The 288358-nt window shown below is 35.8% G+C and overlaps 1 protein-coding gene across 5 annotated transcripts; it reads right to left on the bottom strand.

Annotated features, from left to right (window-relative positions):
* Window positions 1-56455: 56455 nt before the first annotated feature.
* On the bottom strand, window positions 56456-253200 carry OLFM3 (olfactomedin 3). Of its 5 annotated transcripts, XM_029229256.1 has the most exons (8): window positions 110316-110461; window positions 108592-108611; window positions 105456-105462; window positions 100811-100946; window positions 94601-94756; window positions 89312-89531; window positions 59871-59977; window positions 56457-58775 (listed from the first exon to the last, which is right to left on the bottom strand). In XM_029229256.1, exons 1-8 carry the CDS (start codon window positions 110459-110461, stop codon window positions 58098-58100), a joined length of 1470 nt encoding a protein of 489 aa, XP_029085089.1. In that variant the 3' UTR covers window positions 56457-58097. The 5 variants fall into 5 exon arrangements, with proteins under 5 accessions (XP_029085090.1, XP_029085087.1, XP_029085089.1 ...); XM_029229253.1 differs by lacking the exons at window positions 105456-105462; window positions 108592-108611 and adding an exon at window positions 107803-107826 and having other exon boundaries at window positions 110298-110461; XM_029229257.1 differs by lacking the exons at window positions 105456-105462; window positions 108592-108611; window positions 110316-110461 and adding an exon at window positions 252694-253200 and having other exon boundaries at window positions 56456-58775; window positions 100811-100957.
* Between the last annotated feature and the right edge of the window lie 35158 nt (window positions 253201-288358).

The raw sequence follows: 288358 nt of genomic DNA, 5'->3' as shown, positions 1-288358 counted from the left end.
AATCTGAATAAGATCCTTGCTGGGTAGAGTAATCTTGGTTGTAGGTTTTTCCCTTTCATCACTTTAAATATATCCTGCTACTCCCTTCTGGCCTGCAGAGTTTCTGCTGAAAAATCAGCTGATAACCTTATGGGGAGTCCCTAGTATGTTATTTGTTGCTTTTCTCTTGCTGCTTTTAATATCTTTTTTTTGAATTTAATTTTTTAAAATTTGATTAATATGTGTTCTGGTGTTTTTCTCCTAGGGTTTATCCTGTATGGGACTCTGCGTTTCCTGGACTTGGGTGGCTATTTCCTTTCCCACGTTAGGGAAGTTTTCAACTATAATCTCTTCACATATTTTCTCAGACTCTTTCTCTTTCTCTTCTTCTACTGGGATCCCTATAATTCGAATGTTGGTGCATTTAATGTTGTCCCAGAGGTGTCTGAAACTGTCCTCAATTCTTTTCATTCTTTTTTCTTCATTCTGTTCCATGGCAGTTATTTCCACCATTCTGCCTTCCAGTTCACTTATCTGTTCTTCTGCCTTAGTTATTCTGCTATTGATTCCTTCCACTGTATTTTTAATTTCATTTATTATGTTGTTCATCACTGTTTGTTTGTTCTTTAGTTCTTCTACTTCCTTGTTAAACATTTCTTGAATTTTCTCGATCCATGTCTCCATTCTGTTTCCAAGATTTTGGATCATCTTTACTATCATTACTCTGAATTCTTTTTCAGGTAGGTTGCCTATTAGCTCTTCATTTATTTGGTCTTGTAGGTTCTTTACCTCGCTTCTTCGTCTGTAACATATTTTTTTGTCGCCTCATTTTTTTTGATGTTTTGGGCTGTGTTCCTGTCTTACTGGTTGTTTGGCCTGAGGCTTCCAGCACTGGAGTTTGCAGGCAGTTGGGTAGAGCTGGGTCTTGGTGCTGAGATGAGGACCTCCAGGAGACCTCACTCCAGTTAATATTCCCTGGGGTCTGAGGTTTTCTGTTAGTCCAGCAGTTTGGACTTGGTGCTCTCACCACAGGAGCTCAGGCCCAACTCCCAACCTGGGAACCAAGATCACAGAAGCCGTGCGGTGCAGCAAAAGAAAAGAAAAACAAAAGGAGTAGTACAATAACAATAAAAAATAAAATAAAATAGAAAAATAAAATATATATTAGGAAAAATCAAAATATAAGTGAAACAACAACAAGGTAAAACAGAACCATTACAGCAAAAAATAAATAAGTAAATAAAAGGGGGGGAACAGGGCTTCCCTGGTGGTGCAGTGGTTGAGAATCCGCCTGCCGATGCAGGGGACATGGGTTCATGCCCCGGTCCGGAAAGATCCCACATGCAGCGGAGCGGCTGGGCCAGTGAGCCATGGCCGCTGAGCCTGCACATCTGGAGGCTGTGCTCCGCAACGGGAGAGGCCAGAGCAGTGAGAGGCCCGCGTACTGCAAAAAAAAAAAAAAAAAAGGGGGGGGCAACAAACCAAAAGGAGCACAACAATAACAAAGAATAAAAAATAAAATAAAATTAGAAAAATACAAAATTTATTAGAAGAAATAAAAATGTAAATGAAACAATAGCAAGGTAAAACAGAACCACAACTTCAAAAAAAAAAAAAGGAAAAAGGGCCAGAAAAGGCCTTGGCTGTGGGGGCAGAGCTTAGTCAGGGGGTGGGGCCTAGACTCAGGATCTGCCTGACTGGAAAAGGCAACAGGGCTGGAGGGGGCCTCAGAGTACAGAGTGCAGAAGTAAGGCCCTGGGTGGGAGTGCAGGGGCAGGGTTTAGGCCCAGCTCGGCCAGAGGGGGTCTCAGAGGGTGAAGGATTAGGCCTGGCACCTCAGCAGGCTCCTGGAGGCCTGAGTGGGCAGGGGAAGTGTAGGCCGAGTTCCCTTCCCATCCTCTGATCCCCTGAGGGTCTCTCCCTGTTCCTGCTGATCCCCTTACTGTGGTGGGCCCCTCCCAAGCATGGCAACCTCTCCCCTCTCCCAGCCTCCCTCATGGGCACTGGTCCCATCTGGCCTCTACTTTTCCTCCTCCGCCCCCATGCCCTCAGGACCCATGTAGCTGGAGGAGGCCTCAGAGGGCAGAGGATCAGGCCCGTGACCTCAGAAGGCTCCCTGGGACCCAAGTGAGCAGGGGAAATGCTGTCCACGATCCTCCAATCTCCCGAGGGTCTCTCCCCATCCCCCGTTGCTCCCCTCACCATGGGTGGGCCCCTCCAGGAGTGGGAACCCCTTCCCTCCCCAAGCCGCCCCTCAGGGGCACCAGTCCCATCCCGCCTCCACTCCTCCTCTCCCTTTCCTCCCCCCAACATCCTACCCGGTTGCCTGGGGATGGATTCCTCCCATCCCCTTAGGTGGTCCGTGGTCCCCCCTCCCCACCAGCCCAGTGCCTGGTAGGTGCCCTAGTTGTGAGGAGATGCAAACTCTGCATCCTCCTACTCCCTGCAAAGATATCTTTATGTCAGAAAAAGACCCAGGAGAAAAAGCAACTATAGTTCCCAATAAATCTCCCCCTCATGTCTTTGGCACCCATTTATACCGCTTGTACTTATGGGGGCTCTGGACTTCTCTGTGCCTCTTCTCTGTACGTAAATCAACATGAATTTCAGAGAATAGCTTGCTAAGGTGACCCACTGTCTCAGTTTGTCCAGTACTGAGGAATTTCCTGGGATGCAGGAAACTTGGGTGCTAAACCAGAACAGTCTAGGCAAGCTGGGATAGTTGGCTACTCTAGTCAGTAAGCAGCTAAATTTTCTTTGGGCCCAACCCCCATTTCCTTCCAGCTTAGAGCAATGGTAGCTATCGTAGCTCAGTGGAATGGAGGGAGCATGGCTTTTAAAATCAAAAGGTCATCAATTACCATGTTTATGACTAGCCAATGTAGAAAACGTTTCTGATCCTCAGTTTTTACATTTGTAAAACGAGGATGATAAGTTTATGTCACAGGATTAAAGGAGCTGACACTTAGAAAAAGCTTGAAAAAGAGAGTACTAAATAAATGTCATCGTCTTTTCATTTTCACAGGTGTTTTGAACCTTGAAGCTGTAAGGCACTACTGTTTTACAAAAAACATATAAGTCCAAATTTCCGCTGTAATGCTGACTTCTCCTAACTCTTAAAATTTGGAACAAGAAATGGAGTCTTGTATTTAGGGCTTATTTTGCAGTCCTTGAATATACACTAGCAGTGGCCTTTGAGATGTTACATTAGGTGAACATTTTTTATCTCCAGTGAAGTTGTATACATAGCATCAGCTAACTTTGGTTTGGTTAGCTCAGTAGGATAAGTCCACTATTGCTTAAACTGACTTACTGCTTTCCTGATTTAACTTGAAATTTTCATCAAAGTGGTAAATCTGGTAACTCTAGGTCGAATCCCTATGAAGTGTATAGAGCAGCTCTGGATTAGATATGGCACATTTCAGCCAAGCCACACCATTTTATCTCATTTCCATCCTCCTCTTATTTCCAGGAATGGACTAGACTCACTAAGTCTGAAATATAGCACCTTTCTGGTATGGAAAACAGAAACACATCTCTGTGACTCTTTGGTATTTGGTCACATATTTATATCTCTGAGATTTGTGGGTTTTCCCCCCATACTTTTATTGATCATGGGCTTTGAGGCAACTTTTGCACATAATTGAAATCTTAAGCTAAGAAAAGAAAACAGTTTGAACTTATATTACTACAATGGAGTTTGTCATTTTTTAAACATCTCTCTCTTTTTTTTTTTCTTTTTGGTTCTACTCATATACTTTAAAAATGTCAACAGAAATCTTACTATTCTTCAAAGGCCAGAGATAGGAAAAACTTTGCATAAATCTATGCAATGTGAGGAGCCATCAGTGGGGACCCCTCATGTACTCCACTGACTCCATTGCCCTGTGTTCCACGCACTCTTAAACTCAGCTACTGTCATGCTCGTCACTGCCTCTGTGCTTTTGCATGTGCTGTCCTTCCTTCCTTCCTGGAATGCCCATACTACACTCTCTTAATTACTTGACAGATGGTTTAACAGGCATCCTAAGCTTGCAGCAGTGCTTTTGGTCCATTCCACTGTCTCAAGGTTGGAGTGTTCCAAATCAGTGCTTGTCTGGGTACTGTCACAAAAGCACATGGAGCAGAGCTAGAGCCTGAATTAGAGCCATAGCTGACCTGCGACCTACGTGTATTATGAATGCTTACTAAACACTTGTTATTGTAAACCATTTGATTCACGCCTTAAGTTTTACTTTTTGCTCTATTTTTTCATAATATTACTAGGATTCACTAAAATCTCTCTACCACTACTTATTACCACTCAGGTATTTTCAATATATTTAGACAAGATGAACTTAAGACCTCTGTGAGGCAACCTCAATTCATAAAGTATGTCTTCCAGCCAGTTTGTCACTGAGCTTTTAGGATAGCCTGAGCCACCCACAAACATGTACTTGATGACCAGTAGAAACTCATCATAGATGTTCCAGCACAACTCTTGTTATGGTAGGCCGACTCTAAGTTAATCTCCAATAATCCCCACCTCCTGGTATTCATGGCCTTCTGTAATTTCCTTCCCTTCAGTAATTTGCTTCTAACCAACACTATACCTCAGTGGTGAGGGGATGCCACTTCTGTCACTAGATTTCAAAAGATTGCCACTTTTGTCTTGGTAGCAGACTCTCTCCTTTATAGGCTTTGATGAAGCAAGCTATATGGAGAGCTTCCAGTCAGCAAAGAACTGAGGCTGTCAATCCAACAACCTGTAAGGAATGGAATCTTGCCAACAACCATGTGATCGTAGAAGCAGATACTTCCCAGTCAAGCTTTTAGATGAGATGGCAGCCCTGGCTGCCACCTTGATTGTAGGTATGTGAGAGAGGGAGATCCTGAAGAAGCAGATCTAGTGAAGCCATGCCTTCTTGACCAACAGAAGCTATGAGATAAAAATGTGTCATGTGTGTCATTTTAATGCTCTAAGTTTGTGGTAAATTTTAAAACAGAAATAGATAACTAATATACCTCTATGTGGCAGAAAAACCTGACTGGTATTATTGGCATTAAGAGGGTTTACCTAAGAATAGGTCTGAAGAATTAGAAATTTATCAAATGAAAGATGAGGGGAATGCTCCAGGGAAGAAGACATGTTTGATGACCCAGAGATGAGAGAGAGTTTGAGGAAAGGGTAGAAATTCTCTACCTTTGGTTCTGGGAGAGATAAGCTATTTAAACAGGTTGAGGTCAGATCATGAGGGCCTGGTAAAGTCCATTTTTGAAAATTAGGACTTTTATTCTGAAGGAAATGGGGACCTCATTGACAGCTTTAAACAGAAAAACAATATGATCAAACCTTGTCCTTGGAAAAAACATTTCGATTGCACTGTGAGAAATGGTTTGTATATTGGTCATAGTTCAGTTGAGGAAGCAGAGCTATGATAATTTTATGGGGTTAGAGATTTACTATAGGAAATGAGCCTTACACAAATATGGGATAACCAGGGACAGAAAGATCTGGAAAGGGAGCTTAAATCTGAGAAGCTAAGCACACCCAGCCACTGGAGGGAATCTGAAGGGTTGTTCATCGAAAGGTCTATGGAAAGTGTTGGCTTCTATGTGGCTACTTCCTCTGGGGTCCATAGGTAAGGATATGATGGTGAGCCTGGAGTTGGGAAAATGAGCTGGACGTTCTTTTACTCTGTTCTACATTTTCTTTTGTCCATAGTACTCATCACCTCTAATATACTATGTGATTTCTTTCTTTAATGATTTTTATTGTCTGTCTCCCAGTTAGAAATATAAGCTCCATGAGCTTTGGGATATTTGACTGTTTTGTTTATTCATATGTTCTCAGTAGCCTAGATCTAGCTTAAAGCAGTGCCTGGCTCGTAAGAGACACATAACAAACAGTAAATTTATATAATTTGTTATAAAAGCATATGTGGGAGTTTTGGGGTGATAGTTCTCCAAATTTATTAATTGACTCTATTTTGCTTATGTTGAGATGATTAAAAGTTATCTCAAATGTAAATACACAGTTTTAAATGTTTAGATAAAGAATTTGAGGCACTTTATTTTAATTCGCACTTTACCTGTCTTATTGCAGGGTTGAATCAACCTAATTTGTCAAAATAGAAATTTTTTTTTTTAACTTCACAAATTCAGATGATGTATGCTTCAGAGTTAATAGTCACATGGGAACATAGATAATTTCTCTTTTTCTTTAATACTTATCTTCAGTTCATATCTGATCAGTTTATTTTGGATGATTCACTTTCCAAAATAGGAAGTTCTCCCTGTGGTTCTGCATTTCCATATTATTAGGCTGTTCTAGCAATTGTAATTTTCCTAATCTCTAATCCTTTTAAAATTCTTATGCTTGTTCTGTATATTGGGACCTTAGATCAGGAAGTAGAAGATTTCAATAACTTGTTCTCTTGAGATAAAGCCACTTTGAAGTTTCTTTTTTTTTTTAATGTTTATTTTCTTATTAGTCATCCATTTTATACACATCAGTTGAAGTTTCTTGAATAACTTTCCATTGCATTTCTCATTATTGGTACTCAACAATTTCTTCTGCCTTGGAAGTCTTTATGCATGTTAATATTGCAAAGATATGCCTGGTTTTGATTCATAGATTCGAGTGTGGTGGTTCATTCTTTGCCCCCTGGGAAACCCAATGAAAAGATCATTTTAAACATGAGCCTGTTTTCACACATATACAGTGACTTCCTGGGGCTGTGTTTGTGAAAATTCTGCTGGAAATGAATGCAGGCATCATGAAGTGGGAGTGGGGTATCACATAAAGAATGTCGATTCTATTTATATTTCATGTCTTTTTTGTTTTGCTGTTCCTCCTTTACCTCTATCCTACTTCATCTAGTTCTGTACCACAACCCAGAGCACTAGGCTCGCACTGTAGGAAGAGGCTTTAAGATGAGACAGAGTTTGGGTCAAGTTATAGCTCTGCTAGCTTTGCCATTTACAAACTACATTTCTTTGAGAGTTTTTCTGTTTTGTTGACCTCAGGTTTTCTTATTTGTAATAGAAATAATTTCTATATTTCAGTGTTGTATGAGAATTTAAATTGTGTGTGTGTGTACCTATTGTGTCTGGCATACTGTAGGTAAACAAAAAAATGGTAGTTACTAGTATTAAAATAGGATTAAAAATTAAAACAGTAAAAACTTATAAGTACACTGAAACCAGCTTATTTAATAACTGTAGAAAACAAATCCACAAGGATGCCATGTAAAGGTGTGGGCCACACGATCTCAATCAAGAATCATTTGCCTAATTAACCCTGCTTTAGTCCTCTTTTTCTTTCTCTTTTTAGTTATAATTTTTGAGGAAGCGTCTCTTGTTGGTTTATGTGGTACCCTTGAGTAAGCCAAACCACAGCTTGTTTTATTTTTTTAAAGCTGTTATAAAGCAATATTAAATTCTCCCAATTGTGCTGTATTGCAAAGGGGGGGTGGAGGGAGAAAGATACAGTCCCCTTCCCAGCAGTCTCTTAGTTACTAAGCATTTAATTATCATTTACAGTGTCCCCAGAATTAATCATACATAAAAAGTTACTACTGACTTCTTATCAGATAGACAACTTTACATGCTGATAAACATTGAACTAAGAGAGAATTAGGAAGGCAGATGAACTCCAATGTCTAGTTTAATTAGTGATGTAGAACCTATAACATACGTATGATGTTGATACACATTCACTTTTTAAAAACATGCCTTCTTCTTCATCCCCTTCGTATCCAATTTTCCAAAAGTATTGCCTCTACAGTTGTGTTGGACTCTATGTAAATTCAAAATATTAAAATGTTAAATGGTATGGTATGACTCATGACTGTTATACCTATGTGCGTAGAATTTGAAGTAATACAAATCACTATAAATGAAATATTGATCAAGAATTGCTTTAATCCAAATTTGGTGGGCAGAGCAAGTTGTAAACTCTTCTGTTGCTATGAGGGTAAATCTTAAAAGTTCTCATCACAAGAAAAAATGTAACTATGTGAGTTTATGGATGTTAACTAGACTTACTGTGAAAGTCATTTTGCAATATATGCATTAATCATTGTATTGTACACCTTAAACTAATATGTTTTATGTCAATTATATCTCAATAAAACTGGGAAAAAACTCTCTTCCTATGTTATAGTTTCATCTTAGTACCACTTTTGCTGTATATATACATATCCACCCTACTTTGTCAGAATTTATCTTGAGTTACAGCTCTCTTGAATTACGCACGTTTTTCAAGAAAGTTTTCTTCCCATGATGATCAACTGTGCTGTCCTCTTTGTCTCCACATCTTCACCACCTCTCATCACATTCTTTCCACATCACATCACTGAATGAGCTCTTCCTGTGAATTCTGTACCATTAACTCTAATGGACATTTGGCATTGTTAAATGTCTTCTCCTATTTAACACTATTTCTGGGTCTAGAGTTCTTTCTACTTCTCTGGATATTTTCTGTCTTCTTTGCAAGCTCATCCTTCTCTAGCCAACGGTGAAATATTACAGTTCTTCTAGATTACATCCTAGGTCTCTCTTCTCTTTTCACACTAAATCTTGCCCTGGGCAATCTCATTCATATATATGACTTTAGTTATTATAGGTAGGCAGAAGAATTACAAATATGAATCTCTTATTCCTCAGCTGATATGACATGTTCCTATCTTCACCAGTGAATTTGTCCACTTCTTTTCAATTGCAGCCCCACCAAGTTACCATGAACTCTTACATGGCTCGTGTAGTAGGTTTTGGATTGGTCTCTCTATGCTTATTCTTGCCCTTTTTCCTATTCAAAACATGGAAGCCAGAGGAATGTTTGTGGAATGCACATCTGATTTCTTTTCACTCCTGTCCCATTAAATCACTTTATTAGCTTTCCATAGCTGTGAGAATGAAGAACAAAAGAACTAACATTTTTTACACAGCCTTGCATGGTATATCATGTAAGTAACTTCTCCAGACCATTCTGTACCACACCCTTCCATTCTAATTGGAACAGCTACACTGGCCTTTAAAAATCTTTTAAATGTTTTTAAATGCAAAATTTTCCATAGGTTGTTCCTTCCAGCATACTTCCCTTTCCCTACTCTGCCTTAGCCTAGCTAACTTCCTTTCTTCAATTTTTCCTTAGAGAAGTAGTCCCTGACCTCCTTGGCCAGGTCAATTGTTCCTATTAAAAATTCTTACAGTACCATGTACATCTTTGTTGTAGCACTGATGGCTGTTGCAAACCATCATCACCGACACTTACGCAGTTTGTGTCCTTGAGTAACAATTTCTCTCTGCTAGTTTGTAAGGCCCAGAAGAACAGGAACCTTGTTTGTTTGTTCATTCACCGAACAACTTCTGCACCTAGCACAGGGTCTAGCACAAAGTAGACAGCAAAAACTATTTTTTGAATGAGTGACAATGCATTAAATGAGCACCTTTCAGATTCTACTCTTCAGTTTCTAGAATAGTAAGTGACACCTCCAAGTCTCCATTTATGTCCAAAGCACATGAAAGAATGAAAGTGTGGGAAGAAAGTGTTAAAAGGAAAATAATGACTGGGCTAGATGTTAAGTGATACAAGTTTGGGCACTGAATCTTCAGTTTAATACTTGTGCTACTTTAAGCAAGACTCTGCCTCTGTGTCATCTTTAAATTGGAAATAATAATAATGGCAGTAGCAAAGCTAACCTTTATAAAGAATTTATTATATGTGCCAGACACCTGACTAAATGATGTAAAGGCATTATCTGAATTCATCCTCAAAATCCCTGTGAGATTCATATCAATATAAAAATAGAACAAGTGTTTAATGTTAGTATAGTACCATGTGCTCAGTACTCTTTTAAGCATTGTACATATATTATTTAATCTTACTTAACAATGCTTTTCTTTCATGCCCTCTTTTACAATAATCCATTGCTACTCAGTTTTCACTTGTGAGAATTTTGACATATTTGACATTGCATATTTAGTATTCAGTACTTTTTAATGCAGCATGGCCGGAGGAAAATACTGTCTTACATTCTTATAGTGTGATATAACTGCAGAGAATCAATAAATTATTTTTATACCCTTGAGACCTGTAAAATTATATTTTAAATATGTTAATAGGATTAAAAATCAGAGCTACTGGTGTATCATAAACAGGTTTCTCTTATATGTATTCTCGAGATATTAAATTAAAAATAATTACTTATTCATATCACAAAACTTTGTGACAAAAGGGACAAATGATCTATGGTCCTTTCCAACTATTGCAGAAAGTAATTTGAATAGAAGCATCTTCTCTTAGATTACATAAAGTACAGTTAAATTGAATATATTTTTCTATTGTGAACTAAATAGAATTCTGTATAAAACCATGTGGGAAATAAGAAGAATGGAGGAAAAATATTAAAATGTTAAATTATTTATTGCACAAAGACTGCTTTTCTACTTTTCGTTAAGTTAGAGGTGTATAGAGCTTTTTTCAAAACACAGGTTCTTTATTTGCTGCATTTGTGTTGAGCCAATCAGTTCTTTAAAAGTTAACTCCAAGTATTTCTCCACCATTGTCTGTTAAAATTTATTGTCCTAGCAAATTTTTCATACTCCCAAATAGTCAGCAGTAGTAATAACAGTGTGTAAATTTACACTGAAGTTACTTTCCAAATAAGAACAATCTGTGAACAGAGAGACATAGGTTTTAGTTCAGCTGTACACATAGTTAGGATTTTTATGTTTCATCATGTGTAAAGCAAGGAATTTGCACTAGAATTTCATTTGTTCATCATTTAAACAAATAATTAGTGAGTGCTACTAAGTGCCAGGTACTGTTCTAGATGCTGGAGAAAGACAAAATTCCTCTTGAAGCTTACATTCTCATAGAACGATGATGATGATGGTAAGTTGTAGTGATAATAGTAATAATAATGTCTATGATAGAATAACATTCTATTATCTCCTGACTTTTGTAGAAATATTTTCATCTTAATTTATAGTACTTTGCATTTACATTTATAATTTCACTTAATTTGTACCATAGTCACTTGTTTATAAGGAGAGTTTCTCTTTGTGACTTCCTCAAAAATTGGAATTATATTTTAGCCTTTTTTATAAATTGTACTAATTTAGTAGAATTCATGGACCATAATACCTACTTAATGAAAGTTTGTTAATTGGATGAATACGTGGATGAATAAATTGATTAATAGAAGAAGGAGTGAATGAGTAAAATTTTCTTGAATAATCTCTGTTTGGGTCATAATCTCTGAGTCTGGAGTCTTCCCTGGTTTCTGAAATCAAAAATACATTCCCTCACCTTATTCTCTTAAGTGGAATAGTGCATCCCAAAGATATTATCCTCCACCTAATATGTTACTGACATACTCAAAGAGGTTAAAGTATTTTGGTAAGCAATGAAGATTTTTATATACATATATGTATGTGTGTATATATATATATTATATATATAATTATAAATATATAAAATTTAGACAGTTTCCAAAAAAATTTGAAAGAGGATTTCAAAGTCTTTATCCATCAAATTTCTTAATTCCAGGTGCTTCTTGAACTTTCTCCTCATTGTAAAATAATTCATCTCTAAATGCTGTGTGTTTCCTCAAAATCTTTTACACAAACCACCATTTTTCACATGACTGTATTACTTATGACTCTACTTTCCCATATTCATTGATCATTAATCACTTTTTGGCAATATATGAATTTAAATGAATAAGATATTCTGTAACCGTAAGTACAAAGAAGGGATATTTGAAAGTATATGAGTTAGAATTGGGCTAATTTGTAAAAAAATCAACAAGTATTACCAACATTATGAATAGCCATTCTCTATCTGGTGCAACAGGAATTGAAAACCGGCAGCATGCATCAACAAGGCAAGAGGGCAAGCTCATGTTGGTGTTCCTATGGAAAGAGAAAGGACTGTAATAGGCAAACATTAAATGAGGTGCCAAAGGCCTGGTAACCTCCAAAGGACAGTGAGTCCTAAATATTTCGATGAATTCTGTTAGACAGTTTCCTCCCTCTCTAGACAGTAGAGGGATACTATTTCAATACTTCTCTCTTAATTCACACAGTGGTCAATGCTGCCTGAGGGCAAATAGGTTAGTGTCTCCATAGTTTCAAATGTAAGAGGGAAAGAAATTTAAGGAGTAATTGTCACTAATTATATTGGTCTTATAAGTATATATTTCATTGTTTTTAAAATTGGCATTACTTATTTCTCATCTGTTAAGTGTATCTGGATGAATAATTTTATAAGACATCTATTTCGCTATGAAATATTTTACTCCAGTTACCTTTTATATGTGGTGTGAATGTATTTGTTTTCTCATATATATATATATAAAACATGTTTATAGTGTATATATTTACTTCAAAGCATATATAGCAAGATATACAATAGATGATGTATTCCTAAATATTCTAAATTAATTAGATAGTTCCTCAGGCAGAGCATTTTAATTTGGAATATGTTTTATGTTAATCTGTTGATATAAAAATCTGTTAATTTTTCAGACTGTTGTGATAATCATTTTTTAGAAGCATCTTGTAACATAACATTAAATTCTTATAGAAAAATATAACTATGTACCTAAAAGTGGGTTCCTTTTAGTTAAACTTTCGCTTTTCTGTATTTACAAATCATCTTTAAAGTAAAGGAGAATAAAAATAAAATCTTTCATGTTCTAGAATTATTTAAATTTTGGCCTGAATACCTTCCCTGAAATCTAGATTTTGTTTACATCTAAAAATGAAATTAGTAAAAGAACTGAGCTTTGGTAGGCTCATTCTCCCACAGCTAAGCTCAGGTGTCACACTTGAATGGCATTATTTATGAGGCATGATGGGATATTTGTGTTTTGTTGATGCCAGCAAAATGGGGTTTTATCTGAAGGATATATAACAGATCTTAATACAAAAGATTAATGGCAAAATCTGAAGTCCTTTTATAGTGAACTTGGGCTTGATTCAAGCCATGAGGGACAATTTAAGGGATTTATCTAGCTGAAGGGTATGGCAGCAAGAGATTCTAAGCAAAGATGACACTCATTTGGCAAACTTCTGTTTTTCATACTGCTTTGGCATGTACTTTTGTAGGTGGTTAGGATATTGTAGATAATTGTCCATTATCTCTGTAATGAGAGCCGTCAACAACTATTCAGACATCTTGGGCTTCAATCATGTGAACTGCATGTCTTTCTTAAATTACTAATTTTTATTGTCAATATTAATTTATATTTATTGTCACCCATTCTGTCACTCTTTATTCCTTCTGATGTCTCCAGGTTTACATCTTGGATTATTTCAATACTTTTCTGGTAAATTCCTCTTTAATAATCTTTTCTGTGCAGGTCTACTGGTGATATTCTCTCAGTTTTTCTTGATTATTTTATTATTCTTGACAATATCTTTATTTCATCTTCAGTTTTTTTTTGAGGGGGTAAATATAATAGAATATTTTTTTCTTCTGATAAATTCTTTTTTCTTTCTTGAGAAAACATTGAGTTTTATTGAGATATAATTGACATACAGCACTGTATAAGTTTAAGGTATACAGCATAATGATTTAACTTTACATCGTGAAATGATTACCACAATAAGTTTGCCATCCATCATCTCATATAGATACAAAATTAAAGAAATGGAAAATTTTTTTCCTTGTGTTGAGACCTCTTAGGATTTACTCTCTTAATATCTTTCGTATAACATACAGCTGTGGTAATATATTAACCCTGTTGTGCATTACACCTCTCATATTTATCTTATAAATGAAAGCTGTACCTTTTGACTGTCTTCATCCAATTCCTCCACCTCCCCATCCCCTGCCTCTGGTAACCACAAATCTGATCTCTTTTTCTATCAATTTGTTTGTTTGCTTGTTTTTGAAGTATAATTGATACAACACTGTGTCAGTTCTTGGTACACAACATAGTGATTTGATATTTCCATACATTTTGAAATGCTTACCATGATAAGTCTAGTTACCAACTGTCACCATACAAAGATATTACATAATTATTGACAACACACTGTATATTTCACACCTGTGACTCATTTATTTTGTAACTCAAAGTTTGTAGCTCTTAACCTCCTTCACCTATATTTCTCCACTGTCTGCCCCCTCTGTGCTGGCAGCCACCTGTTTCTTCTCTGTATCTATGACTCTGTTTCTGTTTAGTTATGTTTGTTCATTTGTTTATTTATTTATTTTTTTTGTGGTACGCGGGCCTCTCACTGTTGGGGCCCCTCCCGTTGCGGAGCACAGGCTCCGATTGCGCAGGCTCAGCAGCCATGGCTCATGGGCCTAGCCGCTCCGCGGCATGTGGGATCTTCCCGGACCGGGGCACGAACCCATGTCCCCTGCATCGGCAGGCGGACTCTCAACCACTGCGCCACCAGGGAAGCCCTGTTTTATATTTTAGATTCCACATATAAGTGAAATGAAACAGTATTTCTTTTTCCCTGTCTGACTTATTTCACTTAATATAATACCCTCGAGGTATGTATACACACACACACACACACACACACACACACACATCTTCTTTATCCATTCATCTGTTACTGGACACTGAGGTTGCTTCCATATCCTAACTATTGTAAATAATACTGCAACGTACATAGGGGTGCATATATCTTTTCAAATTAGTGTTTTCATTTCATTTGGGTAAATACCCAGAAGTGGAATTGCTGGATCATATGGTAGTTCTACTTTTAAATTTTTAAGGACTCTCCATGGTGTTTTCCATAGTGGCTGACACCAATTTACATTCCCACTGATAGTGCATGATAGCTCCTTTTCTACACATCTTCACCAGTACTTATTATGTTATTTTTTTGAGAATAGCCATTCTGACAGGTGTGAGCTGATATCTCATGGCTTTGATTTGCATTTCCCTGATGATTAGTGATTTTTTAAAAAAAATTTTTTGATGTGGACCATTTTTTAAAGTCTTTATTGAATTTGTTATAATCTTGCTTTTTTTTTTGTTTTGGCCCTTTGACCACGAGGAATGTGGGGTCCCAGCTCCCTGATCAGGTGTCGAACCCTTACCCCCCCCTCATTGGAAGGCAAAGTGTTAACCACTGGACCACCAGGGAAGTCCCATTGTGATACTGAGCATCTTTTCATGTGTCTGTTGTCCCATCTGTGTGTCTTCTTTTGAAAAATGTCTATTCAGGTCCTCTGCTCATTTTTAAATCAGGTTGGTTTGTTTTTTTTATATTGAGTTTTATGTATATTTTGACTATTCACCCCTTATTGAATATATCATTTGCAAATATCTTCTCCCATTCAGAGGGGGCTTTTTCTTTTTTGTTGATAGTTTCCTTTGCTGTGCAAAAGCTTTTAAGTTTGATGCCCTTACAGATGTAGCAGGTTTTATTGGCTTCCCACACTGACCCAGTAAAACAAGTGTAGTTTTAAGCATGGTAAGTTTAGGCCAGTTATAAAATCTAACATTTTTGCTTCTTGTTGTATTACCCTTATAATGGCATTTCACTGCTTTGCTTGAAAATATGAGAATAAGGAGTATGGGTTCTGTTTTATTTCTATGCTTCTGGCATAGTTTTCAAACCCTCATAAAATAATCAGTGAAATTGTCTCCGTGAACAATTATGAAAAAAGCTATTCAAGCTAAATGCCTCTAAGTGAAGCTTCAAGAATGATGTTAATTTGCGGTAAGATACATTTCTGAAGAGAATTATTATAAAGGAAGAAAAAAAGGCATATGAGAATTCTAGAAACCCTAAAGATCTAGAAGAGCACACATTCAACAACTTCTTTCTCCTTTTTCTTCCTCCTTAAAAATTTTGAATGGAAAATACATAAGGAGTCTCATTTTCACTTATTGTGTTTGAGATGGGCATTCTCAGGTGAAGCCTGACTCTTAAACTGCAGGCTCTCCTTTAACCATCCCAGCACAGATGAAGCCTGCCACTTTTCCTCTAATTCCAGTACATGGAGAGAATCCAAGTTTTCAGTTCAGTACTTCAAAATTTCTATTTCCTGGTACAACATTTTAATTTTTCCAGGACTAGTAACACTATTGGTGGGGTTTAAAGAGATTTTTTTTTCCTACAAGTAGTATATTGCTAGTAGCAACCATTTTCTTCTTGAGAAATCACATTATCTTTGATCCACGAATGGTTTTAAAATCTTTAATTTTGAAACTACAGTCCTGTATAGCCAATGACCTATCTTCGTTTGGAAGGTCCACAGATGACGGGTCTAAATTTGAACTCCTTATTTTCTCCCAAACTCTGCTCTTTTCATACTGAATGAATATTTTAAAACTGGATATACTCCTCCCAGCCTCACCTACTAGTCCTCTCTGCTCTCTACCTCCAACAAAGATCTTACCTTCTCTCCATGCTGACCTACTTGCATTGCCTTCTACAGGACATACAGCTTCATACCTCACCACTCTACTCCTTTTGCCTGAAATACAAGTCTCCTTCTGGGCCCCTTTATGTCTCCTACTCATCATTTTGGATACCTAACTCTCTTAGAAAATGATAATAACTTAAGAAACCCTCAGTCCAGGAGGAGAGACAGGTAGATAAAAGAATATTTTAATACAGAGAAAGATGATAGAAATTCGGCTACAGTAATCTGTTTATATGTCTCTTTACCCTTGGAATTGTGAACTTTCTGAGGTCATGGACTGTGTCTAATTAATATTTGTATCTTTAGCGTTTAGCCTAATAATAAATATCATTGTGCCTTTATTGCTGTATAGATACTCAGGAAGTGTTTACTGGATGAATATAGTTCTCATGACCTACAAATACAAAAATTTTACTTATACAAGTATTGTTAATGTTTCTTTCCTTCTCAGATAAGCTCTAGTCAACAGCTCACTGGCAAGATTTAGATTTATATGAGATCATAAATTCTGAAACAGAATATCATGTGCTTTCCAAACTTAACATAATATATTTCACAAATTCCACCACAGACTGTGCTTTTGAAATGCAAAAGCATACTATTAAACTAAGAGAAAGATGAGTCCTTGAAAGGAATTTTTGTCTGAGAGAGTAATTTCCTCCCCACACAAAGCAACTTTCTTCCCTCAGCAGACCCTATGTAGGGTTCTATTTTGCTGTTTGTTCAAAAAATCAGAAGACTTGGTTTGTAGTTCTGGCTTCTCTATTTGCTAGCTATATAATGTATGAAATTTGCTTCTCAGGGTTATTTTTCTTATTTACAAATATGGATAATAATACCTGCCATGATTATCTCACATAGATATGGTGAGGCTCAAATGAACCAAGGTACATGAAAGTATTTTGAAATATATAAGTTGCTGTGAAGGTGTGAAGTATTATGATTAGGCAAAATGTATTAGTTTCATTATGAAGATCAGAAGGGATGAAATTAAATATCTTACTGTAAAATAGATAACATTTCTAATTTATTTGATAAAGTTTTATCAATACCTATAAATACTTATCAATACTACTATTACAATAATATTAGTTGATTTATTGAATATTTACAATGTGCTGGGACTCATGTGGATTACCTTATTTAATTCTAATCACAGATCCATATAGCAGAAATGATTATAACCATCCTCTTACAGATAAGGAAGCTGAAGATTACAGATACTAAGTGATAAAGTTATTCTATACTGTTGTCAAATTGTAGCATCCAAACTAATTTTACTGTGATTTTTAAAGTAGTCATTGTAAAGAAGAAAAGAGCTCCAAAATGCAGGAGTATGTTCCTGCTAGTCAGTGAGTTATTTACTTTTCCCATACTAAGATTACTCTGAACGTGTTTACATGTTATCTGATTTTAAAAAAGTATTCAAACTACTTAAGAATAGCACATAGCGGGCTTCCAAGGTGGCGCAGTGGTTGAGAGTCTGCCTGCCAATACAGGGGACGCAGGTTCGTGCCCTGCTCCGGGAAGATCCCACATGCCGCGGAGCGGCTAGGCCCGTGAGCCATGGCCGCTGGGCCTGCGCGTCCGGAGCCTATGCTCCGCAACAGGGGAGGCCACAACAGTGAGAGGCATGCGTACTGCAAAAAAAAAAAAGAAAAAAAGAATAGCACATAGCATTATACTAGGAGAGAAAAAAAAAACTTTTAGAAGGAATCTGTAAGAGATGTTATACTTTTCCTCTAAGCATTCATCTTCCCCTGAGGCTATTATTCTATAATCTCTCTCTCTCTCATCCCTACTTCCTGTCGTTGTTGCGTGCAATCAATTATCATATCCTATCTCTTCCTTGTACCTATTTCTTGATTCAGTTTTCATCTCTCCATCTCCTTTCCACCCCAATAGGCCAAACTGGAATGGTCTTTTGCCTATAATACAGCAAACATCTCTGAACTGGTCCCATTGAATCTATGTTTTATTCCTTTTAAATTCTCTAACAGTTAGATTAATCTTTTATGCTGGAAATTAGATCATGCTAGCTACATCTTTGCTTAAAATAGTTTGTGGATTCCAACTGTTATTCAAATAAAGTTAAAAAGGCTTGACATACACTTTGAATCTCTCTGTTATCTGGTTTACCTTATCTCATATCATACTATTCTTCTCTTATTTTATACCTTCTAGTCATACTAGCCTTATTATTTCACTTTAGCCAGTGCCCATGCTTCTTACAGTGTTGGGAACCTGTGCATGAAAAGTCTTCTGGTTGGAATGCTCTGTCACTCCCACCCTGTCATTTGGAGAACACCTGCTTGTTCTTCAGGCTGCACATTACATGTCACTTTGTAAAAGGGGCATTCCTTGATTACCCCTACATTAGGTCAGATCCCACTGTTAATTGCTCTCACAGCATACTGTGTTTTTCTTTTTTAATAGCCTGTATCACAGTCGTTTTCAGTTATTGGAGAAATTATCTGTGTAACTCAAATAAAATACAGACATTTTGGTTTGCTTATATCCTGTCCTCATAGCTGAGTGTAAAAAAATAATTGATTCCCTTCAAAAGATGAAATGGCCAAAGATCATAAATAACTATGCTCTAAAATTTCCCCCATCAACCTGTTTAATATCTGTTTGAAGGCAGGATTTCTATTTTGTTCATTGCTGTGTTGTGTAACTATAGCACAGTGCCTGGCACAGAGTGGGTGCACAATGAGATTTGGTAATTGAGTACATAAAGTTTCTCTATGAATCATCTAGAACTCTAGAATTCTACCCCCGAAGATAGAATAAAATATAATACAGGTCACCCTACTTAGATGAATGGAAACTCTTATAAATATCTTCTAGGATCAAGGGTTCTCCTAGATATGCTAGCTAAATTTTTACATTTAAAATTTTCTGTTATCCTTGATAACTAATATATTTGTTGATTTTTATCATTTAATTCTAGAGAATTATTAATAATTCTGTAATTATTAATTAATAATAAATAATATTAATTATGTAATTCTTATTTTTACAAATGAAGAAGGTAAATATGGCAGAGACTTCTAACCACCCTCCATATCCTTTCTCTCCTTACGTAAAAATAAGATTCTAGCTTGCCCACGACTAGACAACATTTCTTTGACTCTCTTGCATTGAGGGGTGGCTGTGTAGATAATTCTCCTTAGTGTCTTGTAAGAGAGGCAGTGTGTACCACTGTGACCTGGAGCTCTTCAGAGAATGGGTGTGCCTCCTGCACATGCTTTTTCTCTTCCTCTAATTGACCCTGGATATGATAAGGCAGCCTCCACCACCCTGATAGCAATATTCAAGGGGATAGGGGAACCACAAGTTGCATCCCTGATAGGAATGTTCATGTAAGCAGGAAACAAACTTCCAATATGTCTGAGCTATTGCAATTCTGGATCCAGTAATTTTTTAAACATCTTTATTGGAGTATAATTGCTTTATAATGGTGTGTTAGTTTCTGCTGTATAACAAAGTGAATCAGCTATACATAAACATATATTCCCATATCTCCTCCCTCTTGCATCTCCTTCCCAACCTCCCTATCCCACCCCTCTAGGTGGTCACAAAGCACTGAGCTGATCTCCCTGTGCTACATGGCTGCTTCCCACTAGCTATCTATTTTACATTTGGTAGTGTATATATGTCCATGCTACTTTCTCACTTCGTCCCAGCTTACCCTTACCCCTCCCTGTGTCCTCAAGTCCATTCTCTACGTCTGCGTCTGGATCCAGTAATTTTCAACAGTTTACTGGATAACTGAGGTGGACTTAGAAGCTTGAGTTACTCCCTAAGGCCACCAGGTGGCAACCAAACTCAAGGCTGCTTGGCTCAAAGACCATCCATCTCTTCCAAGGACCTCTCTTCACGGACACAATTTGGAAATGTCTCTTTAATTTGTGTACCTATTTAACCTTGGTCATCTATCCTAGTTCTTATTTTTTTCTCCATTGTACTTTTTGTGCATTAGCATGTTTCAATTATTCATTCAGTCATTCCTTCAATTAACTTTTAATGAATGCCTACACTTTTGGAGTAGACACAAAGACTAGTGAAATAAAGTTACTACTCACAAGGAACTCATTGCCTGTTGGTGGCCAGGAGGAGAGGTAGGTATTGTTAAATGAGGATACGATTTAAAAAGTGGTGCCTATAGTAGAATGTGAATACAAGGTTTAAATGCTGCAAGGAGGAAGTGCCTGTCATGTTTCTAATAATATTAGCTGATGATTAATTAGCTAGTATCCTGTTTAATTTATTTCCTGCTTTACAACTCAGTAATGTCAGAGCACTTCTAACATCTCTATTTGGACTATAGCAAGCTTAAGCTTGAAAGAGGAGGTCTCAAATGAGATTCTAGCCCTTCATCTCCTTGTAACAGCCCTTATACATTGAGCTCTACAATCTGCTAATGAGATCTAAATTGTGTCATTAGGCTGGTAGTTTGGTTTCATTATCACCAATTCTTTCAGTATGGCACCGTTAATCTTTCCAGTTAGCCAAGGAAAATCACTGCCAACCAATCAGATAACTGGACTGATGAAAATGGTTACTCAAAAATAGTTACTCAAAATACGATAATTTGTTCAAAAAAGAAACAAAAAAGACATTAGGAAGGAATAACAATTCCAAGGGGCATGCATGGACATGGACATCGTTTTAAAAATAGGTCTGAATGTTGGGTTGGTTTGTCTTTGAAAATTCACAAAATAAAATATTTTCAGATGTTGGTAAGCTATCTTACTCTTTGAACACTTTCATCTTCTCTCTGATTAAGAAGGTATTCTGTACCATAGACTGTTACCTCCCCGCACACATGTATTTCACATGCTCATAATACACTTTCATTTTATAATGTCTGCATCATCAAAGGAATATTAGTCCAGGCAAACCAAGTTTCAAACATGTTAGTTTTCTTTTATTGACATAATATTTAAAATTGAAACAAAGTTTTATTTCCTTAAAAAAAAATAGAAGCAAGAGCTTCTTATCAGTTGCCTGTGGTGCAATTCCCAGTTTCCCAGTTGTTCTTCACAGGAGAACATATCAATTTTGAATCAACAGAAATCTTTATAGGTTTCTAAATTTAACTCCAGATTAAATTTAACTCCAGATAAAAAATATGGGCATGGCCTTTCATGCATCAGGTTGCAATCATGTTGTAGAACCTTCTAAGGACAATGGCTCGTGGAAGAGCTCTTACTTATTTCATGGTTCTAACCTCCCTAAGACCAACAGTTAATCATGTAAGTGACTGAAGTACAGTTCTTAAACTATGTTAGACAACCACTTTCTCTTGCTATGAAAAGAAATACCTTGTATTGCTTCAGCATTTACATATGGCAGGAGACTATTGAATAGTGAAAAGAATTTATTACTTTAGCATTAGTTTTTCACTTTACTGGATATTTTATAAGTACAAAATAGAGTTTTAGATCTTGATTCCTTTGTACATGGAATTTGAGAGAAACACACTTTCCTACTTAATGCCCTCTGTTTCTTTTGTTTGTTTGTTTATATATGTAAGGAGAAAATGATGACAAATTCTATCACCTATCCTCTATCATCTCTTTTCCGCTTTATTTGGTTTACTTAATTCCTTAAATCTTAACGTTCCACTACTATTTCTTAAGATACTTCTTCCATAACTCTCATTTATTACATGTTCTTCTATTGAAGTTACAAGATACTACAATAATAGTAGTACACTAAATCTCATATGCCTATATAGTGTTAAAATTATTTTCTCTAGAAAGAGACATTTTAAAGTAAGTTCTTCAATACTACCTTAAACTCATCTGGAACTAACTTCTGGGGAGTCAAAAGTTATTGTTTTGGAGCAGAACAAACCAAAGGGCATGGATTACTTACCTTGTATTATTTAAATACAGTCCCTTTGGTCTTACCTATCTGTTTATGCAAAGAATCTATCTGTCCAATATGTCTGTGCAGAGAGTTAGAGAGGATTGAGAGAAAAGAGGATTTAATGGTATCAAGTGTCAATTTCAATGAGAAGTCTGAAGTCAGACCAAGAGATCTGGTGGGAGTTCCTTCCAAGAGATATATTTAATTGGGATTTGAACATGTTTTAAAAGCTGTGATGAATAATTCTCCCAGGGAAAATGCATCTAATAAATAAAATTACTAATTGAACTGTAATGCTGACCTTTAAAATAATACACATGATTAAGTGCACATCATCAGAGTGGCCTTCCTGTCTAGATGTTAAGGCTTTTAAGTGTTTTATTCATCTCTGCTTATTGACTTTGGTTAATATATTCTGTGGATTTATGCTTGATGTATTCAGGAAAGTAGAAAAGAATTAACCACTCCTTAGTTTACTGTCAAGAATGATGAAATAACAGAGATCCACAAGCCTTTCATGGACTGCTGGTCTCACAGTGTTTTAACTATTTGGGATCTCTTCAGCAGTACCTCCAGTACAGCATCTTTGAGAATGAGTCTTATTTCTATTTTCTGAAAGGGACGCATGATGTCTTATAAATTTTACCCAAGAGGAACAAAATTCAACAAAATAGGATTTGATTGGCAGGTACCAGCTAAGTACTTGGGAGATGAAATACAAGTGACTGAAGTCTAAGAAGTGAATGATTGGTAAGATGCTACAGTTGTGGAAAACCAGTGGGTGCAGGAAAGGAGAAGGAGCGTCTCATTACTTCTCTGTGGAAAATGAATTGACTGATGATGTTTGTAAGGATGTACTGTATACCAGGGATATACATTTGCCAAATAGAATTCTCCCAGCAACCTATGAAATAGCAACTATTATTTTTCAAATTTGAATTGTAGAATCCTTGGCTTGCTTGGTGAAGTTAAATAACTTCCCTAAAGTCACAATGCTGGAAATCAAATACAGGTCTGAGAAGCTCCAAATTGATGCTCAGCTCAAGACTTTTTGGAAAACAAGGCAATACATTTTAATGAGTGAAAAAGAATAGGGATTGTCACTTAATGTATCGGGTGGGCCAAAAAGTGCCTTCGGTTTTTTAAGTAAAAATAAAAGACACATTTTTCATTTTCACCAGGAACTTTATTGAACAATGTATTCACCCTTCTGTTCCACTACTTTCTGCCATTTTTCAGGCAACTTCATAATACCATCTTCCCAAAACTTTTTATCTTCTTGAGGAAGAAACTGTTTGTTCCAGGTGCCTTTTACAGTCTTCCAGGGAATTGAAATTTTTTCCATTAAGAGAATTTTGTAAAGACCGAAATAAATGGAAATCTGAAGGCACAGTGTCTGGTGAATACAGTGGATGAATCAGAGCTTCCCAGCCCAGCTGTAACAGTTTTTGCCTGGTCATCAAAGAAACATGCAGTCTTGCGTTATCCTGATGGAAGATTATGTATTTTCTGTTGACTAATTCTGTACAATTTTCGTCAAGTGCCGCTTTCAGTTGGTCTAATTGGGAGCAGTACTTGTTGGAATTAGTTGTTTGGTTTTCTAGAAGGAGCTCATACTAGAGGACTCCCTTACAATCCCACCATATACACAACATCACCTTCTTTGGATGAAGACCGACCTTTGGTGTGGTTGGTGGTGGTTCATTTCACTTGCCCCACCATCTCTTCCGTTCCACATTATTGTACAGTATCCACTTTTCATCTCCTGTCACTATTTGTTTTAGAAATGGACTGTTTTCATTACATTTCAATAGAGAATCACATGAGGAAATATGGTCAAGAAGGGTTTTTTTTGCTTAACTTATGTGGAACCCAAATATCAAAGCGATTCGCATGACCAAGCTGGTGCAAATGATTTTCAGCACTTGATTGGGATGTTTTGAGTATGTCAGCTATCTCCCGCATGGTATAACATTGATTGTTCTCAATTATTGTTTCAATTTGATCTCTATCAACTTCAACTGGTCTACTGGACCATGGAGCATTGTCCAGCGAGAAATCTCCAGCATGAAACTTTGCAAGCCACTTTTGACATGTTGTGTCAGTCATAGCACCTTCCCCATATATTGCACAAGTCTTTTTGTGCATTTCAGTTGCGTTTTTGCCTTTCTTGAAATAATAAAGCAGAATATGCTGCAAATATTGCTTTTTGTCTTCCATCTTCAGTGTTAAAATGGCTACACAAAAATTCACCAATTTTGGGGCTTCCCTGGTGGCGCAGTGGTTGAGAGTCCGCCTGCCAATGCAGGGGACGCGGGTTCGTGCCCCAGTCCGGGAAGACCCCACATGCCGCGGAGCGGCTGGGCCCGTGAGCCATGGCCGCTGAGCCTGCGCGTCCGGAGCCTGTGCTCCGCAACCGGAGAGGCCACAACAGTGAGAGGCCCGCGTACCGCAAAAAAAAAAAAAAAAAATTCACCAATTTTGATAAGTCTTTTTTAAATGCACACTGATATGACAGCTGTCACATACAATCTAACAAAATTGTGGAAAGTGTCTGTAAGATGGCTACCAGAGCCATCTTATGAAAAAAAGCGAACAAACCTTTTGGCCCACCCAATACAAAAGGGATGGAGATCAAAGTGAAGACAACAAAGAACAACTTCCACAAGGGCAGCATGAAGCAGGAAGCTTTTGCCACTTGAGATGCTTTCAGTCTCAGATTGAGGATTATTCTGTAAAGAACCAAAGACGTACATTGTACATTTCAGCTATGCACCATTTTAAAACTGCAAATAATTTGAATAGCTACTTTTATTTTCTACTTAATGTTCTAAGAAGAGATACACTTAAAGTCAATTGTCAAGTCAGATATGAATCAGCCTCTAATTGTTTTATATCTATTGCCTAGCTAACATTCTTTAAGTCATTTCCTACTCATTGCATAACTTAGCCTTGCCCCTTTTGATAAAATTAAATTAGGATTCACTACGGAGCTTATACAACTACCACCTTCAGCTATTAAGAAGCCATTCAAGTGAGAATGGGGAGATTTTGATGCTGAATCATTTCTCATTTTGTAAAGCCTATCAGAATGACCCATAAAGCAAATGGTGACCTATTTCAAGTGAGTTGTACAATAAAATTATTTGAATACAGTGACAGTTTGGTATTTCAATTCAAACTATGCCCACACAAGTCCTGAGAACTGGTCTGGGTGTGACAATAGCATTTCACATGGTACTTTCTGTTGGTTTGAATATCAGAATGATTTGCCACAACTTGTCATTTGTTTGCTCTTTTGGGGAGGAGGAAATTTCTCCCTCTAGTCCTCTTGAGTTCTTGTGACGGCCTCATAAGAAAATTGACACAATACAAATTAACTGGAGGAAAAAAATTTAATTCTTGTGCACAGAGATCTCATAGAAACAGGACCTAAGAAATGGCCAGAGCAGGCAGGTTTTATACTTTTATAGACAAAGAAACTAATTCAAGAGGAATTGACAAGACAAACTTAGGTTTGAGTGCTTAATTAGTAAGGAATTTAACCAGAATTTGGGCTTGGGTAGTAAATTAGTAGCAAAGTAACAAGGTTTGTTTATATAGGCTTATCAGTCCTGAATTCCCTGTCTCTGGTGATAAGGGTGTCCCACCTTTGGATGCAGGCATTGCACTCTTCACATGGGAGATTTGTTTCCTGCTCTCGGGGACAGAGAGGAGGGTCAAAGTGTTCCTCTTGCTTTGACCATTTCTTAAGTAGCTTTAACTCAAAATAATAAATATGCCATTGAGGCATATTTTGAGGCAGCCAGCCTTGGACCCCAACAGCTCTGTTACTTATTGTTTAAGTGTAGAACAAATAATTGTGAACAGTGCCTCAGCCATAACTTATTAAATTGAGCCATAACTCAATTTACTCATATTTGGAGACACTATTAGCATAAGAAATAGAGGAGAAAATAAAAATTTCTGTTTAGTTTCATTTAGATCAGGAAATAGCAAACCTTTTCTTGTAAAGGGCCAGTTAGTAAATACTTTCAGCTTTCCCAAGGTTGGCCTTTGTCACAACCACTGGACTATGCCATTGGGGGATGGCAGCCATAGACAAAATATATAGGAATGGTTATAGCTATGTTTCAATAAAACTTTATTTACAGAAACAGGTGGTGGAAGCATTTTGCCTCTGAACTATAATTTGTCAGTCCTTAACACAGAACAGCATGCTACGTATGGAAAAGATATGGTTAAGAATCTAAAAAAAAATGATACAAATGAATATATGAAATAGATCCACAGACATAGAAAACAAATTTAGGTTTACCAAAGGGGAAAGGGGAAAGGATAAATTAGGATTTGGGATTAATATATACACACTACTATATATAAAATAGGTAACCAACAAAGACCTACTGTATAGCACAGGAAACTCTACTCAATATTTTGTAATAACCTGTAAGGGAAAAGAATCTAGAGAAAAGATATATATGTATGTATATCTGAATCACTTTGCTGTACACCTGAAACTAACACGACAGTGTAAATCAACTATACTTCAATAAAAAAAAGACAAAGAAATTGGAATTTTAGAAACATAAGAAATTTTAGAGGTTTTCTGTCATTCCTTAATTCATTTTAAGGCCTGCAAAGAAGGAATGACTTGCCTAGAGCACATAGGTACTCAGTCATAGAAAAAGGAGAATTCTGGTCTCTTAAGTCACTGTTCATGCATCATGCATGCCTTGGTTGCCTCGGCAGCCACAGAGGAAAATGACATACCTGAGAGTGTGGAGGTACACCCTTTGGTATCCTGGTAGTGCATTTTTCTGTATGTCAGTATATGCAAAGATATACTAATTCAAAGGAGATATTTGGCAGGCCTTAGGGAGCCTCATTTTTTGTGGTCTGCATAGAGCTGCCTGCTCATTTATTCAGTTCCCTGAGCTGGGTCTCCTCTGTGATAGTCTCTTCATTTTTGCAAAAGATCACACAGCAGACATGCTCAGACTCACCCCTTTCATTCAAGTATGTAGCCACACGGCTCACTCAGGCTTTGTGGTCTGTGGTGCAGAGGCAGATGTTGGAGCGCCTTTCAAGCTGAAACTTTTCATGTTTGGTGATAGACTGGAGTTGAGCTATTTTTAACTTGCAGTGAGTTCTGGAGATTAAAGCAGACAGTTGACTTTGGAACTAGACTTATTTTAGAGTAGGAGACTAAAAGTGGGAGCAACTTTCTTGCAATCTGTTTTTGCAAAGAAAATGCCTTGAAAATACTAAAAGCAAACTCAATATTTTGGACATGTGAATATGAAAATAAATAAATCAGTATAACATGGAAGTAGAAATTCTTAAGGAAAGAGCAGTGAGCATGGCTCTGATAAACATGGTGCTGATTAACAGTTATTGAGGGCTTACTATATGGCAGATATAGTTCTAAGTGCTTTCATATGTATTAAATCATTTATATTGTGTTCTGTACAAAACCCCTCAAAGCTCTCTATTATGTGCAAAACAAGTCCAAAATTCTTAACGTGTAGATCAGTATTCCCCCACATATATTTTTAGTACTTTTATTATTCTCCTGCATATGCCATATGCCCTAGACATTTGGTTTACTTGCTATTTTTAAAAAGCTTTTTATTATCTCCTCTGGGCTAGACACTGCTTAGGTGCTGCAAATACAAAAAACAGGAACTATTTTTTACTTTTTAAGAGCTTATTGTCTAGCTGGGGAAATGTCTCTCAGCTATTTCTAGACCTTGTAAACTCAATTGGAAGGAATGGATGATGCTAAGGCCTATATTGAACTCTCACGTAGTTAACTAGTATTGACCTGAAACGAATATATTGCCAGATATTTTTTTCCAGCAAAGATGGGTTTATTTGGGATCAGCAGAGGATTGCAATTTGGGGTCTGCAACTGTGGCAAGCCAACTGTGCCAATCCCTACGGGGCAAGGGAAGGGGAATGCTTTTATGGAGAGGAAAGGGAAGTTGGGAGGGCTACAGTAAACAAAGAGTCCATGGCTTTTCATTAGCTGAGTCCTTGCCAAGAAAGAAGAGGCATCTTTCTTCTTCCTCTTGGGCTCTGCTACTATTCCAGGGCATGAGAACTGCCCCTTTCTGCTCTCCTAACTCTATGTAATTGAGATTTCTCTTTATTAATTTTTTACATTTTTCCCTTTTGATCACGATCTTTCTCTGAAAACATTGCTGATCAAGAGTCAGGTTTTCTAATTCAGCGGCCTTTTTCCTTCAATGTCAGGAAAAGCCTTTCCTGGATGGATTGCCTCACATTGGAGGGAAAGTGCATAGACTGGAAACCTATGAAGGTCACACTTGAGTAACAAAGAGGGATAGGAGGGAGAACTCTCAGGCACTTTTTATCTGAAGTCCATATGTTATCAAGATCATAAACATTGGAGGTAATCTGAAGTGTTATGTCATTATCAAAAATTTGGCAACAAACTTTTTAACAGGCCTAGTTTGGATATCTTGGGAAAGCAATATCATCAGAGGTTGTTTGCTTCAATTCTGGGAGATCTTTACTTTCAGGTCACCAGATGATGTGCCGGTCCAGTCAGGGTTTGGTACTTTCTTTAGGTGTGTCATGTGAATCCAAGAGTCTGTTCCTTGGAATTTGGCTACACAGGGTTGGTTAGCAGTACTCGATAGGGGCATTTCCAGTGAGATTGAACAGTCCTTCCAGAGCTATCTTTTCCGGTTGTCAGCATCTCCAGGTTGCAGGGTGTGATGCTTAAGGTCTTCGTCTTTTGAGGGCATACTGTGAAAAGATTCCTCTACCAAAACATGGTTATTTTTAATAGAAGCAATTAGGCCTTTGCAACATTGAAGTATTTTCCCTTTTATTAGTAGTGGGTCAAAAGAAACAAGAGCCAAGTGCATTGGGCGTCCGGTGACTATCTTCAGGGGTGAGAGTTTATTAGTTCCAAAAGGGTGGATTTGAGATTTAGAAGGATGAGTGACAATACTTTTGGCCCAGGTATTTGGACGTCCTCTACAAATTTTGCCAATTCAGTCTTAATAACGCATTAGTGTGTTTGACTAAACCACAGGATTGAGTGTGGTAGGCACAGTGAAAATGGCCAAGCACCACAAACTTGTCAAAGCACATGGCTAGTAAAATGGATTCTTTGATCACTATGAAGTTTGAGAGGAGTTCCCCAGGTAGGGATACTCTTTTCCAAAAGACTTTAGCCACAGAAGAGGCAGTAGCCTATCTGTAAGGGAAGGCTTCAGTCCAGTGTGAAAACAGACCATGACTAAAACATATTTACATCCATTACATGGAAGAAGCTGTATGAAATTCATCTGCCAGACCTTGAATGGTCCATTAAGCAGTTTAAAATGTCCAAGAGCAGTACAAACAGGCTTCCCTGGTTTGTACCTTGGACAAGTGGGACAAGTGAGATAGGTGCTTTTTGCGGCCTTATTAATGTTTTCCCACCAATATTGATTCATGAAGGCTCTCATTTTGTTGAGTAGACCAGTGGTTTAATGCATGTTCAGTGGTAAAGGGTGGGAATTTTAGAGTCTTTGGTAAAACTGGCTTGATTTGATCCAAACCAGAGCTTTCTCTTTTTATCAAACCAACAATTATTGAATTTCTAATCCTGTTTTTCTTTTTCTGAGGCCAGTTGTGGATCCTCTTTATCTAGTTTTCCTCAATTATAATTTGGGGAAATATCCCTTTGAACCATGAGATAGGTTTGACTGTTTTTCGTCCCTTTAAGAATAGCATTCCTTGCAGAAGTATCAGCAAGGTGATTTCCCTTAGCTTCCAAAGAGTCAAGTTTAGAATGCACCAATCTTAATTATAGCTAGAGTTGCAGGTAAAAGTATTGCATTTAATAATTCCTGAACATAGGGGCCATTTTAAATTTTATTTCCACTGGAAGTAAGGAAGCCATATTGTTTCCACAACATTCCAAAATCATGAGCTACTCCAAAAGTATATCTGCTATCATTATAAATATTGGCAGTTTTGTCCTTGGCTAAGGTACAAGCCCCTGTAAGTGTGAATAATCCAGCCTGCTGGGCTGAAGTAGCCATAGGTAATGCTACTGACTCAACAACACCAGAAGGAGTTGTAATAGCATACTTAGCACGATACTTACCATTGTCACCTTTTAAATAAAAAACATCAGTGAACCATGAGAAATCAATATTACCCAATGGAATTTTCTATAGATCATTGAGAGGAGTCAGGAGGTGGTGGTGCATCAGTGTTAAGCAGTCATGAAGGACTTTCATCGGTTGGAGGGAAGAAGAGTAGCCGGGTTAAGGTTATTACAGTGCAAAAGAATTATGTGAGGAGCACTTAACAAAAGGATTCCATAGGAGGTGAGGTGGATGGCTGAGAAATGTTGAGTGTGATGAGAATTCCAGAGAGCTTCTACTGCATGAGGTACAAAAATGGTTAAAGGCATTCCCACAATGATTTTCTCCATGGCCTTAACCGAAAGGGCAGTGGTCATAGTGGCTCTAAGGTGAGTTCACGTCATTGGCTAGAGTTCAGGTGCTGGCTATAATAACCTGTGGGTCGGTGGTGGTCTCCATGTTTTTGGGTGAGTACCCCAAGTCCATTCTCTTCCTTTTTATATATGTAAAGGAAAAAGAAAATCTGACAGTTGGGATGCCCAAGGCCAGTGGGTTCATCAAGCTCTTCTTTAAGACCTTGAAGGCTATGTTGTCAGGTTCTGCCCATAAAATTGGATTAGGGTTGGTATTGTTGAGTAAAACATAGAGGTTTGGCAATAAGAGAGAATTTTACAAGCCAAGTTCAGCAGAGAAAAACCTTTCAGTTGGCACTTTTGGGTTTTGGGAAACTTAGAATACCATGAAGTCTGTCTGAATCTAGGTGTAGCCCTTGTTCTGATATCAGATGCCCTAAATTTTCAACCTGGGTTTTGCCAAACTGCAATTTTTCTTTGGATACCTTATGTCCTTTTAAGGCTAAAAGCTTTAGCAAGTGGATGCTATCTTCCTGTTAGGAGGTTTGAGAGGGAGAACAAAGAAGCAAATCATCCACATATTGCAATAGAACCCCTAGGGAACTTTATGTCATCCAGATCAGCTTTCATGATTTGCAAGAAATAAGGACTCTCAGTTAACTCTGACGCATTACTGTCTAGGTAAATGGTTTTACTTCTCAAATGAAGGCAAAAAGGTATTGGCTAGCTTCCTCAACTGGAATACTAAAGAATGCAGTGCATAAATCAATTCTAGTAAAGAATTTGCTTCCAGTGAGAATGAATGTTAGTAGCATATGAGGGTTAGAAATAATGGTGTTGAGGGATAACAATGTTGTTTATTGCTCAGAGGTCCTAGACAAACCTCTACCCTTGGTCCTAAGGTTTCTCACTGGTAAAATGGGAGTGTCGCAGGGGCTCATACAAGGGATAATGAAGCCTTGCTTCTTGTCATCTTCAATTATGGACTTTATGCCTTGAAGGCCTTCTTTACTTATAAGGTATTTATTGATTAATTCTGGGAGGAGGTTTTGAGGGGTTTATTTGAATTTTAATAGGAGGTGCACTGTGAATTTTGCTAACATCAGTTGGAGATTTTGCCCATAAGAAAAGTGGTAGCTGATTCAGTAGGGCAAATGATCAGTGTTTCCAGAATCAGTGTTGCCAGAAAATTACCTGGTGGTTGCCCAAGCCTGATCATGGGCTGGTCTGCTGGTTGTAATTCTAGAGACCTTTTAGGACTTTCCCAATTAGTGGTTTTCATCCAGTGTCGGGTCTGGCCTTGACTGACAAGCGTATGAACTAGTTGGTATAAGTCAGAGAAACGAGGTTGATAAGTTTGAATGACTGTATTAAATTTGTCAACAAATCTGTGAGGATCTTTGGTTACTTTAGGATAATCTTTATCTATGGCTTGTAGTTCAATTTTAGTCCAGGGAGTATAAAAAATTGAGAGCTGAGCCTCTGGATCCTCAGAAGGCTTAATTTTAAAGGGACTGTTTTTGACAAGTTCAGAGGAAAAGGAGAAGTTTGGCGATAGACTTAGTATGGGGGATTTGAGAGAACAGTGGAGGTGTAGGCGGCATAGAAAGGAAGGAAAAAGATGGTGTCAGAAGTAGAGTCTGGCCTCGAGGAGCCCGGGAAGAGACAAAATGGTGCCAGAGGTGGAGTCTGAGACAAAGAAGCCAAAGAAGAAGAACCTGAGGCTTTAGGAGCCACTTTATCTTCCTTTGATCACTTGTTTGACTTAGTTAAAATCTTATTTTTCAGAGAGGCAATTTTAGACTCTTGATAATCTTGGGGAACCTCAAAATACCAATCGAAGTAAGCATTCCATTCAGTTCTGGAAATTTTTGAGCTATTGCAGTCCAGTTCATTTTTAAGGAAATTAAATTTGGAGACTTCAGAAGTAACCCATAATGGCCATTGATATTCTTAATTGCCTTTGGTCAGTTCAGTCCATTTAGTTAGAAATGTGCATAGGAAGGACTATGTTATTTAAACATAAAATTTTCTGGAGTAAGTAAGGGGGATATCCTCATAATACTTAGATAACTAGGGTTCCATTTCCTAGTTTTTCCTCTAGAGCAAAGAACAATTTTCAAACAGCTTACAGCACTAAAGGCTTAATTCAAGCAGCTTGTAAGCCAATCCCAGCAAGTCTTAAGGAGGCAGCTTGGTCCAGGAGGAGCCAGAACAAAGGCTTTTTTTGTGTTTTTTTTAAGCCATTCTCCAGAAGATAGCACTTCCAGAGGAATAGGCTAAAGACTGAAAAACCCAGTACTGTTTCAGAGGAGCAGCCTCTGTTCCCAAAGGAATGGGTGAAAGACTTAGCCAGCTTCAGAAGAGGCAGCCCCTGTTCCAAAGGAAATAGACTGAAGGCTAGCCAGTTTCAATGAAACAGTCTGATCTCAAAATCAAACCGAAGTGTCAAAAGAGTACTTGCATAAATATATCCTGCATGAAGCCTGGAGAGCTTCAAATGGAAAGAGGGTGCGAGCTTGGATTCAGAGAAAGTTGTGCCTTCAAACTCCAGGGTCAATAAGAAAAGCAGTGAGGGACAATGGGCTCAATTGTGGGTATTGCACCTGTTTTCTCACTAACCCCTGAGCCACTGGGAGTCTTCTTTAGTCCCTGTACAGGCCACCAAAATATTGACCTGAAACAAATAGACTGCCAGATATTTCTTCAGGAAAGGTGAATTTATTCAGGATCAGCAGAGAATTGCAATTTGGGGTCTTCAACCATGGTGAGTTTCAGGCAAGTCCCTGCACAGCAAGGGGAGGAGAATTCTTTTATAGAGGGAAAAGGAAGCTGGGAGGGCTACAGTAAACAAAGAGTCCTTTGGCTTTTCTTTGGCTGAGTTCTTGCCAGGAGAGAAGAAGAGTCTTTCGTCTTATTGTTGAGCTCTGCTGTTGTCACAAGGTGTGAGAGCTCCCTTTCTGGTCTCCCAACTCGATTTAATTGAGGTTTCTGTTTATTATTTTTTTAGAATAATAATTATAAAATAATTGTTAATCAATTACTATGTTTTTATCAGTTATGAGTTAATCATCAACTATATTTATTCCACATTTTCATTCCCCCGTTCAAATATTAGATCCCATTTATGACTTGAACATTTTAAAAAGTACTATTGAATAGAAGAATACATGTTAGAAAGATATAAACTTTTTTAAGCTTATTCACATTTAGGGAAAGGGAAAAAGAAGTACATATAGAGAAGCCATTCTAAATGTAGGAGGAAACTAAGATTGAGTATTTGCATAAAAGAAAGGAGAACTATCAGAATAAAAATGTAGTAAAAAAATAGAATATTGCGAAGTATCAAGAAGAATGAGGAATGAGAAAAGGACCTTTTTGTCTTTTCTCTGCAGATTAGTAGATTGGTAGTAATCGAAGCCAAATTTCTCGTGACTACCGAGGAAATGAGTGATCAGGGTCTAGGAAGTAGTCATTTAAACAGCTTGCACTGAATGGAATTAGCTCAATATTAGCTTTAGGAGCAATAGAGGGTTTCAGTGTCCAGACTTTCAGCGTCTCCATCAGTTTATGTTATCCACAGGAAGATTAGTAGGCTCTGTTTATATTAGATATTCTTTCTACATGAAACATTTGTATTTTAAAATGTTCTTGCCTTGATATTGTGAAGACACTATGGTCAATAGATCGAGTATATTTTGAAGAAAATAAACCCTACTGGACCCTTTCAAAAGATTTTGAAATTTTGGTTAATGATCCAAAGCCAGCTATCTTTAGGAATATGCAAGAGCTTGAAGCAGTCTATAGAAAACATAGAAGAAATAATGGTATTACTTGAAAGATAAACCTGACTTCTTTTTCAAGAGTTAATATACCAATAAATTCTTTGGACTAAATTTCAGTTATGAACATAGTTTTTTAAAAAAAGAGTATGCTTGCTCCATTCTCAAAGAGCATCATAACTCTGACACTTTTCTTTTTCTTTTCTTTTTTTTTCTTTTTTCAACTTTCCAAACACAGAGAACGTACAGGTTTCAAAACGTACCAGGTCTCTAATTGGAGTCTCTTTGTTCACCTTAAGCAGAGTATGACTTAGGAGCAGAGCTGGCAGATGGCTGAATATTCCTCTCTTCTTTATTCTCTCATTTTTGGTAGGAGTAAATTAAAATTCAGCTCATAGACAACAATGTTTTTGGTAGCTGGGTTGTCTTTGTATTTCAGAATTTGGGGAGGGGAAGTTTAATTGACATGTTTGGCTATTAGTGAAGAAAAGTTGAATTTTGAGATGTCTAAACAGCTGATTAAAAAAGCAGGGAATATCAAACTATTTGCTTAGTTTCCAAAGATTCTTTGTGACTACATCATAAAAGTTTGCTTAGGGCTTCCCTGGTGGCGCAGTGGTTGAGAGTCCGCCTGCCGATGCAGGGGATGCGGGTTTGTGCCCCGGTCCGGGAAGATCCCACATGCCGCGGAGTGGCTGGACCTGTGAGCCATGGCCGCTGAGCCTGCGCGTCTGGAGCCTGTGCTCCGCAACGGGAGAGGCCACAACAGTGAGAGGCCTGCGTACCACAAAAAAAAAAAAAAAAAAAAATAGTTTGCTTATTATTACGGCATGTAGTCTAACATGGCAGTATCTAGCCTTTAAATTTTGAGGGAGTTATAACTTTTCTTCAGAAGTTTGGAAACGTATTATCAAAGTATTATTTTGGCAGGACTAGTGAATAGCTGATGTTTTTGCTTAACTTGAAGTTATTCACTTTCTCTTTGGTAACAGCACCTTGATTTTCTTAGGGGATCACATCTTCTTCATGATTACTGCATGTTGTTCATAAGGATCTGACTCTATCTCTGGGTTTATGGATGGACAAATAGACTATTGCATCTTCTGGCGCAAATGATTGGTTCAGGGTTAGTCATGTGACTTAACCACACCCAATAAAACTTTTCTGGAACTAGTAGGAAGAGAGCATTTTTCTCTCCACTAGTAGTTAGCAGTCAGGATGATGTAAGCTTGAACCTTCTGAGGGCTTCTGAAATCTGAGAATAAAGTCTTTAAAAAACAAAGCAGATTTTATGCTAAGTGAAATAAATCATATGGAAAAAGAAAAATATCATATGATTTACACATATGTGGAATATAAAAAATCCCAATAAATAAACAAAACAGAAACAAGCAGATAGATACAGTGAACAGATTGGTGGGTTACCAGAGGGGAATGGGGGTGGGGGTGGATAAAATGGGTAAAAGGGGTCAATTGTATGATGGCAGATGGAAACTAGAGTTTTGGTGGTGAGCATGCTGTAGTATATAAAGAAGTTGAATTATAATGTTGTACACCTGAATTTTATATAATGTTATAAACCAAAGTTACCTCAATTAGAAAAAAATCTGTCACCGCACAGTGTAAATTAGAAAAAAAATTAAAGAGCTGGGCTTCCCTGGTGGTGCAGTGGTTGAGAGTCCGCCTGCCGATGCAGGGGACACGGTTTCGTGCCCCGGTCCGGGAGGATCCCACATGCCGCAGAGCGGCTGGGCCTGTGAGCCATGGCCGCTGAGCCTGCGCGTCCGGAGCCTGTGCTCTGAAACGCGAGAGACCACAGCAGTGAGAGGCCAGTGTACTGCAAAAAAAAAAAGAACTAATTTTGTGCTTGAAACAAAAGCAAAAGCAAAACAAAGCAGAGCCAAGAGATAAAGAGAGACCAAGTCCTGAAAACATCATTTGAATCCTGGAATCAGCCATATCTGATTTTACAACCATGGCTTTTTTTTTTTATCACATGAGCCAGAAAATTCTCTTTTTAGCTTAAACAATTTGAGTTAGGTTTTAGATATGTGCAACAGAGGGAGTTCAGCCTGATACCAGGAAAGACCTTTCAGAAATACAAACAGCTACCCTTTTTTATCACCATTATTTAATTAAAAAAACATTTTCACAAAAGATAGGAAGAATTTATTGTCTTTTAAGACAATTCTTTAAGATAGAAATAATTTACTTTAATAAAATGATTGCTCTTAATGTTCTCATTTCTTCGCAAGCAAGTTAAAAACATATCACAGGGCACTGAGGAGCAGTGGGTCTAATAGAATAGTAATGGAACGGAGACTCAAGAGTCAAGGATGTAAGTCTCACTTCTACCAGTTAGTATTGGTGATTCTCAAGGAGTTACTTAAGTTCTCTGCATCGGTGCCCCCTCAGGTTTTAACTGGAGTAAATGATTTCTGCATAGGTACCCCATATGCTCTTTATGAGGAGAAAGGTAGGCTAGTTTACATAAAAATGTTCAAAAGTTTCAAGTCACCATAATGCACATTTATTTCTTACCTATGATTATGACTTGAGGACTAGATAAATTTTAATTTAATCTCTAGTGACTTTGGCAAATTAAGCTGTGCCTCTTCTTTCAAAGATTAAAACATTTGTAACAGTTACTACACTATATGCTTTCAAGTTTTGGCTAACATTTTGGGCACAATTTTATTTTGATATTATAAAGTGCACTTCTACTGAGTATGTTAGAGTTAAATGCAATAAAGTGATGTTTTTTAAGAATGTTTACATTGTGTGAAAAAATGAACATATGTTTTATGGGCTAATTATGTGATGTGTAGAAAAGTTTTTTTGTTGTTCATAGCTATGTTTTGAAGGATTGGTCAGCGAGCCATATCATAAACATTGTTATAATGAGATTTTTGTGCATGAATAAATCAAGCTATTTTCTATACTCAGCAGTTTTTTTAAAGAGACAGACTTGTTTTAAATGAATTTGATGACTAGAGTAAAACAGTTGACTTTAAATAATTTCAACAGAGAAAACATCTGATATAGTGAAGTCCAGTGTTTCTTTACCAGGAGGCTATTCTCTTTGACTTTGTTACTTTCAGAGTTCTAGACACTAGACTGAGCTCCTGTGCATTCTGGGCCAAAGGAGAGAAATGTGGGTGTGTTTCTGTGGAAGAGAACCTGCTTCATAGTGGAGGACTTGCATCACATCCAGTCGCATTTGGCAGAAGTAAGAGGGAAAACAGGAAAGCAGATGAAGCAATTGCTGAGATTGCTCTTGATGTCCCCGAGCCTGCACAGTGTGTCTGTTTACATTGTCTGCTTATTGACTGCTTGCCATTCGGATGAGTGTTTCTCCTTCTCTGTTTGCCTTTGAAGTTCCCGGGACCAGAGGTAATGGACCGTTTTGCACAATATATAGGAGCGAAGTGAAAGCAGTTTCTCCTTCAGAAATCTACTGAAATATCACCTGCAGTGAGCATATGTTTGGCAACAACAAGGTCATATACTTGGCCATTTAAACAGTTTGATCAAAACCAAGGGCCCCAGTTTTTTAAGGGCTACAACTTCAATTATGACTTGGCCCAAATACTTAAGCACCTTTTTAATGCGGGCAGCTGTCAATCAGGTGGACACTATTTCATTTTAATATTTTCCTGAATTGAGCTGATTTACTAATTCTACCGGTGCTGAATGTCTTCCATAGCTGTGCTTTGCTATATGGATTTAGCTGCTTCTAGGCTCCAGTGATAAATAGTGTGGTAGATAAAGCACGTGGACTCTGGAGCCATATTATCTTGAGGTTCAAATCCCAGTTCTAACACTAATTAGCTGTATGACTTCGGGAAACTTACCTAATCACTCGGTGCCTCAGTTTCCTTACATGTAAAATGGGGGCAAAGGTTGGTTGTGAAGATCAAATAAATATAAGTGACTGGTGTATTGTAAGGAGTCCATCAGTGTAAATTATTATTAAGATTTTCATTATTGATTATGATTAAACTTTGATACATCATTCAATCCTTTTTTGCTGATCCAGAAAAATTAATTATATCATCACATAATGATTCTGGAATGTTTATTGACTACATATGTTATGTCCATATCATTGTGATAAGTGCTGTTGAAGATAGCAGTGTGTCTTATGCAGTGTGTCTTATGCAGTGTCCTCTGTCTAGTGACTGGTAGAACTAATACTTGAATTTGGCAGGGCTTTTGACTGAATCCTATGCCCTCTGACTTACATGACCATATGTGGCATAAAGGTAAATGTGATAGAAGTGGGCAGGATTGACATAGCTCAGTAGTGTGCAAGGGCAGCCTGGCTGATTCAGCTGGGCTTGCTGGAGTCATGACCACACAGCAACTCCTCAGCTATGTTTCTGCTCTCAGGGTTATCTTTGAAAAGAATTTTTAAAAATTTCCACAGTGATAGTTTCTGGGGATATTCCCAAAGGGAACATGCTGTCTACTTTATTTACATTATAGGGCAACAAAGTGTCTATCTTACTTACAGAGATGGAAAGAGAAGCTTGCTTCAGTTTTCCTGGTGATGGACACAGCTTCCTAATATGGAAGGACATTCTGATTTTGTTTATATTTGTGATAGTCTAAGTTAATTTCCTTTTCTTTCTCTTAGAAAGCAAACTATTCAAACCTTTCCTGGGGGAAAATGGTGAGGAAAAGAGTGCCTGTTGTCTTAGAGTCTGGTCTAAATCTTTCATGCAGACTAGCCTGTGAACTACAATTGCTGCTGCTTCCAGGCGGTTTTGCAGGCATAGGAGATCTAAATTTTACATATCTGAGAAGATAAATTAGGGCCTTCTCCAGATGATGCTCCCCGAACTATAAACCTCCTTTGCAGTTTCAAATTCTATCTATATACCTTGGCATTAAAATTCATTCACTAAGGTAAGTTGGACTAGAACAGGTGTAAGCAGTGATCACGGTTAATATAAAGAGGACAGAGAAAAAGAGATAAAATGGAAACAACAGAAACAGAATGAGGAAGCTGGAGAGAGTTAGGGGACAATATGAAAATAAACACATGAGAATGATTTATATGAAGAATTTGGTTGAAGAAAGAGATGAGAACTCACGATTTTAAATCAGATCTCTTTATATGAATCGCAGTGAACAAAAATGTGTTCGAATTAGATTTTAGCTAAGAAAGTAGATGCTGAGGTTTAGCATTATTTCCTGAAGTTATTATTAACACCAACAGTAAGCCTTCGTTTATTGCATCAAGGCCAAAATCAAGGTATTGTACTTGAAGCAAAGATGGGACTAAAGCATTGAAATCAAGGCTTTACCATCAGCGAAAGTTATGAGCTCAGACCAGTGGTTCTCAGGTTTAAGCCTAAACTGAATCATATGGGGGACTTCTAAAAACACAAATTACTAGGCTTCAACCCAGAATTTCTGATTCAGTAGGTCTAGAGAGAGGGCGCAAGAATTTACCTTTATGACAAGTGCCCATGTGATGCTGATTGATGGGAGGCCGTACTTTGTGAACCAGGGGCTTAGCTCATCATTGGGACCTACATGAACCTCCTTTTCCTCAGGCAGAGAATGTGACAGAAGACTGTCTACCACTATAGTATTTATGTGTGCGAAGTCTTTTAAATGTATGTATTTTCTTAAAAAATTTCTTTCATCTACATCTAAGACTATTTCATTGATTTGGCCTACTTTATTGGGAATATAATCAGATTATTCTAGTACACCAAGACTGTCAGTGGTAAATTCCAGTGTCCTCTTGGACATTTTGTATTATCAATAATGGACATAAATTTTATTATTTTGTTTTTTTGAGGAGGCAGAATATTGGCTTTCACGTCTTTTAAGATGATCTGTCTGTGGCTATCCTTTCCTCTAGCTTTCTGCTAGCTTTTGACAGGAAAATACTCTTGCATTAGGTGAATTCTGAAAATAATACTTCCACAGATCATTGATAATCCATTTTTCAACTTCTCAGAATTCCAGATCACCAAAAGGTACTACCCCTCCAAATAGTGTTATGTTTTTTACTCGTACACAAATTTATAAGCCTAAACACTTTACAAATGACTTATGGAGACTCCTGATTTAGAGATTATATAGCGTTCTAAAGGACAAAAATGTTATTAATTAAAAAGTAGTGGGAATTTGAATATATTATAATCTAATCCTCAATTCTCTATATAGATATATATATTCAAGAATAAACACTTTAGACATCTGGGGAAATCAAATTATTATTTGAAGTATTGGAGGAATATTCTACATGATTAAACACGTTTTGAGTCACACTATGTTCTAGGCACTATGCCAATTGCTGAGGAAACACATTTAAATGAAAGACTGATCCGAGTTTTTAAGAAGCTTAAAATAGATGAAGAAGACACAAATAACTAATTATGTATGATACAATGTGAAATCCTCAATGGGAGTATGTGCAAAATGTATGAGAACAGATAAATGGGTATAAAAATAGAGTATAAATGTGAAATCATTTCTAGAAAGAAATACCTCATAAGTTACCAAATAAGCATTTTAAATTATGTAGGCTATTCAAATTCATACAGACTATTAGCTTTGGTGGGGCTAAGCAGCAGAAATAAGAAACTGCCAGAAATTTCTAAGGGATTTTTGTTTTGCATATTATTGAGGCTTAAATAAGGATACTTATATTTTGAGTACCATGTCTTTCCATCTATCCTTCCCTCCTTCTGAATGGGTCTAAATGGTTCAATATATTTGAAATATATGACCATTATAACTTACCATTATTCCTTAAATACATAAAGTGCTCACAATCTCTTAATCATAGATTTTTTGAATCTGGATTTAATAGTAAAAGTTGAAGCTGGAGGGCAAAGATGTTAAATTTAGTTCTTGAGACTATATAGTGTTGTTGACTATTAGAGCTAAAACTAAATTTAAGATCTTTTGATTTATAATATGAATGGAATTTCTGCCATGTGATATTGCTTCCTTTTGAAGACTGAAATGGAGTTGTGTTTTGAACATACTCAAAGAGGAGGAGGCTTCAGATGAGGAGTTTCCTAGGCCTGGAGTAGCAGTTGTATTAGTGAATGGATCTGGGTTGGAGAGTAAATTGTTTGAAAAGTGGAATTTGAATTAAAGTTTAGCAGTGAACCATGGAATTAGCCTCCTTTTAAGGAAATAAAGACTTTAAAAATTTTAAATATATCTTTGGAATGTTAAATTATGTCCTTTTGATGAGGGTTATCCCTGTTTGTGTGGTTTCCTGAACATAGCAATGGGTCTTTCCTTCTTCATTGACTAAGATGGAAGTTACTTGCTATAGACTGAATTGTATCCCCTCAAAATTCATATGCTCAAGTCTTAACCTCCAATGTGACTGTACTTGGAAATGGGGTCTTAAAAGTTAAATGAGGTTATAAGGATAGGACCCTAATCTGATAAGACTGATGTCTTTATTAGAAGAAGACGAGGGACCAGAGATCTCTCTCCCTCTGTGTGTGCACAGAGAAAAGGCCAGGTGGGGACAAGCCAAGGAGAGAGTCATCACCAGAATCCAGCCCTCTGGCATCTTGATCTTGGACTTCTAGCCTCTATAACTGAGAGAAAGTAAATTTCTGTTATTTAAGCTGTCTAGTTTGTGATATTCTATTATGGCAGCCTGGGCTGATTAATGTATTATTTAATAGTAAGAAATAACATATCTTAATTCTATCCATTTGACTTTATTGGTCTCTTTATCAGTCTCAACATCTATATATTATGTGACTAGATGAGATTTTTTCTAAATGGATTTTTCTAAAAACATTTTTGAAAAGGACTCATAGGCTCCTTGGTTGAAAGGTTAGAAAGCAATTGTAAGAAACTGCCTTGTGAAAAAGATGGGATGATTCTCTATAATAATTAAACATGATGATGGACTTTTTGCCCTTGAAAATATCTAAATATTTATTCCCTGGATAATAAGTACTTCCTGGTGTATTTTAACTTTGTTTGCTCAATACACTTCTTAAATTCGTATACAGCACGTGCTGTGACTAATGCAAACAGAGCAGCTATCAAATCCATTTCATTAAGAGATTAGATGGAGATGCTGTAAATTCCCCATGAAATTTTGATGTACAATTCATTCCTTAATTAAAAGCAAACAGCCTTGCTTTCTGGGATTAGGCCACCTAATTATGTATAAAAAGAGAATATGTTGATGAAGAGTATTTGAGAAAAAAGGGAAGAAAATACCACCAGAGTTTGCCCTAAATGAATGCCATCCCAGAAAGTGGAATACAAGAATTAAAATCAGAAGCATTTTTGAATAATCTATTCTTCAGATTCCCCAAACTCATGAAGAATAAAAGTGGCTAATGCTCCAGTGAAAGGCAGGAGTTGAGCTGATGAGACTTTGGGAAAAATTACAGATACTGAGAGATCGTTGATCCAGACTATAGAGAACAACTTGCCCAAATTTCAGGGTTTATTCTGACCTCCACTGCTAATTCACTGCGTAACCACAGGGAAGTGAGTTAATCTTTCTGTGACTTCATTTATGCCATTGTCAAATGGAAATAATAACACCTCTTCATGGGAATATTTGGAGGTTTAATTAAATTAGTGCTTTGAGCTTCTTAGATGAATGTTGCTATAGAGATGCAAAGTGCAGTTATTGAAGTCATTTTTTCCTTTTCCTGTGTGAAACATGATGATTGAAACACATTTATTTTAATTGGAAAATTGATTGTCTAAAGAAATGTTTCCTTATGGCATGTGATACATGTAACTATAGGTCAAACCTCTTTATAATGAGTTGGATCATAATCTAATTCTTTAAAAAATTTTTAAAATTTGTACAATTTTAAAGGTTATTTTCCATTTATAGTTATTACAAAATATTGTTTATATTTCTTGTGTTGTCCAATACATCCTTGAGCCTATTTTACACCCATTGGTTTGTACCTCCCACTCTCCCATCCTATATTGCCCCTCCCTCCTTTCTCCATGGGTAACCACTAGTTTGTTCTCTATATCTGTGAATCTGCTGCTTTTTTTTACATTCACTAATTTGTTGTATTTTTTAGATTCCTCATATAAGTGATATCATACAGTATTTGTCTTTCTCTGACTTATCTCACTTAGCATAATGCCCTCCAAGTACATTCATGTTGCTACAAATGGCAAAATTTCATTCTTTTTATGGTGGAGTAGTATTCCACTGTATATATATGCCACATCTTCCTTATTTATTCATCTGTTGGTGGACACTTAAAGTTGCTTCCATATCTTGGCAATTGTAAATAATGCTGCTATGAACATTGGGGTTCATGTATGTTTTTTGAATTAGCGTTTTTGGTTTTTTTGGATATATACCCAGGAGTGGAATTGCTGAGCCATATGGTAATTCTATTTTTAGTTTTTTGAGAAACCTGCATACTGTTTTCCACAGTGGCTCCTCCATACTGTTCCCCATCAACAGTGTACAAGGGTTCTCTTTTCTCCACATCCTCCCTGACATTTGTTATTTATGTTCTCTTTGATGATAGCCATATTGACAAGTATGAGGTATCTCATTGTGGTTTTGATTTCCATTTCCCTTATGATTAGCAGTGTTGAGCATTTTTTCATGTGCCTGGTGGCCATCTGCATTTCCTCTTTGGAAAAATGTCTATTCGGTTCTTCTGACCTTTTTTTTTTTTAAGGATATTATTATTTTTTTAACATCTTTATTGGAGTATAATTGCTTTATAATGGTGTGTTAGTTTCTTCTGTATAACAAAGTGAATCAGCTATACATATATCCCCATATCTCCTCCCTCTTGCATCTCCCTCCCGCCCTCCCTATCCCACCCCTCTAGGTGGACACAAAGCACCGAGCTGATCTCCCTGTGCTATGCGGCTGCTTCCCACTAGCTATCTATTTTACATTTGGTAGTGTATATATGTCCATGCCACTCTCTCACGTCGTCCCAGCTTACCCTTCCCCCTCCCCGTGTCCTCAAGTCCATTCTCTACGTCTGTTTCTTTATTCCTGTCCTGCCCCAGGTTCTTCAGAACCTTTTTTTTTTTAGATTCCATATATATGTGTTAGCATACGGTATTTGTTTTTCTCTTTCTGACTTATTTCACTCTGTATGACAGTCTCTAGGTCCATCTGCCTCACCACAGATAACTCAGTTTTGTTTCTTTTTATGTTCTGCCCATTTTTTAATTGAGTTGTTTTTTTGATGCTGAGTTGTATGAGTTGTTTATATGTTGGATATTAACCCCTTATCGGTCCTGTCCTTTGCAAATATCTTCTCCATTCAGTAGTTTGTCTTCTCATTTTGTCAGTGATTTCCTTTGCTGTGCAAAGCTTTTAAGTTTAATTAGGTCCCATTTATTTATTTTTGCTTTTATTTTCTTTAGGAGAGAGATCCAAAAAATTATTGCTGTGATTTGTGTCAAAGAGTGTATAATCTAATTCTAAATTTAATGACAAAAAATGTAATCTGTGACAAAAGACTTAGTTATTTCAAGAATTATTCAATATGTAAAAATTCTAATACCTTGAGGTAATAGCAGTGGAATCTGGCTTATAGTTTGGTCCAGAAATGTGATGACTCCCACACTACAATTTACAGGGTTGATTCAGTTCCCCAGTTCTTTTTCTGGTAAATTGATTACTTTTTGCTTTTTGGTTTAAAAAAAAAAAAAGTGCTGTTTAAGTAAGGAAGATGCCAACCTTCTGAAAAGAGGAAGTTTCCATGTGAAAATTTGTGTATATACACCCTTGTCTGGGGTATGATCATGTGAGCAAGTGGCTCAGGGTAAGGTCACTGGCAGAGAGGAGGTCAAGGAATTGAGGGGCTTCAGTATTAGAAGATCATCTACAGTAGTAGTGTTAAAGAGAGTGACGGTAAAATGCAGAATTATGAACAATAAGAGTGAGACCTGAGGGTTTGTAGATGATTCTACAAAGAGTTGTAACACGTGGTGAAACCTGGTGACAAGAGGTTCAAAATTGAGTTGTGGCACCATTAGGATGAAGGGACAATAAGTAGCAACGAAGAGCAGAGAGTACCCAAACTGACCTTCACACACAGGTGTTTGAGGACTGCTGGGAGAGGAAATAGCCCTCTTTTGAGAGGGGAAGTCATGTCCTTCAGGGAGAACCAGGTTTCTATTAGACCAGGTTCTGTTATTGAGCAGAGGTTTTCAGCTCTGATTGTGTACTAGGATCTCCTGAGAAACTTCAAAAGCAATACTGTTGCTGAGCCCCATTTCAGACCAACTAACTCAGGATCTCTGAGGGTAGATCCCAAAGAACAGAATGAAAAATCAAACAAAAACCCAACAAACATCTCTCCAAGAAATTGAGCAAGGTTCAAAAACTAGTACCATAGCCATGTTTCAGTTTGATCAAGGTGAAGGGAACATTGAGAGTGAAGGTTAGAAAGGTAGGGGATTTTGCTATGACAGATTTTGAGTTCTAGAGGATGCTCTGAGTGGGAGTCAGAAGTCTGAAAGTGGATGTGCAATGCCATAGCAGATTGCTATGATGTGCAATGCCTACAGTTCTTGGACAATAAAGATATCAGACTTGACCACAGGCTGCGATCGTTGGACCGTGGGGATTGGGGAGGCAGAGAGTTTTTGCCAGGGGCACACAGAGTTCTCTGCCTTCCCTTTCACTCTTCTGCATTAGACACAAGGAGGATGGGGAGGGAAAAAGTTTATTCTTAGTAATCAAGACCCCCTTTTGACCCCTGCCAATGGGAGTAGTGATGAGTTAAACCACAATCCAGTTTACATTTTTTTTGTTTGCTTTATTTCTCATTTTTTTGGATAGATAATCAAAATGTCAACCTTGTTGAATATTTCTATTTTTTTTAAAACAGCATTGACTAAGATACTTTATAAAGAATTGTGAATTCTTGTTTCATGGTCATCTCTTATGCTTAGGGAAACTGTATCTCAGGTTGAACAGGTGTATCTTAGGAAACCTATATCTCACATAGATGAACACGTTAGGCAGTAAAAATCCTCCTTTTACCGAAAGAGGATTCAGTATTAGCTTGTAGTTTATAGATGGCATTCAGTAAAAGTGGAATTATATTGACACAGCCTTCCTGATGATGGCATGAAAGGCAGGAGCAGTTCTCTCTGCTAGGGATTAAAGCTCAGCATGATTCTGTACTCTAGCCATTTGAATATCTGTAAATTGCTGGTAAGATAAGACTTTACAACTCCTGTGTCTCTGAGGGTCTAGGTTATAGAAAAAAATCTACAGTGTCAACATGAACTGAAGACCCTATATGGTTTAAGAATTTGGTACATCAATAAAGTGAACATAGCATATATATGTAAAGGATAACTTTTTGGAACTTAACTTCTTTTTCCTTATTCTCTTTTTATACTATAGTACTTCTGTGGCATTTAGGGGAATCAGAACTTACACAGAACTGGAACATCAGCAAATTGTCCAGTACACCTAATTTAATCAAAATCAGTGCCTATGTCGTATATAGCACTTCAAACTTTATGCCTTCTTTACTCAACTCTGTTCCCTTAGGCCATTACATCACTCTCACAAGGCATTTATTTTATTTTTCTGGCTGAAGCAGTGGGTATAGGCAAAGCTCTACAGGATGTTTTGGGGAGACTCTAAAGGCAAGTTACTTATGACTGCAACAGATGTTGATGATTTTTAGGGAAATGCTGACTTTATATTGTGAATCTCTATCTCTCTTAGGGAAAAGTAAGGAATTTACAATTGCTTGCTAGCTATAAGAAGGGCTAAACAGCCTTGCTATAAAAGTGGAACAATAAAATTCTGACAAAGAAAAATCTAATGAATATATCTCAGTCCTTATTAGAAAGCAAATTTCTCTCTCAGTAGTTTAGCAGTCCACGAGTATGAATAAAGGAAGCGATAAGAAATCCAACCCCAAATTTCAAAATACTTGTCTTTGTTATTTGATTTTTTAAAAAAAGGCTGACCACAGAAGTGCAAACAGATACTATCACTCTTTCCTACCATTGTTGGTCTAGCATAATTATTATTAGTAGTAGTGATAATAGCTATAGAAAGTCTTGTAATAAGCATATTGTTCCACTGTTACCTCTTGACCAGTAAAAAACTGAGGTATTTGGCTTGTGTTATTGTAGACTCAAGACTTGGAATTTCTCTTAATCAGCTACTTAATCATTTGTGTTTAAACAAACAAGTATTTAATTCTATTATGACTATAAATATAAAAAATTCAAAGCAGTTCAAAAGCTAATTAGGAAATAAGCAACTAAACTATATCAAACATTAAGATGCACAGTCTGGAGTTCTGACTGAGATAATTGTTGATTTTCAACTACTGATTGATTGATTCATTCATTCAACTGTTACTTATTGGGATACTACTATATTCTTGGCACTAATTTAGGCACTGCAGATAAAAACATGATTAAGGCAACCGTGGTCCCTACCATGATGGAGCTTACTTGTTTGGCATTCTATGAAAAGTAGAGAAAATAAGCAGATTCAGTGACATGAAATTGAATCTTGCAGCTGCGTTTGATCAAGAAGCATTTAACAAAGTGGTCCATATCTGCCTCCTACTTTTATGAAATTCATGGCACATCTAGTCAAGTACTATGGACTGCAGCATTCATAAAAGCAGTCCCTAAGTCTGCCTTTAATTATCTTCAGTGTCCAAAGTAATTAGTACCTAGCGTATTTAATAGGTACACCTGGAATTTCATAGATAGACCATAAATATTTCCCCTGACTTGAGGGGATGGATTGTCTCAATTTAGAATCAGCTTGTGTATAACCTAAACTTATTGTTTTCTTACTGAGCTTTATTTTAGTTTCTCCCTTTGTCTGATTTCTTTCCTTCCTTTTTTTTATTACGCATTCTGATCCTAACTGTCCTCCCTTGTTTTGGTGGAACTGAAATATTGGAGTTTCAAGAAGCTTCTGTTAGGCATAATACGTTTCAAAATCAGCCTTAAGAAAGCCCCAGGAAGGTTATGGGCCCCAAGGAGGAATTTCATTGTAGTCCAGAGCTGTTTATTCTTTAACAAATAGTCCAGTTTCCTTTGGGGATTCATTAGAGGAGGTTCTATTTTTTTCTTTTTTTCTTTATTGTTATTTGACATTTGAAGTTAAGAGTTTTTTTGTTTTGTTTTTTTTCCGGCTGTGCCGCATGGCATGTGGGATATTAATTCCCCAACCCGGGATCGAACCTGTGCCCGCTACATTGGAAGCACAGAGTCTTAACCACTGGACCACCAGGGAAGTCCCTAGAGGAGGTTCTGTTTCTTAGAACCACTAGAAATTGTATCATTCCTCCAGAGCAAAATAAACAATGTGAGTTGCAGTGATATGTTGGTTCAAATATGGGGTTTATTTGAGGAGATTTTATAGCATCCTTAGTCAGCTTCTGACAAAGGTTGGTCTAACAAAACAGCTCACATATAGTTGGGAAAGTAAGTAATTAGACTGTAAGGTCAAGGACAAGGTTTTATGTCTGTTCGTTTTATAAATGTGACCTAGTCCTTCCCTGACAATCATTTCACCACATCACTGTATATTCCTGCAGAAACAAAAGCCACACATTTCCTTGCGAATTTGTCTGACTCCTGTTTTTCTTTACATTTTAATATTGATGCTCTGTATGGAATTATTTGGACTAAGTGAGCTTTACATTTGGCCAAGCGGCATTAGCAAAGATTCTGATAACAAGAGAGGAGTGAAAACATTCAGAATGTGGATGTAAGCTTAGAGGAAAGAAGGCTTATATTATGCATGTAGACTTTATGACTGGGCCAGAGGAAGTATATTGGGTAATAATGGAAAGCACATTTGTAAATGACAGGTGGATTTAGTCAGAGCAGCCTGAAATTGATTTAATGGGAAACAAAAAGCTATGATTTCCTAATGAACAGGGAGTGTCATAATGCTTTATTGAGGTGAAACTGATGGAAGAATGCAGGTTAGATTTTGTGAGAAGAGATTGGAGACAGAGATATCTGCCAGCAACATTTGGCATTTTGTAGGTAGAAGATGGTAAGACCTTGTATTATTTACCTGTGACATTGGTGTGAGTCATTAAGATGGAAGAAAAATCCTTTGAAAGAAAAAACAACATATTTTTTGTATTTTAGTGAGAGTTTGGGCATAGGAAATCAGGGTGGTGGAAGAGTTAAATATGTCTAGAAGATATTAGTGATATTATTGAAGAAATACAGTGGTTTCGCTGGTTAAGTCAGCAACATAGAGAACTTACCGTTTGCCAGGGAATACTATGCTAATAAATGATCCCAGGAGACTCAAGAGTCCAGGATGGGAGGCAGACAAGTAAACAGATACTCACTTGTAGTAAAAGAGCTGTGATTGAGGCAGTTACCAGGTAATATGACAAAACAAAAAGGGAGCAAATAGCACAGCTGAGGGAATAGTTAGGAAAGCTTCCTAGAAGAAGCACAATCTAAGCTCATCTTTGAAACATGGGCAAGAATTAACCAGGTAAGAAAGATACTACAGATAGTGCTATAGTGAGAACGAATAGCAGGGGGAAAATGGTGAGGAGTGAAATCGAAGTATTTATTTGTTGAGGATGATGGAGGGTTGTGTGTATTGTGTTAAGAAGATTAGACTTTATTCCCTAGGGACACTTGTGTCAGAAAGATGAGTTCATTTATGGAAATGCCACCTTTATATTGATGGAGCATTTGCATTATAGGTACCACCTATAATGAGGGATCCCTATGGAAACCTCAAGCTCTAAAGGGCAGCTTTTGAAAACTATAGAGAGCCCAGTGCTTTCATTTACAGAAACCAACAAACTTGCTCAAAGACATGCAGTTAGATCTAATTTTAGAACAAATATTCTGCCTTCTGGAAGAGTTTCTTGCACTGTAGGAAGAACTGATCTTCACTAATGTTACTTAGAAGGTGCATTTACTTAGAACCATTGACAGATTAATGAACATCAGATTTCTTGGTCATGCACCCTCTGAAAACACAGAATAAGGAAGAAGTGGTAACAGGTGAGAGGAGAATGATGACACTTTCACTTTTCCCTGACCTGGTAGCACATGCCTCTTTGATAAAACCCTATTTGTTCTTCCAAGACATATATTTCTCAGAGATGTCTTTACTTACAGGAGAAAAAAAGGCAAAATAAGGAACCAGAAACTGAGTGGGTGAAAATTTAAATGCTTTTTCCTTTTAAAAAAATGAGTTTTAAGGTGAGACTGCAAATGACCATGGTAGCTATAGAAATAAAATTTACTTTTGAAATAAAATTTATTTGAAGAGATCAGTTTAACCAAAGAGTAAATTAAGCTCCATTTTGTCTTTATGCTTCTTATATTTAAAATCTGACCTTAGTAAGAAATGGAAATTTATTTTCAATACAATAAATTTGGAAAAGTTAATTTCTTAGGATGTTCTCAGAATGGAACAATGTTTTTAATGTTTTTAGATATGGGAAGGTGGTCACCTTGTCATTCGGTCTTATACTTCTTTGGTTATTAATGTTTACTGCGAGATTATTCTGTATCAGACACTGTGCCAGGAAATATAAGGAATATAACTCATTGTCCCTATGCTTGAGGAGTCCACACTAACTTGGAAGAAACAAATAATTAAAATGTGATGTAATAATTTTGATAATATAAGATCAGTACTTTGAGAGAATGACGTTTTCTAAGCTTCAGAAATAAGGTGGTATTTTAAGTGAATTTTGAATGATAAATACAAATTTAGAGAGTAAGAGGTCAGTCTTAAATGTGAATTATGAGGAAAGGTATAAAACCCACCATTTAATCTGACTTGGAAAGTGGGGAGCTTGCTTGATCAGGAAGTATTCTATAAAGCCATAGCTGATGGAAGTGGCCCTTGGCCAAAGCAAAAAGTAAAGCTGATTATATAGGAGAGGAATCAGAGGTCAGTAAACAGAAGAGGTGTTTGCAAAGAGGGCATCTGTTTTTCTGGGCATGGAGATGAAGATTAGAGGGTTGATTGAATAGAGCAGGAAACAGTGAGAGAACCAAACAAATTGGAAGATAATGGTTGAGAACAAATATCTGGAATAGCATTGATTTAGATTTCAGATATGATTAGATTTATTTATTTATCATAGTAATCTGATAATAGAAGGGACAGGTGTGTTTAAAGAGCCAAAGGTATGGTAGAAAACAAGGTTGTGGATGGGATGGTATTTTTGTTAACTGGGGTAGGAAGGAAAAATAGATTGGGGGGCAGGTGAAGGAAAGATAAGGATTTTGGTTTGAAACATACTGAGTGTGAGGTGCCTGTGAACTATCTTTGGAGAAATATAAACATGGAAACATAAATGTACCGTTTACTCATTTGTGAAATCAGAATGATATGTTTTGCCCTCCCTATTCCATAAGGATATTGTAAAGCCTTACATGAAAGAATAGAAATGAAATAGCCTTGAAAAATGGAAAACAATGAAATGGAAAGGGTTCTTTATATTTGTTTAGTGTACATTTTCTAAGGAAAAATGGCAAAAAAAAAAGCTAATAATAAATTAATTATACTTTTTAACCACTTTTCTGGGCCAGACTTTACCTGAAGGACAAGAATGTCATTTGAGTATAAGAACTCATTACCTATACAAAGACATGTTCAAATTCTTTTTCAATGTGTACTACATCTTCCAAGAATAGTTTCTAATGGAGTTTAATAAAGACATTGCAGATATTTATTTTTATTATTTTTGGTTCATAACAGAGTGGAAGTTAATGAATGTTTGCTTAAGTACTTTGGGGAACAAAAAGAAATCAAACAAAATATCACTGATGGAAGTAGCCTCAGTTATCTACTCAGTATGATTTTATCTGTATAAACATGACTAGGGTTATTTTTTTAAATAAAAATTATTTTTATTTTCTGTAGCTGTTGATTACATGCATATCAACCACAGTAGCTTCTAAACCAAGGCAAGTGTTACAGTCTTTTCTTTTGCTGTTTATGCATTGCTGCGGTAGCTAATTTCAGAAGAGGAGTTTGCAGTTAAATTTGATGGAACACACTACATCTCCCCAATTCCAGTCAGATTCTAATGGTGCTGCTAAAAGGCCACGTTAGAACTATAAGAGAATGTTCTCCAGACTCCAATAGATGTAGGACAGGCCTCATAATAGAGACTCTTGGCTACTGAATGTGGCAAGAGTGTGCTCTAAAGCTGGATCACAAAAATATAATTGGATTTGGTCCAAATAGAAAAAAAGTCCCATTAGAGGTTTTGTTTTGTTTTGTTTTTAATAGGGAACAACTTAATCTTGCGTTCTTCTGAAGAAAAAAAATATGGGTAATACTAGGATGTCAATTTCTTTCCTCTCTGAAACAAGCTAAATTCTCGAGTATTGCAAGACAGATGGCAGACATTCAGTGCTTGTCATAAAGATGCTTAATAAATTTGGGATTAAAATTTCATTGACATAGTGGTGATCTTTTGGGTCATGGCTTTCTTTGAGAATGTGATGAAAGCTGTAAGTCCCCTACATAAAAGAATGTACAAGCACACACTAAATTTAGCATATATTTTCAGGGAGTTCAGTCATCATCAGAAGTGTATCCTTGAACTCCCAAGTTAAAAAAACAAAAAATGAACAAAACAAAACAAACTTCTGAAAAGAGAAATATTAAGAAATATTTGATCCATGGATTTCTAGGAATGGAAAGGAAGAGGTAAAATTTTTTGTGTGGATCAGATGGTGACATTTCATTCCTTAACTGAATTTACCTTGACTATCCCACCTAAAGATCTCCTATCCCACCCTGCCCCTAGTAAGCACCCAGTCACTCTTTATGAGATAGAATTATTCCCTTTATAGCAGTTAGTACAATCAAAACTTACTTTTCATTAACATTTTTGTTGCTGCTTGTTCTTGCTAGAATGTATGCCCATGAAGACCTTTAAAATGGCTAATGCTTCTTTTCATCAGCTCATTTTTTGCTCCATTTTCAAGACTTTTGTCATATAGTATTTACTTTCTGATAATGTCTGAATGATACGCAATATTTCCAAGTCTGAACTGTGGTAAGAATTATATTTTATGGCAATATTTTAATTATTTTTTTTAAAATGTGTGCAGTCTCTTCTGGGAAGACTATAGCTTTGGTAGGGATGTAACTTTGTACTGAACTGCATATGTGTGTATGGTTTACCAGCAGATTTCTTGCAGCTCTATTCCTGAGATCTCTTTCGTATTCACCATTTTGCTTCATATCTCTAACTATGAATAATGTTTTAAGATGGTTATAGTTATGAAAAGTACTGTGTACTCTTGACAAGGTACAACTTTATGTCTTTTTTCATATTATTTTCAAGTCATGTTTAATGTTAATTTATACTTGTAAAACTTATTTGGCAATCAATGAACTGAGCTTCAAAGAGGATACATCTTCTGCCAATTAGTTTGACGCTTTGGAGACAAGGCAGACTCCAAACATGATTAAAGTTGCTCTAACCCTGATGAAGAGGGATAAACTATATCACATAATATTAAGGTATGATTCAGAAAAATCAGCCTAGTAAAGTCAGTTCGGGGAGGATTTCTTTCTGACCGGTTAAATAGTAAACGCTTTTCTTTATTCAAGAGATTGCCATCAATTGAATTCATTATTTGATAGAAAAATAACTAAAAGAGTTTGGTGAAGTTGGTTTTTCTTCCATCCGCTAATGTTTTCAGTGTTTTTTCTAGTTCGAGTTCAACAATTCAAAAGAACACATTTTATTAACCTCAAGACCTTTTATGAAGAGTAACTGATTATGACAAACTATCAGCTAAGAGATTTACGCTGAGCTTACTTAATTTTAGAAACAGAAATCATTCCATGATCTTGATTTCAGTATGGATACAGCCTACTGAACTGAGTGATATTTAGTGTCTCTGAGCCTTTCTAGAAATGACTGTTTCTAGCTATGAGCAGTCAGAGATTAAGGCTTTGTATCAGCCTATAGCATCTAAATTTTAATTAATGCTCCCTGCCTATTGTGCTAGGTAGACCACTTTTAGTAGCTTTTTTCATGGTCCACTAATCATGTGATGATGGAGAGGCAAAGTATGCTTTGTCTATAAATTCACATTCTTTTATATTGTCATAGGAACTCAAATTGTACGTTCAGTAAAGGATATAATCATACCTACCTTGTCAAGTCAGCAAGATGCCATTTTTTATTCTTTTTCAAAAATATCCATATTTCTAGAAGGCTTGGCTTTTAGAAACTCTGTAGTGTCAATAATTTTTCATATTTGCTCTAACTCGAAGGGATACTTTGAATTTTGCTATCAGTTGCATTCAAATTTAGCATTTGAAGAAAGAAACAATTTGGTAATCCTGAGTGCTCAGATAGGGTTTTTAAAAAATCTTTTTAAGGAGAATAAAGCTAAGGGATTATTATATGTGTGTGTATATATATATATATATATAAAATATGTATAATTATACATATTATGGATTATAATATGTATAATTATATGTATATATAATTTACCTTAGTAGAAAAATAACTGGTTTCATTTGTTGATGAACATAAGTACAATTTTATATTTATACTTTTAAAATAATTCTGTTTGAAAAATTTGTAATTTTAATTTTGGTAGTAATTTTCAGATGTAAACGCCATTTTCTTGTTAGGACTAAGAATCAATTTTATGAAGAAAAGATGTCATCAGAGAATACTATAGATTATAACGATGAAATGACTCTATGAGTATGATGATAGGAACCAGAGATTCTGAGTTCATGGTAAATCTTATCACAACCTTATCACTATATGGAATGTGGCATATAGGCACTTGTCATTATTTTCTTTTTTAATCTCTACATATTGGTAATGCACTAACACACTGTCATTTTGTGAACTCATAGATGTAAGTGCAGGTGCAAGTAATAAATATTATGATTCAAGTGTCACAAATACAAATGTCACACAAACATAATCAGACCATGATCATATTATTATTATTATTACTTTTTTTTGCGGTACACGGGCCTCTCACTGTTGTGGCCTCTCCCGTTGTGGAGCACGGGCTCCGGACGCGCAGGCTCAGCGGCCATGGCTCACGGGCCCAGCCGCTCCGCGGCATGTGGGATCCTCCCGGACCAGGGCACGAACCCGTGTCCCCTGCATCGGCAGGCGGACTCTCAACCACTGCGCCACCAGGGAAGCCCCATATTATTATTTAAATGACATGGAAGTTTGTTAATGATATGGTTTATTCAGAAAATTCCAGTTACACAGTTCACTTAGAATTAAAACTTTCTGAGCTTGGATTTCTTTATGGATTGGATTATGTGTATGATTTTAAAATAGTCATTATTTCCCTCACAAAATTTATTTTATTTGTTGGAGATTTTAAAAAAAGCAGTGATTAGAGTAAGTTCTTATTTATTTCAGGCACAAACTGATAATAATTTATTAAGAAAAGTGCTTTTAAACTAAGTGTTTAATGCAAATTACATTTTTAAACCCATGTCAACCCCACTTCTAGTGACAATAATAAAATCTGTGCCTGCTCTAGCAGCACATACACTGTAACCTGGATGTGGTGATGAACCCTTACATAGAAAACAATAAAGTGCTTTACAAGCCGTACATCTCACAAAAAAGCTGTGATCATTGAGGTTTTGAATTTACGTGATATCATGTTACATTATTGTTTTAAAAAGTAATGAAGACCCAGATATCTGCTAGAGGCCATATACTAAAAACTCATTCATTTCTGAAATTGACTTTCTTTCTTCATACAAACTCTTGATGTACAAAGTATTGACTGATTATTTTTGTGGTGTGTGTACAATGACAAGTGAGTCCCATAAATTTTCTAACTTTCAGAAGCAGAGGAGAACATATATAAATGTTTAAAAGAGAAGACAGCATTGCAGAAGAACCCAGAATGGTCATTAAATCATGCTAATAACTTTTTGTAGGCAAAAAAAGAAATCTTTGTTAAATTTTAACAATTTTGAGATTGAGTTTTTCATACTACAGTTTTGACAGTGAGATATTTGAGAATGATGTTTTATTTGTGACATTTGAAATGAATTACTCTTAAGTATTATTTCTTTATACAATGCCTTATCTGATTTATTATATCCTTACTTTACAAAGGAAATGATGATATTGCATATGTGTGAAACTAAACATTCACAACAGTTTAAGTTATATATTATTTATTATAGAATATGCTTTTTAAATTGTAAAACCAACCCACACTAGTTTCCATAAAACTGCCTTAGTAAGTATGTGGAAAGTACCTCCAAACTCAGTGATATGTTTTATATATATTGATTATATGTTTTTGGTGTTATTAACATAAAATATTATTAAAGCTTTATTTTTTGGTTACAGTATTTCTGCACACAATGAATCAGGGTAACGGGGTTGCTGTCCCATGTTGTTTTCTAAATTGGTTATTTATACAATAAACCACACAGACAACTCCCAGGTTTTCCCACAATTTTCTTTTGCACAATCTTGCCAGTAGCTCTCCAGAATTTATAAGTCTAGATGACATTACAGAAATTTTATTTTTAAGAGTTTTCACATGTGCTTCCTGTACTTTTAGAGTCCTGACACAAGAAATTACATTATTGCCAGTTGTGTGTAAAATTTAAGTTAAAACATTAATATATTTAATTATAAAGAACATAATTTGAATGTGTAATAAATGAGTAGAGTCAACTCAAGTCAGTTGTGACTCAACTGCATCTCTGCAAGCAACTATATGGGTTGCTTTCAGTGGAGTGATCAGAATAACTCATCCTTACTGAATCAATTTTAGGATTCCATGTCAGTGGTCCAGTAAACTTGGGGTAAAATAAAGACTCTATTGTAAGGAATCTGGTTTGATTTTCTTTTTAGTTTATAATGCTTATGTAAAGGGGTAAGCTGAGAAGATACTTCCTTTTTGACCACTCTTGAAAAAGTGACCCATAATGATTACTGAGATTAAACTTCAGTGTATTTTATAAAAAATATTACTTACTTTCACAGAAGTGAAGAGATACAGTTGCACAATGGTGGTTACAATGGTAGAAATACCTATTGCCAATAAAATGTTAGCAAGAGATTTAAAAATGACTGTACAGCACCGCATCAGAGAACTGTATAACAGCAAAATGATTAATAATATTTTCTCATATAAATAAGATCCTTAAATCGTTTTTAGAAATAAATGGGGGGGAAGTGCTTTTTTTTTCCTAATTCCTACCAAAATATTTTCTGATGTGGAGCAAAAGACAGTAAAAAAATGACAGAGTTAAAAAAAAAAAGACATTTCATGCATTAAAGCCACCATTAATCTCTGACTCTAATATAAGGCAGATCATTAATCTTTTGTAAAACTATGACTTTAGCCACTTAAGCTCATTTTAGTGCTTTTCATGACAAGGACATGATAGACCTTGTAAATTTAGGAGTTAAGATGTGTTTCCAACAGGTTAGTTTATACAGGCTCAGATGTTTTTTGAAACACCAACTTTATAACAAAAAATGCTTTGGAGAAATGATGAAAGTTATTATAAAGAAAAACCAGAAGGGGTCCTATAGAGTTTATCACAGATGACACTGTTAGATCAGTGAACACAAATTACATTTGCTTATGTGTCATCCTCAGTCTTAATGATGTGGAAAAGGGTGACATTGAATAGGACCTGGTGACCATTGTTCCAGGCATAAAGAGCTCTATCTCTTGCATTGTAGTCAAGCATGGATATGTGAAAGTATTGGTTATGAAAGGGAATGTCCGTGTACTCATATGTGGAGGTTTTGGTGGAATAGGAATAATACACCTTGGCTCCAGTTAAGTGGGAGTTGGTGACATACAGTGTCCCACAGATCATGAAGGATTCCCCCGCACTTCTCTTGGGATAGCCAGTGCTCCAGCTCTTCATTACCTCCAAGGTGTCTTTGTTAAGTTGGCTGATGACAATATTGCCTGCATTCTGGTTAGTTGCATACACAGCCCACAGCCCGATTTCATCAGCCATTAGGTCGATGTCAGAGAACCCACCCCATGTGTAAGGGTAAACGTTGTGAAAACCAGCATACTCCAGGCTTCTTTGGGCAAGCACTCTCCCCATATCAAAGCTGTATTTGATGATGATGTTACTCTGATACTTGTTAAAATAGAGTGAGCCATTGTAGACAACATGGTTAGTTCCTGCCCATTTGAACGGGAGGTTGTATGTCCTTGATTCGGCCCCGCTGACAAAGTCTGCAATTGATTTGTACTCACGGACAATTTTATTGTTAGTATAACTGTCCATGTACCAAACCTGGGAAGAAGGAAAAAATGGAGTAATTAAATTCTGTACTTTTTTGAGAATTCCAAAATAAAGACAGTGAGAATCAGCACATATTAATATTGTCATTCTCAGGCTCTGGAAGATTCTCTTACCACTTACCTGTTGCAGTTTGATAGTACTGCAGGCTTTGGCAAAAATAGTGACATGGTCTGTGTGGAAAGGAAACAACTAAATGTACTGCCTTGAAGTTGATTTGCTTTTTGTCCTTTCTTTTTTTATTGTTTTAAAAATTTTTTACCATTCAGTGCATATCACTGAGTTAATCAAACATATATCAATGCAAATAACATCACTTTTTTCATTTACCTGATCAATTTGATTAGTAATAACTGCAAAAAATATCACGTTGAGAAAATTTATTTATTCCATCCCTTGCTCTGAAAAATATATGGCTTAATTTTGAGCATTCAACTTATTTTTCCTTTATGGATAACAAAGAACCTTCTAGTAATACTTGTTCATTGGATCAGCTTATAGGTACAACCACCTTTTAATGAAATAATTTTACTAAGCTACTAAACTTGCTTGGATGTAACCCTTGAAAATCCTAATGTGTACTGAGTTCTGTAATAGAACATAAATGGAGCTATGGTAAGTCTCTAGTATATTGATTTTCATAATACAGGCATTGCCAAATACCCTCTATCCTGTTTTCTTTAAAATTACCCCTAGATTCTAGGTATATTATAGCTTGTTTAGTGAATTGGGTAGCTCTTGAGCTTTTTTACTTATTTAGTTTTTTTTTCACACTAAGGAGCAAATTCTAGAAGGAATGTACAGAAAAATTTGTATACTTGTAACTAGCCCTTTTCAAGCATAAAACAGTAATAACCAATAAAAAATTAGACTCACTATACTGATGAATTATAGGATAGAACATTTTACTAAAATAAGTTTGCCATGTATCTGTAGATATGTTAATATTATCAAACTGAAAATATTTGCAAACAGTGTAACACTTTTCAAGTTGAAACTAATATCCCTGAAAAATAATGGATGGTCTAGTAGGCATAAAGCTTAAATAAAACATAATTCTAAGCAAAGGCATTTGAGGAAGCAACATACTCTGTTATTTTTTTCAGATGCTAGGGGATCTGTCATCCAAGCGCCAAATCGGGTTCCAGATGTCTTGACTGTAACTGGGCCTGTGATTTTCATCAATTTGCCACATGCTGAAATTAGAGTAACATGAACATGTTGGGTGAACATGGCAATAATTCCAACACACATACTTACACCAAGAGCAAAGAAAGGAATCCTAAAACAAAGCAAATAGAATTAATACCACATTCTGAATAAATGATCATTCATGTGGGATGCTATGCATTTAACTATAATTTGAACCATGAGTAGTTGCTTTTTCAGTGCTCTAAATCTAAAGTGTGGAATTTTAAAATGGAAAATTATTTATACAATCTGGAAAGAGATAAATGAGGAACGTCATTATCATTATACCAGTCCAGCTGCTGCTTCTAAGTAAAGAAGTCAGCAAAATTAAATTTTCCATGATGCTGTTTACCTGATCATCAGCTTCCCCTCACCTGACCCTCTCTGCTCATGCTTTGAGACTTTGGACTACTTATGCAAGCCAGAAAGAACTCTTGTTAAGTCGATTTTCAGTTTGTATTGGTAAATGAGCAGCTCCGGTGAAAGTTATATTTATAGAATATAATAAAAAAAAATGTAATCACAATCTACCTGAAAGACGTAGAGTTTTGAAAGGTAAATGCCTTGTGCAAGCCTGATAGAGCAGCCCTAAAGATACAGGGAAAACCCCCCACAAAACTCAAGCCCTCATACCCTGTAGTCCCATGCAGTGAAAGATGTAGAGTATCAATTGATGTAATACATGATAAAAAACTAGTGACTTTCTTGAAAAATTATATTTTTTATCACTCTATCTATGAATAAAATCTTAGGAAAAGCTTGGACTTCATAAATGCTAAAGTCTAAACCAAAAAGAAACCCAGGCGTTTTGTGAGATTTTTACAACAGAATAATTTAAAAGTGATTTATCGTACACATTGTGAAAGGCAATATGACTGCCTGTAAATGTTGACTTTTGGTCTAAACAAAGAAATTTTCCTATCCATTTATACTCCTCTTTTCTTTGTCTTCTTTTTTTACTTTAAAAAAATTGTTCTATATGGCCCATGTTTCTTAGATCCTCCTCTGCCTATCCTTAGAACTGATAAATTTCTACTTAGTGCCTGTCAGTTCCTGTATGTTTGGAAGGGAAAGAACAGATCCCCAAAGCAAATAAAGGACAAAACTAATTGTAACTTAGGGCTTATTTTGCCTCATTTTTCTCTATGTGTGTTCCTTATAAGAATAATTTGTAACGGGCAGAATACTAAGCCATGCAGTTAGAAAGATGATGAACGATAACATTATATTTTGTGCTATTGCTTCAGTGATAACTATACATTTAGTAATCTCCAGCTTTTCATGAAACCTAAATGGAATATATTTTTTTCTTCTTTTTTGAAGAAACTAGATGTGATAGCATCTTTATGTATTTTATATAAAGGAATTACTTTATAACTTCCTAAGACCTGTTAAACTGAGCAAATCAGAAGTCTTTGTGGCATTATCTATATTGAATGGCAAGATCTTCAGTTAAACCTATTTAGAATATATTAGCTCAACTTGGTATAAACACATGAACAATATGTGAATAAAATAGTATCAGTTTGAACTAGAAAAAAGTAAATGTATCCTGAAAGAATATAAGTTGCGTATATTCTCTGAATGCACTAAATAAGTGAAAGTAATATGATCTTTAATGATGACCTACATAAATATTTCTAAATTCACAATGGTAAGTGCATGAAAATTTAAACTATAAGTGTATGGAAATAAATAGAAAGACATTGCTCCCCCTAAAAAACACCACAAATAAAATATGTGACTTCTTCCTTATGCATGAAAAATAAATACTTTTGTTGAACAAAATACAAATAGCAAAAATAGATAAAATATGAAAAGTAACTGGCTAAGATGATGGTGCTTTTATCTCCTTTATTTTGCAAAATCTCATTAAAATGATAGTAAAGGAGTAAAACATGGGGGAAAAAACCCAAAGCAAAGAGAATGGTACAGAGCCATTAGTGGAGAATAAACTTTTTGTTTTTAATAAATTTATTTATTTATTTATTTATTTATTTTTGGCTGCATTGGGTCCTCATTGCTGTGTGCAGGCTTTCTTTAGTTGCAGTGAGCAGGGGCTATTTTTGTTGTGGCATGCAGGCTTCTCTGTGGTGGCTCCTCGTTGCGGAGCATGGGCTCTAGGCGTGCGGGCTTCAGTAGTTGTAGCACTCAGGCTCAGTAGTTGTGGCACGCAGGCTCTAGAGTGCAGGCTCAGTAGTTGCGGCACACGGGCTTAGTTGCTCTGCGACATGTGGGATCTTCCTGGACCAGGGCTCGAATCCGTGTCCCCTGCATTGGCAGGTGGATTCTTAACCACTGCACCACCAGGGAAACCCAATGCACCACAAGGGAAGCCCAGAGAAGAAATTTTTAACAAATTTCTGGAAGGCAGAAAGTGATGGAGAGTGGTAATTAAAGGGGTAGGATGAAATAAAATGCACTAGTGTCTAAGCAGAGGAGATAAGAGCTGAGGATGGAGCTGTTCTGCCTTGAAGAGAAGTAAGGGACACCTCGCCGTGACACACACGTGGTAGGAAAACTGATAAAAGGATTTACCATACATATTATGAATCTTTCCTGGAGCCTAGGGAGATAGATACGTTTTCTATAAGTGGAGCATAGGTGGATTTTATAGTTGGATTTTTTAACCTAATGGGAGGAACCTTTGTCTTTTAACATAATATACTTGAGGACTGTATATGGAAGCAGCTCCTTAGAGGGCACACAGCCTTGTCTGGAAACAGTGTGGAGGAAAGAAGCCTGTAGCAGTTGCAAGGGTTCCTGATATACTAGGCTGCTTAAAGTTGTCCTAGATAATTTTTATTAAAATCGTCTTCGAAGATGGTGGAGTAGAAGGATGTGACCTCACTCCCTCTTGCGAGAATACCAGAATCACAACTAACTGCTGAACAGTCATTGACGGGAGGACACTGGAACTCACCAGAAAAGATACCCCACATCCAAAGACAAAGGAGAAGCCACAATGAGACTGTAGGAGGGGCGCATTCACAATAAAATCAAATCCCATAACTGCTGGGTGGGTGACTCACAAACTGGAGAACACTTATACCACAGAAGTCCACCCACTAGAGTGAAGGTTGTGAGCCCCACATCAGGATTCCCAACCTGGGGGTCCTGCAATGGGAGGAGGAATTCCTAGAGAATCAGAATTAGAAGGCAGCGGGATTTGATTGCAGAACAACAGGACTGGGGAAAACAGAGACTCTACGAGGGCACACACAAAGTAATGTGCACATCGGGACCCAGGGGAAGGAGCAGTGACCCCAGGGGACACTGAACCAGACCTACCTACTAGTGTTGGAGGGTCTCCTGAAAAAGTGGGGGGGTGGCTCTGGCACACCATGAGGACAAGGACACTGGCAGCAGAAGTTCTGGGAAGTACTCCTTGGCATGAGCCCTCCCAGAGTCTGCCATTAGCCCCACCAAAGAGCCTGGGTAGGCTCCAGTGTTGGGTTGCCTCAGGCCAAACAACCAACACGGAGGGAACCCAATCCCACCCAACAGCAGTCAAGTGGATTAAAGTTTTACTGAGCTCTGCCCACCAGAGCAACAGCCAGCTCTACCCACCACTAGTCCCTCCCGTCAGGAAACTTGCACAAGCCTCTTAGATAGCCTCGTCCACCAGAGGGCAGACAGCAGAAGCAAGAAGAACTACAGTCCTGTAGTCTGTGGAACAAAAACCACATTCACAGAAAGATAGACAAGGTGAAAAGGCAGAGGGCTATGTACCAGATGAAGGAACAAGATAAAACCTAAGAAAAACAACTAAATGAAATGGAGATAGGCAACCATCCAGAAAAACAATTCAGAATAATGATAGTGAAGATGATCCAGGACCTTGGAAAAAGAATGGAGGCAAAGATCGACAAGATGCAAGAAGTGTTTAACAAAGACTTAGAAGAATTAAAGTACAAAAAAACAGAGATGAACAATACAATAACTGAAATGAAAATTACACTAGAAGGAATCAGTAGCAGAATAACTGAGACAGAAGAACGGATAAGTGACCTGGAAGACAGAATGGTGGAATTCACTGCTGCAGAACAGAATAGAAAAAAAAGAATGAAAAGAAATGAAGACAGCCTAAGAGACATCTGGGACAAAATTAAACGCAACAACATTCGCAGTATAAGGGTACCAGAAGGAGAAGAGAGAGCAAAAGGACCAGAGAAAATACTTGAAGAGATTATACTCGAAAACTTCCCTAACATGGGAAAGGAAATATCCACCCAAGTCCAGGAAACACAGAGTCCCATACAGGATAAGCCTAAGGAGAAACATGCCAAGACACATAGTAATCAAATTGGCAAAAATTAAACAAAAAAAAATTTATTGAAAGCAGCAAGGGTAAAATGACAAATAACATACAAGGAAACTCCCATAAGGTTAACAACTGATTTCTCAGCAGAAACTCTACAAGCCAGAAGGGAGTGGCATGATATACTTAAAGTGATGAAAGGGAAGAACCTACAATCAAGATTACTCTACCCAGCAAGGAACTCATTCAGATTCAATGGAGAAATCAAAAGCTTTACAGACAAGCAAAAGCTAAAAGAATTCAGCACCAAAAAATCAGCTCTACAACAAATGCTAAAGGAATTTCTCTAAGTGGGAAACACAAGAGAAGAAAAGGATCTACAAAAACAAACCCAAAACTAAGAAAATGGTCATAGGAACATACATATCGATAATTACCTTAAGCATGAATGGATTAAATGCTCCAACCAAAAGACACAGGCTTGCTGAATGGATACAAAAACAAGACCCATCTATATGCTGTCTACAAGAGACCCACTTCAGACCTAGGGACACATACAGACTGAAAGTGAGGGCATGGAAAAAAGATAATCCATGCTAATGGAAATAAAAAGAAAGCTGGAGTAGCAATACTCGTATCAGATAAAATAGACTTTAAAATAAAGAATGTTACAAGAGACAAGGAAGGACACTACATAATGATCAAGGGATCAATCCAAGAAGAAGATATAACAATTATAAATATGTATGCACCCAACATAGGAGCACCTCAGTACATAAGGCAACTGCTAACAGCTATAAAAGAGGAAATTGCCAGTAACACAATAATAGTGGGGGACTTTTAACACCTCACTTACATCAATGGACAGATCATCCAAAGAGAAAATTAATGAGGAAACAGAAGCTTTAAATGACACAATAGACCAGATAGATTTAATTGATATTTGTACGACACTCCATCCAGAAACAGCAGATTACACTTTCTTCTCAACTGCGCACAGAACATTCTCTAGGATAGATCATATCTTGGGTCACAAATCAAGCCTCAGTAAATATAAGAAAATTGAAATCCTACCAAGCATCTTTTCCGACCACAACGCTATGAGATTAGAAATGAATTACAGGGAAAAACACGTAAAAAGCACAAACACATGGAGGCTAAAAAATACATTACTAAATAACCAAGACATCACTGAAGAAATCAAAGAGGAAATCAGAAAATGCCTAGAGACAAATGACAATGAAAACACGATGATCCAAAACCTATGGGAGGCAGCAAAAGCAGTTCTAAGAGGGAAGTTTATAGCTATACAAGCCTACCTCAATAAAAAAGAAAAATCTCAAATAAACAATCTAACCTTACACCTAAATGAACTAGAGAAAGAAGAACAAACAAAACCCAAAGTTAGCAGAAGGAAGGAAATCATAAAGATCACAGCAGAAATAAATGAAATAGAAATAAAGCAGTAGCAAAGATCAATAAAACTAAAAGGTGGTTCTTTGAGAACACAAACAAAATTGATAAACCATTAGCCAAACTCATCAAGAAAAAGAGTGAGAGTACTCAGATAAGTACAATTCGGAATGAAAAAGAAGTTACAACAGACACTGCAGAAATACAAAGCATCCGAAGAGACTACTGCAAGCAACTCGTTGCCAATAAAGTGGACAACCTGGAAGAAATGGACGAATTCTTAGAAACGTATAACCTTCCAAGACTGAACCAGGAAGAAATAGAAAATATGAACAGACCAAACACAAGTAATGAAATTGAAACTGTGATTAAAAATCTTCCAACGAACAAAAGTCCAGGACCAAATGGCTTCACAGGTGAATTCTATCAAACATTTAGAGAAGAGCTAACACCCATCCTTCTCAAACTCTTCCAAAAAATTGCAGAGGAAGGAACACTCCCAAACTCATTCTGTGAGGCCACCATCACCCTGATACCAAAACTAGACAAAGATACTACAAAAAAAATTACAGACCAATATCACTTATGAATATAGATGCAAACAGAATTGAACAACACATTAAAAGGATCATACACCATGATAAAGTGGGATGTATCCCAGGGATGCAAGGAGTCTTCAGTGTACGCAAATCAATCAATGTGATACACCATATTAACAAATTGAAGAAGAAAAACCATATGATCATCTCAGTAGGTGCAGAAGAAGCTTTTTACAAAATTCAACACCTGTTTATGATAAAAGCTCTCAAGAAAGTGGGCATAGAGAGAACCTCCCTCAACATAATAAAGGGTGTATATGACAAACCCACAGCAAACATCATTCTTATTGGTGAAAAACTGAAAGCATTTCCACTAAGATCAGGAACAAGACAAGGATGTCCACTCTCACCTTATTATTCAACATAGATTTGGAAGTCCTAGCCATGGCAATCAGAGAAGAAAAAGAAATAAAAGGAATACAAATTGGAAAAGAAGAAGTAAAACTGTCAGTCTTTGCAGATCACATGATACTATGCATAGAGAATCCTAAAGATGCCACCACAAAACTGCTAGAGCTACTCAGTGAATTTGGTAAAGTTGCAGGGTACAAAATTAATGCACTGAAATCTCTTGCTTTCCTGTATACTAATGATGAAAAATCTGAAAGAGAGACTACGGAAACACTCCCATTTACCATTGCAAGAAAGAGAATAAAATACCTAGGAATAAACCTACCTATGGAGACAAAAGACCTGTATGCAGAAAACTATAAGACACTGATGAAAGAAATTAATGATGATACCAACAAATGGAGAGATATACCATGTTCTTGGATTGGAAGAATCAATATTGTGAAAATGACTATACTTCCCAAAGCAATCTACAGATTCAGTGCAATTTCTATCAAATTACCAATGACATTTTTTACAGAACTAGAAAAAAAATCTTAAAATTTGTATGGAGACACAAAAGACACCGAATAGTCAAAGCAGTGTTGAGGGGGAAAAGCGGAGCTGGAGGAATCAGACTCCCTGACTTCAGTGTACTGTACAAAGCTACAGTAATCAAGACAATATGGTACTGGCACAAAATCAGAAATATAGATCAATGGAACAAGATAGAAAGCCCAGCGATAAACCCACACACCTATGGTCAACTAATCTACGACAAAGGAGGCAAGGATATACAATGGAGAAAAGACAGTCTCTTCAATAAATGATGCTGGGAAAACTGGACAGCTACATGCAAAAGAATGAAGTTAGAACACTCCTTAACACCATACTCAAAAATAAACTCAAAATGGATTAGAGACCTAAATGTAAGACCAGACACTATAAAGCTCTTAGAGGAAAACATAGGAAAAACACTCTTTGACATAAATCACAGCAAGATCTTTTTGGATCCACCTCCTAGAGTAATGGCAATAAAAACAAAAATAAACAAATGGGACCTAATGAAACTTAAAAGTGTTTGCACAGTGAAGGAAACCATAAAGAAGACGAAAAGACACTCCTCAGAATGGGAGAAAACATTTGCCAACGAATCAACGGACAAAGGATTAATCCCAAAATATGTAAACAGCTCATGCAGCTCAATATTAAAAAAACTAACAACTCAATCCAAAAATGGGCAGAAGACCTAAATAGACATTTCTCTAAAGAGGATATACAGATGGCCAAGAAGCACATGAAAAGCTGCTCAACATCACTAATTGTTAGAGAAATGCAAATCAAAACTACAATGAGGTGTCACCTTACACCAGTTAGAATGGGCATCATCAGAAAATCTACAAACAACAAATGCTGGAGAGGGTGTGGAGAAAAGGGAACCCTCTTGCATTGTTGGTGGGAATGTAAATTGATACAGCCACTATGGAGAACAGTATGGAGGTTCCTTAAAAAACTAAAAATAGAATTATCATATGACCCAGCAGTCCCACTACTGGGCATATACCCAGAGATAACCATAATTCAAAAAGACACATGCACCCCAGTGTTCATTGCAGCACTATTTAGAATAGCCAGGTCATGGAAGCAACCTAAATGCCCATCGACAGATGAATGGATAAAGAAGTTGTGGTATATATATATAATGGAATATTACTCAGCCATAAAAAGGAACGAAACTGGGTCATTTGTAGAGACGTGGATGGATCTAGAGACTGTCATACAGAGTGAAGTAAGTCAGGAAGAGAAAAACAAATATCGTATATTAACGCATTTATTTGGAACCTAGAAAAATGGTACAGATGAACTGGTTTGCAGCGCAGAAATTGAGACACAGATGTAGAGAACAAATGTATGGACAGTAAAGGGGGAAAGTGGCGGTGGGTGGGGGTGGTGTTTTGATAATTTGGGAGATTGGGCTTGACATATATACACTGATGTGTATAAAATGGATGACTAATAAGAATAAAAAATAAATTAAAAAAAAAAAAGGGACTTCGGATCTAAGAGGGTTCAAAATAGCAGTGTAGGGAGATCCTGAACTCACCTTCTCCCATGGATACAGCAAATGTACAACTACATATGGAATAATTCCCTTGGTAAGGGACCTGAAAGCTGGATGAACAGAGCCTCCACAACCAGTGGTAAAAGGACAGCATTGAGATGGGTAGATAAGGCAGATGGGGCCTCTTGCTGAGGGAAAAACCAAGCACCACCGTGAAAAGCTTGTGAACCAAAGGTGAAGGGGACCCACTTCCTAATTTTTAAGCATCTTCTGGAGAGGTAGAAAGCAGTTGGGATACTACTTGGAGACTGAGACACTGCTGGGAGCAATTTTGCAGCCTCAGGCTGCCTTGCTAATGCCCGTGCTGGCGGTTGCCATTTTGCCATTCTTCCTCTAACCTGTTAGTGCCAGTGGATGCATCCCTCTGAAACCCCCACCCACCCCTGTGCCTTGGCTAGGCCTCATGGCTGACCAAGTAATATTCCTGCTAACCTGTGCCTTGCAGCAGCTGTGGCTGGGTCCATAGGTGTTCTAAGTCCTAGCCCCACCAACCAGTACATAGAAGCAGCTATGGCCAGGTGCCACAGCTGTTTCAACGAGCAGCCCTGTTCACTAGCATGTCAAACCCACAATGATAGTGGGGTGCATGCAGCCCAAACGGGACACAAGTGAAGTGCCTAGCTCTGGTGGCCAGGCAGGATTGTGCCTCTGAACCCCTGAGGACATGTGCTAAATAGGGTCACTCCTTCAAGACTAGGAGAAATGGCTTATTTACCTAATACATAGAAACACATACAGAGATTTGGGCACAATGAGATAGAGGAACATGTTCTAATAGAAAGAACAAGACAAAGTCTCAGGGAAGGAACTAAATGAAATGAATGTAAGCAATCTACCTGATAAAATGTTCAAATTAATAGTCATAAAAATGCTTACTGAACTTGGGAGAAGAATAGATGAACACAGTGAGAACTTCATCAAAGAGAGAGGAAGCATAAGAAAAGTACCAAACAGAAGTTACAACTGAAACAAAAAAATAACCTAGAAGGGTTCAACAGCAAACCAGTTAAGGAATAAGAATGAATCAATGAACTGGAAGACAAAACAATGAAACTCACCCAGACAGAGCAGCAAAATGAATAAACCATTTTAAAAAGTGTAGTTACCGTAAGGGACCTTTGGGACAATATCAAGTGGAAAAACATTTCCATTATAGGCATCTCAGAAGAGGAAGCAAGAGAAAGGCCAGAAAAATTATTTGAAGAAAGAGTGGCTGAAAATTTCCTAATCTGAGAAATGGAACAGGCATCCAGTTCCAGGAAGCCCAGAGAGTTCCAAATAAGATGAACCCAAAGATACACCAAAACACATAATTAAAATGGTAAAAGTTAAGCATAAGAGAGAATTCTAAAAGCAGCAAGAGAAAAACAACTTGTTGCATACAAGGGAAACCCCTTAAGTCTATGAGAAGATTTTTCAGCAGAAACTGTACAGGCCAGAAGGGAGGGGCATTACATATTCAAAATGCTAAAAGGAAAGAAACCTTTCAACCAAGAATTCTCTAACCAACAAGGTTATCATTCAGATTTAAAGGAGAGATCAAGAATTTCTTAGATAAGCAGATGTTAAAGGAGTAAAATGTGTCTTTAGAGGTATAAAATATGAGGGAGCATGAGTGTGAAAAAATAAAGATTTGGAATATGTTCAAATTTAAGTTGCTGCCACCTGAAAAAAGACAGCTATTAGCATACTATGTTTTTATGAGAATCACAAGGTAATCACAAAGAAAAAACTTAACAGTAAATACAAAAAGGAAAATGAGAAAGGAATTTAAACATAACGCTAAAGATAATTGCCAAAACAGAAGGAAAGAGAGAAAGAGAGAAAGGAACAGAGAGGAAGCACAAGAAAAGCCAGAAACAGTGTACAAAATGGCAGTAAGTACACACCTGTCATTAATTACTTTAAATGTAAATATACTAAATTTGCCAATCAAAAGACATAGAGTGGCTGAAAGGATAAAAAAGCAAGACCCATCTATATGCTGTCTACAAGAGGCTCACTTCAGAAGTAAGGACACATACAAACAAGGTGAAGGGATGGAAAAAATATTTTGTACAAATGGAAATGAAAAGAATGCCATATTAGTCATACTCATATCAGACAAAATAGACTTTAAACCAAAAACTGTAATAAAAGACAAAGAAGAGCAATACATAATGATAACGGTAAATCCAACAAGAAAATACAACATTTATAAATGTATAGCCACCCAACAGAGGAGCTCCTAGATACATAAAACAAATATTAATGGGCTTAAAGGGAAAAATTGAAAGCAATACAATAATAGTAGGGAACTTTAAACCCCATTTACAGTAATGGATACAAAAATCCATTACAGACACAAAAATCAATAAGGAAATGTTAGACTGAAATGACACATTAGACCAGATAGGTTTAATAGAAATATCCAAACATTCTATTCAAAAGCATCAGACTACACCTTCTTCTCAAGTGCATGTGGGACATTCTCCAGGATAGATCACATGTTAGGTCACAAAGCAAGTGTCAATCAATTCAAGAAGAGTGAAATCATGTAAAACATCTTCTCTAACCACAATAGTGTGAAGCTAGAAATCAATCAGAAGATAAAAAGGGGAAATAATCATGAAGTAACAACAGCATACTTCTGAATAACCAGTTTGTTATTGAGGAAATTAATGGTGAAATCAGAAAATACCTAGAGACAAATGAGAATAGAAATATGACACACCAAAATCTATGAGATGCAGCAGAAGTGGTTCTAAGGGGAAAGTTCATAGCAATCAAGCCTACCTCAAGAAACAAGAAAAATCACAAATAAGCAATATGAGTTGACACCTAAAGGAACTAGAAAAAGAACAAATGAAGCCCAAGATTAGTAGGATGAAGGAAATGATAAAGATCAAAGTAGAAATAAATGGAGTCTAAAAAAATAATAGAAAAGATCAATGAAACTAAGAGCCGGTTATTTGAAAAGACAGAACCAGCAAACCTTTAGCTAGACTAACCAGGAGAAAAAGAGAGGGCTCAAATAAATAAAATCAGAAATAAAAGAGGAGAAATTACAACTGATACCATAGAAATACAGAGGATTGTAAGAGACTACTACAAACAGTTATATGCCAACAAATTGGATAACCTGGAGGAAATGGATACATCCCTGGAAACATACAAGTTTTTCAAGACTGAGTCATGAAGAAATAGAAAATCTGAATCAAAGATTACTACTAAGGAGGTTGAAACTGTAATCAAAAAGCTCTCAACAAACAAAAGCCCAGAACCAGACAGCTTCACTTGAAAATTCTACAAAACATTCAAAGAAGATTTAATACCTATCCTTGTCAAACTCTTCCAAAAAACTGAGGAGGAGAGAAATCTTCCAAACACGTTTTACAAAGCCAACATGTCTGATACGAAAGCCAGACAGGGACAACACAAAAAAGAAGATTACAGGCCAATATCCTTGATGAACATAGATGTAAAAATCCCCAACACAATATTAGCAAACTGAATCCAATAATACATTAAGAGGATTATACACCATGATTAAGCAGGATTTATTTCAGGGATGCAAGGATGGATCAACATCCACAAATCAATTAATGTGATACATCACATTAACAAAATGAAGCATAAAAATTGTATGATCATCTTAATAGATGCAGAAAAAATCTTTTGACAAAATCCAACATCCATTTATGATAAAAATTCTCAATAAAGTGATTATAGAGGGAACATACCTCCACATAATAAAGGTCATATATGACAAACCCACAGCTAACACCATACTCTATGGTAATCTGAAAGCTTTTCCTCTCAAAACAGGAACAAGACAAGGATGCCCACTATTACCACTTCTATTCAACATAGTATTGGAAGTCCTAGCCCCAGCAATTAGGAAGAAAAAATAAAAGACAGCTAAATCAAAAAGAAAGAAGTAAAACTGTCACTGTTTTCAGATGACACACTACTGTATAGGTAAATCCTAAAGACTCCACCAAAAAAAAAGAGAAAAACTGTTAGAATGGATAAATAAATTCAGTAATGTTGCAGGATACAAAATCAATGTACAGAAATTTGTGGCATTTCCTTATGCTAATAGAGAACTATCAGAAAAAAGAAATTTAAAAAAATCCCTTTTACATTTGCATTAGAAAGAATAAAATACCTAGAAATGAATTTAACCAAAGAGGTGAACAAGCTGCACACTGAAAACTGTAAGCCACTGATGAAAGAAATTGAAGAAGACACAAATAACTGAAAGATATTCCATTATCAAGGATTGGAAGAGTTAGTATAGTTATTAAAATGTCCATACTACCCAAAGCAATCTACAGATTCAGTGCAAACCCCTATCAAAACTCCAATGGCATATTTCATAGAACTAGAACAAATAATTCTAAAATGTGTACAAAACCAAACAGATCCTCAATAGCCAAAACAATTTTGAGAAAGAAGAATAAAGATGGAGGTGTCACGCTCACTGATTTTAAACTATACTACAAAGCTGTTATAATCAAAACATTATGGTATTGTCATGAAACACACGCACACAGATCAATGGAACAGAGTTGAGAGCCCAGAAATAAATTCACACATTTATGAAAAATTAATTTACAGCATAGGAGCAAAGAACATACAGTGGAGAAAGAATAGTCTTCAATAAATTGTGTTAGGAAAACTGGCCAGCCGTATGCAAAAAAATGAAACTAGACCACTATCTTACATCATACACAAAAATGAACTCAAAATGGTTTAAAGACTTAAATGTAAGACCTGAAACGATTAAATTTCTAGGAAAAACTGTAGGTGGTAACCTCATTGCTATTGGTCTTAGCAGTGTTTTTGTGACTCTGACTCCAAAGGCAAGGGAAACAAAAGCAAAAATAAGCTAATGAGACTACATCAAACTAAAAAGCTTCTGCACAGCATGGAAGCCATCATCAAAACCAAAAGGCAGGGCTTCCCTGGTGGCACAGTGGTTGAGAGTCTGCCCGCCAGTGCAGGGGACATGGGTTCGTGCCCCAGTCCAGGAAGATCCCACATGCCGTGGAGCGGCTGGGCCTGTGAGCCATGGCCACTGAGCCTGCGCATCCAGAGCCTGTGCTCCACAACAGGAGAGGCTACAACAGTGAAGGGCCCATGTACCACAAAACAAAAAACAAAAAAACAAAAAGGCAACCTGCTGAATGGGAGAAAATATTTTCAAATCATCTATCTGATAAGGAGTTAATATCCAAAACATATAAAAAATATCCAAAACATATAAAAATTCATACAGCTCAACAACAAAAAACAAGCTGAATAAAAATGGGCAGAGGATCTGAATAGACAGCTTGCCAAAGAAAATATACAGATGGCCAATAGGCATATGAAAAGATGTTCAATATCATTAATTATTAGGGAAATGCAAATCAAAGCCACAGTGAGATATCAGCTTTTGCCTGTTAGAATGACTCTTATTGAAAAGATAAGAAATAACTGATGTTGGAGAGAATATGAAGATAAGGGAACATATTTACATTGTTGGTGGGACTAAATTGGTGCACTCACTATGGAAAATAGTATAGTGATTTCTCAAAAAAAATAAGAATAGTATTACCATATGACTCAGCTATTCTACATCTGGGTATTTATCCAAAGAGCATGAAAACACTAATTTGAAAAGATACATGCACCCCTATGTTCATTGCAGTATTATTTACAATATCCATTATATGAAAACAACCTAATTGTCCATCAGTGGATGAATGGATAAAGAAGTATGCACAGTGGAATACTACATAGCCATAAAAAAAGAAACTGTCATTTATGGCAATGTGGATGGACCTTGAAGGTATTATGCCACGTGAAAAATTCAGACAGAGAATGATGAATACCTTATGATTTCACTCATATGTGGAATCTAAAAAATGAAACAAATGAACAAACAAAATAACACAAAAGAAAACTGATAGATACAGAGATCAGATAGTGTCTCCCAGAGGGGAAGCATTTGCGGTAGGGGGAAATAAGTGAAGGGGGTCAACTGTTTGGTGATAGATGATAACGACTTGTGGTGATGATCACTTTGTAGTATATAAAGATGTTGAATTATAATGCTGTACCCCTGAAACTTGTATAACAAAAAATTGTTTAAAAAGTTAGGGATTCAGAAACATGGGTATAAAGGATGTCGCAAGTGAGATAGGACCCGGAAAACAAGAACACCACTGAAAGAATTGCTTAAGAGCAATTGATACCATATTCATCCTTGATGTGGGACCCCAGAAGGCAGTTTAAAAAATCTACAAAACTGTGTTAACTGCCTGATGAGACTTAGGCCAACTTATGAAAGCATTGGAGCTCCTGAACAAAGGTTCTTGCATTCTGACATTGGTAGTTTCCTTGCCTATTCACCATGGAATGAAGTGTCCATTTCTACCTAAATACAGAATTTCCAAGCAGATTTATTGTTCAAATCTTTTAAAAAATCAGTGGTTAACCAACGATTAGCATATGTTTTTGAAAAGCTTACAATAAGAATGACCAACATAAATGTGCAGAAAAACCAGGCCACCATAAAAAGAGAGATAATTCAGAGAGCAGAAGAAATCCTAGTGTCTTTAAAGAGATTTGTATATTGTAGACTGTATACTGTGAAAGGAAAACACAAAAGATCTACTGGAAATTTAAGATATGATTTCATTTTTAAAAATAATAGGTTGGAAGATAAAAAGAGTTATCCCCCAAATTAAAAGAAAAAGATAAAAATGAAAATAAGACAAAATATATGGATGCATATAGGATTGATCCAGAAGCTCCAACATCTGAAAAGCAGCTTTCTAGAATGAGAGGAGAAAAAGAGTAAAGAAAATTATCAAAGAAATTATTCATGGAATTTCCCCAGATACAAAACCTAAATATTTGGAATAAAAGCCTATACCATAATAAATGAAAAAATATTTACTCCTAAAAAAATTACTGTGAAATTTTAGAAGGTACTGAATGAAGTGAAGAAATTGGCCCTTTTCACAGAAAATGTGTGACCTGGACACATGCAGACAAGAACTAGACTGACATTGGCTTTTCATCAATACTGGATGCTTGAAGATAATAATCAGTGCCTTTATATTTAGGAAGAAAAATCAGGGGCAGATAGAATAAGGATATTTTCTGACTTGCAAACTTCAAAGTTTACCTACAATGCACTCTTTTTTAAGAAGTTACTTGAGGTTATATTGCAGCAAAATAAGCAAATATATAGACAGTGGAAAATCAGGAAAATATGATTTCTTGTTTCAGAGTGACAGCTGTGCAGAAGGCCTTGAGAACAGCTAGTCCAGAATGGACAGAATCTCTAGGAGGGTGGTCTCAGAAATAAGAGGAATTAATCTATAGAAATACTGTGTGAGACCTTCTAGGAAAAAACTGGTTATGGTGAAGGCAGTTATTGGAGTACATAAGAGGAGAATTCATTTGAACTTAACTCTAGTAACAGTCTCATTTGAATAGCACTGATGTGACATTTGACTTAGAGACATTGAAGTCCACCACTTAGCTTCCGAAGAACAACATAAGCATTGTGATAATAATGCAATCACTCATGTTTAACTTGAAGAATCAGGCTGTGAACTAATTACAGAATATTTAACAGACATTTCATCTGTTCTGTGATTATTGAAAAGACAAAATGTTTCCAACCATGATAACATAAAAGCATAGGTAAAGTTCACACTGTGAGAAAAGTAAAAATTGAAAGAAGAAATGATAGAAAGATGGGGGTATAACTGTCTTTGTATTTAAAAATACGGTGTTTAGAGAGTTTTCCTAGAGTTGAGGAAAAAATAATAAATATTTAAATATAAGTGAATAGTTATGAAAGCATATTATGAGGAAACAAGAAAGAAAGTGGCTTTGGTTGGGCTATCTATATCCTCACATTGCAAAGCAGAAAGTCAATAAACAACATCCAAAACTGATAAACCAAAAAAAAGTGGAAAAAAGCATATTAACCACCTGAAGCCATAAATTTAACCACCTGAAGCCCTAAAATTAAATGTGATTGCCTCTGGAAAGCAGAGCTGGAGGAGGAGACTGTTGCTTTTTATTCCAAGTCCTTTTTATTTAAGCATATAATTTTCTAGCCATGCACATACAATATTTAATTATAATTTATAAAGTTAAAATAGTTGTAAAAACTTAAAATCAGACATTAAATTTAAAAAGCAAAAATCACATTCATATACTGCCTATTGACAGATCATTTCCAGATTTTTATTTGCCATGCTTCCTTGCAGGTTTAGGAAGTAGGTGGAAATTGAAGATGTAAATAAGTCTCCAGAATTGGAAGCTGTGAATATTTTGCATTTTAATTTGGTTTCAGTACTGCAAGCACTAGTTTGAAATTGTGTTCTTTAAACTTCTAACTCTGTCTTACAATTGATAATGCAATCTCTCTAGTTCTTCTAACCTTAAAAAAATTAGAATCCACACTATGAATTTTAATATTCATCAGTTACTTCATATAGATGTTAAAAAAAGCTAATAAGTGATAACATTGGTTAGTACATTTGGAGGAGGCGTACTAAAAGATACTAATCATGTGATTCCAGTAGAAATGTTGTACATTTTATTTCAAAATAGTAAGTGATTATGACCTTGGAAAAATATGCTCCTGTTGAATAACTACTTTCTATAAGAGGAAAAATCAGTCTAAAATGTTTTGAAAAATATCCTTTAAAGATGAATGATATTTCATGGTCATTTGAAAAAAAAAATACAAAGAATCTCAGATGCCAGTTTAAATTTGTTCTGGATATAGATCAATATAATGTCCCAAATATGAAACATAAACATAATGGAATGTTCATCCCCAGAAAACTTTATACTCAGAGGAAATGACCAAGTGGCAACACAATCAGTAAGAAATTATGATGATGTCAGGTTGTTCTGTTACTAAAAGTGAACAGAGATTTTGTAGTTACAAAGTTTGATATAACATTTTAGAGGGACAAACTGTAAAATTAAACCTCAAACTGTGGTTTTTAACCTACCTTATCATCAAAATTGGCCCCTTTGCCATAGGTGGCCTCTATTGCCTGAAGGCTGAAGCATAGTTTGGACAAAGCAAGAAGACACAAAGCTCATATTTCCCTCAGTCATATGCATATTTTAGATGTTGATTTGTTTTCTGGGTTTAAATGGGTTTAAATGATCCTCTGGATTCAGTTTATGTCAACATAACTTTAGTATGAATTGAGTTGGATTGGTTAGTCAAATCTGAATAAGAACAATCTCTGGGACTGGGATTCACGCCATGAATCTCATGAATCAACATTTCCAGATACTGATAATGCATTGGTGGCTTGGGGTATCTTGGCTTCTGGGGTATTTGGCTCTAACCCAGTATTGTATCCATATGGCAAAGAGATACTGCTAAGCCTTGTAATGTTTAGGCCAGGAATTAAGACAGAAATTATACCAGAGGTTAAAGGCTTCTGACATCTCAACTAAAAATGACTTTGCTTTCTTTTTGTAGCAGTAGGTTTTTCTCTGAAATATGGTAGAGGGTAAAATAAATAGTTATGATTTAAATGTAAAATAATTTTTTTTAAAACAACCATTCACTAAGAAGTTATTATGTACCAGGACTGTGCTAGATACTGGGGATATAAGGTGAACAGGGAGACAAAATAGGTCCATAGGTTGTAGCTTCTGGTGAGTAGGGAAGACCTTTCAAAGAAAGTGATATTTAATTTGGGATCTAATTGACAAGCAGGCAGCCATGGATCTTTGAAGAAAAAGATGTTTAGTCATTGAATCAACCAGATAAAGGTAAGATTTTAAAGTAATTGGAGGCATGGTTTAAGAAATCTGCCTGGATTTGAATCCTGATTTTCTCACTCACTCTCTGGAGGACTTGAACAAATTTTAACCTGTCAGTGTCTCGTGGATAACAGCAGTAATAATATCTAAGTCAAAGGGTTATTGGGAAGATTAAATAAAAAATAAATGCTAAGTGTTTTGATCAGTATTTGGTAAAGTTAATTGTCTAATAAATGTTAGCTACTATTATTGTTCTTGTAAAGGCCCTGGATTTGGATATGCTTGGTGAGTTAAGAGAAATGGAAATAAAAATGCAGAAAGCCAGTGTGTCCAGAACAAACTTGGAAAAGTAGAAGACGAGGTTGGAGAGTTGAACAGAATAAAGGTTTGTAAAATCAGAGTATTTGGTTTTTATTCTAGGTATGATGGAAAGCTATTGCAGGATTTTAAGAAGATGGGAAAGTGACAGAATGTGAGCTACGTTTAAAAAAAAGATCACTCTAGCTACATGTAAAAAATTAATTGTAGAGGAGATAGAGTATAGGCAGAGAGACGCATTGAATGTCATCACATTGGTCAGGTGGGAGATAATGAAAGTGGTGATGAAGATGGAGAAAAGTAGATGGATTTGGGTTATGGTTTTGTTTTGGTTTCTTTTCTTCTCTTTTTTGGATAAAGTCAGTTAGGACCAGGCTTTGGATTAGGCATTAGGATGAAAATTAAAAAGAGAAATTAAGGAAAATCTCAAACTGAAAAATAATTTAGAGATATTTGGTTTGTTCAGATGGTCAGATTGTAGTGTCATTTATTTAGATGAAATGCTGAGGAATGAATGGGTTTGGAAAGAAAAATCAAGAATTGGGCTTCCCTGGTGGCGCAGTGGTTGAGAGTCTGCCTGCCGATGCAGGGGACGCGGGTTTGTGCTCCATTCTGGGAAGATCCCACATGCCACGGAGCAGCTGGGCCCGTGGGCCATGGCCGCTGAGCCTGCGCGTCCGGAGCCTGTGCTCTGCAACGGGAGAGGCCACAACAGTGAGAGGCCCACGTAACGCAAAAAAAAAAAAAAAAAAAAAAAAAATGAAAAATCAAGAATTCACTATGGGTTATTTAAAGTTGTTCATGACTATTATCCATGCCAGTAGAGATGTAGAGAAGATAGTATGCAGATGTAGGTAGGATACACTCTTCTGAGACACAGTTTTGACAGTCTTCAGCACACTGAAGATAGTGAAAGCCAGAGCCTTGGAGAGAGGATGTACACAAAGAAGAGGAAGGCATTTAGAACAGAGTTCTGGGACATCACAATATTTCTAGCACCCAGCAAAGGAGCCCAATAAGAAGCTATACATGGAATAGGAAAAATAGTGCAGTGTTAAGAAATCCTAAAGAAGAAAATGTTTTAAGAAGGATGATGTACTGACCTCTGGGGAATACAGAGGTGTCTAGAAAATCAAAGAAATGACATGGAATTTGGCAGCAAGGAGTCATTGGTGATTACAAAACTGAAATGAAGAGAATGTTGAGATCAGAAGCTGAGTTGGAGTTGGTTTTGAAAAGACTACACACCAAAGCAGCAGCTATAAAAGATTATTTTGAAGAAGTAGAGAAAAGGGGGTGAAGAAATATAAGGTTGTGGGGAAATTTTATTCTTGTGCTGATGTTACTATTGTTGCTTAATAAAGATTTGTTTGCCTTTATAAATAATCTAGTAGAGAGGGTGAAACTTATGAAAGAGAATAATAAATGAATTTCATAAGCAAATGGTAGTTTAATCTATTTATTAACTATGCCTCTTTTAACGGTTTTGTTGCTGTTTGTCTCTCTGTTCTGACTTCCACAGTTTTCCAGGAAATGTTCTTTGTGTAGTATATTTCATCCAGGTTAGAATCCTGAGGTGGGTGTTTGGTGGTCTGGTTTCTAATCTAAGCCACAATATTAAATCATTGTGTAATATTGGATAATGTACTTATTCTCCAGGGTGGAGTTTCCTCATCTCTAAGATGGAAGTTCTGAAGCTTGACATTTTGTTACTCTAAGGGAGCATGGAATGGATATGGCATCAGTAGACATTTATGCTGATGGGGAGAAGGTGGTATTATTTGTGGTGGTTGTAAAACGCACACACGTCATCAGGGTGATCATGATCATGGACATCATCAGTATCTACCCTTACTCTTGGGAAGCAAAACACAGAAAGGGCTCTTGATGTTGATTTCTTCCCAGTAGAAGTTTCTCTTAAAAATAGTTATTAGAGTCCTAAGCTAAAATTCATCTTCTCAAATGATATTAGTAAAATTAGAGTTGCAGGAATTTATAAAAACTGGCCACTTTTTTATTTATAATTTGTGATAGTATTAAGTAAACACAGGTATTCTCATTCTAACGGAGCACAGAAATTATAAACTAAAACAAACAGTGAAAGTCATTTCCATTTATTGGTTCCCCCAAACTAGCTTTTGTTCAAATACACATTATTTTTCTCACTTTACTGTCACGTTCCATGAGGACAAAGGAAGCCAGAAAGAAAGGATAATTTCCCCAAATGCGTGGAAGACAAATGTTCCTGCAAAGGTGGATGGCAAAGAAGGAAGTTGAGTCTTTCTTCATTGATTTTTTCCTGATATGCTCTTCTGTCTGCAGTGAGACACATGAAAATATTAGCATTTTATAATATATTACACGTGCACGGTTCTGTATGTTCAGAAAATATACTGAATAGGTAGTTGAGAAAAGTAACCATTTTAATACTCTGATGATTTTGAAACATTAAGTTTTTTATTATCAGTTACTATCCATATTTATCAATAAGTAGCTCAGGAAAAGGTATCATTTGGGATTCAGCAGGAAGATCAGTTGTTTGGATCAGTGAAGCATAAAAACCATCTTTTTGTTTATTTAATATATAATTGTACTTTGTAACATTGTGTACTAATAGCTCTGGATTTGAATCCTAAGGCCATGCCCATATAAATAAATTTAATGGAGTGGCAAATATGTTTCTGAAAGAATGTTACTTCTTTTTACTTAAAGGCTATTGGAGAACTCATGTAGCAAGAAGTAGATATGATTTGATCTTTAAAGTCTATCTATTAAAGCTACTTAAAGTAAGTTTTTCTCTACCATACGTTTGATAGTAAAATCTATTTATATTATTTAACCTTTTATTTGTATGTCTAATCTTACCAACTATACTGCTGAAGGAAAGGTGGGGGATAAGAATGGACATAACAGATGCCATATTGCATGGCATGGAATGAGTTTTCAGCGGGTGTCTGGTAAATGGGATCAAGAATAATATGTGTCTAAATACCTCCACCTTCCAAAGTTAACACAATTTTACTCTTAAATTGTTTCAAAAACTGCCTGAAGTTTTTCTGAAATAAAGCTTATATTATGAACATATCTTTAAGGAGAAGCCTATCTAACATCCAAACTAAATGGAGCAGGATTGCATTATGAAAACTGAATAATTTGGCTTGCCTCTAAAAACACAGGCTTTATATTGTTAAAAGGCTTATAATTTAGTTGTAATCTAGGAAAATTAAGGACATTAAAAAGAAAGATAAACAGTAAATCAATTTATGGTAAAACAGGATATACCAGTTACCTCAAAAATGTGCTAAAATCACTAGGGTCTCGGGGTTCCAGAAGAATGAATCATCATCAGGTGCATGGATACCAGAGAAATTGCATCCCATATTATAATCTGGAATTTTAGGAAGAATAGGACTTTTGGGTAAATAACTTATTTGAAGATCTACTCAATTTAATTTGAGGAGGTAGTCTTATAAATTTCTCCCATTATATTTCCAAGTTAAATTGCACTCTTATTCATCCCAGGCACACAGTTTGACTTTCCTGTTAATTCTCTCTTTCACTGAGATTTTCACTGTCTCTTGCTTTAAGTACTAAGTACAGCCAAATATCAGGTGTTTTGGGAATGAAATACTGCATTGCCATTGAAGAAAGAACAGATGGCAATAAAAACAAGGATTAAAAAAATACTGTGCTTTTGTTGTCTTTTTTTCCAAAAGATTTTTTGTTTTGTAAAAGATATAGATGTTTTATCTTTGACATACACTGATTTATTTCTTGAAAGCAACATAAAGCTTTTTATTTAAAAAATAATATTTGCTCTCAGAAACTCTGTAGACACCAATTTTTACCTTTTATGTTTCAGATGTTTTATCACAGTCTATAGAGATTCAACTGGAACAAGACACAGATGATCCCTGACTTCTCAGAGCAAGGACACCTTGTCCATAAGGTAGTGAAGATTAAAAAAAAAGAAATGGAAATTTTCTGTAAAATAGCTGAAGTGTCATGGGGGGTGCAGTGGGGGCATGTGGGAGACTGTGCCAGGGGAATTCAGCCATGTTAGGGAGCAATCAGAGAAGCCTCCACAGAAAAGCTGGTATCTGGTCTATAAAATGAAAGAGCAAGCAAGCTTAGAATTTGGATAGGTAAGGTAGGGAGGAAGAGTGTTCCATGAAAGGGGAGAGGAAGTTCAGTGTCCAGGAGGTGAAGAAGCATGCACGATTGAGGAACTGAAAGGATTAAAATGACTAACGCTTAGAATGAGTGCCTAGTGAGAATTTGAGAGAAAAGGGCTAGAGTTAGGCAGAATCCATGTCATCAAGAAAAACGAGGCAAAGCTATTTAGAATTAATTTTAAAGGAAAATCACTTGAACAAGGTATAATATAATTAGATTTGCATGTCAAAAAGATTATTCTAAATTCCTAGTGTGGTAGACAGGGAATGACTTCAGGTAAGGGCAGTGGTTAGGAGGCCATTGTGGTAATCCATCTGAGAGGTGATCAGTGGTGCTGTGGACTAGGGTGGTGAAAGTGTGAATGCAGAAAAGAGGTGGTTTTGAGAAATTGTGAGGGAGAGGGGAGACGTGATTGCATGTGAGTGAAATTCAAGGAAGAATCAAAAGTGACTCTGACTTCTTTCTTTCTACAGCAGTTGGGTTCTATTTACTGAGTTAAACTTACTGAGGTGTCCAGGGTGTTTCTCTATTATTAGGTACCCAACAAAACACATCATGTGTGGGAAAGAAATCTCAGTCTTTGAACTCAGAAGGACTTGGGTTTAAAGTTGTTGCCTCCAAATGTACCTTTGGAAAATTAATTTAAGCTGTCTGAGTATCTATTTTCCATAAATTGCTAATAATAATACCTGACCCCGAGTTCTTAGAGCAATTAGGACTAACACACCTAAAAAAGCTGGCATAGTGTCTGTCAAGCAGTAGGCTCTCAGCATTGCTGTAGTTACCTACTTATGTGCTTATTGTCCCCACTATAATGCAAGTTTTCTGATGGTAGGAGGACACTGCCTGCTACTCATCTTTGTAGCCCCAAATACCTGGTTAAGTGCCAGTGCACACTGGGGAGTCAATAAATATTTGTTGAATGTATAAATAAGACTACTACCACGTAGACAATTTGGTTTCTCTTTTAAAACTAATTTGGCATAAACATGATAAAAATAGTAACCCAAGGTGAGATTACTTGTAATCTCAAATTTTGAATGCTACTGTTACTTCTATTAAACATGAAGGCTCAAAACTGTTTCTGTTAATAGAAGGATGCATCCTGTACTTCACTAGATGGCACCAAACTATTGCCCTAAAATTGAACTAACCCGAGGAAGTGTGTGTGGGGGGGGGTGGAGGTGGAGGGCTGGAAACCTGAAAAACCTGATTATAATCTACATTAAATATCTATTGGTGATCTCAGGGGGTGTGCAAGAGCTTCAGCTGTGCTTTTCCAGTCAAATTCTCACATGCATACAATTACATTTTGCATGTCTAGGAATGTGATACGTTTTAATTAAGCACAGGGGACTTTACTCAGTCCCTCATAGAGAAAATTAAGCACTTTTAGGAACGTACATTACTATACCTCATTCAGGCCACTAGGATGCATTTCTGTTGAAGCATTTTTTCTAATTTCTATTTTCTCTAAAACTTTAATTCCCTAGTAGAAATAAGCTGAATGGTGCCCTAGTGGTCTTAATGACTTGTGATTCCTTCAGCACCTTATTAAGTTAAACTTTGCAGGCAATGACACTAGTTTGTTTTTTAGTTTCTTAAAATTCATGTGCTGTGCACTGTGACATCTTCCCTAAAAGCAAATCCACTGAAAAGGTGAGTGGAAATGTATTCATCACGGCTGCAATTTTATTTTCTTTCCCCAGTCCATTTTTACCCTCTGCTAATTGGCTGTGTGTGTTTAGAGGCTTTTGTGAAGAATAAAGATGCCATTGATGGATGAGCCTTATTGCACCTGTTACTATATTGCTGATGTCATAATTATCCAATATCCCACTCTAGATCTGAGCAGCATAGCAACTGGATTTTAGACCTTTTTGGAACATTGAACCCCTGATACATTTTTTTCTTTACATTTCCTGTGAATGGTCCTGATGTTATTTAACATCTGTTTTCTGAGTCTGTGTGCTCTGACATTTTGATATTCAGGCCCTTATTTATGAGATACTGCCAGGCATGGAATTAAAAGAGTTCACAGAGATAACTTGGTCCGGTCTGTACCAATTTTCAGGAATTGTAAAAACTAAGTAAAATGTTAATCAAGTTATAACTTAGTACCACACAAAATTGTTTGTGTTTTCTTCTGTAAATAAATGTGCCTTATCAGGTACTTCCCTTGAAATTGGAGTAATTCTTTTTTTAATGAAAAATATGAAGATTCACTTATTTATTTTTTCAGGAACCATGTGGCTTTAGATTTCACAGTGTTAGGGCTGTCTGTCTCTACCTGGACATGTTTTCTACATTGTAATTAAGCATTGTGGTCCAGTTGATAGACATCCTCTCTGCTCAAGAGAGTCTCAGTAAGTGGTTTTGATTAATTGACATAAACATGGTATGATGGAGAAAAGTACCCAGTTCTTGGGACAAAAGCATAAATGAGTTAGAGTCATTGCTTGTGGCACTGGCCTCTGTACTAAGTGAATAGGGATTTGAGGGCCACTAATAATCTAAAGCATTATGACGTGAGAACTGTTTTCAATATCTTATAAGGTCATATCAATTAACTCAAATAGCTATCATCTCATTAAATAAGAAAATTAAATGCTAGTTTCATTGCTGTTTGATATCTATATTGGTTGCTAGATTTTATATTTTTGATTAGTTAAAATAAAAATAAATGTTAACTAATTAATATAATTTATTTGACAGTCACAGTCTTTCAAATTTTGTGGTCCATGGGGGAAAATTAATAAAACAAATCTTTGACATATATTGCAGATCACAGTCCTGAGGCCTAAGGACACCATAGAGACATTATCCATGTTCAGTAAGAAGGAATAGGATGAATCTGTGTCTACTTAGATTAACCCTCTTTGTCCCAAATATCATTTCTAATATTGTAGGAGATTCTGTGTTGGGAGTTATATGTGGATTAGTAAAAACAAATTGGGAGTTCTGAAAAAGCTGAGAGGAATGTAGAATTTCCTGACTGTGGTAGACATTATTTCCAGCTAAGTAAACTCAGAGAGAATGTATGTTAGAAGTGAAGTTCATTTGTAAAGTAGAGCAAATCCCAAGAGTTTTCCATGTTAATCCTTCAAAAACATAACTGGCACACTTTAAGGTTCAAGGTGATTACTAAGTGTAGAACCTTTCTGTTGCCTGTCCTTGTTTATTAGTTGAGGCCATTTGCGCTAAGTAGGTGCCTGGACTTAGCATACAAAGCCAATGGCTTGGGTTTATTGTGAGATACTAGGAATGACAGAGTGAATAGATTCTCAAGGTCTTCAGTGGTTCATCAACAACAAATGGACCTCTTCCAAATCAAATTAAAGCCCTACACAGATTAGTCCTATGTACTGTCATTTATAGAATATCTTTACCCAGATATTTTATGGGCTAATAAATATGCATTTGAATACTCCTTTGAACCCCTAAAGTAACTTTTAGGTATTGAGAGCACTAAAACAATTCTTGGTTTGGGATTTTCTTCTTGCCAGACATCATCTGGCAAGCTATAAAATGAATCTGTGCATTGAACTAAAAGTATTTATTTATTTATTTATTTATTTGATTATTTGCAGTATGCGGGCCTCTCACTGTTGTGGCCTCTCCCGTTGTGGAGCACAGGCTCCGGATGCGCAGGCTCAGCGGCCATGGCTCATGGGCCTAGCTGTTCCGCGGCATGTGGGATCTTCCCGGACCGGGGCACAAACCCATGTCCCCTGCATCGGCAGGCGGACTCTCAACCACTGCGCCACCAGGGAAGCCCCTAAAAGTATTTCTTGATTAAAAAAGAATAAAATATGACAGCAGAATTTCTTTATGCAGTAATATTTACCTATTTTCTGTTAGCAATAAACTCCACAACTTGAATTATAAAAGCACACCATATAAGGGAGTTTTTAAGTGCTGTATTAAATAAATGACTTTTCCCTTGCTTAATCTTAATCAGTCCTATGCCATCTTGACACAAATATGTGGCTAAAAGAGATCATTGTTTTGCAAGTAAAGGGGATTGTTCTCTGCTACTTGTTGAAATACCTAATATTTACTCTGTTGAAAGTTTAGAAATTGTTACTATGACTGCTTTTAGAATTAATTTATTCAGCAAATATTTACTGAGAAACTTTTCTTAGTTTTCTAGGCAATGGGAGATACAGTATTTAGAGTGAATATCATAGACGTACTTATTCTTATGGAACAGAAGTCTAGCAAAAGAGACATCCAATAACACAAAATGATAATGAAACATGAAAAGTCCAATCATTGGTGAGATTTCAAGATTTGAGAGCACCTAGCAGGGATGCAGAGGACACATGGGGAGGGCAGTGAAAATTCAGGTGAGACATTACATTTAAACTGAGACCTGCAAAATGAATAGGAGTCTGTCACACGTGGCAGGTGAAAGTATGTTTATTGATAAAGCAAGGATAAACAGGGGAAAGAGTGTTTCAGGAGAAGGAGCAAACAGCTTCTCAATGTGGCCCCATGGTTAGAGTGTGGAGCACATGTGACTGGGAGATAGTGTATGAGGGGAGAAATGGCAGGACTTAAGATGGGAGATGTAGGGAGTGCCACAATGAAGGGCCTCCTAAGCCATGGGCTGTATCCTAGGACATAAGGGATTCATAGGAAATTTTAAATAGAGGAAAATAATTTCAGACTTGTACTTAAAAAAAATCCCTTTGGCAAAAAGGTGGACAGTGGGTAGAGAAGAGCAAGTCATGGAATCTATTGGAGTCATGATTATTAGGAGACCAGTTACAGGTGAAAAAGTATGGGCCTTGCATGATGAGAAATAAGGAGCTGAGGATTGCTGCACGTGTGTTTAGCCTTAGGAGTTTACGTTACTGCCTTCTGATAAATCCTCTTGGAAATCCTGGATCTCTTGGAAATCTCTTGGATTCTCTTGGAAATCCTGAGATGACTGCAGTGGGGCCTCCGATGTGGTGATTCCCCACTTTGTTTTGAGGCTGTGATTACTGAATGCAACATATTGTATTTTAGCTATCTTTTTTTTATCATTTGGATTGCATCTGTAAAATAAGTAGTCTTTAAAATATTTTTGTAAGTCATCCAAACTTTATTTTGTGTTTACATTTATGCTCTGAATGTTTCTTTACTAGAAATTGACTCTTTTTTTTTTGAAATTCTTTACTCTCTTCCCAGTTTATTTCCTATTCCAGAAAAGTTTTTCGTACCTTGAGAGAACACTTTCTATGGTTATTGAGTCCCCCTCACCTAACACCATCATATCACAGCATGTCAACAACTAAAATACTATTCGTAAATGGATTTACAATCCCTCTTAGTCAATTCATGAACACTTATTTATTTCACATTGTTACAAACTAGTCCCATGATGACTTCAACTGAGTGGCAATGGAAAAGTTTGTAAACTCAGACCAGGTGGAACCACACATTTTAGGAGTCAAAAATTAAAGTTCATTCCCCATGTCACATGTTTGGCCCCTTGTAGAGTAGTGAATATGTATTTGAGTAGGTACCTCCTTTTTATTTCTTGAGTGGATCAGAGCAGCAGATGGCAGCTCTGCGTAGAGAAATTGTATTCATTTCCTTATCATTACTGTTTCACATTTGGTCCCAGGGCAATGGCCTTTTCCCCAGTCTCTAACTTTCTCTACTGCCAGAAATGGCTTTCCTCTTCCGTGGCCACACAGTGATTGACCGTCACCGATAATCTGTCTGAAATAAAGCTTATTTCCATTAGTGTAGCCAATAGCAGTGCTGTATTTGCCAGACCTCTTATTTCAAGCCACCGCGGTAACAGGGTGCTCTGAAAATCAGGCAACTGTTAATCAGATAACCTTGAATAACCAGGCCTGCTTAAAGCATCAAGGAACAGGTTTTTTTTTAACTGTTCTTTTTTTTTTTAATTAATTAATTTTTATTTTTGGCTGTGTTGGGTCTTCGTTTCTGCGCGAGGGCTTTCCCCAGTTGCGGAGAGCGAGAGCCACTCTTCCTTGCGGTGTGTGGGCCTCTCACTGTCGTGGCTTCTCTTGTTGCGGAGCACAGGCTCCAGACATGCAGGCTTAGTAGTTGTGGCTCACGGGCCCAGCTGCTCCGCGGCATGTGGGATCTTCCCAGACCAGGGCTTGAACCCGTGTCCCCTGCATTGGCAGGCAGACTCTCAACCACTGTGCCACCAGGGAAGCCCAAGGAATGCTTATTTTACACTTAGAAAGCAGGTACTAGTTTCCCTAGAATTAGGAATTCATGACTATTTCCAAAATGTAAGAATGCAGTTGTCATTGAAACTACTTAAAAATGCAACCTGGACAAATGGAATTGTTCTACTCACTTAGCTTTTTCATGCAGTCACGAAGTCTGGTTTCCAAGCTAAGCACCCTTTGATGTAGTTCCTCATAGTCATAGGCTCCAATTTCCTCCTGAATTCCAGTGAGGACGGCAGACAGATTCCGGATCTCCTCCTTGAACTGGGTGATTAACTTGGCATCTGTTTTGTACTGTTCCAGCACAGGAATCAAGGGCAGGAGCTCGTCCATCTTCTCTTTCAACTCCTGTGAAAAGCAGCCAATTGTATTCATAAGAGTCATTTAAACAGATCAAACAGCAACGTTCTTTTTCACATGATACTTAAGGGAGATTAAGACAGATTCACAATTGCTTATTGATTTTTTTTTTTTTTTTTTTTTTTTTTGCTGTACGCGGGCCTCTCACTGTTGTGGCCTCTGCCGTTGCGGAGCACAGGCTCTGGACGCGCAGGCTCAGTGGCCATGGCTCACGGGCCCAGCTGCTCCGCGGCATGTGGGATCTTCCCGGACCAGGGCACAAACCCGTGTCCCCCGTATCGGCTGGCGGACTCTTAACCACTGCGCCACCAGGGAAGCCCTGCTTATTGATTTCTGATTGAAATTGTTTATTTCATGAGAATGTAAGTGGCTACATGATCATTAATAGTAATCGACTTATCTCAGCTTTTCAATACAAGAACACCTCTTTAAATGGTTACTTGCTTATGAAACAAATTGATCCTTATCATAATTACAAAACTTCCTATGGTAGCAGTTCGGGGTTTATTTTCTATCTTGCTTTCTGGTGGCATTTTATAAAGTGAACAATGCATTATTTAGTTAGGAAATAGAAGCAGGGTCCATCTTCTAGTTACGAATTATTAGAAATAGGTCAAATATCCTGTTTAGTTAAGTCTATTTACCCATTAACTAATTATTAATAATATAGGGGTACTTACAGGAAATTTTGGATCCTGGAACAGCTTTTGCCTAACAGAATTTTTCCAACTTTGGGCTTCCACCACTCTGTCCTACTCCTCCCTCTTTTTAATATCCTTCTTAGCACAGCATCATTAGGAAGGTAAGTTCAGCAAGTATAGTAAATCATGCAAAGCTTTTCAAAGCTCAAAGAAATGTATGTTGCTGTTTACTATTTTGAATTATTACCCATTGTCTGACTTCATTTGCCTAAGCAAAGATAATTTAGAGCTCTTTATGTAAGGCAGACTTGCTTACCAATGTAGTGAAATTAACTCTTTCAGGGGCTAAGGTGCTCATAATTGATGTAATAAAAGAGCACAGAGTTGTTTGAAACTGAAACGTTGATTTTTGTCTAGAGAACAAGAAGTATACTTTGCCAGCGCTGTTTCCCTCACTCCTATCTTGGGACTGAGCCAAACCTGCAGTTTCACTTTCAGTTTCTGAACATGTCACCTTTTTTCCTTTCTTTTAACTTGGTGGTGGTGGTCAGTGAAAATATTTCATGAGTTTGATTCAGTTGTGAGTTTATTGCAATTTATCTCATTCGTTGAAGAGCTGTCACTGCTATGATCATAACAGAAACCATGCTGTATACTAATTTAAGGAGCTGAAAATTGCATTTTACAATTACATTTAGAGCATGTTATCACTATCAATGCATTAAAATAGCAGGAGCTCCCATTGCCACCCTGATTTATGGGCTTGTGTATCTTGGGGGGAATTTCCACTTGTTCTGTAAGATTGGAATGCTTAGAATTTGTCTGTACGTCCATGTTGAGTGGGAGGGGACAGAGAGTCTTAATAATGAGAAAGATTGATAAATATCACAGTCAAAAGTTAGAATTGCATAGCTTTGCTCATTTTAGTGGCTTATTTTGAAATAAACTTCTTATTAGTTTGAGCATTTTGTGCTATCCCTAAAGGAAGACACAGTTGCTTCATTAGGATTTTAATGAGAAGAGTTCTGATGGTACCATTTGCTGCATATTATAGCAACTGTTACAATGAAGTGTTTTACATTCTACTATGGGAATATTGAAAAGAGAGTAATTCAGTGTCACAATTTTGGTGGCATTTTATTTCCCCTGAGCTAAAAATTATATATGTGTGTGTGTGTGTGTGTGTGTGTATATATATATATATATATATATATATATATATATATATATATGAATGTTGGGGTCTTTTCAAAAATTTATAATTCAATTATTGTCAGTCAGTTCTAACTCTGGACACTTGTCAGAGAGCAATAGAAAGTCCAACTAATGTACGTATCGAATACTTAAAAGATTAAAATAACACAGATCTGTGCTTACTTATCCTTTCTAGAATTTCATTTTCTACTATGTTGCTCTTATAGCAAAGTGTATACCTAGACTATCTTACCCAACCAAGATTTCTTTATATAAGAATGATAGTCTCAAGTATGATAACGAGAACAAGCTTTTTTATCATAAAGAATATGGAAGACACAACCTACTTAAATTTTTTGATAAGCTGAAAAGGGTGTGCCAGAGGAGGATTTTCTTCCAATTTAAAAGTATTCTTCAATGTTAAACTTACTTTTGGAATGTTCCATTTCTTCTTCTCATATATGGCACTTCAGCAGCTGGAGCAAAATCTGACTCATGATAGGACTTGGTGAATAAATATATTCAACAAGCATATATTGAGCATTTAATTATTATTATTAAATTTAATTCAGAGAGCTATAGTCTACCTGGAGAGGCAGTATAGCATTGGTATTAGGAGGCTTAACTCGGGAGCTGGACTTTGTAGTTCTGATACATATTAGATATACGATCCTGGACCAATTGTGTAATTTCTTTGTACATCAGTTTCTTCATGTGAATGATGGGAATAAACACAGTGTCTACCTTATAGGATTGTTGTGAGGATTAGATTAACTAATATATAGTATATTTAAAGTGCTTGGAACTATGTGTTGAATATGTGTAATTCTTCAAGAAAATGATGTTATTATCATTATTGCTATTTGGAGTTTGACTTATACAAGTTCTGTATCCACGTGGATTACATGAACTAGGAAAATCAAAATCATCATGTTCTATGGTGCTGCCTAAAAAATAAGTTTTCTTTTTGGTGGCTTGGCTTCTGCTAGGCAAACTTATAGAATAGGCAACTTTCTCATTTTTTTTCCTCTCAGCCTTGTATCTTTTTGTTTCTTTGTCTCCTCTCTTCTCCCCTAAGTTCCCATAGATGCACACCCGTCATCATTTGTCACCAACTCTGCCAGCCCTGGTACTTGCAAGCTGTCCCTTGGCGTCACAGAGTTCTATATTGTCCATCTGAACTTGAATGATTTTCACTCTGAGCCAGAAACCCCGAGCTTCTCTCCTCCTGTCCCCCTTCCTTTCTGGGAATGCTCCCTATGTGCCGTAAGTACCGGCTGATCATTCCTACTTTGTTGATAGCCTCAGCATCACATCAGGCTCACGGTATTGCTCTATCGTCTACACCCTAACCCTGAATATTGAAAATTGACATTGAACATCTTTTGGTTTTCTTGATCTCCTCTGTAATTTAGTATTTTCTGGGGAGGAAAGTGGGCACTAGTCCAAAACCATTTTCTTGAATATTGCCAAGCCCTGTAGCTCTTTCCCTGAACTTCTCTAAACAAAATTAAGAAAAATTAATAATTCTTCCCTTTGTGCCATTTTGATGTTTATGCCTCTTTTTACTGTCAAATTTTACCTGCCTGTTTGTTAGTTGTCTTTCAAAGAAGAGAGATTATGTAGTATATACCCAGCAGAGGGCCCAACACTGCCTTGTACACAGTATGTGCTCAATAAATGTCGGTTAAAATTAATTTATTTGCTTTTCAGCCTTATACCCTTCTGTGTTTACCATTCCCCCATAATTTCTCTATTCTTCTAGTTTACTCATTCTCTTATTTCCAATAATCTTTAAATTTATTTTTATCTTCTAGGCCTTGCTGTAATTTGTTATCATTTCTTAACCTTCTGGCTTTGCTTACTTCTCTCTTCAGTTTAATCTCATGATTCATCACTTTAGCCCCCTCTCTTGTCAATATCCTGAACTTTCTTACCCTCTTGTCCTTCTGTTGTACCTTTCTGGGAAAACTGTAAAACTGGTTCAGTGCGAGATTGTTTTTGATACCTTTCTACTCAGGCTCCTGAGCACCACTGAAGAAAATTACAAAACCATGTTAATTTCTGCCATATTAAACTGTGTCATGCAGAGACCCTGTTTCATGTCCCTGACTAGCTCCATGCCAATCATAATTTTTTATGAAAAGCACTTTTTATGTTTGACCAAGAACTTGGATTCAGGCCCACTCCCTCACCATTAGCAGTGTATCTCACTTTCTAACTGACAGGGAAAGCAGAGGTTATTATGCTCGTAAAATCACAGTATGTTTTATAAACAATGTGCTATGCCTTTGTAAGGCAGACTATTTCTTTTTAATAGAGGTTCAAATGGCATTATCACAGATTTTATTTTAATCTATGACAGTGACATACATAGTTAATAAAAATCTACATAGCATGCTTAAAAGCATTGTTTCTCCATTTTCAGTGTTTCTAGATAATTACCAATAAACAGCTTAAAGTCTAAAAAAATACTTTTTTGTGGGACTTCCCTGGTGGCGCAGTGGTTAAGAATCCGCCTGCCAATGCAGGGGACACAGGTTCGAGCCGTGGTCTCGGAAAATCCCACATGCCGCGGAGCAACTAAGCTGGTGCACCACAACTACTGAGCCCATGTGCCACAACTACTGAAGCCTGTGCTCCTAGAGCCTGTGCTCCACAAGAGAAGACCGTGCACTGCATCGAAGAGTAGCCCCCGCTCACCGCAACTAGAGAGAGCCTGCGCTCAGTAACGAAGACCCAACGCAGCCAAAAAAATAAATAAATAAATAAACAAAATAAAATAAATACTTTTTTGTATCAAATTGTGAAACAGCCCTTGTTTATGTGCTGTTAACAATGGTATTATTGCCTCTTTTAATAATTCATATTCTCTGTATTTCTCCTCATATTAGCAAGGCATAAAATCATCAGAAAATCTTTGTTAAAGTTAATTATTAATTTTCCTAGATTTACCATTGTCATACATATTGAAATGCCTTTAAATCTATCCAGAATCTCCACCTAGCTCTAGGAGGGTAAGGCTCTTTTTATAGCAAGTCTTCTATGCATTCCTACCAGCTAATGGTCAGTTTCAGTGGAGAGATTATTGATGTCCCCAGTGAATTTTGAACCTTGCATATATGGGCCGATGTACAGGTATTTCTAGCTGAGTGCCATGGTGGCTGTCCATCATACTCAGTGTCTCATTTGGACTGACAAGATTGCTGAAGTCAAACCTACTTGAAAATGCTTGGTCATTAGTGTCTTCCGGTCATCTTCAATCTGCCGAAACTTGGCCTTCAGCCCTTTCATTTGGGTTTCCATTTTTAGAACATATTGGAAATCTCTCTGAGTTCTCAAGTTTAAGACTTCAATAGACTGAGACATGTTTTGAACCTGTTAAACAAGAACATTGGCATTATTGTCTGTTTACAGGTATATACAATCACTACTGAAGTAGGAAAAATGACATTAACATTAAAAACCGGAAGTGCCAAATCCATAATTGCATTTCCACAGGACATACTTTCAGAAGGCTAATTCTTCATGATAAACATTCAAATAATTTAGCAAAAGAAAAAAAAAGAAAAAAAATAATAATTTAGCAAAAGAAAACTGTACCTGGACATTCTAGCATTAGAAATGACTAAATATTAATAAGAATTTGATATATCAGAAAAATAAATTTAAAAAATAGAATATTCATTCCAGGGCTTAGTAAGCTTATCATGGCTCAATCTATTAAATGTTAAGATAAGTTGTTTCTTTAAGTACTGACTGACTTCCTCAAGGTCTGGGATGCTTAGCAATTGTGGATGGTGGTGAAGTGTCCAGCAGATCTAGCATGCATTCATTCCAGTACAGTTACTTCAAGCTGCATCTGAAGTACTCCCAGGGGTGAGGCTGAACTGAGCAAGATGAGTGGTGGTAGCATTGGGACACCTCCTAACTCAGAGACCATACTGTTTAAGAGACTTGGAAAATGGCCACTGCATCAAGTGTTTGGTAGATAGGCAATAAACATATGTTAAGGTGATGGCACCCTCCCAAGTTCATTGAGCCCCAGGCTATTTAGAAGTGGGAAATAGGTGACCTATAAAGCATGTAGAAATGAGGAAAGAAAGACTGATTCTTATGGCAGCAGAATCTGGAAAACAAAGTGAAAGCCTCTAATAGGAGGAGAGCTATTAAATGAGTTGAGGAATAGAATATGACTAAACTAATTTAAAGGATACAGTAGAGCTCTATACTTTGGTACTCACAGTATTGTCTACAGAGCAACAACTTGGCATCACCTGTGAACCTGTCAGAAATGCAGAATCTTGGGGCCCACCGCAGAGGTACTGAGGCAGACTCTTCATTTTATCAAGATTCCCTAAGTGATTCTTATGTTTATACATTTTGAGAAACATTGCTTAACATGAAGGAATATACATGAGAAAAGTGAGAAAAGCAAATGTAAAGATCTTTATATAATTTGAATCCTTTTATTCTAAATAAAATTCACCTCTCTCCCTCCCTCTCTCTTTCTCTCACTATGTCTCACACATACACACACACACACACATACACACTTGAGCACACATATGTAAAAGAAAGGAGTATATAAGCAAAAAACATGGAGAAAGATATGGAAGGATTAGAAGAATACATATTAGGTGGTTAAAATTAGTTTTCTGGTGGGGGGTGGTGAGGTGTGGGTGAGAGGAGAAGTAACAAATATTGTAGAAAGAGGTCCCTGGTAAATATTGTATATAAATTTTATATGCATAAATGAATACATGAAAGCATGGGCTCAAAAAATGGGATTTCAGATGAGTTTTACTTCATTTCATATATTTTTATGTGTTATTCCATGTATTTTAAAATAAACAAGTATTATTTATATAACACATAAAAAAGTTATTTTCATTGTAAAACTTGTGAGTTACAAATAAGGAAGGGATTTGTTCAGAGACAATTTCTGTCATCAGGTAAGTCACAAAGCTTAGTGGACCAGCTAGCTTTAAAGAGCCCATTGTCAATATATTCCTCAGCATTGGAACATTCAGAAAAGGCAGTGAATTCTGCTGCTTTGGCTTGCCTCAGTTCCTCCACTTTTTTTTTTTTTTTTTTGTCAGAGAAGTTCACATTTTTCTGTTTCTTTTTCTGCTGTCTTGATCCATAGTCCTGTCCTTTATAAACCCTGTCTTTTCGGGACATACTACAGTCTAGCTTATATTAAATCTAATTGTGTAATGTGTGTGAATGGGAAGCAGAAAAGTGGCTGCCCTTCTGTAAACTCATTGAGGTTAGAATCTGTGTCTTATTCATACCTTTTATTCCCAAGACCTTACACAGAACTAAGCGCAGAATAATTGCTCAATAAATATTTATTGGGTAAAATTAGGCTTCCTACAGTAGTAATATGTAACAAGTATTTTAATATTTTAGCAAAAGTATCTTTCTCCTGTCACTGGTTTGGCTATAGTATTACATGACCCTCAAATATCTCTTAATTTACTATCATTCCTACATTCAGAAAGCTTCATTTAAAAAAAACTTTGATGCAGCACAGAATTACTGAGGCAACATTGAAAGCATGGTAACTGCATCTTGGATGAATGCAATGCTTTCAAAATAATTTTCAACTCCATTATGGTGAAGCATGAATAAAGAAAAGCCATTTGTGTTAAAGAAACTATCTACACATTTAAATATGACATTTGTCTATGAAAACACGCATCTCTGGCATGTCCAATATTTTCCTAGGAATTCTGTGTACTTAGGCAGAATCCATACAATTAGAAAATGATAGGCAAGTGAGATATCCTGGATAAAGTTAAAACGGCCTCTCTTATTTTGCCTCTAACTTACCCTGTCAATTTAATTTTCAACTTTATTTGTGTTACGTGAAAATGCATTGAGAGAATTTTTGCTGAGACTTGATTGTGACCTTCAAGCAGAATCATGTATAATTATAAGAGCTACATTTGGGGTGATGGCTAGAGATGGAGCTGTCTAACTGGGGAGGATGGTTCTGGGCAGCCTTTTGCTTTTCCTGCTGGCTGTACCTAGGACTGTTCAGTTTCCCACTGGTTATGGAGACCCACTGAGAATCAGTTTCCTTGGTGATACTTGAGATTGGATCCCCATGATGACACTTGTGGGAAGGAGACTCATTCCTCTTTTAGTCTGCTTATCTCTGATGTCCTGCTATTCAGCTGTCTACACATGCCCCTGGGTAGACTGTCTACATAGTGTGGCAAGCTCATTGTTACTCTTCACTGATAATTTTTTTAACTCTTTATTTACCTTGGTTCTTTGTATAAATAAAACGTCTGAGGCCTTTCTGAACTTAAACAGAAATTAACTTAGATTTTCACTCTCATTTATAATTAGTGTGGAGGCCACTTGAAAAAAAGAAGCCCTACAGTTCAGTATGCTTGGATAGCATTGGGATTAACAAAAATAAACAGGGATTTCTTTACTGTAGGTCTTCACAGAACCTTTAGTATTAAACCATGTGACGGAAATCTTCAAGAGTTAAGTATCATGTACCGTGTTTCTTAAAATTATTTTATTGGAGGATGTCATGAGCATCCTATTCCAAAAATCACAGTTTAGGAAATATTGACCTAGACAATGCGGGCCTGTACAGAGATGCTACATAGCTAACAAACAAGCATTTTTTTTAAGTGAAATATTTTAGTTTGTATACACTAAGACCTGATGTATTGTGAAACCAATTGTAATTTTTCTAATATTCAGTAGTATAAATACTTATTCAAAATATTTGACAGAGCATCACTTAAATAAGTGTGGGTACCACCAGTGGCATTTTGAATGACACTGGCATGTGTTGAGAAAATGCAAAGTTGATCTGGTATGGCTCCACAGTCTACTGGTTGAGTGACATTGATAAGCTTTTTAGCCTCAAAAAACACGTTTCCTTTTATGTAAACTTAGAAGGGCAACAACCTCTGCTATAAGGTTTGAATGGAGCAGATACAAATACAATAGATGGGAACTGTTGTTATTAATATTATTATCAATAAGAATATTCCCTTATTGTAGAATAAATCAATCCTTTGGTTAATAATGAAATGGGCTGCTTAACGGTCACGCTCCTGTTTGCCATCTGGTACCATGGATATTTGTAAAACTATAGAGAAGCCAGCAAGGGACTGGCTCAGTCTGCATAAGGAATGCTGCTTTCAGATGTTTTTTTCTTTGGGTCAGTGCAGCAAACCAGTGTTACTTACTTCATTCAGGCCACTCTAAATAGTACACACAATTTATTATTCCTCTGTTTCCATAACACTACCAAATGGCGAATTTGATTAATCTAACCTGTGGTGACCTTGATTTTGTTAATAAATTTTGTTTTTTGTCATTTAGGTATTGATGCATTTTTTTAAAACATCTTTATTGGAGTATAACTGCTTTACATTGTTGTGTTAGTTGCTGCTGTATAACAAACTGAATCAGCTATACGTGTACATATATCCCCATATCCCTCCCTCTTGCGTCTCTCTCCCACCCTCCCTATCCCACCCCTCTAGGTGGTCACAGTGCACCGAGCTGATCTCCCTGTGCTATACAGCTGCATTTTTAAAGGTGTGATTTTCTAGAATTTCGTTAAAACGGTAAACAAATTGCCTATTGGATGGTATGGTCATATAAACTTCAATGATTGCTTCAATCAATCCCCTTAGTTGTACTTTTCATACCTTATTCATCCTTTACTAATTCCTGGTTTTATCATAGCTCTGGAATACATTTCCCTCTGGACATGAAGAGAATAATATCCACTTTCTGACATTCATAGTTTATTTGAATTTTTCAGCTGATTTTTGAAGAAATGTCCAAGTCTATGTGTGGGTGTGTGTATGCAATGCTGTACTGAAAATAGTAACAGAAATAAGATTATCGAGTCTAAGAAAATGTTTCTCATCATAGTTGATGTAGAAAGAAGATATTTTTGCGTAGAAAAGAAGATGGAGTAGAAAGGTAGTAATCTGAGAGGAAATACAAGTTAATAGAAAAGCAAAATTGGATTTAAAAGATTAAATCTTTTTACCAACATAATTAATTTCCCTAGTAACCAAACAATATTAAACTATATGTTTGAACTTTTTCATAGATATAAAGAAAATCTATGAAGAGAAGAATAATCGTAGTTCATATGTCATGAACAGTTTTTAACAGTTGAGAGGCACGTTAGCTGGGGTCATTAACTTGAATGACAGTTACATTTGCTCTTGTTTAGGGGACAGATATTGAAGGAGCAGGGAAGACTGGATCTTTTTAAAAAAGAGACTTAAGAAGAGAGAGCAAATAGGTGATGATGACTCCAAGGGTAAGGGCAGAAAAAGCAGACTAATCTCTGTATGAAAATATGAAAAAAAAGTCTTCTTAAAATCTTAGGGCATCGTTATACTTCCAAGTAGTGTACACTGAGGAAAGTTATTTTAATTATATGACAGTGGAAGAGAGTTACTGTAGCTAGACTTAAAATTGCATAAACTAGGGATGTCTGTATTAACAAAATCAGTGCTTTCATTTTTCTAGCTTCTCTTAATTTTCTGTTAAAGCTTCCTATTCAGTGCTATAATTGTGTAGATGATCATGGAAAGGATATTGCACAGAGTGAATTGTTGAGCATGATATCCTCTAAAAACACATACTACCTAATTTATCTTATTATCCCTGAAGTTATTTAAAATTCAAATATGTTGTCATCCTTCCATCACTCTGGCCACTCCAGCTGTCCAACTATATTCAGAGGCCAACACAGTGGAAGTGTGAATGAGGAAAATTGAAAGAACCATTCATTGTTTTTTTTTCCTCCCTAAACTAAACATAAATAACCTTTCATGAGATGACTTTCATCTGTGAAAGAGAATAAATCAAGGGCATTGTGCATTTGATTGTTATGGATCCAGCTTAAGTAAATTATATGGAGAGAATGCTATTGAATGAAATTGAAGAACTTAATGTTCAAAGGAATGACTTAGAAAATGATGTTAAATACTTGGAATTATTTATTATCTGTCCAGATAGCTTGCATATTGTATGCCATTATTTTAACTTCCTTGCAAGATTGTTAATGAGATCGAAAAGTATGAGCTCAAAGAGCCTAGTGTGATCCTGAAAGTCGAGGCTAAATTTCTGTCATTGAAATAACATTTCATACTATTTTCTTCTTAAGGACAGATAGACTAGATATTAAGAAATATGACAGAAAGCCAGTCTTAAGGCAAGATTGGGGAAAGTAAAAGTCATATAAATAGAACAACAGAGCAGGAATCTTGAGGTACTACTTTAAAGGAAGGGGAAAGCATTTATTTGAGAAGGGGTACAAAAATTGGAAGAACCCTCCTCACCATTACCTGCCTTCCCATAATTTCTTTTTCAAAGAATAGTATATTTCCATAAAAATATTCACAGGGGACAGGGGACACCTACCTTTTCCAGCAGCTGGCGAAGCTGCCTGCTTTTGGCATCCCGGGAGCACAGGTTTTGTTCTGGAGCAACCACTGTGCAAATGCATCGTCCATCAGGATCCTGTGCTGAGCTGTATACCTGCCACCCTTCTTTGGGACTAATCTGAGTCTGAGGAAATCAATAGCACAAAACACAGAAAACACAGACAAAGAGAGAAAGAGTGTGGGTTTGTATAATTGTAAGCAAAGCATGTTATTTTTTGATATTTAAAGTTTGTGATTTTATTCTCTAAAGTTAAAAAGAAAGAGATTAAATAATTCACATAGGCAGCACAGCTTCATTCAGTTATACCTTCCTTTTCAGTGCTCAGAAGGAGAACCTTTCTTTTTCTTTTGATTCCATATTATTAACTATTTGTTGATCCTATACCACTTCCTAATGCTTTCTGTCATATTTGGACAATTTAATGCAGCTTTAGAAGTATCCACTAAATATTCAATACTTAGTCACATATCACCAATCTTTCTACACAGGCTCTGTTAGCTTGTCTTCCTCAACAGTAAGTGGTAATTAGTAGTATGTATTTTTCTGATTATTACTCATGTGTGATATTCTGAAGCAAAGTCCTTTCCCAGAGAGCTTCCCATGTATTTAAGGGTCAATTATTAATAAAGCTGGAAAGGTATCACATGAGAATATAGGGTAAAAATAATTAGACTAGCATTGTTTTGCAAAGGATATAGAGTCTCAGAAGAGTTAAAGATAGTATTTTCGCATAGGCCACCGAACTGATCTTCCCAAATTACTTTTGTGCACTTGTCACCCAAACTCCCTAGAACCCTATCTTAAAGTGACATTCCTGTTCTCCTGCAGTCTGCCTCCTCTTTATGTTTCTAGTTTTTCTGTATCTTCCTATAAGAAACTTCTTTCCAACCAAATTGGTCTTTTTGTGTCCTGAAAGCGTGCAACCTTGTTTCACATCTTTGTATGTTACTCATTTTGTTCTCCTACTTGGAATACCTCTCTCACAAACCTTCAATTTACTCAGTCCTCATGGTTTCAACCTCTTCTGAAGGATTGTCTGTGTTATTCTTTAGGCACTTAATGTGTATTTTCTAGTATTATTATCTGTCTTTCATATGTCTTTTTCAATAATTAGTCCATATCCAGCTACAGGATATATTGGCTACTTCCTATCTGCCATATCAAGTACATTCTATCAAGTACAAAAATAAGTAACTTATTTTTTGTCTAGTTATTTTTCAGAAGCACTCTGCTTTGAGCATACATTCTCCACTATGCAATCAGAAGCTGTTGTGGATGTCTTAATGCACAGCCCAGCGAGACACTCATTCATTATTCCAGGTGCTGAGAGTGTCAGTGGCTTGACTGTCAACTGAGTTCTCTTTGGGGTTTGCTGAGGCTGAAGAATGCTGCCTGCTCAAGGTCAGACCCTATTACACGGGATAGCTCACATCCATTGACTTGCTGATGCATGGGTACAAAGAACGATGCTAAGAAGTAGGAATAATTATTATTCCCATTTCACAGAAGAGAAAATTAGTTAACTTGCCTAAGAATGCACAGTTTGTATATAGTAGAGCTATGTATGAAGCCAGAGCAGTACTGTCCAATAGAATGAGAGCCATGTGTATAATTTTAAATTTTCTAGTAGGCAGGTTTAAAACAGTAAAAAGAAACAAGTGAAATTACTTTTAATAATATATTTTATTTAACCCAGTATATCCAAAATATTATCATTTCAGCATTACTCAATATAAAAATTATTCATGAAATACTTTACATTGTTTTTTTCTCCTATTTTGTACACTCTTTGAAATTGAGTGTGCATTTTACACTTACAGCACACCTCAACTTGGACCAGCCACATCCCAAGTGCCCAACAGCCACAGTGGCCTCCTTATTGGACTGTATAGCTATAGAACCTTGCTTTTAATTCCAGTGCTATGGCCATATTAATATGATGCTGAACATCCAGATAATCGTTCTTCAAGGTCAATCATATGGATATTGAAAAACCTACCTGACAGGTGTTACATAGACAGACCATCCGGTTTGCACCTGAGTTTCTTTTCCCTGTGGAAATATCAGATAAACCAGTGGGCCTCCTTCTAGCTAAGTTCTGACTAACTTCTGCAGCTGGGATCTGAAATTCTTCAGTCTTTGTCCTTCCCTCTATGGTTTCCAGGGAATCAGCAGATAAGGAGATATTTCTTATATTATCAGGAGAAGAGGGAGATGAATTTTGTCTAGAAAAGAAGGTCTTTAATGACTCAGGCTGGAGGGGCTGGAACAAGGAAGGATGAAAGAAAGGCTGAGATGGGGCTAGGAACATGGAGGTGAATGGTGCCCAGCAGAGAACTATTTTGCACAATGTCCAGTGTTACTGGGCTGGTCTGTTTGCCTTTAGACTGGAGCACTTTGCCTGGTAGGAAGCAGATTCTTAAAAGGACTTAAACCAGCCTGACCTCTCTCCACAGAGCTGCCATAGTCTGTGGCATCTTCTGTCTTGTAATTTGCGGCAGAACAGATTTAATCTCCTACTTATTCTCTCCCAGGCCCTAGCTCATCACATACCATCAGCCAACACACAGATTTTTTTCCTTTCAAGGGCTTTAGAGAAAATTACTATAGGGTGCTTATAGGCATTCCAACAACAATCATGGGGAAGCTATAAATTATAAACTCACAAAATTCAAAAAGACGTCACAGTCCTTGTCCTTAGTCTGTAATGAAAAGGAAATGGTGCCAAACCTATCTTTTAGTCTCCTTTTTCAGATAGCTCATAGAAGTGTCCTATGCTGCCTTTTATTTCTGAGGTATTGGATTCATTATCATTTCTTTCTTTTGATTCCCCTTACTCCTTCTTTCTAGCATTTATGCCTGACTATGATTGGGATAGAAAGATGTACTTAGAATTATATATTGTTAGAATCAGATAAGATCATAAAGATAATCTTTTTATACTAAAGAAGAAAAAATGCAAAGAGATCATCTACAGAATAGAGATAGGTACAGCTTAGCAGAGTAGTTTCAATGATGTAATTAAAGGTTTAAGCTGAGTGACAGTATGGAACGAATATATCTCGACATAGGCTCTACAGTTTCAACTAGGCTTTTCCTGACATTGGACACAAATCTCAAATATGTCAGAAAATTAAGGCTTCTCACTAGAATAAATTTAGCTTTTGTATAAAGGAGCAGGGACCACCCAATTATAATATTAAAATATCTTTAACAGCAGTGCAAATACTGATTATTAAACCTGCATCATTAATATTGATGTTCGCTTGCCAGGTGTTTGGCTAACTAGTAAAGAGCTTATAATGTCAGGGCAGGGTGTCAGTTGCTCTCTGGAATGAGGGAAGCAGAAAAGGTGAATAGGGTTTGATGTTCATTTAGCATTCTTCCTGAAGTGTCAGCTTAATAAAAGTAGACTCCAGTTTTGTTTGTACTTTCAATTGTCTTCTTGTAAGAATTATTGAAAAGAGCCATGGCCTTATCTACTACAGAGTTAGTCTGAATGATCTCAACTATAGCAAGTTACCTCTCTGGCAAGAAAAAGGTAACTCAAAAGAGAAAAAAGCTAGTATAAAAGATGAGTGCTTGACAGTTGTGTGGGTTTGATAGAGACTTCTGTGTCAGGTTTAGTGATAAAATAAAGGAAGCTTTATGAGCGTCTCTAGTGTTCTCTTTTATGGCACCCATATTGGCATTGAAAAGAGGATAAAAATAAAACCAGCTAAGACCTCAGGTGGAAAGAAATATTTAGATGGGTTTTGGATACCAAGGAGAAAAGATCTACTCTCATTTTAACTTAAAACAGCAGTTACTTAGGTGTCAATAAAACTCATATAATAGTAATAGCAAACATTTATGGTGCTCTAGCCATTAGTTGGCAGTTCACATACATTATTGCCTTTGAATATCACAGTAACTCTATGAACTAGGTGATGTTATTCTGCCCATTTTATAGGTGAGGAAACTGAGGCTTAGAGACAGTAAGGAACTTGCTCAAGGTCTTGTAGGAGGTAATCAGCAGAGCTGAGATTTGCACTTGCACAGTCTGATATCAGAGCTTGAAAGTTTAACCCCCATACTGCACTACCAGTTATCTGAAATTCCCTTTTATATAAGATGAAGATAATTCTGATAGCATTTTCTGAACTACCGTGAAGCTGACTACTTGGACCTGGAGGGTGCATATGGTTTATTGCTATCCAAAGCATTGCTAATCACAGTGATTACTGATGCAGTTCTCTTTGAACCTTTTGTGTTAATTAGAAGAACTAAATGAACTATTTAGCAGTTTTTAATATTACAAAACTCATGAAATATTTAGGCATGCTCTAAATAGGAGAATTAAAGTGATAATTTTAACAACTGGATTTCAAGTTTGGATTTTTTGCTTACAATTTAATTACAGAGCTATGCTTTATAAATACAAAGCTACTGTGTGAGAAATCTCTCAGAACGTCAGGGGCTTTGAACAGGAAAGAAAGATCCTGAAGACTGAGGTTAAAAATAAAAATTAAAAAAAATCTTGCATTTCAGCATGGTTTTCTTTTTATAAAACCCCTTCTCTTGTATTAGTCTCACTTCTTTTGAACCAACTACCCTTTGAAATAGACATTATCTTATTTACGAGGAAACTGAAACGCAAAGAACTGAAGCAATGTTTTCCAAGTCACCCGTTCAGTAAATGTTATATATGGGACTTATACCAATTTTCTCCAGTGTTCAGATCAGAGCTCTTTATGTTCATCCTTTGCAGGTAGATTGCAGATAGATGGCCTATGTCCATTCACCAATAGATGAAAAAACTTCGCTTTAGAGGAGATGCACCCAGCGAGGGCATTATCCAAACAATGTGGAAACAAGTAGCAGTTGAGACTCCAAAGGAATAATTAGCAGTAAAGGCTTGGCGAGACACAAGTGGAGGGACAGGCAAAGGGACAGAATTCTGATTCTTTGAAGAGGACAGAATCAACTGGTTGAACATTGTTAGGTCTTATGTTTATGCTGAATGTCTGGGAATTTCATAAAAGTACAGACTGAGGCAAAGAAGAATAAGGGGTCAAGCTACTGAAAGGGGTGTATAAGGTAGGGGAAAATAAAGCAGAAAAAATCCATTTACTAAAACATATTCAATTTAGAGTAGGAGATACCTGATGATTTAGAGGAGATACCTGGTGAAAAGTCCTTATAAATTATCTGTCTGAGGATAGGTTTGGTCTCAGAGAATGAAATGTGGTTTAGCATGCTAATGACTTTAGTTGTGAAGAGAACAAATGTGAGGACAGGAATGATAGAGATGTTGACAGACCACACTAAAAGAAGCGTGTTCTGGAGGATGTGTTAATAAAGATGTCACTGCATAGCAGTTTTCCTCCTATTTCTTATGAGACTAGTTGGAACTGAAATAAGAAATGTATATTCTTCACTCAAGGCAACCTCAAGGCTCTAAGAAAAACAACTGTAAAAACAACGACAAACAGTTAAACACAAAACCGAAGACACTCTCAAATTCAGGTTGGTTGATCACTTCTTCTCATATTCTGGAAATCATAATGACTCAGAGTTGGGAAGGACTTAGAAGTCATGTCTGGTCCTATGTCTTTCCACTCAGTGACACTTCTCGTATGTATTCTCCTTGTGTTTCCGCTTGAACTCTGCATGATAAGGATTTCCCTGCTTCATAGGCAGCCCCTTCCATCGGTGGAAAGCTAAAGGACTGGCTCTGAACTTCTCTCTTAGTAATGTTCCCCCTTTTGCTCTCCTTCTGCTTTAAGTACTTAAGAATAAATCTACTCTCTTACCCATACCACAGTTCTACTCTAAAAAGGCAATTATCACATTCTCTGTGACTTTCAAGATTTACCATTCTGTTCTTTCATCCATTTCCTTAATTTGTTTAGTTGGTCTTTCACAAAATAGACATTGCCTAAGGATTTGGGGAAGAAAAACAGTGGTATAAAACAGAGAAGTCAGATATCTTCATCCAGGACTAAAAAAAAAAAAAAAAAAATTGGTGAGTTAAGAAACTTAGAGAGTATTGAGAGTTTGTATCAGAGTATTCTACTCATTTTCCAAAACTTAAAACTGACTAAGTCATTGAAGTAGTTATTTATGAGGAGAAGCTGGCTAGACATTTGAAAATGTAGCAAAACAAATCACCGAAGCCCACAGGTCCCTTGGAGGCCTCTTCCCACCACAGCGGCAGGGCTGATTGAGAACAGCTGGTGTCTGCTAAATGTCCTCTGCTTATTTAATTATTCTTTTCCAGGTTCTTCCTGGTGTGGAATCCACAGTGTGAGTGATTTCTCAGAAGCTCAGCCTCAGGGGGAAGTTACTCTGCATCAGAGAAACATGCCAGAAGGAGCCTGAGCTTTCTCAGAGCCCAGGCTTTGTCTCTGCCGACACCCGCTCCTCCGAAGGCAGATGGGCCCAGTTATAGATTAGGAGGGGAAGGAGAGAGAGAGAGAGAGAGAGAGAGAGAGAGAGAGAGAGAGAGAGAGCTGTTTCAAGATTCTAAGAGAAGCCAGAGGGAGTTTATTCCCCTAATACGGAGCAGTGTTTAACTACTTACTGACAAAAATATCCTGGAAATTTAAAAACCTGTTTCAGCTTTTGAGACATTCAAACATACACTGCCTATTTCAGAGGTACCTGCCATAAACAGATTTAATTGCCTTTAATGATTAAAACCCTGTATTTCTTATTTTTGTTTTCTCAAGGTTATTTGAAACTACCATTTTAAAGAAAGACCATATTCATATTTGTGTAAATCTGTACTTTTTGCCATCTGCACATCCCACAAACACTCATAAAACAAATTTTAAAACCTACATTATTTATTTATTCATTCATTCATTTTCGGGGGGGTGTATACAGACTTGCAAGCACAGACTTTCAAGCTTATACCATTCGTGCTGTCTAAAGTGAGAATGTAGAGTGAGAGAGTTGAGAAGGGCTGGACACCATAGCTCTACTTACTGGGAAGGGAACTGTCAGCCCTTCCATCTAAGGAAAGTGGAGTCCAGGGACATAGGAAACCAGCTGAGATGGACAGAGAGAACCTAGTGTGGCACTAGGGACCAGGAGGGGCAAGGAGAGCAAAGGTGGGTGAGATGACGTCCCTGGTCAGGACTGCAGTCAGGTGACTTGCTTCTACCCTTGATTCTGTCATTAACCAGCGAGGGGAAATCTCTTTAGTCACTTAAACATTTGGGGTCAGTCTTCCCACTTGCAGAATGAGGAGGTTGGATTAGATCAGTCATATTTCCAGCTAAGCTCCTGAGAGTTCTAAGGTTTCTGTGGAGGCATTTTGACCACGGAAAGGGGTTGATTATATGGGGAGGGAACAGATGATAGAGGCACAGTAAATGCCTCCCCCCAATAATTTATTATTTGACCCATGACCTGTTTTATATATTGGATTTCCACCTCAAGATTCATTCAACAAATATTCTGAATGTATTACATAAGATTTAATTCTAAAAAAAAAAGGCACTGCTGCCAAAAAATAGTGTAAAAATAACTGGCCTGGATAGTTTCTAAGATCCTTTCCAGCATTAACATTTAATGATCTTAATGTAGGAACTAGATTCATTTATTTCTCACCATGGGAATCCTAAGATATGAGCAATTATCTTGAATAGTTAAGGTGGGGAAATTACTTCTGTAATATTTGGCACTTCTGTAAAACATGCACGCACACACACTCACACTCATTCACTCACACACTTTTGCAACATGATTTCTCCATTCCAGTGAATAACATAGTGTAAAATTTTCTGAACTTTATTTATTTTTTGTCACTCAAAAGGTGACTCAGTCGTGTCAGAACATTTGTAGACCATACCAATATTTTATATTTTTCAACCAACAGATTACTAATCAGAAGAAATCCATTTTCTTTAAATTACTAATTTAAAGAAAATGGATTTACTTTAAACTCATAAGAGAGCAAGAAGTTCTAAAAAAATCATGCATAATTTTGGAAAGTTGATTCTCCTCCATCAACAAGAAACAGGAAATAACCAAACCAATATCTGTAGACACAGAAAATATACATATCAGAACCAAGGTACCAAGTTTGAAACATAGCTTTTTCATGAATTGCTTAGCTAGGTTCATTTCTTGAAAGAGTTAATTCAACAACTAAGTTGTTAAAAATCACCAGGTACTTGAATATTGAGGAAATTTGGCTCAGTAAATATTAAATAATGTAAATTTCTTTGTTTTGTGATTGCTTATTAATGCCATGTCATGGTTTCTTTATAACTACAAATGTCTTTTACACCCTCCTGCCACACACATCATACAGGGAAGGAGGGGAATCTCAATAATGGAGGCACTGAGATACCATAAGTGGTTCAAGGGAGGTAAAAATATAAAAGCAGGTCAAAGTGTGCCTCACATGTGCTCTGCTGTTGCCCTGAGCACCAGGTTAATCTGGCAAATTATGTAATTAATTTGATCTGGCTCTACTCAGTTAATTACACGTTGATTGATAGAGTAATTATTATTAGTAACTGCAAACATATCTTCAAAATGGAGAGTTGCTTTTTTGTTTTTTTAAGTATCTGACTTTTTCTGATCTGTGGGAGCAGTCCAATGGTAAAAAACAGATAAACATAAAAAGGTAAAGGGCTCTGAATACTAATTGTTTCTGTACTTATTATTTGCTAGCAGGGAAATTGTTTTTCCAGGTTATTCCTTCTATTTGAATTTGTAAGCTTCTATTTGAAGAACCAATAGTTTTCATTTTTATTTGAAATATTTTAGAGTATTGCCAAATAAACCATGAGAAAAGACATTTTTTATAATGTGGGAAGGGTTAAAAAGCCACTAATCGTAGATGAATGAAGACTACAGAGTTAGACTTGTGACAGGAGAAGAGTTTATGAAAAAATTAAACAATACAGGGAGATGATTTTATCAAGTAAGTTTTCTGTTCGTGATTCTTAGCTCTCTTAAAGGATTTTTTGGTCATGCTTTAAATTGCTGAGTTTTTTTTTTTTTATTCATTTATGTTTAAAAGAGGTTGGTTTCTCTGACTGAATGCATTTCAGTCACAGGAATTGAATTCCAAAGAAGAACCTGCTATAGTAAAACTAGATTAGCTAGAATATACCCTATAGCATATTCTGTAGGAAAAATTATGGGGATTTTACAGATGTTAAAAGAAGTAAAATAATAAGAAACAAAACATATTTTAAAAGAAAGAATTCTTCAAAACTTCAGAACAATATAAATTAAAGCTTTTCATTAAGAATTTGATGAATCTAGTATTTCCTTTCACAGCTAATTTCTCAGGCAGTTCGTTTATTCTTTGATGTAACTTTAAAGTGTTCCTAAAGGAACATCCATGACTAAAGTTACCACATAAATATTGTATTGTTGAAGAAGACCTGTAAATAGAGAAGCAAAATCTCAGCCTTTGCAGTTTACAAAATAAAGCCCACTGGTTTAATGCACTTACTTCCCAAGACGGCCAAACCCACCGGAGTGACTTACTAAGGTATCTGGCGTTGATAGCCTCGTGGTGTTCAGTCCTACCAAGGATGGGAGAGTTTGGGACATCCAGTTTGATATCATTGCCATGGTGCTAAGCACAGCGCCAAGCTTCAGCAGTGGAAGACTCATTGCTGTGGAGCTAATGAGTTTTCATAGTGACTGATTAAGATCCTGGTTCTGGGCTGGCAGCGGGAGGCGTGACTGCAGCACGCCACCTCTACAGCATGAAAAGAGATCAACTTCCCAAGCTCTAATCATGCAGGGAAAGCTCACAGAACCTCTTTCCCTCACCCTCACAGGAAGTTCCCTGCTCTTCCCTTTTCCTCCTTTACCAGATACTTTGCTGGATCATCAAACAAAATATTCTTGATAGGGCTTCACTGGTAATTGTTAGAGCAGAGGTTGAAGGAAGGAGGAAATTAGAGCTTTTCCTGCTCCACTATATAGTCAGTTACCATCAACAGAGTTCACTGCCTCTGGGATTTCTGTCAGTATAATCAGCTTCTCTTTATCCTTCATAAAAAAACATAGCACCCTTAAATTGAGGTCTGTCAAAGCGCGCATTTCAAGCACCAGATTTAATATCCACAGATTTCTCTGAGCATGGAAAAAGTGCTTTTAGACAAAACATGAAAACAAAGTCTGAAGAGAATATCCAAGGTGATTAGATAATTGAGTAAGAAATTATTTTTTATATAGTAACCTAAAATTAGCACTGTTGCCTCTTAAAAAAAATTGTCAGAGATTAATAGCTACTGCCTGTGGAGGACATTGCCCTAGGCACCTTACATGTGAACAGACAGAAAAGGCAGCCTTGGAGAAAAGCTCCTGATAAAGAAATTTCATAGGTTCCCAGTTTTGCTTTCACGAATGAATGCTTAGCAGTTTCTCAGGCACACAGCAAACTCAGTTAACTCTATTTTCACCTTGTGAAGAATGACAGACCAGTACTGCAAGTTTATGTCATGAGAGAACATGTGACATTAAAAAAGCACAAGACTTGGCTTCTGTGACTCCCCAGGGAGTCTGAGGTCTAGCTCCTTGTTCTCTTGCAGTTAGTTGAGTGACTGGCCAGTGAATTAAAACTCCTTGGCTTCACTTTTTTTTTTTCCTGCGATATGTGGGGGGTGGACTCCCTGCTCTCCAAGGCCCCTTCCAGCTGTGAAATTCAATGATCTGTTTATTAGAGTTCTGACTGCAAATGTATATATTGAATTTGCGGCTTATGGGTAATTTTATTATATTCTTTTTACAAATACTGCAAAATTGTCCACATCCAAATCTCAGGTCCCAAATGGAATAAATCAGAGGCCCTTGTCTTATATAATATATGTGGTTTAAAATAAAAATACAGAGAGAAGACATGAAGGGAAATGTGGGTGAATGAAAATTAAGTGAAAAAGAATCATATGAAAAGGAAAAAAAATACTGTTTTGATTCCTTAGGAGAATTCTGGAATTGTTTGTATCTGGAAAGATATGTATTTTCCTTAAACAGTTTTGGCAGGAGAAATAAAGAGAATATCTTTAATAAAATTGAAAGACATATATATTTATAAAGGTGTGTGTGCCTTTATTCTTCAAAACAGCTTTAAACTGGGGTGAATACTGAGACTCCTCAAATCTTCCTTGCATATATGACCTTGAAATCCAGGCTACATTTTTTCTTTCAGAATACATCCAGATGATTTTAACCACAGTGCCCAGAAAACCAAATATTACGTATTTTTGTCTTTTTCAAAAATCGTGTCATATGCAAAATTTAACATAAAAGCACCATAGTTTATATATTAAACTTAGTATTAAATAACAGCATTCATAGAAAGGACTGTTAAATTTTACATTATTATTACAATATGGCAGTAACAAAAAGTAAAGTGGATATACAAATCTAGTTGTTTGAAAAATTACCAGGAACTCTACCTGACTTTAATAAAGGAGAAGAGTCTCTTTTAAGAGCTTAATTTCCAAAATTGAAAACTAATATAAATGCAATTACTGGATAATTTAAGATGCAACATGGCAGATGGTAATTCTACTTATTAATGAGCTATCAATCAACAAAATAATAGCTTCTTTAGAAGAATATAACATGAATGTCAGGGGAAACAAGTACTCTTATTTGCAGATTTAAAAGAAATGAAGAAATAAAGAAAAATACAATATAAACGGAAAGCTTCTTGCAATTTCCCAGAGATGCAAATACCTGCACTGAAGAACTGAAAGAGAACAACAGTGAAAGTTTATGATTTGATGATGTTTATGAACAATGTGAAAGCTATAATGTGTGGTTTAAAAAAAAACATTTAAATGGCACACATTGAAATAGAAAAGCTTAAATTATAATGATTGTTAGTTATGGGAAATAAAATAGCTATGATTTATAAAAGGTTAAATAGTTTGCATTGCTCTCATAATCTAGTAAATTGATTATAATTTCCATTTTATAAGTTGGGCTCTTGTTTGCAGATGGGGAAGCTGATTTTTCTATGTGGATGTAGCAACCTGTGTTCAGGGCAAGAAACCCAGTGGTTACAGAAGTCCCACAAGCATGGTGTGAATGTTGATGGAGTAAAGTAGCAAGAGACAAGGCTGGAAATACTAGCAGTTACCAACTCCCAGGGCTTCACAGTCAGCCAAAGACGTTTGGATATTATCTTGGATGCAATTCAGGAATTTTAAGCAAGGCTGTGAAGTCATTAGTTTTATGTCTGAAATTATTACATTGGCATTTTCATGATGCAGGATAGGCTGATGGGGGTTGTAGGAACAGCAAAGCATATCAGAGACAGGAACGTAACTTAGGAGCATATTCTCATAGTTTAGGCAAGAGATGACGAGGGCCTAGAACAAGAAACTGTCAGTGGAGCTCAAAAGGATGGATACCGTAAAGAATTGGGGTGAAATCGATAGTGATTGAATAGATGTGAGAAGTGTGGGAGAGGAAGTTATTGATTAATATATTTATTCATTAGATATTTTATGGTAGACTTTTTATTACCCACAGTGATTTCATGATAAACCTATATAGTAAATAATTAGTAAGCAAATAATTAATGACCAAGAAAGACTTATAGGTAATCTTTTGTAATATTGGCATGTGCTGTCATTGGAATTTTATTTTTCTTTGATCTGGAGCACGAAAGTTTAACATTGCTTTGGTACTCAGTACACTTGCTAGTCTGGGGACTATCTGTATGGTAGGTGTGTGTGTTGTTTTCTGGGGAACCTAGCTTGACTAAAAGAATAGGTGAACCAAAGTGACCTCTAGAAAGAACAAAGTAGACCCTTGCTAGCAAGGAGGAAAAATAGGAAGAGTGGCATAAAGTAGAGGAAGAGGCTTAAAGTTTATGCTAACTTCGTACTCAGTCACAGAGGATGAAGAGAATAATACAACTTTGCTGAGTGACACAAAGTCATTCTGGGTCTCTGGAGCTAATAGTCCAACTCAAAATAGAGAAAAAGGACTGATGTTCTTGCTTCTTCCTTCACTGAGAAGTCAAAGCAATTACAAGAGAACTTCCATAAGGTCCCATTACTCTACCTACCCACCTGCCTCACCTGTGCCCACATGACTCTACCTTTTCTCCTGTTCCACACATAAATTGTTTGTGTTCCTAGGTAAGGTTGATTCCCCCACTCTGCATTAGATGAGTGCCTTTCAGACTATCATGCATAGGAATTACCAGGAGAGCTTGATAAGACCCAGATTCCTTTGTCCCACCCTGAGAGTCTGACTTATTAGCTCTAGCACAGGGCCAAATAATTTGCATTTCTGACAGTCTCCTAGCTGATTCTCATTCTGCCATTCTTGGACCACCTTTGAGTAGACTGCCCTAGATCACATCCATCTCATCAACTCAATGACAGCTCTCTTAATCCTTTCCTCTCTTACTGACATCAATAAATCTTCCCACTTTAATGGGCCATTCACAGCAGGATATAAACACCCACTTATATCACTCATTTTAAATACAAACAGGTAAACAGTAGTTTCCTGATCCTATTTTCTCTCCATTTATTTCCCCTATCACTCACTGTCCCTTTGCAGCATACCTTCCTGAGAGTTGTCTATACTCACCGTCTTCAATTTCTCTTTCCCTAATCAAGGTTTTGTTCACACTTCTCTACTCCACTGATACCACTTTTATCAAGGCTACCAATGATACCATGTTGCTACATCCAGCAGTCAATTCTCAGTCCTCAACTTTCTTGACCTATGAACAGCATTCATCAGACTTTTACTTTATCCTTCCTGAAATAATTTCTTCAAGGATACCACATCCACCTAGTTTTCCTTCTACGTTCTGACTTACCCTTCTCAGCCTCTTTTGTAGATTCTTCCTCATCTATATGCTAATGACTCCCAAATTCATTTCTTCCTCGCAGACCTCTCCTGTCAATTCAGACCTGTATATCCAATTATCTACTTGACATCTCCACTTGGATGGTTAATAGACATCTTAAATTGAGCATGTAAAAAAAAAATGAGCTTCTGATATGCCTTTCCCATCTCCAGCAAACAAAACAAAAGAAACCAAAAAATTATATACATGTAACCATTCCTATAGTCTTCTTCATTTCAGTTCCATGGTTGAAAAGTTAGATTTCAACCTTAACTTTTTCTTTTTTTTTTTGCATCTCTTATCAGTTTCATCATCAGGTCTTTTCATCTCTACTTTCAAAATATACCCAGCATTCAACCATTTTACACCACTCTCACTGCCACCATGCTGCTCCAAAGTCATCATCATCTCTCATCTGGTTTATTACAAGAGCCACTGCTAATTGACCTTGTACCACTTCAGTCCTTTTTTTAACCCCCCAACAGAGTGATTCTGTTAAATTGTAAGTCAGATTATGTTATTCCTCTTCTTAAAACTCTTTAATAGATTCCCATTTCACTCCTGGTAAAAGTGAGAATATTTAGCATGAACCATAAGGTTCTGCATGATCTGGCTTCCTCTTATTTTTCTGATCTCATTTCTTATAACCCTTCCCTTCACTGGAGTCACTCTGGTTCTTCAGAGATGCAAGATAATTTTCCACCTCAGGGCTTCCAGTCTCTCAAATGTCTTCTCACTTCCTTTTTGTTTTAATTCAAAGATCACTTTCTTATAAGATCTTTGCTGACCACACTATCTCAAATTTCTACACTTTTCATCTGATCATTTCATGTTGTCTTTTGCTGGTTTACATTTTTTCTCCTTAGAACTTATCACAGGTTAGGATCCTATATATTTTAATTATTCATCTTGTTATTTCTTTTATCCACTGGAAATAAAGTTCCATGAAAGCAGGAACGTTGCCTGTTTTGTTCACTGGGGTATTCTCTATGCCTAGGAGAGTACCTAGTACATAGCAGGTTATCAGTAAGTATTAAATTAATGCATAAATTAATATATTATTGTTTTGTTCCTGAACTTCCCTCATTGTAAAATGGAGACCATTTTAAATGCAAAAATTAAAATAGAGCCTCCCCCCTTTGTTGCAAAATGAGCCAGCGTAATAATATTGCATTTTGCATGTGTGTTGTTACGTGTACATGATGAATGTATATCTGAGTAAAAAGATAGTGTAAACTTAAAAGTTAAGAATGCTTTTTCCTTCCAAATTTGATATTTAGAATGCAAGCACTTTTGGTCTAAGCCAAGAAGTACTGTCTCTCTTATTTTGACTTCTCTTGATAAGCCTCAAGTCACTGGAACCCTGAATAAATATATGAAATATATTTCTTCTCTTCCTCTTGCCTTTGGCTAATGAAGTTTGCCTCCAATAACATAGGGGAGGATGGAAGGGACTGTAGGCTATGGAAAGGATGAGTTTAAATAAAATGAATTGGAGAAGATGGAGATCTGAGTGTCCATTCACTCAACTTCCTTTCATTTGGCTCCTGGCAATCAATTAGGGACCACCTGTAGCTCCTAGAATTCAGTGCTTTGCCATTCTTGCCTTGAGGTTTCAGGGTTGTCTTAAAAGTGTTCACTAAAGAAAGAATGTATTGAGTGAAAAACATTAGCGAAGTTCTCTAAAGGAGGGATTTCTGTCTTCTCATCTTTGCCTTCATCTGAGAAGCTGACTGATGCTCTATAAGCCCCGGGGGATCCTCTGTTGGCAGCTTTTGTTGCTACTTCAAAGGAGAAATAAATGGATGTGTGCGGGAGGAATATATTCAGGGCAAACATGGTTTTTTGTTTTTTTTTTTAACTCTGACTTTCTACTCAAACTTGAAGAAGTGAAAAAATATAAATCCAGGATTAGGCTAGAGGAAAGGAGGATGCAAAGTGGTGTGACAGAGAGACCCTCAGACTGTAAGGCAAAAGACTTAAATTTTGCATCACTTAGTCATTGCCTTGCTCTGGGTCGTTCAGCTGGGAAATGAAGAGATTAAATTGATTTCCTATATAGTCCCTTCCATGATATAGTGCCATACTTAAGAGCTCAGCTTCGATCTTTGCAGTTACACAAGCCCCTCCTCGCTTTCTGCTCTGACACTACTAGACAGCTGGCTGTGTGACCTCCCAGAGCCTCGGTTTCCCTATGTGTGAATCGGGGATAACAAGAGAACCTGATTCCTTAGGAATTTATGAGGATGAAATAAACATCTACATATAAAGCCCTTATCACAAGATTTGGCAAACAAGGAGTTCTCAGTCAATATTTGTCATCATTACTCTAGTGCAAAAGAAGTTTATGTATCTTTTCCCCATATTTATAGAAGAGAGAATAGAGATAGAAATTGTTAGCAATAAGGAAGTGAAGATCATCAAATTTTGTATAAATTACCAATGTAAAGGTTTAGCTTTAAGAGTTTTAAAAGGGTAAAATATTCTTGATTCCAGTATGCTTGGTTCATAGGGATTGGCTGACAGCAGTATCCTAGAAAGGATCTAAAGCATACCCATCCCACAGGCCAGCCTTGAGGAGCCACTTGTTTAAGCCTGTCTGCCTGGCACTGTTCTTAGAGCTTTATTTGTATGAATTCATTTAATTCTCACACAAACCCTATGAGGTTGGTATTGTTACTATAACCAGCTTATAGATGAGGAACTGAGGCACTGAGAAGTTAAGTAAGCTAGCCTAGGTCACACAGCTAATTAAGGGCAAGTTCAGTATTTGAACCTCAACTGTCACATTCTAAGTATGCTTTTAAGTATTATGCACACACATATGTGCACACACACACACACAAAACACATGCAATAACAGTATTATAGCAACTATTTATTTCAAGTTTAATCTTTTTTAAATAATTGGAATTATTTGGGGGAAGCATTGCAGTTTAGTCATTGCATGCTCTCAGTAAATGAATACTTAAAGCTGAGCACAAAAATTAAAAGTAATGTGTCTTACTTATTGAGTTTATCTTTGAATGTGACAGAGCCAGGTCAGGGAGTCACTGACTCAGGTAAGTGTTCAGTCCCTGCTTCATTTTCATTGGAATCTATTTTCAGGTTTTTCTAATTCACCCAACTCACCAGGGCAGACAAGTGTTAAATTATTGCCAAAAGCTCTTCTGGAAGAAATTGTTTAGAAAGAGAAATCTCAAAGAGGTTGGAAAATTGCCTGGTGATCAGAAAGATGACTGTTTCAGTGGTAGCGTGAAAGAATAAAATTGGATCTTGAAATGTGCAGTTTTCTGAAAGGTTGTTGTAAGTTGTTTCATAAAACTTATCTCCCTCTTGGAAGTTGAAATGTATGTTTAGCAGGAACCAAAATCCTGGTAGTAGTAAATAACCCCAAACATCAAAGTATAAAAGAAGATTACATTTGTAGCTTGCTTTTTAACAAATTCACATAAACAGCAGGAGCTCTGCAGAGTTAATTTGTACGTAGCAGCATTAGCTACTTATTTGTCAGCATTGTCCCCTCATCAGTATGTGTAGTCAAAGTTGTTTTGTGATTTGAAAGAAAGCTCTAGCAGACAAACATAGTTAAATATAAGTGTCTAAAGATCTGGACTTGAAACAAGTCAGGCAAGCTTTGTCATTGAAAGAGTCGTGAGAGTTATGTAGTTTTATAAAAGGGGGTTGGAAAAACAGTTAAGGCCAGGTCATTAAAACAACCATCACATAGATGAAGCTGTACAAGCTCATTACCTCATTTGCTTGTCCTTTTTTGTTTCAACACATTTAAGAACTACTGACCTTATAAAAACAGTTTTAGGAGGACAGAAGTAACTTGACTTACAGACAGCTCCCTTTGTGAATACTCATCTGAAAGGGGCCCAATGACATATATATGAACTTGACATGGATAAGTAAAGGAAAACTGTTGACAAAGGTTATCTCTTGTTATTGAAGTTAAATAGATGATTTTTTTCTGCTTCCTAATATTTTTTGTTCTCTCATTTCCCAGCTTAATTATGTATTATTTTCTGTTAGAAAAACATAAGCATAAGTATGTCATTATTCTCTCATTGACTTTTAAAGGCATTGATCTGTTAAACATTTATTAAGTACATTCTTTGGGCCAGGAACAGTACAATACTGAAAAATGCAAGATTAATGTGGTACAGCCTCATATTTTGGGTAATTTATCAATCTGAGAATGTAACAGACTATAAACAAATATGTACATATGAACTGAATAGTTCCAATCTTATAGAGATATAGTGGAGGATTAAAAGAAAAGGAGATTGGTATCTTCTGGTGAAATGGTCAGGAAAAAGATAGTGCTTGAGCTGGTTTTAAAAGTTTAGCTCTTAATTCTCTTAATTTTTAACTCAGGGAAATGGACAGTGTAGTTTACTATGGACGCAAAAATAAAATAGAATTTAAGTCATAAGGAATTTTGTGCAATGCTTCAAAGAGGAGAGAATTATATTCTTCAGCCCTTCCTTTGTCAATATGCATCATTTGTCCTAGCACATTTTTACCTCTCTTCCAATTAATAAAATAAAATCATGATATTTACTTAAACCATAATGATATAGAGCTATTGAGTGAAAAAAGAGAACAGAAAAAATGAACATTATTGTGAAAACAGCATTTTCCTTGAGAAGGAAGAGAGGTAAATAGAAATATCAAAGCTCTTGAAGGACCTTGCACTATCAAGAAAATTGTACTTAAAATTACATGCACATGTCAACAGGGGGTAGTTTGAATTCTAATATTTACATATAATATGAGTCATAAAGCATATGGCTGAAAATTTAATTCTAGTATGCTTCTTGTCAAGTGTCTGGTAAAATGTATGCAGATAGGGTATAGCATGAGGAGTGCTGGAATATTTGCCATTATTGAAAGTAGATTGTCTTTGCAGTGCGTTTTCTCTCTCTCTCTCCTTCCCTTCCCCTCCTTCCCTCCCTCCCTACTTTTCCTTCTCCCTTCTCTCTCTACCTTCTTTCCTTTTTATCTTCCACCCTTTCTTCCACCCTCCTTTCCTTCTTCTCTCTTCTTCTCCCTCCCTTTATTCTCCTTCCTTTCTTTTTCTCTTTCACTATCACCTAAGTGTCCTACACTGAAGTAGGATACTAGTATGGTTGCAAGGGCTCCCCAGGTGATTCTGATGTGTTCCCAATTTTTAACAGCCTAGGCTGTATGGCTACAATTTAAGCACAAATAATTCTAGTATTTTACACTTCAAATTTGGAAGTTTTATGTTTTACCTTTCTACTCATTCAACACTATTTAAAACAAAACAAAATAAACAAAAGTTCCCTTTTCTAAACATTCAAGCATGCATGCTTAGGCTATGTTTTACCTCTTACTGTGGTCGTAAGGTTTTCAAGAGGTTATTGAACTTAAAACTGGAGACTGCTCATAACTACTGTTCAGTAATGGTAATGCATCATTCATGTGCACCTCATTTTTCTTCTAAGAGTGATTCAGAAACATGCCCATGATAAAAAATGTGTCCTTTCTTAAATAGTTTTCCTTTCAATAATATACTTATTAATATCAAGCTACATGTATAAGTTAGTATTTTTCTATAAAAATTGCATTTAGAATTATTTGAGGAGCAATGTGTGTTTCATGGTGAATTACTTATGCATTCAATAGGGATTTATTGGTCATCCTTTATATGCTAAACACTAAATGCTAGAGATCAAAGATTAATAAAATTCACTCATTTAGGATCTCAGAAACAAGAGAGAAAAACACATATAAAATAATTTCAATATAATGTGCTATGTAATTTGTACAAAATGTAGTAGGACATAAACAGGTTAGTAATGAATTCAGTTTGGGTGGGATAGAAAAAGCTTCAGGAGACTGTGGGTTTAGGTGGATTCAGTAGAATTTCCTAAGTAGATCAGGAAGGAAAGGCCATTCTACCCCAGGAACAGCATGTGAAAATGTACCACCAAGGTGTCAGAGATCACATGTTCTTTACGGAGCTCTAAGTAGCTTGGACAAGGGCCAGTGAAAAGCGCCTGGTGGGGTGGGGGGAGGGAGGAGATAGGATTGGAGAGGTAGCAGGGACCACCAGCTGGTGCTTGCGGCTCTCCCAGGAGATTAGATCTTACTAAAACTAGTCTTTCAAGAGTTGTAGGAAGGAGAGTGATAGCTAACTTGTTTGTTATTTGGGGGAAGATTACTCAGAAAAGGTGCAATAAATACTGGGGAGAGGGGTAAGGAGGAGATTGACAGCTGGGAGAGCAGTTAGGGGGCTGTTTGGATGCTCCGGTAAGAACTGAGATGTACAGAGGAAGGATAACACATGGGCTAGGCAATTTACATAGAATTTTGTGAATTATTAGACGTGGAGGCCGACAAGAATAAACTCTAGATTTCACGAAACACAGTATTGCAGAAAAAGTGCTGGGGAATCATCGAGAACAGTGCTAAACATTAAGGTGCATATGAATCACTGGGGGGGTCTTGTTAAAATGTACATTTTACTTCAGAAGTTGAGGGCAGGGCCTGAGATTCTGCAGTTTGAGCAAGCTCCCAGGTGGTCAGAGTGGCTGGTCTACAGACCACACTTTGAGGAGAAGGGGCCATGGAAGCCAACTAAGTGAAGGGCTGATGTGTGTGGACACACATCCTGTGTGATGAAGAAGGTACAACCAAGGAAAGAAAAAGGGTCAAGCTCTGCAAGAGAAGGGAGAGTGAGGATTCCCAAACACACATATTTCTCACTGAAAAAAGGAGTTCAGGAGTTCCCACCATCCAGAGATGGTTGTTAGCAGAAAGCAGACGTTTAAATTTAATACAGTTTAAATGGGCCCTAAAATTTCTTGAAAGTAAAGTTATAGTTAAAATTTTACCTTGGAAAAGAAAGATGAACATTAAATTATCTTACAATTGTGAGGATATATTAGCATGAATTAAGAATAGATGATGCTTTGTGTGTGTGTGTGTGAGGTTAGTTTTAAAAAATATTGTCATCTGTTTTCACAGCACAATCATAAAGAGATTTGTTTTTGCAAAACTCTCCAAGGAGCTACCTAATTTTTTCAGGGCCTTTGATATTCGAATCATTATCTTTTAAAGAGCCCATTCCATAATTTCTCTCTTCAATTGTTAAAGGATATAAATCTGCCAGGCACTGTTTAATAATCCCCTTGTATTTTATCAAGGCAGTTATCTCAACACTTCCATCACTGCATGAAACCGTGTGTCATTTGCATGATTTTGATTACCTTCCATTATATTTGCATTGAATAACATTGGATAGTTGCCATATATAAAAATCATTGGCTTAAGATGGATGCCACTGTTAGGCAGTGAGGGATATTTTAGTGGGATCTGAGGGGTTTCATTTAAAAAGTGGTCATAATTTGTAAATATTTGAGCTTTGATGGCTGTTGCTGCCTTACACAGCTTCACAATGGCAGGACTTGGGTAGCACGAACTCAGGGTTGACTACAGACTTAGCATGGGTGGTCACCCATGTACTCTGATATTGGGATGAGTGGAAACAGAAGAGGATGATGTTTTCACTTAATTCACTCATTTTAGGGAAGTAGTCTATTAACTATATGTAGAAAGGTTGATGCATTGTGTTTCTGCAGCTATGAAAATTGAAATGTGTTCGTTTGATTTGGTTATATTCTCATCCATCAGGGAGGGAATAATCAGGAAGTATCTGGAGTTCTGGGTACTGCCTGAAGTTACCAGTGTTAGAGTCTCAGTGAAGGCTCAGGGTATCCCCCAAACCCCGGGAACATACTGGATCCACAAAAGGTGCAAGCTAGAGGAAAAGCCTGAAAAGTTGCTGATTGGCAGCTGAATGAAAACAAAACTACCCATGTGATGGGGGTTGGGAGGTAGGGACACCTAGATTCTAATCCTAGCTTTTCATTTAAATTTAGCAGTCTGGCATACCTTAGTTTCCTTTTCAGCTCTAACATTCTCTGACTCTGTGTGCATAGTGTTACGAGAATGGGTTTTGAAATCATATAGACCTGGCCTGGAATCCCAGTTCTGTCACTTACTATATGATCCTGACTAAGTTCTTTTCTGAACCTTATTTTACTGATCTTTAAATTAAGGATTTTAATATCTACTGATAGAGCCCATCTGATAAAGAACATCAAGGACATATCTGTAGTCCAACAGAGTTAGACTTATTAACTTGTCACATCAAGACAGGTGGCATACCAGAGGAACCATGAAGCATCTCACCAAGCAAAGGAAGACACAGGGTTAAAAATAGGACTTGAGGGACTTCCCTGGTGGTGCAGTAGTTAAGAATCTGCCTGCCAATGCAGGGGACACAGGTTCGAGCCCTGGTCCGGGAAGATACCACATGCCGTGGAGCAACTAAGCCCATGTGCCACAACTACTGAGCCTGTGCTCTAGAGCCCCCAGGCCACAACTAGTGAGCCTGTGAGCCACGACTACTGAAGCCCACGTGCCTAGAGCCCGTGCTTCACAACAAGAGAAGCCACCACAGTGAGAAGTCCGTGCACCGCAATGAAGAGTAGCCCCCGTTCTCTGCAATTAGAGAAAGCCCGCGTGCAGCAACGAAGACCCAATGCAGCCAAAAATAAAATAAATAAATTTATATTAAAAAAAAAGAGTGGACTGTTCCATTTTTACTGATCTGATTTCAAATAGCTAAGTTTCTGATAGTCTATGATTTCAGCAATCAAAGTGTCTTGGCTCTACATCCTCCAGTAAAATAACAAAAGCAGTATTTAGAGGTTGACTTAAGCTTGTACTAGGGCTTCCCTGGTGGCGCAGTGGTTAAGAGTCCGCCTGCCGATGCAGGGGACATGGGTTTGTGCCCCGGTCCGGGAAGATCCCACATGCCGCGGAGCAGCTAGGCCCGTGAGCCATGGCCGCTGAGCCTGCGCGTCCGGAGCCTGTGCTCCGCAACGGGAGAGGCCACAACAGTGAGAGGCCCGCGTACCGCAAAAAAAAAAAAAAAAAAGCCTATACTAATAAAATTAGACAATGTATGTGAAGTGCTGGGCACAGTCCTCTAAGTAATTACTACAATTATTATTAGTAGTAGTAGTAGGATTGCTTAGCTGTCCTTTCACACATAAACCCTCCCGTAATAAAATTGGTTGTTGAGTTAAAAGTGCCCAGTCTTTAGTCACTAAAACACAACTTTGAAAATTTAATAAGTCAATAAAGGAATGGAGTCCATTTTTTTTTAACATCTTTATTGGAGTATATTGCTTTACAATGGTGTGTTAGTTTCTGCTGTATAACAAAGTGAATCAGCTATACATATACATATATCCCCATATCTCCTCCCTCTTGCATCTCCCTCCCACCCTCCCTATCCCACCCCTCTAGGTGGTCACAGACCGAGTCCATTGTTTTGACCTTAGAAGCCCAATGCTTTGAAAAGATGTCTGATTCAGCATAGTCACCTGTTGCCATTGAAAATACAGATTTCCCACTTGATCAGAAATGCTGCTCAAGGGGCTTGGGATGAAACGTGTATTTGCACTTTTCAAAAACTCCTGGTTTTGATATCCAGTCAAAATTTCAGAAACATTCATATAACCAAAGAGGATGGGGAAGCAACGTCACAGTGTACTATATACTATTCCCAAATGGTTAGGATTAAAGATTTAGAACATCAAAGAATATGGCTTAAAGGTCATCTAGTCCAGACTTCGGTCAGTATTGAAATGCACGATGCAACATCCCTGATACCTAGATTTTTCAACCTGGATACTTTCAGTGTTGGTAAAATCAATCTTATGCTACTAAATGCTTTGATATTGGACATTTCCTATCATGAGTAAGTCCTTGTTGTCTCTCATATTCCATTCACTGTTCTAGTTCTGCCTTGTGTTGTATCAACTGAGAGGTCTACTTCTTTCTGTTACATTATGGCCCTTTAAAATAACAAGCTCCCTAAACTTGCCTTTTTCCAAGAAGAATATGCCCAGACTTTTCAGTTCTTCCTCTTATGTTATGCTTGCAGGGCTTCCACCTTCCTGGTTATTCTCATCTGGACACACTCTTGTTGGTCAATATTATTATGCTCAGAACAGAATGAAATTCTCTGAAACATGCCAGGTTGGTCTGATCAGCCTAGATCAGAGAAGAGTAAAAAGACTTATTCATAACAAATGATGATACATTTTTTCTTTTGTAGGATTAATGAAATTTATTGCAATTTAAATATATTATCCTTTAAGAATTATGATTATAACTGACACAAAGAAAACATTTTCCACTCTAACAACTGATGTTTGTTAAAGTCAAGTCCAGTTGGACAGAACATGGTAATGTTCACCTATTATAATGTATATCTCAGTGATGAATCAAGTTAAAGTTTTCTCATCAGTCCACAGGATGATTTAAGATACATTGTATTTTTGAATCCCCTTTAGAAGTCACTGTGCTAGGGTTTCCCAAATAGCTGATCTAGAGAGAATTTCAGAGTCTTAAAATTTGGCTTTAGATCTCTAAGCATCTTCCTGATTGAGAAGTAGACAAATTCAGTGGGAAAACAGCTTAGAGGCCACCACTGCCTTTTCTCTTCTGTTTTATTGCTTTGAACTTTAGGTTAAAATTCAACTCTCTCCCCCTTCTCCTTACTCTCCTAGCAAACTCAAATATATTGGATTAGCTGATACACAATTTGTTAATTCAGGAATGATGTCAATATAATGTGAACTTAGATTGGTTCATACATGTTTTTTCCAAATTATTAACATTTTGCACCAAAAGTAACAGAAGCAACGTATAATAGCACAGCTGAACACAGCAAGCTGAAGTTACGTGGTTCTTTACAGGATGATACTTTACCTAATGTCATGTTTCCTGACTTGATGTGGACATTCACTTTGTCCCTCTTGCTGTGGTGTTCCCAGATTGTGTGTTTTGCTCTTTATAGCTCAGCAGCCTCAATAGGTCCTTACCTCCCTTTCCATCAAGTTGCCTTCAAATTTTCTTGAAAGTTAAAATCCTGTGTTTACTGAAGTCTTTCCTTATTTATTAGAAACTAAGATATATTTTTAACTGTGTTAGTATGCTAGTACAATTATTGTTTTGTAAGTTCTCTAATCAAATTATATAGGTTTGAGTGGTCTGATAGAACCCATTATCCTGTAACCATTGTTTTTTTTTTTTTGCGCCGTATGTGGGCCTCTCACTGCTTTGACCTCTCCTGTTGCGGAGCACAGGCTCCGGACGCGCAGGCTCAGCGGCCATGGCTCACGGGCCCAGCCACTCCGCAGCATGTAGGATCTTCCCAGACCGGGGTACGAACCCGTGTCCCCTGCATCGGCAGGTGGACTCTCAACCACTGCGCCACCAGGGAAGCCCGACCCTTCTTGTTTTTAATGCATGATTTTGGAAACATGATGTTTTCTTAAGGAATGCATATTTTGCATTTTATTTGCAGGGTGTTCAGGACTTTCCCAGCCAGAACTGGTGGAGGGACAGTATGGTTTGAAGGGTTTTGTGGGGCTGGGGTCCTCTAACCCTCACCCAACTCAGTGCCTGTGCCTCTTCTAACACAGACATTTGGGGTCATCCTCAACATCAGTGCCAATATGCCTCCCTAAATGTGAAAATCTAATGGCTGAATAGATGACACTTTTCCCTCTCAGGAATTGTAAGCCACCTCAGTACCACTACACACAGAGGCTGACCCATAAAAACAAATTCTCAGGATTCCCACATTTCTGTCCCACGTCAGTGGCCTCTATCCCATTCCACTCAGTCTTATCCAATATGGTTTTTGCTTTATCTTTACTCCTTGGCTTTAATTTCTTGTCTCAGGCCCCAAAGTTGATAATTATCTCTGTCCCCTCCATATGTGGAATTCACTTTGGCTTTCCTCAGGTGTTTGCTCCATGAACTTTCTGTGTGCTTTCTTGTTTATTCTGTCTTTTCTATTCCAGTTCTAAACACAATGGAGCCTTCTCGACCAGGCTGATTTCTCAGCAATGTCTCTGGTTGAAACAATCTTGGCCAATCCTTAAGAGGAAGTTAGAAAGACTAGTTAGATTTAGAAAGACTCTGTCATGGGAGCACAGAATGACATTTTTGATCCTGCGAGTTTACTTTCAAAGTCACCCTTACTCTCCAATAAGGCTATGCCTTTTCAGTCTTTATATCTGCAAAAGCAGTCTATTTATTAGCACAAGCCCAAAGTGGAATTCACTTTATACTGCAGACTTCTAGGTCTTTGGTTCTTCTTTTATAATGTTTTTTAATGTTATTTTCTATTCTGGTAAGTTCTCCAAGTATGTAACATTATTCTACATGTGGGAGGATATTAGTATAGAAGGTAAAGGCTCCTTAATTCTTTCAGATCAGTGGCAGGTCATTCAGGAATCTTTTGTGCCATATAACAACTTCCTACTCTAAAATCATTAGACTTTATCCCAGTGTATCTAACAGCCCCATAAAATCACAGCCTGGACAAATCCTGGAAGACGCTGGCTGTGGTGCCATCAGTCCAGGGCTGGTAATGCTCACATTGACTCAGAGTTGGCAAGTTCAAGGACTACTAGGTCAAAACATGAAACTCAAACATTTACTTTACTAGATTTGCTTTTAAAAAGAAAATGAAGGGTTTTTATTAAAGTCTCTAAGAATTTACACAATACTTTTAGTTGGTTCAATGTTTATGTATTTGGTTAGAATCTTTCTCAAAGAGAAAGCTAGTCCAATGATTTGTCATTATGTGTAACAAAGCTGCTTGCATTTCTAAATGCACGGGAAAGAGAAAACAGCCATTGTATTTCATCAACAGAAGGAATCTATCAATATGTAGAGCACTAACAACCATTCATTTGTATATTTAAAATATAGCCAGATGAAATAAATTGTCTAATTCTCAGAAAACTGTTTTACCAGCCAAGTATATTTAAGGAAACACTATTTATGTTTGGTAAATATAAATAAGATACAATTATTTCTACTTTAAAAATGTAATTGCTGTTTTGGAAGTAGAAGCTCAGTACTCTTGTCTCAGTCAATAGAATTACTGATTTTCGTTAAAATGTATTTTTGTGCTGGACTTAAATTGAATAAAACTTCTTTGACTATATATTATTTATTTTACCAAAATTAAATACTTTCAATATCATTGTTCAATTACAGTAATTTACATGTTGAATCAATAGATAATAAAATTTTAAAAATATGTAACGCCACCTCTTAGCTTACAGATTAGTGCCTTAATCTAAATGCTTGACTTCATAAAATCATAAGTACTTTGTTAAATGTTATAGTATATTAGGAGTGCAATCTGCATTTTGAAATCTGGTTAATGTTAATTTTAAAAATAGCTATAAAAGAATGTGGGAAATTAAAGAGCATTTAATAGTATTTAATGTAAATTATGCAAATAAACATTCATCTATCCATATTAATGTTTTTATATATGCATTCTACATAAAAATTTTGCAAGTTAGGTAATCATTGAAATGCAACATGTAATGATCATTTATTTAGTCAAATATTTGAAGTAATTTTTTATAAATAATAAGCAAAGCACAGTACTGGAATATGGCTTCGCTAATTTTAAGTCTTATATATGTGTGTGATTTAAAATATTTATTTGGTTTTACTATGCGCTGTGCCCGAGAGGAACCAAGGAAGAATATTACATTTTGATGATGCTAGAGGACAATGCCATTCTTTAAAATTCAAGCACTTGGCTCTTTGCTTACATGAACAGTCGTGACTTTTTGGTTTGCCCTTCGTGCAGTCATGGGACAATGGTGTGACAATGCTTTGAAAGCAGTACTTTCATTTACAAGCCCCTACTAGCAGTTGTGTTACTAATACTTCACAACAGTCTTTTGTGATTTGTTTGTATTGCTAAACCTGTTTTAATAATGAACAACTGGAGGCCCATAGAGGTTAAAAACACTGTCACACAGCAAGGAGGCAGAAAAAAAAAATTCAAACCTCTGGTTCTCCAAGTCTGGAGATTATAGTTACTGGTAATTTTATTCTTTGTGATCTTCTACAACTAAGACGTTTTTGCTATCATAACTTGAGCACTGACCTAAAAATGATACACTGCCATTTCTATATTGCAAAGGTGGCAATGTTCTTAATATCCATGAAGAGTGCTACTGAAGGAGTTTTACACCCTGGAGGCCGCACAGTGCTTATAAAGAGAATCTAGACTAGAATGTTATTCCTCAACCTGGTTGTTTTCATGTTAGGCAGTATTCTGTTTCTTGAAGAAGAATGAGGTCCATAATTATTTATCCCACCATGTTAATACAACTCAATGATAAAGAGCTTGTAGTCTAGATTTAGCCAGACCTGGGTGTGAATTCTGGTTCTGTTGCCTAAGCAGTTCTGTACTCTAAGGAAGTTATTTAACTTACGGATAACCTCAGTTACCTTATCTTTATATCAGGAATAAATACTACTACTTAGCTGATAAAGTTATTGTGAGGATTATCATGGCATAATTGACCAGCTAAAATGCTTAGTGTAGTGTCTAAAATATATTAATATTAAAAATATTAGCTGTTACCAATGTTAAGATTCCCAAGAAATAGCATGTAGTCAGTGAATAATTGTGAAATTTTATTTGGTCAATTAAAAAAACAATTGCTTTACCTTTCCCACATAATGTGGATATTATGTCTTTGTACCTGGACATTTAAAAGATCTCTGAGATATCAGTAGCTCCAGGAATGTTGCTCACTGTTTTAAAACTCCTCTATAATTCATCAACAACATTGTGCTCACCTTTGCCCCTAACAATCTTCCCTGACACAGAGTTTCAGCTATAGTGCACAACAATGACCTCATTTTCCCTCACTGGTATCACTGAGAGTAGCGAATGTGAAATTATCCCTGCTTGACTTGGCTGCAGACAGCACAGTTGCCTCATCATACAAGTGTGGGATTTCCAGTTTTTCATAAAGTATATGTAGTCCCTGCCTAGCTTTCCAACTGCTTGTTCTACTTTGTCCTCACACATCACAGTATAAGACTCCCCAATTACTAAGTTTCTGGTTCCTCTGTGTCCTTAGATACTATTTCCTTCTTCTAGAATGTTAATGGACTTCTTACCCATAAAAATTTAACTCAAAGTTTGTTTTCTGTCTGAAGGTTTTCTCAACTCTGCCGTTCAGCCAACTTAGGGGAGGTCAGAGAGATATTTTCTTGCAGTGGTTCCCAGTGGGGGTAGAGGTAGAAAGACTCAGAATTACCTAGGGAGTTTTTTTTTTTTTTTTTAAGGATTTGTATGATAGGGGCTTTCCTTCCCACAAATGTTGTTGGAATGAGCACTAGAATGTGTAATATAAAAAATTTCCCAGGTATTTCTAACAAAGCATCCACTACTTCTTCCTATAGCCTCAAAGAGAAGAACTGATTCTTGATTTGATTTTATGGCTCTCATACTACCTGGTTAGGGTATAGTCACATTATTTTATAATTGCTTATCTCTGTGTTTGTTACCCCACCAAACTTTTCAAGGGCTTTTCACCATTTTAATCCCAAGAAGGTATAGTACCTGATGGAAGTACCTGATGGAAGTTAATTGGTGCTTTTATTTTGATATGTGAATGAACATATTTTAGTACCATATTACTTATTTTATTGTCACTTAACTAGACACTCAAAGTGAATAAAGAAAGTCACATTAATTTGTGTTTAGATCGATAGAGAGAAAAAATAGTCTATGCATAAAGTGCAAACACTTCCCTTCATAAGAAAGCCCTCAGGTCATCATCCGCTTTAACTGTATACAGAACTATAAGGTTAGTTTGCTGGTGTTCTAGCTTACCAATTAGTAAATCGGATGTAAGAAAAGTGAATGGATTTGGTTGGAATCTTCTGCAGAAGGATGCACCATTTAGCAGCAAGAGTTGATAGTCAAACAGACTATCAATAACACAAATCCTAAAATAGACACCTAAAATAGCTGAAAAGTTTGGGGCGTTTTGATTTAACAATAAACATCTCCATAGATATGTTACTCAGGAGCAACAAAAAGAAAACAAATGCATATTTATAATCATTCTAAGTTGTATTAAAATGTTAAATTGATTATAATAAATTGAAAATAGAATGTACATGAATATGCATTGATACATATTAAATGTACATCAAAATGTGTACATTGAACGTAGAATTTATGTTAAAATGATAAAAAATACATTTCAGCTATGTGTTAGAACTTAAGTAGCACACAGAGAAGTGAGGTGAATGTGTGCATAACATAATGTGATAAATGTTGCCATAGAAGAATGAATTATTTCTATGGAATCAAAAGGGGAGCTACTTACTTTGAGTTGAAGAGTTATGAAACACATGAGAGATGATGAATAAGCTGGTGTTTAAACAATGGGTGGCTTTCTGGGTAGCATTTCACAGGAGTAAAATCAGAAGTACAAAGGAGAGCCTGGGGTACTTGGAGGAGTTGAGAAGTTCTGTGTTGTTGAATTATAGAGAGGTGAAGATTAGAGATGAGTTGGGAGAAGTTGAAAGAGATGGAAAAACTTGTAGGCCATCCTGAGGAGGTCTGAATCAATACTATTGACAACAGAGAGGTAGCAAAGGTTTGTAGCAAGGTAGTGGTACGATTAGATGTATTTGGGTATTTTTGTTGTTGTTGTTAAAATAAAATACAAAATAGAGACCAGATCTGAAAATTCCCTGAGCAGATAAAGCCAGTTAAACCACATAAGGAAACCTAATTTAGCTTATCCTGCAATGCAAGTGAAACTTGGGTCATTTTTTGTAAATGCCTCTGAAAATCACAAATAAAACCTAAATTGTCTTCCAAAAATGGCATAAGATAACCACTTTTACCCAGTCCCCTGTCATTTGGAGAAACTCCAGTGCTATAACCAATGTTGGTAAAGAATAAACGGCCTCTGCATCTTCACTATGTTAAGTTGTCCTATTATGACAGGCCTCTGAGCTTCATTCCACTGCTGGTTTGAAGACTCCCAGTTCATGAACTGTGCTTCTGTGCTCAATAAATTCTTACTAATCTGTTTTTTTTAATTAATCTGGTTTGATTTTTGATAGTTTCTGGATTTTGACAGTTTGTTTTAGTCAGAGAACTTTAGTGAATGAATGGAGAGTGGATTTGGTAGGATGACTGGTTAGGTGACCATGGCAAGAGTTCAGGAAAAGTTTTTTTTTTTTTTTTTTTTAAGGTTTGAAAAGGACTGAAGAGAAATGATATACTAAAAAGTTATTTAGGGGCTTCCCTGGTGGCCCAGTTGTTGAGAGTCCACCTGCCTGCTGATGCGGGGGACACGGGTTCGTGTCCCGATCCGGGAAGATCCCACATGCCACATGCCGTGGAGCGGCTGAGCCCGTGAGCCATGGCTGCTGAGCCTGCGCGTCCAGAGCCTGTGCTTCGCAACAGGAGAGGCCACAACAGTGAGAGGCCCATGTACCGCAAAAAAAAAAAGTTATTTAGGAGAAATGAAATTGAGTTATTTGTAGTGAGGTGGTTGGACCTGGAGTCTGTCATACAGAGTGAAGTCAGAAGGAGAAAAACAAATACCGTATGCTAACACATATATATGGAATCTAAGAAAAAAAAAAAAGGTCATGAAGTACCTAGGGGTAGGATGGGAATAAAGACACAGGCCTACTAGAGCATGGACTTGAGGATATGGGGAGGGGGAAGGGTAAGCTGTGACGAAGTGAGAGAGTGGCATGGACATGTATACACTACCAAACGTAGGGTGGATAGCTAGTGGGAAGCAGCCGCATGGCACAGGGAGATCAGCTAGGTGGTTTGTGACCACCTAGAGGGGTGGGATAAGGAGGGTGGGAGGGAGGGAGACACAAGAGGGAAGAGATATGGGGGCATATGTATATGTATAACTGATTCACTTTGTTATAAAGCAGAAAGTAACACACCATTGTAAAGCAATTATACTCCAATAAAGATGTTAAAAAAAAAAAGTTATTTAGGGCTGATTGGAGTGGAGAAAAGAGTTAGGTGGAACCCCTTACTGGAGAGAGGGAAATGAAGATGAGGCATAGATTTGGGCAGAGGGAAATGCATGCAGCTTGGAACGTGCCACTTATGAATAAAATACCAGTGGGACATCCAAGTGGAAATGTTTTCTAAGCAGAAATATGAATGGGAGATTTGGGAATTTGTTGGATCAGGAGATTCAGATTTGATCACTGTCACTCACAGGAATGGATGAATACTACCAAGACAGAACATACAGAATGAAAACAAAAAAGAAGATTATGGACAGAACTCTGAGATAGCATATCTTTAGAGATAAGCAAAGAAAATAGGGTGTCAATGTCAATAGAAGCAATGTTGTGAAAGGTTAAAAGAGGAATAGGAGAGAGTTTTGTCCTGTGTGCCATGGAGAGAGTCACCTGTTGGATCAACAGTGTCACATGTTGCAGGGAAATGGAGTAGAAAAATGGTTATGCCATCATACAGTATAGAAGCCACTCATTACTTTAGTTTGATTGCCTTCAGTGGATTAGTAGAGCCAGTCATCTGAAGTGTGCAGATTGAGGAGCAAGTGGGAGATCAGAATGTAAACAACAATGTCAAGTCCTTTTTGCAGAAGAAGGGACTCAAGGGGAAAGTCAGATGAAGTTAAATTATATGTGGGAATATTCTTTTGATAAATAGTTTTGAGTGATTCTGAAATTTGAAGTTTTTCAACCAAATTTCTTACCCTGTAGTTCATTCAGCTGTAATAAGTAGATGACTGCTTGAAGTAAGTGCGATACTTTTCCTTAGAGTAGACTTGTTTTTAAAAATGAAAATTATAGATTTTCACCTTTTAAAAATAGTGTCTGCAGACACTAGCTATTTATCTCTCTTCCCTGGAAAGATCTCACTTGTTCTAGTTTAATCTCACTTTCCTTAGAAGTTAGACTTTCCAAGTTAAATGATGATGAATGATAATTATTCCTAATGAAATCTCAACTGGGCATCAAGAAGCTAGGCAGCATGGACTAGGGATAAAAAATATTATATCTTATTGTTTTGTAATAAGATAAATGTTATATCTTATTTATTTTTGTAATTATGATTAACATTTTGGTAACTTTTAAAATTCAAAAGCCTGTTATATCATTTTTGCTTTTGTATCAACTCTATTGTTAATTATCTCTCACTCTATATCTTAATGGGTACATTGTGAAAAATAAATTTCAGAAAATATGGAAAACAGTGATTTTCAGAATCATTTTTTTTTCCAGAAAGGCTAATTTTAATTACCACGGAGCTATAGGTGCTACAGCTGAATGAGTGTATGGGTTACATGGTCATAGGACACTCAAAAGCTGCTAGCTGAAAACTATGCTTCAGTGAATACTGGAAAGTTTGTAGATTTTCACAAACCAAAACAAGGTTAAGTCTATCAGAATATCAGTAAAATAGAATTCTTTCAGTATGAATAAATTTAAAGTAGGACTGAATAATACAAGTGTGATAACACAAATATGAGGAGAAGAAGAGTGTCTGGTGTCCTCTTGCATTTTCTGCAAGCTCCCCTTCAGTTGCTCTTCTGCGAATGTGTATTCGTTTATGAGGGCCAGAGGTGGAAGTATTAGCCTCAAGAAAATCCCTGAAGTGACTTAACGTTGAATTTCTGCTGTTTTATACATCACAATTTATTTTCTATGGGGAAAATTGTCTTTGATATATCAAGTTCAGGCTTGTAAAATGATAGGCTAATAAAAATACAAGCTTATATATTAAAAATAACAAAAAATACAAATATTATAATCATATAAATCATTTGTGTAAGTTCTGTCCGTTACCACAACAGGATATTTTAATGATGAATATCAAATTGGAAACTTTCCTAGCTTTTTATCTATTTAAATGTTCAAAAGAATTAATTTCTGTAGGTAACTGTGTACACACACACACAGTGTACATGTGCACAGATGCAAATCAAAATAATTTCCAAGCCTGTTATACTTTAAAAAATAGATACATCTCAGACTAGCCCAGAAAGAAAGCAGGAGAAGTTCTACATAACCAGGAGAAGTTCTACATAACCACAGGGGGTCCCTTGGTTAAAAAAAAATAATGTGCTAGTACCTAATATTTTCTCTTGCAGGTTTCAAAGTCCTCTCATTCTAGCCTCAGACTAACTCAGAGTAGGACCCCACTTTAAAGAAAAAAAGTATTTTGGAAGGGTTGCAACTTTTCCATGGTTATGACAAGTATGTACAAGACCTTCATATTAAAATTAATTCTTCTGATTCCTAATGTATTTTTCTTTCCTAGTATTAAAGAATAGTTGAATGCAGGACCTTTGTAACCAGATATCCTTGGCTAAAATTCTGTTTTCACCATTTACTAGCTTAGTTAAGTTACTAGTAGATCTTTTTCAGTTTTCTTTAATGTAGAATGGAGAAAATAATGGTACTCAGAGAGTGACTGGGTTAAATGATAAAATACTTGTTCAGCATTTTAATTTTGGCAGACAAGTTAAACACCTGTAATATTAAATATTATTTTTATTATTCCTGAATAATTTACATTTATTTATTAAGATAAGTTGTCTCCAAATTCATGATCTAGCAAAGAGAAAGTATCTTGACTTTTGAAATATAATATGCCGTCTCCAATCTTTAGTTTTTCATTTCTTCCTCTTACCTACATGGATCAGTATGTGTCGGCTGTCCTGAGAGCAGGGATAATCACCATACCTTTGTAATCCTCTAATTCTATAAATTGGAAAAAAAATTGGAATTCTTTTCAATATATTTTTACTATCGATGGTTGTTCTGGAAAATGACTACTCTTCTGCCTGTTGACCATGTAGTTTTCAAAGACATTATATTTTGAACTATTACTGTTAGTAAATAGACACATGTCAGACTAGACACATGTCAGAAGGAAGCCAGGAGAAATTTCAATCAGTACTTCTTGAATTTAATGCTGTCTCCACTCCTTATATGCTATATTATGTTGGCTGTAGAGCTAACGCTATCATATCTGAAATAGAAGGTCTGATACAACTCTTGATCATTTTTGCCTGTATTGCAGGTAGCTGTTGCTATGGTTAATTTCTTTCTTGGATCTCTACTGTATAATAATTCTAATAATATAATAATAATGATTATGACAACAACAGTGACAAATATTCATTGAGCGTCAGGGACTGTATTCGGAATTTTGATATATACTAAGTAATTTAATTATTGCAGAAATTGAGGCAAGTACCATTATGATCTTTTACAAATAAGGAATTTGAGGCTCTGCAATATTAAATACTTCACCCAGGGTCACACAGTACAACTGGTAGTATTCCATCCCCAGTGTTAGAATTGTTGTTCTAACTGCATTGTGATACTGTATGAGGTAGGAAAGGGAGGAAAAGGCAGATTTTCCCAAAATCTGACTTTAAGAGAAAGGGACAGGAATCTGGTCTTACCTCCCCAGCTGCCTATACAGTTTCTAAATGTCTGGCCAGCCTATAAAATCTTCCAAGCCGATTTAAGTAATTAGTAGACATTATACTGAAAGTCATTGCAGAGCTTTAAATCCCAACTTCTTTTATTTGTGGATTAGACTTTCTGAGTCACAATGACTGTGAATCCCCTCATGACTAACAATTTCATTAAGTAGAATTATTTCTGACCTCATACTTCTTGATTAAGTCCATTTAAAGAAACTGGTTTATGAAACAAAGTAATTAAATCTCGTATTAATGAAGAAAAATGGAATGACTCTGTATACACCAGAATTTTTAAATAGGTAATCTCCCTTAGATTGAGAGGGAAAGTACTAAGATGTCAGTTCGTAAGCAATCTGAAAAAGTAATTTAAATACATATTGATTAAGGATAGTGAAGCTAATCTGTATGATATTGTAATGGTGGACACGTCATTATAATTTGTCAAAACCCATAGGATGTACAACACAAATAGTGAACCATAATGGAAACTCTGGACTTCAGTTAATAATTATCAATATTAGTTCATCAATTCTAACAAATGTACCGCATTGTATTAGCTTGGGCTGCCATAACAAAATACTGGGTGTCTTGGTGTCAGAGATTTATTTTCTCACAGCTCTGGAAGCTGTAAGTCAGAGATCAGGGTGCCATCATAGTCAGGTTCTGGTGAGAGCTCTCCTGACTTGCAGATGACTGCCTTTTCACTGGGTCCTGACATGGCAGAGAAAGTTCTGGTACCTCTTCCTCCTCTTCTGAGGGCAGTAATGCCATCATGAGAGTCCCACCCCTCATGACCTCATCTAAACCTACTTATCTCCCAAAGGCCCCATCTCCAAATACCATCACATTGAGGTTTAGGGATTCAACATGAAATTCGAGGGGCACACAATATAGTTCATTGCATGCGTTATTACAAGATGTTAATAATAAGGGAAATTGTGCAGGTGTGTGTGCTGGGAAGTTGTATTTGGTAACAGTCTACTTTCTGCTCAGTTTTTCTGTAAACCTAAAACTGTTCTATAAAATAAATTCTATTAATCTAAAAATTTGAAGTACATATTCTAGGACACAGGAAGATTTAAATGAGCAAACGTAAATCGCATACAAGAAGTGGCAATTTATAATCCCTATACTGAATTTTATAAAACAGTATTATTTCAAATATGCTGTTTTTTTTCTGTCATTAGACCATTTGTCCCCATCTTGTTAAATGTCCCCATTTAACAAGACCCCCAAAAATGTTTGCATGGAAGGGAATTGGAAAATATCATCAATGCTTATACCTAACTTCCAATAATCTTGTGAAAATGGCCTTGTCAATTTTTAAATAACTACAAGGAAAGACTTCAACAGCATCATTTAAGTGAGTGTCACAAACTAGATTTTAGTTGAATAACAAAACAATTTAACTTTGCTTGAAAAACAATTTGCTCAAAAATGAGGAAACTACTTACATAAATGACTGGTTTGCTCATGCTAAAGAGAATTTATCAGAGTTCTCTGGTAGATTCAGTGTTGCTCTCCTAATTTATTTACTGTACTTCAGATTAAAGGCTTTCAGAGGTAACACAAGGAGGTTGTAAATATTTAAAAGATGGAGACTTAGATCAGCAATTCCTAAGGTTCTCTCTGTTTAAAATGTATTTTTCCCTTACACTTAAAATGAAGATTGGGATTGTTCATAAATATTCATTTCATGAATATCTTTCCCCAACTCTCTTCCTATAGTGGAAGCCACCTACTCTGAGGAGCCTCAGAGTGCAAAGCATGTTAGAAGAAACTGGCATATGCCAGAAGGGAGTGGCACCAAGTGTTGGATGCCTTCTCAGACTCCCTCCTCCATATAGCAACTCCAAAGGCACCTGGACAGTGAACACAGAGAAATGATAGGTGCTGGACCACTACATAATGGTATACCCTCTCAAACGCTTTTACAAACTTATCGTTTTTAAAGTATTTCTATATCCTCTGGGAGGAAGAGTGGCTAAAAAATAAACGTTAGCTTCAGAAATTTAGGGTAGTCAGTTAAATAGCTCTGGCTCTGTTGTTTTGTTTGTTTTAAGATAAAAATGAGTTTAAGCCAGTCCAAAGTGAGAGAGAATTTTAATGTGAAAATTCCAAATTGCGTATTGCCATTCATCTAGTTTATTAAGCTTTTCTATATTTCAGGTTTTCATTTTTTTTCATAATAATCATTCTACCTTAATTCTGTATATCAAATTTTTTAGGCGACTGCATGGTTTGTCTAAGGGTTTCAGCATAGGCTGTAACAAATCATTGCATCACATAATTGATTTTAAATTGCCTTGTGAGAGGTAGTGTCCTATAGTGGGATGAACATGGGATGAAGTTGCCATATCTGGATCTTATATCTAGTTCTGCCACCCTCTGATGTGTGAGATTTGGGTTAAAATTTTTGTTTCTCAAGAAACTGTTTACGTGACATCTGAAACATAATCGTTGGTAAATGGATCCTTCATTGAGCCATTTTGAAGAACAAATGAGCTTACACGTGATGGTTCTTTGTGAAAAATAAAGTAGCATGCAAAGAATAGTTATTAAATATGCAGATAATCACAATATTTGACAAGTAATGGCACAAGCCATGGTTATTTTTCATTTGTTGATAATTTGAAGCAGTCTAGAGTTGAGCCAGAACCTTAAAATGTCAACCCCCATTTGTTTAAGATAAACCCACAAGAGTGGCACCAGCAGAACTCTGTATGGAAAAACTAAATCATTCTCTTTTCATCCATCTTCCACCTCAGTCCTGACAGACTTCCTGACTCTGGTTAGGGTACCTTGACCTCTGTTTTATAAGGTGGAGATCAGAATACTGAACATGTATTTTGTTCTGGTTAAAGATGTTCAGATTTTATTGATGCCATTATTACATCTTAAAAACTAGTTTTGCAAAGAGCTGTATTTCTAAAATGGCATTAATAAATAAAACAAAAAACATGATCAAATGTTACCTTTGTATATTTTAATGTTTGTGAGAAAATGTTGAATAATCATTTTGAAATATGAGAAGGATGAGAAAAAGATAAATAGGTGAAACTTATTCTGGGCTTGTAGTTTTCAGTGCTACTTTTAATATCAACCTGTTTTTAATTAAATTACCCCCAAAATTGTTGTATGTATGATAATCTTACTAAAACATGATCTTAGTTTAAGTATTTTAAGATAGCTTTGTTGGTTACATGGCAGTTCAGTACTTAGACTTTTAATGAAATACATCTTTTTTCAGATTTTATTTATACAACACATTTTTCATTAAAGCTTAGTTGTAACTTTAATATCATTGTCATGAAGTCATAGGACTGTTCAGATTTTCTCAGAGTTTGCTGGATAAGTTTTCTCTGTTTGATGGTTATGACTGGTTTAGGATGTGTATGGCAAGGTGACATCACTTTAGTTGCAGCTCAGGAATTGAGAGGATCTCATGAGCATGCTCAGGAGGCATAGTGAGATTTAAGTGTCTTCCTCAGTGGATGTCCCAGAGAAACTACAACTGAACACTAAGGCTTCCATTTCAATTCAAGAGAGTGAGCTTCTAGAAATTTACAAATCTTTGGAGAGACCCAAAATAAGATTTTATACTTTAGAAAGAGACAAAATATAATATTACCTAGAAAGAGAGGCCTAGACAATATTGTTAATTAAAGGGATAATATGGAGGATCATTTATTCAAATTATTGGTTCAATGGTCATATGCTTCATTTCTGGGTATTGGCTGGTATGCTGTGATGGTACAGCATACCTGAGCTAACCTTTGCCGAGACTGTTCCACTGTGGATCTTGTCAGTGTCAGAGGAACAGATTATACAGTTACCATGGAGAGCCCACAAAGCACATAGGCATTCATGTATGTTGGTCATTAAAAATATCATAGCAGAGAGAAATTGACTGCCAAAATCTGATAAATTTGTATCTGCACCAACTACAATTGAATAATGGTGCCATTTGTAGCACTGACGCTCTAACACTGGCTTTAGATTGGTGGTTTTAGGTAGCAGCAGGGATGGAAATAATAGAAGCAAGATTCTAGTGTCAACCTGGGCTCATGCCAGAAGCCATTACCTGTGAGCTACCAGCATCCTTAGTAGCTACGCATCTTCTGGGTCGATCTTTTGAGCGATGGCAGGAGAGTTCTAGGAAGCAAGCTCACGATGGTAGCAGAAAATCTTACTATAGAACTTTAGAAAACAAAGGTAACCAGAATCCCTGAAAACTGATTCACAATTAGCCTCCATACATATTTGTTTGTGCTTTTAGGATCAGGTGTAATTTCATTAGCAGAGAGCAGTTATGCAAACATCATTCAGATGAACCTCATTGTGAACTTTTATTAATCAACAATTATTGTTCCTCAGAGAAATCATATGAGCTGCATATATATTTATGTATATAAACTATATATAAATATAGTTTAATCATATTTGTTGGCATATTGACCAGCAATGATTATGAAAGTTCTGAGGACTGTCACCAAGGGAGAAAAATGTGAAGGGGTAATTTGGAATGAGCTGGATTATCTTTTTATCCTTGAGGTTCTAACAAAATTAAAGGAGAGCTATAAAAACTTCATCAGAGGATGTCATGGGATCCTGGTGGACTGAGGTACCATTCTTTTTTCAAGGACTAATGAGAATCCATTTTTGTCTAAAACACGAAAAACATGCCTTAAGGTTTGTTTATTAATCACTATATTTTCTTTCCAATATCAGTTTTCATGGTATTATTTATGTGTGTTGCTGACTGTACAACAGAGTTTGAATGGTGAATTTCTGAATTTGTTCATATTTCTTCCTATTTTTGATAGTATCTGTATTTTACAAAATGAAAAACTATTCCTTAAAATAATAATCTTTCAACTCAGTATTTTAGCTATTTTGCTATGTTTTATTTATTGCTGTGCTCTATATCATTTCATCTTCTCTTTCTAAACGATTTCATTTGATATATGTTAGATATTTTATATGTCTTTCCTGGATTTAATGAGCTGTTTTGCCTTTTGATGCAAAGTCTGGTTCCAAAGTCCCTTTCTGGTTCCAAAGTCCCTTTCTCCTGTCTTTCATCATGGCTGGGATATTACTAATTCACATAAGAAAAGAGGGTTTATATAGAAGCCTAGATTTAGCTATGGATTAATTGAATGCCATTTTGATAAATGCAGTTCTGAATAGCAAATAGCCAGATACCTTCTATTCCATGTTCTGAAAATCTTAATTTATAGAAAACTGATACAAGGCCCATTTGGGAAATGCATTTTCTAAAGTTCTTAAATATTTACAGTCAGCGGTAGCATGAATTTGTAAGAAGGAAAACTACTTAAATATCAGGTTTCTTCTAAATTACATTCTTACCGTAAGGAAAATAGTACATAGTAGATGGAAAAATCTCCATTTTAGGGGATGTCCTCCATCCCCTATAGTCTGGGATTATAAAAAGAGCGGTTGATACAGCAAACATTCTGACATTTTACTCACAGAAATCCCACCTGTTTTTCTGTACTCTTGCCTAAATATTTAACATTATGTCCAGCTTTCTGGTGAAAACATGAAGGGATTATTAACAATTTCTTCACTGATTACTTTAGTTGTGAGCCTCAAGAAAATTCAATCCATATAATATAGTTTCATTAGTTTTTATGTACTGTACATAGAAATTTAGTCATATGAAATATTTATTATATATACACATACTTGATTTTAAGATACCATTGAGTATAAGATGCAACATTAAGATTAATAATGTTTTTGAAGAAAACTATATTGAACAAATATCGACTGTAAAATAATCCAATTTTCTGAAATGTTATATCCAAAAATATATGTATGTTAGACTCAACAAAAGTAGCACAATTATTTCTACTCTTAGTATTGGTGTACATATATATTGCTTTTTCTTTTAAGAGTAGAGGAGCTCTACCAGTTCTGATATTGTTATGTAATCATATATTTTATGTCCATGTATATACTGGATTAGGGTAGCCCTAAAAATACTATGCGAACTTTCAGTGAAACTCCTATTCATGTCTATGTCAGTGCTGTCTCCCAATCCCACAGCCATGGCTGCCTATACGAGTATACTGATCTGGCACCATGAAAGCTTCTGGAACCTAGAAAACTGCTTTAGTTTCAGGGACAACACTGATGTGAACCTGGAAGGGCAAAAGGAGGTAAAGTATGAGAGTCCAGCTATGACTTTCACATCTGATGCATCTCTGTGCAGGAGACAGCAATCTAGGCCCTCTGGACAGTGCTAGGTGACATTGACCAATTATCGTTACCAGTAGTGAGCAGCCTTATGAAGGTCTGACCAATCTCAACAAAGAAGGGGTAGCTGTCAAGGCTGGTGAAGTCCAGGAAAATAGCTGGAGATTTTGTAAAGTCCAACCTCCCATGAAGGAGTCCAATTATCCTCTCTACAGCGACACCAGTGAGGATCATCCCTATATAGATCACACTGAAGATCAGCTGCCCTTTGGTGAAAGCCTAAATGGTACTAAGGCCTGGTCTTACCCTTTTAGATAAATAGTTCATAAATCAAGAAGGTGATATGGATACTGTGATCATAGATATGACAAAAGTCTTCAGGAAACTGTCAAATATCTGAGTATCTCTCTGAAAAAACCATCATGGGGCGGGGGTGGGAGTTGAATGCACTGACTGGCATTCCAGTTGTCTATGAATTAGACAAGAACTTGAAGTACACCATTCCCATGCATTTCCTGGGGAACCAGGTAACTTTAGGTACAGCCGTGGAAGCTGTAACTGGTCAGTGCAAAGTCTGGAAGTTAAGAGATCAGGAAGACCACTAACACTAAGAAATTTCTATCTACTGCCCCATTCCTATCATGCCTCTCCCTTTATGTGTCACATAGACATCTGTCAGAATCTCATGTTGGAGCTACAGATGAGAGAGTAGAAGCTCCCAGTCTCATTTCTCTCCTGTTTTGACTATTCTGCCTTTTATATCTGTTCCTCTCAAAGAACCTAGTCAAAATGTCTTCTGTCACAGATTTTTAGTTTAAGGCTTTTGGTAGTGGTTAATTTACCATAGATCTTGCTTGAATGAAGATAAGGAATAAATAAGACATGGGGATTAAGTGAGTCTAAGGTTATTCCTAGCAGTCAGCCCTACTTTGCAGTAACTGCCCCAGGGGCCATTAGCATACTAGAGAAATAGAAGGAAAATGTAACCTATATTTCAATTAAAAAAAAAAAAAGGTCATGTTTCCACCTTAACCTGAGAGGAGTCTGGCTGGGATCAAACCTGTTTACCTGCTGTATTTACTGTTTTTTGTTTTTAATCTATGTATATAAGTCAAAAGAATATAAATTCTTTCCGGATTTCTACTGCCAGTTAAAATAATGTACTCATACAAAATTTCAAGCCGTTCCTTACTCCACTGTGATGTAAGCTCCCTGACATCTAAGTGGTAGGAGGAGTATATCCTATTTTATATTTCAGAATCCCTTCCTCACTCATTGCTATGTGGAAGGTGAAATACCCTTAATACTTTTGATAATGTCCAGTTATGTCACCTTTTAAAGTCATGTTCTAGTTATTTGGCTTTTCCACCTGGGTCCAATACCAGTTTTAGTACAAATACCTGTCCCCCCCCACCCTTTTTTTTTTTTGGCCATAACAGTGTGCAGTGATTTAGAAGTTGTGTTCAATTACATATATTGTATGTTACTTTTATATATTTGTACATATTTATTATATCTGCATTCTTAAGAATGGGTACTTTTAGAGTTACAGATTAATGTGTGAGAGACAATTCAGGATTTAATACATTCATGACACTAATAATATTGAGAATAAGAAACAAAAGAGAAAAGGGCAAGGGAAGAGGTTCCATTTAGGCTTACTTCTTGCTGTCACTTTTTTTCCCCTGGTTTATATTGCTTCTCCCTATCTTTGGAACCACTACCATCAAGAGCCTTACCAAATAAGCAGAAGCCTAGGCTTATGTATTAACATTCATTCACAGCACCATCAATGATCTAGCGGAATCTGCACTCTCCTTGGCTTCTTCTTAAATATTTTGTTTTCTAGGTTCATCTCTGGACTTTCTGGAGCCCCAGACTTCTCCCAACATCTAATTTTTCCTGGTCTCCTTGGAATTTCCCTCTTTACTTGTTATCTGTTTTTTCATATTTCTCTGCCTGTATGTCAGTAATGTTCTTTTTTTTTTTTTTCTTGGATAATTTGAAGAAGTACCTCAGTTTCCCTTAATATGTATATAGACATCAGAGACAGAGGAAGAGGTTGAGCCCTTGTCTAAACGCTCAATTCTTTTCATATAAAAGGTATTATAAAAGCCTCAGTTGAATTTTTGAATATTCAGAGTGAGGTCTGCCGCTGAATTGGGGATGTGAACAAGAGAGTGTGTGTACAAAATGGGAAGTTATTTTCCCCTGATTGCATATAAATATGGGAAGGTTTTGTGTTTATTTTTCCCCCTGAGATTTGGAATGGGACAGGGAAGAGAAGAGAGGTAAGGGAGGAGAAAAATGAAAGTCATGAGAAAGAAATATGAAAGAAAAGCCCAAATACTTTTAAAATTAAGAATAAATAATAATCAAATTTAAATTGATTGTTTTATAGTATTGAATCACACTTTTTGGCTCAAAGATTATGTATAGAAACATAAAGTCTTGGGAAGGGGTGAGGCTGGATGGTGGATGTACTTGTGTACATCAAGTACACAAGTAAGTTGGTGTTTTACATTTGGTTCAGTCCCAAGGCCAAAAAAAAAAAAAATTAGACTGGAGAAGGAAGAAGTAGGATCAAGGGCTTGGAATGAGTTAGGACAGTATTTTCTGGATCTTACAGTAGAGGAAGATCCCAGCAGAAAATGAATTTTCAAGAGTGGACCTTTGCCCTCAATGAACATACATCCTAATGTTAACATTCTTGTATATCCTCCTACCAAATTGAAACTGGGCTATTTCCATGCAGTAAATAAAAAAGGTTGCAAGTGCTGTGGAGAAGCCATCTGAGATGACCTCAGCCATCTGACTGCAGCTGCATGACAGGCCCTGATTAAAAGCCACACAGATGAAGCCCATCAACTCACAGAGCTGTGAGAGACCATAGTAAATTGTGTCAATTTTTTTAGACACTAAATTTATTAGACACTAAAGTTTTGGGATAATTTGTTATACAGCAATAGATATTTGTAGCTCACTCCTTTAGCAGTTTACTTATGAAACCATATTTTCTCTTTGATTATTTCCAATTCATTCAGCAAACATTTATTAAATGTCATATACTATGACAGGCTCTTGGTATAATAAGGTAAATAAAATATCATATCATATTCCTCCAGTGGATTACACATGATGCAACCTCAATTATATAATTCCTTCTCTTAAGAAACATTAAGAGGGAAATTAATAAATATTTTAGTACTTGTTATTGGCACAATAAGCTATTCTTCTGCAATAAATTAATTTAGACCTCTTTTTTCAAATTATTTATAGATATTTTTTAAAAACAAACTATAATGCAGTAGGAAAATATAGTAGATTGAATCTTTGCATAACCTCCTGGTAGGAAAGGCTTTAATAATCAAGATGTGAAACTATGAACCATAAGTCAAAAGATTTAAGTATTTGACTCCATAAAATAAAAAAAACTTTTTTTATTGTGACAAAAGATACCATATATATGACAGAGAAAATGTTAAAAATCTTTAATATTTAAATAGCTCCTAGATTTTTATAATCAAAGTCAAATAATCCAGTATAAAAATAGGCAAGAGATATGGAAATGCAATTCATGGAATAAAAAATGGAAAAGAAATAAACATAGAATAATATATTTAAACTCACTAATAGAAAGCAACTCTGAAGTTAGTTTAACTTTACGACACTGGCAGTCTCTTACACAGCTTGTTTTTCGGGGTAGAGAAGGGAAGGCATGTGAATTGCTAAAGTCTTTTGTAAATTCAGTGGTGTCTATTAAAACTCTACCAGCCCCACAGTTCAGATGGTTCTGAGGAAAAAAATCAGTAAAGAAGGATATATGTACTGTGGTTACTGCTGTTTTTTTTCAAACAACATGAATGTCAATTAACAAGATAGTAATTAAGTAAATTATCATACATCAGTACTGTATAGCAGCATTTAGCCCTTCACATGAATGTGTTTTATCCAAAATTCTTGTTATATTTTTAAATGGAAAAAATCAAATTGCAGGGTAATTATGGTATTATTCATTTTCAGTGGTTAAAAAATAAAGAGAAGTAAAGAAGAAAATGTATATGTAATAAATTTGTACAAATATTTGGATATACTGATCTAGCACAGGAAACTTTAAGTACCAATATAAATATAATTCATAGCATTAATTAACTAAAGGGTAAAGATTATAGGGAGTAGAAAGATGCTTACTTTTTTCTCTGTATACATGTAATATTTAAGTGTCTTATTTTTGTATTTTTGAATACTTTCTTATATCATTTGAACCGACAGTTCCACTTCTCAGAAGCTATCCTAAGAAAATAATTGAAAATTCAGGGAAAAAGTGTAGAGAAAATACCTTCATCTGTATAACAAATAACTACTAAATTGGAAACATCCCAAAAATCTAATCAAAGGGAACTAAGTAAATCATGTTGTAGTACTAAGTATGGTATTCGTGGATATTAAAATTGTACCTTTTAAAAAACTTTTACTGATCTTATAAAATGATTATAATATTGAGTGGAAAAAGGAGGATAAACATTGCACACAAGTAATAATATTAATGCTTAGAACACATATTCTTACACAGTTATGTACATACACAAACACATACATACACGGAATGGAAAACAATCTGGAAGAAAACTGTTGTGATCAAATATTTTGCTAGGATTAGAAGTGACATTATTTTCCTTTCACTTTTTAAACTTTACTGTAATTTCTGAAAGTTTTATAATACACATCTAGTGATTTTATAATTTCTCAAAAGAAAATATCATAACCAACACGAACACACCAGAATGAACCAGGAATTTTGTGAATATTTAAAATTTTAAATGAGAGTTAGTTGATTGTCCTTCCAATCAACGTAAAACTTTGTTTCTGATATCTATATAAAGGAGTTAATTATATCGCACACTTATACACCATGCTCATTATGAAGAAAACAAAATTAAACACACAAACAAAACCTCATAAGATTTGTTTTCAGTGTGCTGAGTATAGAGAAAATCCTGAATTCTAAAACTCAGTGAAGAAAGAACCATTTGAGTCACTGCTTAAATCATTATAAAAACATACTCAAGAAAAAATTTGGGAAGATAGAATTTCTATACTAATGAAAAGAGGTAGCGGTTCAGCAAATTCAAGACAACAGAACAGATTATCATTGTTGAAATAAATTAATCTTCAAGCAGCAAATATTTCCACTTTCCAGATAAAGGCATGAGTCTTTCAGACCTTATTTAATACATATAGCATAATTTTAATTTAGCCAAATATTTGAGTAATCTGAAAATTTGATTTAATAAAAGTTTTTCTTCCAGGAGTTTATTAGTATTAGCTTAGTTTTCATAGTGATATAATAAGTGTATCTTCCCCTGGACATTCAAAACCAAGGCTGTTCAAGCAGCCTTGGACATTAAAATGAAAAGGAGGGAGGGGAGGGGAAGGGGGAGGGGCAGAGGGAAGGAGGGGAAGTGTGGAGCCCAGGAGACAGACAGAGGAAGAGAGAGAGAGGAAGAGAAAAGACAGAAAAAGAAGAAGGAAGGAAGGGAGGAAGGGAGTGAAGAAAAGGAAGGGAGGAGAAAAGATATGTGAACATACTATAAACCAAATTCTTCCAAGTAAAATTTTTCAAGTTTTTAGAGTAAAATATGACTGTTTTCTACAAAGCTTGTATTTTGGGAAAAAAAATTAGAGAAAAAGAGTGATTGTTAGATAAATGTTTAACCTTGGTTTATTCTGGTTGAACTAATGTCAGAACCCTGCAGATAAGTTTTTGGTAGGTGAATGTATTACTTCTACCCAGATCTCAGAGTTTAGAAGGATGTAGCTAGAGATCTTAAACTTGTACATAATCTGCCCCATGAATCAGTAACTTAGTGTAAAGTATGTAATGCCTTCTTCTTTGAGTTAGGGCAATTGAAATCTTTTACTGAGATTCAAAGAGGAAATTTTTAAATGGCCATTGTTTGAAAGAAATAATAACATACCTTATTAAGTATTCCATATAAGGAAGATAGATAATGTATGAATAACATGCTAGTTATTACTAGATGAATATATTAAACTAAAAGCAATAAAAATGAAATGTAAGCACCAGAAGAAAAGAACAAAAATATTGATGATCTACTGACCACTGTTACTCATAGAAAGCAGTTTTTTATTTTTGGGTCAGTTTCTTATAGAGTATTCTCATTTTAAATGGATTTTCCTTTCTTTCACTTAGGTTCACAAGTTGATTCAATGCTTTCATGGTGTGATAAATAACAAAGACCAGTATTTATATGCATTAGATCATCTACATTAATGCCAATTTCATTTTCGTAAAGCCAAGCATGGTGCTTAGCTATTAAAGAAAATACATGTTAGTAGCAAAATTTCTGATGAGTGTATGCAAAGCTATCTACATTTAATATTCATTACTAGTGTTTACAAGTCAAATCATGATATGTAGTGATATTTCACTGTGTGTTAGAATATATGAAATTGCCATTTTTAAAAAGATCTAGGGCTTCCCTGGTGGTGCAGTGGTTGAGAGTCCGCCTGCCAATGCAGGGGACACGGGTTCGTGCCCCAGCCCGGGAAGATCCCACATGCCACGGAGCGGCTGGGCCCATGAGCCATGGCCGCTGAGCCTGCACGTCTGGAGCCTGTGCTCCGCAATGGGAGAGGCCACAACAGTGGGAGGCCCGCGTACCGCAAAAAAAAAAAAAAAAAAGATATAAATGTTGAATATGGTCAGTGTTACATGGTTTCACTTAATCCTTATTGCTCACAAAATCTCAAATTTGCCTTTACATGCACCGTGGATGGTAAAGTTAGGCACATTCAGGACAGGACAATACTTTTAATTTTTTCTAATGAGGGGCTAATTTAATTATATAAAGCTCACAGTCCTCATTAGCACAAGCTTCATATATTCTATGTTCCTACTGGATAAGAATGAGGTTCTACCTTGGATGAGACTATTATTTTTTTATTTATTTTTTTTTTTTGCGGTTCACGGGCCTCTCACTGTTGTGGCCTCTCCCGTTGCGGAGCACAGGCTCTGGACGCGGAGGCTCAGGAGCCATGGCTCACGGGCCCAGCCGCTCCACGGCATGTGGGATCTTCCCGGACTGGGGCACGAACCCATGTCCCCTGAATCGGCAGGTGGACTCTCAACCACTGCGCCACCAGGGAAGCCCAAGAGACTATTATTTTTGATGATAAATGATTCTGCAATTTATTTTTCCCACCTAAACTATACAGGTTTGCCAAGCTAGAGATGTACTGGGTCTAGCCTCAGTTCTACACCAGAATGTCTGGAGAAGTCTGGGGAAATGATAAGAGTTTTTGTATTCCCCCCAACTATTCTAATAACAGGCTGGTAAATATAAGAGACCCATAGCAGATAACTGGTCAAATTTATTGTTCTTTCAAAGACTTCATCCACAGAGGCTTATAAAATAGCAACCAGTGAACAACAGACTTTAAGTTGAAAGTTGCATATTTATCTAACAATCCACCCTTTCCCTGATTATTTTTTCCAAAATACAACCTTTGTAGAACAAAAGTAGTCACTTTTTCCTCTAGAAATTTGAAAAATTTTACTTGGAAAATTTGCTTTACAGCATGTTCATATATTTTCTCCTCCCTTCCTTTCCCCTTCTCTCTCTCTTCTTTTCATTTTAATGTCCCAGACATTAAAATGTTGAAAGAAACCCAATAATTTTGCTTACTCATATTTTAAAACAGGTGACATTTATATTGCATACAAAATGCAGTAAAAATTTGACTGATGTCCAAACCATTTTTAACACTCATGAGTTGCTCTGAGCATTATCATGTCCTCAGTAAAGAAACCACAGAACTTGATAAAACCCTACAGAAGAAGGAATCTGTTTAGAGGCAAATATTTGTCCTCCCTATTCAACCTATAATTATTTAACAAATTGAAGGTAGTCGTTTTCATAATTTGCTATCATTTTCACTCAATATTTTTAGTGAAGTATAACAGAGAAATAGGACATGAGTTTTTTCAAATAGATTGAATGCTAGATTGTGTGTGTGTGTGTGTGTGTTCGTTCATTCATTCATTCATTCATCCATTCATACTACTAATGAACCTCAATTCCTGAATGCTTGATCCCTCCTGTAGTGAAAAGGATCTTTACAGATTCCTGTGAGCCAACTTTTGGTCACTGAAGAAGCAGTCAAACTGACAAGAATGAGCACGACCAACAAAGATCCCTTCATTTTTGCAACACATAGTTTTAAATTTGATTTTCAGAGTCACTTAACGGGAGATATATCACAGAGAACCAGAAATGTAAGCTAAGTGCTCTACTAATGACATGTCCGAAGGGAAATGATCATTCCCAATTACTATTTGATATTTGTAAAACAATCTCTTGCGATATTAACAGTATATACTGTGACTTATAAAATGGTAGGCATATAAATTATCTGGTTTATTAAATCGGTGCTGATGTTTAGTCCTGATAATTTAGATCCTTAGAATAATGTTTCAGGTGGATTGACTTTTATTCACTTTACTCTATGTAAACTCAAAGAGAATTGCACTTTCTCAGAATGTGCCACTTTGCTACTTTCCATTTTAAAGAAAAATAGAGTTTATAGCATAATAAATGACTATTTTAATATTTGCCTTTGTGTCATATTTGAATTCTTTTTAAAATTCATTTTAAATATGTTTCGCAGTCCAGTGAATGTAACAATAATACAAATTGTAACTGTTATTCAACAACTTAAACTATTTGTTCCATAACAGTGTAACTTCAGGCATCTTTAACAGGAGTCACATGTATTAAAAAAAGCCTTCTTAAGCTTGTCGTTAGCATATTTGGAAATGTTTTCCCCAATGGAGCTGGAAATATATATGGCGTAGAAGCACATGAGAGATTTCTTTTTTTTGGAACTCTCAGGATACAGAGAACATGATCCCAGTATTGAGCTGTTTGCCTTTCACAGAGAGAATAAATATGAATACCAATAGATGTAAACACTCTGATTACTCTCAGGTCAGTAGCGGGTAGAGTGACTAAATAAGATGAATGAGCACAGGGTTTTAACATGTTTATCTGCAAACCCTTTTCTGGGAGTCATTATGCCCTTGTACATGCTGCTAACCTTTTATTTCTAACCTCAGTTAATGGGATTTATTTCTTCATGAGTTTTACCCTAGCCCTGGACTAAGTTCCTTTATTTGCTTATTTGCTTGCAATCTGTTGTCTTGTTTCTGGTGGATTCGGCTACAACCCCAAACCTCCAGTTCAGTTGGTAGAGATAAATTATGCATTATCAGTACATGCTGACCAAATTATTCTTTATTCAGGTTGGGATTTTGACCTTAAACATGTGCTGTGCTACTTTGGTAGACCTCAAGAAGATTTTTTGTTTGTTTATATTAAAGTAGACCTAAATTTCAGGGTTTATTCATCATTTTCCAAGAGTTTTATAGTCACCCCATGTATTAATGACAACTTTTAACTTTCTTTTTCCTTCCATTGAGAGCTCCATCCCCTCCTATTGGGCCCAATTCTGGACCTCTGATCCGTATCATGGCACCTCCTGAAGGGTGTTGAACTGTTTGACAGGGTCCTTGGGGCAGTGGTTTACAAATTGTATGGTTTCGCTGTTATTAGGTTATTAAATTAATTTAATGGGTCATGAGTAGCTTTTGAAATTAAAATGGAATAGAATAGGATATCAGATTGAATTTGATAATTCTTACATTTCCAGTGTAGGTGTAAGAACTCTGAAATTTTCATTGTGTGTTTGTGTGTGTGTGTGTGTTTGTGCTTGTGGAAATGTATTACTTTGGTTTGTGTTTCAAAAGCATTAAAGCCTAGAGCAGAGTTTCTCAGGCTTGAGTCATCAAATGGACCCATTTAAAGGGTAGATGATAATGATGATGGTAATGATACTACTACTATTACTGCTAATACTGTGGATAGCACTGTTTACTTAGATTGACTTTTGTAATATAACATATGTACAAATGTATGCAGCAAATATGTATAAAGATTAGGAATAGATTTACTTTTCATTTTACTCTTATATAACTAAAAGTCATAAAAGTAAAATTTTAAAACTAAAATAAAATTTAGATTAATAATGTTAATGTTATTAATATAACTACTTTCTTGACTTTAAACTGACCAGATGAGGTTTAATAATATAAAGATATATTGGCATCTTTTAATTTTCATTTGCTATTGATTTTGTCTTTTAATTTTGAGAATGATTTATCATCCCCAAATCACTGTCCAGGTCATTGTAGTTATTTTGCACAGTTTCATCAGACATTACTGATGAACTGCTGTAGCTGGTATGTTCTAGAAAGAACAGCTGCACTTTGTACACTCACAGTTTGCACGTGGTACTTATTGCAGTTGTGCAGGTCTTTTTATTCGTGTCTAGCATGCTTATGCACTCTGTATCTATAAGGTATCTTCATTCTCTGATCACTTTTTTCTATTGGAACTCTTGAAAAAAAACATGTTTTATATCATTCCTTGACTTTGTTTGAGCCTCCCTCAGAGCAAATGCAGTAAAAGCCAAAAACCCCCAAAAAACAAAAAACAAAAAAAACAAAGGTAAATGCAAGCAATAAATCCTGGGTCAAAATTAGGATGAAAGATGGTCACAAGATGATCTAAAACATGAGTCAATTTCACTCCTTTTCAGTTTATCTTTGAAGAAAAATCACAAAAATTAAAATCTATCATTGAACTTTCCAGAGTATATTCATGGAGCTCAGGAATTCCTTAGACCCCAATGTGGAAAACTTTCCCTGGAGGATTTCTCCAACTTTTTTGACTGCAGATGGATATGTGTGGTGTGTGTGTGTGTGTGTGTGTGTGTGTGTGTGCACGCGCGCGCATCCATCTCATATGTCCCAATTGCCTGTAGAAAAATAATCTGTGATAAAAAAAATATTGAAAGAAACAAAATGGTAACAATGCATGGATTTATATGTTTAAAATTAACACCACCATCAACTGTCCTAAAATATATATCATTATAAAAATATTAAAAAATAAATACCACTACCAGCACAAGATAGCAATTATGATGGACTTGTAACAAAATGTTCTTTGTAAAATGTATTAGAATTCCAGTAATTTATATTAACATATGTACACAATGAATGTTGTAAACTGGTTAAGTATTATATGGAGAACACTAAATTACAATGCTAAGTATACTCTACTCCCTAAGTTTAGTTTGTGAATGCCAAACCTCTATTAATTCTTTTAGTACCTTGCTGGTATAGCCCTCAAGTGAGCATGAAAGTGAACACCAATGGAAAGTGTATGAAACTAAAGGGTGTATTTTTAAAAATCAGTTTGAGCCATAAGAGTCCATGTGGGTGGTGAACAGTACATTAGGAAACACTCCACTAAAAGTTTAAATATAGTATTAGAAATAGCTATAAATTTACCAAACTTTAGAGAGGTTAGAAAAAAAAGATTGTTCTACATTAAAACATAAAATTGACCTATAGCCAGTTAGTTCTGGAATGTAAAGCTAAGAAAGAAATGAATATAATTCAGGCAACCCGTCTGAGGCAAACAGGAAAATCATTATTTCTAAAGTAAATGCAACTTTTAAGATTATGATTAGCAGTTATAGTTTGTAAGATCATTAAAGAAAAAACTCATCTCCTGATTCTGTGGCAAATTTTTGAAAGTCCTTTTGAGATAAATCATATTAACAATATGTTTCAATTGAGTATGTATTTAGCTTGAAAAAACCATACATATCTGAAAGCAAAAAACAGTTGTTTTTGTTTTTATTTTTGTTTTTTGCTTCTTGTCATTCATTTACCTGTTAGTTTTTAGACAGGAAAAAATTTTCAAAGGAAATGAGTCATCCTCCCTTAATATTTATCCATATCAGAAATATACTTAGCTTATCAAAAAAAAGAGTTTTAGAGGGGTTATTCCATATTTTCCATTTTAGAAGGATGATTTTTAAATATTTAATTTTTTTGAGCAAGTATTATAGGAGATAATAACAAATAGAAGATCTTATTTCCTTCTTTGTCAAAGATTTTAATATCGAGCCACATTGCATTGCTTCCTAACTGTGATTTTTCTTGGAAAAGAGCATATTTACTTCACAAGTAGAATTTTTCCCTTAAGTTTATAGTTTAGAAGTAAATGACCCCAGTTCCTAAAGAAAAATGTTTCTTAACTGTGAAGTACATTTTCAGACTATGCCAGGATATAGGGAAAAATAACAGAAAAGTTACAATATAGTTGCTTGGCATTTTCAAATTACATCATAATTTTAAAATGACACTTTAAGGAAAGAATTTCATGAATAAGGATATTCCAGTTGGGAAAAGTTAATGGCAATTCTGTGTGTTTTGGCATTTGCACGTGCTAGACAAAAACAAATTTGCTTTTACCATTTCTTAAAGCTTCAAGGACCATAAAAAAGCAATAACACACTTAAAAGTGAATGATTTAAAAGTGTTTAAAGATGATTCAACCTCTAAATTCTAACCCAAGTTAGGAATTCTTAGGTCGGATATATATACAATTTTTTTTAAGTGGACTTAATATGACCTGAGTCAAATACACTTCAGAGTGCAGGATAAACTGGAATATTCAGTTTAGCTTTCAGCGGTTTAAAAAAGAATTTTTTTTCAGGATGTCTTGTTGGAGTCTAATTATAATAGCTACATTTTTGCTTACTGTTGGTTAAACACATTATTGAATTTAATCTTCATAAAAACCTTCTGAGGTGGATTATATAATCTCCTTTTGACAGATTAGGAAGCTAAGGAAGCTTAGTAAGGTTAAACTGCTCACCCAAGGTTATGTAACTGGTTAAGTGGCAGGTTCAGGATTTGATTTTTATTTTTTTTATTTTTTATAAATTTATTTATTTTATTTACTTACTTTTGGCCGTGTTGGGTCTTTGTTGCTGTGCACGGGCTTTCTCTAGTTGCGGTGAGTGGGGGCTACTCTTCGTTGCGGTGCGCAGTCTTATTGCGGTGGCTTCTCTTGCTGTGGAACACGGGCTCTAGGCACGCGGGCTTCAGGAGTTACAGCACATGGGCTTAGTAGTTGTGGCTCACGGGCTTATTTGCTCCGCGGCATGTGGGATCTTCCCGGACCAGATATCGAACCTGTGTCCCCTGCATTGGCAGGCGGATTCTCAACCACTGTGCCACCAGGGAAGCCCCATGATTTGATTTTTGACTGATTCTAAACACATACAATAACAGCAGCTTTACTTGTGAAGTGATTCAAAGTTTTGCAATTATAGTGAGTGATTAAATGTAATTCTAAATGGTATTCAGACTTCTGGATGTTTAAGTGATTATATTTAATACTGAGTGATTTGGGGAACTAACTTACATCAGCAAGTATACATTTCCCATAAAAGAAAAAAAGAACAGAATTGGATGATAAAAGTAGAAAATCTTCAACATATATTTAATTAATTCATTCAACAAGCATTTATATGGGTACCACAGAGTGTACAAAGGGAAAAGGCAGTTATATTTGGTATTTATTGCTGTGTAATAAAGTACCCCAAAACAGTTGCTTTTAAAAAATGAACATTTACTATCTCACAGTTTCTGTGTGTCAGGAATCTGTGTACACCTCAACCGGGTGCCTCAGCCTCAAGGTCTCTCACGAGGCCACAGTCACAGCTGGAATTGTGATCACATCTGAAGGCTCAGTGGGGGAAGATCTGCATCTGAGCTCCCTCGTGGGTATTGGCAGGATCAACCCCTCACAGGTCATCCAGCTGATGGTATCATTTCCTTACTGGCTATTGGCCTGAGACTGCCCTCAGTTCCTCGCTATGTAAGATTATACCTAGGGCAGCTCACAGCATGACAGATGAAGAAGGAGATAATAGTGAGGCAGAGAGTAAGAATAGGTGAAAAAAAGGATCAACTCAAAAATTTACTTCAGTTAAGGGGTACATAAATTTTAAACATTCTTTTAGGGGGTATATAAGCAGAAGAAGTTAGAATACCACTAAGTTAGTTAGAATATGAGGTAAGTCCCTTTGTAACGTCATATTGAAAGAGTAATCCTATCACTTTTGCAAATTCTGTTCATTAGAAGAGAGTCACTAGATGAGGCCCATACTCAAGTAGATAGGATTACATAAGGGCATGAATACCAGATTGGAATCTTTGGGGACAATGTGGAAGCCTCCTACCAAAGCAATCAATATTTGTTAATTTCTGGTTAACATTTGGCATATGAATTTAGAGTCTTATGAATTACCAAAACTTTGACCTCATGAGTTTAATCTATAAGAGTTCACAAAAGGAAATAATTCTTATCCAAGGATAATATTTAATTGTAAAAAATATATGTAAACAATTTGAATTTTCAATAAAATTGGATTGAATAAATACATTTATATATGTTCAATATGTAAATAAATAATTTAAACTTGGAAATGTATTTATATACATATTTTACTTAACACTTAATATGTACATTTTTTATGTATTAAACTGCATTTCAGTCTTTGCTTTAAAAGTTAGCTTTTTAGAGAGGACTTCTCTACCACATATTGGCCCTAGAATCTTAGGTTGTGGTATAGAAGTTGAATCATCACAAGAAATTTTAAAATCTTCATTTGAAATAGGATATTCCCTTACTCTGTTTTAATTTTTTCCTATTGCTTATAATAGCCTGACATTATATTACCCATGAATTTCCTTATGTTTTTGATGTTTCCTTCACTAGAATGTAAGTTTCAGGATGACAGGAAGTTTGTCTGCTTTGTTCATTCCTGAGTAGCTGTTATTTAGACAAGTCCATGGACACAGACTTAAGAAATGTTCACTGAAGAAATGAATGTAATGGATATACAGATTGCTAGGGAACATAGAAAGAAAATGTACCTAGCCAGCCTGCAAGTCCATGGCATGTTTGATCAGAAAAGTTTTCCCAGAGGAAACAATGCTTGAGCTAAAACATACTGGCGTTAGAGGAAAGGAAGGTAAAAGTCCTAAATTGATAGTGATAGCAGTCTGTGCATATGTTTGATCTTACCTAGAAGCTCATGATCTGGGTGATGTGGAGAAGGCATTCAGTGGGTTGCAGTTTGGCTGTGGGGATAAAGATGGTGAAGCAAGCAAATTGAATGTTAAAGCAAGAAAGTACTTGGTGTGGGGAAATCAGGGGGTGAAAGGTAGATGGTGAAGGAAGTGAAGCCAGGGAAGAGGCTTATAACATGGAAGAAAATGGAAGCATTAGTGAATTAAAAAGCTCAATGAGGTCAAAGACAAGTAAGACAGATTTGAATTTCGGAGATTATGATTGAGATATGGAACATGTTTGTGATGACAGCGTCAGAGTGGGTCATGGATTTGGGTACCTACAGTGGGTTGGGTTTGAAGGTTAATGGAATCTATGTTGAGGACATTCTAAAGTATTAACTTTATAGATTTAGTGAAAATTTCAAAATTCCTTTCAGAAGTAGATGCCTATATTTGAAGAAATCATTAAACGTGTTTCAAAAATAAGGTTTCAAAAATACAAGGGGTGTTCATGAGATTTTTGGATTCTCTATGTCCTTTACTTCTAAATATCTTATACCATATTCCTGTATATGTCTACTTCAACAATTCAATATATTACTGTTTCTCAGAGCCTATTATGTGGCATGAGAGATACAAAAATAAATATGATAAAATCTCTTCTTTTAATAAACTAGTTAAAAGTAATACTAGTTAAGGCAGTCAAACAACATTATAAGAGGTTTACATTATTTTGGACATGCAAAATAAACAGCTGTCACACCAGTTGAGAGAACCAGGGAGGACTTCAGGAAAATTATATTTGAGTGGCATCTTAAAGAATACACAGAATTTCATCAGTCATATAGGATGAGGTAGAATTTCAGGAGGAGACAAACTCTGAGAGAAAGCAGTAGAGATAAATGTGAGAGATGTTTGGGAAGGAAAAGATGGAGATGGGATGCTCTTCAATATATGGGGTATAGAGACATGGAGCTGGAAAAGTAAGAGAGGTAGAGAAGCAGGCTGCGGGAATAAGAGTTTGGACTTAAGTGTGTCTCTGATGGTTTGGAAAGAAGAGGTGAAAAATGGTGGTATTATGACTAGAAGCCAAATGGGGAGAGATTTCAAGAAGGAGGGCATGATAGGTGATTAGGAGGTCAGTAGTAGTTTGGAGAGAATAATTTCAATATTTAGTAGGCCTGTTAAATAGTACAGGTCCATGGTGAATCATGATCACAGGGATAAATTTGAGGAGTAAATAAATTCTGAGAAAGTGGAAGCATCAAGATGTGCTCTATTTCCGTAATTTTGGCAGCAAAGTAAGGAGACAGATGGTGTAGAAATTTGAAATAGTAGCATCACAAAGAGGAAATGAAGAAATTGAACATGTTTGCCATCCAGAGAGGAAGGAACTGCATAGTACAGAGGAAAAGCATGAAGATGGAAATGAAACTAAAAGGAACTAGGGAATTTAGACTAGACAGAGGTCAAGAGTGCGGGTAAAGAGAGAAATTGTTCCACTAAAGAAGGTTAGTTACAGTTATCAGTTATACAAAAAAAGAAGTAGAAATTCCAGAAATAAGTGATATGTTAAGGAAACTGCACTTGGTTCATCCTAATTGCTGTAATCAATGAAAAAAATTAATATTTATTTAGGGGTTGCTGTTTGCTAGGAACTGTACTTAATGGTTTATATGCATTAACTTATTTAATCCTTTCAACAGCTCTGTGGAATATGTACCATAAATACTCTCATTTTAAATACAGAAAACAGAATCTTTAGAGAATATAACTTGTCAAGGCTCTTACTGAGAGGTAGGTCAGTGAATCCCTGACTACCTTGCTAGGTGGGTAGGTTGAGAACTTAAGTATACAAGGGATTTCCCAGCAGCTGTGGTGATTGACTAAGACAGCGTGGCTCTAATGTATTGTATTTAGTCTGGTTTTGTGACTTTTACCAGAAGAATTTGGAAGCCTTAGTAGAGAGAAGATAGTAGAGAATTTCAGGAATTGCAAGGAAAATATTGCAAAAGGATAGAGGGGAAGATAATTCTAAGGTGAGCATCGACATATATTTGAAATGACTGACATTGGAGTCCAGTGTGGGGTGGAAAGAAGAGAAGCCTTAAAGAAAATAGCTAGTTTGGAAGCACAGGGAATAATCAAGGGTCTAGACTTCACAAGAAGGACAAAGACAGAGTTAATTGGCATGAGAGGATGAAACACTGTGTTGAGAGGGATTTCATTCCTTCAGAAATATTTAAGTGCCAAATAGATGCCACTGTGATAAGCTCTTGGATGTACAAAGGTTAATTATATATCTGTTCTGCCTGAGATAATAGGTTTAATATGGCTGAAATAGATTGGAAATGGGGGTTGCTGTAGTCATGGAGCTAAAGAACGTGAGGCCAAAAATAGGCAGGGATTGTGGTCAGTGCATGATGTTAACTGTTGAGTTGATGAGGCTGATATTATTGACTTTACAAAGGTTAAACAAAATATAGTTTTCTTACTTTTGCTATTCTATGCTTGATTATTAGTGATGCTTAAGAACTTCTTGCTTACAGCTTCTGTTAAAATCTATGAATTCTCTCATTTCTTATCAAAGAAAACAATTCTTGAAACTATTTTGCAAATTTATACTTTTGTATATTTTGATACATGCCTTTCCTAAGGGAATTTAGTACTTGAAAACCTCTTTGAAACAAAATATAATAATATTTTAAATAGGTAAAAGGTTTTTCACAATAGTAATTCTTATGTATCACAATAAATTATTTCTAGTTATTTTTAATGATTCTCTGATTACAGTAAACAAATATGATTGTGTTTTATTTATCAATGTGCTGTAGACATAGCTACACTTAACTGTATTTTTCTGTATTTAAATTCCTTCATTATTCAGAGGGCTCTGGATACACGAACAAGGTATTTCCTTTATTTCAATAAAATCAACATTTTTCAAACCTTTCCTTTTCTATAACAACTTTTATTCACTAGAGAATATGAGCAACTGTTGAGTATTTTTTTCTGTTGATTCAGTCATCATTATAGTTGTGAAGCTATAGTTCTTTATGTTGTATAGTCCACCATCACACATTTACCTGAAGAAACTATTTAGGATCATCAAAAAATAAATGGAAGAAGTTAAAAAAATATTCTTGAGTGATTGAAGACGGGAGAGGATATGGTCAGAGTAGATTGGAACAGAGCATCAAACCTAATCATGTCAAGCAGGACAAAAAAAAAATCTTGACTTTATTTTAGGAACCTGTCAGAAGTTATTTGTAACATTTAGCAGGATGAAAGAAGAAAGGGACATTCCATTCTTCATTTCTAAAGATGTGGCTGCTGGCTACAAGTCCTAGCCTATCATGTGGTCCACAATTCTCTAGAAAGAGGGGATGAGACTGAATTTTCAATTTCTAATTTTTAAGTAACTTGGAATATATTGTTCATCCTTTAATATGTGGAGGAAAGGTGAATCTGTTTTAGTACTTGAATAAATGGTTGATACATACATGAAAACTTCATTACACTAAGCAGTTTTGAACAGAATTGCTGAAAGCTATTGGCCAGCAATGCAATTCAATGGTGACAAATGACTCTTTTTCAGAGATATTTCCTTTTTGGAAAATTGAAATTTGATGGCAAACAAGTCAAGGAAAGTAACTTTCTCCCTATTCCTGAAAATAACTTACTATTAGAAATCAGCCGTCCAGGAAAAATAAAACTGCTGATATCAATTCTCCTCCCACCTGTTTAACTCTACTCTCCCCACAATCTCCCCAACCACCACTACCACCATCCAGCCAGTCTCCAATAACTCACTGTCAGTGTGTGGACACAGACAAACGTGTAGATTTTAGACATAAAAAAATGTAAAAAGTGAGGAGGCCTGAGGAGGTATTTGTTAACAATTCTTGTGCTATGATAAGGTAAAAGGAACCTTTCCAATGATTTCCAAAAAAAGTTTTTGTCGTCAGGTTATGGCAACAAGGGATTGGATGAGTGTTCATGCATCATATCATATATTTTGCATATTTGACAGTTTTTATTTTTCACTAGTAAGACTTCATTCAGCTACTGTTACTTTCTGAGCACATTCTTCCACTCATGGTGAAAGTCTCCTTCTAGATTGTAACACTCTAATGCAACCAAGGAGCAAAATCTCCCCCGGTTTTTAAACATTGAGAGTAGTCTGAAGGTAGCCAGACATTCACTGGATTGCGATTGACTGCAAATGATTCCAGCTAAACTTCCCAGAACATCAAAATCTCATTAAAGCAGCCATTAAATAAGAATATCACTTAAGATACATGCAGTGATGGACTCAGGCCAAATGTAACCAGACTGGGTGTGGGAAACTGTTAACTCCTGCAGGTGTTGTATTGCTAAAAGAGTTATTTTATTTTAGATTTATTTACTTCTTGGGGGAAGCCTACAATTTGCTCTGTAAGGGTTCCCCTGCAGACTTAAGAAAGTTGTAAATTTCTCAGTGGGGTGTGATCATCAAGCTAATAGCCTGTTTCTAGGAGTAAATAAAGCCTCTGGAAATTGACTGTACCACAAGGAAGAGGCACTGTAAAAGCTGTGATCACCTGCTTTCACAATTGTGATTGGCCATTATTGCCTGAAATCACAGCTGCAGTCAATGTTTTGAAGATAGTTACTGGCAGCAGCCAGGATCTGTGAGAACACTCAACAACTGGCTAAAAGTTACCTTTAATATTTAATGAATAATTCAGGATGAAAAATAATCTGCCCCTAACTTGGAGCAGAAGAACACAATTCTCAGCATTACAACCAGGGAATGATCTATTCTCATCATAAATATTAACTATGTATGGGCTTCTTTTCCCTTTACTATCTGGTTAAATCAATAGTAATCAGTAAGGATCAAGGGAAAACATATACTTCCACCTCTCTTCCATTTTCTAAGTAGAGTGGGAATAAGAATGGATTTAGAATGCCTTCTCCTTGAGGAGCCAGGGGAGGAATAGCTCTCTTCTCCCCCATAAATTGGAGGTGTTTCCTTGACTGGTAAATTTATTCCACAGAAAACAGGGTCTAGGCTCTCTTAGAGAAATGACTTTTATAACCACAGTTCCTCTTAATACTTTTGTGTTAAATACACTTGTAAAATATCTCTTATTTCTTACATCATTGCTAAATTATTTAATTGAAACAAACATAACGTTAATAAATGACATGGTCCCAATTTTAATTAAACGTCTAGCAATCATGAGAAAATTCAGATATCTGAATACAAGTTATAGGTTTCAATATTTCCAACTGTGCTTTGCTTAGTAAGTGTTCTTATATATTATCTCATGTGTCTTATATTACCAAGTACATCATCTTAGAGATAATCTATTTTAGTGCCTTCATTATACATGTAAGAAAACTGAGACCCAATGAGCTTAAATAGTTTTCCGTAATGAAAAAGATAATACTAAATGGAAAGCTCGGTGTAGGACATAGAATCCTTTGATTCTAGTCTAATAATCTTCCAATGATTATAAGTGATTCCTGCCATATTTTAAAAGAAAACAATAAAACCATGGAAAAACCTCACATTTTCGAGGTCCCACAAAACTAGAGCAAGAATGAATCTCTTAGCCTAAGCAACGGCAACTTGTAGGTGGAGATTACCCAGTACTCTTGACAAAAGCTAAGCTTTTGACGGAAGAAATGGAAATCTACTTCAGTCATTTGGAAATCTGACAGCTAGACTCACTCACTTGACTTACAATGATCTTCACCACCATCAGTGACCAGATTTTGAATATGACATACATATACATATGAACCATATATACACATAGATTTAGAATATGATATATATGATACATATATACACACATGCAGCCATGCATGCATAAATATGTATATGTTGTTTTTAAACAACTAGTAGAGGTCTTTTAGTGGAATATTTATTCATTATTTTTCATATTCACATTTTACATTTCTTATATTTTAAGCTCTTCATTTTGAATAAAAATGTTCACTTTTCTAACAATTATGTTTGACAAATAAAAAAGAATTAAAATTGAACTAAAAGATAAATGTGACTATCTGACATGTGAGTTTGAACTAGGTTTCCATTATAATAGCAATTGAAGCTTTTAGTATTTTTTATAAAAGCAGTTGAAGCTTTCAGTGTTTTTTTTAATTTTTATTTTGCCATGGGATACAGATAAAGTCATAAGCTGATTGAGATGTTTAGACAATCAAATACAGTGAAAGGGGAAATGTCAGAAGAATTTTAAGTTTTTTTTTTTAATCTCTGCAGATAATATAGTTAAAATACATCTGCCCACAATCACGTGTACCAATCACACATCAGTTATTAGGGTCAATTATTAGCACTATTTCTATATGTCCTAAATGCAAAATCATTTTGATGACAAATGCCATTCTCTGACCAGGTGGTATTAAATGCAGACAGTGAAATTCTGGTTTCAGAATTTGCCTTACTCCTGCTGACTGCTTGACATTACTTGATCTTACCTGTGCGGACTACAGAAAGAAATAACCTAGGTCACTCTGACTTTGATAATAGTTCCTGTGGTTTTAATGAGGAGAATTGCAGAAGTGACCCAGCCTACTCAGTAGCGCAGGCAAAGGTGGGTCTCCAGGTGGGTTCCAAATAACACATTTCTAAATATTCATTTTAAAGTTTTTCTTACATTACATATCATTTACATTACTGCAGTGTCAAAGCTTTTTTGGAACTTGTACCATTGTCTACCCTAAGGCTAACTTCTAATGAAAAGGGGCAAAAGCCCCTGTTAAATCTGGGACATTTTGTGGTTACCTGTTTTAAGCTCAGAAGCTTATTTTTGTAAGAAGAAGAAGATCCTTAGGATCTTTTGAAAGTTCCATTTTCTTAGGAAACACTTAGAAGTTGTACTAAACAATTCATAGTTTTTGTCCATGTCAAAGGAAATTTTCTATATACCTATCAACCTCCACTGACATATTGTTGTTTTATCTATATGCAGTCCTAGAATATACTAATTGTGAAAAAATGTTAGATGAAAATATAATATTTAATATTTGCAAAATCAGTCTACTTAGAATTTGCTTTCCCCACCAAATATGAAGATATGATTCAAAATCTAACACTCAAATTCACTTATTTTTACATTGTCTTCCACATGTTAAAAATGGATTTGTCTGCATAATTTAATCATTGCACATGACTGTGAGGGAAAAACTTTAATCCTCATTTTACAGATGCAGAAAAATTAGTCTTAGTTTAAGTGATTTGACCAGGACTCAGTAGGCAAAATCCAATCCTTTCTCAACTTCCTTGCTGTTCTTGATTGTGCCATGTATTAGCACTAGAAGAACATCTGTAACTAAAACAGTCAAGGCTGACATTATGAAAAGCAGTCCAGTCTACATCGGTAAATAGTGGGAGAAAGTAATGAAATGTGCTCTTGAATAGCTTTCCTCCTTTTGTTAGAAGAAGTCATACACGGGAAAACTAGCCAGCCTAGGTGGCTCTCAGTGGTGTAATACTGCACACATGAATGTGTTTTGGATATCTGTAGAAGTGTTTTTGGTTGATACAATGAGGCATGACAGAACAGCAGCCTGGAATGGAAAAAGGTTGTGGTGAGTTGAATGAATATACCCAAGATATGTTCATGTCCTAAATCCTAGAACCTGTTAATGCTGCCTTATTTGGAAAAAGGATATTTGCCGATTTAATTAAGTTAAGGATCTTAGATGAGATCATCCTGGATTATCCAGGTGGGCCTTAAATCCAATGACAAGTGTCCTAATAAGGAGACAAACAGAGAAGAAGGAGGCAGCGTGACCACAGAAGCAGAGATCTGAGTGATGCAGCAACAAGCCAAGGACTGCCTGGAGCCACTTGAAGCTGGAAGAGCCAAGAAATGGGGTTTCCTCTAGAGGTTTCAGAGGATTGTTCATGCCTTGGTTTCAGACTTTTGGCTTCCAGAACTGTGAGAGAATACATTTTTGTTATTTTGAGCCATCAAGTTTGTGGTAATTTGTTACAGCAGCGCTGGGAACTAAAATAGGAGTGTATCAGACAAATTTTGTGCCCTCTTTCTGCTCTGCCTACTGTTTTCTTCAGCCATTGCTGTGGATTTGCTGCCTCCATTCAGCTGTACAAGGTGTCTCTCACTTCCTGCCCCGGGGCTTCTTTGCTTTCACCTATGGGACACCTGTGGGAACCCACTCAGAAATTCTGATGGCTTTCAGCGGCTAGCCAACAATAGGCCGCAGGTCTTTCAGATCGAAGGACACTCCTTGATTTAAAAAAAAAAATTCTGGAGCCCTCAAGACATTCCAAATGTTTAATAGGTATTAATTTAGGCAAAAATCCTGGTTGTAATTATTTGATCCTAGAAATAGCACTATTTTTGTATAACTGGAAAATGTTTTGGCATGCTTTTAATATAAACTGAGTTTTCCAGTAATATATTCACCATGTAAATTGAAAGAAGAATGTATTTTTTTGGTTTGGAACTTTACCAAGATTTTTCACCATTTTTTAAATTGCCTGCTAGTTAATCCAGTGTGTTTTGTTGATAACAATATGTGAGTTGTCCATACTACACTCTTTTTTTTTTTTTTTTTTTTTTTTTTTTTGTGGTACGCGGGCCTCTCACTGTTGTGGCCTCTCCCGTTGCGGAGCACAGGCTCCGGACATGCAGGCTCAGCGGCCATGGCTCACGGGCCCAGCCGCTCCGCAGCATGTGGGATCTTCCCGGACCGGGGTACAAACCCGCATCCCCTGCATCGGCAGGCGGACTCTCAACCACTGCACCACCAGGAAGCCCGTATACTACACTCTTGATTAATCTTCATTTGTAACTCTCACACTTATGATGATTACATAAGTATGTTAAAGCATCTGGTTACTTAACTATGTCTTTTAATATTGAAAGGCATCATTTCATTACTGTTGTCTTATATATCTCAATTATATTAGTTATGTTTTTTAATTTTTCAATTTTTTGTTATACTTTTAGTTTTAATTTTTTAATTGAAGTATAGTTGATTTACAATGTTGTGTAGATCAACACAAGTGTACAGCAACACCTTCAGATTCTTTTCCATTATAGGTTATTACAAGATATTGAATATATAGTGCTCTGTACTATACAGTATGTCCTTGTTATTTATCTGCTTTATCTGTAGTAGTGTGTGTCTGTTGATCCCAAACTCCTAATTTATCCCTCCCCCCTCTTTCCCCTTTGGTAACCATAAGTTTGTTTTCTATGTCTGTGAGTCTATTTCTGTTTTGTAAATAAGTTCATTTGTATCATATTTTTAGATTCCACATATAAGTGATATCATATGATTTTTGTCTTTCTCTGTCTGACTTCACTTAGTATGACAATCTTTAGGTCCATCCATGTTGCTGCAAATGGAATTATTTCTTTCTTTCTAATGGCTGAGTAATATTCCATCATATATCTATATATCTATGTCATCTAAGATCCTTAACTTAATTATATCTGCAAATATCCTTTTTCCAAATAAGGCAGCATTAACAGGTTCTAGGGTTTAGGACATATATATATACACACACACCACATCTTCTTTTATCCATTCCTCTGTCAATGGACATTTAGGTTGCTTCCATTTCCTGGCTGTTGTAAAGAGTGCTGCTGTGAACATTGGGGTGCATGTATCTGTTCAAATTAGAGTTTTCATTTTTTCTGGATATACGCCCAGGACTGAGATTGCTGGATCATATGGTAACTCTATTTTTAGTTTTCTAAGGAACCTCCATACTCTTCTCCATAGTGGCTGCACCAAGTCATAAGTTTTTAAATTCAAGTATTGGTAGATTGTTATTTTGTGTGTAGGTTGATAGGTTATTTTTCTCAAAAGATTGCTTTGGGGTCATTAAAAGATTTGTAATAAAAAGGATATATATTCGTTTGGAAACTGTTAACGATCCTCTGAGCTAAGATAGATGTCTTTAAAGACAGACCTGATGTCCAGGTAAAATATAGAATCATCCAGTGAGGTCCTTTGCACCATGAGAGAAGAGCATTTTTGAGGAAGACCATATCTGATCTTGCTGCATAATGTTGTTCTTTTCTCATCCCTTGTCCCAAAGAAGCTTCAACTCTACAGTTGATTGAGTACCTATAATGTAAAAATACATTCTGAATGGACTGTAAACAGTATAAATTTCAGCATTTTGTCCTTAAAAATTTATCAACAATATAAATTAAAAAACATATATGTATGAACTAAACTTAAAATCATGGTCAACTGTGTCACTTTCTTGCCTTTCTTCTCTGGTTAGCATTTTACATGTCTTTTTATGTTTTTTTCTTGCCAGTGTTTTATTAGATTGTGAAGTTCTGAGGGTTTAGGACCATATTTAAATAATTCTCTTTGTACAAACCCTGAAATAGCACAATGCAAAATTAGTACTTTAAAATTCTTTTTGATGAGGGAGCAAAGTTGTGTCTAAATCCCTGATAGAAATCACCCCTATTTCCAAATTACATAACTGATATATTTAAAGCTTCTGATACGGAGCATTTAGTCAAAACTAAGATTCAGTGATGCTTTGGGGGAACTTAGAATTCCGGTGAGCAATTTTTTTTCAGGCACAATCCAGAAAGGATGTTCACACTATAGAGCTATTGACATTGTGGTGTCAAAATATTTGAAAGGAAAGCAATACAATGGCATAGCAACTCATAATGGTAATATTTTATGAATCTCGTTATTACTTCATGCATAGCTGCCCTGTGAGTAGAGGCATTATAAATCTAGTCAATGATTTACTCAGGAACTCAGTGGGTATTCTTTGAACAAAACAGAAGCAAATATCTGGCAGGGTGAAGGCATAAATCTCCTGCAACTTAAAATATATAAAGTTATATTTGGTAAATAGCAATAGAACATATTATATAGGCAGGGCGAAAGTATAATCTACTGCCACTTGAAATACATAGAGTTATATTTGGTAAATAGCAATTGAATATATTATAGGAGGAAAGGGTAGAAGCATATTAGAATGGGATTTTTAATTTAAATGGAGAAAAAAATAACCCAAGAAAATCAATACCAGAAGACCAGCACTCAAATCTGGAACTATGAGTTGAGACCTCCTGGCAAATTCAGGCTCTGTGGTGAAACAGATAAATGACTGGAATTATGTGGATGTGTTATTAGCCGTTGGTAGGAAGAAAAACGATTTACTTTAAGGACCCTGTTGATATGTCTACCTACTTAACTATAATACAATGGAAGGAAAAGTGAAATTAATATGCTGTGAGGTTTATTTTTACACTAGTTACCCAATTTTAACTTCACAGTAGTCCTCCAAGGTTGTCAAGTGGTACCAAATACTAATTGAGCACTTATTGTAAAAAGACAGTGAGTGATGAGATACAGACACAGTTACTGTTTTGAGTAGCTAATGTAAAAAAGAAGAAGAAGAAGAAGAAGACTGTAATTGCCCAGTTCTTAAGAGTAAATACAGGCTAAATCAGATTAAGGAGCCAACGCAAAAGCAGCAGTCTGTGAGTTGCCAAGGGAAGATTTTAATTTGAGTCTCTAGAGATTTATTTGAGTCTTCATATTACACTGAACTGTACAATTTCAGGTTGCTTCCTTGAACTCTCTTCCATATTTTGGATCTCTAACCTTACTTATCTAGATAATTTCAAAAGATGTTTTATTTAAAAGTTCACGTTGTATTGTTATTTGCATATTGAATGTATGTTATTAATATTAAAAATATCACCAGTAGTGAAGCTTTGGCAATGAGGCATGACAGGCCCTCAGCCAGAAGAGAAAGGGGGTTTACTGAACACCCCTTGGTTCTGCTTGATACTCTCTTGGCCCATATATTTACTCTAGTTATTGCTCTGGTAATGGACTGTGCACGTATAACTTGACAGCATGTTTTCTAGGATGCATCACATGACTTTTATGGTTTTCCTGCCTTGGGGCTTCTCTACTCCTTTGGAATGCCTACGGGAACCCACTCTGACATTTGGACTTATATATGTGCAAATCTGGAAATGCAAGGAGCTAAACACTGCAAATCTTAACTAATGGGAGACCTAAGCCAGGGGACAAATACTCCTGTCTCCATCCCTTGTGTAAGCAGATTGAGGCACATTCAGCATGGCTTCTCAGAGGGTCTTCAACATGTCTGAGCCCCAGGTACCACTCATTTAATCTTTACAACAACCCTAGAAAGTAAGTTTTACAGTTATCCTTGCTTCAAAGATGAGGAAGTTGAGGTTTAGAGATGTAAAGCAAAATGCCCAAAGGCAAGAGTTTCTTAATGGAGGACTTGGGGTTTGAACTCATATCTATCCGATTTCATGGTCTGCACTCTTACTTACTGAAGCAATGCAGCAGAGATGAATCTGTTGGCTAAAGGAATTTAGGGCAGAGGTTGAGAAAGCCATGGGGATGCCTACAGTGAAAAAGAAATAACTATACAGTTGAGGTACATCAAACCTTGTATTTTCAGATGTGGTATAAAATCCAGATGCTACCCTCTACCCACAATCTCTTACCTGCTACCTTCCGTGATAATTCAGATTTCCTCCATTAAATATTTATTAGATCTTCAAGATCTGCTAAAACAAGTACCTTTTAAAAAGTCATTGTAAATTAAACTTTAAAAGGGGTTAGTTGTAAGCTGTCTGAGAGCAATAGCTTTGAGAGAGTAGCGTACCAAAAACAGGAAAGGAGCTGAAACTAAAAGTGAAGGAGCTACAAAGTAAAATTTCACTTTCATTTATTCTCTTCAGGGTTTCTCCTATCACTAACTATAAAAAGTATGAAATTTCAAAGCAAAGATTCCACTGAAAGTGCTACCTTCTCCCTGCTAACACATTATAATGCCAATCTGAAGATTAATTAGTGGGAAGGCCTCCTGATTTGAAAGTCTTGAAAGCGTTTTAGGAGCAATGCAATTTTTAAAGCAGTATTCCAAGTTTAGCTTTCTAACTTTAGTTAGGATATAAAGAAATAATTATATATCTGGCTTAGTCATAATTGCACCATCTTCCCTCTCATGAAAGGCTACAGATTATATAACTGCAGCTATTGGTTTTCCACATCAGACAGTTTAATGGAAAGGTTAAGAGGAAGCTGGATCAGCAAAGTTTGAGGTTACTAATTCTGCATTAAATAATTTGGGACTTAAACTCCCTCAACAGACAAGAAGCCAAGAATTTTAAAGAACAATTTCACTTCTTGGAAAAGGAATATTACTACTGCCAATCAGCGGAAGATATTTAAAGCCTGGATTGAAATAAAAGACATGAACTTTATATAACGCTAGTTTATGAATGGGATGTTTAGCATTATTTACTTTTGCAGATTATAAAAGACCCAACTGCCACTTTACAGCTAACATTGTTTTTCATTGACAATTGACATTGACATTTGGAGTACTCAGGTGAAGGAAATGATGTCAGGACCATCATGTAGTAACTATTGGCATCAAGAGGTTACAAGTTCAATTCTTAATCCTAAAAATCTTATACACACACACACACACACACACACACACACACACATCAATACCCAATAGTTAACTGTCAAAAATACTGATTCCCCAAGACCATTAAGTAGTAATACAAAGCAATACCTCCATCACCGTTAGGATTGGAGATCATCTGAAAATTTAGCAGCTGAATAAAATGATTTAAATGCTTCAGGAGAAGAAATGAAGTGGATGAATAAATATTAAAAAAGGGGACTAGGAAAGACCAAAACATTAGTAAATCTAGACATTGCTCACAGGACGCACAGTGAATATATGTCCAAATATATTCCTTGTATATTGAGTTAAGACTAGAGGCAAAAAGCTGAAAACCAAACATATGAAACTAAATATTTACAGTGATACCCTCATAAAGAATTCCCATTATTTTTTGTTAATATTTTCCAAGGAAGCTGTACATTACCAATATTATTTCCTTTTCAGAAAAAAAGTGAGATACACATAATTAAATAAATTGCTTATTACATATTGTGGTGAACTGACATCTAATAGCTCTTAGTTATCCTTCAGGTCTGCCCCCCCTGATGCATCATCATGAAGTCATTCTTGATGCCTTTGTCTGAACTGGGTTTTCTATCACTTGCTCCCACAGCATGCTGCCATACCCAGCTTCTTAGTATTTATCCTACTATTTTTGAAATTGTCTGTTTAAATGTAAGACTCCTCCAAATACACTGGGGTGCATGATTGAGAATAATGACCATGTTCTATATATTTGATAACAACACTGCTATCTCAGTATTGCTTGTTGGATGGCAGTGTCTGGCATCCAAAAATAATTGTTAAACTGGACTGAGTCACAAGCTCAGGATTTAACCTGACCAATCATCCATCCCTGACTACCCAGTTTTTAGAATACTATTTCGATAGAATTGAGCTAGCTCATTACTTTGGAGTGATATTCCAGTCACCTGTACCACCACAGGTATCACTTCCAATAAACTGTGATGCCAGAAATCGCTCAGGGGTGAGAATAGGCTGAAGCAGGGATCAAGAGACAGGATTTAATGCTGACAGCGTTTAATAGCTGAAGGGTGAAAGCCTACGTGGGACTCCTTTCAGCCTTTAATCTACTGTAGTGGTCAAACAACAAAAAAGTTTTCAAATGGTCTAAAGCAAAAGCATGGACGTTATATACACATATACTTAAGGAGTGTAGCTACAAAAACACATTTGACCATAAGAAGAGATTCAGAGAGGGGTGGGCCCAGCCGGAAATCTTAAAAGGCCTGGGCTACGCACTTCCCCAAGTCCCACGAGGCTGCTCATCGTGACCTCTCTCCCGGGCTGCTGGTTGGAGCCTGACGATGGACGCAGGTGCCACTGAGGCCCGCGGGTATGGAAGGACGACGCCCACCAGGGGAGACGGGCTGCTGGGGTTACCACTTCTGCCACCAGGGATTCACACCCGGCCATGGTGGTTTCCTGTGCAGGAACTGAGAAACCCAGTGTTGTTTTACCTGGAGGCATGGCTGGCTGACTTGCTCTTCGGCCCAGACCGAGCCATAGTTCCAAAAATGGAGTGGATGAGCCTGGCCCCGTTGACGGTGGACACAGTTAACGCCCGGAACTTAGTCGAAATCACCGTCTTCGGATGGCCGGATGTACAACATCTGGTGAAAGTAGGCTCCTGAGCCTGGTGTCGAGGCACCAGGAGCATCGTGACTGAGGTGAAGGTCTTGTAAAACGTGCATGTGGAGGGAGCCATGGGGAAAATACCTGGTCGTACCTGGCTTCCTTCCAACCTCTCATCTTTCCACAACTTTTTGCAGTTTCCTAACGCCAATATGCTGCATGTAGACCATGGGCATCCCTTTGTGAGAGGAGTCCAAGTAGGACCTTAGAAAAGTAGGCGGAGAGGTGATGCATTCAGGCCCATCACTACCCATGCCAGCCTCAGCTTGGTTATGCCACTCTTTCCAGACCCTAGGTTCAGAGCTTCCACCATAAGAACTGATATCGTCGGCACCACTCCAACCTCTCCCGCCCTTCCCAACCCTCATGAAGCAGTAGTTTGAAACAGCGAGCATTTTTTTCTTACCCAGCTGAGAAGATGGTACAGCTTGAGGAGTTCTTGAAGGTCCATGCATCACGTCCCCAGACCCCCCCAGCATCCTGTTGCATAAGTATTATCAGGAGCATGAGAATAATCCTGCTTCTGCTACTAAAGTTAAAGGGAAGCAAATATCCTTAAATCTCTGCACTTTTTTTTTCTGTATCTTGATGGATAGTGGTTTGATTATTTTGATGCAAACATGAGTTTGTAGTGCCATTCTACTAAATAAATGAATTCCTTTTTTTCTCCAATGGCATAAAGACATTTTCTCACTCAAAACTAAGCAAATTTATAAAAGATGGACTATTCATCCATGTCTTGATGTGAGAGGTGGCTAAATGGCTGATAGGTGGTGGATTTATTTTTGTTTTTTTCTCAGTTTCTACCATTTTGAAACCGCTAACCCTTTTGCTTTTATGGTCAGAGTCAGGCCCTCATGCACAGGGGGCAGAAATGCAGGGTCAGTCAGCTTTGGGTTTCTTTTGCAACATTTGTTCTCAAACTTTAATGTGTGTAAGAATCACTTTGAGAACTTGCTAAAACACAATTTCTTAGGCCCCTTCTCCACTGATTCTGATTCAGTACATTGGGCCCATGAATTTGCATTTCTAACAAGCTCTTAGGTAATGTCACACTTCTCTTCCGAGGCTCTCACTTTTAAGCTGGTAGTTTGCCCCCTGAGTAGCAAGGAGTGTGCCTGTGCATTTTCTTGGAGTGGAGCTTCCCACCTTGCACGTGGGTAGGCATTCCAACATGCAAGCAAAGAGAGGTGATCAGCATTCATTCTGCTGGTGCTGTGATTTACCAGGGAGCCAGGGTCCTGGGCAGCTTGTGCATTGGAAGGTGTCCTTCTAGCCCACTGTCCCCACCCCACCCTGCCCCTCCCCAAACAGGTGTCCTGCATAGGTGTCCTGCATAGGCTGGGATGGTTTTCCATTACCCATTACAATGGTATGACCAATCTGTGCAAAGTAGTCCCAACCCTTGTTGCTTCCACTTTCAGGAAGCAGAATTCTTGGAGGAAAGATGACCAAGAATTCTGTGGCTTCAGACACAAAGTTGGAGTTGATTCAACTCATGCAGTTTCTTTACCCGTTAGCAGTAATGGATTCGAGCCATTTGCAAGGCTTTTAAACACACATATACACAAATCTTTGATTGCAAGTGATATTGAATGTTATTCTGCTTTACTTCACATGTTTGTTAAATGCTTTTTTACATTTTTCTTATTTTTTTTAATTAAAAAATTTTTATTGGAGTATAGTTGATTTACAAAGTTGTATTAGTTTCAGGTATATAGCAAAGTGATTCAGTTATATGTATATTATATATATAATATATGTAACTGAATATATATAATATATATATTCTTTTTCAGATTCTTTTTCTTATAGGTTATAGTTCCCTGTGCTATACAGTAGGTCCTTGTTGGTTATCTATTTTATATATAGTAGTGTGTATCTGTTAATCCCAAACTCCTAATTTATCCCTCCCACTTTCCCCTTTGGTAATGCAAATTTGTTTTCTATGTCTGTGAGACTCTTTCTGTTTTGTATATAAGTTCATTTGTAGCACTTTTTTTTTTAAGATTTCTTGTGTAAGCAATATCGTATGATATTTGTCTTTCTCTGTCTGACTTACTTCACTTAGTGTGATCATCTCTAGGTCTATCCATGTTGCTGCAAATGGCATTATTTCATTCTTTTGTATGGCTGAGTAACATTCCATTGTATGTACATACCACATCTTCTTTATCCATTCATATGTTGACAGACGTTTAGGTTGCTTCCATGTCTTGGCTATCGTAAATAGTGCTGCAGTGAACATTGGGGTGCACGTATCTTTTTGAATCATGGTTTTCTCCAGATATATGCCCAGGAGTAGAATTGCAGGATCATATGGTAGCTCTGTTTTTAATTTTTTAAGGAACCTCCATAGTGTTCTCCATAGTGGCTGTACCAATTTACATTCCCATCAACAGTGTATCCCTTTTCTCCACATCCTCTCCAGCATTTATTATTTGTAGACGTTTTGGTGATGGCCATTCTGACCGGTTAAAACTACTCATTGTTGTTTTGATTTGCATTTGTCTAATAATTAGCAATGTTGAGCATCTTTTGGTGTGCCTCTTGGCCATCTGTGTGTCTTCTTTAGAGAAATGTCTATTTAGATCTTCTGTCCATTTTTTTGATTAGGTTGTTTGTGTTTTTGATACTGAGCAGTATGAGCTGTTTGTATTTTTTGGAGATTAATCCCTTGTTGGTCACATCATCTGCAAATATTTTCTCCCATTCTGTAGATTGTCTTTAATTTTGCTTAGTTTTCTTTATTCAGTCCTATCATTACTTCTTTCAACTCTGAGGATAAGGATTTTTATTATCTGTATAAGCTTTTGTAACAAATAATGGTCCACTATAACCAATATTGTCCACCATTTTGCTTCGCAAATTTTTGCATATGAAAAATTTTTATTGTATGTAGTTAAACTATTTACTGTTTTCTGTGTGATTTTCCATCATCCCCACCTTTTACATTTAATCTTAGGAGCTCCTGCTTTGTCTTCTTTTGTAGGAATTTGATAAATATTCCTACAGGATTTTCCTTGTGGGATTTTTACAAAACCATTGAACATTTTTGACTCTCCAACATTTGTGGGAAAATGGTTATAATTAAACCTTATTCCAATTTTCCAAAAATTATCCACAACAAAGTTACTAAATGATCCTTTACTCTATCCTTTATATACATTAGCATGTTGGAGTCCTAACCCTCAGTATGTCAGAATGTGAGTGTATTTGGAAATGCAAGAAGTAGTTAAGGTAAAACGAGGTCATTTGGGTGGGCCTATATCCAGTATGACTTTTTTTTTTTAATAATAAGAGGGCATATGGATGGACACAGGTATGTGCATGTATAGAGGAAAGACAGTGTGAGGACACAGCAGGAAGTAAGCCATCAGCAAGCTAAGGAGAAAGGCCTCACAAGAAACCAAACCTACTGACCTTGGACTTCTAGCCTCCAGAACTTTGAGAAAATAAATATCTGCTGTTTAAGCCACCCACTTTCTTATTTTGTTACAGTAGCCCTGGCAAACTAATACAACATTTAATACAGTTAAAAAGAAGAGAGATTGGGAAATTTCTTTTTAGAATAGTAATTTAAATGCTTGACGGTTTGGCTAATGTTTGGATTATTCATCACTATGTACTATGTATAAGGACACTACTTTTTAATCTTGATTTTATTACTCACTTGGCCTACTAAAGTCATCAAACATTAACAATTTTAAGAATTCCAAAAATTAAGCACATAGAAACATTACATAAAGTAGGTTCACTATACATGGTACGCTGTGTGCATTCTATGTACACAATACATGTTGATAAATAATAGAATGTGTTAAAATACAAAGTTGTATAAAAGAAAGTCAATTTGATTTTTAAGTGGCAAGGAATAGAAGTAAATATCAATATTTTATGTACAATTGGGCCAGTATGCTATCAGGGTACAGAAAATACTCAAATTTTTTTGGTGTTCTTCATTTAACCAGCTGGAATTATTACTTTTAAAATAATGTCTTTTTGAAAATTTGCTTTGAATAAATTTTACACTGTAATTCTCTTAAGATCTGAACTGTCTGAAAGAAATCATCTTTAAAACAAGTAAAAGGCACTGATAAAGAAGTTTCTGTTGTCTTAAGGTAAATGATGAAGTATGCCATTAAACAATGAAACACGTTGTCTTAAAATTCATGCTTATTTTTTAAAGCTTGATTCTCTACTCTTGAAAAACTTAAAGATAATGATCATAATCATTTGATAGAACTAAAAACACAATAACCCTCCTCTCTTAGAAATAGCTCAAAACCCTTCCTAGAAAAGAAGTTGGCAAATATTCAAAACATGGAGAAATTGATGAATATTAAAATAAAGTAATAATTATCTTTGCAAGGTAGAATAGTTTCACTTCCTATAGCTGGAAACACACAAAATTGAGGATGTTCCAGCTTTGGCATCCTTTCAGAAGTCTATTTCTATATACTTGCCAATTCATTGGGAACTTTCTATCCTGAAAATAGATCATTGTAATGTCCTCAATAAGATGACCCATTGTTGTGAATTAATGCCAGATTTATCTGTGCTATTAAATTATTATGAGTATTAGCACAGCTATTAATAACACCACTTTTCAAAGAGCTTTCATTTGTATTGCCTCATTTGATCCTTTCAGCAACTCTGAGAGGTACAAAGCACTGGTTATTATCATTCTTATTGTATATGTGGGAAACTGAGACATAAAGGCTGAATTGACTTTTAGGCAGTTACACAACTGGGAACAGTGATTCACAGATCAAAAATATTTCTAATTTAAAAAAACAGTGGAAATATTTTTTAAACATTTATTCTGGGTCATTACTTTTCCAGTAATAGTTACTATGCATTGAATGTTTACTTTATATCAGATACTTTGACATACTTTATCTTTAAAAGTCCAAACAGACTTTCAAAGATAGATATTGCCATCCTCCTCTTCCAAGTGAGGATGCAGAGACCTTAAGAGGTGTGACATAATGGATTTTAAATTTAGGTCTATCTGACTTCCAAGTTCAAGCTCCTCTGTCTGAGATATTACTTCATTTAATTCTCACTCTATCCCTCTGAGGTAAGTATAGTGTCCCTTCCTTTTTATAATTCTGGAGATGATCTCGGAGAGTTAGTATCACAAGGAGAGGTTAGTTGAGGAATTGGCATTCTGGCTGGCTGAATTTTCAGTTTTCATGATTGTTGACAATACTTTTGAAATATATACATAGTTAAATTTCCTGCCTTACTAAATATAATATATTGAGAGCAATTGAAGTTTTTGTTGATGATGATTACCTTTCAATTCCTAAGAACTATTATTATTTTCATATTTTGTATTATTTTTTATAGATATTCAAGGCAACAAATTGGCTCAAATCTGTACTGACTGTCAGAGCTGACTGAATGTTGTCATAAAAATTAAATCATTAATATTGAAGAGTTTTTATGACTGAAAGATCTGAGTAATTGATTTATTATAAAGCACCTACTATGAGCTAGATATTAAGCTGTATACTGAGTATACATAGCTATATAGTGAATATATACTGAGTATACCTATATGGAGTGTATACTAACTATTCCTATAGCAAAAAAGACATGTGAACAAACTAAATATGTAAGCTAGATAGTACAATATCAGGGGCATCAAAGAGTTATAAAAAAGATCAAGTGAAAACTTTAATACATTTTAGGTTTAGTTTGACGAAAAATGCTTCACTGAGCTAAGAATGATTTAATGTTGAATAACATGTCTAAAGGAATCACAAACAGGAAAGCAGTACAATATATTTACATTCTTTGTTAAATATAAAATCATCCAGATGTTTTTTCAGCTATTTATATTTTTTTATAATTTGATAGTTCAATATTATGTGCACTGGGAGGAGAGGTTAGTATGTTTCAGAGTTAAATCAAATGTTAAGATCTCAGTGATTTTTTTTTTCTTTTTTTTTTTTTTTGCGGTACGCGGGCCTCTCACTGTTGTGGCCTCCCTTTCGGAGCACAGGCTCCGGACACACAGGCCCAGCGGCCATGGCCCGCGGGCCCAGCTGCTCCGTGGCATGTGGGATCCTCCCGGACCGGGGCACGAACCCGTGTCCCCTGCATCGGCAGGCGGACTCTCAACCACTGCACCACCAGGGAAGCCCCAAGATCTCAGTGATTTTTAATACTATGTCTAAATCACAGTATCATTTATTATAGTGACCAATATAGCAATGAAGGATTGAAATGGAATACAGCATTGTTTATGAAGATAGTCACAAACTTTGTTTTGTATAATAGGAAAGTTATTTTCAGAAAACAGTTTTTAAAAAAGGTAAATTATTATTAAACTTCTATTTTTGGATATCGTGCCAAAAATAAAAATAAAATCAATAAACATATTTTACAAATTGCAATAACTATTGCTGAATTTTTAAAAAAAAAATGCTGTTACCTTATTACTTCTTCCATGATTAAAAATATGCAAATCCTAGAATGCACTTATATTAAAAACTTGTGGAAATCTAAGAGCATGTTTCTTCTAATATTCAGGAATTATTGTATCATCCTGAGTAAGAAAAGGTCACATAATTTATAATTCTCCAATGTATCTTTCGTTTATGTTGGTAAACTCATTTTTTTGAAAGAACAATGAGGATAAATACCACATTTTATCATTTTCCCCTTTAGGGCTTCCTTCTGCACAAACATTTTTGTAGTTACTGGTCTAGTTTTGATACAGTGCTTATATATTAATTAATTTTCCAAAGAAATTCAGCATTTATTGAGCAACTGTTATAGGCAAGGTACTATAGAGATCTGTAAGAAATACAGGGCTGATCAAAACCAGAGCCTGACTTTAAGGAGTTCATAGTTTATTGAGGGATCTAGACAAATATAGATCCCTAACGGTGTATTAGTTTTCTATTGCAACTAGAACAAATTACCACCAACTTAGTGACTTACGATAATAGAATTCATTATCTTACAGTTGTATAGGTCAGAGGTCTGAAATGGATCTCATAGAGCTACAATTAAAGTCTTAACAGGGCAGTGTTCCTTCTAGAGGCTCTAGGAAAGAGACTGCTTCCTGCCTTTTCCCTCTTCAAGAAGTTGTCTGAGTTCTTCGGTTGTGGCGCCTTTCCATCTTCAAAGCCAGCAATCATATCACTCTAGCCTCTACTTCCATCATCACATCTTCTTCTCTGACTCTAACTATCCTGCCTTTTTTTTTCATTTATAAGGCTGCTTGCGGTTAAATTAAGCCCACCTGGGCAATCCAGGGTACTCTTTCCATCTCAAAACCTTAAACTTAACACATTTGCAAAGGCGCTTTTTCTGTGTGAGGTAACATACTTACAGGTTCTGGGGGTTAGGATGTGGACATCTGCCTACTACATATGACTAAACATGGTAAATAGATTATATCTTATATTTTATATCTTAGGTGTGGATATTGACACACTCAAAAATTCAGTATTTAGGTTGTCTTAATCTATTCATGGAAAAACATTTAAATATTAATAGGGAAGATTATAAGGTCACCGTTTTAACATATTCAATTAAATAGGTGAAGAATATTTCCAATCTTAGGTTTCAAAAGGAGGAAGGAAATTTGTTGATAATGTGTAGATTTAGTTAATGGACTTACATAATGAATTTTCAGTTTGCTGTTACCTGCCAACTACCTAAACTTACCTTAATTTTATTTGCAAAGTGTTATTATCAGAGATCAAACAATGCCAGATATTAGAGCTTAATTTGATCCTTATTTAGCTCCTTGTGATGAATTGTAAAACAATGAAATAGATTTTAAAGAAAATTTAATATATTATCTGATATAAATCTTTAAATAACTACGAAGATCTTTTAACTCAACATATCCCTTTACCAGACCATTTCTCTTCTCTTCTTTAAAGTAAAATGCCTTGATGTTGTCCCACTGCTTTATAAATTGATCTCATCTGCATCATTTTTCCCATTTTACAGAAAATTGAACCCAAGGAAGTTAAGTAATTTTCCAAGGTCACATAAACCAGGAAGTAGGTGGACTCCAAAGTCTCCCCAGTTTTCACTTTGACCACTCAGGGGCAGAGCTTATTAAAGGTTGGTTTTTAGAAAAAAAAAAGTAACATGCCTCGAAAGAGTTTTCTGAACTTTTGATCTCCAGTTCCTCTCTTCCTATTCTACTCTTAACCTGTTCCAGTCATGTTCTGTTCCCACTGCTCCACAGACATTGTTCTAGTTAGTCACCAGCGGTCACCACAGTGCTAAATCAGAAGTCAAATCTCAGTCCTCATCTTTTGTGATCTCTCAGCAACATTTGATGCAAATGATCATTCTCTTTTCCTTGAAATGTCAATATTTTATTCATTTGACATCCAGAACTCTGGCTTTCTTGCTTTTCCTACTCTCTCACCATCCTGTCCTCCTTAGCTCCCTTTGCTTTTACCATTCAGCTCCCTGATCTATGATGGTAGATTGTCCCAGGAATCAGTCTTTGGATTTTTACTCTTCTGTATCTTCTCTGCTCATCCCTAAGTGAGATTATCCAGTCTTAGAGATTTAGCTATTATTTACATGCTGTGAACCGCTAAAATTTTATTTCCAGCCTGGATCTATTCCTTCAGCTCCAAATTCATTTACCTAAACTCCCTACTTAATATCTGAAGTTGGATCTCCACAGGCGGCGCATGATCAGCTTATTCTAAACTGCATTTCTTATCTCTGTCCCCTCCTGTCACAGAAACAATGCAAAATTGCTCGAGTGACGCTCCCCATCTCAGTAAATGGCAACTCTATTTTTGTAGATGCTCGGCTTAACCATGAATCTCAGAGGATTCTGTCCAGGCATTTTCTGGATGCCAGGTAGTCCTATGCATCAGACAGTGCCCTTTATTTCTTAGACACATTTCTGTAGAATGACTGACTTTAACCTGATTGCCCCAATGAATGCTAATTTTAAAATTTACACAAGTATATATTCCTTCCTGTGTGACTATTCCTTTGCTTTTGAATATTTGCTCCTGAATACAATAAGGAGGTTTGGTAGAATTTATAAATATTTTAAAATTCTCCTGTGGCCATGTCCTTTTAAATCTGTGTATTTATAATCTCAATCCAATTACTTATTTTTAACTTGTATTTTTGCACTAAATTCTACAGGGGAATTTCAAAACACTTCAGCACTTCTGAATTCTGAACAACCTGGAAATAGGAATGTCTGAAATATATTCTTAGCTCATCCTATGAGTGAAGTAATTAAAGTGTGGGTAAAATCTGTTTAAAGTTTATGTAATTAGAAAAGCTTGGGGGAAAAGTCCTATTTAAATCTAACAAGTGAAATTTCTATATTTTAAAATTATTCACAAAAAGAAGAAAAATGGAGTTAATTATCAGAGAGACCTAAGAGTCTAAAATTGTCTAACTTAATTATCTGGATCTTCTCTACTTATAATGGCTTGAAAGTAAATATTTGGTGAATATATTTAATCATATGCTTTTGGATAGTAATTCTGACCCAAGTGTCAAGGATGCAGAGAAGTGAGGTAAGAGAGTAGTCAAGAAAGTGGCAAAGTCTAGGTTTGAATCTGGATGATTATTTTAAGGTAGTGAATATGCTATACTCATGCTCATAATAAATTACTGAATATTTAAAGCGTTAGGTGAGCTTAACTGAGCTAGAGCATAAAAAATTAGAAATTTATAGCTGTAGGCTTAAGCCAATTAAGCTGCATCATACTCAGCTACATTTAGCTGTTTGGTCACAGACGTTCTCTCTGGCAATTGAGATGGTACTAAAATAGGGATGTTATCTAATCTATATCTAACAAGGTAGTCTCTATCACAGAAAAAATCACATTTATACTATCTAGCCTTAAATCTCTTATCTTTGACAATAAGGTTCAGTTCCCCAAATCATTTCTCTTCAGCCTGTCACTATATTCATGTAAGCCTTTGATCAATCAATGGTACAAGATGGCTTGGTATAGCAGAAAGAGCTATGTATTAAGACAAAAGTCTCCAGCAGAAGTCTCAGTTCTGCAGTTAAATCACTTTGTGACTTTGGACTAGTCATAAACTAGGACTTACAACTCTGATTGCAAGTTGGATGTAAGTCTTAAATGAGGTAAAATAGATAAAAAAACTGAGTAGAGTAACTGACATATTGGAGGTATTAGTCTCCTCCCTGAGTTTCTTCATTTATTTAAATAGGAGGATTAGTTGCAACCATTTCTGATGTCTTAATCTGTAAGTCTGTACAATGTGTTTTAAAACTAGCTGTTTACATTTCACATATGGTAGATAATTGTCTCTCAATATGGTAGGACATAAAAAATAGAAACTGAACAAAGTTTTCTAACTTTGGTTTAAAAGAAACTTACTATTTTATTGCATTTTTAAAAGGAAGTTCTTTAATTCTAGCATTGCCTTCTGAAAAACAGATATAGCAATAACAAGAAAATTGGAAAAATAATGTAATCACTTTGCTGATTGATGAGTGAAGGCCAGAGCATTTCTTGGGATTGAAAAGCATTTGAGAGCCACACTTAGCTTGAAATCTTTTAAAAATGATTTAGCCTTATTTCAAAGGAAGGATGGCTTTCATTCTTTACATATAACCACTTTCATTTTTTTTAAAAATAGATAGAAGGACTGAAAATGACAGTCCTCTATAACCCTACGCTGTAAAAGCCTAGAGAAGAATTGTGAGAAAAGAAGTAAAAACTACCTGAAATGGTTTGATATAAAATGGCATTTTTTTCTAAACTGGGCTTTGACTTGTCTTTCAACTTTTTTTTTTTTTTAATGAAACAGAAAGGAACCAGCTTTCTATTAATCTAGAATGGGTTTTTAAAAAATCCTTCTTTGAAAAATAGTCCATTTAAACATTTCTTGGCAATATGGAGGAAGATTTATCACATCACTGGAAATTTTCTTTAAGAAGCATTGTCTAAATTCAACACCCATTTATGATGAAAACCCTCCAGAAAGTAGGCATAGAGGGAACTTACCTCAACATAATAAAGGGCATATATGACAAACCCACAGCCAACATCATTCTCAATGGTGAAAAACTGAAAGCAATTCCACTAAGATCAGGAACAAGACAAGGTTGCCCACTCTCACCATTATTATTCAACATAGTTTTGGAAGTTTTAGCCATAGCAATCAGAGAAGAAAAAGAAATAAAAGGAATCCAAATCAGAAAAGAAGTAAAGCTGTCACTGTTTGCAGATGACATGACACCATATATATAGAATCCTAAAAAGGCTACCAGAAAACTACTAGAGCTAATCAATGAATTTGGTAAAGTTGCAGGATACAAAATTAATGCACAGAAATCTCTTGCATTCCTATACACTAATGATGAAAATCTGAAAGTGAAATTAAGAAAACACTCCCATTTACCATTGCAACAAAAAGAATAAAATATCTAGGAATAAACCTACCTAAGGAGACAAAAGACCTGTATGTAGAAAACTATAAGACACTGATGAAAGAAATTAAAGATGATACAAACAGATGGAGAGATATACCATGTTCTTGGATTGGAAAAATCAACATTGTGAAAATGACTCTACAACCCAAAGCAATCTACAGATTCAGTGCAATCCCTATCAAACTACCAATGGCATTTTCCACAGAACTAGAACAAAAAATTTCACAATTTGTATGGAAACACAAAAGACCCTGAATAGCCAAAGCAATCTTGAGAAAGAAAAACAGAGCTGGAGGAATCAAGCTCCTGGAGTTCAGACTATACTACAAAGCTACAGTAATCAAGATAGTATGGTACTGGCACAAAAACAGAAATATAGATCAATAGAACAGGATAGAAAGCCCAGAGATAAACCCACACATATATGGTCACCTTATTTTGATAAAGGAGGCAAGAATATACAATGGAGAAAAGACAGCCTCTTCAATAAGTGGTGCTGGGAAAACTGGACAGCTACATGTAAAAGAATGAAATTAGAACACTCCCTACCACCATACACAAAAATAAACTCAAAATGGATTAAAGACCTAAATGTAAGGCCAGGCACTATAAAACTCTTAGAGGAAAACATAGGTAGAACACCCTATGACATAAATCACAGCAAGATCCTTTTTGACTCACCTCCTAGAGAAATGGAAATAAAAACAAAAATAAACACATGGGACCTAATGAAACTTCAAAGCTTTTGCACAGCAAAGGAAGCCATAAACAAGACGAAAAGACAACCCTCAGAATGGCAGAAAATATTTGCAAATGAAGCAACTGACAAAGGATTGATCTCCAGAATGTACAAGCAGCTCATGCAGCTCAATATCAAAAAAACAACCCTATCCAAAAATGGGCAGAAGACCTAAACAGACATTTCTCCAAAGAAGATATACAGATTGGCAACAACACATGAAAGGATGCTCAACATCATTAATCATTAGAGAAATGCAAATCAGAACTGCAATGAAATATCACCTCACACCAGTCAGAATGGCCATCATCAAAAAAATCTACGAACAACAAATGCTGGAGAGGGTGTGGAGAAAAGGGAACCCTCTTGCACTGTTGGTGGGAATGTAAATTGATACAGCCACTATGGAGAACAGTATGGAGGTGCCTTAAAAAACTAAAAATAGAACTACCATAAGACCCAGCAATCCCACTACTGGGCATATACCCTGAGAAAACCATTATTCAAAAAGAGTCATGTACCACAATGTTCATTGCAGCTCTATTTACAATAGCCAGGACATGGAGCAACCTAAGTGTCCATCAACAGATGAATGGATAAAGAAGATGTGGCACATATATACAATGGAATATTAATCAGCCATACAAAGATTTGAAATTGAGTTATTTGTAGTGAGGTGGATGGACCTAGAGTCTGTCATACAGAGTGAATTAAGTCAGAAAGAGAAAAACAAATAGTGTATGCTAACACATATATATGGAATCTAAATAAATAAATGGTTCTGAAGAACCTAGGGGCAGGACAGGAATAAAGACACAGAAGTAGAGAATGGACTTGTGGACACGGGGAGGGGGAAGGGTAGCAGGGACGAAGTGAGAGCAAGGCGTGTACATATATACACTACCAAATGTAAAATAGATATCTAGTGGGAAGCAGCCCAGTAGCATAGGGAGATCACCTCTGTGCTTTGTGACCATCTAGAGGGTTGGGGTAGGGAGGGTGGGAGGGAGAAGCAAGAGGGAGGAGATATGGGGATATATGTATATGTATAGCTGATTCACTTTGTTATAAAGCAGAAACTAACACACCATTGTAAAGCAATTATACTCCAATAAAGATGATAAAGAAAGAAAGAAGCATTGTCTGATAAAGGCAGTCCATCTTTTAAGATTTGTGGTATAAGGACCTATGGTAAGAGGATAATCAGCTTAAGCCTGCCGCTCAGTGGAAAATTTCCTTTCATGACTCTACGAGGACTATTTGGCTTCTTTAAAGCCTAAAGTCTTGTTCCCCACTGACTTTTGTTTTAAATTCAAGTTAATTCAGAGCCTGCAAACTGGGAAATATATTGAGTAACTACTATGCCTTAGTCGTTATGCTAAATTTTAAAAATTTATAATATAATGCCATTTTTGAAAAAGATATTACATATAAATATAATTTATGTATAGAGAGAGATAGAGAAAGAGAGAGAGAAAGGAAGAGAGAAAGAGATTAGAAAAAGTGAAAAAAACGCATGCCAGACTATTGGTGGTAGTGATTTTGCAGAGAATGGCATGATAAATTTTTGTGCTATGCTATGTCTTTTCAATTTTAAGAATATAAATGTCTTCAGGAATTAGAAAATTATATCATTAAAAAATTAGTAGGAGGCCATCATAAGAAGAGTGTCAGACATGAAGGAAAAGGTATAAACTTCATCAAAGCAGGCCCTGTTTCTATCTCGTTCCCTATTGTGTTTCACATTGTCTACCCCACAGAGACCACTTAATAAATATTTATTGAAGGAGTGAATGAACACATTAAAGAAAGCTGCCACAACTAATTTCGAGGTTGTCTTTAGAGACCACGTGAAATCTTTTCTCTTACGGGAACATTTACATTGTTAGACTTGAATAACATCTTTGGTCATTGCCATGGGAAATAAACATATCTAAAATACTTACAAGGGCAAGCTTTGGGAAGTATAGTCATTCAGTGGAGAAAAACAAAGCAACATAAAGCGTGTTCATTTTGTTTGCTAGAATGGTTCTTTCTGCAGGGTTATAGAGGTTTATTGTGCATGACTCAACACACATTGCATTCGGGAAGATCTACAGAATGAGCAGAATAGATCCTGAGTCCTCCTCATCTACTTGTGTCTTCCTTTTTTGGGAGGATGTTTTACTGGCAAATTTAGCCAGTAACATTTGCACAGAGTATGTTTCCTTTTACTTAAATTCATAAGCACTTTCCTACTTTCTAACAGAGAAAACTTGACAAATATCTATTGAATTTTATAATTTCACCGTCATTCTGATGTTTTCTTCTGGCACAGGGATTCTAAGGGTGTGATTAGGGGTAACTCTTTGTACAGATATATTTACAACTACAGAGGCAGCAAAAAATACCATATTCTGAAGGCCTATTTTATGCTTGTCACTACATTCATTTTCTAATTTAGTCCTTCTAAAAAAAGCCCTAATGGTGGGCATTATCGCATCCATTTTTAGATGGTAAAACCAAGGCTCAGAGATATAAAATTTACTCATAGAAAGCCCCTGTGGAAATGACTGACCTGAGATTCGATTTCTGGTAGGTGTGGATCAAAGCATGATTGCTTTTGTTATTTTGTTTTGATTAGAATCCATTGTCCTTATGTCTTCACTGTAAAGATCTTGCACACCCTGAAACATTCTCATGGAAATTAGAGTACAGTCCTGAAATGCCAGGACTTGGATTGTATTCAAACTGTCACATGCTTTCTAGCTATGATATATGGGCCTGAACTCATTAGTGATGGATTCCTAGAGGCAGCGACTGTGCAGGTAAATCTTCTTAACTAAGCAGATAGTACATCATCCTGGCACTGTAAAATGTCATACGTGCTCTCAGTGTAATAATCTTTTTGTTTCTTTGCTACATTTGGATGAGCAAAACCAGGAAGCATTAGAGTAATACCAAGTCCTACCAAAAGTATAGTCTAAATATAGAGGCATCTTGGGAAACCCACCTCTTGCATTCCACTAAACTTCCTTGAATCTTGATTGTTTAATGCCAAAAGTACTAGTTAAATTGCAGTCTTGTTCATTTGAATGCAGAAGAGTAAGTGTGCTGGGCTCTTACCTTTATTTCTGGTATCTCCATTCTGGTGGTCCCACATCTCTCTCTACCCCTCAGGCTCCAGGAGCTTGGCACTTTGCCAGCAGTCAGCTCCTGAGACAGCCTAGTGAAAGTTAATAGACCTCCAATTCAGGTAATTTACGTGAATTAAAAATAACTTAGGAAACCATTTAGGGCTCTATAAAATCAAATTTAAAATACTATATGCAGAGGTCATAATAGTACAGTTCAACTTTTCTACCACACAAAAAACATAAAGTTTACTTCAAGTTCATCTGAAATATACAAATATTATCAGACAGTTGGAGAGAATAAAATTTTTACATGTCTTTTGAAAAGTAAGTAATCCCAATAATGCTTTCTTGCTCAGTTTCTTCCAGATGTTCTAAGCTTGTATTTCAAGATTGCTTACAAATTATAAGGTACATGTAGAAAAGATTTTCAGCAGAGGATAAACTTATGAGAAACTATTTCATAGTTCCTCATAATTCTGCAAAAATTATGAGATAAAATAGAATATATAGACTGTGGAAGGAAAAAAGGTGGTATTTGTTCAGAAACCAAATAAAATTCTATGATAGATGTAAGAGAATGGGAGGGATCTTGAATTTGCTGTAAAAGAGGTATAATAATATTACTGTTGAAAAATCATTTAATCCTTTCCTGTGCCACAGATAGAGCTACAGTCAAACCAATCCAGAGAGATTGCTGGGATCTCTTTTAAAAACTAAATTTCTTAATTTCACAAATATTTATTGAACTAGGCATTATGAATTCAAGTACAAAGATCAGTAGTGTGCTCTTTTGTCCTTAAGGAATCTTGAATTTAGTTAATAGATAAGGCAAGTACTGGCACCTCACAATGCAAGGAAGAATATAGTAGTGGCCACAGGCAATCATAAAATGCTCTGTGAGCTTTCTGAAGGGAAACCACACCATGTTGAAGTCTGCAAGGCAGAATGAGAAGATATGACTGAGGTTTAAATTCTGGTGGCTTTTCCATCTTCTAGTTCTGGGCATCTTCTAGTGTCTAGGCAAACTGTTTAACCTTTTGGAGCTTTAGCTTTGTTTTCTGTAAAATGGTAGTAGTAGAATATACTTCATAAGTGTTTTACATAAGATTTTTCTCACTTATTCATTTATTCATTCATACACAAGTATGCACTGAGTGTTCACTGTTGGCCTGGTTGTACAGCTGTACAGTGTATAGTGTGGGTGGGGAGGCAAAAAGTTTGGTATGTGCTTTGATAGGAAGTATTTGTAGGTTACAGCAAGACTTTAAAGAAAAGTGTGGTCAATTCCATAAAAAGAAGCTCCAGAATCTCTTCATAGAGGAGGCTCCCATAATCCTTACTACACAGATGAGATAATGAAAATTTAGGACATTTGAATAATTGTCCAAAGTGTATATAGTTAGTAAACGGCTGAGCTAGGATCCAGTGCTTCTGAATTTTCACATAAAGCAATCAATTCTGTTTGCTTTGAAAGCGATTACCCACACAATGAGACCTAAAGGAAGCATTAATATCAATGGGAATGTGCTTTTTGCAATATCTCAGAGGACTTCAGACACATCGATATTTTGTTTTGTAATTACTTTTTATAATTAATGGTATATCTTACTAACTCAAATAATTGTCATGCAAAGCAGGCTTTTAAATAGAATATGGAAATATTTAAGAGGTTACTTTAAAGTAATATTTCAGGTTACTTTCAAGGAGTTTTTGTCTCTAAGCCAACACAAATGGAATCAGCTGTCTCTGTATTTCAATAATAAGCTCTTCATGACCCCCAGTGAACTCACATTTTTATCCCATGCTAAGGCACTGAGCTCATAAAGATTCATAAGACCAAAAAAAAAAAAGGGTTTTTTTTCCCTCTATTGTGTAAGACCTTTATATAAATCAACTCCCAGTGGGGAGAGATCTACTCTACTGTACTTTCCTCTGTCTCTTCCCTTTTCCATAGCTCTTACACAGTCTTGAGAAGTATCCCTCAGTGAGCACCTCCATCCTTCTTTCCCTCCCCCTGCCTCCATTGTCAGTGTAATAATGTTTCATGTATTAGTGCACTAGCTATCATAAATATATTACACAATATAGTCTAAGTTAGAGTTCACAGAGGAAATGAGATGAAGGTGCCCATAGCCCTATTGTACAGATGACTAGTTCTTAATGAGAAATGGGGAAAGATTGAAGCCTGCTGAGAATCCACAGGTGTTTTTTTTTTCATATGTTTCATATGATTATATGTTATCAATGTTTGTCTTTCTTATTTACTTAGTCAGTGTTTCTCTGACTTATCGACTTAGCATAATGCCCTTGAGGTCCATCCATGTTTTCACAAATGGCAAGATTTCATTCTTTTTTATAGCAGCTGAATAATATCACATTGTGTGTGTGTGTGTGTGTGTGTTTGTGTGTATTTACATCTTCTTTATCCATTCATCCACTGATGGACACTTAGGTTGTTTTAATATCTTCAGATAGAAGATAATGAAAACACTAACTGGAAAAATACCTGTACCCCCATGTTCATTGCAGCATTATTTACAATATCTTATGAGCTCTGTAGTGGAGTTACTGGATTGTATGGTAGTTCTATTTTTAATTTTTGAGGAACTTCCGTACTGTTTTCTATAGCAGTTGCACCAATTTACATTCCCACCAACAGTGCACAAGGGTTCCCTTTTCTCCACATTCTCGCCAACATTTGTTATTTTTTTGATGATAGTCATTTTAACAAATGTGAGGTGATGTCTCATTGTGGATTTGATTTGCATTTCCCTGGTGATTAGTGATGTTGAGCCATCACATTAGTGGTGTTGAGCCTCTTGTACCTGTTGGCTATCCAGATATCTTCTTTGGAAAATTGTCTATTGAAATCTGACCATTTAAGAATTTATTATTATTGTTGTTGTTATTATTTGCTATTGCGTTGTATGTGTTCTTTATGTATTTTGGATATTAGACCCTTATCAGGTATATGAATTGCAAATATTGTCTCCCATTCAGTAGGTTGCCTTTTCATTTTGTTGGTTTCCTTCACTGTACGGAAGCTTTTCAGTTTGACGTAGTCACGTTTGTTTATTTTACTTTTGTTGTCCGATTTAAAAAAATCATTGCCAAGAATCATGTCAAGGAGCTTACAGCCTGTGTTTTCTTCTAGGAGTTTTATGGTTTCAGGTCTTATGTTCAAATCTTTAATCTACTTTGAGTTTATTTTTGTGTATGGTGTGAGATAGTGGTTCAATTTCATTGCTTTGCATGTGGCTGTCCAGTTTTACAAACCCCACTTATTGAAGAGGCTGTTCTTTCCCCATTGTATTTTCTTGGCTCCTTTGTTATAAATTAATAGACAATATACATGTGAGTTTATTTCTAGGCTCTCTGTTCTATTCCATTGATCTACATCTCTGTTTTTATGCCAGTACCATACTATTTTGATTACTATAGCTTTGTAATATAGTTTGAAATCAGGAAGTATGCTATCTCCAGCTTTGTTCTTCTTTCTCAAGATTGTTATGGCTATTCAGGGTCTTTTGCAGTTTCATACAAATTTTAGTATTGTTTTCTCTATTTCTGTGAAAAATATCATTGGAATTTTGATACGGATTGCTTTGAATTTATATATCACTTTGGTTAGTGTGGACATTTTAACGATATTAATTCCTCCATTTCATGAGCATGGAATATCTTTTCATTTATTTGTGTCTTCTTCAATTTTTTAAGCTAATACCTTGTAGTTTTCAATATATAAGTCTTTCACCCCCTTGGTTAAATTTATTCCTAGGTATTTTATTCTTTCTGATATAATTGTAGATGAGATTGTTTTCTTAATTTCTATTTCTGATAGTTTGTTATTAGTGTAAAGGAACACAACACATTTTTATGTATTTATTTTGTATCCTGCAACTTTACTGAATTTGTTTATAAGTTCTAACAGTTTTTTTGAGGGAGGCTTCAGGGTTTTCTCTATATAGTATCATGTTATCTGCAAATATTGACAGTAATACTTCTTCCTTTCCAATGTGGATGCCTTTTATTTCTTTTTCTTGTCTAATTGCTCTGGATAGGACTTCCAGTACTATGTTGAATAAAAGTGGCAAGAGTGGACATACTTGTCTTGTTCTTCATCGAGGAAAAGCTTTCAGTATGTCACCATTGAGTATGGTGTTAGCATGGGTTTGCCATATATGGCCTTTATTATGTTGAGGTATGTTCCCTCTATACCCACTTTGTAGAGAGTTTTTATCATAAATTAATGTTGAATTTTGTCAAATGCTTTTTTGCATTTATCGAGATGATCATATGATTTTTATCCTTCATTTTGTTAATGTGGTATATTACACTGACTGATTCGAGGATGTCGAGCCATCCCTGCATCCCTGGAATAAATAACACTTGATCATGGTGTATGATCCTCTTAATGTATTGTTGACTTTAATTTGCTAATATCTTGTTGAGGATTTTCGCAATTATGTTTATCACTGATATTGGCCTATAATTTTCTTTCCTTGTAGTGTTCTTGTCTGAGTAGCAGGATAATACTGGCCTTATAAAATGTTTTTGGAAGAGTTCTCCCCTCTTCAGCTTTTGAAATAATTTTAGAAGCACTGATATTAGTTCTTTGGATGTTTGGTAGAATTCACCAGTGAAACCATCTGATCCTGGACTTTTGTCTGTTGGAAAGCTATTGATTACTGTTGCAGTGTTCTTACTAGTAATCAGTCTGTTCAGATTTCTTATTGCACCATGATTCAGTCTTGGTAGGCTGCATGTTTCTAGGAATTTATTCATTTCTTCTAAGTTGTCCAATTTGTTGGCATATAACTGTTCATAATAGTCTCCTTTGTATTTCTGTGGTATCAGTTGTAACAACTCCTCTTTCATATTTTATATATTTGAGTCCTCTCTTTTGTTCTTTGTGAGTCTAGTTAAAGGTTTGTCAATACTATTTATCTTTCAAAGAAGCAGCTCTTAGTTTTATTGATCCTTTCTATTGTCTTTTTAGTCTCTATTTTATTTATTTCCTCTCTAATCTTTGTTATTTCCTTTCATCTAATTTTGGGCTTCATTTATTCATTTGCTTTTCTTTTTTATGTTCCTTGAGGTAAAGTTAGTTTGTTTATTTGAGACTTCTCTTGTTCCTTAAGGTAGGCATTTATTGCTATGAAATTCCCTCCTTAGAACTGCTTTTGCTGCATCCCATAAATTTTGATATGTTACATTTCCATTTTGCTTGTCTCAAGCTTTTCTTTTTAATTTTTCTTTTGATTTCTTCTTTGACCCCTCGATTATTCTGTAATGTGTTGTTTAATCTCCCCATATTGTGAATTTTCCAGTTTTGTTCTTGTAATTAATTTCTAGTGTTATACCATTGTGGTCAGAAAAGATGCTTGATATGATTTCTGTCCTCTTAAGTTGATCAAGACTTGCTTTGTGGCCTAACATATAATCTACCTTGGAAACTTTTCTCTGTGCACTTGAAAAGAATGTGAATTCTGTTGCTTTTTGGATGGACTGTTCTGTAAATATCTGTCCATTTGACCTAACATGTCATTTAAGGCTGATGTTTTCTTATTGATTTTCTGCCTAGATGATCTATCCATTGATGTAAGTAGGGTATTAAAGTCCCCTACAATTATTATATTGCTATTTCTCCCTTTCGGTCTGTTAATATGTGCATTATATATTTAGGTACACCTATGCTAGATGCATAAATATTTACAAATGTCATATTCTCTTGTTGGATTTTCCCCTTTATCATTATGTAATGCCCTTCTTTTTCTCTTATTACAATCCTTGTTTTAAAGTCTATCTGTCTGATGTAAGTTTAGTTACTCCAGCTTTCTTTTGGTTTCCCTTTGTGTGGGATACCTTTTTCATCCCTTCACTTTCAGTCTGTGTGTGTCCTTACATCTAAAGTGTTTCATTTGTAGGCAGTATACATATGGGTCATTTTTTAATCCATTCAGCCACCTTATGTCTTTTGGTTGGAGAATATAGCCCATTTACTTTTAAAGTAATTATTAATAGGTGTGTGTTTATTGCTATTATGTTCATTGTTTTGTAGCTATTTATATAGTTCCTCTCTGTTTCTTTCTTTTTCTCTTGTTCTCTTCCTTTGTGATTTGATGACTTTCCTTAGTGGTATGTTTATATTACTTTCTTTATATCATTTGTGCATTTACTATAGGTTTTTGCTTTGTGGTTAACATGAGGCTTACTTATAAACAACTTATATCTATAACAATCTGTTTTAGGTTGATAACGACTTAAGTTTGATCCCATTCTAAAGCTCAACAATTTTACGCCTCCCTATGTTTTGTTTTTATGTTATGTTTTATATCTTTTTATCCTGTGTATCCCTTAAATAATCATTGTAATTATAGTTATTTTTACTACTTTTGTCTTTTAACCTTTATACTAGCTTTATAAGTAGTCCACTACCCCTACTATATGTTTACTTTTCCAATGAGATTTTTTCTTTCATATGTGTTCTTGTTACTAATCAGCATCCTTTCTTTTTAGTTTAAAGAAGTCCCTTTAATATTTATGTAAGGTTGGTTTAGTGGTAGTAAGCTCCTTTAGCTTTTCCTTGTCTGGAAAACTGTGTCTCTTTCCTTCAATTCTGAATGATAACTTTGCTGGGTAGAGTATTCTTGTTCGGATTTTTTTTTTTTTTTTTTTTTCTGTCAGCCCTTAGAACATATCCTGCCAATTCCTTTGGCCTGTAGGGCTTGTGTTGAAAAAACTGCTGATAGCTTTATGAGGGTTCCCCTGCATGTAGCAAGTTGTTTTTCTCCTGTTGCTTTTAATATCCTTTCCTTGTCTTTAATTTATAATGTGTCTTCGTGTGGGTGTCTTTTTTTAAACATAAATTTATTTATTTTATTTATTTAATTTTGGCTGCATTGAGTCTTCATTGCTTCACGCAGGCTTTCTCTAGTTTCAGCAAGCAGGGGCTATTCTTCGTTGTGGTGTGTGGGCTTCTCATTGCAGTGGCTTCTCTTGTTGCAGAGCATGGGCTCTAGATGCACGGGCTTCGGTACTTGTGGATCGTGGGCTCCAGTGTGCAGGCTCAGTAGTTGTGGCACATGGGCTTAGTTGCTCCGTGGCATGTGGGATCTTCCTGGACCAGGACTCGAAACTGTGTGCCCTGAATTTGCAGGTGGATTCTTAACCACTGAGCCATCAGGGAAGCCCAGAGTGGGTGTCTTTAGATTCATCTTGTTTTCAACTTTTCTGGGCTTCCTGCATCTAGATGTCTGTTTCTTTCCCTAAGTTAGGGAATTTTTCAGCCATTATCTCTTCAAATAAGATTTCTGCCCCTTTCTCTTTCCCTTCTCCTTCTGGGAGACCTGTAATACAAATGTTAGTTCATTTGATGTTGTCCCATAAGCCTTTTAGGCTATCTTCACTTTTTTTAATTCTTTTTTTTTCTTTTTGCTCCTCTCATTGGGTGAGTTCTACTGCCTTGGCTTTGAGTTGATTGATTCTTCTGCTTCACATAGTCTGCTGTTGAAACCATCTAGTGTATTTTTTAGTTCAGCTATTGTATTCTTTAGCTCTGTGATGTCTATTTGGTACTTTCTTATATTTTCCATGTCTTTGTTGATGTTCTCATTGTGTTCATCCATTCTTCTTCCCAGTTTTATGAGTATCTTTATGACCTCTACTTTGAACTCTTATCAGATAAATTATCTCAGTTTCATTTGTTTTTTTCCTGAGATTTTATCTTGTCCTTATTTGGGACATATTCCTTTGTTTCTTCATTTTGCTTGACTCTATGTTGCTTTCTTATATCCAATAGATGAGACAACCACGTCTTCTAGTCTTAAAGGAGTGGCCTTGTGTAGGCCTTGTCCATGCAGCCTATTATATTTTTAAGAGCTTCCAGTAGTTGAGAATGTGCCAAGACCTATCAGTGTCCCATTGGGAATGATTTCAGCACCTAGATTCAGGCTGAGTGGAAGCCAGACACTCTGGCAGCAGTTTTTTTAAAGCCAAATAGTAACAGTCCTCAGGGCCACAAGCATGAGCCCTGCTGGCCATCAGAACCAGGTGATCTGTGGGTGTCCCCTGATAGCCAGTTGTAGAAATTGGTGTTCCAGATGAGTGTATAAGCTCCTTTCTGGAAGGTACTGGAGAGCTGGAGCAAGACAGAGGAAGTATGCCAAAATGGGCTACATTTCTTGAGAACAGCTGTGTAGACCACTAAATGTGCATCAAACCTGAAGTAGGTGTTTTGACTTGTGCCCCTGATATAGCTTTGGGGGAGCTCATTAATATCTTATCCTAATAATAATTGGCAATCCACTGGGTTATGTGAGTTTGGCCTATTTCAGGAAAGCAGGCATAAGATACTTTCTGTAACTCTGTGAGCAGCCAGTAAACAAATTCAAAATACTTATGGCAATTTATCCTTGCCAAAAAGCAACAAGGCAGCCTATGCCCTCATTTTCTTGTTCTCACGTGGTCACTAAGGCAACCTACAATAATGGAACTGTTGTTTTTCACAGGGCATGAATGTGTTAATGTTCTTGGGAATCTAATGGTAAAATCTGCCTAGCATGGATTATTTTAATTATATGAGAAGTACAGAGAGTGTTTTTTCCATGCTGTAAAGATTTCAAAAAGAAAAAACTGATTTTTAAATTTTGCAGAAATCTTATATTCTCTATATTGACTAGGTGCAGTGGTTTTCAAACCTTCCTGTGCATTAGAACCTCCTAGAATGGTATTCAAATTAGATTGGTGGACCCACCTTGCATTCTCATTCAGTAAGGCTATTGTGAGATACAGGAGTATGCATTTTAAAATAGGATTTGGAGTTACAAAACTCAGATTTGATGTCTAGCTTTGCTACCTATTAGCCTCATGTCCCTGGGCAAAACATGCAACATCCTTGAGCTTCAATTCCTTACCTATAAAGTTGGAATAATATTCATACTTAATTTACAGTATTGTTGAACAAATCAAAGAATAATATAATAATAGCAGCTAACATTCAGTGAGTTAATAAGTGCTTACTCTGTTCCAGTCAACTTTTGAGGACTTTATATTTATCTTCTTTACCTTCATCACAGTCCTCTGAGGCTGGCACTATTATTATCCCCGTTGTATAGATGAAAAGACAAACATATGACAATTAATTCTTCTGAAGTCATATAACTAGTGTGTGGCAAGTTAGATTCCATACCCAGGTAGTCAGACTTCAGAACTGGCATTTGTGTTTAGTGTATTATATTCTTTTAGTGAAAAAATAGATGTGACTATTGTAAACTCTATTTTAATATAAATATAATAACTGTGATATATAGTTTGCAAATATGGTAACCTCATGTACCTGGATTTCTTGATTCGTCCTAATTGTTAATGTTTGAGTATATTTTTCTTGTCACTCTGATTACATGACAAATTACCATAGAACTTAATGGCTTAAAACAGTCACACTGTGTACTATCTTTCATGATTGTTACAGGTCAGGCATTGAGACAGGTTACTAGGAGGATGGATTATTTCTGCTCCATAATGTCTGGGCTCTCAGCTAGAAGACTCAAAGACTGGGAAATGGAATCATCTGAAGGCTCTTTAACTTATGTGGCATAGAGTAAAAGAAACTCCCTTTCAATTTGGCATGGAAATAATTTAGAAATAACATAATCTTATGTGCCCAGGCACATTTTTTTCCAAATATTTTTCTATATGTAACACATATCTATAAAGTTCTAATAATATTATACCTGTATTCTAATTTTTCCCATAAAACAAATAGGAATCATGTATTATAACAAACTGTTTTTATAAAACATAATCTAAAAAAATCCTTTATGCTTTCTTAGGTTTTTGAGTCTTTGTTCATTTATTTACACTATTTTTCCCCAAAGTAATTCCTACCTGTCTCCCAAAATATTTTAAATATCACTGTGTCTTTGGACACCTTCCCTGAGACTCACCGTCCCTTCTGCAAAGTTAGGAACACTTCCTCTGTATTCTCACCTTCACATAAGAACTTACAAAAATGTCCACCAAACTCACTTTGGTGGATGCTTATAAAAGTCCCCTAGTCATCCAGCTATATGGGAATATCCTATCCTTTAATTATTAATAAAATGGCTCAATTGCACTACTCAGAGAGTAGCAATTCCAGTAGCTTTTCAGACGTTCTGCAAATTATCTGGCATGTGTGGTATTGACTCCAGTTTTCCAGCACTCCTCAAATCTGAAGCTCCTTATATTTTGTCTCCATCATTGCATTCTCCTCTCTGTGCCATATTGATCAAACATGGAACATATTCCTATCTCCTTCAATTACCCTAAGCAACACTAAGACAAAGCCATGTTGATTAGAGGCAGGAATAAAGATGTACTATGCACCCTGCAAAACACAAACCAAGAATTGGAACTGAGTATTAGGTAATTAACTAAATGTTATTGTCTAAATTCCCATCAACTATATCCTCTCCTGGGGGCAATTTCTTATTTTCCATGTTCTTCCTTTAGTTTCAGCTTACTATTATCTTTGGACCTTTCTGTCTAGAACATTACTCCTCATACTTCTAGTTTCTCAAACCTGTCTCTCATGCTACTCGGATTCAGGTGACAACTCTCAAATATATGTCATCTTTCTATATAGAGAAATGTATCTTTGTCTTTGTTTTATTCCATGCTAAGTCATGCGCTAGTCTAGGAAGATGGGAGAGTTGAGAGAAATCAAGGTTTCTTTTATTTAAGGAAAGCTATGAAAGAAAGTTTTAAACAGTATTTGATGTGTAACAGCTATTCAAATGTAAAAAATGAGAGAATAGATGGATGGGTGAGTGGATGAATGGATGTTTTACTCTTTTGTATTATATGTATAATTTTAATGGCTACTTATTATTACAATCGATTATTTTGCTGTTTTTACTCAGCTTAGCCCCTGTAGTGGAAGATTTGGGCTGTTTTTACATTATGATAATAATATTAGTAATAGGTAATGTTTATTGCATGCCTACTATATGCAGACACTTTAAATGAACTTATGTAGTACTCACAACAAAACTATGATATATATGCTATTATTATCCTAATTTACACATGAGGAAAGTAAACAGCAGAGTGGTTAAGATCTTATCCCGCATTACCCAGCTAGTAAGTAGTAGATGATTTGAACTTGGTATACCTGATTCTGGAACTCCGTATTTATAATTTCATAAACTTATTTTCACACACCTGTTTCACACACCTATTTTCATTTTGCTTGTCTTTGCTCTGTTTCCTGGTGTCCTGTTTTGTGACTCAGCCTTTATTTGGCCACTAAGTGGTGACTTGACTGTTGCTAGTCTCATCCAGATCATCAACACAAACATTCCTTGTGTTATGCACATAACAGCACATGCTGCTTTTTCTAAAGAGAGAGGGAAGCTTTGGCCCACTGTGATTAACACAAGTTTTTGGAGTCGCTGCTGAGTTTTCCCATTCACTCAGTTTCTTATATTGCTCCCTAGAATGTATTAGAAGAAACTCTTATTGGGCTTACTTTCTCAGTTTCTTACAGCTGCCTCTCTCAGGGTATTTGTAACAAGTTCCCCTGAGGCTAGAGAGAATTCTAGTGCCTCTATCAAGTATTCATCCAAATCATTCTCCCATGCTGAGAATCAGTGTATTTGCCAGGATGAATCCCAGATGTTTTGTCTCTTTCTATCTAGGGTAAATTGCCTGGAGTCCTTGTTGAGAGACTGGTACCAGAGAGTTGTTTCTTTCTGTCCTTGTTGTGTTATATTGTCCTAATTTTAGTATTTCTTTTATAAATTATAATGCCAAGGTAGGCCTCATCTTGTAAAATTCCTGCCATGCTTTAAAAAAACCCAGGGCTTCCCTGGTAGCGCAGTGGTTGAGAGTCCACCTGCCGATGCAGGGGACACGGGTTCGTGCCCCGGTCCGGGAAGATCCCACATGCCGCAGAGCGGCTAGGCCCGTGAGCCATGGCCGCTGAGCCTGCACGTCCGGAGCCTGTGCTCCGCAAGGGGAGAGGCTGCAACAGTGAGAGGCCCGCATACCGCAAAAAAACCCCAAAACATCAAAAAACTCAAAAAACCCAAAAGCTTCTTTAGAAAGTAAGGCAGTTCACAACTGGCACAAACACCATCCAGTACTATGGCCAGGTAAAGAGAAAGATCGCAGTTCATATACTAAATCGCTTAAAATTTTTATTCCCAAGAAACTAATTCAATTGCTTTTTTGTTTATTTGTTTGCTTACAGACTTCTTTGGGAACTAAAATTGGATAAAGAAATTATATAGGGAAGTAAATGTAATTTATATTAGCAGAATTTTTGGAAAGTAGCTTCTTGCATTCATTTGTTCATCCAACAAATGTGTTCATTGCGCATTAATGGTCAGATATGTTGTGCCAACAGAAATGGTTATACATGGTACAGGTCCTGCTTCCCTGGTGGCATAGTGGTTGGGAGTCTGCCTGCTAGTGCAGGGGACGTGGGTTCGGGCCCTTGTCCGGGAAGATCCCACATGCCACGGAACAGCTGGGCCTGTGTGCCAAACTACTGAGCCTGTACTCTGGGGCCTGTGAGCTACAGCTGTTGAAGCCCGTGCGCCACAACTACTGAAGTCCATGCGCCTGGAGCCTGTGCTCCGCGATAAGAGAGGCCACTGCGGTGAGAGGCCCACGTACCACAGTGAGGCGTGGCCCCCGCTTGCCGCAGCTGGGGAGGACCCATGCACCGGAGACCTGGCACAGCCAAAAAAAAAAAATCCTTAAAAACAGCCCACTATATATCTAAATCACACTCTTTTTTAAGCACTTTATTTACAAACTTGAGTGTAAGTTCATTACAGCAAGGTTATAAAAAAAGGAAAATTCCAAAAACAGTGAAAAGTTAAAATCCTAGGAACATATTAAAAACTTTTAGAAAGTATATGATATTTCAGAAGTTATAATCTACCAAGGGGTAAAAATATACCTAAGTTAAAGTATAAGCAACATTTGTTAAAACTGAAGTACAGCTTTGGTTCAGATTAGAGCACTCGTATCAGCCTGAGTAATAATACTTCCAGGCTGTTAGAAAGAGCTAGGTAGAAGACAAGAGCTATACTCCCTTACCATTAAAAAGATAGCAGTAAAACTAACTCATGTATTGAATAAAACACTTTCTAATTTACCACATTCATATTCATCATCTTATTTATTTTTCACAATAGCCCTTTCAAGAAAATATTTTCATCCCAATTTTGTAGGTGTGAAAATCAAAGTTAAGAGAGATGAAATCACACCCCAGGTCACAGGGATTTTAAACTTAAGTATTTTGGATTACAGTTACAGCTGCCTAGCTATGAGTAGTGGCTTGTACTCAGAGTGTGTCTTAATAATTTAGGGTAATAGAATATTTGGAAAGCTAAAGAAAGTGGTAGTCTTCTCCCCAGGAAACAACACAGACATGCACGCATACAAAATTAGAATGTTCTTTCAGAAACACTTCTGAGACATATTCAGGGATACCCTATATATCTAAAGACTCCAGGATAAGAAAGTCAGGCCAAGGGTTAGTGGTATATTGTGGTTCTATAACATTTCAGTTTAATAAGTGGAGAGTTTATGTAAAAACAAAAACAAAATAAGACAACAACAAAAACAGTTTAAAGCCTTCCCCACCCCTGCCCCTTCTCCACATCACTGAAATTTAAGAATTGAGATTTTTTGTAATTGATGTCACATCTTGAGTTCCAGGGAGATGTTACTAAGTGTTTCCTCCTAATGTATTTATATATTCACACCAGGGCAAAGGGTTTTCTATAGTTGTTATTTCCTTCTGTGTATCTGCATGACACATCTTTCATCTTTCTGTGTTCCTGTAGCAGTAATCTACATGATCACTATATGGAACATTTACAGATCCATTGTTTTATGAACCTTCTATGATTTTTCCAATTACTACTAGACAATTGCCTGTCATAATTGGTAGCCATAGGGTGAACTGTTCTTTGATGCATGTGGTACAATATGAGGGCTCTGAAATTATTTTCCTCCCACAGTTAATGAATAAATTACTGGAGAGAGATCTTTGAATAATAGCATTGCATTAGAAGAAACCGCACTTCCATTCTTTCTTTGTTCTTAGAAAAAAGAGGAAAAAAATTAGGAATGACCTTTAGTCTTTTAGCAATTAGACCATATTTTCCTCTTTGGCTAATAACAGTGACTGATGAAAGCAACTGCTTAGAACTTGGACACTTACAGCACCTTAGGATGGAAATTATCTGTAGATGTCTGAGCTCAGAAACATGCAGGATTGGCAAACCCTCAACTTTTAGTCCCATGTCCCCTAATAGGACACTGGAGCATTGTGATGGTCTTTTGAATGTGTCAGCTCAGCTAGGCTGCAGTCCCCAGTTATTCAGTCGGACAGAAATCTAGGTATTACTGTGAAGGTATCAATATATGTGAAAGTATATGTGATTATAGCTCATAATCAATTGACTTTAAATATGGGAGGTTATCCCTAATAATCTGGGTGGGCCTAAGTCAAGCAGTTGAAAGACCTTTTTAAAAATAGAGCTGAGGCTTACCTGAGAGAAGAAATTGCACCTGTGGATAGTAGCTTCAGCCTGTGCTGTGAGTTTCAGCCTACTCTTCTTGATAGCCTTTCTGACAGATTCTGGGCTTGCCTAGCCACCCCATGATTGTGTATAGAGAATTTGTTGCAATAAATCTCTTATTTACCTCCTATTGGTTCTGCATCTCTGGTTGAACACACTGGAACACATATACAGGTATTAACTGATATAGAGCAGTAACTTCAGGCATCTATTTAAGTCTTCAGAAAATATACAAACTCACTGTAAAGAGTGACCCTGAGTTAGAGAGAAACATGATGATTCCCTTGTAGTTTTCAAAACATTAAACAGGTTTGGATCAGAGAACTGCTATTGTAGATACATTCTTTCTTATTATCCTCACTTAATTTGCAAATATATTATTTAGCAGTCTTAATTATAATATTTTCTTAAGTAAAAAGTACATAGATATATGTATCTATATCTGTATATCCTCTATTGTATATCTATGTATACATCCAATACCCCTCAAAATGTATTTGCATAGGGATAGCCACAGAAGAATCAATGATATTGTGTATTGGTATATTTAACAACACCATATCTGGTTAAATTCGTAAAACTCTAGAAATAAAATTTATTTGCATCATATTACTACCCTAAGCTTATAATTAAGATAAGAGTTTTGCCCCTTGCAGCACTGACTAATAATTTATGGTAAAATAACCCCAACACAATATTTTATTGAAAGTTATGTTCTACTATTCTTAGTAATAAAAGAGTGGCTAGATTTCTGATGTCAATGTCTTTAAAGAATCTCTAGCTACTTCTATTTTGTATTTCACTATTGCACATAAATTATATATAATATTTGCCAAATACCTAGAAAAATAAGCTCTGAGAATGAAATGATAATATCAACTTATGGATCAGAACATACACATAGAAATTTATATGTAAAAGTTCTTAATTCTGTAAGAATTGCTTATAAATTTATTGTATTAATAATCTAAAAAAAGTTACAGAAATTGAAAGGAGTGAGTGATGGAGGTTGGTCAGAAGAAATAAGGAAAGAATGAGAGACAAACTTAAGTAGTGCCTGCTCAAGCACTGTTTAAAGAAGGAGGCTGGCTCATTGAGAAAATCATTTCTAAGCAAGAGTGAATGAATCTAACTCTTCTATTTTGATTTCACATGTTCATCTGTCCATCTTCCTCCATTCCTCATTCTGAGACATGCCAACATACCATTAGTAGTACCTGGGGTATATGCTGTTGATGATCATGTATTAAAATATATGATAATTAAATATTAACTATGTTCCAGTTACTATGCAGAACACAAATATGCCTTATACAATTTAAAGCTCACCCTATCATAAGAATGACTATCTTAATAATATGATATTATATATCATGTAAAATATGGTTATCTTAATTTTATAATTAAAAATAAGAGATTCATAGAAGTAACTTGCCTAAGATCACATAACTGATAGATTACCTGGTATTATAACTTTATGTGAATCCAGTGCTCATACTGAAAAAACACAAAAACACACAATAATGCAAGTCTGGTTGTGATATAGGATCTAATAGGTATATAACAGTAGACCATAAGAGCAAAAAAGGGAACTTCAGTTTCTGACTAAGTTGGAGTCGTATGGAACAGATTTGATAAATCTTCTGATAAATTTTAAAGTTGGGCAAAATATGTGAAACAATGATTTTAACAACATTGGATGCCAGGTAACGAAGAATAATGATCTCAAAGAGACAGGGAAGAAACAGAATGAAGACTAAAATTATACCAGTTTATTGTTGTCAGAGTTTCCAGATTGTAGAGAAGGGGAAACCCAGGAGGAGTCCAGTGGACTCCTTGAGCTGAGTAGAGGAAACTGAGAATCTTGGAAGATTAGAGCTTGCTAAGTTGAGTTCTGTAGAAGAGAGGGTTGCACAGAGAGAGAAATGTATAGATTTGTAAAGTTGCCCCTCAAGTATTCGGCAGATATTGACCAGCGCTTGCATCAGTGCATGTGAGGAACTATCAGAGGCCAGAGAAGATGCTCAACATCATTAGTCATTGAGAAGTATAAATTAGAACCACAATGAGATATCACTACATACCTAGTAGAATGTCTAAAATTTTAAAGATTGACCATGTCAAATATTGGCAAGAATGTGGAAGACTTGGAACACTCATACATGGCTGGTGAAAATCTAAAATGGCAAAACCACTTTGAAGAAAAAAAAAAAACATACACATACTATATTATCTAGTCATTCTACTATTAGGTATTTATGCAAGAGAAATGAAAGTATGTGTCCAGTTCAGAGACTTGTACATGAATATCCATAACAGATTTATTTGAAATAGCCAATAACTGGAAACACAAATTTTCATCAAGAGGTGAATGGATAAATTATAGTATGTCCTTACAATGGTGTACTACTTAGAAAAAGAAGGAGTTAACTGTTGATAAACACAACAATGTGAATGAATCTAAAAATAATAATGCTGAGTGAAAAAAGCCAGACCAAAGAGTATATACGATATGATTCTATTTATATAAAATTCTTGAAAATACAAAGTAATCTAATAGCTATAGGTAATCCTAAATAGTGGGATTACCCAAAGTAATCCAAATAGCTATAGGAAGCAGGACAGTGGTTTCTCAGGGGAAGGTCTGGAAGGGATGGGAAAAAGGGATTACCAAGGGGCCTGAGGAAATTTTGCAAGGTGATAGATGTATTCTTTATCTTGATTGTGGTGATAGTTTTATCAGGGAATACACATGTCAAAACTTATACAACTTATAAAACTGTACACTTAAAATATGTATTATTGTATATTGATTTTATTCCAATAAAATGATTTTAAAAACAAAAACAAACACAACAGCAACAAACAAAATTAAAAAAAAAATACTAGCATAAAGGAAGATTGTGATTATAATGGAATGGATTGTAATGCAATGTGCTTCCTGCTGATAGTCTTGAGTCAGGGACAAGGCAAGAATCTGGAATTATTAAAAATGGAATCTTCCAAAATTTTAGTATTGTAGGAGTGACACTTCTGATACTCTTCTTCTTTCAGAAAATGCCTGCTGTGTATTCTTGGTACTGTCATCTGGTCTCAATTTAGTAACTTGGTCAGCATCATTCTCAAACCTTGCAGACCACCCAAGTATTGCAGTGAAAAGCAAAGAAGCAGTGTCAACAAGAATCCAATTTGATCTGATATTTATCAAATGCCTATCATTTGAAAAACAATGAATTAATTCCCTCTGCAACTGTGAAGATGACCATGACACAAACAATAATATTGTGTTGGACACAATTTTAACTGCTTAACATATATTAAGTTATTTGATTCTCACAACACTCTTTTGAGATAAACACTACTAATGTCTTCTCAATTTTCCAGATGAGGAAACTGAGGGGTAGAAAAGATATGGTAACTTGTTTCATGGTCTCAAAGTCAGTAAGGGCTGGGAATTGAATTTAGGCATTCCACATCCATATTCATTGTTCTTTTTTTTTTTTTTTGACTTTTATTTTGTTTATTTTTTTATACAACAGGTTCTTATTAGCTATCTATTTTATACATACTAGTGTATATATGTCAATCCCAATCATATTCATTGTTCTTAATTACCAAGTTTTTGTTTTCTGGCGCATACAAGTTAATTAATTTGGTATTGTTATTTTGAGCAGCCAACAGACTTCCTGAAAAACAAAAAAGAAAAAGAAAGAAGCAGAAAAATAAAAAGAAAAGTAGGATGAGAAGACGTGTTTCTTTCTTGAAATAAATGTGTGTTACAGAGAGGGAATTTGGTGAATGTGATGAATGTAAGGGAGGTAGGGAGATACATTTTTTTAATGAAAGTCCTGAGACAAAGGGATGTAATTTGCACAACAGAGGCAGTTTGCAAGGGTGTCAAGCAAGTCAGTAATGTTAGGACTTCATTTGGTTTCACACCTTTAAATAAACAGTCAATCAAGCCAGTAAGCTAATAAGTAAATAAATAATATAAAATTTCTTTAGAAATTACTTGATTCATTCAACTTTTATATTTTAGAGTAGCTGTCATTTGAAAGGCAAAGTTACAAAGATTATAAATGGCAATAAAGATTCAATTAATTAGGTATTTTTAGTTATGATGTAGGCCATATTTTCAAAATATTTTCAAAATCAGAACCTTTCTCGTACTTTGACTGCCATCCCTCTAGACAAATTCATATTAACACAGATTTCTATTTTTTTGACCCCTACATCTCCTGTTATACTCTATTCTCTACAAAGTATAAAGAGCAATCTTTTTAGAATAATAGTTTAGATCCAGTCACTCTGTTAAAAGCCTTTGATGGCTGCAGTTTTACTGAGGATTTGATCTAAAATCTGCATACTGTGTTTAAGCCCACTTGGGATCTTGTTCCAGTTACCTTTCTAATAGCATCTCTGATTACTCTCCTGTCCTCTTCAAGCATACTTGTCCTTTTGGTGTTCCTTGAATACACCAACAAGATTCACCACTAAGCACCTTTCTTTGTCTTGGTACATGTACTCTCTTGCTTGCTTCACATTTCTGCTCAAACGTCATTTTAACAGAGAGGCACAGCATAACCTCAGTGTATAAAAATCACAAACCATTTATGATTTTTACCATTATCTCCACCTGGATAGACTTCTCACCTTACCAACCCCTATTGCTAGTGATAATATTTCATTGTATTTCTTTTTAATTGACAACTTCTGTCTACCAGAGTGTCCTCTAAGAACAAGGGGCTTTCTCTGGTTTGTTCGTTGCTATATCCCTTAGAATAGAGCCAAACTCAGAAAAGGAACTCAATAAATATTTATTGATTGAATACATAAATGAATTCCAGATATGCCAGTTACTGCAACTCAGGAATGTTATGTAAAAGCTCTATGTTCTAGCTTCTTAATTTACCCAGCAAGAAGCTAGAAAATCTAATCTGCAGTCTATTTTAGGCTAAATGACAGTATATGCTATGGGGACACTTTAACATATAGTAAGCCTTAATAAATGGATCATATTACATTGACAGTTTGGCCAGAAACTGTTTGGAAGCATAGCTTTTTAGCACCTTAATTTTCCTATTCTAAATTGCTTCAGTCAATTTCCTCTAATAAAAATCAATAACAACCACCACAAACATGTATTTTGGAAGAGCAAATGAGACAAGTGAATAAATTTTGAATTAGCAATTGTAAATGCTCTATTGAGAATTTATAACTTATTTTTAACTTAAGTTTTTTTCTATGCAGTAGGATATTCAAGGAAAACTGAAGTATTAGTCTACATTTTTGGGGAAAATATTATTTTAAATGAAATACAATGGTTTCTTTCCTATCTCAATATTCCAGGTACATGCAGCTTAGACCTCATAATAAGCTAGAGAGTGACTTAATGCATCATTCATGATTAGTTTGAATAATCATCAGAAGGATCAGACGTTGGCAGGGGTTCCTGTAGTGAAAGGAAATGATCTACTGTTTGCAAGTGCCTCAGAATTCTGGAGGTTCTTAGCTGGCTGCTGCTGCTTTTCTTTTCTCCACAGTTAGTCATTCTCTGCAGCCATTTATCTTGAATAATCCGAAAGAAGGAAAGGTCAGCCAGATTCAAGACTTCAAAGGTGCCATTTCCTTAGCAAACATGCTCTCTTCTTGATAGATTTTGAAATATTCTGCATCCATAAAGGGTTCATTCAGAATGATAAATTATGAGATTTTCCAATCTTTAAAATAAGGGTATGTTTTGAGCTTGTGTCAGCAAAACCATTCAAACTCAACTTTCTTTGTCCCAAATAGTGAAAGGATTCTTTGCTGAAACATATCTAAGTTTTATGGGGACAATAGTTTTCCATTTTTCTATCCTTGCATAGAAGTTAAAATTAGGGGTATTAATTGGAATAATTGTTTCTTTGAAGTAAAGCTAAAATATGTAGCTATTTAAATTTCTTCAAATCACAAAAATATTTTACTCATATATGTGGAATCTAGAAAAATGGTTTAGATGGTCCTATTTGCAAAGCAGAAATAGAGACACAGACATAGAGAACAAATGTATGGATACCAAGGGGGAAAGGGAGGGGGGTGGGAGGAATTGGGACATTGGGATTGACATATATACACTATTGATACTACATATAAAATAGATAACTAATGAGAACATACTGTATGCACAGGAGCTCTACTTAATTCACTGCAGTGACCTGAATGGGAAGGAAGTCCAAAAGGGAGGGGATATCCATATATGTATGTTGATTCATTTTGCTGTACAGTAGAAACTAACACAACATTGTAAAGCAACTATACTCTAATAAAAATTAATTTAAAAAAAAACAGGTACCTAGTTAATATTTGTTAAATAAATGATAGGTGGGTCTTTAAAAAAATACCCAACATTTATCTAGTTAATAGTTATCTATCTTTTTTTAAAAAAATTAACTTTCTCCCTGGTTCCCTTGATTATAAAGCGTGGCTTAAACAGTACCTGGGCTGCACTATTTACCACCATAAACAGCTAATCTGCCTAAGAAACACCTTTCTTGAGCTTTTAGGACAGCTCAAGAAAGACTGCCTCTCTGATTCCTTCCTTGCTCCTATACTGGACTGACTTGTTTACATATAGGTACTTCTTGGCTAATTTATCGAACACTTGAGTTATTTCATTTTTCTTGTTTTAGTTACCTACTATTTAATACAGTTCTGTATTATGGCTCAATAATTTATTTTAAAGCAACACACATTTTTGTGAGTAGATGGTAAATATAATGACTATAACATTCAATGCTTATTCAAAAAACAGTTACTGAACATCTCCATGGAATGAAATAAGAACAAGAGTATAGGAGAGCTACTGAATCACAAACATATGCAGGACAAAACCCTCTTTCTCACAAAATTTTCACTTTAAAAAATAATGAAAACACTAAGTTGCATAAAATACATATAGGTTGGGATGATCTATGCATTTAACAGCATTTGTCCCATTGTTCGTTCATTCATTTATCTATTCACACTTTAGGTGAGGCTCTTTGGGCTGCCAAGTACAAGATATTCCCAGACAATATTTTTTAAGAATGCTGCAACTGAAATCCATAAGGACTCTGGGCTTCACAGGAGACTGGCTACTCTCACAATCTCTTTTTTTTTTTTGCGGTATGTGGGCCTCTCACTGTTGTGGCCTCTACCTGTTGCAGAGCACAGGCTCCGGACGCACAGGCTCAACGGCCATGGCTCACGGGCCCAGCCGCTCTGGCGCATGTGAGATCTTCCCAGACCGGGGTACGAACCCGTGTCCCCTGCATCGGCAGGCGGACTCTCAACCACTGCGCCATCAGGGAAGCCCTCACAATCTCTTTTACAGCTACATAGTTCAATATGATAGCCACTAGTAAGTGGTGGCTTTTCAGCACTTGAAACATGTCGAGTCTAAATTGAAAAGTTATGTTTAGTTGAAATGCCTAGTCTAAACTGAGAGGTGCTTTAAGGGTAAAATGCATACTGGCTTTCCAAGACATAGTATTAAAAAATGTAAAATTTCTCAATAATCTTTAAAATTAATGACATGTTAAAATGACAGCATTTTGGACACATTAGTTTAAATAAAATATATTAATAAAATTAATTTCACCTATGTTAACTTTTTAATGTGGCTGGTAGAAAATATCAAATAAGATACATGGCTCATATGATATTTCTACTGGACAACAGTAGTCTAGGGCAGGAATTGGCAAACTATGGCTTGTTGGTCAAATTTGGTGCATCACCTGTTTTTGTAAATAAATTTTTATTGGAACACAGCCACATTCATTTGCTTACATATTTGTTCATGTCTGCATTCTCGCTGCAATGGCAGAGTTGACTAGTTGCAACAGATACCATATGTCCTGCAATGCCTAAAATATTTACTATCTGTCCCTATACAAAAAAAAAATTTGCAGATCTCTGTTCTTGAAGACTGCTCTTCCATGATATCTCTGCTTCTCCCTGTGTGTCCCTTCTGCCTCTTCCTGCTATGAATTAGTCAAACCCCTTTGTAATCTCTAGTCTGAATTCTGGAAGAAAACAAAAATTTTGGTTTATCAAATTTCAATTGATTCTATTTGGTCAGAGCATTTTTGGCCAGGTTGTTTCATCCAACCTATAGATCAGATACTTATTTCAATCCAATATGTGGCTAACCCTGGGCAAAAACGCAGCCTAATATTTTTAGCCTTCACAGACATCTGTGAGCAGGCAGAGAGGATGCTGGGCCCAGTGTGTGTCCAACACATTTAGCCCTATTTTAGTCCCTGGGTAAGAAAGGTAAGTAAGAGAGTGACAAATACATATACAGATAGTAGGAAACAACCAGTTCAGCTTCTAGGTTCTAGGGAGAGTCTTTAAGAGCAGGCTTTGGGGGCAGATGAAGGATTAGTTGAGCCTTAAGAAAGTAGGGGAAATTGTTCAGCTTTCTGGCTTCTTCCTACTTTGATCTTCATGAATTATAGTGTTATTTTCTTTAAAATTAGGTTTATTCCTAGGATACATTCATATTTCAGTATAACTATTAAAATATATATTCTAGCATAAATTTAAAAATGACTTTGGATTTCCATTTTAAATTATTTTAATTATAACACTATTTCTTTTGTAATTAAGAAGATTCACTTTGTTATAAAGCAGAAACTAATACACCATTGTAAAGCAATTATACTCAATAAAGATGTTAAAAAAAAAAACTGACCAAATTGCCTACCCATTTGAATAGAATTGTAGCCCAAAAGCAAATTGCTTTTCCATCTAATATGACAGAATTAAATAAACCTGTCTACTTTCATTGTAAAAAGATTTACTTCAAATTTAGATGTAGGAATGTATAATTTCTTGGTATGGTTTTTATTTTAGAAGTAACATCAGTAAATGTGTAAAATTTGATAGTATAGATGGGTATATGTGATTATTGTGAAATCAAAATGAATTTCATTCCATTTCTAAAGACATGTAATAATTTTCCTTCCTTGTAAAGAACACTCACACTAAAATGTTTTAATTTAGGTTTAAAACTTCCCTTAATAATTTTATAGCTTTCCTAAGATGAGTTCTTACCTTGAGGGTCAATAATGACTTTTACCTAAAAGCAACAACTCTACTTTAAATATTTCAAACTAAATATGTCCTAACATAAAGGTAAACTAAATAAAAGGTAAATAACAATGTTTCTGAAGTTTAGTTAGTAGATAACAGTTGACTCCTTCTCGAAGAGCGGGCCCACCCTCTTTATTCCACCCTAAAGGAGGAAGAGTGCATAATATAGATTAGTCAAAATTTAAAACATTTTATTGGGTACCATGCTAATAAGTGTTAGTTTCAGATGATGTCGGATAGCTAAGTGTGACTGTTTTCAAGGTTGTTCCTTTATGGAAGTTGCCGTCTCCCAGTTACGTTTTGGATCAGAATGCACTGTGTTGTGGGGATGTGTGACCTTACTGCATACCAAACTCAGTTTGATTGCTGGAGATGGGGGAGAGGTAAGGAAGAATGAGCCGACCATTTAGTCTGCTTCATTATGAGGCTGTTTCATTTAGACCAAATAATATATAAAATAAATTCTCCATATAGTTCATTTTGGCATGCTAAAATTCTAAGAATCTAAGATTGAAATCTTAGTTTATAAGAAGAATGTTAAATTCTTTTGCTGCTGTGGTCCCTATATCTCCACTGGGAATTCAAAGGGAAAAAGAAGTGGTTAGATCAAGGCAGAATTCACGCATCCATAGGTTTGCTGAATATTATCATGATGCCACCTCAGCTATTCTGGAATTAGGAAATGGAGATTAACCCAGCTTATAAAAAATAATCTCTCATCCAAAACACTATTACCCTGGGTTATTTCTTGTCAAGTTATGACCCTATATCTCTTATTCCTTGTACAAGTAAGATTCTATTGAATCTTTATACCTACTTGACATCTGTTTTTTTTTTTATTTAACCTGCCTAAGTAAGCTGCTTTATGGAAATGCTAAAGTTTTTCATAAACTCATGATTACCATCTTTGATAACTTGTCTTCAGCACTACTTGACTTCCATGTACACTTTTTACTGCTATTACCCATTCCCCGTGTATTAAAATTTTTTTCACTCTTGGTTTCTAAGACAGTTCCCCCTTCTGACTTTTTTTCCTAGATGTCTAACCATTAGTGCTCTGTTCATCTTGCTGGAGGCTTCTTACCCATTGGAGTTCAAAGGCTTTGGTCATTTATATATATATATATACCAGGAGAACCTCATTTTACGCAGTGCTCTTAACTATCTTCCATGTATTGATGTCTCAGAAATCTATGTCTTCAGTCTTGAAATCTTTGTATACTTAACATCTAATTGCTTCTTGAATATACCTCAGTTTCCTCAAATACTACAGGTACCAAAGTGAACTCATGATTTCTCATTACCACCATCTCCAAAGTCTGTTCCTGTTCTTGTACTCTTTATCTCAGTTAAGGGTATCACTGTCTACCATCAAGCTATAAATCACAGTTATTAAACTTTTATATTTCTCATACCACTCACCAAATTCTGTCCATTTTACCTCATGGTTCTTTCTTTAATCTGCCATCTCTCGATTCAACACAATCCCAGTTTTACATAAAACCTTTTCAGGACTTTTCTTAGAATTTTTTGTTATCATCCTTTTTCCATTCCAGTCTAAACTTCACAGTGCTACCATGGTATCTTACTAAAACAAAAATCTTTTCTAAATCCCCTTTTAGCTCTTTGATTATAAGATGAAATTAAAACTCTCTAATGTGTCATATAAAGCTATACAATTTGGTCTCGACCTACGGAATTAGTCCATCTCATCACTTATCACTCCAATTCATAGAACTATTCTCCTACTGGTAATACTTCAGCCTTGCCTTCCATTCTTGGGAAACATCTATTTGCCTTTCAATATTCAAATATTCTTTTTTTCCCTTTGGAACCCCTGCCAGAGCTCTGTCTTCTTTAGCTAGTGAAGCCATTCAACATTAAATATAAATTAGGTTTGGAAAGTTTGAGTCTGCAGGTGGTAGCTTATTTATTTAACCTAGAACAACTAATATCAATGAAAGGCCCTGATATTTTGAATGGCCATTTGTAGTTCTTCAAATGTCTATTTTGGTCATTTAGTGAAAAGAGCATGTAATTGAAAGTGGACAGATTTATTCAAACACAATTAATATAGTTTATATGAAATAAAGGGAAAAGAGAAGGCATAGTTTGCATCCTTTTGGTCTTTGACTATCTTAAGCCATTGCCTATACATAATCTTATCATATCCTATTACAGCAAATGCTTTATACGTCTCTCTTCCCTATTGGATGGTGAGTTCCTGCAAGACAGATTATTCCTCATCCTGGGACCTCTGGCTAACAAAGGAAAATGTGGCTATGGTTCAAACTGCAGGTAAGAGAATTCGATAATCTTAAAGAAGACTCATTAGAGGAAAAACACAGGAATGCTAAAGTCTCAAGCTTTCTTTTCTTCTCACAAAACCTCTCCTGTTATGAGGCATATAGGATTCCCTCTCTCCCTCTAAACAATAGTCCATCCCACAATTGGAATTCAGTGTTCATTAATAGGCCAAATAAAGCCAATTGCACAACTATCCTTCTAAAGACATTCTTTGGGAGGGGCTGTCATGAGGGATGCACTTTTGGAGGCCAGTCTCATATCTTTATTGATTAATCATAATGGGTGGGTATTCTGTGATTAACATCCTGTATTTTTTTTAAATTCATTTTTCATCAGCAAACCCTATAACTCTGTTCATATGTTACTTTTAAATTATTGTCTTTAGCTTACCTCTCCTAAACCCACTTGTGGTGCTGTTGTTTGGATTAGGGTGGGGTGGCGGAAATGGCAAAAACTGGAATGACTCAAAGATATCAATATTTAGCAGACAAAATCAAGAAAAATGGAGGTGATAAAGGAGAAGGTGTCAAGAGTGACTTCTAGGTTTCTAGCTCACACAACTGGATGGATGGGAATACTCACTGGGGCAGAAGATATTAAGCCAAGTTCATGTTAAGGACTGGAAGTCCATGAATTTATTTTTGGATATATTAAATTTGAGGTACTTCTGACATACCTGCAAGGAGATGTCAAATAGCTGTTGTAAATGTTGGCATAGAGCTCAGAGTAGGGTCAGTAAATGTAAGTAATTAATTAGCTAGCTAGCTGGTTAATTAAAAATGGCATTATGGCATTTGAATTAATTTATTGATAAATGGTTGATATTGATAATTTATGAGACCTTACCATTATTGGTAAGAGCTCACAATCTTCAGAGAGACAGGCATATATGTGCAAAATATACAAGTAGTTACTTAGCCATACTATAAGTATTGTAATAGAGGAATAAACCAAACATCATGAGGCCATATAGAAGGAAGCAAATAATTCTGCTGAGTGGTGAGCCTGGAGTATAAAGATGAGAAAATGTAATAGAAATCATGAAATTTCAGCTGGGTCTTGATAGAACATTGAACAGCGTCCTTCTTAACTGCCTCAATAGTACATTCTCAGAGGCAGTAAGCTCATGGCATACTTGAGGACCAGCAAACAGTCCTTTTGGGAAGAATATAATCAGGAGAGATATACTTTTTCTGCATCTCTAATTGCTGCAGAGAGGAACCATTGAAAGCACTACTCATCAATTTTTCTCTTTCTGATAATGTTACATTTTGTAATTCAACCAATTCTTTCATTTCAACAAAATTAGGTTAATAAACGTCTATATTCAATTCTTTCCTTTTGGGCCTGCACTATGTCTGTGTAAATATTCTGTAGTTTTAGGCAGTATCTGATATAAAATGCCCATGTAGTGCTTCGGGAGGCTTGTTATCACAGTGCATGATTTCCAGTAGGAGAATCATGTACTCCTTATAATAAAAAAATATAGGTGTGCATTCAAAGGACAGTTCCAGAAATAATTACTGCCCAATAAGAACAAGGTAATTTTACAGCTGTTGTGTCAGACTTGGAGTTTCAACCTTGGTGTTTTGATTGTTGAAAATGAGATATGTTTAAAGAACACTTAGACTGAATGCTCATGTAATGTATTTCATCAGAGTGCCAGAGACAATGAAGATCAGAAGGCAAGTAGATTAAGAAACACCAAAGGGACAGTATGAAAGCCACATAGGAAACTCTGAATACAAGTGAAAATCTTCACCGTCACAGTAAACTACACAGAGGAATTCACAGATTAAACATTTAAAAATCCAACTGAATCTTTGTTAGAGCATAACCTAAACATCTAATTGTTAATAATTTTATTGCCAAATATGGATGAAATAATAAAATGTATGATTAGCTGTTGCACCAAAGAATGGTACAGAGATTAAATAATAGTTAATGCTTAAGTTAGATGTACTTTCTCTTTCTGCCTTTGAAATTTAAGAAAATTATAAAGACTAGATGTTACATAAATGAGATCTCTCTGGGAAGAAGCTGAATAATTAGGAAGTGAAAGGATAACATTGTGAGTTCTTAAAAGGCTAAAGACTATTAAAATTGACATATCACCAGTTCCAAGCATCATACATCAAGGAATGGTAAGGAAGTGAGAGTGGAAATTAGAAAAACTTCAGACAACACTTTCTTAAGTGTGTTTAATTCAGGAAATATACCAGGGGAGAAAAAAGATGGTAACAAAATGCTTGAATTTAACTTACAACCAGAGAAAAATGTAAATACACAGCAGAAAGGGATGCAGCAACTGTGAGATTAAGCAATGATTTATGTGGCTAAATGAATGAACCTTAGAGGTGCTATAGCATTCAGGAGACGGCATAGGTGGGTGAATGGTTTAGGTGACCTGTACTCTCTTTAGTTTTTGTGCCTGCATTAGCCAACCCAATTCCCTTAAAACATTGAAACTTTTAAACGTATGTTGGGAAAAACAGACTTTATGCTTTACTTAACATTGACAATTTGAAATACATGTTAATTGTATCTACTGCTAGCTTGGAATTTTTTATTGAATTCCATATTTTAAAATCTTTGCAAGTTTACTATGATGATATATATACCCTTTCATTTATGTAGCCCACTGTAATGGATTAAATTTTTCATAGTGGTTTTCACTACACTGTGAAGTGGTAGGCATAACTGACGTTATTGATCCCCTCAGAAAAGAATAGGCTCAGATAGGTCTAATGGTTTTTCTATCTCAGACAATTTATTAGTAAAAGTCAAGATTATTCACTAATTCAGAGTCCTTTTTACAGGACTGTATTATAGATTTTGGGGTCAGAAGAGCATAAAAATTGGATGCATTTTAAGTTTTCTTCAGGACATGTAAGCTTTTTTTTCATCAGAATTTTAGAATGTGGCCGTATTTGCTCTCTCTGAGCAGGCAATGAAGATTGGATTTGGAGAAGACATAGGAAGAATTTCCTGGCTAAACTGTGTGAGCATGAGAGTGGATTCTTGAGTAACATTATTTTTTCCTCAAATAGAACACGCATAGTCTTTTAACTGACTTGAGAATGCAATTTTGGGTAAGATAGCTGTAGAGCTTTCTATCAGTAATATGGCCCCAGGAGGTGCTCTGGACCCTCTAAGAACTGCATCTATCTGAGGCTACAGGCTAGACATAATTTATACTACTTTCCTTTTCAGCAGTACTACAGAAATAAATTTTCCTTACTGTTTTAAATATGCCAGGGGTTAGAAGTATAAAGCTGAACTAGATAGGTCTCAGTTCTCAAAACCACATATTTCTAAATTCTTAATGCATTCTTCTTTTCCTCCCCCCCATGCTTTTTTTCCCCTTTTACTTTTTAAAGGTTTGTTAAATTTAGAGACATAATGGTGGGAAAGGACTGGCACAAATGGGGTGTACTGCTCACCAGGAACTATAATAATAATAGATATACTTTAAGAACTACTTCTACATTTCAAGCACTGTGCTATACTTGTGAAACATTCACAGCAACCCTATTCAATGGGTATATAAATATCATCATTTCTTAATGTAGAGAATTAGGCTTAGTGAGGCTAACTGATTTATTCAGAGTTGGGTGTTTGAATCAAGATCAGTCTCCATTGTGTTGCAGTACAGAAATTAGACATTTTAAAAGGTTTCACAGCAAGATAGAATGACGGATCAATCTTGGATGAGGGGTAGATGGTCGCTGAGTCAAGACCTTAGAGGGTGGCATTAATCTCTATTAGTTCCTAGGAGTTCAGTCTGGTCTTCAGCTTTTTAAGGTCATAAACTCAGTTTTGTTAGTGCTTAGACTTGACTGAGCAGTTGTCTGCTGATACATGTTAACCAAATTCACAAGAGATTGACATATGTAATAAAAATGCAAATTTATAATTTCCCATGTGAAATATGGCAGGTGGATTGGATATTTGCATTGGAGTGACCAGTAATGATCAGAAGTTGCTTCAAGCAAAGGAAATCAAAATAAGATGACTTAGTCATATAATTCAAATAATACCAGTGTCGGATACCCTTAAGCCTCTCTACAGACGGTAACATACACTCATGTTTTTGTTGTAAAATGATACTTGGATTCTTGAAAAACTCTGTATCCTGAAAAACTGTGTACTAAAAATTACAGTATTATGGGGAAAATGGGGTTGGGACAAATCACCCAAAACCTATGTAATTGTGTATCCAGAACACTAACAAAAACAATAAATGGTACCTTGAGAGATTACTTGGATAACTTGGGAAGGCAGCTCACAATAGCTTCAGTTTGCACCGTGAGATACTATAAATGCCAGGAGCAACTGAGTGTAAATTGTGACTTGTGAGCTTGGGACAATGCAGATGGAAGCATAACTCAGAGTCACTATGTTTGCCACAACGGGGAGTACAGCCTGCCACAAGCCTAGACCAAGGGTGAGGTACATTTTACTGGGGAAGGTGACCTGGGTACAGGGGCTCATTATCATTCTAGTCTCATAATTCCAGCTCCACATGCCTAGAAAAAAAGCATTTGTAAAACATCACATTTCTGTTACATTAACATTATTCCTGTATTTGCCACTCACATAAGAGCTGCTTGGTGTTATAGAGGATGTGTCGTAGCAGAATGGTCTGCCTGTGTTTGTACCCTTCCCCCTGGGCAGTTCTTGGGTTGGGTATATTAAATTGCCTCAGTGATTCTCCTTTTATATTTATACCTGACTACTGGCCATTTCTTCATTTTAATTGATACATTCTTAAGCTATGTAGTATCTTAATGAGTATCCGTGTACCTCACTGTCACCCTCTTTAGATGGAAGAGAAATAGAGTTACTAGAACCCTAGAACTCTGCCAGTCCCACTGAGAAAATCCTATCACAACATCCATAGCCCATGTTAACCAGTCTTTGCTTGAACTCTTATAGGGATGGAGACCTTAAATGGTCTATCCTTTCATCTACTTATAAAAACTACATATGCTTATGACATTTCTAAACTTTTGAGTGTTTGGAGAAGACATAATATATTTAAATGAGTCTTTAGCTTAAGAATAAATTGAATAGAAAGAAATTTCTGATTCTAAATATTGAGATACTATGATGAGATTTATTTGGATAGTATATGTAGAATGGTCAGTGGCCCTCAGAGACATCTTTTTGGATATGTCAGTTTATCATAAGGAAGGCTCATCTACAAAACTGGTGAAGGAGGATGATGGGGGCAATGAAAATTTCACTGAAGTGTATTTTTACAAAATTAATGACTTGTAAACTTCTCAAGCAGTTAATAGTAATTGTTTTATGAAGAATCTTAAAAATAAGCTAATTTTTATTAGATGTAATTTTACATCTAATTTGTACATAGAGAAATTTAAGTTGACTAAACTTTGTGATTTAAGTCTTTTATAAATTATAGTAACATATTTAAGATGGATACTGTATTTTTTAATCTACTTTCCATAAGATGTTATGGAAAAACCTGGATGAACTTTTTGGCCAAACCAATATTTAATTTTGCTTTCAATAACTTGATTCCTTGACCCTCTTAAATACCATGTGTCAAGCCTTCTTTGTTGGTCAGAAAGAGCAGAGCCATAAGTAATAATTTTTAATGTTAGAAAATATTTTTACTGAAAAAAATCATTTTAAAATATTTGAGTCTATTAAAATAAAGACTCAAATATTTGAGTCTAAATAAAATAAAGTTAGAGATAGAAGAAAACACCTACAGAAGTAATTTTCCTAATGATCCTGGTCCCTGACAAATGGACTGTGTAATAAAAAGCCATTAATACTGTTATTGTGATTTATAATCTTGCAGTGTTTCACAGAAGAATAGATAAAGATTTACTGCAGACAGTGAGGGGAGACCATGCCTTAGTAAAAAGCAAATTCCCATCATGGGTTGGAAGCTAAATAACCAATATATTTTCATGACTGAAAGATATAACTTACAAAGTGATCCAGGAAACTGGGCATAAACCTTCACACAAGAGTTTGGATTTAGAGCTAATATGTTAAAAAATTCTAAAAGAAAGAAAACTATATAGCAATATACACATTGAGGAATGTGGGAAGTTCTGTGAAGACCTCCAGACTCAGCTGCTTAGCTTCCTTTCACCTCTTCTTGGCTTCTTTTCTAACACTTATAATCAGCTCACTTTTATCTGTTAATACCCCTGTCGACTTTTTCATTTATTCTCCAGATTATCAAATTACTGACTTTTTTTTAGCACCTTCTATGAAATAGGTATAGAAGTATTTTCTAAAGTTAAATAAAAAGTTTAATGTTAGTCACTTCTCATCGTTACCAGCATATTCTTATTTTTGAGGGGTCAGTGTTGGAAGGGGAAGGGGTGATGGTTAGAACTACAGGGATTGCAGAGTTTGCAGAGATTCACAATTCAATGCCATAAACACGTACAGAATTTTGACTAGATGTTATACAACTGTCCCCTCACATTTTTTTGATCTGCAGTACATAGCAAAGCACTTTTCTTCTAGTAGGGACTTTGACAAATGATTAATTATTGTAAGCGATGATTGGTAAAGTCAGCTGTGTTGTTTTCTTTCCTTTATTAAAATACAGAAATAGCAAATAAAAGAAAAAAATTGCCTATAATGATTTTTGGAGAATAAATTATACTTCATTCTCTAACTGGTTTGTTGAACATAAATGACTTGTAAATTATCATCAAAATGCAATTTCTTCTTGAATTTTTATTGATCCTCAATCCTTTTTTTCAATGAGGGTGAACTTGTCTGTCCCAGAATGAAAAGTTTCAGTAGGTCCTAGAGTTTTTACATTTTGACAAAAATAACATACAGCTCTAAAATTGCTTCAATAACAAACACAATCTTGATTCAGGAATTAGCATGAACTTTGTAATGATCAAAGAACTGAAGCTTCTCTGTGTTAAATATTCCCTCCTGCTTCTCCACTGACTTCAAACAGGAAGTCTATAGATAACATGGTTAGTAGCTCTCCTTTATCCTTCCAACTTGTTTGTCTCCACCCTTCAGAAATGGTTAACTCTTTCCCGAAGCCGGAGTTTGAGGGTGGTGCATAGAGGGGGAGCAGGATTAGCCAGTTTTTTCTTAGCAAGGTGTCTCTGTGCTCATTGGGCTGCTAGTTAAATTTGGTACCACTCTGTGGGGATGCAAGTGATTAAAGCTGAATGTCTCATTGTGTGACTTGGGATTTTTACAAGTTCCCTGGTGGGCTCTTTTTCTTGTAATTTAGTTGACATTAGTGAATGCACCCTGTGCAGAGTGGAGTTCCTTTCTCTGTCCTGGACAGCTGGCAGTACAACTTCATATCCTTCCTGTTGAAGTCTCCTCATATTTCTGGGCCACCCCATTGCGCAGAACCCAAGACTCATAATGCATGTTTTCCCCATTGCCAAACAGTATGTGGAAGATTTCCATATATCCCTTTTCCTGACAAACTCTAGGAGTACAAGCAAATTCCATTATCACTCTCCTTGGCCTGCTTCCAAAGCAGGTAGTTAGCTTTTCTCTTGTCCTCTAGATTCTTTTCAGGTAGGCCAACCCCAGTCCACAATCAGCCTCAAAAGGGTCTGATGCCAGTTTTATGTGTCTAATTGCAGAAAATTTATCTCAGCTCTGTAGGTGGTCCTTTTGAAGCCCCCTTTACCAGGATTTGTGTTAGAAGGTAGCATCATATGTATCTGGAGAGGGAGACATAACTCAGAAGAAATCTGTCCACTAGTTTTAGGTTTTATTGTTGTTTTTTCATTTCCTCTCTCAGACACCTTTTACACCCTTGAGCTTAATGAAGGATCCAAGAGGTGTAAGCAAGTTTCTTTTCATCCAGTTCGTGATTTTTTCATGTCTTTTTAATATCCTTGGTTTTGATGAGGGGACTAAGAGATGGGAAGAGATTTTAATTCATCCCTTCTGTTAATTCCTCATATGGGGTTGGAGGTATACCTTGTCATCTCTCTTACTGGTTCCTCTGTTGAAATTGAGGAAAGGAAGAGATTCATTCTGGTATTTTTTAACACTGCAAACATAGCAGTTATTAAATGTGTTGTAAATGTTGATTTACAAATGAATTGATTCAACCAAGGATGACCATGTTCTAGAGGCATGCATTCTTCTTACGGTTATATTGCCAGTGGCTAGTACAGTGCCTGGAATGTATGAATATTCAAAAATAATAGTAAAAACAAAATCTCTGCCCACATTTCATGGCTTTCACTGTGATATGGTCTGATTAGTGATTGTTTTTTCTTCTCAGTTCAGCTAACTCTGAGCAAGGCTTTATAGAAGGGTTTCCTAAGTTAGTCTTGAAGCAGATTGTGGGTGGTGGTGGTAAATATATGTGAAAGCAGGCTTGGAAGGAGCATGGTGTACATTTCAGGCCAAGAGATCAGCAAGTGCCAGAACGTGGGGAGGAACACCTTGGGGCCCTTGGATAGTGCTGGAGTGTGTGGCAGAATGAGAAAGCAGGGGGTCAGATCGGACAACACTGTGGGGGTTTTATATGCCACATTGAAGAGTTCGCATTTGTCTTTAGGATAATGGGGGGCTTTTGAAAGATTATAAGTGGAAAATACGTTTTCTTCAGTTTGTAAATGAAGGACTTAAAGAAGAAAATTCATTAATTTCAAGTATAGTGTATTTTGAAACACTCGTCATCAAAGATTTGTGTTTCTCCTGGTTACATATGTACAGCTTTGAATGGACCTTCACCATTATCAAGGAGTTATAATTTTCTGGCCTTCAATTTTAGAAAAAAAAGAAAGTCTTGCTTAAAATAAGGAAGTGCACATCTTCTTTAGCCATTCATCTCTTGATGGACACTTAGGATGCTTCCATGTCCTGGCTGTTGGAAATCGAGCTGCAATGAACATTGTGGTACATGACTCTTTTTGAATTATGGTTTTCTCAAGGTATAGGCCCAGTAGTGGGATCGCTGGGTCATATTGTAGTTCTATTTTTAGTTTTTAAGAAACCTCCATACTGTTCTCCATAGTGGCTATAACAATTTACATTCCCACCAAAAGTGCAAGAGTGTTCCCTTTTCTCCACACCCTCTCCAGCATTTATTGTATGTAGATTTTTTGATGATGGCCATTCCGACTGGTGTGAGGTGGTACCTCATTGTAGTTTGGGTTTTTTTGTTTTTTCGTTTTCTTGTGGTACACGGGCCTCTCACTGTTGTGGCCTCTCCCGATGGGGAGCACAGGCTCTGGATGCACAGGCTCAGCGGCCATGGCTCACGGGCCTAGCCGCTCTGCGGCATGTGGGATCTTCCCGGACCAGGGCACAAACCCGCGTCCCTTGCATCGGCAGGTGGACTCTCCATCACTGTGCCACCAGGGAAGCCCCCATCATTGTAGTTTTGATTTGCATTTCTCTAGTGATTAGTGATGTTGAGCATTCTTTCATGTGTTTGTTGGCAATCTGTATATCTTCTTTGGAGAAATGTCTATTTAGGTCTTCTGCCCATTTTTGGATTGGGTTGTTTGTTTCTTTGCTATTGAGCTGCATGAGCTGCTTGTATATTTTGGAGATTAATTCTTTGTCAGTTGCTTCGTTTGCAAATATTTTCTCCCATTCTGAGGGTTGTGTTTTCATCCTGTTTATGGCTTCCTTTGCCGTGCAAAAGCTTTTAAGTTTCACTAGGTCCCATTTGTTTATATTTCCATTTCTCTAGGAGGTGAGTCAAAAAGGATCTTGCTGTGATTTATGTCATAGAGTGCTCTGCCTATGTTTTCCTCTAAGAGTTTTATAGTGTCTGGCCTTATATTTAGGTCATTAATCCATTTTGAGTTTATTTTTGTGTATGGTGGTATGGAGTGTTCTAATTTCATTCTTTTACATGTAGCTGTCCAGTTTTCCCAGCACCACTATTGTAGAGGCTGTCTTTTCTTCATTGTATTTTCTTGCCTCCTTTATCAAAGATAAGGTGACCATATGTGAGTGGTTTATCTCTGGGCTTCCTATCCTGTTCCATTGATCTATATGTCTGTTTTTGTGCCGGTGCCATACTGTCTTGATTATTGTAGCTTTGCAATATAGTCTGAAGTCCGGGAGCCTGATTCCTCCAGCTCCATTTTTGTTTCTCAAGTTGCTTTAGCTATTTGGAGTCTTTTGTGTTTCCATACAAATTGTGAAATTTTTTGTTCTAGTTCTGTGAAAAATGCCATTGGTAGTTTGGTAGGGATTGCACTGAATCTGTAGATTGCTTTGGGTAGTAGAGTCATTTTCACAATGTTGATTCTTCCAATCCAAGACATGGTACATCTCTTCATCTGTTTGTATCATCTTTAATTTCTTTCATCAGTGTCTTATAATTTTCTACATACAGGTCTTTTGTCTCCTTAGATAGATTTATTCCTAGGTATTTTATTCTTTTTGTTGCAATGGTAAATGGGAGTGTTTCCTTTATTTCTCTTTCAGAATTTTCATCATTAGTGTATAGGAATGCCAGAGAGTTCTGTGCATTAATTTTGTATCCTGCAACTTTACCAAATTCATTGATTAGCTCTAGTAGTTTTCTGGTAGCATCTTTAAGATTCTCTATGTATAGTATCATGTCATCTGCAAATAGTGACAGTTTTACTACTTCTTTTCCAATTTAGATTCCTTTTATTCCTTTTTCTTCTCTGATTGCTGTGGCTAAAACTTCCAAAACTGTGTTGAATAATAATGGTGAGAGTGGGCAACCTTGTCTTGTTCCTGATCTTAGTGGAAATTGTTTCAGTGTTTCACCATTGAGAATGATGTTGGCTGTGGGTTTTTCATGTATGGCCTTTATTATGTTGAGGTAGGTTCCCTCTGTGCCTACTTTCTGGAAGGTTTTTATCATAAATCAGTGTTGAATTTTGTCGAAAGCTTTTTCTGCATCTATTGAGAATATCCTATGGTTTTTATACTTCAATTTCTTAATATGGTGTATCACATTGATTGATTTGCATATATTGAAGAATCCTTACATTCCTGGGATAAACCCCACTTGATCATGGTGTATGATCCTTTTAATGTGCTGTTGGATTCTGTTTGCTAGTATTTTGTTGAGGATTTTTGCATCTATGTTCATCAGTGTTACTGGCCTGTAGTTTTCTTTCTTTGTGTCATCTTTGTCTGGTTTGGTATCAGGGTGATGGTGGCCTCATAGAACGAGTTTTGGAGTGTTCCTCCCTCTGCTATATTTTGGAAGAGTTTGAGAAGGATAGGTGTTAGCTCTTCTGTAAATGTTTTATAGAATTCGCCTGTGAAGCCATCTGGTCCTGGGCTTTTGTTTGTTGGAGGATTTTTAATCACTGTTTCAATTTCAATGCTTGTGATTGGTCTGTTTATATTTTCTGTTTCTTCCTGGTTCAGTCTTGGAAGGTTGTGCTTTTCTAAGAATTTGTACATTTCTTCCAGGTTGTCCATTTTATTGTCATATAGTTGCTGCTAGTAATCTCTCATGATCCTCATTATTTCTGCAGTGTCAGTTGTTCCTTCTCCTTTTTCATTTCTAATTCTATTGATTTGAGTCTTCTCCCTTTTTTTCTTGATTAGTCTGGCTAATGGTTTATCAGTTTTGCTTATCTTCTCAAAGAACCAGCTTTTAGTTTTTATTGATCTTTGCTATTGTTTCCTTCATTTCTTTTTCTGATCTGTTCTTTATGATTTCTTTGCTTTTGCTCACTTTGGGTTTTCTTTGTTCTTTCTCTAATGCTTTAGGTGTAAGGTTAGGTTGTTTCTTGGAGTTGTTTCTTGTTTCTTGAGGCAGGAACATGTCTGGTGGTGTGTTCTGGGGTGCCTGTGATCTTATTATGATTTTAGGTTGCCTCTCTGCTAATGGGTGGGGTTGTGTTCCTGTCTTGCTTGTTGTTTGGCATAGGGTGTCCAGCAATGTAGCTTGCTGGTCATTGAGTGGAGCTGCGTCTTAGAGTTGAGACGCAGATTTCTGGGAGAGTTTTCGCCGTTTGATATCACATGGGGCTGGGAGGTCTCTGGTGGACCAGTGTCTTGAACTCGGCTCTCCCACCTCAGAGGCTCAGGCCTGATACCCAGCCAGAGCACCAAGACCCTGTCATCCACATGGCTCAGAAGAAAAGGGAGAGAAAGAAAGAAAAAATAAATAAATAAAATAATTAACATAGAAAAAATTTATTAAAAATAAAAAATGAAAAAGTAATTTAAAAAAGGAAAGAAAGAAAGAAGAGAGCAACCAAACCAAAAAACAAGTCCACCAATGATTACAAGCGCTAAAAACCATACTAGAAAACAAAGAAAAAAACAAAATGGACAGTCAGAACCCTAGGACAAATGGGAAAAGCAAACTATATATACAGACAAAATCACACGAAGAAGCCTACACATACACACTCAGAAAAAGAGGAAAATGAAAATATATGTATATATAAAATTAAAAAAGGAAGAGAGCAACCAAATCAGTAAACACATCTACCAATGATAATAAGCTCTAAGTACTAAACTAAGATAAACTTAAAACCAGAAACAAATTAGATGCAGAAGGAAACCCCAAGTCTACAATTGCTCCCAAAGTCCACTGCCTCAATTTTGGGATGATTCATTGTCTGTTCAGGTATTCTGCAGATACAGGGTGCATCAAGTTGATTGTGGAGGTTTAATCCTCTGCTCCTGAGGCTTTTGGGAATCTGAGCTCTTCTGCCAGTGTTCAGTAGGTGTTCTGTAGGAGCTGTTCCACATGTAGATGTAGTTTTGATGTATTTGTGGGGAGGAAGGTGATCTCCACATCTTACTCCTCCGCCCTCTTGAAGGCACCCCCTTCAGCTGTTATTGAAAAGTTTATGCCTAAAGCAGTGTTGAGGACGTACTATGAAAATAGAGTATGGGAGACAAGTAGGCATCCATCGTTCTGGTCCAGGTGAGAGAAAATTGAGATCCTGAGTAATTGCAGTCACAGAAGAATTGGAGTGGGAGGGCAGATTTTCAGTCAGAGTAAGGGTGCAGATATGACAGGGATTGGTGATCACTTGAATTTGGAATTAAATAGAGAGGGGACTTGGGATAACCCCTCCATTAGGATTTAGGATGGCATAGGCTTTTCTTCAGCTGTTTTCTGCCAACTGTGAAGAGGCAATTTATAAAGAAAGCAGTTGCAAAGACTTCAGAATGCTGGAACCCCATATTCCAGTCTTCTGTTCTCTGCTTTTGGTAAAACCATTTCCTTATTGTTAATTAGAGTATAGCCACACCTGTCAACAGAACTTTCATGACCAGATTGCATTCTTAATAGTTCACAAAGACACACATATTCTGAAGTGAAGTTTTGAAAACTTGGTTGAAGTAAAGCAAAACTTCTGCATTCAATTTAAATGCTTATTAAGTTGAATTGCATAAGTAATTCAAGGGAAGTGTATGATATTGTTTTCAATATTAAAGTTATATTTGAGGTCCAAGCAGACCAGCCTTCAGTGTGACCTGGAGCTGTCCAAGGTGGTAGTACAGTTCAAGAGCTAGAGCTGACAGAAAATCTCAATTTGGTCAAATCATTTTTTATTTATATTTTTTCACTTATTATAAAGCAAGTTGTTAGGAGTATGAAGAGTATTCTAAAGAGGAAATAAAGGACTATCTTTTATGTAGTTTAATGACAGAGGATTGATAATCTAATTTAGTTTTGCTTTAAGTATTTCAGAGCTTGTGTGTGGGTGTGTGCATGCCTGTGTGTATGTGTATTCCTAAATTTGATTTTAAGATAATTTTTTAAAAGTCAACTTTTGAGTTTATGGTTTAGTAAGTATTTTTTTTAACTGGACTTTTCTCTCTTGCAGATCTATAATAGTGTGGCATAACTAGTATTTTTTTAAGTTATTGTTCAATTTGTTTCAAGTCCCTGACATTTAATTTTACTACTCTCCTTTTCCTCTGAGAAGGTAATGGTGATATGGTAACTACTGTTCCTTGGGCAGATCAAGTGTTCCTGTCTCATTAGAGGACGGTCCTGTGGTATTTCCAAGAGGCTATTTAAAACATCAGTTTATGTTGGAAATTGTGCCTTTTTGAATACCAAGTATCTTTATGATAATGCTGTAGGCTCTGCTATTCTTCGTGCATTTCAGTGACAAAGATGGAAAATTAGTGCATTGATCTTGACCTTAAAAATGCATTCCTTTTGCTACTTAATGATATTTTCCAATGGATTATCTCTTCTGGTTGAAATGTTTATTATTGTTCATTGTCTAATTTTTGAGATTAGACTTTAAGATGTTGGTCTAGAAAACATTGTAGAGATGACTGAGTTCAACCTCTTGAAATTCAGATGAAATCATTGGGGTTCAGAGTACTCAGTGAGGCGTTATTTCTTAGACAACATTGTCGACCCAGAGCTAGAACTTCAGTGCTCTGGAGCACAATCCAATACTTTTGCCAGGTTGGGTCCTTGATATAAAAGATTTACAACTGTTGGAAATTGGAAGGTCTACATTCTGTTTTATGAACTTAATTACTTGCTAAAGTGATCTCTAGGCTTGGAGACTAAGCTGCATGGTTTACTGAGTTTACTGTGTGTACCACAAAAGTGAGTTTACAGATCTATCAGTCTCAGTTCCTTCAGCAGCCACTTATTGAGAAGCTACTGTGTGCGTCCTCTGGGGCACTTGTAAAAATAAAGAAGATTGAATTTCTGGTTTTGAACTGTTCATGAGGGAATCTGACACAAATACAAATGACTCTAAAAAGATAGGCTGTCTAAATGTTATAGCAAAAATTAAAAACGGTGCTATGGGCCCATGGAAGAAAAAGCTAATTCTGTCTGGGCAGAGTGAGACCATGAAGGATCAGTAGGTCTTGAGAGTTAAAGAGTAGAAATATTGGTCTTCTAAGGAAAATAAATATTGTGAAGCAAAGGAATAAAGACTCCAGAAGGCATAGATGATTTTGAAATAGTACATTTTTGATAGGGCTTTGGCAAAGAGTGTCCAGGGACTAGAAGAAGAAATGAGGTGACAGTGTGAAGAATTTTACATGGAATGCTACATTTTATTCTGAAGAAAATTGGGGATTATTGAAGGTTTTGATAAGAAAAGCAGACAAAAAATCAACTTGCTTTGATTTAAATGTTTTCCCAGGGTTTTTGAAATCATACAGCCTAAACTATCCACTATTACAAAAGATCACTACAGTCCCAGATTTTTTGTTCACTTGCCAAATCCTTTTCTACTCAGATCCAAGACCCAGTTTCTGTTGCATGTATTCGATGTTTTTCTTGACCCTCTGAGAGTCAGCTCTTCTCATTTCTATAACTTGTAAAGGTTCTATACCACTAACAGATAATTTAGTACCTGGGACCTGATAGTTGCTCAGAAAGTGTATGTCAAAATTAGCAGTTATTGCTCAGCTTATTTTTACCCGCTGCAGTGTCAATGTTTCATACTGCTTTTCCAATGACTAGCATTTTACTATTGTACTTGTTAATGGTTTGTGAAAGAAATTCGTGCACAAATGCATGATTTAATAAGTGGATAAAAGGGTCTTCTAGGGTTTTGAGTATTTCCATACCAATACATTGTTTAAAATCAGCCTGCTCATAACTAACTATTTTTAGGAGTTCTAAATATTTTGATATCATCTCCCAGCTCTGTAATTTCAGAATTACAGAGGTAGTGCCTCAGGGTTCAGACACTTCAGTTGCACCAGTGGTACCCTCACTTTCTTTAGTTTTGGATGTTGCAACAATGGTTCTCCTTTCATAATTTTACCTTTATGCCACTGTGGAGATGTTTTAAATTTCCTTTTATTTAGGTGATAAGGACCTGTAACATCCTGTCAATTTATTATTATGTTTCTGGTTTTTTGGGGGGTTTTTTTGGGTTTTTTTGCGGTACGTGGGCCTCTCACTGTTGTGGCCTCTCCCGTTGCAGAGCACAGGCTCCGGACGCACAGGCTCAGCGGCCATGGCTCACGGGCCTAGCCACTCCGCGGCATGTGGGATCTTCCCGGACCGGGGCACGAACCTGTGTCCCCTGCATCGGCAGGCGGACTCTCAACCACTGCGCCACCAGGGGAGCCCTTTGTTGGGTTTTTTGATGCAAGGTGCAGTATTAATCTAATCCTACATACACTACATAACCCTACCATCTCCTCATGCTTGTGCCCTGAGTTAGTTTCTCGACAATTTGCAAATGCTACATTGTCGTGCTATTTATTTATCTACTTTTTGATTCAGTCTCTGTCCACAACTAGATTGTAAGACCCATGAAACAGGGACTGTCCTAACACGCTCTTGAAGCATGTTCCCCAGAATAAGATGTAGGATAAATAGGAAATGAGAAACAAGTCTATTTGTTCTTCAGGGCCCTCATTCTCACTTTCACAAAGGAGGAAATTCAATAATAGAACATCATGTTTTTGTTGTTCTTCATGTGGTTGATGCCACTGTTGATGACATGAGAAAAGCTCTGGCTCAATCTCCCTTACCGTGGAACTTGTCTAGTGAGTTGATTGTGACCTTACCTCAACCAGTGAGAAGCCAGTATGAGGTTATCAGTATATGCTCCATGGAGGGTTGTGCTTTACAGATGAAAGTAAAGCATCCCTGCTCAACAGAAAGCAAATTATTTCAGTTATCTAAATTAACAACATATCCAGGTTTCTCTCAGGCAAATAGTTGTTATTTGGGGACAGTGGTGTGGATATTGTCAGATAACATTTAGATTAACATTTAAAGTGGCACAGCAACATACCTACATAGTCCCATGGCTAGAAAGTAATTATTGGCTAAATCACACACATGCTTTTAGTTTTTAAAATGAATTTAAGCTTATTATCTATGCACTGATGCTTTTACCTGTAAGGAGCCATAAGCAATATCCTTTGGACATTAAAGAATTAATAGTAAAACATTTTTGAAAGGTTTTGTGTTTTTGAAATACGTCATTTTTCCTGTAGGTAGAGGGATTCACAAAATATCTGAAATAATTTGTTTTGTTTCCTAAGGTAACCATTTTTCTGGTGGCTTTCTGACTTACGGCCAGTCTTTTTTGCCAGAATATCAGGGTTTCTTGAGGACAAAAATAGTCTCATTTCAGCTAGCAGAAATGTCATTTGGAACTGCAAGTGACCATTACCACAGAAAACATAAACCACTTATTAATGCTTGCAACACAACAAGTAACACAGTGATTTCATAAGAGATTGCTTTTTCCATACAGATGGAAGTTAATAAAAAGAGACAGCAGAAGGGAGAGGAAGGCAGCAGAATGTTATTGCATAGAAGGTATAGTCTTCAGGAAAAAAATATTTAGGAGAACACCAGGAGCATTGGAATATACATATACAGAGAGTTGAAAAAGGAGGGTAAAAATAATACATAAAAATGACAGAAGGAGCTAAAAAAAAAAAGGAAATGAAGGAAGGAAAGTACAGGAGGAATGAGAAGCAGGATTTAAGGATTTGCTACAAGTCACCAAAAGCATAGTCATAGTTGTAGTCTAGTGGACATTATTAAGTTCCAAAGGGACATTTTAAGTTCTTTGAAAAATTAATAAGGGGAGGACAGAAAAGAGTACAAGATTAAGAGACAGAGTCCACAAAATGCTAGGACATAGTACAGTCAATATGTAATTAGCAGTTTGTGGGTTTTTTTAACTTTTTCATTAGCCTTTTAAAATAAATGTACCTAATATATAATTAGATAATTTCAAATTACTCTGTTTTGTGGTTAAATTCCACTTAAGGAACTGTGACCTGATATTATATGTAGGAGAATCATATGTATCCAGGTGGATTGTAGTGACCATCTGATCACTGGATGGATGCCATGACTGGACAGATTATTGCTGATTTCTAGCTGCACCCACACCTTTTCCACCTTGTAAAAAAGCACAATTGGAGAAGGCTTGCATAATTAGTAACCTAACCAATTTTGTTCTATTCTGGCGTCTTTGTTTTTTTTTTGGTTAAATAACTGATACTTTATTTGGCATTTAATTAATCTTTGAGTTCTTTGATATATTCGATTTTGCTAAAGAGCTGAACCACAGTCAACTGAAATTTAGATTCGTTTGTATTTTTCTTTTCCTTGAGCACTTACTGTGATTCTGGATAAATCCATGAGTACAAAAAGTGCATAGAAGATTGGAACAAACTAAAATCACAGCATCTAGGGGACCTGAAATGAACATGTGCTTAGCAAATATTTGTTGAATTGAAATACATCTCAGAATTGGAAGGGACTTTAGGGGCCATTTGTTAATCCAATTCTATCCTACTTTATGCAAAAGATTTTTAATACCAACAAGCAGTGTTCAAGAGATCAGAGACGATCTGTAAGTGAGTAAAGATAGAACATATAAAATCGCCTCCTTCCACCCCTCTTTTGTCAACCCTTATGGCAAATCACTGGTTGTTATTTTTTAAAATAACTGTGCTCTTGATTTATTCCTAAAGACATAGCCTTTTCTGTTTTGAAGAATGTTACTTTCTCTTTTCTCTTTTGGTCCCCTAAATATAAACGCTTCCACACCACTGTTTCAAAAGATAATGTAAGCTTTATGAGGATGAGGGCAGGGGCAGGAAGAGAGTTTCTGGAAGGAATATGTATTTTCTGTTTTCCTAAGATATACTGAGAATAATGTAAAATTGGATAAGAGAAACTAGATGAGTAATGTCAGGTAACAAACTTAGCACATTTAATTAAGAAGTAGGACATATAGCACAAGCAATATTTTTTGAACACTGATTTACTGAAAAATAAGCAGCTGTTTATTCAGCACTTACTAAATGCCAGGCCTTGGACTTGGTGCTTCAAAAGATTATCTTATTTAACCTTCATTTAGTCCCATGAGGGTGGTATTATTTTCCCCACTGTATTACTGAGAAATGTATGATCTAGAGAGAAGTAACATGCTTCAAGCCAGACAAGTAATTTATTACAATTTCAATCAATAAACGTTATTTTTTGCAATTCCCTGTCATTTGGACCATGTAATAATTGTGACAGGTTAAAGGTGACATTTTATCATTTTAAAGATGATAAAAGGAAGAAGAGGAGTAAGGAAGGAAGGAAACAAGCTTTTTTTAAATATAAACGGAATTTTGATGGGAGATTTAAATCACTCCTGTTTTTTCAATTGATAGGATAATTTGAAAGTCATTTCATCTATTTTTGTAGTAGCTTCTAAAGATCTCTCTTAGGCAAGATTCAAGTAAAATTTATAGGACTAACTTAGATTATTATGTGATTTGGAAATAAGCTGCATTTATAAATATTTTGTAATTCATGCTGTTCACTTACTTCCATAGTTGGTGTAATTAGTTTCAATTGTTGAGGTTTTACTCTAGTAGTTACCAGATGAAACTTTTCCTTTTTCATACACAAATACACATGCACACATACACAGGCACGTGCTTTCATTTTCCATTTCCCATTTCTTAGTTCAACATCGTTACATTACCTTACACCTTCTTTTTACTCTATTGTAATGTCATCCAATAGCAAGGGAAATGAGAAGAATGTCACAGAGGGTTTTGTTTTTTGTTTTTGTTTTACTTTAGTCACATAAAACTAAACTTAACATTTTTCTTCTCTTTTGTTTGTTGGATAATTAGAAAGACATCATATAATTGATTAAGAGCCATATGTGAGCCACGTCTTTGTAAGCATATGCTAGAGCAGAAGTAAATTGCTAAATATAACAAACTACACATTTCTTTCCATTAATGTAGTACAAAGAAATAAGACTATTTTGGTTTCAGGATTTATGGAAGAAACAAAAGTGAACCCAGATTTCCTGTGTATTTGAGGCTGAAATAACATATCCTCTTGGACACTGGAAAATTGCTGTTTAGAACTGATAGCCCCCATATAAGTCAGTGAGACAACTTTCTTGTAGTGCTTTAAAAATATTCCAAGGTAATTTTCAGGATAGAGTTTTGACCCATTACAGTTAAAATATGTAACCCTGTTTGCTGTTAGCTTTGCCATTCTTTCCTGGTTATACCATATCAACTTCTAAGGCTCAGTGGATGAGTCTTCCCTCGAGTATGATGTGACATCTAAGATAAATCTGGCCCAGGGTGAGGGGGAAGGGAGTGATACATCTTTCTACTTTCTACTATAATCTTTGTTGAATGCCCTCCAACTAGTTTATGGCTTTGCACATTCTCCACATCTGGAGATATTTGAACTTGCTAAACCTTTTCATGAAGTCAGTGAAAAAATAACTATTTCCTGGGGAAAACTCAGACTTGTCTTTCAATGTACATGAAAGAGTCATTATTGGTTTACTGCAGGCAGCAACATGTGAGAAACTCACAATCAATCAACAGTGACATTCCCTCATGTCTACTCACTTCCCTGAAAATTTCTTTCTCCTTTTCACTTTTATTGAAATCTCAGGTTTTCCTCTGAGTACGCAGCTGCTTCTAAAGTAATCTCAAGCCCTTTGCCACACTCCTCTATCACTAAGTCTGGCAGTGGAAAAGTCCTCATTGCTCCTAATTTTCAGGACATTCTTTTTGACTACCAATAACTTATTCTCACTTTCACCTGCTCCCCATGCTTTCTACTTCACTGAGAAGATAAAAGCGATTACAAGAGCGCTTCCACATGCTTGCACTTCCTTATCTAAACTACCAACAGCATTTGTACACGTATACTTTGTCTTTCTACTTGTTTCCATAGAATTCTGTGTTCCTATTTAAAACTAACCTCTCATAGATTATTCCAATCAGCATTATAACATGGTGCTATATCTAGTTTTAGATATCAGCAAAAACAAACATGTCTGATGCCATATCCTCCTCTAGGTATACCCAATTTCTCTTCTCTTCATAGCAAAACTCCTAGGAAGTCTTGTTTATATCTGTCGTCTCAAGTTGCTCTTCTTCCATACTTTATTGAGTTCATTAGGATGAGGATTTTGCCACCATCTGTCTACTGAAACCACTTATCAATGTCATCAATGATTTCCATTTCTAAAGACTGAATAGTTTTCAATTTTCATATTACTTAGCCCATATGAAGCATATGATAATTTAGTAATTTAATAAATCTTTCTCCTTGAGACATTTTCTTCACATTGTTTTCAAGACAACATCTTCTTCTAGTTTTCTTCCTGTCTCATGAACTACTTCTCAGTCTATATTACTGGTTGTCCCTCATTTATTTAGCTCTAAATATTTGAGGCTTAGTGGTCCGGCTACTTCTCTTGGTGATCCCCTCCAGTTTCATCAGCTCAAATACTGTCTAGATATTGATGATTCCCAAAATGATATATTCAGTCCAGACCTCTCTACTGGACTCCAAATACCAACTGCCTACTCAGCAACTCTACTTGGATGTCTAATAGACATTTCAAACTTATCATGTCCAAAATCAAACTCCTGATCTCCTCTCCCAGTATTTTTTTTTTGCATCTCAGGAGACATATTTCTTTCCAGTGGCTTAAGTCAACAACCTTTCATAACCAAATTCCAGTGCATTCACACATTCTATTAGCCACCATCAACATTAACTTAGTTTTTTATACCACCTGGTCTCTCTACTTTTTCCCTTAACACTAGAAGTAAATTCTTCACACAGCAGCCAAAGTGGTCTTATTAAGACAAATGTATTTCATGCCCATCTATGCTCAAAACCCACTAAAATCTTCCCATCCCACTCAGAATCCAACAAACCACTTACAGGGATCCACGTGATCAGGCCTCATTTTCTGTTAGTCTTCTCCTTGCTCAATTTCCTTGTTCCTAGTCTCCTTGCCCTTTCCCAAAATTGCCATGTATGCTCTTGCTTTTCTAAATATGTACTTAAAATTTCCTCTGCTTGGAATTCTCTTCTCCCAGATATCTTGTAGTTCACTCCCTCACCTTCTTCATGTTTTTGCTCAAGTATCACATTTACGGTGGAACCTGTTCTATTTGTCACTACCCCACAACATGCCGCTGCCTCTCACTCTTCTTTGTTTTGTTTTTCTTCCACATAATGTACTACTTTTTGACATATATTTGCTTGTTTGTTTATTATTTTTTATTAGTCTGTAGTGTTATGAGGGCAGAGATTTTGTCTTGTTGGTCACTGCTATGTCTTTAGATTCCAGATAGATCTAGGTACATGGCAGACATTTTTCTAAAACTACATTGAAAATCTTTCACAAGTCCCTAGTGATGCACGTCATGAAATCAGTGATTGGCTCCAAACTTCTATAGCAGGCTTACCTTAGTCATTTTGTTGCCTTTGTTGCAACATGGCAACCCATTTTACATGTTTTGAACTTTGGGGCCTCAATTTTAACATTATGATGGGGTTTTATTGTATTTTTGGAATGAATAGAAGAAAAGAAGAAAGAAATTAAGTGAAAAAGGAAGGAAGGAAGAAAGGAGGGGGAAAAGGAGGGAAAAGGAAAAACAAGAAAGACAGAAGGAAGAAATTCCTCTTAGTCCAGGATGAATAAGCTTTGAATCATGAAAAAAAACTGGTCAATAGAATTCTTGTTTTTAATGAAGAGGTTTTTTATTTTTTTAATAAATCTATTTATTTATTTTTAGCTGTGTTGGGTCTTCATTACTGCACACTGGCTTTCTCTAGTTGTGGCGAGCGGGGGCTACTCTTTGTTGTGGTGCGTGTGCCTCTCCTTACGGTGGCTTCTCTTATTGTGGAGCATGGGCTCTAGGTGCACAGGCTTCAGAAATTGTGGAACTCGGGCTCAGTAGTTGTGGTTCACAGGCTCTAGAGTGCAGCCTCAGTAGTTGTGGCGCACAGGCTTTGTTGTTCCGTGGCATGTGGGATCTTCCCGGACCAGGGCTCGAACCCATGTCCCCTGCATTGGCAGGCGGATTCTTAACCACTGTGCTACCAGGGAAGTCCTTGGTCAATAGAATTTGAAATCAATGTGCAACTTGAGTAAAAATTTAAGGTGATGCTAAATCACAGACCGGTTTAACTAAGCCAAAATCATCTAGTAGCCAGATGAAAATATAATACATCATTTATTTAGGGGAAACTATCCTGACAACAGACTTGTGACCAAAGGATTCACAATAATTTTAATAATTGAGTAATAATAATTTTCATGCATGGTGGTGGTGGTGCAATCCATGATTCAAAGAGTCTTCAGTCACGACTTTCATGGGAGCCCAATCAGCATGATATGGACAAGGCAGGGACAGATAATCAAAATAAAATTGTAGAGATCTTGGGGTAAGGTATGTGTTGGGATTCTCAGTAATTTCTGTTTTGATAATTAAGATAGCTAGATGGTTAAAAACTAGCTTGGTAGATAGAGATGAGATTAGATAGATAGATATAATACAGAGACACTTAGATATATAGCTATATAGATTGTTTTAAATTTTATTACTGTGATGACTAATTTTAAGTATCAACTTGACTAGGCCATGGGGTGCACCTGTATTTCATCAAACGTTATTTTGGGTGTGCCTGTGAAGGTGTTTCTGGATGGCACTAACAATTGAATTGGTAGACTGAGTAAAGCAGATTGCTCTCCCTGATGTAGGTGGGCCTTGTCCAATCAGTTGAAGTCTTAAATAGAACAAAATGGCTGAGTAAGAGAAAATTCCTTCTGCCTAACTGCCTTTGAGCTGGGACATCAATTTTTTTTCCTGCCTTTGGACTCATACTAAAAACATTGGCTCCTTCTATGTCTTGAGTTTGTAGTCTTTTTGACTGGAACTACACTATTAGCTCCCCTGGTTCTCCAACTTCTTGACTACAGATCTTGGGAATTATCAGCTTCCATAGTCACATAAGTCAATTCCTTATAATAAATATTTTTACATATGATGTGTGCTGTATTATGTACACATACATTTTATATATATATATATATATATATATATATATGTTTATACACACACATACATCCTATTGGTTTTGTTTCTCTGGAGGACTCTAATATAACTACATTTTGTTTTTTTTATTTGTTTTGGGTTAAGGTAATTCAACTCCAGAAATATTTAAAAATCTGGTCAGGTTAAGTCTTAGACCCTTTAGGTAGTCATTTTTCTAAGAATTTAATGCTACCACTAGTTCTCTTTGTTTTTCATCTGCATCAGCTTCTCTTACTTCCCATATGATTAGCAGCAAAAGAGCTAAGTCACATAAAAACGTTCTTTAGTGCTCACATGCTCTTTTACATCTCTGTGACTTCATACAGGCTCTTGCCTTTTAATGGAATAACCATCTTTTTCCTTTCATTACCCAGCTGATTTTCCTTTAAGCATCACCTCCCTCAGGAAATTTTCTTTTATGTCCCAGTCTACTGAAGGTGTCCATTCTTTATGCCCTACTTGCATCCCATACAAGTCACTGTTATAAGACATATTACAGTACTACAATTACTGGTATACCTATATGAGTTCTCCAGTAGAAAATATTAAGATCTTTTTGAGAATAGTAACTGTGCCTTTTTAAAAGTGCTTTTATCTCCAACTCCTAGAACAGTGTCAGGTATGAGTATTTGTTGAAAAAATTAATATAATATGAATGCCAGTGAACTACTTTATCATATGTAATATTTAAGATCATTGATAATCATTCATTTCTGGACTAATTATTTTATCATATTACAAATTTTCTTAAAGCTAAAAACAAATCTTAATTATTTAAAATTAAATTAGCAAATTCAGTGTTTTTCTTGACTGCATGTAAAAAGAGTGGATCCTGCTTATAGTATGTGGAATGTTACTAAGCAATCATCATATTTGACTGTGCCTTTATTTGTGTAACATGCATTGGTTCTCTAAATAAAATTGCTTTCAAAATCAGCACTGAAGACATGCCAATGTCTTTAGTAAATCAGATTTGACTGATGAAAAAGAAGGAACTGTCATCATCATTTTACTGAATCATTGGTAGAGAGTTTGTATTTTCACTGTAGATTATAAATCCAGGACAAAGAATCTGGAATCAAATGCTTTTAAAAAGTCCTATGCTGGCAAAGACATGAAATGAAATCCACTTACTTCTTAGGTTGAGGGTAAGATTCTATAGGCAGATTTTACCTAACAACAACAACAAACATCACTTTGTGTCTTACAAATATCAACTAGGGGACACAGTAACCTATCATGTAATTCAGTTAGGGTTATGTGTAATCTAGTAAGTCTTCTTTAGTAAGCGATTTTTAATTTCTATACTACCTTTATAATTTTTAGACCTCACTGTAATTTCATATCTATGGTCTTTCTAATCTTAATATTCACCAGTACAGACTGTAGCATTATTTGGCTGACTTACGTTTTGTATTTACATATTAATTATTATCATCTAGACTAATGTATTGGTTTCCTGTTGCTGCTACAACAAATTACCATAAACTTAGTGATTTTAAACACACAAATTTAGTATCCTATGGTTCTGGAGGGCAGAAGTCTGAAATAAATCTTACAAGGTTAAAATCAAAATGTCAGCAAGGCTGTATTCCTTTATGGAAACTACAGAAAAATCCATTTTCTTGGCCTTTCAGTTTCTAGAGGTGGCTTGCATTCCTTGGCTTTTGGCCCCTTCCTGCATCTTTAAAGTGCTTCTCTCTCATCTCTGCTTTTGTCATCTTCTCTTTTTCTGACTCTAAGCATCAGTCCTTGTTCTTATAAGGACCTTTTTTTGTAAAAAGAAAAAAAAAATTGTTTTTTTTTTTGCGGTACGCGGGCCTCTCACTGTTGTGACCTCTCCCGTTGTGGAGCACAGGCTCTGGACGCGCAGTCTCAGCGGCCATGGCTCATGGGTCGCTCCGCAGCATGTGGGATCTTCCCAGACTGGGGCACGAACCCGTGTCCCCTGCATTGGCAGGCAGACTCTCAACCACTGCACCACCAGGGAAGCCCGAATTGTATGTTTTTTAAAATTTTTTTGATTTATATTGGAGTATATAGTTGTTTAACAATGTTGTGTTTCAGGTGTACAGCAAAGTGATTCAGTTTTACATATACATGTTTCTATTCTTTTACAAATTATTTTCTCATTTAGATTATTACAGAATATTGACCAGAGTTCCCTGTGCTAAAGAGTAGGTCCTTGTTGGTTACCTATTTTAAATATAGTAGTATATATATATATATATATATATATATATATATATATATATATGTCAATCCCAAACTCCCAATATATCCTTCTCCCCTACCTTTCCCCCTTGGTAACCATAAGTTTTTTTTCTAAGTCTTCGAGTCTTTTTCTGTTTTGTAAATAAGTTCATTTGTGTCATATTTTTGATTCCTCATATAAATGATTTCATATGATATTTGTCTTTCTCTGTCTGACTTACTTCACTTAGTATGATAATATCCAGGTCCAGCCATGTTGCTGCAAATGGCTTTATTTCATTCCTTTTAATGGCTGAGTAATATTCCATTGTATATATGTACCACATCTTCTTTATCCCTTCCTCTCTTGATGGACATTTAGGTTGCTTCCATGTCTTGGCTATTGTAAGCAGCACTGCAATGAACATTGGGATCTGTGTATCCTTTCGAACCATGTTTTCTCCAGATATATGCTCAAGAATGGGATTGCTGGATCATATGGTGGCTCTATTTGTAGTTTTTTAGGGAACCTCCATACTGTTCACTGTAGTGGCTGTACCAATTTACATTTCCACCAACAGTGTAGGACGGTTCCCTTTTCTCCACACCCTCTTCAGCGTTTAATGTTTGTAGACTTTTTGATGGTCACCATTCTGATTGGTGTGAGGTCTATCTCGTTGTTTTGACTTGCATTTCTCTAATACTTAGCAATGTTGAGCATCTTTTCAAGTGCCTCTTGGCCAATCTGTATGTCTTCTTTGGAGAAATGTCTACTTAGGTCTTCTGCCCATGTTTTGATTGGGTTGTTTGTTTTTTGATATTGAGCTGCATGAGCTATTTGTAAATTTTGGAGAGAATCCCTTGGTCACCTTCATTTGCAAATATTTTCTCCCATTCTATAGGTTGTTTTTTCGTTTTGTTTATGGTTTCCTTTGCCGTACAAAAAAGGGCCTTTTTGATTACATGATCCCATCAGAAAATCCAGGATAATCTTCCCATTTCAAGTTTCTTAATTTAGTCAAATCTACAAATTCCCTTTGGCTATATAAGGTAACATATTCACAAGTTCTGTGGATTAGGATATGAACATCTTTGGGAGGACATTATTCTGTCTACTACAGTCCATATACTTTTTTTCTTTCTATATTTAGCCACATAAAGAATTGTAACTCAGTATTAGAAAATATCATTGGAAGTCATAACTCAATAAAAAAACTTTCTAATAATTATTTTTGATTAAAAGTAGTCTAATTACTTGAATACTGTCTCACTCCCCAATATTAGAAACACATAGCCATAAGCTAGCTAACCATCCATCAGTTATGTTATAGAGGAGATTTTTGCCTTATGCAGAATTAAAATAGATGGCCTTTATATTTCCTGTAACTCTAAGAGTCTCTTTAACTATTGTCAGATAAAGACAGTAGATACACAATGTCGTTCACTCATTTGTTTTTCATTAAATCTTCTAAAGCTAATGGAATGATACAAAATAAATGTAAAATATGCTGTAATGCTTGGGATATGGAATGACCTTATACGTTTTGACATTTATTTTTTTGTGTCACTATGTGTGTACAACTGAATTGTTATAGTCTGCTCAATGACATAACTTTAATTTTCAGCAGTAAAATAGAAGAAGCCTAGATTGTATCATTAATTTTAACAACCTGAAAGTCTGTGAGCAGAAGGAAGGAGGATGAAAGGGTGATGAACTACATTTAGATGAGATGAATGTGCCCCATTTTAGGATGACCTACCAATACAGAAGAGCATTTTGTTCAGCATCCTTAATTTTTACATGAGGAAATGGAAACCAAAAAAGTTTAGTGAGTTGCCCAAAGCCATACAACTAGATAGTTGCAGAGGTGATATTAGGCCTCAGATTTTCTAACTCCTAATTTAGTACTCTGTTCCCTCCACTATGAACTTTCTAATTTCCTAATTATTATATAATTTGTTCAGAATTTGATATGGTTTCTCTCTTCCTTTATCTTAATTTTACATGTTAAATTAATGTTAATTAGGTTGAGTCCCTTGAGAGGTATCTTTTCCAAAAGCAATGACCATGTAGATGGACAAAATGAAGTACGTTTCTATTTTATTTCTATCTGCAGTGTTCAGATGCAAATAAAAAAGGAAAAGGAATTTAAGAATGCTTTCATGCCTTTTTCTTCCTTCTATTTCTTCTTACCAAGAGATATTAAAGATCAGTTGAACTAAATTAGAGACCCTTTTTTTTTTTTGCGGTATGTGGGCCTCTCACTGTTGTGGCCTCTCCCGCTGCGGAGCACAGGCTCCGGACGCTCAGGCTCAGCGCCCATGGCTCACGGGCCCAGCCGCTCCATGGCATGTGGGATCTTCCCGGACCGGGGCACGAACCCGTGTCCCCTGCATCAGCAGGCGGACTCTCAACCACTGTGCCACCAGGGAAGCCCCAGAGACCCTATTTTAAACAGTTAGTAATAGAAGGGCATCCAGGTTTCAGATTAATGAATGCAGTCATTGTGTAGGAGAGAGAGAGAGAGAGAGAGAGAGAGAGTGTGTGTGTGTGTGTGTGTGTGTGTGTGTGTGTGTGTGTTTGCGTGTGTGGTGTTGGCAGGGGGCAATAAACGTCACTTGAAATGGTTAAATAAGCATTGGCAGATGTGTTGTATATATCATCTTTAAAAGCTGCATCCTTGATGTGTAAATAAATGCTTACCTCCCCTCAATTTTTCTTTTTCTTTTAACTATATTTGAATGTGTTCACCTTCCTGCTGCATGTAAGCTCATTTATAATTTCATCACTTCTTAATATCCATTTTTATTTTAGGACAAATATTTAGATTTGGAGTCTTTTCTTGCTTTTCCTGACAGGGAAGTCATCATGCTTTGGCACCAATGGGGGCACTACTAGTAAATATTGACTCCTTCAACCTACTTGATTCCTTACTCTCAAGTGTCTTATGCCCTACTTTGAGTCACTGTATGTTACAATAACTATCTACCTCTTTGGCATGAGCTTCATAGCACTCTGTACATTTCCTCCTACTTATCCCTGGAATCTTTTAAGGTATATGGCAGTCAAACTAGAGTCATTTTATTCCCTGACTTGGTCTAGCACTCAGCTTATTGTAAAGAAGAATACATCTGTAGCAAAATATAAATAATAACAAGTATAGTAAAAAGTCTTTAGTGTGTATTGAGCTGGATAATATTTCAGTTTGTTTAGTACTACAATAATATGCACTAAGATGTAGTCATCATGCCCCAAAACGCATGTAGGTGTGAAAATACTCACCAGATAAACAATTCCATAAGCAGCCATAGACATAGATCGTTCCCAGAAGCAACGGCCTTTTGTAAGGCAACATTTCATCAGTGACATTTTGGTGCCAGTGAATCAACATATCCAGTACTGATCTCTATTTGCAGAAATCCTGCCTTTTGGAACTGGTCTCTCTAGTAATGCTATTTAAATCATCAGGGGATAATTCTTCTTAATCACATTCAGTTTAGTTGGAAAAATGAAAAGGATCTTCTATTCAATTTATGTCCTTCCTATGGAGTTATCTAGATAGCTGTTTATTTGTGCTGTTGAAACAATTTTATTACTGATATTTCTTTTCAGAGCATTTTAACCTACAAAGTTAATTATAAAAATTTGAATTTCTGATTATATTTAATTCAGATAAATCTAACTCTACTTCTATTTGCTTTTAATCATTTAACTTTATTCTCTTTGGGAGTGTTGTGCTCATATAGTAATGCAGTACAAATATGGAGCCAATACTACTTATCTTCGTATTGTGGTATTATAAGAATATATAGTAAGATAATAATTTCAATGGAATATTTTAGATCCTTAAAAAAAAACTCAGTTCCTAAAAGAGGTGGAAAAATATAGGTAATATACTAATTTATCCAATAAGGTAAGACATTACATAAAATATAGTCAAAACAATAAGCACACATTAATAAAATGTTTAGACTCATAAACTTATGCAAATAAAATGGACACTTATAGATACACCAAGGAATAAGAGGATATGCTAACTTTGCCAACAAGCATCATGAAACACAGCAAGTAATTCACAAGAGTATTGAATTTGTAGCATCCCAGGGAGTTACCAAAAGTCAAAAATAGCACTAAGGATGGTGAGGTAAGACAGGAAGTTAATCAAAAAATTTAAAAGACATCATCTTGCAGCATTCTTCAAGATAAATAACCTGGTATGAATTCCAAACCCTTAAAAACAAGGTTCTTAAAATTTGTCTTACTTCCCTACCCCTAATATATTATCTGATGAGAGCATGGGCCAAAAACACAGATTATATCCATAAGTTATCTAGCCTAGGATTTTAACGTTTTTTCTTCATCTATTCATTTGTTCATTCAACAAATGTTGATAAATATTATATCTGAATAGGCACTGTGCTAGTTGATAGATAGGAAATGATAAGATCATGATCAAGACACAGAGCCTGCCCTCAGGTACATTATAATTTAGTAGGGGAGACACAATATAATAAATACCCAGTTTTTGTAAAAAAGAAAGTGGTAAGTATAGTAAGAGTGATTGGAAATAGAGTGTTTTATAAATCTGGGAGGGGAAGAAATACAATTCAGTCTGTGTTCGTTGAACACCTATTCTGTGTCAGACACAGTGCCAGTGGCTGTAGATGTAAAGATAAATAAAACATTCTTTTCTTATAGGAGTTCTTAGTTTATCAGGATTATCTTCTCCTGGGGTGCAGGGCATGTCAGGAAAGGATTTATGGAAGAAATGATATTTGAGTTGCATCTTAAAATATAGGTAAATTTTTGACATATAGAGAAGAAGGATAGAGCTTTCCAGGGAGAGGCAAAAGCATGAACATAGCAGCATCTGTGATCCTTTTCTCTGAATTTATTTTTATTCTGCTGAAGGCTTGGTATGAGAATAACAGAAGGCATAACTTTGTGATTATGCTTTACAGCACCTTGTTTTTAAAGCACAAAAGATGTGTTTTTAAAAAAATCTATTGTTTTTACAATATTTTTGAGTATTTTTATTAGCACCATTTAAATTACTGGCACTATTGATAGAGTTGGTCTAATTTTGTTTTTGTGTCTTGGACCCCTCTTCCCCCAAAATGGTTTGCAACCTCTTGAGTAAGTAACAAGTGAGTTAAAATTAAACTTCACTAAGGTATGGTGTGCAGGTATTATTGAAATAGTATATTTCTTCTTAAATATTAGGTGTTTATGGGTAGGGTCTATCCTAGATATTATACAATTGCTCTCATCTATTTTTGCCCTTCGTATGAGAGAATCAATTCTTGAGTTACTAAGGTGGACTTGCATTTGGATGAGCAGCATCAGGAGAAATGCTGTTGTGTCTAATTAAGGGTCAGGTCTTTTCAAGGATTTTATAGAAGTTTCTATTGAGAAAAGCCGGGAAACTGGTATAAACAGAGGGACTGAAAAAGCAATCCAAGAGAAAAGAGCAAAGAAATTGTGTTCATAGAAATGGTCATTTCTCCGTTACTGCTATGGTCTGAATGTTTGTCTCCCCCCAGATTCATATGTTGATATCCTAATGCCCAAGGTGATGGTATAAGGAGGTGGGGCCTTTGGGAGGTGATTATGTCATGAGAGTGAAGTCCTCAGGTCTCACAAATTTATGATCTTATAAGCTGTACTCTACAAAAGAATCTGTTAATTTTTAATGAATGATCAAATAGTATTAAACAGAATATCTTAGTCTGTTTGGACTACTATAACAAAATACCCCAGACTGGGCAGCTTATAAACAGATACTTATTTCTCACAATTCTGAAGGCTGGAAGTTCAAGGTCAAGGTACCAGCATGGTCAGGTGAGCTCCTTCTTCCAGGTTGTAGACTTCTCTTTATATTCTCACATGGTGGAAAGAGTGAGCTATCTCTCTGGGGCCTCTTATATAAGAGCACTAATCTCATTCATAAGGGCTCCATTCTCATGACTCAGTCACGTCCCAAAGGCACCATATCTTAATATCATCACATTGAGATTAGGTTTCAACATATGACTTGTGGGAAGGGGAGGGGGCACACACATACTGACCATAGCATAGAGTCATTCTAGAGTTTAACAAAGAAGTTTTAAGAACATGTAGATTTTTTTGTTCTGGTTCTGCAAAAAATGCCATTGATAATTTGATAGTGATTGCCTTGAATCTGTAGATTGCCTTGGTTAGTATAGTCATTTTGGCAGTATTGGTTCTTCCAATCTAAGAACATGGTATATCTTTCCATTTGTGTCATCTTCAATTTCTTTCATCAGCATCTCATAGTTTTCAGAGTACAAGTCTTTTGCCTCCTTAGGTACGTTTATTCCTAGGTATTTTATTCTTTTTGATGTGATGGTAAATGGGATTGTTTCCTTAATTTCTCCTTCTGATCTTTCATTGTTAGTATATAGAAATGCAAGATAGTTCTGTGTATTAATTTTGTATCTTGCAACCTTACTGAATTCATTGATGAGCTCTGATAGTTTTCTGGTAGCATCTTTAGTATTTTCTGTGTATAATATCACATTTCTGTGGAAACACAGAAGACATCAAATAGCCAAAGCAGTCCTGAGAAAGACAAATGGAGCTGGAGGAAGCAGGCTCCCTGACTTCAGACTATACTATAAAGCTACAGTAATCAAAAAAGTATGGTACTGGCACAAAGATGGACTTACAGATTAATGGAACAAGATAGAAAGCCAGAAATAAACTCACGCACCTATGATCAGTTAATCTACAACAAAGGAGGCAGGATATACAATGGAGAAAAGACAGTCTCTTCAATAAGTGGTGCTGGGAAAACTGGACAGCTACATGTAAAAGAATGAAATTAGAACATTCTCTAACACCATACACAAAAATAAACTCAAAATGGATTGAGACCTAAATGTAAGACTGAATATTATAAAACTCTTCGAGGAAAACATAGGCAGAACACTCTTTGACATAAACTGCAGTGAGATCTTTATGGATCCACCTCCTAGGGTAATGAATATAAAAACAAAAATAAATGGGTCTAATTAAACGTAAGAGCTTTTGCATAGCAAAGGAAACCATAAACAGAACAAAAAGACAACATACAGAATGGGAGAAAATACTTGCAAACGAAGCAACCAACAAGGGATTAAGCTCCAAAATATTCAAACAGCTCATGCGGCTCAATATCAAAAAATAAAGAACCCAATCAAAAGAAATGGGCAGAAGATCTAAATAGACATTTCTCCAAAGAATACATACAGATGGCCAAGAAGCACATGAAAAGATGCTCAGCATTGCTAAGCATTAGAGAAATGCAAATCAAAACTACAATGAGGTATCACCTCACGCAGGTCAGAATGGCCATCATCAAAAAGTCTACAAACAATAAATGCTGGAGAGGGTGTGGAGAAAAGGGAACCCTCCTACACTGTTGACGGCAATGTAAATTGGTACAGCTACTATGGAGAACAATGTGGAGGTTCCTTAAAAGACTAAAAACAGAACTACCACATAATCCAGCAATCCCACTCCTGGGCATATATCCAGAGAAAACTGTAATTTGAAAATATACATGCACCCCAGTGTTCATTGCAGCACTATTTCCAATAGCCAAGACATGGAAACAACCTAAATATCCATCGAGAGGGGAATGGATAAGAAGATGTGGTACATAAATACAATGGAATATTACTCAGCCATTAAAAAAAGGAAATAGTGCCATTTGTAGCAACCTGATTGGACCTAGAGATTGTCATAGTGAGTGAAGTAAGTCAGACAAAGACAAATATCATATGATATCACATATGTGGAATCTAAAAAAAATGATACAAATGAACTTATTTACAAAACAGAAACACAACATTGTAAATCAACTATACTCCAATATAAAATTTAAAAAAGAGCATGTACGTTCCTCATTTTCAGGTGAGAGAACTGAGATCATAGCTTTCCCAAAGTTATATATGTGTGTGTGTGTATTTGTTATATAATGTATAATAAACATATACAAGTATTTATTATATATATATAATAAAAACACATATATACATATCAGTGGCAAATTAGGGATGAAAAATGAGGGACTTTGTCTGAATCCTGACCCTTTTGTTTCTCACTCTTGTGCTGCTTTCCCTCCCAACAGAGAATGGATCATCACAATAGTCATTTTCTAAAGAGAATTGCTGCAAAATTACAAGGAATAAAAATTTTTTTAAAAAAATAAAGGAGCGCAGTACCATTTTAACCGTTTCCAGTTGCCAAGAGAAAGAGTCAGAAAGAATATTTACATTCCAAACTAAATATTTAATTGGGTTAAGAAGGATGAAATAAAACGAGAGTAGCAAAGTCATTTGCACTTTCAAAACATAGGTGGGCTGTGTTGAGCTTTTCATTTTTTACCATATCCGGGTTTATTGGTATGTAATTACAGACCCTTGCCAGATGCCATCGATCCATATTTTCTGTTCTAATTTGAGTTGATCCTGTTGTACAGAGGATGTCTCTGGCATACAGGAGATACAGGAGAAGATAGATTTTTTTTTTTTTTTTTTTGCGGTACGCGGGCCTCTCACTGTTGTGGCCTCTCGTGTTGCGGAGCACAGGCTCCGATCGATCGCGCAGGCTCAGCGGCCATGGCTCACGGGCCTAGCCGCTCCACGGCATGTAGGATCTTCCTGGACCGGGGCACGAACCCGTGTCCCCTGCATCGGCAGGCGGACTCTCAACCACTGCGCCACCAGGGAAGCCCGAGAAGATAGATTTTTAAGATGAATTTTAAAGCAAATTCATACTGATCTCAGTTTATTTCTCTTGCTGTTTTTTCTTTTATCAATTTAATTTTAAAGTTATAAGAAAATAAACTTTAACTAGATTTATGTACTAAAGCCACCTCTAGCCAATTTAGGTCTTTGATGGTTTTGTTTTTAGCAATACCAAAACACAAAGGCAGTTATACATGGTATATTATGTTATGAAGCACATAACAATATAATTATTGAAATTCCCTTACTTCCCATTGTGTTTATATGGCTTAAAGCAACTGTCTTATTTAAGGCAAGAGTTCTAATTGGCCGAGTTGTTTTAGATAGAAAAAACAGTTTGGTGTTGAAGATTATTGCTGAATCATTGTTTCACTTTATGTCTGTAGTGTCAGCAAGTACCATGGTGATGTTCTTTAATATATTTCTAAGTAAGGAGATAGTGAATGCTTTCTCAATCTAAGCATGCTAGGGCATTTTGCAATATATTTATCACACAGGTATGACTGCTTAAAAGTATAACGGTCACTGCAATGTGTGGCTATGCCCATGTCACCTCTTTTTAACTGTTCCCCAAGTGTCTGACTCCAGTGTAAATGTTCTATTTGAAATCTGCACAGTCACATTTATACCTCCTTTCTTTATAATTCAGCATTGCGGAGCAGAGAAATTCACAGTTCTGGTTCAAGGGATTACTGTTTTGTTATAATGTTCAAATAATGGTCTGCTAAAAATCTTCTTGTAAAAGAAAAAGAGGTTCACTCTCCTACTATCAAGGTCATTACTAAACTCTGTGCCTTCTGTTTAAAAGCACAGAGATGCCATCTAGCAGCCGCCCTCAGGAATTTCCTACACAGAAATAGTCCTTTCTCTATAAAACCGAGCAATAATTGAGTTCTTACAAGCTTTTGGTTTTTCTTAATTTACTTATTGGATGAATGATGATTTGGCATATTGCCTGTAGTTCAGATACTCCATTACCAATGAAATTAATTAATTAATATCTCTTAAAAAGGGCAAAGGGATATACCTATGAGTTTGTAAATGGAACTGGAAATTTGTTAATATGATTTTAATTAAGAAAACATAATTCTCATGATTTTCTTGAGAGGAAAATTAATAATCTGTCTATATAAAAATACAAATAATTGATTTTTTTGAATTGCCTTCCTTTACTGAAAGAAAATACTAATCTTACCAATATTCTGGGATATTAAATGAGAGAAAAGAAAGTAAGTGGATGCTGAAAGTAAGTTCATCCTGTGAATATAAATGTTTGGGCACTTTTTTAAAATTTAACAATAAATTTGACTTGCAAGTGATTTATCTTGCTGTAAGATAGTGATACCTAAGCACTTTATAAAATGTCATATATGATCTGTAAGTTTCAGTCTCAGGAAGAATGATCATAAACATAAATATTATATAATCTTCCATGAAATGGAATTGGTACTGTTGTTAGAAGCCTTTTTGTTTCAGATAAATTAATATATAATAAGCATGCTCTAAAATTTAGATTTCCAATATTTGATATATGTGACAATCCTATACCCTAAAAAGTCTATTCAATTTTAATAGCTCTACTGTATTGCCAGTTTATGTGTATCCATGCATGATTTATGTGTAGTATAAATATAAAATGCAATAATATAGAAGAATAATTAAATGAATTTATTTAAAAGTATGATTTTGAAATATATCAGTCCTAACGTTATAAAAAAATTTTTTATTAGCTGTTTAGAATTTTTATATATTTAAGTTTCATCACTTATTACTTATTTGTCCACAAACTGTGGTATTTTGTGCTACTGTATTATTGGAATTTAATTTCAATTTTGCCAAACGTAATTTGCATCATGGATGTTAATTATTATCTAAACCCTTAAGTAGTTAGTAAAAAAATAAAATTTGAGAAAATTTCTATTTCATAACCTAATTGACAATCATTTTGAGAATTCAGTGGTGCCATTTGTGATTTGGGGGAGGGGAGATGATATAGTTTTGTGATCTCAATAGTTTGATAAAACATAACAAAAGTAGTTTTATTCACTTTTTTAAACAAAATTTGTCTACTAGTCCAAAGACCTTTTTACAACATTAAAATCACTTGCTATGAACATTTTAATATTCTGTATATTGTCATATGTCGTATATAACAAATACTATCTGCTGTTCTTTGCATACTGTATTGCAATATCTAGAAACTGAAAAGGACAGTTTGAAAAGTTAATGTATGCCTTTCCTTTCCTGGATTTCTCAGCTCAGTTGTACCAAACAGCCAAAATTAAGTCTGAAGAAAAGTTTTCTGTTGTTGAATACATGGAAATAAACTTATTAATACTAGAAAAAGATCACGACTAAAAATAGGTCATTTATTTGGAGAATTTATCTCAATATTTATTAGAAACTCTTCTTTGTTGATACATTTTTAATTTGGGAAAGAATGGGGTACAAGAAGTGAAGATATTTATGCATTTAAAGATATCAGAAAAATCAAATGAAACATGCAGTCGTTAGTAAAGCTCTGCATTTCCGAATTCATTTTAAAGAATGATAAAACTCACTTTAAGTCAAGTGATTTTTTTATGCAGTAACTCAGTAATAAGCTTTGCTTTTTAAAAATGTTTTACCAAGAATATTTCAGATGAGATATATAGTAGAATGTGTTCAAAGTTGTAACAAACGTAATGAGAGTGGCAATGGAATATGTTACTATAGATCCAGAGAAAAAAATGAAAAAGAAAGATTAAAAAATATGAAAGCAGAATCAACACTTTGTACCTAGATGTAAAATGCTTTAAAGCTACACCTTAGTGTATGAAATATCCCATTAAGGATATTAAGACAAAATTATTATTTTGTCTTAATATCACAACCATAGCTTTAAAAGGAAATGATCTTATTCTTATCAGGTCTCTCTAAATATGAAAAGTACACAGAAATATTTATAAGCTAGATGATATGATTCTAAATTTTCACTATATACTATATTAGGCCTAGAAATATTCAGTCAACCACAGTATTAGGCTATGCTTGGTTATATCTTAGTTCAATTATGAAAAGAAACAATTTCTCTACACTACACAGTTATTTTAAAATAACTTTACAATATTCCAAAATACAACTTTAAATGGTTTTAGAACATGACATCATTTCTCCTATTGTGTCAAATTGCTCTTGAACAGTTAAAGAAGTAAACTAATTTTTGAAATTGTATTTCCTTACTTTTTACTAGATGCATTATATCTTATTCCAGATAGTTATGATTTTCTTAGAATGCTGAAGCTCTCAAATTATCTCACTTTATCCTGAAGACTTTTCTCATACACTGCTGAAAATATTTCTCCATATTTTCTGATTTTTTATCAGAAGAGGTTAGCATTCACTTTAATTGCCAGTACTGGATAATTATCAGAGTTCAACAGATATGAGACAACTCATCCTTCCTATTGCCCTCCTTAGTTTGAAAGGATTCTCACTTCCTGTTTCTTAACACTGGTAATCAGAACTTCCTCAGTGCTCCGTAATTTCCTTAATGAAAAGAGAGAAACAAACACAAGCCCCTTTCACCAATGCCTCTCAACCATGGCAGAGAGTGGAGCTCTGCTGCTCTGCCCTGTGTGTTACAAGCAGCATCCCAAATGTTTTGGACACAAACCGCAGCACGTCTGCGTTGGGAGTATTATTGACCAGGATCAGCTGGAAAACGCTTCTCTGCTTTCAACAAAGAAACGGTTCACCATCTCCTAATACATGATTACAAATTGCATTATTTTAACTGCTAAGTCCTTTGCATTACCCGTCCGACTTCAGAAGAGAACATTAAACACTTGGATACCAAATAAGCTAAATTCTCCCAAGAGCCGCATTGCCCGCTGCCCATACACGTTATATTCGCTCCTGGTCCCTCCCCCCTCTCTCCGGGACTCTACCTTGTGGAGCTATCCCTCGGGTAGTTCACCTTGTTATCTTCCAAGCAGTGGGGATACGCCAGGCACCACAAGATAGCTGGAAGAGCTGTCTTTCATGCTGCTTTTTTTTTTTTTTTTTTTGCATAATTAAATGCATTTTTGGTCGGTCTGTTACATATTGCACATTTATTTCAAACAAGAGTTAAAATATTGCCCATACCTTGGAAGGGTCTAATCCAGCAAGCAAAGACAGCAGCAGGAGATTGAGTAGGTTGGATGCCGCCTGCATTCTGATCTGGGTTTTTGCCCCTGTTTACTCTCTTTTTATGTAGCCACTCCACTCTCACTGCAGAGACCTTTCCTTCGTCAGTTGCACTTTCTGCCTGCCAGTCAGAGCTGAGTGGAGACAGAGGCGGCGGCAGGAGCAGTAGCAGCAGCAGCGGTAGCAGCAGCGGTAGCAGCAGCGGCAGTAGCGGCAGCCGCCCTGGGGGGCGATCATTCCGCAGGCATTCTCAGGGCTGGGAGTCCGCGAGCTCTAGGAGTGGATTGAGCTGCAGTGGTCGCTGACCGAGGTGCTGAAGCTCCTCCAAGCCGCGCGCCCCAATTTACCTTCTCTCCCGCGGCTATATAGCCAGATCACCTGAAAAGTTTTGACCCAAGAAAAAGATAAAGGGAGTAACAGCTGAGAGAGGTGTGGAGACCTGGACAACGGATATGACATCACTACAGCTCCTTGGGGCTTGGGGAGATATTTTGTGGGAAATTTGTTATCCAAACAAGGATTGACTCTCCTGCTCCCGTTCAGCATTTGCTGGTATCTTGATCTTCAGAGAAGTAAAGTCAGCTAGATATAGGATTATGAAACAAATAGTGCCTGGAATCGTCTGCTGTCATTGACAGAGAACTTGATATTGTATTTAGTGCTTTAAAGAAAGTTTGCAATGCAGACTATCAATGTGTATTTTCTGTTCAAAGTACACAGTCTATAGCTATTATATATACATATATGCACTGTCATTTAAACTATGCTATTGAAATAATCTATTTGGTTAAATATTCATGTGTTTTTTATCTATCTAGGGCTTTTGGTCACCTAAAACACTACGTATAAATAAATGAAGAGGCTTTCTTTTCTTTTTTTTTTTTCTTGTAAATGGGATATTCCACTAGTGACCCCACACAGCTGAAATCTCTCCTCCTCACACACAGCCATAACCAGAAATGTAGTTTCCCTGTCAACCTGAAGTAGAATTCAGGGATGGGTGGACAGTGGGATGGGAAAAGCATTATTTCTAAGCTTCCAAATACTTGTTTTCTAGAGCTCAAGAAAAGAGGTAGCTGCCTCACAAGAGCAAAGAAAGAGTAAATGACAAACTAACTTTCTCATACACCCTTCATAACTTAACTATACTCAAGAAACGTTTTTTTTTTGTAGCTGGAAAATGTGTTTTCCATAAGATAAAAAGATGGAGAAGAGTTGTCAACCACCCTCTCATACAATTACACCACTAATGCAACTTGAGTTTTGTCTTCTGTTGATTTTTCTAGAAGTTATATTTCCTAAGGACTCGAGTATATGAACTAGAGATATGGGCATTTCTTCTACATTAAAAAGAGGATAAATTGTTTAAGATATCAGACACATACTGTGTATAAATCTCTACAGTCTTTTACTGAACACTCTTCATGTATATATAAATATGTATATTTTAAATTCAAGAAATCTCAATTAGGATTCAAATACTTTTGAAAGTTATAATCCCCAAGGATTTGCATCACATTGCATCTGTTTTTATCCTGATATTATGAATATGAGTGCATGTGTGTATGATTACTTGAGGCTTTTTTCCCATAAAAGCTCAATAACAAGAAGGAAAATTTGAAAATTTCTTTTGAAGAGATGGATCACACATAAAAAAGAGATTGCAGAATAGCAGAAAGAAGGGGGAATTATTTGAGGGTTTTTAGTTTAATGATAACCCTAGCAATTGTAACCACAGTTTGAATTTCCATTATTTCCTAGCAGAAACAGAAAACAGAACTTTTCTATTGAGGTAATAGATAAAACTACAGAGTTATGTCTGACACTCTTTGGGATAACTTTCTAGAGCATGTTTGAGGCTAACTCTGTCTTTCTCTTTTTACATTTGTTTCCCTATCTATCAAGGGTAAATCAGCATAGAGTATGTTTCAATGATCCATACATAAAAATTGTTGGCAATTTTATTCTGCACCCATTTTCAAGCCTTTCAAATCATTGCACAATTTGAAAATGAGTTTATAGAGGTACAGTAGCTGAGTGGTTATAATAGTGCATTAATACTTAATACAACATGATTGTTTGATTATTTGTTTTTACATATGCTTTTCACTCTTCTCAGAATGTCTTCTACAATCTTTTTCTATCTCCACCTCTCAGCAGGCAGGGCAGCATACTTATTTGAGCACAGGAAACTGTATTTAACAGACACACAAAATATGAAAACATAATCATATGAATTTTATTGCCTCAAGATCAACTGCTATTCTTTTAATGACATTAATATTTTTTCTGGGAATAAAAATTATTCTGATCTCAAACATGTATGGTCCAATATTAATGATTGGACCAAAACTACATAAGCACATTTTTTTCCCCTTTAACTCTCCATTTCCCTATATTTCATGGTACTGGAAGATCATTTGTAACAAGCAGTTAATAAGAAGAAAAATTCTATGAAAATGTGATACCAGATGATAATACTTAAAGATCAAGTAAGCAATGGATGGTAATTATGTTACAGATGAAAACAGATGATTTTAGCATACAGAAAACATACTTGCTGTAAGAGAAGCTTATTCATTTGTAGAGAACACTCAAGTTTAGTAATGAATCAAAAACTACTGATCATACCACTGAAAAGCAGAAGCTGTAGCTATACATAAATTCAGCCATACCCTACTACTTCTTCTATCTCTCTTTAAAAAATAAAATAAAACTGCATAGTTTTTCTTAAACATAATTCTATTGTTTCTAATTAGTCATTCGTTTTGTAGTAAAACTTTCTTATTTCCATACAATCAATCTGACAGTATTGTAGGCAACATCATATCTTATCTGTACATACCAATTCCTCCTTTTTAGAAAGTCCATGAAACTCTTTGTATCTTGTGTCCTACATTAGATATTCAAAAGAATTTTATTATAGAGAGGAAATGGTATAACTACTTTTGTTTTCAGTCACTTCAGATTGGTTACTGTAACTTAAATTGGTAACTGGAACTTAGAACAAAATGATAAAGTGTGATGCATAGCTTAGATTTAGAAATATTGCAGTATTCAATACATGCATGAGAAAAATATTTGATATTTATGTATCTAATTAAAATTAAAGATCTTCTCTATCTACAATGGGTATAAAATTCCTTTGAAATTTATAAAGCACTACAAAAATTTTTAGCCAGTACTATCTACAGAGGCATACATAAAAATAAGTTTATATGAAATTGTACATATACAACACGTAGAACAAAGAATGAAACTTTTTTAACATTTATGCCCAGTATTACAAAAGTAAGTTCTTAATAGTGTATAATGGATTATATTGTTAGCTGTTTATGTATGTTAGTCTTCTTTTGATAAAAAACTTACATGATATACTTCTTTCATATATGTTATACTGCTTCAGCATTCCAGAGATGTTCCATTATGTTAAAAAATGCTGTTACCTATTTTGATTTTTATCTATCATTTAATATTGATGAACTTAGTTATTTTAGAAAAACATTTTTAAAAAGGATTATCCAGTAGGTTATATAAACCCTTGTGAAAAATTTCCCCTTCCATTATATAAATGAAAATAGTCTTTGAAACATTTCCTAAGGTCCTTGACCTGTCAGAGTACTGCCACACTTTCATTTTTTTGCTCTCTTCTCTTTTGTTCTCTTTTGAAGTGACTTTTTCCCTTGTTTTTAAGTCATTTCTATCTAGATCCCCTACCTCCCCTAACTAGTCTGTCAAAATAGTACCTTAGTCATTCTCTATTTATTATTTATTTGTTATTATTTTTATTATTTACTGTCTCTTTTATTAGAATATATTCTTCAGGAGGAAGGGTCATTGTTTGTTCTGCTCTAATTTAATCACCTAGAGTAGTGCCTGGCACCTAGTAGTCACTTAATCAGTAATGATTTAATGAATGAGTGAATGAGTGAATTTCTAACCCTAATACCTCCGTGCATGATATTTATATACCCAAGATTTGCTAGATGTCACTAACTTAATTTCTTACAGGAACTTCACACTCAGTATATCAAACCAATATTTTCCTTCAGTCATATTAGTTTGTAGCACAATTTTCTCTCCATTGCAAAGCAAGAAGCATGGAAATCACACTTGATTTCTCTCTCATCTTTATCCCTGCATTCAGTCCATCAAAAATTCTGTTAAATTTTCTGCATAATATCTCTAAATCCTTCTTACTCCTCCATGTATGCCTAGGTCAGGACCTTATTTTATATGATGTGAATTATTAGAGTTATTTCTTTCCCTTTCCTTACCATCAGTATTTCTTTCTCTTCTAATTCCTTCCTTCCTTTGCCATTCAGCTGTGGTTGAGAGGGTTGATTTCTCTCTCTTCCAGCACCTCTGCACATTAGGAATCAAGTCTCCTTCTCCTGGTGGCTCTGTGACCTTAGTTTGTCACCTGTACCTGTGTGGAAGAGGAAAAGGATGGGGCAACCCTTTCTCTTTTAAGGCACATCATTTCTTCTCTCATCCCACTGGCCAGAATTTAGCCACTTGGCCATATCTAGCTCTGAAGAAGTCTGGATTTTTAATCTTCCTTCTGGGCAGCCATGAATAAAATAAAGACTGGGCATTCTGTTATTAGCTCTGGAGGTTGGAAGTCCAGGATTAACGTGCTGGCAGATTTGGTGTCTGGTGAGGGTCCCCTTCCTAGTTCACAGATAACCATCTTCTTATATCTGCAAAATGATCCCTGTTACAAGGACTCAACTCTGCCCCAGGCATTATGTCTCTTCTACTTTAAATCTGCAATTTATTATCCACACAGCACCTGAGATGGTTGATTTAAAGACTAATTTTGCCTTGTTGTTTCTTAGATTAAAGGCCTTCAATGTCTCCCTATCTTCTAGACAATCAAGTGAGGATTCCTTAAAGTGACTAATCCAGGACCCTGCATAATATGGTCTCTTGCCTTTTTTTACAGTCGTTTCTACCCATTGTCTCCCAATAGTTTCAATCCAGTAAAATTTTAATGCTTGTAGTTCCTTAACATTTTTCTCTCTTAAAGAGGATAGAGAAGAACATTAAACATCTTTAATGGCATTTCTTTTGCCTGAACCATTCTTATTTTTCTTCTGAGTTTCTTTAAGAATATTTTCTCATATAGAAATATTTTCCTGGGCCCCCAGTACCCTCTCTCAAGGTTTCTCTTCTCAGTTTCTTTTTTCCATAACATCTTGTGTGAACACTTTTGTCATGTATTTACTACAGTTGATTATTAGAATCTACTTTTGTGTCTTCTTCACTTGATTGTAAAGTTCCTAAGGATGTTTAGGTTATCAATTGCCGTATAACTAACTCTTCTGAAATTTAGTGGTTCAAAAAATATCATTAACTCTCATTGTGCTATGATAATTCTCACTTGAGGTTTCTTGTGCAGTGTCAGTCAGATGGAGGCTAGGGTCATCTCACAGTTAGTCTTGGCTAGATATTCAAAATTGCTCACTCACATGGTTGCAGTTGATGCTGGCTGTCAGCTGGTTGCTCAGGTGGGGTTGTTGACTAGATCACCTCCATGTCTTCACTTTATGTGGCTTACATTTCTTACAGCATGGTAGCTAAGTTCTGAGGGAGCATCCCAAGAGCTAGTATTCTTGAAGACCTAGGCCTGAACAGCAAAGATTCTTATGACCTAGACTTAGAAGCACAACAGTCACATTTGCAACATCTTTTGCTTAAGCAACTAAAGCCAACCCAGATTTAAAGGGAAGTAAACTAGGCTCCGTCTCTTAATGTAAAGTGCAATATATGCATACAGGGAGGGAAGAAATTCATAGATGCTGTATTTGAAAATATATTTTAAAAGGGATCATTTTGCATTCTCATTTAAAATTCTCATGGTACCCCTACCAATCACAAATCTATCTGAGCTAGGATTTTTAAAAAAATTTTATTGGAGTACAGTTGCTTTACAATGTTGTGTTAGCTTCTACTGTACAGCAAAGAGAATCAGCTATATGTATACATATATCCCCTCTTTCTTGGATTTCCTTCCCATTTAGGTCACCACAGAGCATTGAGTAGAGTTCCCTGTGCTATACGGTAGGTCCTCATTAGTTATCTATTTTATACATAGTATCAGTCATATATATATATATATATATATATATATATATATATATGTCAATCCCAGTCTCCCAATTCATCTCACCACCATCTTTCCCCCTTGGTATCCATATGTTTGTTTGTTTGTTCTCTACGTCTGTGTCTCTGTTTCTGCTTTGTAAGTAAGATTGTCTATATCAATTTTTTCAGATTCCACATATATGTGTTAATATATGATACTTGTTTTTCTCTTTCTGACTTACTTTACTCTGTATGACAGTCTCTAGGTCCATCCACATCTCTACAAATGACCCAGTTTCTTTCCTTTTTGTTACTGCATAATATTCCATTGTATATACGTACCACATCTTCTTTATCCATTCTTCTGTTGATGGACATTTAGGTTATTTCCCTGTCCTGGCTATTGTAAATAGTGCTGCAGTGAACATCAGGGTGCATATGTCCTTTTGAATTATGGTTTTCTCTAGGTATATGTCCAGTAGTGGGATTGCTGGGTCACATGGTAGTTCTATTTTTAGTTTTTTAAGGAACCTCCATATTGTTCTCCATAGTGGCTGTATCCATTTACATTCCCACCAACAGTGCAAGAGGGTTCCCTTTTCTCCACACTCTCTCTAACATTTATTGTTTGTAGATTTTGTTATGATGGCCATTCTGACCAGTGTGAGGTGATATATCATTGTAGTTTTGATTTGCATTTCTCTAATAATTAGTGATGTTGAGCATTTTTTTTGAAGATGGATTTTGATTTGGATATAATTTAGCAGGGGTGAAGCAAAAATTCCAGTAAGAAGGAATTGCATATTTATAAACGCTAATATTACAGAAGACTTCTGTTTCTAGTAATGCAAGACTAGAATTTAGACCAACTCTTTCACTGAGAAGGACTGGAAGAGCCAGAGAAATATAAATATGACTGCTTAAAGGCATTGGAGCATTATAATGACAATGACAAAGTATGAGACCAAGATCTGGAAGAGTGAAGAAATAGAAGAACGCCCAGCACTTAGGGCTACATTTTCATTAAGAGCATCTGCCACCTTCAGAAGAGTCTACATGGAGACTGAGAAACTTAGCAGACCTTGTAACAGCCTCACAGGGCTAGGGTAACTCAAAGTGGAATTCCAGATTCTATCACCAAGGTACCACCCTGCAGTCCCTCCTTTTTCCCCTTCCTCCTGCCCTATCCTTATTTTGGGTTGAGATATGTAAGTACTAACACACCTATAAGTAAGGGGGAACCCCAAATAAAAGTCTTCATGAAGACTTTTATGCACAGCTTCTGATCATCACTATCTTTAACACTGTATTAAGATGATATGGGATTATGTATAACAATAGATCCCTGGCAAACACAATCTTTTCTGGTTCTCATTCTAAACCTAAATATTTAGTTTTGTGTATAATTATTTTAAGAATGACTTAGCAGAATTTTGTGCCTGATTGGTTAGTGGATAATTATAGGATAATTGAAATTTTAATATTGGGCATTCAGAGAGGTGTCGGTAACAAAAAAATCATAAAGCAAATATGTTGTGCTTCTTTGGGGGAAAGTGAGAAAAATGTTTGTTGGTTTTAATCAAGTTGAATTTGAGTTAATGAAAGGACATAGAGTCAGAAAAATCTACATTATAATTCAAAATGTAACATTTGAGTGTGGAAAAAATTATGGATTACATATATGTAGAGGGAAATTCTATAGTCCATGATTTATAACATCCAAATTATACAGCCTAAAGTATCTCACCTTCTTATTATAGTTTTCTATTTATGTTCTTTAAATTCTCTTCCCTAAAGTACTTAATTCCAATTAGACAGCTTTTTTTCTTCTTAATAAATGGAACAACAGAAACATTTATTTTGATTATATGCTCTGCTAAAACAATAAAAATTGAAAATATATGAAAAATTGTTCAACTTCACTAGTAAACAGGAAAATTAAAAAATGAGATGCAATTTCATATTTCTAAATTTGGAAAAAATGTAAAAGTCTGAAAACTGTTAACTGGGATGTGGGAAAAATGTGGTACTCATATACTGCTAATGGGAATGCAATCTGGGAAAAAAATCAATGGGAAAATAATTAAGTAATAAAGTTGAAAATGTACATAGCCTGTGATACAAAACTCATATTCTGTAGACACGTTAGAGAATGTGTCACACACGTACATAAAAAGAACCTTTTGCATAATTGCTAGTAATAGGGAAATCAGAAAAAGTGTCTAAATGTTTCTCAATAGGAAAAGAAGAAATGAATTATTGCTATCCATCTTTAAAATAAATAAACTTGATTTAAATACATCAGCATAATAAGAGGATGAAGATAAAGTTGAAAATACAGCTCAAGTATGATGTAATTTATATGAATAAAACATGCAAAATAATATTATTATTGTTTGTAGATACTAATAATTATGAAAAATATGTGTTTTGGAAAATAACAAACTATATTTATGATTGTAGGTACACCTGAGAATAGAGGGAAGTAATAAAGATTTCAACACGATTAGTAATGATTGATTTCTTTTAGATATGTTATACATATATGCAAACCATAAACAATTATAATACATTAACATGGACTTCTCTGTGTATTTTTTAACATTTTCAAAATTAATGTGTGAAGAAGACAATTAAATTTGTATGTATTAAGTGAAGGTAAGTGTCAAGAATCTCAGTGCATCATCTTATTAAATAATAATTTTGTAAAATTTTGTAACCACCGATGGGAAAAGTATATAGCAATCATCTAACTTTCGTATAACTAGAATCTCCAAACATCATACATGTCAGTTTTCCATTTAGAGATAATTTTTTAAGTGTTAGAATCTCAGATCATCCAAGGTTGCTGAAGGACAGTACAGTGGTAATAACATCATAAGCCACCATATGCAAATACATACCTTAGGGAAAGGGCATTTAAAATTTTTTTTTGTGCTCTGAAGACCTGTTTTCATGCTGCAGTGTGAAAGGGGCTGCGTCTACTTTTCACCTCAGCCATGAGCTTTAAGTATTAGGAAGTGGCTCCTTTGTCTAGGACCAGTTGACTCCTTTAGGCAAAGGGCTAGTTGGAATGGTTGGAAGGGCTAGAGGTCTAGTAGACTGAAGTGGCAGAAAATATGACAGTGATGCCTTCTTTTGATACGTATTGCTAATTAGTTATTTTCCCAGTCATCACTTCTGTTTCTTTGGTGAGCTCCTTGAATTTGGCTTGTGGCATTTCACTATAATGAACTCTTGAATCTAGTTAAGAGTTCACCTTTCAATAGTACTGATTAGGAAGAAAACCCTGATTTTCAAAGGGAATATTCAAAATGTGTAGCAAATATATGGTGCACACCTGCTGAACATTTAATTACTGTTGGTTTCAGATATCCTGGGGGTTGGAGGGAAGGACAGAGGTCCAAGTGAAGGTACTGAGGCAACCCCATGTGTAGAGTGGCTGTAGGAAAATCCAGATATTTTTGGCATTATGTACAATGATTACTTTTGGCTTTGTGTACATAATATTTACATTATTAAATACTGATTACTTTACTTACCCCATTATTATGCCTTATATACTGTATACTACCAGTTGGTCAGCTATCGACCAATTGGTAGGAAAGTATAGAAAACCCAGCCATATTGCAACAAAGTATCCAAAATTTCAGTTGCCAAAGGTGCAAGTTTGTATCATTCCAGGTTTAGAAAGTAGCAGGTATAGCCTGCTGTAGTGGGGGTGAGGGGGGGGGTTGCAAAGGACCAGATACATTACATTCAAATTTGCATTTTATGTCAATATTTCAGCACCTGATGGGCCTTGCCAGTGTACTTGCTGCACATTGCCAAGATGAATATTGATTAGTCCTGTTCACTCCCATCTCCTTGCATTTCCATGAGGAAGGGCTTTGCCAGAGAACCGTGTCTGCTCGTTCTTCCTCCCCTTATTCACTTATTTCTGTGGGAGGAGGGGTAAAGTATCTGATTACTTAATTTGGGAGATGTCACTGGTCATAATCATTTAAACCCCTTCCTCTCCTTTTCTTTGAGATATGCCTGACATATAGACTTAAGCAACAAAAAGATCAATTGAGGAACAATATGCAGTCTATATATCTGCCTGTAGAGTGTGCCAATATAATTGCAGGTTTTTGCAGTAATGGAACCATTTAATAGTGTTGACTTAGTTTAATGGAGAAAATACTTTTAGCACTGACTCCAGTGAGAGGACAACCTTTCTACCCCATAGCCACATCATTGGCAGAACAGAAGGAGCAGTGAGAGCCACAAAGAGATGCACAGATATTCCATTAGATAAGGACAACTTTCCTCCATAGTAGTCAACAAGGGATAGCTGTATAAAAGGGTGTGTTAGAAGAAAGTCCAGGTCTCTGACTCTTAAAATTCAAACGGAATAAATATAAAAAGAGATTGAAAATTATTTGAAATCATCTCTAACAGCCATGACAGGAGGACATCTTACAATGCATTCTCACATGGAATTAGAACTTCAGGGGACAACAAGGTGATCTGTAGAACCTGTGGAGAAAAGAAAAGAAAACCAATATGAATCAACTGTTTTTAAGCCCTTCCTACTTGCCCGTCACTGTGTTAAACCCTTAGAAGGATTATTTCACATCATCCTTGCAAAACTTGTTCTGTTCTAGTTTCCATTTTACAGGTGAAGGATCTGAGACAGAGAAAGTTTATGGCTTAACCAAGATCACACGTTTAATAAGTGAAGGAGTTAATGTTGAAGTCAAGCAATATAACTCCATAAACTATACATTTCCACCTTCATTAGACTTTGAAAACTTATTTTATTTATTTCTTTTTGTCTGCGTTGGGTCTTTGTTGGTGTGCGCGGGCTTTCTCGAGTTGTGGTGAGCGGGGCTACTCTTCGTTGTGGTGCGTGGGCTTGTAACTTCGGTGGCTTCTCTTGTTGCGGAGCTTGGGCTCTAGGTGCGCGAGCTCAGTGGTTGTGGCTCGTGGGCTCTAGAGCGCAGGCTCAGTAGTTGTGGTGCACGGGCTTAGTTGCTCCGTGGCATGTGGGGTCTTCCAAGGACTCGAACCTGTGTCCCCTGCATTGGCAGGTGGAGTCTTAACCACTGTGCCACCAGGGAAGCCCCCATTAGACTGTCTTGGATTCATATTGCACTAGAATAACGACAGGTCTATTTTTCCATATTTCTTAAAGTTTAGTCCTCAGTGTACCAGCAACAGAATTATTCAAGACATTTTTTATGTATTTATTTATTTTTTGTGGCCTCTCCCGTTGCGAAGCACAGGCTCCGGACGCGCAGGCTCAGCGCCATGGCTCACAGGCCCAGCCACTCCGCGGCACGTGGGATCTTCCCGGACCGGGGCACGAACCCGCGTCCCCTGCATCGGCAGGCGGACTCTCAACCACTGCGCCACCAGGGAAGCCCCAAGACATTTTTTTAAATGGCAGATTCCTCAGTTCCACTCAAGTCCTTCTGACGTGGAATCTCTAGTTTTTAGCAAATTCCCCACATATTCTCATCCATACTAACAACTGAAAAACATTTAATTGAATTCTGATTAAAGATTCCAATATAGCTAATGAAGATACTATAATAATCCTAGTGCATATTATTAATATTTTGAAGAATGATTATGCTTAAGTATAATCAAACAGAATAGTACGACCATGAAATTGAATTCAGGCAACTGATGTAATCTTTGTTTTTCTAAGCCCCATGTGTGTAGTTACATAGGCACAAAGTTCTTTTGAAGTCTTTTAAATCATTTTACTATATATTATCCAAGGGGACACAGACTGAGAGCTAAAATATTTCTTACTCCTACTAAGAGATTTCTCCTTTTTCTCTTTGATCCTGCAGGGAAAGAAAAAAATGTATGTACATTTTAATCGGTTGCCTTTTTACACAAAAGCCATATGTGAAAGTCATCTATACTTTAGAAACAAAATCCCACATTACGCCAAATATTTTATAACAAATGCTGAAGTGAGGAATAGGTCAGAAGCTTTACTTGGAAAAGAGCTAATGGAACAAGAGATACTTTGAAATTCAATTCTTATTAGGCATTTCTAGTACCTCTCTCTTTTGTTTCTTTACTTGCAGCTGTTTTTGCTTGTAAAAGTTCTTATCACCCAGATCAGCCTCAGTACAGGAAAAGGGGTGAGATGTCTTGAGAGGAGAAATCATAACAACCATCAACTGGTAGGTCAAGAGAAAGAAGGATAGAAAAAAATTCCCCTACCACTGTAGGTGGCTACCAGCCACATTTTAGTGACCAGTCATATGCCAAGGAAGTAAATGGGAACAAAAATTCAGAAAACACCTCTAGTAACTCCATCTCTGTTCAGAGATCAGCATGATGGTACCTAACCAATGGCTTAAAAAATATATGGCATCCACTAACATGTGCAATCAATGAGACTTATTTACATTAAATAATATAAATAAGTTATGGGGTCAGACATTGGAACTTGGTGAATGAATGGTGTCAAGTTTGAGAATAGGCAGTTCTCGCTTTCTTGGGTAGTGTATAAAGGTAAAAATGACATGAAAGCTAAATCTGCACATAAATCCTAATAATCAATAGGAAAAAATACTATTATTCTGTAACTTCTAAATATTCCTGTCAAAACATTAAAACTTTCTTACTGCTGGCTGTAAATGTTTAGGGAAATAAAAATGTAGTAAAACTGGTATGTATTTAGCACACTGTAATTTTTTTAAATGAGAAAGGATTTTATGTTTATAAAAAATTATCAAGAGTACTTTGAACAGTGTTTGCTTCTTCTCCTGGTATAACATGATAGAGTATTTTTTCTTTGCCTTGGAGGATTGTTGTACTCCATTCTAAGTTTGAAACAACTTCCAAAATTTGGGGAGGCTTTGCACATTCAGTGTCCTGAAATATCTCTTAGAGTTGCGTTCATGTGAAGTTTTTTGACCTTACTTCCTCTCAAAGTCCTTTCCTTTTGTCACAATCATTTTCTTCCATTATGCCCATAAGTTCACCTTCACTAAGTTTCCCTGGCTGCTTTTCTAGAATCTCTTGAACTGTGATGGTGTCAGCAATCCTGCAGTCAGATTTTTCTTCTGTCACTCCATTTACTTTGGATCTCATTTTAACTTCCAGCATTATCACTTTTCATTTCTTTTTTGTTCTTTCATCTTTACTGACCAGTGCCCTCTTTTGATTAATCATTTTGTAAAATGTCTTGTGAGTTTATCACTGGGAAAAAGGAGGCCACACAGCTGTACTTTTGCTGTGAACTAAATAACAGATTCACAGTGACCAGTCATTGATAGACTTTGAAAGAAGTGATGTGATTTATTACTAATCATGATGTACATCTATTATTTACATAGTGATTTGTGGTCTGAAGAGACAGAATCAAACTGCACTTTATGTAATTAGAGCTAGTACAGCGTGGTAAATGAAATTTCAACCATGTTTTTGAGTGACTGGTGTTTTTTAAACTAAATTGTGGTAATTGACATTTGTACACATAGAACCATGCAAAGTAGGACTATCTGTACTATGCATGTTCCTTGAGAATGGAACTTCATAAATAAATAACTCATTTAGAAATGTTTAAATATATACATGTTTATATAGTGAGAGAATAAAAATGACAGTGTTAAAGGAGAATACTTTTTCCTCTTTACCCGCTTTCTCCCTCACCCTTACATCTATCAAATTGGGGTGAGAGTATTTGAGAAATAACATAAAAGGAGAGGGCTTTGTTAGCATAATAATGTGTCAAATTTCAGTCATATGATAAAGGTTTGTGTCCCCATAAACACTCCAGTTTTTAAAAAAGTTTAAGTCATTTCCTGAAATTACAACTTCCAGCAACCTTGAAAAACATATATAGCATGCATTCTCAGTGGAGGTGATATTTCCAGCAAGGGGGTAAAACTTGGCTTTGGGGGAAAGAAAATAATTTATATATTACAATATATTTTGGCCCTCCAAAGCTCAACCTTACATGACAAAATGTTATTCCTTAGTAATTTACCACACTCAATGAAAATTTAAATTAAGTTCAAATTTTCTCTTGAGAAGCAAAACTGAAAAGGTTGAGAAAGATTGATCTATAGTCAAGCTTAGACTGTGTGAGATTTGTGGGGGTGGAGCTGGAGGAAGGGTAAAGTAAATTTTAAAAAGACTAAACTAGATTAAGGAAAAACAAGTCAAGAAAGCATTCTTGATCATCTGTTCAGGTCCATTCCATATAATCTCGATGAGAGTAAAAGAAGTCTTAGTACTATTTTTTTGAACCCTAAGTGTTTATGTCATTAATTAATAGAAAATTTTGATTAATCTGATAGTGAACTGCACCTGTAAGCTTTATCAGACATTGTGGAAATTAATTAAATCAGCAAATTAAATCAAATATTTAAATTCCTATTCTATATAAAGCCTTATGTTGTGGATGTTATAAAGAAAAGTCCCAACATATAAGAACTATAGACTTACGTTGAGAAAATAGATATTAATATATGAAAAATTAAACAGTGTATGAAGACAAATACATTCCAGTGCTGTGCAAGATCAATTACTGAATAAATTGTTGATGCATAAGGGATCTGAGTTCAGAGGAATCCAGAATTTTTAAATTGATCCAGAAAAGCCTTGACCTGGACTTTAAAATATGTATAGTATAGGGATAAGAATTTTAAAATGGCACAGAAAGAATATTAAAACAAGCTGTTTTTTAAAGGATGTATTTACTTCTCTAAAAAGATCATCCTGAATATTTTTTTAAATAACTATTTTAGTGGGGTGCAGGTTATTAAATAATATTTTTGTAAATGTTCCAAGTCATGGCTCTCAGAAAAATGTAAAATAAATGTGTCAAGAATTTTATTTAACTCATTAATTAATAAAGGAAGCAGAAAAATGTTGTAACTGGTTTTATGGAAAATCCACAAAGCAGACATATTTACAGGCCATTAGAAATCCTAAAATAAGTTTTCTTAGTAGATACAAACTCTTTTTTTCTACAGTGGGGAAAGGAAATCAGTTGAACCTCCACTAGAGAGATGTTTCATTTCTATGGACAAGAATTGTTTGCATAGATATACATTTTTCTACAAATTAATTTCTGTCTCTCTAGGGTTGTAAAATAGCCTAATCAAAACAATGAAAGGCAAAGATAATCTGGACGGTTGATGAGAAATCTGTCCGAAGATTTCTTTAGGATAATCTGGAAGGCAATGGGGAAGTTGCCTTTTAAGTTTATAAAGCTTAATCTAAATACTAAGTGACTTGCAGTTTACAAACTGATTTTTAAAACTTTTAAAATTAGATGCCAAAATGTATTTTAGGATAAATACCCCCAGATAAGCCTTGCAAGAGGCAGAGCCTAACCACTCCTTGGGAGTACTTCTAGCTATTTGGTGAACTAGACATGGAATCGCAGGCACCATGACCTAAGAGTAATTAAACAACAATCAATAACTCCAAAAAGCTTATTTATAGCTTTTAAAGGATACAGTAATTCCATTAAGTTAACTTATTCTGCTCCTCTGAGAGTACATAGTTTGTACATAGCTACTGTGTATTTTTCCTTAAGCAAAACTATTTGGATAATACACCAGAAGCACAGGCAACAACTACCAAAAAAGCATCTTTCACAGAACTAGAACAAAAATTTTCACAATTCGTATGGAAACACAAAAGACCACGAATAGCCAAAGCAATCTTGAGAAAGAAAAATGGAGCTGGAGGAATCAGGCTCCCTGACTTCAGACTATACTACAAAGCTACAGTAATCAAGACAGTATGGTACTGGCCCAAAAACAGAAATATAGATCAATAGAAGAGGATAGAAAGCCCAGAGATAAACCCATGCACATATGGTCACCTTATCTTTGATAAAGGAGGCAGGAATATACAGTGGAGAAAAGACATCCTCTTCAATAAGTGGTGCTGGGAAAACTAGACAGCTACATGTAAAAGAATGAAATTAGAACACTCCCTAACACCATACACAAAAATAACTCAAATTTGATTAAAGACTTAAATATAAGGCCAGACACTATCAAACTCTTAGAAGAAAACATAGGCAGAACACTCTATGTCATAAATCACAGCAAGATCCTTTTTGACCCACCTCCTAGAGGAATGGAAATAAAAACAAAAATAAACAAATGGGACCTAATGTAACTTAAAAACTTTTGCACAGCAAAGGAAACCATAAACAAGACGAAAACACAACCTTCAGAATGGGCGAAAATATTTGCAAATGAAGCGACTGACAAAGGATTAATCTCCAAAATTTACAAGCAGCTCATATAGCTCAATATCAAAAAAACAAACAACCCAATCCAAAAATGGGCAGAAGACCTAAATAGACATTTCTCCAAAGAAGATATACAGATTGCCAACAAACACATGAAAGAATGCTCAATATCATTAATCATTAGAGAAATGCAAATCAAAACTACAATGAGATATCATTTCACACTGGTCAGAATGGCCATCATCAAAAAATCTAGAAACAATAAATGCTGGAGAGGGTGTGGAGAAAAGGGAACCCTCTTGCACTGTTGATGGGAATGTAAATTGATACAGCCAGTATGGAGAACAGTATGGAGGTTCCTTAAGAAACTACAAATAGTACTACCATATGGCCCAGCAATCCCACTACTGGGCATATACCCTGAGAAAACCATAATTCAAAAAGAGTCATGTACCAAAATGTTCACTGCAGCACTATTTACAATAGTCAGGACATGGAAGCAACCTAAGTGTCCATCAACAGGTGAATGGATAAAGAAGATTTGGCACATATATACTATGGAATATTATTCAGCCATAAAAAGAAACGAATTTGAGTTATTTGTAGTGAGGTGGGTGGACCTAGAGTCTGTCATACAAAGTGAAGTAAGTCAGAAAGAGAAAAACAAATACCATATGCTAACACACATATATAGAATCTAAGAAAAAAAAAAAAAGATCATGAAGAACCAAGGGGCAAGACGGGAATAAAGACACAGACCTACTAGAGAATGGACTTGAGGATACAGGAGGGGGAAGGGTAAGCTGGGACAAAGCGAGAGAGAGGCATGGACATGTATACACTACCAAACGTAAGGTAGATAGCTAGTGGGAAGCAGCCTCATAGCACAGGGAGATCAGCTCGGTGCTTTGTGACCACCTAGAGGGGTGGCATAGGGAGGGTGGGAGCGAGGGAGATGCAAGAGGGAAGAGATATGGGGACATATGTATATGTATAATTCACTTTGTTATAAAGCAGAAACTAACACACCATTGTAAAGCAATTATACTCCAATAAAAATATTAAAAAAAATTTTTTTAAACTGTCCTTCAAAGAATACTATTAAGAGGGTGAAAAGGCAAACCATAGAATGGGAAAAAAATCTTTGCAAATCACAGGAGATTAATATCCAGAATATATAAAGAACTCCTGCAACTTAACAAGAACAAGAACAAAAACCAACCTGACAAAATTGTCAAAGAATCTGAATATACATTTCTCTAAAGAAGATATACAAACTGTCAATAAACACATGAAAAGATGCTTAACATCACTAATCACTAGGGACATGAAAATCAACTACTATGAAATATCACTTCATATACATTAAGATGACTCATCAAAAAAACAGAAAATTACAAATGTTGCGAGGATGTGGAGAAATTGAAATCCTGGTGCACTGCTGGTGGAAATGTAAAATGATGCAGCCGCTGTGGAAAACAGTATGACAGTTCATCAAAATGTTAAACATAGAATTACCACATGATCTAGCAATGCCACTTATAGGTGTGTACCTCAAAGAATTGAAATCAGGGACTCAGACTTACACACCAACGTTTGTAGTAGCATTATTTCTGATAGCCAAAAAATGAAAACAACCCAAATGTCCATCAACAGATGAATGGATAAATAAAATGTGGTATATACGTACAATGGAATGGTATTCAGCCTTAAAAAATGAAATTGTGATAGATGCTACAACATCTATGAACTTTGAAGGCGTTATGCTAAGTGAATAAGACAGACAAAAAAGGGACAAATATCATATGAGTCCACTTACATGAGGTACCTAAAGTAGGCAAATTCATAGAGACAATTAATAATAGAGGTTAGTAAGGCAGGGGGAAGGGAGTGGGGAGTGATTGTTTAATGGGTACAGAGTTTCTGTTTGGGATGATGAAAAAGTTCTAGAAAAGGATAGTGGTGATGGTTGAACAATATTGTGATTGTACTTAATGCCATTGAATTGTACACTTAAAAATGGTTAAAATGGTAACTTTCATGTTAAGTATATTTTGCTATTTATAAAAAAACCCAGCCTGATGAACATTCTTTCATTTGAATATAATATTCCTGAGTACTGACCCACCACCAACTAGAAATGTTTTATCAAGAGAGGGTATATTGACCATTATAAAATGGAAAAAAAAGTCCATTTCTTCCCCTATCACTTAGTTATACAGGGTTACAGAAGTTTTTACACTTTTTGCTCTTGCAAAAAAATGGTTTTTTGTTTATTTTAATTGTTATTTTCTTTTAAGTTCTGCCCTTAGGTTTTGGAATCAAATCAAATGGACTTTTTATATTCAGTGCTTCAGATTTATATTTGGGGTCGTCAGACAAGGGCAACCTGATACGTTGTGTTAATAGTAAGACAAATATTTCTGTAGAGAAGTAGAAGAAATCTTTTCCTTTAATGGACTCTACTTGCCACCTTAGTGGTATTTGCAAATCGTATTTACTACTTAGAGTTTATAATCTCTTAATTGAGTTTGAGCTTGAAAAGGGAGGAGTAGAAAGTCTGGTCACCAGCAACAGTAGCTTAATGCATTGGTTTTACTGCAAATAATGAAAAGAAAGAAGGCAGTTTCTGTACTTTAATGAAATTCTGCTTTGTAATGGTAGAAAATGTTGAAATGCATTTATGTACTTTCTAATAGTCTTGGCATGTTGGTTTGAAACAATTCTCCATGTTTGATTTTTATATACTGTGACACAAAGGTTTATATCATCTTATTAAACTTAGACAGTTGTTTTAGAACAAAGGCCTTTGGCAACCAAAACATTTAACCAAAAACAAATACAGAAAGAAATAAAAACAGCAAACTGTTATTTTTTTGACAACTTAAAAAAATGTGTCCTTTAGTAGATCAAGAATAAGATAATTTGAGGTGGGAGGTGATGGTTGCTGAAAACACTGATATCAGAAGATATTAAGACACTAGGGCTATTCATACTCTACTTAAAAATGTTAATTTTAACAAATAAATTTAAACAACCAGATTAGAGCCAGTCTGTGATTAGAGGCATGCATTCTTAATAGAGAATCTCCTCCTTTCTCTAAAATAATTTAAGCCCTTTCATTTATAGGAAACTTAGTGTCATATATTTCTATATTCCTTAGCTATTACCTTGAGTATTAACTGAAGATACTGCAATACAACCCCACCTCTAAACCAGGAAGAAGGAACAGTAATGTGTTTTTTCTTTTTGTAAATGAACTTATTAAAAATTTTGAGGTTACAGAGCTGTCATTTTTTTTAACTTGATACCTGGAAAAATACTTGAACAGACCATCAATAAACTTTGACAGGACCTTGATGATCACTAGTATTAGCTAATAATCAATATTAGCTAATACTTTGGTCCACCAGCATCTACATCTTCCTCTGATCCATGGCAACCCCTTGATACAGATTTTTGTGGAGAAACTCACAACTTGATATTTTGAAAGTGTTTAATGAAAATAAAATGTGCTGAAGTTTTGTATAGAGCTTGCCGTAGGGATGTCATAAAACTTCCTTGATTTTTTATGGTTCGTAGGGCTTGATGTTTGTCCCTTAGTTGTTAGTCAGACATGACAAAAAGTGACTGGCAAATTTTTAGGCTAATGAGGCAGTGTCATGGATCCATTCTCTAATTAACTTTAATCTTTTGCAAGTCCATGAATTCAGGTTCAGCAAAGAGATTATCATTTATATAATTTATATAATCATGACTGAACATTTAATAATGCTCCTCTGGTGAACCCCCATTGACTCCATGAAAAAAATATAAATCCTTTAGGATGGCACACAAGGTTTTTAGCATTTGGATACAACCTTGCTCTCCATAATCAACTATCCTAATTGTTAGGTGAAAATAATTAAGTTATATTGATTTACTTTTAACTTTTCCAAAATACCATGCACTCTCTCACAACAGTTCTTTACCCAAACAGTTCCTTCTACCTTGAATATCTTTTACCAACTTCTGTATTTGGTTTCACATCTCAATTTACTTCTTTCTTAGCCCCTCCAGGCTGAATCTAGCCCTTCTATTGATTTCTATTATATCCTAAGCTTGATTCTGCCATGGTATTCATCACATTTAATTCTAATCATGTACATGCATCTCTGTTTTCCTCAGTATACACTGGACACTTTCAGAGCCAGAAATGTATCTTTTACATCTCTTTCCACAACATTCAACATAGTGCTCAAAATAGGCACTAAATGAAAGATGAATGATTAAATGCTTTTGCATTTACACCTCACAACAACCCTGCAGGGCAGGTAGTTTTCTCTTATTTTACTTTTGAGGAAACAGATTCAAAAAGAACTAGTGAGTAATCTATTTGTTACCTAAGGTGACATAGCTAATGAATTGCCAAATCAGAACTCAACACACACCCTCTGACTTCAAGTAATGCCACCATCCAAATAATTCCTTCAAATATGTGCCCAAGAAAAATAGATTTGTGTAAATTGCTCATTGCCCAGTTTTTGGCATTTAAAGATCATTTGGTAAAGAAATAATAAATACCACTCTTTGTGTTTAGTTAGTAAAAACTATACTTGAGAAAAATATGTGGTTTATCCCTTATAAGTATCACCAGACATCTACCATATCTCAGGCAGAGGCTTTACAGTTTTATATTGATTAGTCTTCTTTGCACTAATATACAGGTATCTCCAAAAATACTATTTTAAATATTGGCTTTTATTTGACTAATTGTTCAGAGAAAACAACAGGAGAAAACTTATTCTTTTCTTTGTTATATTATCGAGCCTTTTGACTAAGAAAGGGTGAGTCCAGGTTAGTTTGTTTCGGGGGATGTTATAATATTTTACATAATAGAATAAATTAAATGTTATAACTTCATCTTATTATGCCTGAAACATCATAAACTGTCTGTTTATATTAGCCGGCTGTGTTAGTGAGGGTTTGGTAGTGAAAAATTAGTTTTTGTCTCTTGTAATTTTTTTAATGTTTTGAGGCAGAAGTCAGCCAGAGAAAACAGCAGGTAAGATCATGGGCAGCTAACAACAGAAGACAGAAATTGAGCTAAGAGAGCAGGAATTTGAAGAGAATATAGGTACACACAAGAAAAAGAAAGCATTGCCCCTCAACTTCACCTGGCATTGAATCCCACATTCAGGGATCTGTAGAAATACTGGGAAGGGTACTGGACCTATTGAAATTTTGTTGGAGTGGAGTTTGATTTTTTTCTCATGTGAAGGAACGGTTTTTAGGTTATTTGTAGCAGAAAAATACTCCCACTGAGAAAATTTAAAAGGCAAAAAATCATCTGTCTAAATATATCTGAGTTGTATTTAAAGATACAGATAATCTATAACTGTTTTCCCTTGGTGGTATTTGCCAGGTTTGAGAATTAAGAATCTGAACTTGGACAGATGTACTGCTAGAACAGAAACCAACTGAGCTTTTGGCAGTTGTATGGACTTGAGGTGACAAAATAGGAAATCTGAGTAGAATCAATGAACAGCCTGTTTTCCCTGGCAGACATTTGCTCAATTCTGAAGCAAGGTGGTAGGACAATCAGATAAGCTGAAGACTTCTGAAAAGCAGAGTGGAATTACCTGTAGTCTAATGGTGCTCAGAAGACAAAGATGTGCCAGGATCCAGGAACCTACTGAAAACACCAGTTGAAAGCATGAAGGATGTTATCTAAAAAACAGGGGAAATGTAAGAGTACAGTTAGTTTTAGAAAAGTTGTAGCCTGGACTCAGCTCAGTCTCTAAATTAAGATTCAACCCACCTGTCAATTTATCTGTGTAGTGGAGAAAGTGAACCCACTCTGATGGAAGATAACATTGTTTGGAATCTCTAGACTCTGTATGCACTATTCCTAGCATTCAATCAAAATTAAAAGGTATGCCAAGAAAAAAATAGATAATGGAAACAGATTCATATGAATAAGATGTTAGAAATAGCAGATAGGGACTTTAAATAACTTTTATAAATATGTTAAAGTAGAGAAAAAAGACTGACAAAATGAATTAAAAGATACAGAATTTCAATAATAAAGTGGAATCTTTAAAAATAATCAAATGGGCATTCTCAAACTAGAAAATTACAATGTCCAAAATTGTGATCTCAATAATTGAGATTAACAGTAGACAGGAAACAGCAGAAATCATGTCAGTAGCTCAAAAGGCATTTCAATAGGAAATCTACTTTCTGAGGTAGAAATAAAAAATAAAAAGAATGGAGAAAAAAAGAGATGGTAAGACATATGTGGGACACATTCAACCATATGTGTATTTGGTATCCCTAACATATATGTTGCTGGAGTCCCAGAAAGATAGGAAAGAAAAAATGTGGCAAATGTAATATTTGAAACAATGATAAAAATTATATAAAACTGAAGGAAGATATCAACCAACAGATTCAAGAAGCTCAGTGAATATAAAGCACATAATAAAGCTGCTGAACACTAAAGACAAAGAGAAGAATCTTAAAACTAGCCAAATGGGGGAAATTATTTTCAAAGGAACAATAATATTTCTGAACCCTAAAGATAGAAGCCATATAACAGTGAAATGACACCTTTAAAATGCTAAAAGATAATTCAGATCAAACTACAACTCCATACCCAGGAAACAAAAACAAAAAACCTCAAAACTTTGGAAGTAAAGGGATAAGTAATTTACTATTCAAACCTTAATCACTAGGCTCATGTAGATGTATTGCTGACAAAACAACTGTTAAAATGCATCACTGCAAATTTACAGGAGTTTGTTTTCATTCATTTAACTGTCAATCCATAAGGAAGATAAAACAATTCTAAATGTATATCACCCAATAACATAGTTCTAAATAAATAAAGCAAAAATTGACAGAATTAGAAGCAGAAATAGACAATACCATCATCAGAAAGGGATAATTTAATGTCTTTATTAATTGCTGACAGAATAAAATGACAACATCTAAACACAGCTTATAAACTGACCTAATTGACATATTTAGAAAATGAATCCACCAATGACAAAGACTATATTATTTTCAAATGCATGTGTAACTTTTACCAAAATTGATTATATTCTAAATCATAAAGTCTCAGTAGTTCAGAGTATATTCTCTGACCTTAGTGGAATGAACTAGAAGTCAATAACAGAGTACCCAACTTCTTGAAAATTAAGATACACTTCTAAATAATCCATGGGTCAAAAAGCATTACAATGAAAATTAGAAAATATTTTGAGCCTGATGATGACAAATATGTATATCTAACTTGCACACAGCTAAAACATTCACAAGAATGAAATACACATATTAGGGGAAAAAAGGCTAAAAACGAATGATAAATTTCTATTCCCCAAAGCTAGAAAAAGCATAGTAACTCAAAGGCAAAAGAAATAGAATAAAGTAATAAAAGTAGAACAGAAATCAATAGCATAGAGAATGAATGTCTAATAAAGAATATATCCAATCCTAAATTATATTCTTTGAAATGATTAATAAATTTATAAACTCTTTAAGACTGATCAAGAAAAAAGGAAAAGGACACATTTTCAAGATTAGAAATAGAAAGGTAACCTCAACACAGTTTCTACAGTCATTAAAACACTATTTAGGAGGTGATATGAACAACTTTATGCCAACAAATTTTAGAATTTAAGTGAAATGGACAAATTATTTAAAAAACAAAGTTTTCTAAAACTTCTAGAACATGAAATAAGAAATATGGTTAGTCTTATATCTGTTAAAGAAGCTGAAAGTCTTACTAAAAACATTCACTGAAAGGAAATTCCAGGCCCATATGTCTTCTCCAGAGAATTCTTCCAAATATTTAAGAAAGAAATAACACCAATCTTAGCTTATAAAATAGAGAAGAACATTCCTAACTCATAATGGAACCCAACACTATATGGAAAACATAATACATCATGAACAAGTGGAATTTATTTCAGTAGTGCAAGGGTGGTTATCCATTTGAAAAATCAGTCAAAGCGATTTAAACAATAATAAAGGGTTACCTCAGAAGTTTTATTAATTTGGAGATACTCAGATCATTCATAGAAAATGTGCAGAACTTGCCTTCCTGTAGCCCATAGTTATTTAAGCAGATAGATTATCATCGATATGATGGTAAGGGTTATTAAGAACTGACATGAACAAAGAGCTGTGGAAGCTTATATTTCCTGGAGAAATCAGAGAAGACATTATCAGAGAACAGCAATTAAATCATGACTACATTCCATTATTCAGTCAGTAATTATTTATTGAGTGCTTTCTGTGATTCAAAATGGACTAGGCAATAGGGAAACAAAGATGAATAAGAACTAGTTGTATTGTAAATCTCTTTAGCTATACTTATCACACATTTAATATTTGTCTTTATTCATAGAATACAAGCTTTTTGAGAACAGAAATTCATTTTAACTTGCTCACTGCCACATCCCTAGTACCTATTTTAGTGTCTAGCTCATCAAAGAAAATGCTTGCAGTAATGTTGTATGCCCTAATGTTTGTGCCCTGATTATGGTGGGCCACATAACTGGAGATTGGGGGGTGTGATATATGAAGTATTTCATATATAATAAAATAACTGAAAATTCCAAAGTAGGGTCAGAAGTACAGAAGTGGTGGGAAAAAGAGAAAACAGCAGGAAATTTCAGCCTAGGTAGAAGGAATGTAGAAAGTAATGAAAGGGGTGAGAAACAACCCACCTATTGACTTATTAGCTATACTTCTCTGCCTTATGTTTTTTTTTTTTTTTTTTTTTTGCGGTATGCGGGCCTCTCACTGTTGTGGCCTCTCCCGTTGCGGACCACAGGCTCCGGACGCGCAGGCTCAGCGGCCATGGCTCACGGGCCCAGCCGCTCCGCGGCATGTGGGATCTTCCCGGACTGGGGCACGAACCCGTGTCCCCTGCATTGGCAGGTGGACTCTCAACCACTGCGCCACCAGGGAAACCCTGCCTTATGATTTAATGGTTGCTAGAGTTATTATACATAATAGGAGTATGTGTGTGTATGTGTATATCCTTAAAATATGACCATCTACCTTTAAAAGATATTATAGCATTATATGTAATTAAATACTCTAGTAGGGCATACTTCCATTTCCCCCTTCTTATCTTTGTGCTGTTCTTATTATCATGAATTTTTTCTATACAAGTTATAAACCTTCAATATAGTATTATTAATTTTGCTTTGAAAAGTAAACTATCATTATTATAATAGTATATAGAATAGAATAGAATTATTCTATTAACCATAGAATAGTATTATTCATCCACATATTTACCATTTTGGAAACTCTATGTTCAGCCTGAGTAATTTCCTTTAGCATTTCATGTAGTGCTGGTCTGATGGCTCAAAATTCACTCAGCTTTTGCCTATCTGAAAATGTGCATATTTTGTCTTTATTTTTCATGGATGCTTTGTTGCAAACAGTACTTAGGTTGACAATTTGTTTTTTTCCCTCAGCACTTTAAAGATGTTGTTACATTGTCTTCTGAATTGCATTTTAAGAAATTTGTGTTATTTCTTACCTTTGTTCCCCTGTCCTCTTTTCTCTTTGTCTTTTAAAAATGTCTCCAAATTCACGTATGTTAGACTGCTTGATATTACCCCACAGGACACTGGGCATCTGTTTATTTTTTTTTCAAGTCTGTTTTCTCTCCTCTTCAGTTTTGGTGTTTCTATTTCCTGTCTTCAACTTTACTAATATTTTTTCATCCTTTTCTAATTTTCTGAAAGCCCAGCCAGTGATACTTCATTCTGATATTTTTTGGCTCTGGAAGTTTACTTAGTCTCCAAGTCCATCTTCATAATTTTTATGCTTTACTCTAAGTAGTTGAACATGTCAAAAGAGCTCGTTTAAGGTCCTTGACTACTAATTATATCTTCTTTAATATATTGAGTTTGTTTATTGATTGATTTTTCTCCTAGTTATGGGTCATGTTCCTCACTTGACATAGTTTTTTATTAGATGTTGGACATTTTGCATGTATGTTGTTGAGTGTCTGGATTTTGTGGCTTTACTAGAGACAGTGTTGAATTTTGTTCAGGCAGTTAATAAATTAACTTGTGAATCAGCTTGTACCTTTTGAGAGGGCTTCAAAGACTTTGCAAAGTTTTAATTATTACTTCTTTTGTCTAGATGCTTATTTTTCTCTTATCTATATGGTGGCTGCCAAATCCAAAGATGTAACTTTACCTCAGCAGGATGCATGTAAGATATTTTGAGGAAAAAATTAACTTCAGTTTCCAGATCTTCTTGGTACTGCTATCTATGGCTGTGTATCTGTCTGATGTGTTTTGATCTTTCCTTGCTCCTTCCAGGCACTCTATCTTCAGCCATCTGCCTTGTTTTCCTCTTTGATATGTGGGTACTTCTTGTTTGAGGTTGCATTCAAAATATCCTATTATTTGGACCTATACAACCCCTATACATACTAGACTTTTGGTTTCTCAGTGGTTTCATGATTTGACATATCTTTTGACTGTAAACTTCCAGGGTTCTATCAGGACCCTACTGGCAGATTCTTACTGAATCTTCTCATTATCCTCCTGAAAACCAAGGAGAGTAATGAGAGTAACAGTCTCTTCTCGCATTTCTTTTTCCAAATAGCATTAACATTTTGGAAAACCAGAAACATGTGTGTGTGTGTGTGTGTGTGTGTGTGTGTGTTTTCTCCACTTAAAACAATTTGGACTCCTTGAAGTACTCACTGATTCTAGGTCCTAGGCAAAGACTACAGAAAAGGAGCAGAGAATGTCTTGTGCCAGTAAGAAGGAATTTTTCAGACTAATAGGGTCATGTCGAAAGGACATAACAGCTCATATAAAGAGGCTCTCACTGGCCAAATGTGGAGCAATTAGAGGAATTTAAGTAATAATGACTGTAATTGAATAAAACATGTTGAATAAATAAAAAGCAGTTTGTTCATAGGATTACCTAAAGAAGAAAAAGCCAAAAAAAGCAAAAATAAAAAAATCAAAATACACTACCAAATGATGGTATTACAGTATCCAAGGGAATTGAAATGTTACTGATGCATTTAATTTCTTTGATAAATTCTTATTGTTTGCTATCTAAAATTACATATCTTATGAATTTTTTCTCATATCTTCAAGGTCTTAAATGAAACTCTTAATCACCCATCTGTAGTTTCTTTTGATTGACCTTTCATGTTATAAAAACAAAATACTAACACAAAGAAAAAACTTACCCTATCAGTTTATTGGTGTAAGCTTTCATCTACTGACAAATGACGTATGTATTCTGTTAGTAATAGTTAATAAATCTGAATATAAAATAACCGTGATACTTACTGTGCTATTTAAAATGTGTTAACATTTTAATAGGGTTATCAGAGATAGGCAGTATTAAATGTGTGCCTCAGAAATAAGTTTGATCAAGTAGATAGTTTATTCTTTGCTTTTCTTTTTAAATTTGCATTTGTTTTTATTACTGATAAGCCATAGTGGCAAGCAATACTTATAGGAGCTTTCAATTATTAGCTTATCCAAGACAAATCTTTTAAAAATTCAGTTGGTTTGTTAATTGTCACTGTTAAAACACCATGACTAGATAACCTTCTCATCCATTATAGTTATTTATCCCTAAAGTTCTGCTTTCAAATTAGCAAACTATTTAATGACTGTATCAGTTTAATTTCAGGAAGCAGTTGTAAATTCTTAAAAGGAAACAGATGTACCTCTTTATGCCTAACCAAAGTTGTATAGCAATATAAAATCTGACACCTCTCATTTTCTTTTTATTCTGTTACATTTGTAAATCTTTAAACAAATTGTAGATTTACTTTTTCACTTGTTCAGTTCATTTTTCACATTATGTTATAACTCATAGTAAAAATGGCTAGTATGCAACCTGGTAGTTACATTAAAAGCCTTTGCTATAGGGAAGGGAAAAATGTTTCAATTTTTCAATTCTTCAGATATTTAGTAAAGCTAGAATTTTAAAAAACACACATCCAGACTATAAATTATCTTACAAAATACACTTTTATTCCCTTGAAGGCTATTTTGAATTTTTCATTGTATTTTTTTATATTAAAAATTCCAGAAAGCATTGTGTTCATATTTCTTAAATTAAACCAACAATGTAATATACCTTAAAGTGTCTCTGCCATGATTACATTGTAAACTTATGCTTTTGTTCTGTAGAATTACAAAGAAATAATAGAGAACTAACAATTCCTATTATAATTTTATTTAATTTGTAGCATAAGATCAAATTCAATAATAATGTAATTTCAATTTTTACTTAAATTATAATGTCTGTGTTCAGTAAATAAGCCCACACAGTTTTATTGTAAATAATGACATAGTAGTGAATATGCAGAAGCTGAAAACATTGTCTTCAAGAAGCTGCAACTATACTGAAAGTAACGCAGTATACATTTATCAAATGAATGGTAGACATAAATATTAGGCATCCAGAGGTGATAAACCTGTGTTATTAATATGAATAGGACTTTGCAGGGTGAGAACAACTGAACAGGTAGAAAGATTGAGGGAGGGCAATCCATGGTGGTAGTGTAGGTAAGAAAAAATGAAACCAGACATTTTAAGGGTGTTTTGAGGTGAAAAATAAACCTGTTTGTCACAAAAAATCATGTCAGCAGAGAGATATTGTGTGTTAGGGGAGAAGTTGGCCAAAAGAGTGGAATATTAGGTCTGAAAAAGAAGGTACAATCAAAATATGGAAGATCATGAATGGTACACTAAGAAATTTGAAACTTACAGGTAATCAGATGCCAATAAGCATTTTAGAACAGGTGTAAATATCTGACAGTTCCTTAAAAAACTAAAAATAGATAAGATCCAGCAATCCCACTCCTGGGAATATATCTGGAGAAAGCCATACTTCGAAAAGATATGTGCATCCCAATATTCATTGCAGCACTACTTACAATAGCCAAAGCATGGAAGCAACCTAAATGTCCATTGACAGATGAATGGATAAAGAAGATGTGGTACATATATACAATGGAGTATTACTCAGCCATTAAAAAGAATGAAAAATGCCATTTGCAGCAACATGTATGGACCTGGAGATTATCATACTAAGTGAAGTAAGTCAGACAGAGAAAGTATCATAGATATCACTTATATGAGGAATCTAGAAAATGATACAAGTGAACTTATTTACAAAACAGAAACAGGCAGACTTAGAAAACGTATGGTTACCAAAGGGGAAAGGTGGGGGGAGGAATAAATTAGGAGGTTGAGATTAACATATACACACTACTATATATAAAATATATAATCAACATGAGCCTACTGTAGAGCACAGGGAACTCTACTCAATACTCTGTAATAACCTATATGGAGAAAGAATCTGAAAAAGAATAGATATATGTATATGTACAACTGAATCACTTTGTGGTACACCTGAAACTAACACAACATTGTAAATCAACTATACTCCAATATAAAATAAAGTTTTTTTTAAAAAGAACATATTTTGTATGTGCCAAGTTCTCTTATAAGAACTTTACAAATAATAGCCATTTAATCTTTAACATAATCATGTGAAATTAGATATTAACTTTCTGTAATTTTATGCACTGTTTATATAAAGAATCTGAGGCATAGGGAGGTTAAATAACCTATCCAAGGTCACAGAGCTCATAAGTGGTAGAGCCAGGATTTGAACCAGGCCGTGGTGGTCACAAATTGTTCCTCTTAACCAAAATGCTGTATTGCTACGATTAGAGCAATTAGCCCAAAATATGTAAAGATAACTCATTCAGCAATATTTTATAAAGCAAAGAATATGTACATGTGGAAGAAATAAATGACCTGCCCATAGTGACTTGGGAAGTTAGTGCTGGACTTATCATAGTGTTAAATTCCTTACTCCAAATTCAATGTTGGTTGATCAGTCCTTCTATAGATGATACTTTATATGTTCCAATAGTAATATCTGTCCTTCATTACTTATAATAAGGGAATGGATTGATTGTACGTCACCTTATTTATTATTTTATTTAGGTACAGTCGATTTATATTAGTTATTTATGTTAGTTTCAGGTGTACAACATAGTAATTCAAAATTTTCATACATTATACTCCATTTAAAGCTATTATAAAATATTGGTTGTATTCCCTGTGCTGTACAGTATATCCTTGTAGCTTATTTTATACATAGTTGTTTGCCCCTCTTAATCCTTGCCGCTCCTGTGTCCCTCCCCACTCCCCTCTCCCCACTGGTAGCAACTAGTTTGTTCTCTGTATTTGTGAGTCTGTTTGTCTTGTTATATTCATGTGTTCGTTTTATTTTTTAGATTCCACATATAAGTGATAACATGCAGTATTTGTCTTTCTCTTTCTGACTTATTTCACTAAGCATGATACCCTCAAGTTCCATCCATGTTGTTGCAAAATTTCATTCTTTTTATGGTGGAGTAATAATCCATTGTATTTGTAGTTGACATTATTTGAAAATAAAAATAAGGTCTAAGGCATCTTTTGAGTTCTGCCAGAGTTTGACCTAAGTCATATTAACCAAAAAACTGAAAATAAAAATAAATTATTCAGAATGTAATGAAAAAGGAAAAAGTTAGACCACAAAAAAGAAGAGTCTAGGTACATATTATATTGAAAAGTTTTGTTTTAATATATCTCAGGAATAACAGGATTATATTGATTGGTCGTTCAGAATTGCCAGATTTCATATTTTCTTGAATAAATATCTTCTCTAAAATCAGAGTACATAAAAGTGTTTGTATAAACATTTTGTAGGATATTAAAAGTTTTTAATATTTTCCTGTCTTCTAAATGGTTATTTATCTATTAGGCTGTGCTGTTTTTGGCTAACATAATCTTCAACCCACTTATGTTAAATGCCTGTGAATATGTTATGATATATGGTAAAAGAGATTTTGCAGATGTAATTAAGTTTCTAATAAATTGACTTTAAAATAGAAAGATTATCTTGGATTGTTACATGGGCCTTTAAAAATGAAAGAAGAGGCGGAAGAGGCAGACAAAGATGTGGTGAAGAATAGAAGATAGGAGAGATGAGGTATGAGAAGGACTCAACCCACTGTTGTTGGTTTTGAAGGTAAAGGGGGCCATGAGCCAAGGACTCAGACAATATCTAGAAGCTGAGAATGACCCAGCCTATACCCTGCAAGGAAACAGGGATCGCAGTGCTCTAGCTGCATGGAGCTCAATTCTGCCAACAATCTGCATGAATTTGAAAGTGGATTTTTCACCAGAGCCTCCAGCAAGGAGAGCAGCCCTGCTTTCACCTTGATTTAAGCCCAGTAAGACCCTTTTGAACTTTTGACCTAAAGAACTGTGAGATAATAAATTCATGTTTTTTAGATTATTAAGTTTGTAGAAATTTGTCATTGTGTCAACAGAAAACTAATGCAGTTGCCCTCTTCGTTTCAGGCATTTGTTTGGACTACTCCAGTTACCTTCAGGAGAGTTTACATGGAATAACCTTACATTTTCTGGAACTATATCATAAAATGTAGAGATTATAGAGATAATAAGACGGCATTAAAGATACATTAACACACATATTATTATTATTTGGTTGTGGTGAGAGAGAAGAAATATTGAGGACACCTGGTAGACGTAGAAAAGTTGCAAAAGAGTGGGAAGGTCAAATGAGTGTAAAAGTGCTGTGTTAACTTTGAAGTGTTAGAGAACTTCCAAAAATATTAGGGTGCATCATACTTTTATTAGTTACTATATACTTAGGAAACCTTCATACTATAAACAATCCAGGATTTTCCATTAAAATGAGCAAACATTTATCAAGCAATGTATCATATTACATATATAACTTTTATAAAGTTTGCACACTACTTTTCCATGTGTTGTTTAATTTGATCCATACAATAATCCAAGTAAGTAGGTGTTCTCTTTAAGGGACTAACTATTGTATTGATGACAAAATTAAGATAGAGACTTCAAGTAACTTCTCATTTTGATACAGCTTTAAAAATGAACCTGTAATTCAACCTGAGTTAAGAACTTGATTTTGAATTCGGGTTTTATATCTCAGAGTTGAATTCAGAACTTGAATTCAGTTCTTATATCTCAAAATATACATTTTAATAAGAACCATGGCATTGTGCCATTCTGTTGTCACCACTGTTCAGGGGATTATATACAAGATTACTCTGTTAAAAAGAAAGATACTTGTATTATTGGTCACACAATTGCCAAGGAAATAAATCATTTGATTAGACCCAGATATGAATAACCTGGGTAACAAAGGCCTAAATTTTATATAAGAAGTTGCCTTAATGAAAGGTTTAAAATTAATTTAGAAAATAAAGAGAACTACATCTTTAATTTAACATCATCTCCACTATAACACGTTTATATTCCTTTTTAGGGGATGGTGCCCATCCAAGTCTTGCTTTAGTATAACTTACTTAACTGAGATTTGCTGAGTGTTCAGATCCAAAGCAACTCAGCCAAAACGTAGGTGCTTCACTGCAAATGAATACAGAATGTAATCTCTTTGTCAGCTGGCAGCCATTCTGGTCATTTAGAAATCTTAAGCTACTAGGTGTTTATGTAAACTTGGTTTATATATTTTCTCACTCTCCCTCAGTTGGTAAAGATCAAGTTTTTCTCACATGCTGTCCCTTAGTCAGACAGATACTCTTCATAAAAAATCAAGAAGTAAATTATTTGAATCACCAATTTAAGAAACCAGAACAAACTGATCTTAATGTCATCTTATGGTAAGCTACAGAGTAGAAAGCAATAGCTAAAAATGGCTGCTTTATATGGTCAGTTTTGCACTAGTGAAAAGAAAAATAAAATAACTCAAAACAGCTAATTATTCAAACCATTATGCCTATTTATATTTGGTATCTTTTTTCTTGTGTGTGTGTTTACTTGGGAAATAAATATAGAAATTCAGTTCAAGATGGCAGACTGAACATAATGTGTTTATTGCTTCTCTCACTAGTGATTCTCTTAAAATATATAGGATATGTATTTTTTAAGGATATTGTATAAAGAGGAACAGAGATATCAAAGAAAATGAGGTTTCAATAAAACTGTGCAAGAAAAGAGTTAGATAAAAGAGTGTTAATAGTGGAAAATATGGGAGAGAAAACTGCAGCCTTTCAAGAGAGGGAACCAGAAACATTCTTGTGTTGACCGAGTGAGCTCCTCTGCCTGTTGAAACTCCAGCAGTGGGGGAATACAAAGGGATGTATAGAGGAGAGCCTGCTTCGTATTCCTCTCACATAACCCTGGCCCACGGAGCAAAGGAGCCTGATGATTATACCCTCAGAAAAAAAAAAATTAAAAAGAATGTTCTCTTAAACATCCAAGAAGCATCTTGGGAAAAAAGAGAGAAGTTAATGTGAGTGTTGGAAGAGCAATTAACGTCTCCTCAGTTTAGCTCTTTACACCTCCACTACTCTCCCACACCCCGGAACACAGCCACCCACCTTCTCACTCTGTGGGCTGTCACACGCAGAACCCCCAGGTTTCCTATTTCCTTACTATTTTTCAAAATGATTTTATTTTGATGGACTATCTGATATGTACAAAATAATAAATACAATGCAAATAAATAAGGTACTACAGATAATAACAGAGGCTAAAAACATACAGTTGCATAGACCATGACTGTCTGTGCTTTTTCTCATATCCTATTCCTTTCTACCCCAACGGTACTCACAGTTCTGAATTTTGACTTGTTATATATCAGTTTCACAATTGTTTTGCTATTGATACTTTAATAGTAAAACCAATGTATCAGTAATTTTTCTTAACTTTATGTCATTGGCATCATACTGCACATATTCTTTTGTTACTGCCCTTTTCACTCATGCATGTTATATTTTTGAGATTCAGCCATACTGCTGCATGGTTCTGTAATAATTCCCTTAATTTGAGTTATAGTATTCCACTGCATGAATATGTTGTCAAGTTGTCATTTACCTATCATAGACATTTGCATCTTCGAGGTTTTTGTCATTACAATACTGCTAATGAATGCTTTTGTATATGTCTCTTGGTGTATTTGTGCAAGTACAAGATAAATAAAATTACTGGCTCTGGGCTTCCCTGGTGGCGCAGTGGTTGAGAGTCCGCCTGCCGATGCAGGGGACACGGGTTCGTGTCCCGGTCCGGGAAGATCCCGCATGCCGCGGAGCGGCTGGGCCCGTGAGCCATGGCCTCTGAGCCTGCGCGTCCGGAGCCTGTGTTCCGCAGCGGGAGAGGCCACAACAGTGAGAGGCCCGCGTACCGCAAAAAAAAAAAAGAAAAAAAAATTACTGGCTCTTGTGAAGTTAGTACTGTTGACTCTATGATATAATGTCAGATGTGCTGATAAATGCTTCATTCATTTATTCAAGTGTTAAATTTATATTTATGAAGCATGAATTATCTGCCAGGTACTGTTCTAGGACCTAGGAATAAATCAGTGAGCAAATCAAAAAAAGAAATCCTTGCTCTTATTGGAACTTATATTCTCTTGACCAATAGTACTGTATAAACATTTCTGTTATTATGGAATTGTCTATGTTTTTATTTTTTGCCAATATGGTTTATATAAAATAGTATTATATTGTGTGTTTTTAAAATAATTTTAAAAATAACTTTATTTGGGAATAAGTAACATGCATTAAACTGTACATTTTTAAGGGTACAATTTGATATTTTGACATAAATATATATTCATGACACCATCACCACAAACACGATAATGAACATATCACCCCCAAAATTTTTATCATGAAACTTTGTAATCTCTATAGGCCACCTCTCATTTCCCTTAATTTCACATACAACCATTGATAAGCTTCACTGTACACTAATGTGCATATCCTGGTATCTTATATAAATGGAATCATAGAATGTGTACTCTTTTCTGTCTGTATACTTTCACTTGGCTTGGTTATTTGGAAAGATATACATGTTGTAGCACACTTCAATAGTTTATTCCTTTGTATTGCTGAATAGTGTTCCATTGTATGGATATAACTCTTTGTTTATCCATTCACTTGTTGATGGACATTTGAGTTATTACCAGATTTTGTCTGTTATGAGGCAAGCAGCTAAACATTTGTACGTGAGTCTTTGAATGGACATGTGCTTTTATTTCTCTTAGTAAATACATAAGATGGCTGGATAATGTGGTATGTTTATGGTTAACTTCTTAAGAAACCGTAAAACTATTTTCCAAAATGGTTGTACCATTTTCCATTTCTACCAGTACTGTATGAAAGTTCCAGTTCCTCTACATTCTCAGAAACACTTGATGTGGTCAGATATTTAAAATTTTACACAT

Source organism: Monodon monoceros, unplaced genomic scaffold (assembly GCF_005190385.1).
Source record: "Monodon monoceros isolate NGI ecotype Baffin Bay Population unplaced genomic scaffold, NGI_Narwhal_1 Super_Scaffold_18, whole genome shotgun sequence".
In the NCBI taxonomy this organism is placed as follows: domain Eukaryota; kingdom Metazoa; phylum Chordata; class Mammalia; order Artiodactyla; family Monodontidae; genus Monodon; species Monodon monoceros.
The sequence above is the reverse complement of the archived record's forward strand: the minus strand, read 5'-3'. Positions and strand labels throughout refer to the sequence as shown.

Excerpts from the sequence above, each read along its gene's own strand:
- OLFM3 (XM_029229253.1), bottom strand. The coding sequence starts at position 110,461 with ATGAGTCTTCCACTGCTGAAGCTTGGCGCTGTGCTTAGCACCATGGCA. Across the intron at positions 100,947-107,802 it reads GACAGTTCCCTTCCCAGTAA|TCCCAAAGAAGGGTGGCAGG; the intron begins GTAGAGCTATGG and ends GACTCAGATTAG. Across the intron at positions 58,776-59,870 it reads CATCTGAAAAAAATAACAGA|GTTTGGTACATGGACAGTTA; the intron begins GTATGTTGCTTC and ends CCTTCTTCCCAG.